At 36.9% G+C, this 282,159-nt stretch overlaps 5 protein-coding genes and 4 pseudogenes across 14 annotated transcripts; 5 read left to right on the top strand and 4 right to left on the bottom strand.

Moving 5' to 3' along the window:
* The first annotated feature begins 126,728 nt into the window (after nt 1-126,728).
* LOC118606270 lies at nt 126,729-126,847 on the top strand (annotated as a pseudogene).
* Nucleotides 126,848-134,122: 7,275 nt separating this feature from the next.
* On the top strand, nt 134,123-134,241 carry LOC118605672 (annotated as a pseudogene).
* Nucleotides 134,242-151,616: 17,375 nt separating this feature from the next.
* Nucleotides 151,617-189,417, bottom strand: QPCT (glutaminyl-peptide cyclotransferase). Of its 5 annotated transcripts, none has more exons than XM_016162538.2 (8): nt 188,927-189,417; nt 175,911-175,989; nt 167,906-168,052; nt 161,922-162,200; nt 157,605-157,781; nt 155,483-155,582; nt 153,111-153,227; nt 151,617-152,226 (listed from the first exon to the last, which is right to left on the bottom strand). In XM_016162538.2, exons 1-8 carry the CDS (start codon nt 188,935-188,937, stop codon nt 152,081-152,083), a joined length of 1,056 nt encoding a protein of 351 aa, XP_016018024.2. In that variant the 5' UTR covers nt 188,938-189,417; the 3' UTR covers nt 151,617-152,080. The 5 variants fall into 5 exon arrangements, with proteins under 5 accessions (XP_016018024.2, XP_016018023.2, XP_016018022.2 ...); XM_016162537.2 differs by lacking the exon at nt 188,927-189,417 and adding an exon at nt 175,598-175,746 and having other exon boundaries at nt 175,911-175,969; XM_016162536.2 differs by lacking the exons at nt 175,911-175,989; nt 188,927-189,417 and adding an exon at nt 175,598-175,816.
* Nucleotides 168,532-168,647, top strand: LOC118606356 (annotated as a pseudogene).
* Nucleotides 189,418-189,659: 242 nt separating the features above from the next.
* On the top strand, nt 189,660-241,813 carry PRKD3 (protein kinase D3). Of its 5 annotated transcripts, none has more exons than XM_016162492.2 (20): nt 189,660-189,796; nt 197,867-198,814; nt 210,027-210,165; nt 211,942-212,073; nt 213,126-213,283; nt 216,454-216,646; nt 219,572-219,649; nt 221,216-221,399; nt 222,656-222,779; nt 224,364-224,441; nt 225,450-225,726; nt 227,939-227,991; nt 228,721-228,793; nt 229,759-229,865; nt 234,390-234,551; nt 234,782-234,880; nt 236,606-236,873; nt 238,242-238,327; nt 239,178-239,371; nt 239,924-241,813. In XM_016162492.2, exons 2-19 carry the CDS (start codon nt 198,527-198,529, stop codon nt 239,349-239,351), a joined length of 2,673 nt encoding a protein of 890 aa, XP_016017978.1. In that variant the 5' UTR covers nt 189,660-189,796; nt 197,867-198,526; the 3' UTR covers nt 239,352-239,371; nt 239,924-241,813. The 5 variants fall into 5 exon arrangements, with proteins under 5 accessions (XP_016017978.1, XP_036080617.1, XP_016017977.1 ...); XM_036224724.1 differs by adding an exon at nt 201,790-201,856 and having other exon boundaries at nt 239,178-241,813; XM_016162491.2 differs by having other exon boundaries at nt 239,178-241,813.
* Nucleotides 241,814-242,863: 1,050 nt separating this feature from the next.
* Nucleotides 242,864-257,054, bottom strand: NDUFAF7 (NADH:ubiquinone oxidoreductase complex assembly factor 7). 2 transcript variants are annotated; one of them, XM_016162501.2, is made up of 10 exons: nt 256,846-257,054; nt 256,343-256,506; nt 253,114-253,194; nt 252,042-252,152; nt 249,569-249,782; nt 248,338-248,396; nt 247,550-247,660; nt 245,304-245,447; nt 244,129-244,302; nt 242,864-243,618 (listed from the first exon to the last, which is right to left on the bottom strand). In XM_016162501.2, exons 2-10 carry the CDS (start codon nt 256,430-256,432, stop codon nt 243,403-243,405), a joined length of 1,200 nt encoding a protein of 399 aa, XP_016017987.1. In that variant the 5' UTR covers nt 256,433-256,506; nt 256,846-257,054; the 3' UTR covers nt 242,864-243,402. The 2 variants fall into 2 exon arrangements, with proteins under 2 accessions (XP_016017987.1, XP_016017986.2); XM_016162500.2 differs by having other exon boundaries at nt 256,809-256,930.
* On the top strand, nt 256,961-277,287 carry CEBPZ (CCAAT enhancer binding protein zeta). Its single transcript, XM_016162490.2, has 16 exons — nt 256,961-257,159; nt 259,168-260,669; nt 265,020-265,251; nt 265,823-266,012; nt 267,350-267,438; nt 268,934-268,987; nt 269,572-269,674; nt 269,778-269,846; nt 271,080-271,146; nt 271,870-271,970; nt 272,722-272,779; nt 273,080-273,276; nt 273,582-273,668; nt 276,131-276,192; nt 276,277-276,358; nt 276,952-277,287. The coding sequence occupies exons 1-16, from the start codon at nt 257,004-257,006 to the stop codon at nt 277,101-277,103; spliced, it is 3,201 nt and encodes a 1,066-aa protein (XP_016017976.2). The 5' UTR covers nt 256,961-257,003; the 3' UTR covers nt 277,104-277,287.
* Nucleotides 264,852-264,970, bottom strand: LOC118605934 (annotated as a pseudogene).
* CEBPZOS (CEBPZ opposite strand) lies at nt 275,675-281,336 on the bottom strand. The gene is made up of 5 exons (XM_016162503.2): nt 281,299-281,336; nt 278,845-278,960; nt 277,765-277,809; nt 277,129-277,212; nt 275,675-275,883 (listed from the first exon to the last, which is right to left on the bottom strand). The coding sequence occupies exons 2-4, from the start codon at nt 278,957-278,959 to the stop codon at nt 277,130-277,132; spliced, it is 243 nt and encodes an 80-aa protein (XP_016017989.1). The 5' UTR covers nt 278,960; nt 281,299-281,336; the 3' UTR covers nt 275,675-275,883; nt 277,129.
* Between the last annotated feature and the right edge of the window lie 823 nt (nt 281,337-282,159).

The following is a 282,159-nucleotide window of genomic DNA, read 5'->3' as shown; positions in this document are numbered from 1 at the left end:
CCAAAAGAGGAACAAGCAACTCTACTTGTGAGAGTTGGAAAAGGCCTCTGCAGGATGTGTAAGAGTTCTTAGGGGAAGGGCCTTCCACATAGAAAGAAATAAGTAAAGACGGAAAGATAGGAAAAGGTAAGTTATACATGGAAAACTAGATAGTTCAATGTGACTAGGGCATGGAGCCTCTAGAATGTCTAGGGAAAAGTAAGGAGAGGTTTTCAAGATGGACTATAAAAAGCGTTCTGAATTTCTCATAGTTCCTGGCCTATTGCTGGATACACAGTCTTTCCTTAATAAGTAATAACAGTATACCTTTGTAGAGCATTTTACCATCTTCAAAGAACTTTTACATTCATGATCTTTGGTCTCATAACAACCTTGTAGATAAATGATATCTCCCCCAACTTACGGATAATAAAATTGAGGCATGGAGAGTTTTAGTGATTTTTTTTTAAGTCATTCAGCTAAGCAATATCAGGTGAGACTCTTATGTAGCTAGCTCCCCTAATTCTAAATCCATAACTCTTTTCACCACTCAGATCATAGGTGACAGGACCCATGGCTACCATTGTTACAAAGTCTTGAAGAGTGAGACTCAGAAAACTTTAATGAAAAGAAAATGAGCTTTAGAGCCATAATATCCAAGTTTAAGTCTTGGTTCTATCATTTATGACTCATATGACCTTGGGAAAGTAACAAAATCTCACAGCCTATTTTGTCATCTGTCAACAATGTTTGTTACCTGACAAGATTTCTTCACAGAACCATTGATGAGATCAGGGCACACAGTCCCTCCATAAACTGGAAGTCATGTATGAATGTTATAAAACTATATCGAGTGACTATTCAACAGAAAAGAAACTTTAATTGCACATTACCTTTCACAAAATAAATATAGACTTATTTTAACTTATACCAAATATTTTTATTTTGTCCCAAGTAGTCAGATGTGCCCTTAAGGCTATTCATACTTTCTTATTTTTCCTGGACTCTACTTTCTGAGCTCAGCTTTATTTCTAAAATGAAGTATAAACTCACATATGAATCATTTGCTGTCCTCATTTCACACCACAAGGTCTATTTTGGGGAGGTGGAGAAAGAGAGTTGACGGCGATTACAAGCTTCTGTAAGAATTTGTTATTTGCACAGATAAAATGACTCCTTTCTCTATGGGCTTCACTTGGAAAGAAATTGCTTAAGAAATGTTTTTTTCCAAGATCTTCATACCATTAAACTACTGCCACTAGGGTGCAGGGTGGGGGAAGAGGACACTGGAAAATGCCATGCAAATGTCAATCAGATCTGCCGACATTCACCCCAGTGATCGTGCAGGTCCATTAGTCAGCTTTTCTTCCATGTGTCTACACTCTGAAAAACCAAGCAATCTACTTAAAATTAAAAATTACCACTAACACCAAAACAATAGTGAAGTAATGATAGAGAGGTGAAAGTAAAAAAGGGAGCCCATCATGATACACCAAAAATCACATGGTCCAATTTTATCCCTTCTCCTCGTACCCTGCTTCCCCCAAACAACCAAGCCCTTCAATCAATTAGTGCCATGTAGCATGAAAAAGGCCAAAAAAAAAAAAAAAATCACAGCCGATATTTTCCACTGAACCGGCCACCCCCTCCCTTTTTTTTCTTCCCTGAGGTTAATAGTGAAGCCTCTGTTTGTTTCACAATGCATTAATTCTTACTGCTTGCAAGAAATTATTTTTGGAGGTATCATATTTTAATATGTTTCCATTAATCTTTCCACATGATTCCCTCGCTTTTAAGTACTGCCCTTCCAAGCAGGCTCACCCAACAATGCCCACACTTCATACACTCTCAGCCCTGAGACAGGCCAAACACTGTGTTCATCGCCTGGAACACAGCCTAGGTGCTCGTGGGAGGGAGAGAACATTTGCAAGCACGCTCAAGTGTCATGGTGGTTTTCAGCTGGCAAAAGCATCTAACATAAGTCGTTGCACTTTTCATGCTCATGAAGGGATTTTCCAAAAATCTAAGCTATGTTTTGAAATCTGCATTATCGTAGGTTATATAGCTCCCGCCACTCTCATTCCTTCTCCAGCTCTTTGCTTCCCAAATGGTTTCTGGGGAGAACGTGTGGAAAACACAGTCAGAGGAAAGACTGACTGGCCCTTTTCACCAGGACTAAAACAATAGGCGTCTTTCGCATCTTGATTAGCGTAATTATACACAATCTTGTTTACTGACTGTGTTCTCCATTTAAAATGCCAGAAGAGGAAGGGATGATTGCAAATGAGGAAAGTCAGTCTAGAGACGAAAAGGTCCCAAATACACTATAGCGCCCAGTGTGGGAGGCCACTAACTAGAACCTTTCTTTTTTCCTTCCAAATTTCAAGGCCTATTGTTACATTAAAAATATACTCCTCCCTCCCCAACCCCCTCCCCCCCCACACACACACATATCACACTTCTATCTCTTGTATTGGGACTTTAGAAATAGAATGACCAGTGTTTGAACTCACTCTTGCCATCTTATCAGGTTACTTAGAGTCTCTGAGCTTCAGTTTCCTATCCTTTAAAACAAGGATAACGGTACCGGGTTGTGTTGCTATGATGATTAAAGAGACATTGCATTGATTTCTGGCACATGGTAAGTGCTCAATAAATGAGAGATATTGCTACTTAGACTGCTAGTGTTGGTGTGGCTTCCCCACTGAATGATAACGCCTGGTATTGACCCTCTGTAAAGCCCCCTTTTATATGAAAGCTGATCTTAATCATGTGACTTGATTTAGGCAACAAGGCTTTAGCAAACATGGTACAAGCAGAGGCTTGATCCACAATCAGGTTTGTTTCCTTGGAAAGCTTCCTCTCAGAGTTTTTATGTGAAAGCTGCCATCTTGTGAGGAAGTCTAGGTTATCCCTCTAGAGAGAGGCCACGTGGAAATACCCTGGGGACAAGACACCATGCGCCAAGATAGGCCACATGGAGGAGCACCGAGATACCTCAGCTGAGCTCCCACTGAATGTGGCCACCACCACAGAGAGTGGAACTGCCCGTAGTTTTGAGAAATGATGAATCATTGTTGATCAATAATTGAAATACCTGGGAAGGAAAAATAAAACATTTAGATGAGTTTTACTCAACTGAGAAAGACAACGTAGGACTTTAAAGTCCTGATCGCTGTGGGTTAAATGAATTACAAACCATTTGACTGTGGGCAAATGAATTCTCCTCTCTCTAAACCTCAGTTTTATCACCTACGCATGAAAATAATAGTAGTTACTTCATAGGGTTGTCATGAGGATTAAACAAGATAATCAATATAAAACATTTAGTTCAGTGCCAGGAACACAGCTAGCATCTAAAAAGTGCAAGTGATATTACCATTATTTTCCTAGAAAGACAGCAATTTTGTTCAAAATATTGAGATATCTTTTAAATAACGATTTGGCAGAGGTCACTGTCCAGCTTTGTGATCCCAAGGACACACTGAGCAGCAAAAGAAGCCAGTCATTGATGTCCAGGTCATTTCTGCTACGGCAGCTGAGTTAAACGGCCCACAATTGTGTACACTCTCTTTTCCTTTACTTTAAAGAAAATATTGACTTTGAGTTTTCACAGGTGCTTTAGACTTACTCACTGGGGCCTTTGTGCAACCACCTGTCCTTGTTTTTCTTTTAATAGAGAAGAAGAGGAAAAGCTTACTCTGGCAAACCCGATTTAGCTCCAGGAATCCAACCCAGGAGAGAAAGAACACGCATCAACTTTGTATCAGATATGGGAAGAGTTCTTGAGAACAAAAACATCAAGACCAGTTTCGGGGGAGTGGGGAGGTTATAACTCCCACACACCATGAGGACGGTCAATCCACTGTCAGCCCTAACCAAAGGTGAGGATCTTACAAAAGCCCAAGCATTCCTACAGTCACCTAGCCAACAGGAAGGGGAGTTGAGAGTCTTAAAAGAGAGAGGCTTCTAGCAAATGCAGTCAGTGTATACTAGAAGGTGCCTGAAAGATGTTACTTTAAAAGAAACAGGGGCAGTCACAGACCTCAAACATCTGTCCCATGGCCCATAACCCTGCATCTTTAGAGGAGAGCACAGTGTTACCTTTGCTGGCAGCAAGAGCCCACTAATCAAGAGATTGAATGTTTTTCAGGCAAATACTCTTTTCTGAGTGATTTGGAAACTTTTTGTAGGGGGTTGGTGAAATGGGTTTTCCCAGAATCGTAGGACTGGAAGGGATTATTGAGCCAATATCCACAGTGCTAGTGTCTTCCGCAGCATCCTTAAATGCTTTATAACGTAATAGTAGCCAAGTCCTTCCTCTGCGAAATTTTCTCTCATCCTATCTTATGGCAATAGGGCAGTTTGCCTGACTCTCAGCTGGCTGACTTCGTTTCTCTGGGGCAGCTCCTCCCTCCTAGTCTTGGGTTGGTAGTGTCCATCCTCCTGTCTTTGCTCATCTACCCCAGCAGACTCCTTCCTCTGCCCACATACCAGCTGAGACAACCTGCCTGAAGTCCAAGTCAACTTCTTCAGATGCTGTGATTGCCCAGGGAACCTCTACTTAATTTGTTTCACAAAGCTGACCCAAACACTGTCAATATAGCAAATGAAAGGGGGAGATGTAGTTGGATCAGAAAAAATAAAAATTACAAAATGCTGGTGCCACCAAGCAGCCAAGACTCCACCATGAGAAAGCAAAGGTTAGGGCTGAGGCCTAAGAGAAGCAAAGGAAAAGAGTGGCCAGCCACAGGCAACCGCAGGCCAGACAGGGCAAAGCCGCCTCCTCCTCCAAGACCCTAGCAGCAATTCATCAGGCAAAGTCTGGGCCAGCTGCATCCTCCAGCATCCACACCAGGCCACCAACTCTCCACTACAAGTCAGAAGAGGATGTTAACTGGGGCTCCCAACGATTAAAATTCAAGCTGCAGGTGTATGACCCCCAGATATGGAACTTATATTAGGAATGTGTAATTGGGTCATTTTAAAAATGTTCTCACACAAGAGTACTTTCTAGAAGGGTCACTGTAATCATGGCAGAGAAGGGGGGAAGCTGTAGTTAGAGAGACCTCGCAGGAGAATATCTTGCAGAGCTGTGGCCAGAGGGAACTCACTCCAGATCACATGAGGGTCGGCAAGCAAGAACTTTCTTTTCTTTCTTTTTTTTTTTAGGCGAGGCAACCCTTGGTTGACGTCACAGATTGCAAGGACCTTGTCAGCTTACAATCCCTTATATATTTTTTTAATTTTTATTTTTTATACCTACAGCACCTGGTCTTCCTAGTACTAACCAGGCCCGACCCTGCTTAGCTTCTGAGATTAGACAGGATCAGGCTTGTTCAGGGTAGCATGGCTGTAGACGCAAGAACTTTCTAATCTCTCCTCTTCTTTTCCTGTCCCAGCCACGGCCATGCCAGTGAGTTAACAGAGGGCCACAGAAGTGGTCTACAGGAGACACAGAAGAAGGCAGGCACTGTCTCTTCCCCTCTTCACACAAGTTTCCAGGCTAACGCCAGCCTGTGCAGAAAATGGCAGAGTTTCTACTCTGGTTGTCACTGTTATGCGGTCTGGGCTTTTTAGTTACAAGATGTATTTTTGTGGCTACGTGTAATTGGAGGGCTTTTTAATTACTATCTAAGAATAACGAAAATGGTGATGACGTCTATGTGAGATTTCATCCAATGGTGGGAGTCAGGAGCAAGGAGCCAAGACAAGGTTTGCTGGAGAGTCATGAAAACAATATTCATGGTTGCCCCAGATCACTCTCCGCTTGTCCTGTATGTCAGTGAGACCATTCATTGGTATAGACCATCTCTGGTTAGCATCCTTCAGAGTCAGTCTGACTCAGAGAAAAGGATGGAAAGACTGCCAAGCTGTCAGATCAGGCTGGCAAGGTTCCATGACTTCTGTGGCTGCTAGAGTGGGGTGACTAGTTCTTCGCCTGCTTCACTTCTGTTCCCTCATCTCCCCAGGATCTCATCCTCTAGCTCAACTGACCCCCTGCATTGCTAACTACCCACAGTGCCTGAGATCAAAAGGTCTCAAGATTTGCTAAAGCCTTCCTTCAAAAGAAATTATTAGAATTTTAGAGAATTAATACAAAATCCATCTTTTCCCTGCTCATATTCAGAACCAACAGAAAGAGATAAACTTGGGAGACAGGCAGATGGAGAGCAAAAACATCGCTTTTATTACTAGTAAAGCTGCCGGCGACTGTGGCTTAGATGCAAAGATCAAATGAGTATGCCAGCATCACACCCCCAAATTAAGCCTGTCCACGCCAGCACTGGACTGCCCCCAAGTCTCCAATGGAGACTGCCCTGGGAAACCCCAGCTCAAAGGAGCACAGGGGAAGGAGAATACGGCCTCTGAGGCAGGCTGGTCCCATAGGTAGAGGGGCATGGAGGGGGTGGAGCCTCTCATTCTCAGATCTCCGAATCAAATAAATCACCCCTCTTCCTCTGGGGAGGAGAGCGAGGAAGTAGAAGTGGTAGAACAGCCCATTCCTCCTACAGGAGGAGCAGCAAGTCCCCATGCACCTGCTGCCCTACAAAAGTCTTACTAGTAAACAGACCAGAGCTGGGACTCTCTGCTAGAAGAAGTAGGGAGGCGATGGTGGGCACACGAGAGGCAGCCAAACACCTTTGGAAAACACCATCTGGACCTCCAGGGAACAGCCTCCTCCCCTGGACACAGAACACACTGCTCCTGTGGCTCCTGGGTAGGTTCGACTTCTCCTTCGGGTTTATGAGTCCCCTCTGCCGCCTGTGGCCCAGCACCCCTGCTGCCCATTGGCTCCTACACACAGGATGGTAAAGTAAGCAGGCATTTCTGTGCCTGGCGAAACCAGGAAGGAAGGGGTGAGGTCAACCCCCTCCCTCGGTCTCCACCTCGGCCTCATTCAGAAGCAGGGCTTGACTGCTGGCCCCGAGCCCTCCCGGGTCATAATCTAACCGTGGGCCTCCTTCAGGATCTAAGGCCAGCCCGTTGTGCCTTGCTTTGAACTGGATCCACAATAACCATTCATCTACTTGCTTGGTCAGAAGAACAATTCCTGGGAGGATAGGAATAAAAGGAATAATGTTTACTGACTGGAGAGGAAGAATTGAGAGCGGAACTGTGTGGATTCACATTATTAGATATTTATTTCCAGGTCCCTTTAAATCAGTTATTTCTAACTTTGAGAGAGGTGAGTGGGCAAGAGCAGAGTCATAGACTAAATAGGTTAATGAAAAATAGAGGCACGCTTCCTCCCAAAATGCACACATACACAATGTATATGTATATAAATGTATATAAATACATATGTATGTGTTTATACATATTTAGTATTTTATATATAAGGTATATAAAGTGTCATATTTATATATTATATACGTTATATATAAAGAATTATACATGTGTATATATGTGTGCATGTGTGTGTATATATACATACATATATGAAGTATATAGACTCCTTTGGAGCCTATATATATATATATATATATATATATATATATATATCCCAGAATAAGAACTGCTTTTAATCAGAGTTGAGAAATACATGACACTAAATATAATTTGATATAAAAAATATATCAGTGAAACTTAAAAAACCATTATTTTTCTTTTAATAAATTGATATGCTCTTTTAAAAGTTGAAATACAGATAATAAAGATAACTAAAATTATTAAAATATGTGCAGAATTAATTATATGAGCAAAAAGATTGTTACTCTAATTAAACTCATATTTAAGTTTAAATTTCCTGGCAGCCGAATAAACAGAGAAACATCAAGAAAAGCAACCAACTACCTAGAACTATCTCTTGTTTTCTGACTCACGAAAGATACAGAAAATATCTAAAGCATGGTCCTTGTCCTTAAAGAGGAAAGAGTAATTTTCATTAAAAAAAAACTTGAGAGGCCGATGTCAAGGACATAGATGTGATGGGTCCCACATTCTTGGCATCAGGGGAGGTTAGGTTCTGTAAGAGACTGTTACTACTGTGTGATACAGAAAAATAGTATTATTTATAAGGAGAGGCATCTACAATTTATGAAAAATATTACAAATAGGCTTTAGGGAAAACCCAGTTTTTTTAAGAGTCGTTCTTTCAGCAGATTAATGGAGTGCCCCTAGGAAAGGTCTCCATCCCCAGGAGCCCTCTGGAAGATAGTTGAATGCTTGTGGTTAATTTTTTGTCTTCTTGAGTATTTCTTAAGAGTACAAAGATAACATCATAGCCAAATGAACTTTTTCCTTAAAAGTAACAATTCCAGAATAGCTGCTGGATTTTACATTTCCCTCAGGACCCTAAAAAATCCAGTTTCAGTGCAGCTAGTATCTTACATTTTTCAAGGAAATCCTAGGGAATATACTTTCGTGAAAAGTGGCTCCATCTACTAATTTCATGAAATTTGGCTGCTGTTGAGAAAACAGCTTTCCTCCACCTCCTCACTGAAATTTTCTCATTGTATTCTCCAAATTTGGAATGGCTTGCATTACAAAAGCATTCTCTGTTTCACAAAGAAATTACTACACGTTTTTCATGAAAGTGCACTTAAAAATAATATTTGAATTGCACTAACTCATAAATTAACCTCTGGGCCTTTGTGATCGTGATAGCTTATACAGCCCCTGACATTGGCAGAAGCATCTTTCAAGACATCAATTTGTTCTCACTCCGAGGTTGATGAACACTTCCCCTCTGAGTTCCTCTCTTAGTTCTGCTGTCCGTAAAGCTGTGGTGAATGATAAGACCTTCAGAAATCACTGAGTTGTCTGTCCAGCCCTCTGTTACCAAAATAGATATGGATATAATTAAAGAACAACTCAAGTGATAGTTCATTTTGCTGGGGAAAATCCAGTTCAAGTTATTCATTCATTAGTCTTCATGAATATTTCTTGAGTCAATAAAATGAATTTTATTCATCAGATTATACTAGCAAAGTTCAATTCACTTGCACATTTTTTGAGCTCACACTGATGTTTAGAGATTACTCTCTGAATTAAAAAAAAAATCCAGATTTTCAAATTGTCACTAGAATTTTTTCTCATAATGTCTAACATTCAATCAAAACTTAAAAGATAAACCATAAGATCAGACTAAATGACTGAAAAACCAGAGGGAAAAGCAATAGAAATGATCTGCAAGTAACCTGGATATTAGAGTTATCAGGCACAGGCTTGAAAATAACAGTGATTAATATATAAAAATTATTAAATGTTTTTTTCCCCTTAAAAACAAACAAACAAAAACCCTGGCCTATCTTATCATCACTAGAATAGGAGTAGTTTAAAAAATGAATTGAGACTCTGTAGCAAGATGGCAACATAGGAGGCTTCTGAATTTCTCTCCTTCCACAGATATACCGAATATACAGCTATACATGAAGCAATTCCCTCTGAGTGACTTTTACACATCAGATGACTGAAAAAATGAGTAGGACAGGCTGAGATACACTTTCACCATAAACCCCACTAGACAGAGCACCATACAGTTAAAAGAAAACCCCCAAGTTCTAGCTTCTCTCTGAATAAAAAGTTTGGATCACACAGCTAGTACCCCAACTTTTTTGGCTGCCACCAGAGAGACATGCCCCCAAGTCATCCACTTTTTAAATTTTTTTTTGCATTCATGGAGCTCCATAGGAATATGGCAAACGAAGAAGCAGTTGTTGATGGGTGCATGAGCGTATGATGAGGCTATTCCCCGGGGTTCGATGCAGAGGGAGCAGGCAGAAACGCCCGTCTCCCAGTCTTTCCCTGGGAAGGGTTTGACTGCACGCTTTACGAGCAGCTGCCTGAGAGCACAGCTTTGGATTAGCACTCATTTGGGTGCTGATTTTAATACTCTTGTTGATCCTTCTCAGAGCCTTAAAAAGCCAGTGGGCACTGCCCCCATCTTCCTCCAACTCCCAACGATTAAACTAAATTGCCAGTATCTCTCTGAAAGGATCTTGTTAAAAAATAGTGCCCCAATTTTTACAACAAAACCGTAGAACTCCTAGAAGAATACAGGAGGGAAGCTTCTTAACATTGGTCTTGGCAATTATTTTTTGGATTTGATATTACAAGCAAAGGTAACAGAAACAAAAGTAAACAAGTAGGACTATACCAAACTAAAAACCTTTTGCATAGCAAAGTAAACCATCAAGAAAATAAAAAGGCAACGTACGGAATGGGAGAAAATATTTGCTACCACCTATCCGATAGAGGGTTAATACCCAAAATGTACAAGGAAATCATGTAACTCAATGGTAAAAAACTCAAATAACCCTATTTATAATGGGCAAAGGGCTGTGAAAAGTTGCTCAACATCACTAATCATCAGGGAAATGCAAATCAAAATCACAAGGAGATATTACTTCATACCTGGTAGGATGGCTTTTATCAAAAAGACAAGAGATAAAAAAATACTGGCAAGAATGTGGATAAAGGGATCGCTGCACACTGTTGGTCGGAATGTAAACTTGTACAGTCACTGTGAAAAACAGTATGGTGTTTCCTCAAGAAACTTAAAATAGAACTCTCATAACCCAGCAATGCCACTTCTGGGTATAAATCCAAAGGAAAAAGTCATCTTGAAGAGATATCTGTAGTTTCACATTTATTATAGCATTATTCATAATAGCCAGGATATGGAAACAGCTTAAGTTTCTGTTAATGCCAAAATATATATCTATATCTATATCTATATCTATATCTATATCTATAGATATATATGTAATATATATATTACAGCCTTAAAAAGAAGTAAATCCTGTCATTTGTGAAAAAATGGATAAAACTGGAAGGCATTATCCTAAGTGAAATAATCCAGAAAGAGAAAGGCAAATACTGCATGATGTCAGTTATATGTAGAATCCAAATAAATAAATAAATAAATAAATAAATAAATAAATAAAGTCGAACTCATAGAAACAGAGAGTAGAACTGTAGTTGCCAGGAACTTGGGGGGGTGGGAGTGGAGAAAATAGGGAGCGGTTGGTAAAGTGTACAAACTTTCACTAATAAGATGAAGAAGGTCTGGGGATTTTATGTATAACATGGTGACTATAGTTTGATAGTATGATTGAAATTTGTTAATAGAGTAGTAATCAAATGTTCTCACCGAAAACAAATGAAAAACAAGATAAATATATGAGGTGATAGGTGTATTAATTCTTTCACTGGTGGGAATCTTTTCACAAAGCATATGTATATCAAATCATCACATTGTACTCTTTAAATAGCTTAGAATTTTGTCAGTTATACCTCAGTTAAAGCTAAATAAAAGGAATTGAGAAAGATGAAGCAGGAGGAAGGAATTGCAAAGAAAGTGGAAATGTTACATATCTTGATGGCAATATATGATCTCTTAATTGTGGTGGTGGTTTCATGGGTTTATACATCTGTCAAAACTCATCCAATTGCATATTTTAAATAAGTATAGGTTATTATACGTAAGTTTTACTTCAATCAAGTTTTTAATTCAATTTCAAAAATTGAATTTGAAAAAGAAAAATCTGTAATCTTGGGACAGAAGTACAACATTAGAGAAGACAAATACATCAATTAGACGGTCTGGGGATATCAAAGGAACCGGATTGTACATTCTCTCTCTCTCTCTCTCTCTCTCTTTCTCCCTCCCACCCTTTCTCTCTCTCTCTCTCTCTCTCTCTCTCTCTCTCTCTCTCTCTCTCTCTCTCTCTCTCTCTCTCTCTCTCCCACCCTTTCTCTCTCTCTCTTGTTCTCTCTTTCTCCCCACTTTTCTCTCTTCCCCATTCAGAATTATCATTTCTTATTATTACAGTTTTCCTATCTCATAATTGACTCTTCCCACAGTCAAGATAAAATAAAGGTATTAGAAGACGATCTGCCTCAGCTTCCACTCCTTGTTAGTGGGCACTGATTTCCCGCCTGCTTTGCTCCTACTCTCTTTGGGTCTCCTGGTTGTTAACTTCTATTTGGATACTTGATTTCTTGCTTTATGTAGTTTCTACAACATCCCTTGGTAGATGTTTGCAAAGACTTCATGTCCCTATCTCCATCCCTCGTCCATACACAGTGTCTGGGCCTACTTCTCTTCTCTCCCTGATTCTGCTTCCATTATCACCCTAACCACTTTCTCCAGCCTAATGTTCATATGTCCTTAGCTTTCTTAATATACTCTAGTGCTTTAGTCTATGACTCAGAATCACAGAAACTTTCAGGATAGTTGGCACATTGGTCAACAGCTCTCAGATTACAATATAAATTTTAAAGCCCTAGTCACTCTTCTAAATATCTGTTACTATTTCAAGGTTACCTAGAAAAATAAGGCTTCATTTCAAACATAAACTTTATAGTTTGAGAATGAAAACAACCAAGCTATTTCTCAGAACAGGGAGGACTATTTTTAGAAGTGGAAAGGCCTACCAAAATTTCAAAGCGCAGTGACAATGCAGTCCCAAAACCAATGTCCTCAGTCTAAAAAGGCAATATTGTCCACCTAAGCAGCTTATCACTTTGCAGTTATCAGAAACAACTGAATTTTTCTCTTCTTTTGTTTTCCCCCTCTCTTTTCTATTCTTCTATTCTCTTAGGTTTCCTCTGCTACAATTTCTTAACTTTTCAACATATATCTCTTCCCAACTGCCTCCATTTTAATAGCTTATGATATAAAATTTACATGTAAATTAGTGGTTGGATTTCTTGAATATAACTTTTGCTGTATCCCCTTTTAACTTTAAGATTATAGATTATAACAGAGTCATGGCATTTCCCTTTCCAGTGTCTAACAAGAGGGGGAAACCAAAAAAAAAAAAAAATTAAAAGGTAGGAAGGAAAATACTAATAACCACAAAACAAGGATAAGCGGTTAATGTTCTAAATTTCAAAAACTGGCAGATAAGGAAACATAAAGATGATTGTAAATGAAACAGAGGTAGCACAACTTTGCTTTCACCCCTGCCCAAACTCCCAGAAATTACACTGCCAAGTTGATCAAATCAAGCCTGGAAAGAAACCAACTTAATTATTATTTTTCCCCTTTTTAAACTGAGTAATTGGAGGCAGGGAAAGGCTGTTAAGGGGAAAGGGAATGAAACAGGGACTGGCAGAAAACTATCTCCACAGCTGTATAGTCAAGGGTGAAGGCCACGACCCACAGGAAGGGAGGACACCCATCAAGTGGACCTTGACAAGGAACTAGTAACAAAATCCCAAAACAATAATCAGGGCTTTTGTTATCTAACAAGACTGGAAATATACCAGCTGGACTCTCTCCTGTTGTCATTCTCTTAGGTTATAGATGAGTGTATAGAACACAAGGATACTCATTTACCAGCCTATATCTGAAAAGAGTGAACAAATTGGTTAAAAATAATGTGAAAAAAAAATCCAGAAGTAACCCACAGTGCATTAGAACAAATAAAACATCTAGGTGATATCACTCAAACATGAACAAGATATAAAGAACTAGCATGAATGACAATTACATAAATATTATAATGGTTAGGAAGGAAGAAAGCAAAAGAAAAATAAAGAACCCAATAATAAGAAAACATCAAAGAGAAGAAAGAAAATTACTTCACACCATGGAATAACTTTATAAGTATGGGGTCTGAATAAAATAAGGATTCAAAGGCCTGATAATATCAACCTACCAAGATGGCAAAAGTGATTGCAGTCTAAGGAAATAGAGGAAATAACATTAGGAATTAATTAATAATTTAGAAACAATAAGAAACACAATAATTATTACTATAAATTAAATTACCAACATAGAAGAAAGATGAGTTAATCATGATAGAGAAAGTTGAAAAAGAGAGATCAAAACATTTAGAGAAACTCATATGGAAGACGGACAAATATGATCCAACATAAGGGTAATTGGTGTCCTTGAAGTAGCAAACCCAACAAATAAACAAGATGAAGCCAAACATATGACAAGAGAGAACATCTCTGGAAAGGGAGGAAAAAAACATGAATCTGTAGCTTGAAAGTTTTCTGTTTTCCGGAAACATTTGCTACAGAATGCTCTAACTGAGCACAGACCAGTTACGGCATTAAAATGAAATGACAAAGAAATTGTTAAGTGACTGGCCAGAAAAGTACTTTATGTACACTGGGAGAAAAAATCAGACTTCTTTATAACAACAGTAAATGCCAAAGACAATGGAATAATGTTTACAATGTCCTAAAGAGAAGAACATGTGATACAAGAACATGGTACCAGCCAAGATGCTGTTTGACTCGAAGGGCGATGGTACACTTCCTCAAACGTGACGGAATTCAGGGACTACAGTGTTTATAAGCATTTCTTGGGTGGAGGAGGTTGGGAGTTAAAATACAAATCAAAATAAAGATCGTAGAAATAAAAAGTCCAGATTTTAAAGAATCTAGTAAGTGTTAAATTTGTTTAAATACTGAGCTAAATTCTGAACTAAATGAACTAAAAGAATTACAGTTATAGCAAAAATATCAATTTTATATCTCTAGACAATGTGAAAATACTAAAGAATTTGGGAAGCAATGGAAGAAATTTTGAGAATGTTATCTAAGATTGAAATACGTAGTTTAAAGATTATTCTGGTTATTGTTTTCTTAGGGTTTTTTTAATCTAACAGGAAACTTAAGACATAATATATCTTGTCTAAATAAACATTTATTTGAAGTTCAACAACTCCTTCAGTTTTTCTTCCATTAAGTTCAAGTAAAATTATAGTATTTTTCATTAAAGTGTCTTCTATAATAAGATTTCATCTTAATAAAATTTTCTAGTTGATCTACCTATTTATCTACATATATGCATAACTATGAACTCTAAAATATTGTTTATCTAATGTTAACAATGATTTTTTGGAAGGTGGTAGAATTGTGGGTGAATGTTTTTAATATTTATGTTTCTATTTTTCTTTTTTTTCTTTTTCTTTTTAAATTCTTTCATGTGCTTTTTAAAAAAGTTTATTGGTAACATTGGTGAATTATATAATTTTCAGGTGTACATTATAATTTGATTTTATATACTCTATTGTGTGATTACCACCCAAAGTCCAGTTTCCTTCAGCTACCATATATTTGATCCCCTTTACCCACTTCGCCCTCCCCCAACCTCCTATATTTGACCCCTTTTACCCCATCTACCTCTCCCATCCTCCCCGACCCCTTACCCTCTGGTAACCACTAGTCCATTGTCCATGTCTCTCAGTCTCTGTTTGTCCTGTTCGTTTGTTGCCTTTAGGTTAATATCCCACATATAAGTGATATCATGTTATTTTTAACTTCTTTAGTCTGGCTTATTTCACTTAGCATGATTATCTCGAGGTTCATCCAGGTTGTCACGAATGGTAGTATTTCATCTCCTCTTATGGCTGAGTAATATTCCATTGTATATATGTACCACAACTTCTTTATTCAATCATCTATTGTAAAACACTTCGGCTGCTTCCATGTCCTGGCCACTGTGAATAATGCTGCTATGAACATCGGTGTGCAAATATCTTTTCGAATACGAGTTTTCAAAGTCTTTGGGGTAAATACCCAGTAGATGGATTGCTGGATCATATGGTAGATCAATTCTTAGTTTTTTGAGGACCTCCATACTGTTTTCTATACTGGCTGTACCAATTTGCAGTCCTGCCATATGCTTCTATTTTTAAATTCTTTATAATGAGCCCCTTTTAAACAAAAATGAGTGTTTTTTAAAAAAGCACAAGAATATACCAAAATGATAAATATTTAACACTAGAAAGTAAAAATATGAATGAAATTATTATTTTTTGTACATTTTAATTTTTTAATTAAAAACTATTGATAAAAATTTCTGGTTTTATTATTATTATTTGAGGTCTTATTTGATAGTTTCTCACATGGTTTTGTGGTTCTTCATAGAGAAATTGTTTCCCATTCCTAGTTTAGGAGGAAATAAAGAAATATCTATAGATTGCTGATTAATAATCAGCCAAGTACATGGTGCTTTGCTTAACAGGAAGGAAAAAATGGGTCTGGAAAGCTGACGTCTGCAAGAAGGTCGTTTTATTATAAACTGCATTGTACTTGGGCACAGAAGCATAAATCCTTTCCTCCCAGATACTTTGTTCAAATATCTGTTAGTGGAATTTTGTTCCATAAACCCACTCCCTTCCCCTAAAAGGAAATGTTTATAGGCACCAAAAATATGCCAGGTCTGTGTAAAAAGAAATACCAATCACAGATCAAATTGAAGCACGTGTTTCTATTTGATGTAACTTAAACTTCTCTTTAAAAGCATTGCAAAAAAAAAAAAAAAGTGGGGGTGGAGTGGGGAGATAATAGAATTATCCAAAGCCAGTTAAGCTAATCTTCAAAATCAAGTAAAACCCCTCAAATTAAAGAGTTAAGAAAAAACAGTATTTGGTAGCAGGCATTGGTTCATGCATGTCTATGCAATTTCCCAAAACCAACTCAGAGTGTTGTATCTCCAGTTTATAGGCTCAAGTTGTGGATTTACACACACAGCCTGTGTTATAAACTTGGCTGAAATGAAAGCTCATATATATGCCTTTTATATCATCCCCTCTAACCCATATTATTTGATTTTCCATATTCCTGGAATATTGTGTTAGTTGGGTTTCTTGTTGTTGTTGTTGTTGTTGTTGTTGGAGCAATTTAAGAAGGCAGAGACAGGAGGAGTTGGTGGGTTTTGTGGTTAGACCAGTCTATAATACTGTCAAAATAATTGTTTTTCACAAAGTATGGTATGGTGCCAAATGGAGCAACCAAGATGTCATAAGTATTTCACAATGTTGAAGTATTTCTTCACGAATCTTTGAATTCCAACAACTTGTTTACTACATCCTCAGAGGAGCTGAGGAATGCAGCTCAGAGTCCAGGCAGTCACTGGATTCTTTCTAGAAGGAGGTACACCACGTTCCTCTGTGAAACAGGGTGTTTTTAAGTATTTTCTTTCACGTACAACCACAGCTATACCAGGAAGCGATTTAACTGCCACAAAAATATCCTCACCTAGCCAGGCTCACTCTTGAGGCACTGATTCCTTAACAGGATTTCTGGCTCACTGTCTCATTAGATGACCATTGATTGCACTTCTTAGCTGCTTTCTGCATCTCTCTCCTCTCCTCTCTCCTCTCCTGTCCTCTCCTCTTCTCTTTTCTCTCCCTCTTTTTTCTCCTTACACTTTACTACCACGTAACCGAATCTACCCTAATTTTAATGCCCTCAAACACCTCCTTTTTAAAGTGGGAATACTTTGGCTTTTAGTTTTTTTTCCATTAACTTTTTAAAAATAAAATAAAAGAGAAGCCCCACAGTGAAAAAAAAAATCAGACACATCTGAACAAATTTTAAACTCAGATTTAATCTGGAGAAAAAAAAAAAACAACAACAGAAAGAGCCTTTCCTTTAACAAATAACCCAAGTGATGAAATCATTTGTAGGGGAACCCAGTAATTTTGTTCCTGAATTTGCCACATTATACATGCCCAAATGTGAAATATCTTTGGGGAAATGCCCTGCTGTGTTCTGCATAGATACCCATATGGCTGTTTCAGAATAATAAGAATACTTTCTCGCGAGATCTGTGAGAAAATATCAAATGTCTCTAAGGCTCAGACATCAAAGCATAACCTAAGCCCAAAGCAGTTCGGGCAGTGAAGAGACAGAAGAAGTTTTGGGTTTAGAGTAGAGGTCAGCAAATATTTTCCATTAAAATCTCAGGGTAAATATTTTAGGCTTTGTGGGCCATTAGGTTTCTGTTTAGCTATTCGGCTCTGCCAGTTGCAACACAAACACAGCCATAGTACATAGCAGATGAGTACGGCTGTGTCTCAATAAAACCATTCACGGACCCTGAAATTTGCATTTCATACAATTTCCACGTGTTATGACATATTATTCTTCTTTTGATTTTATCTAACCACTTAAACATTTAAATCTAAGGAACAAAAAGAACAAACTAATCAAAAACAGACTCACAAACGTAGTGGACAATTTGGTGATGGACAGAGGGGAGGAGGGTTGGGGTGCTGGGAGAATGGGGTGAAGGATTAAAGAAGTACAAATTAGTAGTTGATAGATGGTCAGGGGGATGGGGGTCATGGCATAGGGAACGCAGTTAGCATTAATATGTTGGCTAGGTGGAGGGCCAGGAGAGGGAGAGAGCAATTGGGGGAATCGTTTTATGAACTATACAGATGTCTAATCAATGTACTGTATACTTGAAACTAATTAAAATAAATTAATTAATTAAAAAAAAAATTTCTTAACTCATGGGTAATACAAAAACAAGAGGTGGGCTGGATTAAGCCTGGGAATCACAGTTTGCCAAGCCCAGTTTAGAGGAAACTGTACCAGAAAGAAGCTAAGTCTTCTCATCCCACCTGTCACAGGTACAGCGATCCCTGTTAGCAAAGCGCTTTCTCATGCCCTACCTCAGGCAATCCTCCCTGCAATCTGTGAGATATATATTACTATTGTTACATAATAGATGAGGAAGCTGAGGTACGGAGAAGAAGAGAATGATCATTAATTCATTTAACAAATACCTAAGTCCATTAAGAGGTGCTAAGCTTGTGTTAGGCCCTAGGGACATGGCAGTGGCTAAGGCATAGTTTCTAACTGCTAAGAGACTAGTGGGGCCGACTAGTTAAGGACAGGTATAACAACACAATGTATAAGCTAGAGACACATACAGGAGGTATGTAATTCAGTTGGGGCCCAAGGAAAGCATTCTGGAGGAAATGACATCCAGCTCAGATGAAAAAGAGAGACAAGTGAAATAAAGAAGAAAACTGTACCAAATATAAGGAACAGCCTGTGAAAAGATTTATAAAAGCAATGGATAATCACTGCCTAACCCAAAAGGGGCAGGGATGTAAAGCAGAATCACAAAGAAGAAACTCAAAGTTGTCAGTAAGCTACTTAACTCAGATACTACTATCATCATAAATTTTTGGTATGTATCCTTCCAATAATTTTCTTAGTACAATACATTTATATATTTTAACAATATTCTACATGCTGATTTATAGCTTGCTATTTTAACTTAGGATATTCTGAACACTTTTCTATTTCTTGAGATATTATTTTAATGGCATGATTTTTAGATGACTAGAGAGGGTTCTACCATACCAATGTGCTTTACTTCATCAAGTTGCTTCTTACTTTTTATTTTGACAATTAATACTGCAATATCCATCCTTAGTGATTAAAAAAATAAGATGTATAGGTAAGAGAGTACAACACATAAAGAAATTTTGAGTTAGTAAGTTTGCATCATAGAGCATAAAATATATATGGTGGGAACAGAACAAGAGCGGAAGAAACGCTGCTCAAAAAAAGTGAGCAAGGGCTGTTTTATATCATGTTATGGAGGGTGGGCTTTATCCTGGGAGCACGGCGCAGCCAATGAACAGCTGGAAACAAAGAAGTGACCTGGATCAAATTCACTTTTCGTGAAGATCACTCTGGCTACATAATGAAGAACGGGTTGCAGGAAGCAAGTGTAACCCTCTTATTTCACAATAAAAAGTATTGACATCCCTAGTAAATAATCTGATAATCTGACTTATTCTGCTTAACCGAGATTGTGAGTCACTAAAGCAGTCTGTTAACTCTGTCCCAGTACCCTCTGTCCACTGGATCACAGTGCCTTTCCCACACGCTCAAGAGTGAGTGGATAGCACATATCAAAGTCATGAACACAGCCACATGCTCATTTGGGTGAAGAATGGTATTTAAAAAAATGAGATCTAGCTATGAGTTCCGGTCTTTTAGAGACTTTCAGGGGACAAAGCTAGGAGAATAACCACAATACTACACTCTTTTTACAATGAGCTAACATTATGCAAATAATGATCTATTGACTTTCAGTTAGGTCCTGAAAATATCAAATTCTCTACCAAAGGAGATAAAGAAATAAAACTGTTGAGGAGAGAGTTAAGTTACTGGGAATGTCAGGTAAAATTTGTAAACTGAGTAGAACTGCAGTAGGTTGAATTATTTACACCAGTGGGGCTTTATAACAGAGGGTGAGGCATGTCATCATGCTATGAGAGAAATGAGAAGTAAGGTAGAGGTCTAGTATATGATCATAATAATAGGTAGAGGCTGCAATTCTTGTCTTTTTGGAGCTCAGCACACAACTGTCATGGAAATACTAGGGTGTTTGTTTTTTTAACCCTTAGTGGTCACTTAATCCAATCTCTCTAGGTTACAGATTAGGACCTAGGGCTATAAAGCTGTACATACATGGGCCTCAGAAGCTTGGCTCTGGCGTCAGATATAACTGGGTTTGTGTCTGTGCTTTACCCACCACTTACTGTATGTCTGTGGGCAAATGACTTAACCTCTTAAAGCCTAGTAGTAATCTCACCTAAAAAAAATAATAAGTGTTAAGCAATTTAGCTCAGTGCTTGGCACATAGAGCATGCCCTGTAAATAATTTTTATAATTATTATTCCTAATTATAACAATCACTTGTAGAGCACTACATTACTACCATCATTGCTATTGTTGTTTTTGTTTATTCATTACAAAAATGAAATAGTAACTGAACTCAAACTAGAATCACCTCTGCTCCAGACCTAAACTTCTACTGAAAACCTCTTTCCATTTTAACGGTGATTTTCAAACAATGTCCCATAGGGTCTTGAGACTTGGGGAAGTGCCTAAAGAGAAGCAGGGTCAGACAGAGCTTTGGGGCTCCCATTCTCACTTTTATTTTATATTTTTTGAAGAGAACTCCACTACCAAAAATCATGGAGAAAACCATTGCAAACCTTTGATTTCCACCACGCTGTCATTAAAAATGAAATCAGGTCTATGGCTGTGTTACCCTGAACGAGCCCGAAACCATCTGATCTTGGAAGCTCAGCAGGATCGGGCCTGCTTAGTACTTAGATGGGAGACCACCTAGGAAGACCAGGTGCCGTAGGTATAAAAAATAAATATTAAGGGATTGGAAACTGACAAGGTCCTTGTAATCCGTGAGGTCAACCAAGGGTTAACTCACCTAAAAATAAATAAATAAATGAAATTGGTACCAAGCAAAGGATAGGGCCATATACCTTGATCTTAAAGAGATGAAAACAACTTATGAGAACACAAGCAGCGGGTGTGAAATAAATTAAGCAAATCCTGTCTTTGCTTTCTTTTGCATTGATCTGAGTTTCCCAGATACCTCAGTTTAGAAGGGTAGCAGGAGGACAAACATATAGATTTTCTGCAAAAGTTTCCAACCTTCACACACTCACTTTCACCATCCCTTCTCCACTTGTTTGGCTACCTTCCTTGCATTGACTGTATCACATACATTCCTTAGGTGCCTACATATGCAATACCCCAAGAGGTGGACTGTGGAATATCTTTGGAATTTGCATTTGGAAAAATTGGAACTCTGGAAGAGGCCAGTTGTTTATCCAAAGGTGGAATTTCGTGTCACTCTGAGCCTTTGACTTGTCAAGCTCTAATACATCTCTGACATGAAGATAATTTTATCATCTGGGCCTAGAGATGAGGAATATGAGGAGTTGTGAACATGTTGGTCAAAGTAAATGATCAGATGATTTGCATAACAGGCTCAAATAAAATTAGTGGCCTAATTTTGAAAAGCTCTTTGTGACGCTGAATTTCCCTACCGTGGTATTCAGAAACTGCCTTTTGGCTTACAGTTCACTTATGCTCCCGCCCCCTTCTCCATTGTAATATTTTGGATCAACTATTTCTGTGTAACTAATTCTTGCACTTAAAGTATAAAACAAGAAGAGGCTAACTTTCTTCCATTCTGAAAATTAATCTTTCATTTTAGAAAAGGATTTATGCTTCTGAGTCACAGAAAAGCCAATACCCTCCAGCATTTAAAAGCAGCACCACAATAAGAAAAAAGAATGAAAACCAGTGAATCAATTTCCCTTTCTGTACAGATCTGAAAGGTGAGATAGTTCTCATTTCTGCCAGGAGGCTTCCGGCTTTGACAAGTTGAGTCAGCATGTTGCAAATTGTTCGAGATGGTTTTTGGACCACATATAGTAGCTGGAAGAAACTGAACTGAGTCAAGCTAACTTTAACCGGGCGCGTTAGGATTTTAGGAGATAAAAGAAAATTCTTAGCACTCTAATTCAGTTTCATAGTCCTTGTAATCATCTATGGTGTGTGTGTAGTTGGGGGGAAAGGGAACAGGGAGAAAGAATAACAAGGTAACTAGATATTCAAGATGGAAATCACCTATTCTTGACTTTTTTGAGCTCTGATACAAATGTGATTCATGGGTATGGTGACCAAGAAAAGGGACTGCTCAACTCTTCCTTCAAGGGAGACTCTTTAGTTAGAAATACATTTATCTGCCAGTCTGCAGCTTCTGAAGCTTTAGGATCCATGACAACATTTACACTAATGCTATGCTTTACCAGAGCGGCTCCTGGCCCATGACCAAGCAAGGGGTGGAGGACAGACTAGAGCCAAGCATTCCTTCCCAATGGAGGAATTACTCTGGTGGGAATTGTTGTCTTAGAGCTCCCTCATCAACCTAGCCAAGGTTTTCTCAGAGCTGCCCTTCAGTGTAAAGCTCTACCTACCCAATTCTTCTTTCTTCCTGCTCTCCCTTCAAGGATGTCAGACTTACATCATGGCCTGAGGCCCTCCCCACAGCCTCCTGCTTCCTCTCCCTTTTCTCCTTCACAAGTGTTATCTTCTAATAAACATCTTGCATCTCTAATTCCATCTTGGTATCTGCTTCCTGGAGGACCTAATGTGGAAGGAGCAGAGCATTTTTTCCTTTACTCCATCTCTAACTGCTCCTCCTCACACTGCCTTGGCTTGCCAACCAACTCAGCTTTTCCCTCTTAAGCAATAGCTGTGGCCTTCAACAGTGTTTGTCCTTGGCTGTCATGTGGTCTTATGCCATTTACTTTCCCGGACAGAAACACCAGGCCTAAGCAGATGGGAAACAGCAAAGTATCATTAATGAATCAAAAGTCAATATAAAAAGCAAAGTAGGTACTGAGACATTAAGGCAAAGTCAGCTCCAACTGGGGATTTGAGGGTGTGTGTGTGTGTGTGTGTGTGTGTGTGTGTGTGTGTTCATTCTCGCTTGGAGGAGGAAGAGGTGGTAAATATCCCAAATTTAAAAATAGCCTTCTCTTCATAATTTTAATGAGAACAAATTAATATAGATGCATTATGTTACCTTTTCAACTCCCTTGCTTATCCCAAAACTACCAGATCACTTGGCAAGTAATAGAATGGATTTACTTCTATTTGATTTCATTCCCCTCACTATTTTTATAACTCAGTGAAACAGTCAAATTCAGGGAAGGGAAACAAGCCAGAGGAAATACATATGAATGGTCAAATAAGCCACAAACTCTTCAATCAATGTTTAATCAAGCAATTGCTACAATTTAGAAAGATTATTATCCAGCTTTAATTTTTCCAAGTAATCCACCCAACTTAATTTTAATTACTAAAATGAAAAAGACCTAGGAAATCAAAGCAAAAATCACTTTTTACTCAGTAAAAAGTGAACAGCTGGTTGTTACCTACTTGAAGGGAAAGGGAAAGATTAAAAGTTCCTGGAAATTCTTTCCAAAAAACGAATTCTAAAGACAGGAAATTGATTTTAAAAAATTAAAACACACACTTAAGTACTATTTATTTACAACCACTAAGTGTACAGATTCTGTTCAGTTTGGCTTGAAACATAGAAGATGAGTTGTTCTGGTTAAATCTTGTCCACCCCATAGAGATTTCATTCCTAGGTAACCAGAAATACTACATCTCTTCCTTCCTTCCTTCCTTCCTTCCTTCCTTCCTTCCTTCCTTCCTTCCTTCCTTCCTTCCTTCCTTCCTCTTTCTTTCACTCCTTTTCTTTTCCTTTCTCTCTCTCTCTCTCTCTCTCTCTCTCTCTCTCTCTCTCTCTCTCTCTCTCTCTCTCTCTCTCTCTCCGTCTCAATCTCTCTCTCCATCTCTCTTCTTCTGCCGTCTTTCCAAAACCTATAAGGACACCCTAAGTGCAGGAATTTGTTGGGATGGGGGTTGCACTATCAGTATTATGAAATATCTTAAAGTTTTCTCATCATCTTTGACCTTACCACTCCCTACTCTTCACCACCAAGAAGACAGGAACTCCATGTTAAATGATCTGGCCTGGGGAGTATGAAAAATGTACACACCCTGCCTTCCCTGCCTCCTTCCATCTGTGTACTGCCTCAAACAGCTGCCTGGGACAGTCTTTCATCTTTAATCTAGTCAACTGACTTTCCCATGGGAAACAGCCAATGAATCCCAAGCCCACGTACCAAACTCTTTCTGGACCTGGGCAACTCACCACATCTGACACTTCCAAATAAAAATCAGTAAAAGTGACTGCTATGAGTCACTAAGGACATACAACATTCCTGAAAGACATGAACATCACAAGTAGAAACACATTACTTTGAAAATCTATAGGTTCCTACAGACCAGATTGTATTAGGCCTGAATTTTCTCCTTTTCTGGGATACCTTCTATTTACTGTTCAATTTTTCATAAGTATAACTATTTCTTCTGCATTTTTTTGACCATAAAAAACTAGTGTCAGAAATACTTCTAATATTTGGAATACTCCTTAACATTCTCTTTTCAGTGGCTGTGAGATGTTTAAAGGAGTGGCTAAATATAATTTGCTCTATACCAATGGCTTTTAATTTGGGTGGCCATGACCTACATATTACATCACAGCCTAGTACACATGAGTGTGTGTGTGTGTGCGCGCGCGCGCGCGCACACACACACACACACACACACACACACACACACAAAGATGGCAATGGAAGAGACACGAATGTAGTGTGGGATCCAGGATGACATATCTTAGAATAGGAAAAGGACATTAGTTTACAACTAAGGAAATTCAAATTAAGTATGAACTTTAGATAATAATAATGTTATCAATATTGGTTATTAGGGTGAAAAATGTACCATGGTAATGTAAGAGGCTAACAATACGGAAACCAGGTGTGGGGTACATAGGAATTCTTTGCACTGCTATTTTAACTTTTCTGTATATCTAGAAGTATTCTACAACAAAAAGTTTAGTAAGACAACAAAAGCAACTGTTGGAAACAAAAGGAAAAGGTAGTGGCTGCCATGCAAGAGGACTACAGTGACATCAGGCTCTTTCTTCCTAAGTCCTGTTTCAGACCCGACTGTAAAATGCTGCTGGTGATCCAGAGTCCCTTTCCAAACATGCAGATGGAGTAAAAAGCCATAAGATGTTAAAGAGGAAGCACTTGTGATGTGCCCAGAAGGGCAGCTGACTAATGGACAGTGTGGTCACCAAGCTAAGTCTAGCATCTTCTTGTTCTCTAACGGGGGTCCAGAGGGAGGCAATAAAGCTCTGTGAAATTTATTCTGAAATCTGAAGTGTGTCCAAGTCACCAACTGCCAGCTAACCTGCCCAGAATCTGACAGGAAATTCAAACCAGAACATTTTCCTGTTTTAAGAGAGGTGCTGTTTTGCTTCTTTTCTATCTCTCTTTATTTTTCTTCTTCTTAAGAACAACTATGAGCTGGTAATGAAACATTTGAATCAGATAGATGGAAGGAATAAAAGGGGATAAAATGGCACAAAATCAAAGAACTCTCTGGAGCTGAAGAAAATCTTGGCTGTGAGAGGAATTCAGGCCTTCCCAATAAGGATCTGAATGGAGCTAACCTCCAAGCCAAAGGTACGGAGGTGAAACTTCATAAAATGAAATGCTCACGTGTTCACAAATGGAAGCTGATTAATTATCTAAAACTCAATCCAGTGCCATGTTTCAGATCAGCTGAAACATACCGTTGCTGACTCAGGGCAAAGAATATGGATATTTTGAAAACTCTCTATTTTCTCTGATAGGTCTCTGATAACTCCTTCTTTGCTTTTGTGAGAAGATCCTTCTGGCTCCTGGATATGAAGGGAAAAGATTCTGATCCTTAAGTGCTGGAGCTAAGGGGGCAGCATATCCGAATTCAGTTCTTCTCAACTCTTTTTTCCAGAAGGGAAATTCTCATATAAAAGAATCTTATTCGGAACCCTAATACATAACAATGAAAATCAAGCTTCTCTGGATGAGCTGGAGGAGAGGACAGAGTCACCTCATTTAATGGTATATGCTTTTTTTGAGTGTATAAAAATGTTATCATTTATAGAAATGTGATTTAAAATTGTCCCAATATTTAGTGTTTAGATGATTGATACAAATAAATATATTTTCATTACAAACATATTATGATAATAATTTTACTTTACATTTATATAATTGGTAAACTTCCTTCTCTTCAGAAATCCCAGGGACTAAAAGTGTTTCAAAACAGACTTAGAGATGAAAGGAAGAAAAGCCCTAAGATGAAAATGAGATTTGGCAGAAACTGGCCAGATGTTCCAGCTGCCCTTGCAAATAAATTGGGAGCATGTGATTTCTGCCCAAAGGAATATGGGTGAAAAGAATATGTGTCTCTTTCAGACCTCGTCTCTAAATTTTGCCTTGTACTTTTCCACCTCACCTCCTCTCTCTCCCCCTTATCTGTACGCTGGAACGGAAGGACTGCTGCTAGTTGGCAGAGTTACGAGATAGAAGGAGACCAGACCCCTGAGTTTCTTCTTAAACGAGAATGACCCAGGAAAGCTACAGCGGCAGCATCACGCTATGATGTAAGAAATAAAAAATTTCTGGTTAAGCCACTAATATTTGAGGGTTTGTTTGATACCACAGCCAGGTTTACCCTATTCTGACTGATAATGCAGTCATGGACTTCTAAGACTTATTTAATTTCATTTATAACCTTTAAATGTTTTGTTTAGAGGGCTAATTTCAGCCTGAGTCTCCTCAATGTCATAGATTTCTTTATAAATTTATCACTAGAGAAGTGTTCTCTTTCATGAAGAACTGGCCTGCTTTACTAAAGCAAATAAAAATTATGTCAGCTATCATGTCACCCTTTTTGCCCTGGATACCAGAAATCTGGGGTCAAAATTAATGTTTCATCATAATAATTGGCTTAGCTCTCTTGGTTAATATTTGTTGCTGATTTCCTTATATAGATTTGGGTTTTTTTTATGGCTTTCTTAGCAGTTTGTTGTTCTTTTTTATTTGAAACACTTGATCTGTTTTAGGAAAGATATGGAATAAATAAGTATATCTTTCGAGAGAAATAACACTAGCAAACAAAATGAGGCAAATGTCAGGAATTCTAGTGGAGAAACTCAGGTGTGACCTTTGGCTGCACCTCCATCAATGGCAGACCACTTGCCCAAATTATAATCACTTTCTTACTCGCCTCAAATATATCAATGGCAAACAAATTTATATTTGATCAAAGTTGGAATCAGACTTTAAAAAGAGACTATAGTTCAAGTAACTTTTTTTTCTATCAAAGCCTAAAGACTAGCCCATAATTATTAACGTCATGCCAAGACCAACAAGACTTTTCCTTGTAGCGATCACTGCTATTGTTTTATATTTTGTAAGAATTTCTACTGAAAAATTAACATACCATTCTTCCTTTCTAGTGAACAAATGAATAAAAGCTGTTTTCGCTTGTTGAAGAGTGTCTTCCAATAAAACCTCAGCCTCACACGCAGAGAAAGGGCAACAGAGAATGTGCGCAAGCTTGGTTCACCTACCTAATACAGGCTATTTTCACGTTATGAAAGGAATCATAACTATACACTCCCAGATGGACATACACTTCTTTTCCTTTCTCCTCTAGTGCCAAGGTTGAGTTTTATTTTTAAATATCAAGCAGTGGTTATGACGTAGTCCAGCCCCAAGGGGCTGCATCCAAGAAGGAGTCAAGAACAAGAGGAACCCCCTGGATGTGAGGAGCTGGAGCTCTGTGGTGCTGCAGGGGTCAGGGGCGTCCCTTCTCACCAGCAGTTTCAGCATCAATAACAGGTTGCCAACTACGGTGGGAGCAGCAGCCATACTGTGGCTCTTTCTGGAGTATCTGTTCCCCCAAACTGAGTCCCTTAGCCTCAAAGAGATGTCTCTGGTTCTCACTTCCAGGAGCACAGGCAGGAGCGTCTGCTTTGTGGTTAGATTAAGTAAACTCTTGGAGTTCTTATACAGGAGAATGGTACTGTAGTACTGAAAGACATTTGCGTAATAATGGGATAGGAACTTAAAGTCATTTTAATTTGAATATTTTATGAGATGTGACAGTATATATTTTCTCAAGATGGTGAAGTCCACATCAAGCGCAAATGCATAGCTACGCCCTTTTTCCAAAGGGAGTTATTTATAAAGTTTATCAATATAATCCTTCACACTAACAAATTAACAGAGTTTATATGCAATGCATTAGATCAACTTAACATTTATTTGCTAGGTACATAAAGATGACCTATGACATGGCCACTCACCATGAGAAAGTGATGGTCCCTGAACCTCTATTTTAGCCACTGAAAATGTTTACCAGTGGCATCACCTGGCCAAAATATTTTGCCTGAGACCTGTGACCATCTTATGAGCCAAAACCCTGAATGATATTGGTTTTGACACAGATTGAACATTATTGTCATAATAGCAACATGATGTCAACAATAGTAAGAAAATGGCACCAACATCATGTTCTTGGCCCTAAGTCCAGCATTGGCCCTCAGATTCGGCAGACCTCTCCAATTTGGCATCTGCATCTGCATTTGAAATCTGACCCTGATTTCAAAGTCCTTATGCTTGCTTATTTAATTGAGCACTTTGGTAAAATCAAAGGTTCTATTTACTGCTATTTGTGCCTCACTTTATTTTTCAAAGAAAGCAGCTTTGGCATTTGATGAACGAGAAGCCACAGGCATAAAGCAGAGATTCTAGATCAAGGAGGGGCATTTTCATTCAAGAGCCAAGCGTCCTCATCACTGGCTGGTAGAGATACTACGTGTGATAACTTGTTTTCAGACTTCCCTTCTGTCAGGTTGGGTGTTTATAACCTGAGGCCCTGGGAACACTACACTTCTTAAAGTTACATGCAATAATGCATGTAAGCAGGGATGTTTTACTGAGCGATTAATGCCTGTCTTAATCAGTTTTTGTCTGTAGAAAATAAATACAAGGGTAATTTCTCCCTTTCCCCTTCCTAGAGAGATAGACAAATTTTTCTTTTCGGTGCTCCTTTAGTTCTGCCCTGAAGAGCACCTCCATCCACTTCTTTGCTGAGGGCAAAGGACAGAGATGCATTTGCCCTGGAAAAAGAAAGACAAGGAGAATATGGCTGGTGGACGGGGGCGGGCAGGGTTGGCGGTGGTAGTAAGAGAGAGTTCCTGAGAATAGAACTTGGGGTAGGAATTGAGGGGAGAAGTGCCGTCAATATAAGTTCTTCTGTTAAGAGGGTTCACACAGAGTAGTCCAGAGGTGTCAGGGCCTCACATGAGGATGGCTGGTTGTGTGTTTCCTGCACATCTGAATGCTCATGCTGCAGTCAGGGAGCTCAGCACGGATCCCTGAGCAGAGCTACATGTTATCACCTGTACCTCTAAGTGAAGGACAAAAGCCCTGAGAGTATTAGACTGAAATCCTGGAGATCTCCCTGGTTTTTCCAGGCCAAGTTTCCTGTATAATCTCAAGTGAAGAGCAAGGAAACTGGGAGCGGTCCTCCCGCAAATAATTGAACTTGGATTTCTCAACCACCTGGTGGGTGGAAGGTTGAGTCAGATAGGATTTGGGAAAATTAAAGATGCGACATTTCTTACACTTGCAAGATCATGGAGCAAAGGCAAGCCAATTACACACATATGTACATTTTCTTTTAGGAAAAGTGCCCAGAACGTGCATCAGATTCTTAAAGGGACCTAAGCTTTAAGAGATGGGAGTGTTTTCAGTTGGGCTCTCTGAGATGAGGATTTGAAATTTGTGAGCAAGTGATTTATTTAAAAAGTGCTTCTAGAGGAGACTGTCAAGAGAGCAAGGGAGGCAGAGAACGGTTGAGGAGGAAACCAAGCAAGGCGGGCAGTATAGGGCAAAGCCCTACAGAGGTGGCTTCAGCGGACCCTGCAAGGGACCTCCGGGGTGTAAGCTACACTTCTGATGAGACGAGATCACTGTGCCCTGAACAGGGCTGTGGAGGATAAATTCCCAGACACTTTGGGCTAAGGGGCTTTCTGCACAGCCTTCGGTAGGACTAAAAGCAGATTTCCAAAGAGCTTCAAATGCTGTCTATTAGACTCAAATGCACAACAGAGGAGTGAGGGACTGTGCTCATAAATGGTCAAGGAAAAAATAAAAAGATTGTGGGATCTGACTAGGAGCACTAATATTGTCTACTACTCCCCCTGAAAAGAGGTACCCTTAAAAAGGCAAGTTAACTGGAGGGCCAGGGACTGGGTGCCATGGAAACTCTAAGGAAAGAAGGATGTAGCTGAGAGCTGGGGCCGAGAAAAGGGAGACTGTGTATTAAGAGGTGAGTACCCAGAACAAATGTATCATATGTTCAGTAGATCTTCTCCTAGTCCTGGAAAATGTCTCCTCGCGGGACTCTAGTTGTCTCTGTTCTAAGAATCTGTCAGCTTCTCCTATCACTCCACTTCTCAGGGGCCATTTCTCCATTGGAGTCCCAGCCTCAGGCCCTTCTGCCGGGCCTCCTCTCCAGCCCCCTCTTCCTCTGGCTCACAACCCTTCTTCCAGCATCTCTCTCTTCCTAGGTCACCTCACTAATACTTTTTCTTCTATAATGTAGAAAAACATAATTCCTTTAGTTTCACTTCTAGGCCCCTGAAGCTGTGTCCAGTGAGTCTCATTTTCATAAGCAAACATATCCATATAAGGTGTTTTCTTAAGCCAAGGAGTTCTTTCTCTCCCTGAGAGTCTGCAGTCAGCACTTCATGGAACTTGTCTGTCTGTCTGTCTCTCTGTCTCTCTGTCTCTGTCTCTCTCTCTGTCTGTCTCTCTGTCTCTCTCTCTCTCTCTCTCACACACACACACAGAGAAACTGAGGCTCAGAGAAATAGCAACCTGCCCAAGGTCACTTAACAGTGATAGAACCAGGACAAGCACTCAAATTCTTAACTCTCTCTTCTGTGTTCAATACCTCTTAACGCACTAGCTTCTGAGTGTTCAAGCATTTTATATCAATGGTAATAAACATAAAATAACTTCTTAGGGGGATAATTTAAGCCGAGGGTCAGAGATATTCCATAGATACATGGTTTTTTGTTTTTTGTTTTTTTTTATCCCTGAACCTAGGAGGTTCAGGCACATGCCATGAATGTGGGGGGGAAAAAACAAACAAACAAAAAAAAAAAAAACAAAAAAAAAACAGAAATTAACATACATTCCAAAAGAAAGTGAAGGAGGGCCTCTGAATTGTAACAGATGATCCTACAGGGCTGAAAGGGGCTGTTCAAAAGAACTATTATTTTTGAAAACCTTATAGTGTCAGTAAGAATACTTTCTTTGCTAAATATTTTCTTACTAATTTCACCAAAACCTTCAAATAGTTGATAAAGTTGAAAGGTGTTTCAATTAGATAACCTGATTTACTTTCCTACTTCGAACAGAAAGGGATAGTCTTATGTCCATTTCCAGAGAAATTAGGCAAGCACCAGAAGTCAGAGAGTTAGTATTGGCTCGAGGGCAAATTATAAAGTCCAGGTCTTCTACTGCCTCATTTTCTGGAAGCCACATCTCACCTGGTCCTTTACAGGTTACCAAGCACTTTTTACATATTGTACTTTACGTAACCCTCATGGCAACCTGAAGCTTGGAGATGTTAAGGAAATTGCCTAAAAGCCTCCCACTAGTATGTGTCACAGTTTAGACCCAAATCCAGATCCTCAGCACCTTTTTTTTTTTCTTTTGACCATTCCGTCCAATTACTGTTAGTACTAGAAGGGGGTCGGTTTTATTGAGTCGCTAGTTTGGATGTTACAGACAAAAAGAAAACTTGAATAAACTGTAAGTCACTGCTGGTGGGATCTTATCTTCATAAAATAGGACGTCTTTGCTGGACAGGAGCTAAATCTCAAATGCTTACAGTGAGTGAGGATTTTCTCCATGCCAGTTCTGTTCCAGGCACAGTGCAGTGACCAAAACAGAGAAAGTCCCTGCCCCCTGGAATTTACATTCTAGTGGGATGAGACAGAAATGAGGAGAAATAATGAAATATAAAATATGCACGTGCTATGGAGAACAATAAAACAGAATGTGGAGCCTCTGGAAAGTGTGTGTATGCGTGTGTGCAGAGGAAATGTGGTTCTATTTTATATATTAGGTACTCAGGAAAGGCCATCACATAAGTCTGGTGGCCACATAAGAAGGGATGTAAAGGAAGTGAAGGAGCAAGTTTTCAGGAGATCTGGGAAAAACAATTCCAGGTAGAGGAAAACCTAAGTACAAAGGCCCTAAGATATGTGCTTGGTGAATCTTGGGAACAGGAAGGAGGCTAGTTTGGCCAGGGAGAGTTTAACAGCCATGAACTTTCCTTTATGGGGAAAAAAATGTCATAAAAGAAAAAGTAGTGCACATTGTTGAAACATGAAAAATAACACAAGGTAAAATTGGATGAGTTATAGAGGGGCATAAATCAAGTATTATGAGATTGTAGCAGAAATAAGGGAAGGCTTAGAACCATAAAGTCACAACTGGATTCTCTAATCCAAGATATTAAATTTTTTTTTGAGCAGTAAAATATCTTTTTCTCAAATTATATCTCATGTGGATTGCTAATATGAAAACTAATGGAATAAAAAAACACCCTGGTTGAGTTGAAGGTAGGGAGGGGTTAGCCTTTTCGACTTGGCCTTGTCCTTTCTCACTACCAGCCACAGAGGCACCTTTATGGAATCCTAGTGCTCTAAGGAGCAAAGTTTGCCAAGGACTGATTTAGTTAAACTAGTTCACTTTACAAAAGAGGAATCCGAGGCCCACGGAGAGAAGCTTCTTCTGGCACAAACTGGAGTGACATCTCCCTGGCCTCTGTCCTGGCCCCTGAACCTGATGACCATGGTTCCTGCTTCAGCCTCCATTCTGCGAGATCCCACTTCCTTATGTTGACCTCAGGCCTGGCTGACCTAGAACTCCACTGCTCTCTGTCTTTCCCTGTGTATGATGTCTCACCGGAGAAGTTGCTTCTCTCCGCTCCTACTCAAGGCTGAATAACTCCTGGAGAACTGCTCTAGACAACTTCTCTGTAGGTTTGGCTTCTCCCCAACAATAATTCCACCTATGGGACCAATGTATTCATTATTTATAAGGGACACTCTGAGACAATTGAAATGAAGAGTCATTGCATTTCAAATTAGATGTTTGAATCCAAGTGAGACAATAGTCTTGATAATTGGATTTATTGAGAGAATATACCTCTTGACACAGAGAGATATAGGCCATGAAACTGCCCTACCGCTACATGCCTAAAATGCCAAGTACATTTCTGACTTCCTGCCTTCACATCTGATGGGTACTTCTTTACTCAGATCCTTCTTTTTGTAAATTCTATTCCTCCTTCCACAAAGATAAACTCTCTTGCATTCTGATATTTTCTTGGAATTTTCCAGGCAGAAGCAATCGATCCTCCATCTGTGCTCTTTAGCGTCTTCTCCATAAATTTATCATAGCTCTCATCTCATTACACTGGAAAAATATGTATTTGCATCTTTGTCAGTGACTCTGTGCTTCTCTTGTGAATAATATGTCTTCTTTGTATTTGCTACTTCAGCCGCAACTAACTCATTGCTCTAGGTGCTTGATCCATTTGTTGATCGATATAATTCGGCACTGACTGAGGTTATAAAAAATGAGGATTCAGCTCCACCATAAACTTTTTGAGAAGTTGCCAACTTGTGATAAGCCACTATCAATTATTTTCTTGGTCAGCTTGAGAACTTATTGAAAAGTAAAATGGCTGTGCGAATATTCTGTTATTAGTCATTGAAAGTTTCTGACTGATGGCCCCAACACCCAACTTTGGTCTTTTTCAGCTGCATGCCTTCTGACACATTTTTCTGTTTGTTCGTCTACGCTGAATCTGCTCCAAGGCAGATATGTTGCTACGGCCAACACAGCCAGCAGTGACACATTCTCCTTTGTGCTTGGCCACAGACAGCCCCTGGTAACTGTCAGTTTTTCAGATATGATTGACAAGAGTGGAAAGCAAAATCTGTGGGAAAAAAATATGAAATCAGGTCCCAGCTCTCACTCATTATGTGAAGATGATCTCATGTTTTCTGAGCATTGTGTGGTGAATCTCACATGATCCTGAGACAGAGAGGGCTTACCAGGAGAAAACTGATTTTTCTGACAGAAACAGGGGCCTGGTTAGTGGTGAGTCGAGCTGGTCAGCACTGAAAGATGAATTTAAGTTCCATTTCCCAAATTCACACTGAACATCAAAGTTAGAGAAGCATCATTCCCCTTCCACAGTGGCAGCGTAACTAAAGCTGCTTTATTATCAGGAGCTTGTAAGAACTAGCTTATCCCAGATCCATTTTGTTTAGCCAAGAACAAAACAACCTCAGTACTAGAAAAAGTCAGCTCTCACATGTCTCTTGATCTCTGCTTTGTCATTGAAGACTTCAAATTTTGTGTTGAAATATACCTCTCCCCACCCCCCATCAACAGGTCACCTGCACAACCATTTCTAGTTCTAACTTTATAGTTCAAAGTTAAATAATTCAAAGTGTAATATTCTTGCTTTCGTTTACAAGCGTTTATTTAATCACATGCGATTTGCCATGTTTATTGTCGAACAAGCGATCTTTTGTCTCTAGGATTTCCATTTAGCTGATGTGGCTTTCATGTTTCTAACAGAAATAGCAAACCAGACACAAGAGAGAAGTATTTGCGTCTTGTTGAAATGTGGAATATTCAGGATTATCACTAAAAGGCATTTGAGATATGACCACAGAGGAAAGAGAATGTGAGGAACAGTTTGGGAAGACAAATCACATGAAGGGCGTTTATTTAGATTTCTAAAATTTCTCTTTCTCTGGCTTTATTTACATTTCATTAATATGAAGTTCTCCAACCTGAGTAACATTTCATCCTGCATAGTTTACTGATTTGACTTTTACAAACAGCCAGACAGCAGAAATGATCCTAAACAAACTTTTGGTTGATATGAAGCTCCATATTTATTGAATTAGAGAACCGTAAATAAAAATTGCCCTTTAAATGTAATATTTCAAAAACACCAGAATCCATTTCTCCTCGAGAAGCACATAACTAACTCTTGCTTCCTTAGAAAGGAGGTTGGGTTTGTTACCTATAGTCTAAGAAGGTGGAGGACTCCTTTTAAGGACAGAAGTTGAACTATTGGGTTTTAATTCTTAACCTGGACCAAATTCAATGGGCTTTAGCCTTCATTCTTTCCAATAAGTTCTAATGAAGCAGGGTTCATTTTAATAAAGTCAGAAGCAAGGTCTTGACTTTTCTACCTAGACTTTCAATATTGCAGAGTTCTTTCTTAATTAATTTGGTTTCCACAGCCAAAACTTTCCATTTGTTCCACTTAGAATGCCAGTTGGCTTCCACCTCCTACAACCACGTGCCTCTGGCACAGCTGGATAATTTATGAACTTCTTTGGAATTAAAAAGGTGCGATATGCTTGGGAAATAGACCTAATAACTTGGGTTTCTATTTATTCTCACCGGTGATTAGTCTTTTTTAAGCAATAATAAACAAGTAAGCAGAGGGGCAGGGAACAATGAGATTTGTTATTTCCAGAGAGGTCTCCTAACTCCCTAAGCGCAGAGTCCGAATTCAACAAAAACTGATATGGGCAGTCTTTAGCCAGGTTCTAGCTCCCACTTTGGGGTCCAGGGGCAACATAAAGATAGGGGAGAGAAGGTCCTTGGGCTGTCCTAATGGCTGCCTAGGTTGTATGAAGGCACAAAGGGAACAGTACCTCTAAGAGATGGACAAGGCACCAGAGTTGGAATCAGAAGACTAAGTCCCAGATCTTGCCCTTCCCACTGACTAATTATGAGAGCTTCCAAGCCCTTCACTTCTCTGAGCCTTGGTTTTCTCATCTGTCAAGTGAGAGAATATGACCAGATCAGTACTTTTTGATCTATGGTAAGGCAGCAAGATTTTTCCTTTATTTCCCTACTCATCTGTTGGGGACTTATCTTTTGTGAAATACAACAAAAATGAATACTATAGTTAATAATACTGTCCTGTATATTTTAAAGTTGCTTTAAGAAAGTTGATCTTAAAAGCTCTCTTCAAAAGAAATTGTGATTGAGAAAAGTTCTCATAAAAAAAATCACAACTATTTATGGCGATGGATGTTAACTAGACCTACTGTGGGTATCATTTTGCAATATATTTATGGAATCATTATGTTGTACACCTGAAACTCATAAAATGTTATGCCAATTATATCTCAAAAACATGTAAGAAAATAAATTTAAACCTTTGATATGATATATTTGAAATTGCTATCATATTTCAGATGGATATTATACAATTACTGCTCTTCTGTCTTTAAGGCAGTGGTCCTCAACCTTTTTGGCACCAGGGACCAGTGCTCCTATGAGTGTCTAATGCCTGATGATGTGAGTGGAGCTGAGACAGTGATGCTAGCCCTGTGGAGCGGCTGCAAATACAGATGAAGCTTCGCTGTTTGCCCACCACTCACCTCCTGCTGCGCGGCCCAGTTCCTAACAGGCTAAGGACTGGTACCAGTCCACAGCCTGGGGGTTAGGGAACCCCGTTTTAAGGCACTTAAGTCTTATCCAACATTTAGTTTTCAGTAGATACTTAATACATGTTTTAAGAAGGGGGGGTGGTGTAGAATTACCAGGGAGGTGATAATGTTTGGACAGCTGCAAGTCAAGTTGCTATAAAAGGATGTAAATGCTTATCCTCATTTGCTATGTTTATCTCCTTGTGAACAGGTAACAGTGTATAAACCAGCTCAGTCCACAGACCACACTTTAAAAAACACTGAAATCAACAATATGCTGGGTCCCTCCCAGCTCCTGCTTCTCTTAGGTGGCCCAAGCAAGCACCCGAATACAGAGTTTGATGGTAAGATCGAAATTATGCTTCCGGAGCAACAAAAACCAAAATAACCACTTGAACAACTAATAGTATTTCTGTTTCTATATCTCCCCGCCTTGTCAATCCCCCTAAAAAATCATCTAAAATGTTGGCTCCACCATTTAGTATAAAGAGGCTAGAAAAACAAGTACCTTAACCTCTCTGTGCCTCGGTTTTCTCATCTCTAAAATGAGAATAACAACAATATTTTCTTCGTATTTTCATAAATGTTTTGGTAAATGCTTATTTTGATATGATTTCAAACCTATAGAAAAGCTGCTAGACTAATACAGAAAAAAACCCTATTACTCTTTATTCAGATTACCCATTGTAATGTTTTTCCCATTTGCTTTGTCATTCTTTCCCTCCCCGCCCCCCGCCACTCTATGAGTCTCTTTCTGAAGTATTCGAGAGTAACTAGCAGCCACCATGTCCATAGGATTGTTTGGAGCATTAAAGGAATTAATACATGTGAAATACTCAAAATGGTGTCTAGCTCACATAATAAGCTTTCATAAAATATTAGCTCTTATGTTTGATTTTCAAAGGCCTTTCCAGACATATTCAACAGAGACCTCAAATTCTAGCGATATGGTGGCATCTCTACTATATTCATGTGGAATCTCCAACATGCTGAGAGTCCAGCCTTATGACTCTCCCTTTCTCAAAGATTTATGCCAAATTCACTTATTAGCAAATCTGTTGGATTGACCAACTTAAAAAATATTTTCTATGCTATATGTATCTGGCTTTGAACATATCTGGTATTGTGTGTATCTGCTCTAAATTACTGTTATTAAATCTAAAGAACTCTGTGGTTTTTTTTTTCTTTTTTATCTGACTGCTATACACCTGTTGACATAGTATTTAACTGATCAATGGTGACTAGAAGGCCAAACCCTCACTCTTCGTATTCTTTAGGGAAATGACAGAAGCAGTGATTTCTAGGTAATTCACATATGGCTCTTGGAACAGAACTCCCCGAAGCAGCTCACATGCCTCACATTTCTGTTACCCAAAATGTCTATGCTTCTGATTCAGAAATAAAACTTTGATTAGCATAATGTCTTGTTCTACCCCTGATGTTGCTTTAACTTTAAGCTGAACCAGAACGTTCCTTTCTCACATTCACCCTGGTTCCCTTTGCTTCCTGACTTCTTGCCTCATCCAGATCCTGCTGTGCTGAATTGAATTAAGTGTGGAAAAAGCACTGATTCAGCTTCATCTCCACGTACCCAGATTCAGCTGCAGAAAAGAACAGAAAGACTGTTCAGTCCACAGCAATTTTTAAAATCGTTCCACGTGAGTCATATACCAGAAAGAAAGCAAATCACAGAGGCATCTGGTGTCCAGAAAGACCTACTGTTTTCATGGCCAGAATCTAGAAGGTTGAGTGACTTGCCCAGGTGACTCACTGCTCTTCATAGAACATTAAAAGAAGGCCCATATGTCTCCCAGGCCCTTTGGCTTGGGATTACCATGTGACCAAAACAAATCCTATCATTGTCGCAGCAGGGTTCATCGGTCTTATGACTTTTGTGCCAGACAATGCCTGGGGGAGGAAAAGGAAGCAAAGGAGATGCCTCTTCTATCCCAAGTTGAATTACGTATGTACAACTAGAGCCAACTTAGCCTCACATCACTCTCCCTGGGGAGCTTATGAATGTGGGGCCTCAACATACAGTCACAGCCCATGCCAAATGCTCTGTTCCTGGAGCCTATAATCTATACCACACAATTTGGTTCTTGGTCAAAAATTTCTGCTCAACATGTGTGCCTTGTTTCTTGGGCTAACCTATCAAGAGCCAAGGCCATGTGTGTCCTTCAGGGCAACTTCACAGTGTGCTGGGTACACAGTAGGTGTGAATTTATTTCACTGGATGCCTTAATGTAAAAAGAAAAAATAGGGAAACCAGTCACTCCAACTGTCAGATCTTTGGCTGCATTCCCACTGTCAGTCCTGGCTAATAGCAGATGAGCCTGCTTCTCAGGCACGGCACGGAGATGCTTCCCTTCTAGAGAGTAACCAGCATTTCCATGGCTATCAGAAACTCACATCCATCAGGGCAGCTCCCACCCATGTCACTCCTCAAACTGCTGGACCTCCACCTTTCTCTACTAGCACCACTCTCTTGCAAAGAATTCAGGGATTTTGCAGAGATGAGGAGACACACTGATGCTGACCCCAGTTCATTTGAAAAAGAATGATCCCTCCAAAAGTTATACACAGTGTTACCACATACACAGCAATTTCTCTCCAAGGTATATACCCAAGAGAATTGAAAACATATGTCCACAAAAAAACTTGGACATGAATATTCATAGCAGCATTATTCATCATAGTCAAAAGTAGAAGCAACCCTAATGTCCATCAACTGATGAATAGATAAACAAAATGTAATCTATCCATACAATGGAATATTATTTGGCCACAAAAAATAAAGTACTGATATATGCTACAACATGAATGAGCCTCAAAAATATTATACTAACTGAAATAATCAGGACATGAAAGTTCACATATAGCAAGATTCCATTTATATGAAATGTCCAGAATAGGCAAATCCACAGAGACAAAGACTAGATTAGTGGGTGCCCGAAGCTGGGGCAGAAGGGCAACAGGGGGTGCCTGTTAATGGGATTCCTTTCAGATCACACATACTATGAATATACTAAAAATCACTGAACTGTGCATGTTTAATGCGTGAAGTTTATTGCATATAAATTATATATCAATTTAAAATTTTGATTAAGGAATAAAATAGGACACAGCATTTGGGGGGTGGGGAAATGTGTGAGTCTGGTGAATCCCAGGGTCCAGGCTGGCCTGTTGACTTTACCATTACCATGGCTGAACTGGCCTCCCTTTCTCTCTATTTCACTCAAATTCAACACTGCGAGCTTAAGGTTTTCTAAAACATGTTGTGTGTCCTGAAGCTCACACAATGTCCAGATCGGGATGGTCCCCCAGGCTATTGGGCCTCATTTCAAGTGGGTTCTGGCCCCACATCTTAAGACAGTGTGGCCTCAGGGCTCTGGCTTCTCTGTTTCCACATTGCTAGTGATCGTTTCTGTCAAAAATAATCATCTGTCTTTCATTGCAGTGCATATGATACCCAAATGTTACCCTCGTTCATCAAACTGTCAGGCTAATTGTTTATAAAACATCCGAAACTGGTTGTCAGAGAACATCAGCAAACCCAGCCGAAACAAAACAGACCACTGTCGTTAGATACAGCCTCCGGGTGACATTCCCTTCACAGACACCTCTCTTAGTCCAACAATCTTAAGAAACTTAGGGGTGCTGCTGCCGTCCTGGACTCCGAGACTGCTCTATCCAGGAACTTCATTTTCCAATGACTACAATGTTTTTTGATCATTTGAAAACTGCTTCAGATGACATGGGCTTTAAATTTCTGCCACGGTCCAACATTAAGACGGACGATGCTGAGTTCCCCCACCTCCGCGGCACTGCCTGGTCATACCAATACTCACTGAGTGGTGCTTGGAATATGCATAGCACTTTCACACAGGTTGCCTTTCAGCCCCCAGTCTTCCTGCGATAGAGGCAGAGCAGACGGTGTTATTTCTAGCTTTCATCTGGGGAGACATTCTATGACATTAGAGCTGTCGATGGCAGAGTGCAGACCTGTACACTCTCAGCTCAGGACTCTTTCTAGAGCACAGAGAGGATACGAAGTTCGGCTTGGCTCAGGCAACAAATCTTCCTGAGCATTCTTCCCTCCCGGGCCTCCTAAAGCCTCCCTCAGCCACGGTTTTACTATCGTTTTTCCTACAAAAACTTATGCTATTTCTCTCTTCAAGCCTTCTCTTGCACATAGTCACCTGAGCCAATCATTCATTCACAAAGACTGGTTAAGCTTCTCCTAAGCACCAAACACTGTGCTAGGCAGATACAGAAAAATACGTTTCCATCCCTTAAGATGCTCAGAGCCCAGTGGTCTCCAGCGCCTGCTGACTTCTGACTCTGGACTACAGGTCTTTCACATCTCCAGGTTTTGTGCAACTTTTAGATCTGCCTTCTCCCTTCCTTCTACCCTGTAAATTTGATCTTACTTTGACGTATTTTCTGAGGGCTCTAAAACTATTGGTCCCTTTAGGTGGACCAAGGAAACTATATCAAGCCGCCGCTACGGACACATAGCACACATAAACATATGTAACATGATAAGTGCCCACTATACTGAGGGAGGGACACAGAGCAGATGTGCAGAGCCTCAGTCTCCATGCTGCACCTGGGCTCCATCACTTACAGGGTTACAACTGTCTAACATGGCCACAGGAGCTGGGGCTGAGAGAGAAGCTGGTAACAACTGCCACTCCGATTATAAAATTGATATCCATTTGTCGATGTCTTTCCAAAGCCAGTCTTTTTCAATTAAAGCCGCCAACTTTAAAGAGAGATGTCTGCTTTTAGAGCACAGCAATTCATGGTCCTGTCAGTAAGACAGAAGTAGCAGCTGAGTGTCTGTGCTTAGCTACTTTCCTGCTCGCAGGGCGCCATCGATGCTTTGCTCCCCTGTGCCTGTCACAGAAATAGGGTTTGTGAAAATCCAATTTTCAAAAAGGTGGAATCGTGACACTCAGACAAGTGTAAAAAGAATACTTATCAAATATTTTATTTAACTCTTTTAATCATTGAGCTGTAAACAATGAGACTCTAGAACTGGGTCAAAAAAAAAAACATTTGAGAATCTAGGTATATATTAAAAACTGGTTGATGTCTTACAGGGTTTTAAACTTTTCAGGTTCTCTTTTCCATTAGACAGGAATATTTTTGCATATCTTTTGGAAAAGATCCACAAGTTAACTTTTGTCTCTGCAGAGGTTTAAAATAGGCAGCCCATGGGAAAGTTAAACTCAGTACTTCCGGGAGGGGGCAGAAATACTTAGTTTTTCTTTTGGCTACTTTTAAGTTACGAGTAACTTCTGACAGGTAACTGGTGCTGGAACTAGGAACTGAAGCAGAGAGGCTATGGGAGCAAAGTCTTGATCATCTAGTATTTAAAAAGGAACCAGGAAAAGGCAAAACTACAGAGAGAATAAAAAGATCAGTAGTTGCCAAGGATCTGGGGAGAAGAGAACAAATAGGAGGAACACAGGATTTGCGGAGCAGTGAAAATGCTGTGTATGATATAATAATGTTGGATACATTTTCCCGAGCCCATAGAATGTACACCACCAAGAGTGAAGGCCGATGTGAACTATGGACTCTGGGTGATAATGACGTGTCAATGAACGTTCATCAACGGTAAGAAATGCACCACTCTGGTGCAGGGTTTTGATAACCTGGGAGGCTGTGCATGTGTGGGGGGCAGGAGTACAGGGAAATCTCTATCCCTAAAAGACGTGAAGATGTAGCTGAACTTTTCAGTGCACTATTAGTCATAGAGTATGAGAGGGCTATGTGAAAAAGAACAAGAAGGAGAAGAGGGGTAGCAGGAAGAGGGAAATGAAGAGAAAGAGAAAAAAGATGGAGGATTTCTGAAAGAGGAAGTAGGAGGTGAGGAAGAAAAGGAGAAGATGGAGAAGAATTGTCATTTTGCAAAAGGTAGCATGGCTCTCTACCCAAGCAACAACTCACGGAAAAGAGCCTAATTGTGCAATTCATTGGCTACCCCTCAGTCCATTGCCTACTTTCCCAAACCTCTCTTTGCTTCTATGACATCTCTGGTCCTGACTTGCCTCCTGATTCTCCATCTTCTTTGAAAAATCCACAGGCCCTATGCTTATTCCTCAAGGTTCTCTCCAAACTAACCCTTGGCTTCAGCCACCTGTGGGATGATGAGGATTTCAAAGTTCATGCCTTCAGCCAAGATCTCTGCTCTGTGCTTTGAGTATTACAGCCTTTTGGGCATCTTAACTTGCATGTCCCGAAGGTACTTGGAACTCAATACTCAGCATCAAATGGATTATTTACACCATCCCGTTCCTTTCTTCTTATGTAATTTATAATTGAAATTGGTATCACCCGCCACCTTACTGATCAGATCATAACCCTCCTCCCCATACATACACACTGACCTAATTAGTTCCTGTTAATTTCGCTGCCTGTATTTCTCTTGAATCCTCCAACGATTGCCTTCATTCCCTCCCCTGAGCTCCTGTACCACCTTCTACTTAATACTGTTGCACCCACTCTTGGCCCCTCCAATCTATTCCCCATGTGGCAGATCTTTCTCAAACGCAAATCTGATTGTGTTCATGTCTTACTTAAGGCATTTCAGTGTCTCCCCATTGCACATTATATAATGTCTAATTTCTCTAATGCAATCCAAAAGGACCATGTCATCTGGTCCTTACTTATCTGTAGCTCTTTATGCTCTCCGTGTTCCAACAATTCCTTTCAGTTGTTCAAATGTACCATGTTTTTTTTTCATGTTCCAGCCCCTACCATGTCTGGAAAAGAGAGGTTCTAAAAAAATTGTGTTGGATGAACAAATGTTTAAATATGAAAGACATCTACAGTTGCCCATGATTCTAGTTAAAAACTAAAAAACAAAACAAACAAAAAAACCCTCTGTAGTTTATTTTATGGCTTTTGCCCAGAATTACATAAATTAATATTATGCGAAGATAAATAGTGTCTTTGTAAGTATGGTTTCTATCATTTATACAGCAAGAGACTTTTAATTCTTTTAGCATAATTTAATTTTGTCTCTCTCTATTTTTTTTTATTATTATTAAACAGCACTCATTATACAGAGGGTTTTGTGGTCCCTGAAATGTATGCTCGTTGTTCTCTGCAAATTGTATTTTCTAAATGCTTGTTCTTCCTAGAACTATTTTCCTATTAGAAACCAGTTATTATTTTTCCAGTAATGGCAGCAGGAGGTACACGATTATTTGTTTGTAGTGGAGTGATTCTGGTGATTTGGGATTTATTTATGTTTCCTCAGATTCCTGTCCTATAATAATGCAGCATTCTGATTTTGACCAGACATAAGGACTTTTGCCTGTGGTCCAATAAATGGGTGTGACCACATTGTTTATTTCATTTCATTTTATTTTTTATTTTATTTTATTATGGTGACATTGATTAACAAAATCCAGTAAGTTTCAGGTGTGCCTACATTGTTTAAATCAGTAAAATATGATAGCGGTACCTAACCCTAGCCTCCTGGCTAGCCGGTAAACTTCAAAGTGCCTGCAGAATCTCACAGCTATTTTATCACGGGAGCTAGTTTTCTCTGTTCAAAATGCACTTACTTTTGGTACATATGCTGAATTGCCAAGACTATATTTTTTTCTTATTTTTAAGTTTAATTATATAATCCATTGGGAAGCTAATCATATATGGTTGTATCAGGGCACTTCAAGTGGAACAGCCTCCAGCTGATTTAAGCAGAACAAATTTTTTGAAAGATGCCAGGCAGCTACTGGTGTTGGGAAAGGTTTTTGTTTTTGTTTTTTAACACTTTATTCTCAATTTCACCATATCAATGGGCACATGGCACATGACAGGAACCCAGGGAAGAGTTTACACATCTTGATCCTCTATTATCAGTTCTCACTCCAGAGTAGGACACTGGTCTCTTCACCAATCACGATCTTAGCTTTGTCACGCTGCTAAATCTCTCTGGTCCATTTCATCCCCACAAGTGAACTAGAGCCCTGCCTTTATTCTCTGCAGCTCAGCTTGGCAATAATATTAAAGAAAAAGCATACTATGATTTTGAGGGAAGAAAAAACAAGCCTTAATATCCACAAGATTTCAAAATATATTATAAAACTAGTGGTCTTCAGGAAATAGGTGCTGGGTTCAGGAAATAGGGGGTCCAAAACAGACTTTTATATTATGGGGATTTAGAATTATAAAGGTATAATTAAAAACCAGAAGATAAATGGCATTGAGATGGTCATTTCAAAAGAAGCCAAATTAGATTTCTACTTCAAATTAGACCCTAAAATAAATTTCACACATGGTTCTAATATTATAAAAGTATTAAAATAATAATTATTTAAATAATTTTTTTGGTGACAAAGAAAAGTCAAACAAAGCCAAAAGATGAAAAGATTGTAGTATTTAATGATTCAGAAAGTCCACATTTCTTTGTGGCAAAACATACCATGTGCAAATTTTAAAAAAGATATCAACCCAGCTATATTTATACTTAGATAAAAAAAAAATTATATACCTAGTATGAAAAAGAGTTCCTACAAATCAATAAGAAATAATTTAAAAGAGTATTCAGAAAAGAAGAAAATATAAATGGCAAAAAATAATATGAAAACTCTAAATCTTACGAGTTATGAGAATGTAAATTAAAATAATGACATATCACTCATCAAACAGACAAAAGTTAAGTGGTTGATAGTATGATGTTTGAGCTATGGCTTCTAACCTACGCTCATGCTAGGAATAGGGTGCAGGTTCTGAGACATCTTCACCCTTAGGGCGATAAGGAGATGCCTGAGGCCCACAGAGCTCCCAGCCAGTTGTATCCCAGTGCAGAAGCATCTTCCATTCACACTAGGGGGTGGTACAAATATTACCACTTAATATGAATGTTACCTTGTAGTAAAGTCTAGGTGGGACTGGTCTAGGGTTTGAGAAAATAAAATACACTTAGTGCAGTCCTCTTGAAGGACAATCTGGTAGAGTCTTTCAAACTTAAATAAGTCATGACCTTTGTATCGGAAGTTTCACCTTGGAGAATGCACTGCAGAAATGTTTTCAGAGAATATTCGATATGTATATAGATATATACACATATATATGTATATATGCACATACAAAGTGTATGTTCATTATAACATAGTTTTTAATTGTAAAAGTTTAGAAACCTAAATGTCAACTCATAAAGCGATGGTTAAACATATTGTATTGGATGAATTTCAAGGAAATTCTTATGTAAGAAATGAAGAAGGAAAGGAAGAGGAGGAAGAAAAAAGATGCATTGAATGAATATATTTTTAAGATATAATAAATTATATAACAATATGTTTAACATGATTCCATTTATCTTGAGACTATGTGTACACACACACAATATGCACATGTGTCTCTATGTGTACTGTGTGTGCGTGCATAAATATATAAACAAAGAAAGGCTCCAAAATCTTAAAAATGATTATATTAAATTTCTGGATAAAATAACTCTATAAGCTACCAGCTCTGTTCCCTCCAACTAAAAAAAATAATAATGATCCACACAGCATTAACAAATATTTGTAATGAACTAAAAAAGACATCGCTGTGCTCAAAAACAGGATAGACATTCCTGCGGTCTATAAAAGGAACAGAAGTACACAGAGGTGAGAAGACTCAGACTTGCTGGGCTGCCCAGCAGGGAATCACAGAGGCTGCCAGGAATCCAAGTCAGGCAGGGCGCTGGGCTGTGGAAGGGAAAGGAGCCAGGGTCACGGTGTGAAAAGGGAAGGAAGTGAGAAGGACTCCCCGGGTAGTGAAAAGAGAGCAGCTGCAACCCTGCTCAGAACTGCCCCCAGCACATAGCTGCTGTCCAAGGGGGCAGGAGGACTATCACTAAGGCCAGCAAAGCAGGCTGGAGCAAGGAAAGAGACCTCGAAATGTCCTTCTGTACAAATTTCCCATAAAGGTAGTGAGTGTACATAAAGCACTGTTAACTCCTCCCTTTGCTGCTCATTTGGAGGGACTGGAAATGCCAGCAGAAGACAGGCACACATTGCCCTGCATTGTCATCCTGACTGGAAGTTGGAAATACCTCATCTGCTTTTACAGAGCTTAATGATTCTTTTCCTAAGTACTTACATGATATTCTGCTCTTCACAGAGCCAGATCCTGCCCAAAAAAATTTTTGAGAAGAGTACATTTTTTAAATCACTAAAAATTCCATATCTTCTCCTACAGAGTTTCTCTACTACTGCTCAAAAAGTGAAAGAAAAATTTCGGAAACTTCAACAAACATTAAGTTTCACACATCTCCAAAGGAAAAAGAGACAAAATATATTTTTATGCATTTAGACATGCAGGGGTTGAACCATAAATATGTGTTAAATATGTACATTTCAACTCCTTTTTCTAAGGTGATAAAAATGGACCAAAGCTGGTTATTAAATACAATTATTTAATCAGAGTTGGAAAATTTAGATAGAAGTCATGGAATTTTGGCATGGGGAAATCTACCTAAATATACAGGCTTTCAAATTCAGACAAGAAATATGCTCCATATAAAAAGTAAAGAAATTAATTTATGTTAATCAAAAAATATCAGAACTTTCTAGTACGTAAATCAACTAATCACTTTGTAGATAAGAGCTATAAATCATATATAACTTAGTGGGATTTAAATAATTTTGTGATCATGTCAGTGAGGAAGAAAAAATACTTTGTACTAAACTATAGTTTTTTTCTGTATCAGTTATGAGAAATTCTCATCAGAATGGGAAATGGTATCAGTTATTTGTTTTTTTTTTAAACTGAAAAAAAGTTGTGTTAAAAAGCCAGAACACCTAAAGATCATAAAAATGTTTTCAAAAGTTATCATTTATAAATAGTATTAAAGATTTGATGAGCTACAATCAAAATAATTAAGAAATCTAAAGAGTTTACTAATAAATAATGCACCAAATGATCAAATACATTTATGTCTTTCGTAAATAGCTGAGGCTAGTCTATAGCATTCATTAATGAAGAAATAAATTCTGACCATTTAATTATAATAATCCCAATGACCAAAGAAAACAGATGACATATACAAAATGGGGGTAGGGATTCTCTAAGGAGCATACATATGAAAAGAATATTTATTTAACATATAGGTAATGCTGACTCTATAGACCCTTTGCAAATATCGATTCAATCTTCATAATAACTCAATAATATAAAATACGATTAAGTGAGAAAAACCATGGTTAAAAAGTTTAAATAATTTGTGTAAAGTCACAGCAAAGGCTGTCACAAATCTCCAAGAAGCATTAAGTAGCTGAGATTTATAGAAAATGTTTTAGTCAACAAACTGCATTCAGGGTAAGAGGAACACAATAGGTTTTAAATCTATTGCAGAAGATGGTTTAATGTAAACAGATTACATAGAAAAACAGTTACTTCAACATGTGTGGCTTTATCTTTTCTATCAAGAATGGTCTTCCATCTGAAGGAAACAGAACAAATATCATTAGTAGGTAATCAAAGACCTAGATGTAAGGCAAGTGTAAAAGAAAGCAGCTAATCATGCTAAATGAATTTAGGTCTCTACACCAAAATTTATTATATTTCAGTGGGCTAAAATAACATGCAGGTATGGTTATGATAACCTTTGAGAAATCGTGAAGAACACGACATGAAGAATAAAACTGGACATAAGCAGATATCCTGATTTTCAAAAACAAGGAAAAAGTATTATTGTGTGTATCCCTTGCAAATGTTAGTAGAGATTAGTAAACAGAGCTTATGAGCACTTGGAAAGGGCACAGCTGTTGCTGGAAGTCAGCATGAGTTTACCAAGAAAAAGACATGGCAAACTAACCTCATTCCTGTTAGGATCAGGCAAACAAGTAGCAGGTCTTGTGCATTCATGATTCCTAACTATGTCTCTTTGACAGGACAGGAAATAGCTCAAAAAGGAGTGATGTGTTCTGTGAGCAAACAGCAAGGAGATTTACCCATGTATTCTTGATTGGAAGACCGAGATTTCTAAACTGGGTCAGATTGCTCAGAAATTTCCTCCCACACATGCAACCCTCCAAACAGTCAAACTTGATTGACACTGTAGCCAACAAAAGGAAAAATCATGATTAGGTGTGTGAGTAGGGTGGCAAAAGGTAACAGATGGTAAAGTCAGCACAAGTTAGGCTATAGGTGCCAAATAGAGTCCCAGAATTTGTAGACCAATTGAGAGGGTGATATTCAGTAAAACTAAAGCTAGTAAAATCAACTAAAAATAACTGACAGCAGCCATCTGCAGAAGAATTTCATATAAATTTTTTATGTGAAATGTGTTTCTCAGAAATCTAAAAAGATTCCCAAACCTGATTCAGGGGCCAAAATGTCTCAAGCATAATCAAAGTTACCTGCTGTTACCTCTAATAGAAAGAAAGAGGTAATGAAATTAAATTTATTATCATCTGACTGAGGAAATTATGAATTAACAGAAGGACGGTAAGCCACATGGCGTTGAGAGAAAACAGAGCCAAACAATAAGAATGTGACTAGGTTTTTCTAACCCAGCCCAAAATATAGTGATATTACCCCTGACACTGATGGCAATTTTTTAATATTCTGTGACCCTCCCTCTAGTCTTTTTTGTCAAATATATTGTAAGGAATTACATACTTTTATCTTTTTGCCTAGCATTATAAAATAAACATCTTCCCATATTATTAAAAACTGCTCATAAACACAATCTTAATGGTATTACAATATTCCTTAATGTAGATCTGCCATAATTTACTTAACTATTGCCTTCTTTATTTCTCAGGGTTTTTTTTTTATGGTGATTTTCAATATTCTGCAAAAATGTATAACTTTTGCCTCATTTTGCATTATTTCCTCAAGACAGAATTACAGGAAATAGAATTATGTGGAAATAGAATTACAGAGCCAAAGAATGTTGACATTTTAAACTCTTGACACATATTACTAAATTGCTTTCCTCTGCTTTCTTATCAGTATGATTAGTCTTTAAAACAATTAAATCTTTGATAATTTAGAAGGTGAAATCATTTCTCATTTTAATTCACATTTCTTAATGAGGCTGAACATTTTCCATGTTTATTTGCCTTTTGCGAATTATGCATTCACATCTTTTGTCTCAGTTTTAGTAATTTTTCTTATGAATTTGAATGAACTCTATTTGTTAAAAAAAAATTAAGCATTTCTTTGTCATATATATTGTCAATTATTTTTACCAGATTTTCATTTTATTGCATAACTTGCTTCTTGATGTTTTACATTTCTCCATTATTGAAATATTTTTCGTTCCCGCTGTTATTTCTTTTCTTTTTAATTTGAAAGATTCCTAATCCTTAGATTTAAAATATTTTTCTATTTTAATCTAGGTTTTGTTCTGATTTTATCAATAATACATTATTAGTTAACATAGAACATAGTTTGAAATATGGTATGAAATGCAGATCTAAATCTGCTTTTTCCACTTTCTTGTATTGCTAATTTGGTACGTGCAACTAAAATTTACTGAATAAATGCTCACCTTTTGGACTTTTATGCTTCCTTAAAAATATATTAAATTATTTTATACAACAAAGTCTATTTTGGGGCTAGCTATTATTTTCCATCTATCTAACAGTCTGTTCTATACCAGTATTACAATTTTAATTATAAAATTTTAATAAAATGTAAGCGGGGTTATAAACTGTCTACTTTCAAAAGTTTTGCCTATTTTCTCCAGTTTGTTCTCTTGAAATAACCTTTTCCGTTTCCAAAAATCCCAATGGAATTTTAATTGTAATCTGTTTCATGAGTTAGCATTGAAACACCAATATTCCAGGAATAGTACATATTGGAAAAACAATAATATTCAGTGCTCTTCCTGAAACCATCAAATTACCTTGGTTTTGAGTCTTTGCCCAATAAATCTTTTGATTATGAATTAGTTTTGTAAATACTTCATGTTGGTAAAATGGTGCCCTCAAAAATAGACATGAGTGTTCTATCTAAAAACATATGTTGCCTATTAGTATAAATACATAAACACTCTACCTAATGCATCAGTATATTGTGTTTTTACAAGATAACAAAAGAGAATTACAAATATTGTGTTTTTAAGTAAAAAGCTAAAAAGCTGAGAATCAAAACTTGAATCCGTATGGATTCCACCAATATTTTGAATCTTCATAAGTATTGACTAAAGTGGTTAACTATTTTGTGTCATTCTCTTGAGCAAAAGAACCAAAAGATTGAAAGAAATATTTAAAGTCAACTCATGATTCCATCGTTGAAGTCTCTTGACAACATCTCTACCAAGTAATATGCAAACTACGCTTAAACATTTTCAATAATAGGGAGCTCGCTGCCTCCTGAGATAGTCAGTTTCACCTTTCAGAAATTCTTACATGGAATAAGTAACATTAATCTCCCTGTAACTTCCCAGGTGTAGAAGTCCTAATCTCTATGCCACTTGATAATCCATCATATATTTAAAGACAGATATATAATTTCTGAATCTCTTCTTATCCAGGTTAAGCATATTCAATACTCCAATGAATGTCTCATCAATTAAGAGTTTCTAATCTTCTTACCATCAGTTGGCAGTCCTTCTTACCATCAGTTGGCAGCCCTAACTAATTCCTCTAATTTGTATGGGGCAGGGAGATGGGGGGGGGGGAGGCTTTATTTTCAGTGTCTTCAGTGCCACAACTGACTACAAGAACTTGATTGAATTAGGCCCTTCTACTTAACTCAATGAAAATATTTGCTAAAATTAAACGGTGTGAAAAGATGTTAGATTGGATTTTTTGTTGTTGTTGCACTGAAGCCAGTGACTAGAATTCAAATTTGAAAACAAGAGGCTTCAAGTTCTGCACATTCTAGAGTTACCAAAATTAAGTATCGGACATCAAGTCTCTTCACCCGTTCTTCTCAGCGACTTCAGAGAGGCAATGAAGAGTCTAAGGAGCGTTTGTGGTCTCAAATGGTCTGAGAAAGAATTAACCCTCGGGCAAGAGCTGGGTCTCCTTAACTAAGAAATTTTGATTGTGGGACTCTACAGTCCCCTCTGAGGAATCTACACATTCCCCACAGAAAACCAAAGTGTGAGCACCTTCAATTATACCTGGCAAAACCTATAGAGAGAAGATAGTATCCTCACTAGCCAGGAAAAAAAAAAAGCCATTTTCCTTTTCCTTTTTCTATTCTTTCTTCACCTAATAGGTGAGCTGTTGAAGCCTGGAAGAGGGAGACGCGGGAGGTGTCACGGACACAGACCACGCCCCCTCTCACCCTCCAGCCAGGAGCCCCAGTGCTGGAGGCAAGAATGAGCAGCCCTGTCCCGCTCCCAAAGCAGCGCTTGGAACCATAGCTGAAGCCTGCATTGGAGGGAGGTGAGAAGGGGAGATTTAGAAAAACTGATGACAGCTTTTAATTGCAAAAGATGGCTGGAAAGTTATAGAGTCTGCCTAAGATATCATCAAGTGATGAAGAAAGAGATTTAATGGAATACTGATGAAGTCAATGATAGAGCAAAATAAAACTTGTATTTATGTACCACTGAGGGGCAATTACTCAATAAGCCAGTTATGAAGCTAGATCTTGCTGTTTTACTTTGATATTTTGAAGTCAATATAAAAAATATATATATACTAAGGCTGATCTGGAACAGTTCCTAACAGATGCAAGATATTCACTTTCTGCTGTACAGTCTTGAAATTAACTAGGTTTTATTGTGTTCCAAGACACTGCTAAACAAGGCCTCAACACCCACAATTTAAAATGGCATCTATAAAGTTCCTTGAGCCAACTCTGCTTAGATGTTTTGCTGCCAAAAACATGCCCTTTAATCAACTTGAGGTAGAGTGTAGAAAACTTTTTTTACATTTCAAAGCAACTTCAGTTCTCCTAGTAGCAATTGTTAAATGTCAAAAGTTCTGATTGTTTAACTAACCTAAATATTAAACAGCCCATGCCTTTTGATGCTAACTTTTATATACCATGCCATTTTACACCTTCAGGCTTTTGCTCCAACTGTTCCCTCTGCCTGAAAAGCCTTTGTCTGCCCCTACTGTGTGGGCTCTCTAGCCTTCTTTCAAGACTACATGAAGCGAGATCTCTCTTGTGGCACTTCTCCAATCTCTCCTCTGGTTATTTCCACAGGCCCTTTCCAATACCTCTATGCCAACATTTGATGCATCACTGCATATTTTTTCTGTGTTTAGAAAGTGAGTTCCACGAGAACAGAAGCTATTTTCTCTTTTTTTTGCAACTCTTTTAGGAGGATCAAAGCATATAATTAATGATCAATAATTTTTTAAAAAAATAAATGAAGATATCTTTCTATTTGTGGATAAAAACACCTAACAAATGTGGGAAGGGAGAGCAATTATGTGATTCTGAGTCTCTAGATTTGAGGGCCTGTGTGAATCTAGGTGGCTTGGGGCTTTGGCCTGTAGGGGGCGTTGAAGAGATGGCTTTGGAACAGGGCACCCCAAGAAGAGCCAGAGGTAAGATAACCCTACACGAAAGATGGGACTCGGAAACAAATACACCTTCAGAGAAAGGGTGAATAATTCCTTACTGCTGCACAATTCAGCAGTAAGGAATAGTGTCTGGGCCCTGGGGGTGGGGAAAAGTTTTTTTTTTTTTTAAAGATTCCCTGAGAATAAATGACCAATGTCCAGCCCTCACATACATTTTGGAATTGGTTCTACACTGTTTTCATGGGTCTAAAAACTTCATATACTTATAATTTAACATGAAGCGTGTTCTAGTGCCTAATTTAAAGTGGACTCAAATTAAATGTCCTTAGGTGACCGGTAGAAGCATTAAAAATCTTCCCAAGGAGAATGCATGCTCAAATTTAACCTCGACAGTGCCCCACTTATAGAATTACAATCAATATGAGCTCATGATAAAAAAAAATCACAAAACAGAAATGAAAGCACGAGGCAAAGGAAAATAAAACAATAGGCTGATATATGAAAATTCATTAGATAGTAGAATTATGATACCGAATATAAAATAAGTATGTTTTATATTTTTAAAAAATAAAAGAGAATTAATAGTATATTATAAGAATAAGCCTCAATACATATCTATACATAAAAGAAATGGCATGCTTTTTATAATATTCATAGTTCCCTTAAAAATGTATTAAATTCAACTAAATTTATATCACTTTATAACAAATTGAGTAACGTGAAACAGAATATAAATTTCTTTTTATAAGACAACAATTAATTATAGGACCTATAACAATTTAATCTTGACATGATTATTGTCTTCTATATGAGCTATAAATTATTTTAGTGGATTTTATAAAATTATTTAAAATAAAATAAATATATTGCTATTTTAATAAAAAATGAAATTAGACTTTTTCTAACATAAAGTATGTCTGGTTTGACTAATTTCATTGACAAAGGGGACTGACTTTGACAATTAGGTCGAAGTTTTCATTGTATGTTTTTACAGCATGTTAAATGCATGAGAAGTTAAACGCATTTGAAATAACATACTGGATTAGTAAAATTGTGTTGAAATTAACAACATGCTTATTTCCTAATCCTTTTAAACATTTTAGATTTTTAAAAAGTGACTCTAAGAGTAGCAGATAAAATTCAGTCATTTCTTAAGACTTGGTGAAGACTTTAAGGATAAAGGAGGGATTTTGGGCATTTTCCCAGAAACTGATAAATGACAGAAACGACTACATAATATATTCCTTTGATGGGCAGATCTAGTTTGAATTCCTTGCTTTAAACAAAATTGAAGTAGCAACCTAATTATTAGCTACTAGATCATTAGAAATAACTTTTTATGTCAGATCCCCAGGTAATTTTAGGTGTAGGAGCCAGAAGTAGTCAAATGAACTGAGTGACAGTACTATAACAAAACCTAGTCTTTTCTCATCTATCTGTTTATGAGAGCAAGACTTCTAACATAGACGTTTATAAAAATAAAAACTAGGTATAAATTAATGCTGAACTTCCTCTCGTTTTAGCAATAAGTCATTTTCATCTAATGGAATCACAAACTAAAAGAGTAAAAGTTCTATTAATCTCATTTAGAAAAACAATTCCAATAAAATTTTGCTTTTTAAAAAGGTATCAATATGTATATTTATCATATTTTGATCAATTATGTACTAATTATACTGGTTATGATGATTCAATTCAGACCCCAAAATTTTAACACTTAGATACTTAAATTGCAGAAAATAAATTTTAAAGTTTGAATTTACATATAATTATAATAGAATGATTGGTAAAAGGTTTTCAATAAAAATTTGTTCTCAAAATTGAGATAATTTTTTCTAGATGATGTGAAATGGAAAAGCAAGTTAAAGGATAGGTAGATGATAGATAGATAGATAGATAGATAGATAGACAGACAGACAGATAGACAGAGAGACATAGAAATTAAAAAAGGAAAACTACATAACTTCCAAATGTTAAAAAGTCTTAATCATGTGTCTTTAAATGGACATAGCGAGTATCCAATCATAATGTTATTTAGATTCCACTGAATGTAATTAAAAAAGAAAAGTAATTGTTGTCTTTGAAATATCAATATTTATAATATATCAGAAAATATAGTCTTACAAATTTTAAAACTTATGATAAAATATTTTAGTGTTAACTTTAAAAAGTATAACAGATGGTCCATAAATTTCAAAATTCATTTGGGGTTGTATAAGTAAAAATCTTTGAAGATTACAGTTTTAGTATACAAGACTCTAGACTTGTGGCTCTAAACATCTCTCTGGTGAAGGACCATTTCTTTAAAAATCCACACTTTTGTGCAGTAAGTGGTTCTTCTGTATTTGGCTACTTCATAGCCTTTGCCACATGCGACTTGATATGCAAGTTCCATAAACCTGTTTATACCCTGTTCAACAAGATGCATCCGCCACAGTAGTTTTAAAAAGGTCCACATATTTTTTGATGCTCCTCTCTTCAAAAAGTGGAGTTCTACATCCCTCACCTTGAGAATGGGCTGGATTTAGTGACTTGTTTCTAATAAACAGAATGTGGCAGAAGTTATTATGTGTGACCTCTGAGACGAGTTATAAAAAGCACTGCAACTTCTCTCTCTTGGATCAATAGCTCTGGAAAAGCCAGCTGTCGTGTCATAAGGATGTGGAAACAGCTGTGTGAAAAGGTCCATATGGAAAAGAACTGAGGTCTCTGGCCAACAGGCATGGGAGTTGAGTCATCTTGGAAGTGGATCCTTTGCCCCAGTCTACCCTTCAGATGAGTGCAGCCCCAGCCAACAAACTGACTGCAACCTCAAGAAAGAGCCTGAGTGGGAAACAACCAGCTAAGAAAATCCTGCTTTTTGGACTACATAAATTGCTGATGAAATAAAAAATAAAATAATTAATGAAATAAAAAATATATATTGTTGTTTAAAGCCATTAAGTTTGGGGATAATTTATTTTGCATAGATAAGTAATACAGCCACTAGTCATGGGCTTGGATATTCTGGCAATGCTCAAACATTGTGACAATTTTTACTCATGCTCTTGATTTCAGTATTTGTCTCTTAAGATACCTAATAGTTCATGGAGCTCAGATTCATGGATTATACTTTGAGCATTGGTGCCCTTGACATATTATTGTTTCAAACACAGTTGTCATTGCTTTCTAGGTTTATCTTTGACTCATATTCCCCAAATGAAGGGACTGTTGCTTTCTAAGCAATTCCATTTGAATTAGGCACCAGGCCCCGATCTAAGCAGTTATGACCAGGGTTTCAGACTCATGTGACTTAAAACATAGCAAATTTATTTGGAAAGAGCTTCCTCAAAGAAGAATGAAGCACATGGCAGGCATTAGATTTCTATAAACTCAATGGCACATTCTTCAAAAGCCACTGAGGCCTTACTTCTTCCATGAAGTCTCCTAAATCAGTTTAACCAAGACCCAATCAATGGTTGGACAATACGACCCCAACCCCCGCTGCTCTGTACTTCTACCAAAAGCTATACTGCTCTCCATTGTACCAATCACCGATAACAAGTTGTAGATTGCAAAGGGCTAAGAGTGAATCCCAAGAGAATTTCAAACCAGGCACAGTCATTCTCTGAAAGTTTCTCCACTAGCTTGTTTCACTAAATAGCAAACAAGTGTCAAAAAGTTAAGGTTGCTGTGATGTAATTTTAATACAACATGGCAACTATCATATTGCCCGTGAAGAGAAATAAAAATACATAGACAGTATATTCAAGGAAATATAAGCACTGTTGAAATGAAATGCTGAGGCACTTATCTTTGGTCATGTTGCATATTTACATGGTCATAGCTTTAAGAAATAATAATTGTCACATGTGCTCCAGTGCAGATTGCCCTTGTCAGATTCTTGTAGGTCACTACTCCAGCATTATGTGCTTTATAAAGTACAATCACGTTGCTATGCCACATCTGTAAGAAATTGAATACAAACTGCAGCTGAATTTATATTTCAAGGTAGCGGCTTGCAGCTGCACATCATTTGTTTTGTCTTGTTTAAAATAGCTCTAAATCTTGTGCCAGCTACTGTAGGCTCCAGATACTATTAATTAGTGATGGAAAACTAAAGCAGCATCTTGTCCTCTGGAAGCTTGTGCCAGGTTGTTTCCAAAGACCCGCCTTGGGTTTCTGCAATCCCATCAGGAGTTTCTAGGCAATCGGGGGATTTTTCTAGAGAGTAGTCCTCAGTGTGGTCCAAGAATGACTTGTCCAAAAATTACTCAAGAAGCTTACTGAAAATGCACTTTTCTATACCAAGCCCTGGACTCACTGAATCTGATTCTCTGAGAATGGGCCCAGAAATCTGTATTTTAAGCATATTCTCATGTGCGGTAAAGTTTGAAAGCCACTGTAATCTGCAGCTGACTCTAAAATCAATCATTTTCTCCGAAAACAAGCAGGATTTTACTCAACTAGAAACCTCAGTCTGCCTTTCATAATTTTCTCCCAACAATACTCCTTTATTTAAGGTCAGTAAACTCTCATCTACTTCATTGTTCTCCCTACCAATTACAGTGAAATTCAGGACAAAAGATTTTACTGACTTCCACTAGTCGGTAAAGTCCAAATATGAAATATCTCGCCACGCGATGAATTTGACACTATAGGAGTCAGACTGCATCCTGATTCATTGTGAGAGAGAGTGCATCTCTTCTTGTAGTATAAAAAGCTCCCAGAACAGGCATGCTGGGTAAATAAGTGTTGCCATGGCATCGTGCTCCTCTGTGGCTTCCCTTCATTATAGATTTAGTTGTAAACATCATTCTTGGCTAAGTTCCTCCTTTGTATGACTCTTTTGTGATGTACCAAGTGTGAATATATGCGGCCACTCTTTGCATACATTTAATGTACTGATGTTGGTCCTAGCACTAAAATAAAGAAATAATCGCCTCCCCCAAACAGTCATCGCCAGGAAATTAGTAGCCTCCCAATAAATATGTGTGGAATGAATGACCAAATAAATATCACTACTCTTATCTCATAGGCATCATAAACTTGCTGAGGATCTACTTAAAAATCCCATGGGCTCTAGCGTAGCCCATAACAGATCAAGGGTTTTGATGCCTTACTAAATTTCTCGTCATATATATATTTTTCCTTTGGCAAGTTGTTTCCTTATCTTCCTCTCTATCCTATCTCCTTTTTGTGTTCATATTTTGCCCATTTTCATGACCCTCTATCAAAAATGTTTATTTCTCCTGTGAATGGGCAACTGCTCTTTTCAGATCATAAATGTCCTAACATGTTCTTTTGGTGTCTGGATTATGGCTGAAAGTAAATCTTTTAAAACAATTCTGCTGCACGAAAGCCCTTCCTGATCTTGGGGGGAAAAAAAATATGTGTGTGTGTGTGTGTGTGTGTGTGTGTGTGTGTACGTACATATATATATTACATATATATATATATAGCAACCTACTATTCAACTTTTACTTCAATGAACCAAGTGAGAATAATCTGGAGGCTAAACATTCTAGGAGCTGATATGTTGAATGACTTATTCCTGAATCTACAAAACATCCAGTCACAGGCGAAAACTCAGGACAACTTCTGTGTTTACTAGTGAGCTTGCTACTCATTAAATACTTGCCAGTGACATTTCTTAAACGTGGGCCTATCTTTCAAGAAAGCACACAAGTTTTCCTCGTACATTGATACTTAACTAGGTTGTGGCTCAGGTTAGCCTGAAACAGCCCATGTTTGTATTTATTGTCTTGGTATCATTCTTCATAGCACCCCCAGAGTGTACAGTTCGGCCGCTGAATTATTTAGCCATCCTACTCACAACCCTTAACTTTTAGATAGAAGAGCACAGTGCTCACGCTTTTCCCCCTTCTTTTCATCTCATCCTATCCCACCAAACTATCCCATTTGAGACAATAGAAGAGCGAAATAATTGTCATTTTCAAACTAGCCCTTTGCCTTGACCTCTTTTGAGTAAAGCTGGGATGTGGCACAAGGTAGAACCTTGATATTACCAGTGAACGATGATGTGACTCATATCAGAGCCACATTCTTACAGATATTCGGTTATCTCTTTTGTCAGTAACCTTATAACAGTCAATTCAAATGTACTCTTATAACTAATGTGCTAATTACTAATTCCCAAATTCAACTAACTCATTCACTAATTCACAAATATTTGCTGAGCACCTACTATGGTCTCAGCCATAGTATCCTTTTGTACCTTGGACTAGATAGGTAAAGGCTTTTTTAGATGGGAGGTGTTTTTTTTTTTTTTTTTTTGATAACGTAGTCAAGGAAGACATGAGCCCCCAAAACAAGAAGGAGGCAAAGTGGGAGTTAAAAAATCAGCAACCATGAGTTAAGATGAGAACAAACATGTGCACGTTTCAAACTAAAGTTTTAATCCATGCTTAGTTTTTTAACTGTTATATAATTATTTAAGACAAGCTCACTAATAAAGCATCCGTGTGTGTGTCTAAATGGGTAAGATTCTCAATCCTGTTTATATTCCATATCTTGTTGCTTTTGCTTTTGGTATATTTGATATGTAATCACAGTGAAGATTTATACAGATGATTGTTTGGTAAAAACTAAATTCTGAAAGCTCGATATTTCCATTTACTTTCCCAATCATCTCAAATTTCCAAACAGCAATTAATGTCTTTCTCCACATCCTTTGCCATCTCTTCTATAACCTAAGCTACTGGGCAGCTCCATAGAGTAGCTAAGGGATTGTGGAATGTGGAAATCTGCTTCTAAAGTAAATTGAGAGAGATTTTTAAGTTTTAAGCTCACTCATTAGTCAGATGAATTATACACAAAGCAAGAAGCATTTTGACATTGATTATGAGGGAAGAAAATGTTTGCTGGAAAGGTATCTCATCCTTGCCTGATTCTGGGCACTTGGCATGCATTTGATAAATTCAGGTCTAATTAAAACTATAAGAAACACCACCCGAGGCGGACCTGGAATCCATCCGGCCAATTGTTTATTCTCAGACAGAAGTATCCAAACTTCCTGGAAGAGGGGGTCCAGTGCCCAACCTGATTTGGCTACGACTAGGTAGGAGTGTTGCCCTAAGAGCTTTGACTTTCTTTACCAAAATGGGGGGCGGTGCATCAGGGTGTGCTGTCATCTCACGTGTTCCCTCTTGGGTAAGCTGTCATCTGTCTCTAAGTCCATGAGCAGCATCCATTAGTTAAAAAACAGACCCTGCCCCTGACAATGATTGTAGCAACATATATCTTTCATGGTAATGAGTCTAAGATGTTGGGGATAATAATGATCATAACTACCTTTTTCCTAGATGGCTTATGGCAAAAACTGGCCTAGTAAAGACATGACCTTCCTTCTCCTGTAGTAAAACTAAGCCTATTATTGTTTTTGAATAGTAAAAGTTTCTGAATAACAAAATTTTACGTTGTATTGCAGCTGGCTCATATGTCCTTCTACAAGTTCCCCAGGTAATTACTTTCATTAAATATTATCTTTGCTATGAGTTTCCCCTCACAACAGCTCCTCTCCCTTGGTCTAAACCAAAAATCTTTTAGCCACACTCTGACTAAATGTTTTTCAGAGACAAATTTTATTTAAATGTATATAAACAAAGCATGAGTAGATAGTACACAAAAACTGAAAAATCTCCAATGCTTCATCTCCTGTCCATCCTTCACCTCATTTACATGGGCTGGAGGGGTGTGGAATGTTCTGGTTGCTGCCACCATGCTGCCTCAACAGAGTTTCTCAAAAACTTTACAGCTACTGAGCTACCACAGACATAATCTTTGCTACAAGCTCAGCTCTTGGATTTTTCTGAAATCTGTAGCTCACACATTTCTAGCCTTTCAAATCCTTGAAATATCAAGTGCATGAAGGAGAAGGATGCAAACTGAAACCCTGGCACTTGGAAGCTTCAAGCAGTATTTTGCATTCAACTAACAAGAACGGGAAAGTATCCACAATACACAATGGTATGGAAGTATCCTTTGATCTAGTAAGACCTTCTTAGCTGGACAATGCTTTGGAAAATAACTGAACTGAATTTTAATCCCAGCCCTCCATTTGAAAAATGAGGACTCTGGGGCCCAGAGGGATGCAGGGACTTGCCCCAGGTGACAAAGTTTTTGAGGAGCTAAGCAGAAAGTAGAAGCTGATATTCAGTGCCCTTTTCAGTCTACCACAATATCGCTGATTGAAAATAGTATATTTCTATGTTCGCATTCTTGAGTCTGTAGAGCCTCAGCATAAGGTTTTGGCACAGTGTAGTACAGTGTCTAATCCCATCCCCCACCGGCGCCCCCACTGTAACACTTGCCCAATCCTAAAAACCATATAAGGAATTTGAATCTCTATCATAGTTCCCAATTAGCTTTGACAAACTTGATGTCTTGCCAACCAATATACTACATCACACACCCACTGACTCCAACAGGCAAATGATTCTATTAAATATCTAGACTTAATATCTCAGCTACAAATGGCCATCTGTTCACTCTTAATTACCAACATCTCAAAACACATTTGACAATCTTAAAGAAAAACTCCACTTGTAGAGAGAACTGAGGATTTGAATTTTTAGCCTTTCTGCCTAAGAGCTGTCAATTAAACTTAATATTATCTCAAACCTGGTTCAAGTCCTACTGGAAATAGAAACATATTTTTTTAGATGGATCTCAAAACACATTCTTGCATTTATTTATTAAAAAAAATTTTTAAGAACAAATTGTGGAGTAAAAAACTAACAAAGTAGGCTGCCTTTACTGTTCTCCACCCCCCTTTTTTTTCTTTTTTGCCTTTTTTCTTGGCTTTAATATTTCCTTGAAAGAAAATAATCAGGGGGAAAAATTCAGCTGCCAGGTGCACCTTGTCATTAATTGGCTTATCACGCCAGACAAGAAACCAGCTAGCTACATTAACCTCCTGTCATCATCCCTGTGTGCCTCGCAGAAAGACTCTCCTGGGTCCTTATTCTTGTGTCATTCCTGCAGAGATCTGATTTGTGTGTAGTCATTCAAACTCTCTTTTGAACGTTTTAAAAAGCCAGAATCTCGACAGCTCTCAACATTGCAGGCAGAACTTTCGCTTTGGTTCCACTATACATCAGATACTTTTATAAAGTGAAAAGGCCACTACACCTGAAGAAATTTACAGCAGAAAAAGGAATTCCCTACCCATTCAAAATAAACTTACAAAAGCTGTTAGTCATTCATAACTAAGACTTTTTTGGCTTTAACTGCTAGCCACCCCCCCCCCAAAAAAAAACCACAAAATATTCCCATCAGAAAAAAAAAAAAAGTTTTCTATATTAGGAGTTACTTCTGGAAATGAAGAAGAGCGAGTTGAACTGCCTCTGGCCATCTGTGTATGTTTTTTCACTTTTGTAACCTTTGCCGATTGGAATGCATTCTGGTGTCTTGGCCTCTCTTGAGGAAAAACAGGCAATTAAGAAGCTTTCCAGAGACCAACAGTTGCTCAGGAATGACTTCCAAGCAGCATTTTTTCACTTATTTAGGAAATAACGAGTATTAATTACTATGTGACAATTTCTATGCTAATATCTGGGACTACAGACCATGGGCCAGGTAGACAAGTTTGCTGTCTTAATGAAACTTATGGTCAAGGGAGAGAGAGACCAAAAACATTACTTAACTAATTACATAAAGAGAAGAAAAATGGTCTGTCAAAGAAGTCTGGACTTTTTTAAAAAATAATTCTCCAAAAATGGTGACTATACTGTTTCAGTGTTTTAAATACTGACCTATGAAAATATAGAAATTAATATTCATTTAATTATTAATATATGTCAATGGCTTTACATATATCATTCATTTAATTTTTACAAAGATTTGTATAACTAGATGCAAAGAAAACCAAAGCTCAAAAAGTGCAAGTGTCCAGAATAAAAATATGGCCTGTAAGCTATAAAGCCGACGATCATACCCACATTCATCTAATTCAAAATTCATGCATTTACTCCCACGCCTTCTGACTTACTCAACTGAGTCTTCTTTGGCAGCTTAACTGAAAGATCGCACTGCTTCAGACTTCTCTTTCATCAGTTAGGAGTAGGCATACAAGGTTCTCTAGCCAATATCTTTATCTCCGGTGAGAATAATTGTGTAAGAGACTAAAAACTTAGTCTTGATCTATGGAAAATCTCCAGTGAAGACAATATCCAACCCCCTCCGGTGGCAACACATTCCGATGTTTCATGATTTCACAAGCATACCAATACCAACTTACTATCTTAGTAAGTTCTCGGTGTCAGATCCAGTTTCGATGCTAATATAAGGTTGAGCTGTTATAAGAACAAAGCCCAGAATTGAGAAATTAAATAGTTTATATAACTCAAAATTCATTAGTCATAAAACAATGAACTAACAACAAAAAAATCTAACTTCCTAAGCATATTACAATCTGATTATATGTCTTTTGTTCTAATCTCCAATAAAGGATGGTCTTATTTGCCTCCTGCTAGACATATACAGCAAAATTTTTATATTTTCTAAGGAGAAAACACTATACACACAATAGAATGGCTAATATATATATTAAACAAAGAATCCAAGTGTTGGTAAAGATGTGAAGCACTACTGTTGAGACTGTAAAATACTACAATTATTTTGGAACAGTTAGGCAGTTTCTTAAAACATTAAACATATACCTACCATACCACTTACCTGGTCCATACCTAGGTTTTTACCCAAGAGAAATGAAAATATATCCACAGTAAGACTTATACATAAATGCTCATATCAATCTTATTTGTAATAGTCAAAAAAATGGGACCAGCTCAAATGGCAAATGGATAAATAACGAGTGATATGTCCATATAATGCAAACCTACTCAGCAATAAAAAAAAAAAAAAAAAAAAAACTATTGCTATTTCGACAATTGAAATTTCATATGAATCTCAAAATGATTATGCTTAGTGCAAGAAGCATGGCAAAAAGGCGCATATACTGTATAGTTCTATTTATGTAAAATCCTAAAAAAATATATAAACTAATCTATAGTGACAGAAAGCAAATCAGTGATTGCCTGTGGATCTTGACAAAGGAAGAGAATGGACTACAAAGGGGCTGGAGAAAATTTTAGAGAGAGAGAAATAATTGTTAACTTGATTATTTTGATGGTTTCATGGGTCCGTACGTTTGTCAAAACTGATAAAATTGTGCCCTTTAAATATGTCCAGTTCATTGTATTTCAATTTTACCTCAATAAAGTTGTAAAATAAATTAATACACTTTTTCTAATTGTCCCAACTCCAAGTCAATGCAGCGGATTGCTGTCTTTGCTCCATGTTTACATGTGTCTCATAGTCTCTACTCTTGAGCCCAATTCCTAAGTTCATCACATTAAACTACAGAGTAATAAAATGTTGCTTTTGAAAGCAGAAAGAATGGAAGCATTAATTAACTCACAGAAACCCTATGTGGTAGTTAAGTATAAAGATCTCAGAGTTAGACATACATAAGTCTAGAATTAGACATACACAAGGATCTCAGTTCTGCTTCTCACTTGCAATGTGACCTTGCATAAAACTAAATTTCATGTCTCACTTTCCTCACCTGTAAAATGGAGATAAAAATACTATTGATCCCATGAAGTTATTTTTAGATATTCAATAAGATGATACAGGTACGGCATGGGCCTGGCCCAGACAGGTTCTTAATAAACGAAAACCCTGCTGCTACACTCAAATGGTACCCCAAAATTTCTAATTCTTTAAAATAGTCATGTTACTGCAAGGTACATGAAATGATCTAGTGAGCCTGCATAGCTCATCGATGGCAGTTCTAGGAACCAATGATTGATTATGCTTTGTTCAAACTTCCTTAATTCCCGGGTGTGTTTTCATTGGGGATTTTCCTGCAATAAGAATATAACCGAAGCAGTACGTTTTCTCAGTTTTTATCTACCTCCTCTTCCTGTTTTTGTAGTCACATCAAAGTCTTTTAATGAGGTTTTTAGGCCTAAAATACTGGATATAGAGGTTTACCCAGAAAACTGCTATATCTTTCTCTTTATATGTAGATTAAACTTTTCTATACCTTGTCCTTCAACAATGTTAGTGATCCCTTACAATTTGGAACTCCCTCCTCTGGTATACAGTTGGAACTCAATAAGTGTTAATACCTTAATTTCCCTAGTTCAGGATTTAGGTTTATTAACAGAGCACCGCAGTGTGCTTGATAACACAGCAATCACGTGGGACTATTGGGGTTAGAGAGAGATTCTGTAAGAGGCTCATGAGGGTTGCACTGAAATACAAGTGTAACAGATGCATCATTTTAATACTACAGCTGCTTCTTATCCTAACTTGATAGTAGCCCTTAATTTTTATCATTCCAAAGTAGAGTGGATGTTCACTTCATTGACTATAAGGAGATAGGGGCCTAAATAAGTAGGTGTCTAGTCTATGCCCGCCACTGTGCTAGAAGCTTTCTGTATCATTTCTATAAATCCTCACAATAAACCTCTTCTGTTTTACACATGAGCTAACGTAGTCTTGACTTGCTTAAGGTTATAGATGTAGTATCAAATAATGAAGCTAGAATTTGAAACTAAACAGGATTTTAGCTATACAACCTATGTTCTGTATATTCTGTACATTATAACATATCACATCTCATTCTTTGTGGGTTTAGAAAGGATTATCTTTCAAATTTACCTAATAATTTGTCTTTCAAATGGAGACACTTCTAAGAGTAAATGTGACGAAGAGAATTTTAGGAATTATGCCAGGACAATAGGTTTAAACTAGCAATCTGCTGGTCAGACCGAGGTAGACGGTTAACCTATTCTGAGTTGTCAATCGTACAAGCAACATTTCAAAGCAAAGAGATATCAAGCAAGGAGGTGAGAAGAAAATTTGTCACATGCTGAATGCTGGCCAAATAGGCTTTCTGGAAAAGAAAGACATGACCTGGATTTTAGGGAAAAGATTTGGGGATACAATCTAGTTCCTCACTACTCACAGTGTAGTCTGAAGACTACCAGCAGCACCAGGGAGCTCTGTCAAAAATACAGAATCCTGAGCCCCACCTCAGACCTAATGAATCAGAACCTGCATTTTAATGAGAGATTCTGATGATTGCGCATTAAAGTTTGAGAAGCACTGGTCTATAGGTCTATGAATTTGCTTACCATCTAAGTAGCTTGAGTAGCTGTAAAAACAAAATTCTATAGATTTTTGGTTGGACACAGGAATCTACAGTTTAGAATGGCTCTCCATGAAATCCTTGGGGGCATCTTGGTTTGGGGCCCACTAATCTAGAGTGCCAGATGTAAGGGCCCCAACTTTTCATCCAAATCTTACAGGGAGTTAAAACAAAGGCAGCTTGAGATATTCTGAGATTCACTCTATTTACATTTTTATCAAGAAATTTATCTATTTTCAGCCACAAAGTCCTTGAGAGCTAGATTCCATAATAGGAAAGTATATTAGCTGAGGAATTTTCAATGAAATGAAGCAAAGCATAATTTATCCAAAGAAGGCCTTCCAGCTCCTACAGAAAATCCACATAGCCTTAAGTGTAGCCAGACACAGACACAAACATAAAATGAGACCAAGAAGATAGCCAAATGTTGCTTCCCAATACATTCACAACCGTAATGACTTGGTCTTTATGAGAACATCTGCCCCCAACCTTTTTCCCGGGCCCAGAATTGTGTACAGTCTACGTATCTACGCCATTTATCAGGGTAAAGTCACCCAACAGAAGCTAAGCCTAAACAAATATAGACACCTTGCTGCGTTATACCCATTCTTCTTTCCACCTTTCTTTCTGATAGTAAATTTGTTGCTAAGTGTTGAATGGATCTCTAGTAAAGCAAGGTTCAGGCATTAAGTTCCAATGACTACATCACATCTAAAATCCATACCTTAATCTGTGGTTTGAAAAGATACAGCATCAAATTCGTAAACAATGTAGTCTAGAATCAGGACAAAACTCAAGGTCATGAACAAAGATGTTCACATTCAAACTCTGAAATAAGAATGGTCTAGAAAAGTAAAATGACAGAAAGCCAGAAGAGAGTACTAATGATTTGACCTTCTGAATCAAGTCCAATAATAGTCCCTATAGCTACCAAACTACAGTTGATCCTTTTGAAGAAATACTGGAAATTACAGATCTCTCAGGTGCAAAATTTTCGTTCTTTTTATTCTCTACCCTTTGTCATAATATCTCATTACTTCTGATTACTTTTTCTATTTTGCAATAAAAGAAAAGAATAATACACAACCCAGTAATCATGCTCTATATTCAATAATTTTTAACATTTAGCTTTATTTGCCCTGTTATCTAAATTTTTGCTGAACTATTCCAAACCATTAACTGCTAAATATTTTTGCTCACTTATCCTAAGAATACGCTCTCATACATAACCACAATACCACTAAAACACCAAAGAAAACTGACAAAAATAATTCCCTATGTCACCTAATATCCAGTATCCTCGAACTTCCCCCAATTGTCTCCCAAATGTCTTTACCCCAACAATTTTTTGATAATTTTTAAAGAGCAAAGGTGAAAGAATTTTTTACTATACTTGTTTCACAACATCTTTGCATCTACTAAATGCATTCTTTACCATCAATTCCTCTTGTTTGACATATTTCAAAGTGAAGTGTATCAGTACAGTTTATTCTTAAATATTCTACATGCAAATCATTCAATAGAGTTCAATACTGTTCACAATTTTTTCTTTTGATGAAAAATTTACATACAATGAGTAAAATGCACAAATATTATATTTCATTTGCTGAGTTTTAGCAAATGCATATATCTGTACAACCCTCAGTCCATTACGAGAAATAGAACATTACCCAGAAGTTGTTCCAAAATCCTTCCCAGTCAGTCTCTTCCCGCACACCCCACTCAGAGACAAGCACTGTTCTCATGTTTTGATGTTGTCACCATAGATTAGTTTTGCCCATTATAGAACATCACGTAAATATAATTATACAGTGTATGTTCTTTGTTTGGAGTTACCTTCTGCCACTCAAAACAATGCTTTCGAGAATCATCCATATTGTTGGATGTATCAGTCGTTCATCTCTTTTCATTGCTGAGAAGTACTCCTTTTAGATTGTTTCTAGACTTCGGCTATTATAAATAAAATTTTCATAAAAATTCTCATACAAATGATTCTTGCGAACATATGTTTTCATTTCTTTTAGATAAATACCTAGAATAGGAATTCCTGGATCCAAGAGTAGGTAGATGTTTAGTTTTATGAGAAACTTCCAGACCTTTGTTCAGAGTGAAAGTACCATCCCACACTCCTACCAACAAATTATCTTTTTAAATTCCTTTCTTCTACTTACTTTGGGTTTGCTTCATTGCTCTTTTTCTATGCTTTTTAAAGTGGATCCTCAATTATTGATTTGACCTTTCTATCTAAGCATTTGAAACTAAATTTGCCTATAAACATTGCTTTAGCTGCTTCCTACAAATTTTGATATTGTATTTTGTTTATTTTAGTTTAAAATATTTCTAATTTCTTTTGTGATTGATTTTACTCATAAATTATTTAGAAGTTTTTTTTTTTTTTAATTGTAAAACTACTTGAGGTTTTCTAGGTATCTTATTGTTATTGACCTATTATTTAATGATATGATCAGAGAAAAATTTTTTGAATTACTGAAGTTTGTTTTATGGTTCGTTATATGATCTGTCTTGATGAGCATACCATGTGCATCTGAAAAGAATGTTTATTCTTAAGTATTAATGTTTTATAAATGTCAATTAGGTCAAGGTGATTGATAGTCTTGTTTCAATCCTCTATATCTTTACTAATTTTTTTTTTGCCTTGTTTTTCTATCAGTTGCCAAGAGTGTAGTTTTTAATCTCTAACTATGGTTTAAGAATCATCTATTTCCCCTTCTGTCCATTTTTTCTTTGTGTATTTTACAACTTTTCTTTTCCAAGGATTCTTACCAAATGTTTAACCTGAATCTTATCAAGTATTTGAATCTATCTAATTTCCTACCCTGAAGAAAACAAGTTAAACAACAGTATGAGGAAAAATCAGGCACATCCAACATAAGGGACAGTTTATAAGATAACTGGTATGTTCTTTTTAAAATATTAAGTTCATAAAAAGGGACAGGTTAGGAGTACTGTCCTGCCTTATGTGACTTAGGAGTCATATTAACTGAATGCAATGCTCTTTTTTAAATGTCTGATCATTTTAGCATAAAAAACCAAGGCATGAGAGACATAGCATCTTATAAATGTTCCACTTTGAATATGAGAGAGGAATGTAGCCAGATTACAAAGTACTGAATGTACAAAGAAGACAAGCCTTGTTGAAAACAAGGACAATGCAGCGACCCAATTTGAGGAGGAATCATTCAGTAATTCCCCTGCAAAAACCCTAGAAGCCAGATCTATAGCATCAGGGGCTTCTGGAACTTTGTGTGATGGTGCCAAAGGTAAAGAAAAGGAATTATCACTATAACCATTCACGCCACAATTCTGTCTCCACAGGGAAACTACCAACCACCATAAAGGAAAGCAGAGTTGTTCACTTACGCTGCTTCTAGCTTGGTTTTTGTTGTGTATACTGTACCAAGTGGCCCAAATCCCCACTTCTGGAATGAAGAATTTGTTCCCCACCTCCTAGGAAGATCGTCAGAGCTCTCTGTGGAAAGCCCTCTCTGGGAAGTGCCTCATCAGAAGAGAGCCATCGCACCCAACGTCAGTACCCCTTTCTGGGGCAGGCTGTATTCAATGACTGATCAAGATAGAAAAAGTTTTTTCCCTCACTCCAACTTGGTGCAAATCTAAAGGACTATGCCAGCCTCAGATCTTCACACGGGGTCAGCTGAGCCTTTATTAGCTAGAACCACAGCCAATCTCTCCTTCTGCCATGTCCTGCTTGTTCCATTCCTTCTATACTTCTTGATCCCAAGAATACTCTCTAGTACCCTTCCTGATTTGCATCTCAGAGTTAGTTTCCTGGAGAATCCAACCTGTAGCAAGTTTACATAGCCAATTACTTTTAGAGAGCTCACAATGCTTTCACCGGTATTTCAATAGAAACCAAATTTACTCAGATTTTGCAGGAGAAATTGAGGCACAAAATTTCTGTGACTTGCTTAGATTATCCAAAGTGCCAATATTGTGCAAAGGCAGTGTGCCAAGGCATACTCAAGAGCCACATAAATCTGCTGCCAAGTTTTCATCTCTGTATAAAATTTATTTTTGCTACAACAGAGTAAAACTTACCATTCCAGCAATGTGTGCCAGATGGAATGTTAAGATTCATGGATTTGCAGAGTGGGGCACAGAGCAGGGAGTAACAAGTTTAGAATAAGTGTTAAGAAGCAGAGTATTCAAAGAAAGAAAGTGTGTTAACTAGAAATGTGATACACTCTCCTCCTCATTATGTAAGAGAATATAGGCAGGATGATAAATCTACTGAAACAGCAACACCATGCTAAAGGGTGACAGTAACTGTTGCAATAACTGTAGTTTCAGTGATGCTGAAAAACATGGTTTTATGGTAGCAACATTGCTGTTTTTGATGTGTATTTAATATTTGCATATTTCCCATCAAAATTTCCAGCATTCAAAGTTAGCACTAAATGCAAAAACGTTGAGATCCCTGAGCTGGGAATTAGAACCCCAGAAATTGGGCCCCCCAGCATAATTACTATCTGAAGCCGTATGTTCAAACAGAAGAACAGATATACTTTTTGTTATCCCAGATTGAGAAGCTTGTGCTGTTTCCTAATAAAATTAAGTTTATTGGCATTTGAAGCATGTTAAACCTGGGACTCCTAATCAGAAGAGAATATAATGAAAAGAGGAGGCATTTACTTAAAAAGCAAAGCCAGCATTTTGATGTCCCTGGATCCGTTCACCCTGAAGATGTGGCCCCACAGAGTGAATAAAAACATGGCACTTCATTTTGACGGTGTCTACACTGACTTTTTATTTTCTTTTCTAAGTTTGTTGGCACATTCCCTGCCGTGTACATTCCCTCCAGTGGAGCCTATCAGCTCAGTAGCACAAAGCCTTCTTTGTACCCCTAAAAGTGAAGTATTGATAAGCTCAAAGGAATTAGATGAGACGGGTCTTTGGTTCTTTCCGGCATCAGTGAGGTCCAATTTTCAAAACGTCTGTGGCTGGGGCTCCAGAGTTGCATATGAACTACTGTATTCAATGACTTACTGGCAAATCTGCAACTGTTTGACACAGACTAAAGCTGAAAGTCTGCTCTCCACCATCAAGATTGGTTGCAGTAATAATCCTACTAAATTCATCACATAACCACACAACCCTTTATTTCATGCAAGCTAGGGAAAGTCACTAAATGCACTTACAAGTCTAGCTTTTAAAGATATTTTTTTCTAAAAAAAAAAAAAAAAAAAAGGAAGAAAAGAAATATTTTAAATATGAAGCCAAAAGTGGAGGAGAGTTTTAGTCCTCTGTAACTTCTTATCTGTAGCACCTCCTGGTTATTCTTTTAACAGGCTGGTTGTTTTCATTAATGTGGCTGGCAGCTCTGGCTTCACCTAGAGGGGAATATAGCCCAGAGTAGCCAACAAGAACTTCAAATTCTCTGGTTTTTGTCACTTGCTGTTAGAATCACAACATTTTCTAAGTTTAGGATAGTGAATCATATTAAATACTGACCTGACCGCAAAGCTTCAAGCTTGTGCAGGGGCACAATCAATAACCTTGTATAAAGGTCAACAATGTGAGCATTTTAGAGCTTCCTCCTGGGTCAACGCTACAAAAGAAAATAATGATGTGAACTAGGCTTTAGTTGCAAGACAGAATACAGATGTGTTCACTTGCATTTTTTAGCTTCCTTTTCTAATGCTCACAGTATAGTTTATAGAGTCATAGCATCTGCATATGTCAACTTGAGGCTCTGAAGGATTAATATCACTTTATCCAATGTACTGCTTAACCTCTTAGAGAATTCGTGGTTTAGTGCACTGGGCTGACCTAGCACTAATTTAACTCAGATTCTGTTTTTCACACTGTCACAATTTAACTATTATAGCATTGTTCATGGGAATTCAGATAAGGCTATTTAATGATAAAAAATGACAAATATAAACTATATAAATGTCTAAACGCTATACAGTATACTTGAAACTAATAAAACTAAAAAAATAAAGGTCTTGATATAAACAAAAATAACAGATAAGATATTCTTTAGTTATCCTTGATATCAGCCAATTCCTTACCCTTTACGTCCAACAGGTAATGGAGATCTAAAGACGCTAATTTGGTCTAGCAACTGGAATTCCCACCTTTTCCCCACTGTCGTTGCCTTAATTTTATATCTCTTGGGCTTTCCTCTGGGACTTCATAGCACCCCTACCCGCTCCGGTCTCTCTTCTGCCAGACTCTCTCTTCCCTGATATCAGGAGTCTTTCTAATATGATCACGTCATTACCTTCCTAGAGTAGGCAACCTTTGCAAATAGACAGAATAGAAAAAAAATATGTGGCTTTATGGAAGTGCAAAAAGTTCTGGCTTCATAACATTATTTAAACGAATGAATTCACCACAGTCTACAGCCTTATCCTCAGATTCATAAACTCAGAAATTCGATCAGTATCTCGGCAGTAGACCCACATTAACTAATCCCACAAGATTCATGTAGGAACCAAAACTGTCAGCATATTAATTTTCATTGGATCATATCTGCTAGACAAGCCCTAATCCTCATTTTGGCCTGAGTTGCATATCCCCACTCCCCCCACCCCACGCCCCCCAGAAGCATAGTTACATGAATAGCCATTTTATATTAAGGTTCTTTATAACCACGTTGTTCACCCAGGAGAGTGAGTTGTTTGGCCATTTGGGGCCTTAAGTGAATGACAGTTCTGGCCGTGACCACCAGCCTGGTCTATGTCACTGCAGATACCTCCACTGCATACAGGGAGCTCTCTCCCATGAAATCACTTTATTGGGCTTCTATCTTCTACAATCCAGGCTGGCCAGCCATTTTCTGTTGGCACAAAACAGAGAATTAGTTCCTACATTCCACATAGAATTCAAGCCATTTCCTTGAGATTGGCTCTCCCTTGGAATTCTGGGAGACATTCTGGAAATTTTCAATAACTCACTAATGGGCCCAACTGGTTCTAGCCTCACTTTCTCTATAGCTGAACACACTCTGCTGTGTTCTCTCAAAGGACAGCTTTCTTTCCAAGTTTTTCAGGGTCTCATCTTGTCACCCTTTAAAACGGGGCCCCAAACTGCCTCATCTCCAGCTATGTCCCACACCGCTGTTCTCTCTAGCACCACCAAATGCTTCGCCCTTCTCCTTTGATGCTGAAGCTGTAAGCTCCCTGGGCTGCAAGCCATAGAAACTGTTTCTGGTTAACTTAAAGAGAAAAGGAATTTACTAGGTGTAAATGGGGTAGCTTATAGCATTGAAGGCAAAACTGAAAAGCCAGTTTTCAGAAAGGATAAAAATCAGGGCAGAGCTGAGGACCTAGACAGGAGGAATGGCTGGGCTGCTCTTCAGGGAGGCACCATGAAGATGAACCAGCTCCAGCCATTTCCTACCTTGCCCCAGGATTCAAATGCTCACATCCCACACTTCGACTTAAGGAAGGCAAGGTAGACTCTGCTGGTAGACCCCCACGTTAGTTCAGAATGAGAAATGGGTAATTTCTCAAAAGAAAGTCTGGGTCTCAGAACTAAAGATTATAATAAAGGACGTGGGGAGCAAAGCTGATTGCGACTAGATGAGCTGTGGAACCAAAGTATAAAGTTAGACCTAAAGACTCAGGCAGCAGAAATGCTCAAGTGCACAAGTAATTTGAAGGTCAAAAGAGGAAATGTCTAGGGAGGCAACACACTGTACAGAAAGGAAAAGAAAGAAATGAGAAGAGGGGGAAAGAATGGAAATTTTAGTGTATGTATAAAGTGATTTATGAAAACGTGATGGTAAGAAAGTATAATGTATAAATACTTAATAATTAAAAATTTTCAAGAGAGTGCATTTAAAAGAATAGAATATTATACAAATTCAAGGAATTAATATTTGCAGTTGTGTTTAGAGTCTCAGCTCTTCATAAAGGACTTCACCCCACAAAATTCTTGCCTGGCTACTCCTTCAGCCACTAGTTCTGTGTTTTGGTAATACTGCCCATTTTTTTATTCCCTCAGGTGCCAGCTCCCTTCCGCCTCAGAGCCTTTGCATATGTGGTTGCTTTTGCTAAAGTCTTCTTCACCTCCTGTGGTAGTTAGGGTTCTCCAGAGAAGCAGAACCAACAGGAGATGTATCTATATCTACATGTATCTCTATCTGTCTGTCAGGCAGAATTTTTGTGTTTCAGTCTGGAGACAAAATTCTAATTCCTTCCTCGGTGAGAGACATCGGTCTTTGCTTTTATAGGCCTTCAACTGATTGGATGAGGTCCACCCACATTATAGAGGATAATCTGCTTGAATCAAAGTCTACTGACTTAAAAGTCAGTCACATTTAAAATAATCATAACCTTCATGATATCATCTAGACTGGTGTCTGACCAAACAACGAGGCACCATAGCCTAGCCAAGCCAAGCTGACACATAAATGTAACCATCACACACGACTTCCTCTGTCCCCCTACTCACCCACACCTCCACCAGACTTGATTAGTTCCACTTTCTTTGTGTCTCAGTGCAAACTTCATTCCCAAAGGAGGACTTTTCCAACCTTGTCATATAAGGACACTCTTAGAGCACTCTGGACCTTTCCTTCTTAGCACAAGCCACAGCCAGTGGTTAAGACATGTATGTACATGCATATACGCATGCACAAAACTGTGCGGCTGTTTGCTACCATCTGTCTCCCCCACTGTAACGTAAACCCCATGGAGTTAATCTGTTTGCCTTATCACCCTCCTCCTAGCACCAAACACAGTACCTGCACATCATAGGTACTCAGTACATTTTTATTAAATGCATTAATGAAGGAATTCCAAAAAATATTAAAGTTCATGACAATAGCACATTTTTAGACTTTCAGAGGTTAAAACAACTGCAGATGTCAGCAGAAGGCTTTGCTTGCTCCCTAACTTAATTCCAAATTCCTACAAGGAACATCATATAAAATATTTTTCCAGAAGTTTAACACAAAGTGCCTCATGGGTTTGTGCCCAGCCTGACAAGTAAATATGGTTGAGTTTTCTCTTCTCTTTTCTCCCTAATCCCAAGGATAGTAAAGTTTAAAAGAGCCTTTTAGGTACAAAGAATCTCTTTCCAGTGGTGAGCAGATATCATTGGGGTCAGCAGGCAGAGATTCTGTGACAGATTGAAGCTATCAAGAAAACATCTTCAAATATGTGGAAAGGAGAACGCTATTGCCTCAGGAATCATCTAAATACATAGTTTTTCATGGATAATAGATTTGTTAAGCATGCTTGGAATATTCCCCATTCTTAAATAGCTATGAATAATTGCAATATTCATAAAAGACTATACATTAACAGACTAAGCAGGCACATTGCAGTCAAATTAATTCACTAATTCATTAACCCCTTTTAGAACTCTGATCTTATAGGTTGAGACCCAAGAAAATCAAACTGGTATATCTATAAATGTAAATTAAAAAAAAAAAACTTGATTAGGTACCTTCCTATACAAAATACCGACAGCGTTTTTTTTTTGCGTGTGTGTGTGATGGCTTATTTTAATGAGGCAAACAACACTATAAAAAAAAAAAATTAGCAGGCAAATTTAGACATAAAAGGTTGGAAAAATCTTTCATCCTTTTTGCTGTCCATATATTGGTATCTACACATTCCCACAGTCCATCCTTGACTTTCTCAAGACAAGTGTTTCCAACCTTTCCATTTTTTCCTGCCGTTTTTGCCCAACTTTTCCTCTAGATTTTTAGATAATGAGAAGGCAAGAGAATAAGTCTAGACGATATATTGCTATTACGCTATATTTGAAAGAGTATATCTGAATACTTATTTTGGACATTGCCTTTAATAATAAAATGCTTAATAAGCACTGTAACAGTCATTTTTGAAAACAAAAACATACCAGACACAAATGAGGCAATGGATGGTGGCGTAGTTTTTCAACATGAGATGCCAACGTAATAAAAGTCTACCTCTGTCCTAACAATCCAACTAGGATGAACCAGAGAAGGGGTGAGTGGGGGGGGCACAAGGGATCACACTGGGAACTCAGGAAACCCAGAGTGATATGTGAGAATATTCTTCATGGTGTATACTGACTGATTCTGTACTCAAGAATCTCTAGGTCAGTGGAACTAGACACGACAAATTTCTCAGGAGATGGGGAAGAAGTGGGGGGTAGGGAATGATCCATCAGGTCTAAGAGAATTTTTAGACCAAGTGGCAGAAGGGAACTAGAAATGACAGAGCAGAGCTGGAAGAAGGGAAGGAGAGACTCGGATAAAATACGAGGTCGCAAATAAGGACAGCCGACACGAGGTCCGATTTTGATGCACCTGACTGTGGAGGAAAAAAAAAAAAAACATTGCTAGGAGGATCGGAGAGGTAAGTGTAAAAAAATTCGGATATAAAGGGTTCTTGACTTCCAAGGGCTAAGAAGAGGTCTGATGAACAACAGCAAATCAGCCCAGAGAGCAATGGAAATCACTGTCAGGCCAGTCAAGAGTAGAATCAGTAAAAGATCTTCTCTCTCTTGTTAAGTTTTGACTCAGGGGGTGGGGGGCATGGTAGAGAAAAAAAGCTTTAGAAGTAGCTACTGGCTTAGGAGCATCATGAATCAAAAAAAGAAAGAAAGAAAGAAAATGTGAGGTTTGCCAAAATCTATAGAGTACAGACTACAGCCTGGGGAAGTAGAATGTGGTCTAGGAAAACAAATATTTACCAGTAAATCATTGGTCCTTATGTTCAAGGGCAATTACATATTTTGTGCGTGCTTTCAAGGGATTCAGATTATCCTCATTGGATACATGATGGTGATAAACCGTATCTAAACGTTTACCCAAGTGATTTCTGAACACAAGGAGGTCAAGCGAACAGCCATTTTAAAGGAACGGCTCGCCCTGGAGCAGCTGCATGGCACCATGGGTTTTAACCCTCCTTCAAGAGCCTTCAGAACGATAAACCATGATGGTCTAATGCAAACCAGAAATTCACAAGCGCAGGCTTCGTGCGGTGCACACACACTCCATTCCCAGCTGGAAAGCTAGCATTCCAAAAGTGAGAGTGTATTATTCCAATTGGAAAAGCCTCGGTTCTGAGCAGCAAAAGAAATAAAGAAAAGAAAAAGAAAAAGAAAGGGGAGCGGGGCAGCAAAATGACGTTGCAAAGGCAGTTAAAGGAAGCGGACAAGGCGGGCGGCATGAACAAAACCCAAGTGATATGTAGGTTCTCCTTGCCCAGATGTGAAAATCAGATTTCTTTCATTAAATTTTGGATTAGACAGATGGGTAATCAGCAAAGCACAACTTGAGCAAAAAATTCAAATTTAGTTGTCGAGGATTCACTCCTAAAGAGCTTGAAATATCAAAAAAACAACAACAACAACAACAAAACAGATATTCCCCCCCCCCCATAGAATCATCAACCTAGGCAGAACACTTCTATTTTTCAACAGAAAAATCACATTTTCTTTCCCAAGAGGATACTGTTTTGATCCTAGTATGTTGTTAAGAGCTGTACTTCAGGTGCTTCGAGCGCGTTTCCATGCAGAATGCATGTATATTAAATTACAATGGCTGATGCTATATGGGAGACGCATGCTTTCTATGTATAGTCTGACCCTCCCGTTACCCAGTGAGGGTGGTGCTATTACGATGTGTGTTTTACGAAATGAGACACTGAAGCAGCTTTGTCAAGGGTAACCACTAGATAGGAACAGAGCTGGGACTTGAATCCACACACAGTCTCATTCTCTCCTTAACCACTATGATAGGTGTCCTTGAGAGAGTAGTCAAAATAGCTTCTATCAAATGCTGATGAACACATTAGTTCAGGAATAGAAATTACCTACACCAACTGGCAAGTAGAGTGCTAGGAAAAATTAACTAGCTATACACTATGAATTCTGTATACTTACTCTAGAATTAAAATAAGTAGAAAGTGCCAAGTAGATTCAATGTGAACAATTATCAGATTGTTCATCTCTTGAATGAAATTATTGCTCACAAGTTTATTTAAATTATCTAATGATGCTTTAGGGCTGGCCTCCCATAGACCACTTAAGGAAATGTGAACACATCTTGTCACAGCAGTGGTTGACTAGCCTTCTCTCCACCTTCGCTCCAATCTCCTCTCAAGTCCTTTGGTTCCATAAGACAAAAAGCTTTTTAACACAATCTCAAACCCATCCTTTACTCTCTTTTTAATGACTAAATATTCATCAGTGTAAAAAGCTGGGAAGAACAATTAGATATTTATTAGTTAAAATCCTGTATATATTTCTTTTATCAATTATGTAAAGAGTCTTTATCTTTTAAATGCACTAATATATAAATTTTCAAACTTGTTACTAGATTCCTGAGCATAGTAGGTACCTAAACTCTGGTAACTCCTTCAAGCATCAATTCATAAAATCAAATTACTGATTTTTTCTAAATTGTCGACTTACTTTTACAACAAAGCAATGAACAATTCTGATGTGAAATAATCTGAGTTTACTAACTGCTCCTCTGCTTTTTGAAATGAGTTTCTATAACAATGCAAAATAAAAACCCAGGAGTAATAAATATTTTAAAAAGGAGAGAGAAATTATATTAAGTTGAATGCATCCACTAATATTTCAGAATTTTAGCAGACAGAACTCTTGCCAGCCAACAGAAATCTTTACTGCTGACAAAAACTTTATTATTTCAGAGAGAATCAGGCCCAGAATGAGAAAAAAGGTGTTCTTTAGGAAATAAATTCTTAACATTCTCTATTTTGGAAAAAAGCCCTTTTCTATGAACTCAGTGAATAAGCAGATGAATGCAAAGATTGTCAATCTATTAAAATGCCAAAATCTGTCATCTTAGATATACAAAACTGTACACATTCCTTGGAGCTTCTTGAATTCATATTACCCTGCAGGGTCTGATTGATCTTAGTCCAGAGAATTAATAGCGATATAAATGTAAAGATTCCTATAAATCAGCAGTAAACAGAATTATGTTTTCTTTATGCAGTCAGGAATAGTCCTTTTTTCCAAAGCTTATAACAACCTTAAAACAGAATTGCAATTCATATTTAGATTTCCCCTAAGTGAATTTACTTAAAATAATTATGTGTACACTGCTTTAAGCAATAATTTACAAGAAGAGTGTACTTCAAGAATAATAGTTTGCAGTACAAGATAAAAAGTATCTCTACCTTACATTTATAAAATTCTGCATTGGTTATAATAAGTTTGCCTCCTACTCTTAGAAAAGTAAAAATTCTGAAATATAACCAAAATTCTTTCTAATATATAGCTGATCGCAAAAGGGAATTACAGAAATAAAGTTACTCAACACTAGAATAGTAAGCATAAAAGCTGAGGACCTCAGCAGCCCAGGAGGTATCTTGGCCAGGTTTGGAGTTTCAATGTCCACCTAGAAATATTTGACGCCTTTTTTTTTTTTTTAGTCCCATAAATAGGTCAGAGGCTAGAACTGAGTCTCCTGTAAAACAAGGACTCCAGAAAGCCAGCCTCTCATAGTCCAGGGCAGTAGTGAAATAGCTTGCCTTCTACAGGGAGAAAGTTCATGTGAGAAGGATAAGTCTCAAACCTGTGACATCAGTGGACATGAGGGTTAAATTTACACTACCTGTCCATAAAGAAATAGAAAGCTGATAAATGAACATAAAAACAGGTCCTAGAACATTGAAACCATGAGGTTTCCAATAGACATAACAGACAGAGTCAATTAGGAAATCTAGAACTAAATAACAGAAGAGAGAACAATCTGAAAGAGACATAAAATAACAGCATTAAAATTATTATACACATTAATAAAATTAGAAACCCACAAATAAAAGATAGGTAAAAATATACATTTAGAAACTTAAAAACATGTTTCTAAACCATTTATAATCAATGAAGACATCATGCTGGACATTTTTAATACTTGAAACTCAATAACAATGAAAAAACATTACATTTGCAAGAAGTAGCCTAACTATTCTTTAAAATGAAACGTATATACCTCTAAATGCATATGTTAGGAAAGGAAAAAGAACAATTATGAGCACAGCAACCCAAGAAAGAAGAACAGCAGAGTAAGCCTGAAGGAAAAAGCAAACATAAAGCAGAACTTAATAGAGGAGAAAACAAAAACAATATTAGATTCGATCAGCAAAACAAAAGCTGATTTGGGGAGGGGGGGACACACAAAAGAAATATAAATTTTGAAGATTGATCAAGGAAAAAAGAAAAAAGATAAAGAATAAATATTAGGAATGAAGAAGGGTGTAACCATAAATAGATGGTAATTTTTAAGCATAGGATGATATTATATGAAACTTTTTACTAATAAATGTAAAACTTGAAAGAAAATTCTAGAAAAATATAAATTAACAGCATTGACTAATGAAAAAATGAAAAATCAGCATAACCCTATATAAGGTTTAAAAGTGACATTAGTTTAAGATCAAACCACACAAAAGAAGAATGCTTTCAAAGTTTTACAAGCAAACATTTACCAAATCTTCAAGTAGTAGATATTTTACACAAATGAGTTGGAGTTTAACATTTTCGAAGCTGGTATAACCTTAATATTAAAACTAAGTACTTTGTGAACAACAACAACAAAAATCACTGTTTAATCTCACTAATGATATAGATATAAAAATTCTAAATAAAATACTATCAAAATAAATTAAATTGTGTGTGTGTGCATATATACATGTGAAATTATGACCAAGTAGGATCTATTCCAGATATGCAAGGATGATTTAACTTTTTGTAATCTATTAATATAACTTACCCTTTAAAGAAGAAAAGTCATAAAATTATCCAAATACATGCCCCCCAAAAGACATCCAATAAATTTGGACATTGGTTCATTATTTAAAAAAGAAAAACATACTCTTAGCAAAATAGGAATAAAGGGAAATAACTTTAATACATGGTGTTTCATTATAGTGAACATCATACTTAATCGTGAAATATTAGGAACTATTTAAGATTGAATAAGATGAGGATGTCTGTTATTACCCTTCCAGCTCATTATAATGTTGGTAGTTCTAGCAAGTGCAGTAAATTAAAAATAATAATAAAAAATTAAAGATTAAAAAGAAAAAATTACCATTATTTATCAATGATTTAATTATACAGAGAAACACGAGAAAATACACAAATAATTGAAAGTTCAGCGAGTTCAGCAGAGCTGCTTGATAAAAATTTAATATATAAATATTAGTAATAATCTTATTACAGGCAACAATCTAGGAGAAATTATTAATTTTTAAAAAAGGATCCATTCACAGCAGCAACAAAAAATGTTAAGTAATAGTGAATGTATGTAATATAAGGTGTTCAATGTGTTTAGAGAATATTTTATATCACTGAATGACCAAAAACCTAAAGGAGAAATATATAATGATAACAAATTGGAGGCTCGATATCATTAAGACATCATTTCTATCCATACCGATCCATAAATTTTAATGTAATTTCTATCAAATTGGGTGTGTTTTGCAGAATTTTATAAGTTGACGAAAGTCATATGGAGAAAAAAAGGGTCAAGAATCATCACACCATTTAATGGCTAAGGAGATGTGCAAGTATGAAAGCAAATAAAGTTATATTAACTTTAAGAAAATGTGGTATTTGTCCAAAGAAAGAGAACATAAGCCAACAAAATAGAAAATGACACCTCATTATCAGGTGGGGCAACACCTGATAATGAGGTGTCCTTACAAGTTAATAGAAAAGGATGAACCATACGATGCATGTTGCTGCAACTAAGATTGTCTATATGCAAAAAGAAAAAAAAATGTACAACTTATTCCAACCTCACTTCATGGACAAATTAAAAACCCAAATGTGAATATTAAAGCTTTGAAAGAAAGAAATAGGGAGAGAATATTTTTATGAACCTAGGGAAATGAATTGTTTCCCAAGAGAAATGCCGAGGGCACAAATCATAAAGGGGAAGATTGATTTCCTTTTTTTGACTATATCGAATCTGATTATATTGAATATTAAAATTTTCATGATATAAGATACTATGAACTAAGACATAAACCACATACTTGGGAAAAGCTATTTGTCACACACAAATTTAAAAGTAAGAATAATTCTTACAAATCAGTAAGAAAAAATAAGAATACAATAATAAAATGGGCAAAGGATATAAACAGACAATTCACGGAAAACTGAAACACGTAAAATTTATCAGCCTCGGTAGCTATAAAGGAAGTGCAAGTTGATATGAGATAGCTCTTCAGAAAAACAAAATATCTAAAATACTAATTATTGAGGAGGAAATGGAGAAACTGGAACTCTCCTATGTGGAAGGTATAAAGACTTTGATGAGTAATTTGGCATATCTAGCACAACTGAAGAGGCACATCCCTATGCTCCACAAGTTTTCTTCTAGACACAATACCCAGAGAACCAACTCACATATGTCCAAGAAATGTACAAGGATGTACACTGAAACCTTGTGTGAACAGCAAACATTTAGAAGCAAGGTAAAGTTTGTTACTAAGAAAATGAATAATTATATACAATGAGATACTAGAAAGTAGCTTAAATGAATACATTGTTATGTATCGACACAGTTAAATCTTAAAATTAATGTTGTATGAAAAGCAATTGCAAAAAGATTTAAAATTATTTTATTTAGGTAAATATGTAAAACTTGCAAAAGCAATAATATATATTGTTTAGGGATACATACATCATACATACATATATATGTACACGGTGAACATAAAAATACGAATAGAAAGATAAACCAGTTTCAGAAGAGTGGTTAATTCTGTGAGGGAAGGAAAAGGATGAAATAAGGAGCAATCAACTGTATTGCTAGTATTTTGTTTCTAAAAATAAAAAGGGAAATAAGGCGAATGTTACTAGTTTTTAAACCTAGTGGTGAGTACATGGATAGATGTTAGAATATTCTCTGAATATTTCAATTTCATAATTTTTAAAAATTAATAAACAAAATCAACAAATCACTTATATACCTATGATCCCATTTTAATAGGACAGTGTGAATCACGCTATGGTGTTCATTTTATAGAAAAGAAGACAGGTCCCTCAAAATTAAATTTCTTTCCAACAGTCACAGAGCCAATAATAACTGGGGTTTCAAGTCCCCTAAATCAACATGGTCCTCCAAAAATTTCTTATCTTGCAAAATGATTATTCGTAGAGTCCTGTTAAGATCAAGTTCCATTATTGCATGGGATATTCATTTTGGTTTACCAAAAAGTGCAATCGACTTTGATTTTTCCCATAAATTGATTTTCATTTTTTCCCATAAGCAACGTTAATTTTTATCCCCCCTAAACCAGTGCCTGCCTGCATTCATGGAGGTTGACACTGTACAGCTGACAAAAATATGTCTGTAATAATATCACTGTCTGGTTCCAGTTGGCATTTACTTTGGAGGGTCTGGGACCCTGAACAACAGTGGCTCTAAAAGTGACTCCCCCCAACCCCCACCCAAGGCTCAGTGGTAGAAGAAAGCCCCCAACAAACTTCTATCTGCGTGGCCTAAAGCCATTTTGTGATTGTTGGAGAAAATCTGTGACTTGGCATCCACACTGATACAAGCTCAGTTTAAAAATATACATTATAGCAGTCAAGCAGCTGTTATTTCTCCTTCTTTGCCAACTGATTATGTAGAGCACGTTTTGTCATTTTTCCATTATTCACGACTCTTGGGTTATCAGTCTTCTGAACAAACGATAACATGCTTTATTGGAAGACAAACTGTTTGAAGATGGAGTTGGAAAATAAGTTATTCGGGGCAACTGAGAAGGGGTTTGTGCCATCAGATGGTTTTAATTAAAGGAATGATATCAAATCTGCTTCTACTTACAGAGGCGAGACACCTCCCAGGGTCTGAGATTAAAGCCTTTGTTAGTTTTTTCTACCAAAATTCTACTTGGGTCTTCTGAAGTTTTCTATTTTCCTGTTAAATGCCAGAGGAGCTTTGCTACATAATCATGGGTGAGAATGGAGGAGAAGCTGGTGCCCATGGTTTTTTAAAATGGGGCAGGGGGAGAGAGAGTGGAAAACTATAACTTTCTTTCTGTTTGTCTCTGATCTGTTTGTCATGTTAATGAAAAGTTCTTATTTCCAGAGTCACCTTAGCATAGAAGATGTGTGAAGACCCTACAGCCTCTCCCACAATGCTCTTCTCCTTCTAATGGAGTACATTTCTCCATTCTTACTCTCTTTCAGGCGATGCTCTGAGCACCCTGCAGCTTCTGACACAACTCTCTCAATGCTCTATGCTCAATGTTCTAGAAGATGTAAAATGCACAGTATTTAGGTATTGAAAAATGCTGCGGGGAAACATGAGTCAAAGAAGGGATATAGATGATTTTGAGGAACGGGTTACTTCAATTATAAATATGATACTCAGGGGAGACCTCAATGAGAAGGTACGATATCTGAGGGAAGAGGATTTGGGGCAAAGGGACAACAATGCAAGGTCTTGAGGAAGGACAAGGAGACCATATGACTAGAGCAGGTTGAGGGAAGGGGAGAGTGACCAACAGGCAATGAGATCAGACAGGTAGTGGTAATACAGAGCCTCATGAATCATCCCTCAGCTCTTACTCTGAGGGAAATGGGGAAGCCATTGAGGATTTTAGAATTTCAGAGATGATATGACTTATGTATTAATAGTGTCACTCTGAGGGCTGTATGGGAAACAGACTGCAGAGGGACATGGACAAAAGCGGGAAGAACGGCAGAGGAGACGACTGCATTAATCTAGGTGAGAGTGAACAGTGGCTTGGACCAAAGTGGTAGCAGGGGAAGTGCTGAGATGTGGTTGGATTCTGGATGGATTTTGGAATCAAAAAAAAAAAAAAACTGCAGTGGTTTGGATGTGGTGTTTATAAGAGAGTCTTCAAGAACGACTTCAAGTTGTTTGGCCTGAGCAACTGAATAAATGGAGTGCCACTAATTCAGAAGAAAAAGTTCTCAGGGTGAGCAAGCTTTCTAGAGAATGGGGCCACATCAAATTTGAAATGCCTGTTAGACATCCAGATAATGAGGAGGTTAAGGAGACAATGGGAGTCTTGACTTCAATGAAGCAATCTGGCTTAGAGATACAAATTTAAGAGTCAGCAGCATATAGATGCTATTTTAAATTACGAGACTAAATAATAACCAAAACAGAGTAGGTATAATAAGGGAGAAGAAATACATGCAGGGCTGAGTTCTCAGTTCTCCAACGGTAACAGGTCAGGAAGGCTAGGAGGAACCAAAAAAAAAGATGAGGAGCAGGCAATGAGAAGAAGGAAACCAGGTGTGTGCATCTTCTGGAAGCCAAATGAAGGAGGTGCTCTAAGAAAGAGGAAGCCGTTAACTGTGTTAAATGCTCTGATACCAAAAAATGGGGCTATAATCTTTAAAAGGAGAGTTTTGTTGAATTCACAGCTATATTCCAAGTATATGCCTATACTTCTTTCTATAAACAGCTTAATTTTTATTTTGAGCCTCGCCCCAAAGAGATGACAGGAAACTTAACCTCAATCATTTTCAAGCCTCCACTTTTACCCAGGGTTGTGTCAAGTGCTGAAGGTTTGGGGAGAAAGTCCTTGATCATAACAACTGTCCGTACAAGAGACACTGAACTGCCTATTGGCGCTCTGCTGTTCCTAATCTGTGCTCGGGGCACAGGAGGTCTCTGAGAGGCTGCTTAGACCAGGCTTAATGCCTACAAATGAGCAAAGCCAGATGGAAGAGGATCTTCCAGACTGAGGGAGACCGTGGAAGTTGGGAGTGTTCGTGCTCCATCTTAAAAAAAAAAGGGAACTGTTCAATCTTGTCAAGAGTTTTCATGTCGGAATGTGTTCCAGTAAATCTCCTACACTTTAAATCATGGTAATTTTTTAAAATTTAAGAAAAATAAAAAATAAAAAAGCATACATGAAACAAAATTTGTCTGAGAGCCATCCCTGCTCATGGTGCCAGAGTAAAGCTGAGGCCCAGATGCTCCCTCTAGACACTGCTTTCTGGTCTCAGGGCCCCTGCAGGGCACAACCACTCACACTACTCCCTGTCCCCCTCCCCAGTCCAAGGGAATCATTTCCTAAAGTTGGAAAGAAGTCCCAGTCTCTCTTTTGTTGCTTTTATACAGGAACTTGCTAAAGTATTAACAGGATGAACGTGACATTTTGGGAAGGTTTCTCGGCCAGCTAGACCCACTATGGACTAGGAGATCAGCTAGAAGGTTGTTTCAGTAGATTTGGAATAAGGCGATGAGTGTCTGGATTAAGGTAGGGGCAGCAGGAACAATGATAAAGACATCTGAGATACAGCAATGTGCTGTATATGACAAAATAATACTACCAGTTCTTTGCAAATTTATAATCAGCAGATCCACTAAGTAAGCTTCTCTACAGCTAGGCTCTGGGAGAAGGAAGCTTTTAATTGGCTTACAATCCATTCATTCATTCTTTCAAGAAAAAGAGGGTCTAAAACTATGCTTCTGCTTAGCATTCAATCACCCCAAAAGTTAACAATAAAATTTTCCAGTTACCTACAGAATAACTTGCTTTGTTGTTGTTTTAATGATATAGGGAGCAGCAGTGGTCTATAAACCCTGAAATCTTACTAAATTACTGTCCTTTTGGAAAATCATCCCCATATAAATAACACAGTCTGAGAGTGTTCACAGAATTGTCCGAAGTAGGCTCATGCTTGGAATAAATTTGGAAGAATCTCAAATTAACTTGCCTTTTTTTATGTATAATTGCCATTTGTACTGAAGATTTGGGAATTCTGATTTTGAAGGAACACAATTACCAAAACTAATGCTGGAGCAAAAAGAGAGAAATTAGAAGAATGTTATTATCTTTTTTCATTAAAACCTATACTACATGAAATTCTAATTTCATTCATATGCAGTCATTACCCTGAAATATGAAAGAGAAACAGGACAGTTGAAGAATCAATAATGACAGTTCAGAAGGACATCTCTGGGTTTCATTGCTTAAGGTATGACTTGAGCATGAAGACAAAACCAACATTTTTCTTGAAAAGTACACTGAGTTCACAGATGTTATATAATCACTTTTAAATTGGTAGAATAATCTTTTCAAAATGCTTGTCTGTACAAGTTTTTAGCACTGCGATATGCTAGCCAAACATACACCAAATGAAACTTCAATTTTAAGGATAAATATAAGTCCTTCTTGAGGGGTTGTCTGACTGGGATATTGTAGTCTCTTTTATTCGAAGCTGCAAAGGATCATGGAATTGGCACAAATAAGTGATTTTCAAATTTATCTAATAAAAATGTCAAAACATTGACAGTCAGACTACCTTTCACTTACCCATGTAAAAATGAGAGTAAAAAATGGCAAATTCAAAGCAATGTATTCAAATCAAAGATAACCAAAATAGATCTTAGCTGTGAAATGTTTCAGCCTGTTTCTTGGAAGTCTTAGCCTTCATATAAAGCATCACAGAGATAATTCAATGAAACCATGTTTATTTTTTAAAAACTGTCCTTCTTACCTCCAAAATTTATTCTCAAGTTTAAAATCAGCCTCAGATTGCTTTTAAATTATTCCTAAACCTTTCTCAATGGAAAATTATTCTGGAGTTTAAAAAATATCCTTCATCATATTAGTTATTTATACATTTAATATATTACCTCAAACTCCATTCCCAAAGCGAAAGCAAGAATTGGATACAATGAGTAATAGTGTCTAAGCTAAAATCACAAAAATCAGTAAATACTTCTACAGTTAGTTCAAAGTGTAAATATTTGGTTCTCAAATAATCTCTATTATTGCCTAAAGACTAGTCTTGTCTAATAAACTTCTTCAAATAAAGCAAAGCTACACTGGGAAAAAACTTCACTTGGTACCATCCCCTTCCAAAAACGGAAGGCATTCACTCTCACCATCTGTCCAGCGAGCTAGGCACAGGGATGTATGGTTCAAAAGTTTAACAAGGTATTTCTATTCCCACCCACACCAAAAAATAACATCCTTCAGTGCTGTTTCAGAAATTTAGGAGCACCATTCAAATACATCAGGTTATTTGTTGAAGAACATGGGCTAAAGCCCTGGGACTGAATTTCAAAGTTTGTCCTAAAAAAGAGACCAAATACTGGAGCCTTTCCAAGTAAAATCAATTTATGATTAAAATCTCACCCAGACCAGTCCCTATATTTCAACAAGGGAAAGAACATTTTAGGTATTTTTATATGATCAAGAGTTTCCAGAAATAGCAGCAGTTTTGGGTGCATGTCATCTGCTATGTTGGCAGCAGCCTGATCCCAAACCTTCTCAGGGAAAATCATGCAAAAACTGGAAAAGGATCCCTAAAAGTAGGTTAAAGGGTCAACAATGTAATTTCTAATGAGCACTTGCTTCCTGGCCACACATGCAGTGAAGAAATCAAGTGTGCAAGTTTGAATCCATTGATTCTAGATTCAAACTCTACCAAGACCTAACTATAGAATCTTCTGACTTTCTCCCTAAATTAAAGATGTGCTTTGACAGGAGAAACAATGACCCACCGTTCCCAGAAGAAAACTCAGAAGGGAACGATGAGAGTTAGAAACCTCACAACAGTTAAATCCCTCGCCATAGCCAACAACAAAAGCCACCACCACCACCCCTACTCCAGACCTCTGCCTCCCATAATAGACACTGTTCTGTTTCCTCCTTATCCTCAAGACTGTTTCTTTCATTGTCACATCTCCCTCTGTTACAAAACTTAGTCAAATTCAGCACTACTCAAAATGAGTTTGAGAAAACCCTGCTAAGGGTGCACAGATGCTCATAGGTGCTCCTTGTCAAAATGTTTCTGTGATCCAATACTTTTGGAAAACTCTGGGTCAAACAAGGTTTAGGATTTCCTTTGCTGCAGGACATCTCAGAGACTTTAATATGCTAATTATGTTAAAGATAATCCATTTCCTAATTTCTTTGACCATGGATGCCTTTTGTTGTGCCATACTTACTAATATCTCACTAAAGAGTTGTAGGGAGTACAATCTTTTTTGAGTTTAGCAAGAGTCTAACCATTTGACTATTTGGCTATTTCACATCAAACCAACTCTGGAACATTAAATAACACTCTCATTCCCCTTCCTCCAAATCACCTTCTAATGGTCCTAAACTGGAGAGATGTCTATTGTGCCTCCCCACAATCCCCACCTCCATTTCCCTACAATGATGTTTTGTAAGGAAATGTCAAAAGACTTCCAGTTGGTCCTAGAAGTCATCTGCATAGCTCCTTTGCCCATAAGATTCAGGTGCCCTTCCTGTAAGTAGTGCCCTGTGTCTCCCAAAAGTATCTCACATCTCCTGAGACAAATGTGTAAGATATAAACAGATAGAGTAGATGTATTAAAGGAGATCATGGATATGATAACATTAACTGTCATAAAATGTAAGAGATCATTATTTTCACATCATCACCAGCCCTTTTTATATAACACTCCGCACACAATTAGGCATGTAATAAATACTTTTTAAGAGTGTAATGATCGAGTAAACTAAATCCATACAATTTCTGCCTTGCAATTAAGCTTCTCAAGCTCAGAGATACAGAATGACATATGGCCAAAGTGGGGAGAGGTGGGAGCGAAAAGTAGTGTTGAAGTGAGTAATTAAGTAAATGAGCCTGTAACCCAGCAGGGCTGGTTTGACAGGTTGAGATTTGCCCCCACGGGGGCGAGATGACATCATGGGAATGCAGAGCAAGACCAGCTATGAGGTTATGTGGCTGGAAACCCCAAACCCATCTAAACAGTCAGAATATGAGTGTTTGCTAGCGAGCCAGTATTGCCAGGTATGCAAAGACAAGAGAGTATTCTGGATTAGCCAGAAATGTGAGCAATGACAAGGAAAGGGGGATGGATATGAGAAAAAAGAATAGGAAGAAAGAGTTAAAAAGGCAGAGGTTCCTCCAGTTCAGTACCTACAGTAGCTCCTCTCTGAAAAGAGGAGGGCATTTGCACATGAGTTCAAGAGTGACAGTTTCTGAGGGTCCCACTGCTTCCTGGAAAGAGTATTCCAGGCTCTATTAGTTCAAGAAGGGGCAGCAAAACCTCAGAAACCCCAAAGCACTAGCAAATGCTGCCAACCCCCAGTCCGTCTGGAGGGCCCATGGAAAGGAAACAAGTAAGAATCAGGGGCCCAGATGACTTAAGCAGCAGCTCACAGACTATCTCAGAGAAGAGAGACTGGATAAGGAGGTGATCAACCCTCATGATACTGTCAACCAATTTTAATTCAAAGTAGAAAATAGGGTTAACATTTCCCAGATAACAACCTCTGAAGGATATAGTCTTCTAGGAGAGGTCATTAATATGAAAAAGTAAGGGACTAGGAGACCAGTCCTAGCACTGCTGCAAATTGGCTCTGGGAACTTGAAGCAGTTTCTTTTCTCAGACCATCAATGAATACACCTGTAAGACAGGAGGAGTAAGAGAGATAATGAAGGTGAAGGTGCTTTGAAACTGTATAGCGCATGGCAGGTGAAAGACCTGTTACAGACCAGCCATAAATGGCCTTTCGAGTGTGTCTTAGTTTTGGTTGACTGCAGCCATACACATGTGCCCTAACAGAACTCTTTTCCTTCTTTCATCCCCTACAAATGCCAAAACCATCCTGGGTTTAATCAAGAGGCCTAAGTTTACCCAGTGTACTTCACACATACAAGATTTTCCGTGGGACCCAAGTACCTTCTTTTCTCTGTGTAGCCACTTACAGTTTCTCAGTTACGTTTGTACTTTCTGTATGTGTCCAATGTTATTTTCAATGATTGACCTGGATTTTGATTTTAATGCCTAAATATCAAATTTTGTTGGTTCAGCTGTATAGTTAAAACGTTCTTGCTCTTTTGCTCTTAATTAATGAATACCATTCAACAATAAAGGATTCTGTTTAATCTTTTTTAAAATGAGAAATGAGATTTAAATTATTCTTTGTTTGAATATGGCCCAAGAGAGGTGTTTTTTTTTAGGGGGGTGGGGGGAGTTGTACAAGTAGGTTCCACTTAGAAAAAGATTCCCTGTAACCATAAAATAGAGAGTTTCCCTGCCTGGTAGTTATTTAAGAAACTGATTTTTTAACCTAATCTCAGAATTTTTACACTTATATTAAATTCCACTTTTGTTAGTTTTGACCCAGCAAAACATCCGTTTTTAAATTAAACTTTCATTGTGCCTTTTTAAAAAAGACTTTAAAAAATAAAGACTTAGAAAGCCAAAAGAGGGCCTAGTCTTCTCTTTCTCCAGACCCCATTGTGCCATAGTCAGAAAACAGAGTCTATAATGAATGCTATTTACTTCATACTCAATTTGGATAAATGCATGGGTAAAAGCTATCTTCTCAGCATTATGGATCCAGATAAAATACTATTCTGAAAATAACCCAAAAGGCCAGACATTGTTTTGACCATCTGCATGTTTCAGACATGATGGGAACATCAAATAGACCCTAACTCCCAAACATTCACCTTGACTTGCAGACTATAAAAATTTATTAGGTGATCCCACTTTAGGGTATTGCTAAATTCTTTAGCTGGCAATGATCTTGATTTCCATCAAGGACAAGCTGCCTTAAAATAAGGCCCCTGAAAGGACTTATTTCAAGCCCTTAGGGAGAGGAGCTGCCAAGTAATTTCAGGGGAAAATTCAGTTGCTCTGGAAACAGGTTTTGACAATGGCTCTGTGTGCCAAAAGGCTGAGCATGCAGAGGGCACTCAGTTCCCGCCCCTTGAATGATACTTGAGGCTTTGCTCTCCAAACAGATGACTTCATTTCGACAACAATGCTTTTTTTCCCCAAGAAGTTGCCAGTTCATACACATTATAAAATAAATTCTCTCATTGACACTGGAATGGCAGGAACTACAAACATTGCTTTTTAAAAAGTATGTGAGTTGGAAAAGGTAAGCTGGAAAAGAAACAGAATTTCTCCCCCAAAAAGAATTTGTGGTAACCATGGAAACCAGTCACCCAATCAGCAATCACTTTATCAATCTCCGTACTGATTAAGGAGGTGTGTGGAGCTATGCAGGACAACTTTATCTTAGAAAACTTTACCTCTGCCTGAATAAGGTGTTTGGAAGCATGGATCCCAGTAATGTCTGTCTTCTCTTCCTTCAGGAAGCCATGTCTACTAATTGATGAAAAACCCCAACGGATAATTGATCCTCATCCAAAGGTTCACTGGTGTTTAACATTTATGTCCTCCATCTCCCAAGGGGTGCCAGAGGACGGGAGTACAGGCAAGGAAGAGTCTTTATGCATCACTGTTCTCCCTTCAATGAAAACACTGAGGAGTGAGAGAGCCCACTTCTCTCCAGTTATGTTCTTCCTGAGCCCACATATGTCATGATTGTTAAAACACTTGAAAGATATAGAGAAGAAACACACAAAACTATTGCATTATTCTTACCATTCTTGAATCCTTTTGCTATCTCAAAGGTTCTCAACTTTTTCTATAAAAGTCAAGATAGCATACATTTTAGGCTTTGCAGGTCTAAAATAGTCCTCCTCTCTCTGACATCTCAGACTAACATAATATAGGCCACTGTTTAACCCAAGTTTCAGTCAACCAATCAAACACCCTGTCAGAGCCACTTCAAGCTAGTTAAGCTAACACGTTAAATTCAGTATCTCTAATAAATGCACTCATATCAATAAATTCAATTTGACCTCATATTATATTCTGTTCTCCTTGGTCTAATACACTTAGAATTTATTCCCACACGTAGTCCATACTCACCAGATTTCAGGTAAATAAAAATGTCATTCTCTTGGAGTATATACTATTGTTTCACAGGTCGGATTTACATTTGTACTCTGGTACTTGACAGTATCTAACTTTAGCTACAAATCTAGAGGCAATGAAAAGAGGATCTTGTTGCGGTTGTCTCTTACATGAAAATAGTTAGGCGAAAATAAAGTTTCTAAGCAAGGGAGAGAAAATCTCTAACTTGGAAGAAGGAGCTTGTTCTGCTAGCAAAACAGGTTTAAGGTATTTGCGGGTGGGGTCAAAAATTTCTCTGTTTTCTGAACGCACTCAGAATATCTTTATTCCAAATCTCAGGGTCCCACTCCTTCTCAGTCATGTTCTTAACTTTCATATGAGAAATGTGGCAAGTCTGTGATTTTTATTTACATTGTAATTCTACAATCCATACAATTAAATTTGGAATTTAGCTTTCTATAATACTTACTCCACAACTATGACAAATATAATGGTCTTTTACAAGGCAGCCATAGAAATTCTCTGGTTCTCTTAGGCTAAGAATTTTAAACTCTGAGCTTGTCATTTTATCTTTGTTATTCCTCCAGTGCAGACTGAAAAAGCCATCTCATGCCACAGGCCTTTACAGTCATTGTTACTACATAATAGTCAAGTTCACCAACCACTTTGTTCCCCAGGGCACTCAGTTTAACAAGGACTTTACCGCGAGTGACCATATAGTTGATAATTTAATGATTACGCCACTGCATGCCACGGACTAAGTAAGAGTATCCCACTTCCCTTTGGAAAGGAGCTCAATGCTTCATTTAAGGTCAAGATTACAACCAAACCAATTTAAGAATTCTATCATTTATAGTGTGCTTAATAGGACTATTTCTGTAAGGATCAGTCTATCCATGGAGGGAAGGAAGAAAGGAGAAATTACAGCAGATAATTAAACAGAGAGGGTTTAATATAGGGAACTGGTTTCACAGGTGTCAGAATAATGAAAGAGAAAAAGAGATAACTAAGATAAGCTAGAGAAGATAACTAAAGGAAGACTCTACAACTCCTAGGACTAGGTGAAGAAAAAGAAGCTCAAAAGAAGAATACCCACTAAGCTGGGGCCTAGTCCTCTGAGGAGGTCATTCTTCCCAGCTGCTGATAAAATCCCCAAATCTCAGAGAATAAATCCCATGGCACTGAGAAAGAGGAAAAACTTGGCTATCAATGATATTTCTAAGCAGGTAAGACACGGCTACTTCTGACAAAGCTAAGAGAAGCCAAAGACAAGAGTTAACTTCCAAAGTCAAAGAAATACTGACAATACCAAATATAAATAAGAGAGAAAGCCTTTATTCTCCAGCTCTTACCTTCCAGTCTCCCTCTAGCAATAGCAGTTAACAGAACCCTATAGAAAATCAGCCGGCAAAAGAGTCGGGGATATGTTTGGCAGAGCTCTAAGCATCATAGAGCAGAGTAGTATAGAATTGTGTGTTTGGGGCTCAGAGTCAACAGGTAAATGATCAACACAGATAGTGATATGTTTCTGAGTTCCTTCTTTAAAATAGGCCTTGTATTTTCTATGATGTCTTGTAACTTGTTATGCCTTTCCCACTCAAAATTTTACAATTCTACTCTTTCCTGTCACACATGGACCCAAGTCTCAGACAAGAGCATTATGCCTACAAAGTGAGAAGTTTGCTTCTCCATTGAACACCTATGAATGACCACAACTTAACTTGAATTTTCTTGCCTTAGTTCTCTACTTTTTGGCAGATAGATCTGAACATGCAGGTAGATGTTAAGTTACCTCAGCCATCAAAATGTGTTTCTAAAATATATGCTAAATAGAATTTACAGACAAGTACCACAAAAAGGTAAAACAAGTCCAGAGAAGAGCCAAGTTTATAGAATACTCTATAAAATGAGTCTTAGGGTACCCAAGAAACTCTGGCTTGCATCTGTAATATATAATAATAATAACAGTAATAAAAACATATTGAGTTAAGGCACTATGTACTAGGCACTAAATTATTTATGTATATTAATTCATCACATTGTTCTACCCTTTGTAATAGGAATTAATATTATTCATATACCACAAATGAGGAAATCAAGAAACTACCTTCTATTAGCTTCTTTGATATATTGAAACATTACAAGAGTTCCAGTCAAGATGGCAGGCTAGGTAAAAGCAGGTTCACCTCCTTCTACAACCATAGTAAAATTACAACCACATTATAAAACAAATAACTTGGAGAACTACCAGGAGTGTAGATGATCATAACACACACATCTGCAGATATAAAGAAAAAGCCACATTGAGACCAATAGGAGGGGTGGAGACGCGAAGCAGACTGGTCCTATATCCATGGATGGCAGTTGAGTGCCAAGAGAGTACAACTGCAGAAGCACCCCCTGAAAGAACGAAAGGCCCTAGCCCCACACACGGGTTCCCCAGCCCAGAGTTCCAGACCCAGGAAGAGGAGTTCCCACAAAATCTCACTGTAAATATCAGTGGCAAGTCTGGTGTCTGGGTAAGACAGAAAGAGCCAAAAACCCCAGACGCCTCCCTTAAAGGACCCGCGCATAGACTTACTCATTCGCAGACACACTCCCTTGGCTCCAGCGGAGGTTCAACAGCTCGGTGGGGCACGAGAGACTTATAGGAAGGTAGTTGTGTGGCACCAGAGCAAAGGCTGGAGGGACAGCGGCCCTTTCCAGGGCAGTTGGCAGACAGGCGCCATCTTGCCTATGTTGACCCCTCCCCTTGCACAGCCAATTCTAAAGCTGGATTGGCCCGGTGAGATTGGCCCACCCCACCCCATGTCTCCCTAAGAATCCACCCCACCCAGTCCACAAATTGCCCATGGCAGGCCGTTGCTTGGCAGCCAGTCCCACCTTGCACCTTCCTGGATAGGCAGCAGCCCTCAGCTCATGCCCTCTTTGCGTGCAGCCTGCATATTATGAGGGAGACTTTTGGTTGCAGGCCACTGGTGCCAGCCCAAACTTCAGTGTCTCTTGGGTGAATTCCTGGGGTCTTGGGCCTGAGGCAGATGGTAGCTGGCCTCACTATAATCTGTGACTTTTGTAGGAGCCCATGGACTCAGCCCCGGGAAAAATCTGCATTGGCCTGACAGAATTGGCTCTCCACTGCATTGGCTGGATTACCCTAGTGACTCCCTGGGTCCCTACCCCACCTGACTCCCATATCAACCAAAGGTTCTTGCAGCTGCAGAGACTTAACGGGTAATTGAAAGACAGCCTCAGGCCTTGAGGTGCATTGATCCTTTCACTGAGCTGCCCCAGGGCCAGCAGTGGGGGTAATTATCAACCTTGGCTCACAGTGTGGTCTCTCCTACTTGCCTCCAAATCCAGCAAGGAAACAACCATCCACGGATCACTTTGTAGCTCCTACAATCAAAGGCTGTGGCTGACCTTAAACTACACAGTAGTCCAACCCAAGGTGTGTTAGAACCAATACACATGGAGGCTAGCATCAGATCACAACAGAGCATCACTTGACTAGTCCTATAAGCAGCATACCCAAGGGTGGTTTAAACAGGTACATGAGCCTGCTGGGGCAAATTCCACTCTGTGGGGTCAGCCCTCACATAGCAGCTCATGTCCTGTGGGCATGGCCAAACCCCACAATCAGTTAGCTGAGTGTCAATCCCATCTACTGATGTGATAACAGTAATCAAGGATTAACTACAACAAACACATAACCCACACAAGAAACATGCCCAGAGCCAGTAGCACAGGTGATCAGAGAGACTGCACTACTACATAAGGCCACCTGGACAAGGCTGAGAGACATAACAAATCTTCCTAAGATATAGAAGTGAACACAGAGAGGCAACTAAAATGAAAAAAAAAAAAGAAACAAAACAAAACAAAGAAACATGCCATAAATAAAACAATGGGAGAAAACTACACCAAAAAACCTAAGCAAAATGGAGCCAAACAACCAACTGGAGATGGAGTTCAAAATATTGGTTATAAGGATGCTCAATGAACTTAGGAAGAGAATAGATGATCTCCTTGAGGACTTCAATAGAGAGATAGTAAGCATAAAAAAAGGAATCATAAAAGATAACCAGTAAGAAATAAAGAATACAATAACTGAAATGAAGAATACACTAGAAGGAACCAGGTTAGATGAAGCAGAGGATCAAATCAGCAAGTTGGAAGACAAGGTAGCAGAAAACACCCTATTGGAACAGCAACAAGAAAAAAAAAATCCAAAAAATGAAGAAAGTTTAAGAGACTTCTGGGACAACATCAAACATACCAACATTCTCATCATAGGGGTACCAGAAGGAGAAGAGAGAGAGCAAGAGATTGAGAACATATTTGAAAAAATAATGACAGAAAACTTCTTTAACCTGGCAAAGGAAATAGACATACAAGTCCGGGAAATACAGAGAGTCCCAAACCAGAGGAATCCAAATAGACCCACACTAAGACAAATCATCATTAAAATGCCAAAGTTTAAAGTCAAAGAGAGACTCTTAAAAGCAACAAGAGAAAGGCAGCTAGTTACTTACAAGGGTACTCCCATAAGAATGTTAGCTGATTTCTTGAGAGAAATTTTGCAGGCCTAAATGGATTGGCACAAAATAGTCAAAGTGATAAAACAAAACAAAGCAAAACAAAACAAAACAAAACAAACACAAGAACCTACAACCAAGACTACTCTACCCAGCAAGGCTATCAATTAAAATTAAAGGTGAGATAAAGAGCTTCCAAGACAGGACACAGCTAATGGAATTCATCACCAACAATCCAGTACTACAAGAAATGTTAAGGGGACTTCTGTAGAAAGAATAAGAAGGGATAAACCCCATAATACAAATAATAAAATGACAATAACTACCTATCAATAATCCACTTTAAATGTAAATGGGTTAACTGCTCCAATCAAAAGACATAGGGTAGCTGAATGAATAAGAAAGCAAGATCCATGCATATACTATCTACAAAAAACTCACCTCAGATCACATGGCACACACAGACTAAAAGTAAAGGTAAAAAGATATTTCATGCAAATTGAATGAAAAAAAAGTTGGGATAGCGAAACTTATATCAGACAAAATAGACTTTAAAACAAAGGCTAATATAGTATAATATAATACAATACAATAATAAAGACAAAGAGCATTACGTAATGATAAAGGGATCAATACAACAAGAGGACATAACCCTAATAAACATATACACACACAACTTAGGAGCATCTTCATATATAAAGCAATTTTTGATCAACATAAAAGGAGAGCTCAATGGTAATACACTCATAGTAGGAAACTTTGATCCTCCATTGACACCAATTAACAAATCTTCCAGACAAAAAATCAACAGGAAAACACCAGTTTTAAATGACACACTAGACCAGATAAACATAATTGATATTTTTAGAGTAGTTCACCCCAAAGCAACAGAATATACATTCTTCTCAAGTGCACATGTAACATTTTCCAGGATAAATCACATGTTCGACCACAAAACAAGTCTCAATAAATTTTAAAAGACCGAAATCACATCAACTGTCTTCTCAGACCACAGTGATATGAAACTAGAAATCAACTACAAGAAAAAAACTAGGAAATACACAAACACATGGAGACTAAACAACATGCTACTAAACAATGGATGGGTTAACAATGAGATCAAAGATGAAATCAAAAGATACCTATAGAAATAGAAAAATGAAAACACATAAACTCAAAATCTATAGGACACAGTGAAAGCAGTCCTAAGAGAGAAATTCATAGAAATACAGGTCTACCTCAAAAAAACAAAAAAACAAAAAAATAAAATAAACAATATAACTTTACACTTATGATAACTAGAAAAAGAATGGCAAAAAAAAAAGTGAGTAGAAGGAAGGAAATAAGTAAGATCAGAATGGAAAAAAAAATGAAGTAGAGTCTCGAAAAACAATACTAAAGATCAACAAAACCAAGAGCTGATTCTTTGAAAGAATAAACAAAATTGATGAACCTTTAACCAGTCTTATCAAGAAAAAAAGAGGACCAAAAGAAATAAAATCAGAAACAAAAGGGAAAAGTAACTACAACTCCATAGAAATACAAAGAATCATAAGAAAATACTATTAGCCATTATATGCCAACAAATTGGAAAATCTAGAAGAAATGAGCATATTCCTAGAAATATACAATCTCCCAAGACCGAGTCAAGAAAAAAACAGAAAATTTGAACCAATTAATTACCACCAACAAAATCAAATCAGTAATCAAAAAACTTTCAAAAAATAAAATCCTGGACTAGATGGTGTCATAGGTGAATTTTACCAAACACTCAAAGAAGAATTAATAGCTATTCTTCTCAGACTATTCCAAAAAATTTCAAGAGAAGGAACCCTAGTTCTTTCTATGAGGCCACCACTGCTCTGATTCCAAAACCAGACAAAGACCATACAAATATATATATATATATATATATATATATATATATATATATATATATATATATATATTTATATCCTTGATGAACATTGATGCCAAAAATCCTCAACAAAATATTAAGAAACCAAATTCAGCAATACATTGAAAATATGATACACCATGATCAGGTTGGATTTATTTCAGGGATGCAAGGTTGGTATGATATCCACGAATCAATTAATGTGATACACCACATTAACAAACTGAAAGATAAAAATCATGTGATCATATCAATAGGCGCAGAAAAAACACTTGACAAAATCCATCATCCATCTATGATAAAATCTCAGCAAAGTGGGAATAGAGGAAACATACTTCAACATAATAAAGGGCATATATGACAAACCTACAGCTAACATCATACTCAATGGGGAAAGGCTAAAAGCATTTTCCTTAAGCTCAAGAACAAGACAAGGATGCCCACTTTCATCACTTCTATTCAACATAGTATCAGAAGTCCTAGCTATAGCAATCAGGCAAGAAAGAGAAATAAAAGGCATCCAAATTGGAAAGGAAGAAATAAAAACCATCATTTTTTGCAGGTGGCATGATACTATATAGAGAGAACCCTAAAGATTCCACCAAAAAAAACTGTTAGAACTTGTAAATAAATTCAGTAAAGTGGCAAGGTACAAAATTAGTATTCAGAAGTCAGTTGCATTTTTATACAAAAAGAGAAATTGAGAAAACAACCCCATTCACAATTGCATCAAAAACAATAAAATACCAAGGAATCAAATTAACCAAAAGACCTATTTTCAGAAAATTGTAAGTCATTGAAAAAAATAAATTGACAAAGATAGAAATAAATGACAGCACATATCATGCTCATAGGTAGGAAGAATCAACATCATCAAAATCGCCATAGGACTCAAAGCAAACTATAGATTCAATGCAATCCCTATCAAAATACCAATGGCATTTCTCAGAGAACTAGAGCAAACAGTCCAAAAATTTATATGAAATAATAAAAGATCCCGAATAGCAACGGCAATCTTGAGAAAGAGGAACAAAGTTGGAGGTATCACACTACCTAATATTAAACTATACTGTAGGCTATTTCAATCAAAACAACATGGTACTGGCATAAAAATAGACATATAGGTCAATGGAATAGAATAGAGCGCCCAGAAAGAAATCCACACCTATATAGTTATTTAATCTATGACAAAGGAAGCAATAATATACAGTGTGGTAAAAATAGTCTCTTCAACAAATGATATTGAGAAAACTAGACAGATACACCCAATAAAAATTAAACTGGACCACTTTCTTATACTATATACAAGAATAAACTCAAAATGGATTAAAGACTTAAATATAAGACCCGAAACCACAAAACTTCTAAAAACATACGCAGTACACTCTCTGATATCGTTATTAGTAATTTTTTTCTGATATATCTCCTCAGACAAGGGAAACAAAAGAAAAAATAAACAAATAGGGCTACATCAAACTGAAAAGTTTTTGCTCAACAAAGGAAACCATCAACGACAACGAAAATAAATTTACTGAATGGAAGAACATATTTGCCTATGATAAATCTGACAAGGGTTAAAATCCCAAATTTTTAAAGAACTCATACAACTCAACAACAACAACAAAAACAATCCAATTGAAAACTGGGCAGAAGATCAGAATAGGTATCTCTCCAAAGAGGAAATACAGATGGCCAATAAACATTTCAAAAGATGCTCGAGATCACTAATGATTAGAGAAATGCAAATTAAAACCACAATATAATATTATCTCAAACCTATCAGATTGGCTATCATCAATAAATCAAAAACAAGCATTGGAGAGGATGTGGGAAAAAGGGAGCCCTCATATATATTGGTGGAATTGCAAATTGGTAGCGTCACTATGGAAAACAGTTTGGAGATTCTTCAAAATATTAAAACTAGAACTACCTTTTGACACAGCAATTGCATTTCTGGGTATTTATCCAAAGAAAATCAATACACTAGTTCATAAAGATCTATGCACCTCTATGTTCATGGCAGTGCTATTCACAATAGCCAAGATATGGAAGCAACTTAAATGCTCAACAATAGACAATTAGATAAAGAAGTTATGGTACATATATACAGTGGAATATTACTTGGCCATAAAAAATGAAATCTTACCATTGGCAGCAACATGGATGGACCTAGAGGGTATTATGCTGAATGAAATAAGTCAGACAGAGAAAGATAAATACCATATTATTTCACTTATATATGGAATCCAAGGGACTAAAGAAATGAACAAACTAAATGAAAATAGACTCACGGATACAGAGAACAAACTGGTTGTTGTCAGTGGGAAGAGGGTTGGGGCACTGGATAAAAAAAGGTAAAAGGGTGAAGAAGTACAAATTAGTAGTTATAAAACAGTCAGGGGATATAGAGTACAGCATAGGGGATACAGTCAATATTATTATAATGGCTGTGTGTAGTGTCACATGGGTGCTAGAGTAATTGGGGGTATCATTTCATAAATTATATAAATGTCTAGCCATTGTACTTTATATATGAAGCTAATATAAAATAGAATAATTTTAAAAACAAATTTAAACAAAAATTATATAAATAATATGTACATAGCAGACATATATTTAGATAGCTTATGTATGTACGTATGTATACTTAACTTCCTAAGCCCACCAAGATAAAAAAAACCCAACCAGCTTGGCAAACAATGTTGCATTTTGTGATGGGTGTTAGACACAGAAAGAGCAGTTTCTTTGGTCCATTTCCAGTGAAAATAAAGAGCAATGAACTTGCTCCAGATTCTGATTCCAGAACTTTCAGAGGCTGGAGATAGTGGTGATATGTCTGCGAGGCCTCTGTGTTTATCATTTCTCAGAAGCCAGCTAACAGACCAGGCCACCTGCCAGTATATGGTTAGCACATTTGTGTCAACTGATTTGTCAGCCAGGTACCATGGTTTTTTTTAAGTCATAGCTTCCAAACTATGAGAACATAAAACCACCATGTTAGCCAAGATAGCAATAAAAGATATTGCTTTGTATACCACTCTAATGGCTCCTCAAAAAGGTCTGCAACACACTTTTGTGCATTGTAACTGGCAGTCCAGAGCAGCACAATCCCTTATGATCCGATGTGTCTCTCTTCCAGCTGTTTTGAATTCATTTTCTGTAGACAAGAACAGAATGAGTGAGAAAATAAAGAATATTTTGATATTTGTTAAAAGAGATTAAAGCCAAGTTTCCCAGCAAATCATTTTGGATTTCTGTCCAATGGGCAAAGACACATCAAAATAATTCAATTCTAAGAGTCTAGTTCTATTATTGAAAATTCTTAATTTCAAAAAATTGAGCAAAGAGGATTTTTTTTTCAGTTAACCAGTCATCAGATAAAACTATAGATGCCTACAAAAAGTAATAGAAAAGGATTATTACATTTTGCCTTAAATTTCATAACTTCTACTTGTCTTCCCACTACAAACTACATTTTTGAAAGAACAAACTATATGAAGCGACTTTTTTTCAAGCATGGACAGCACATTGCACAGGGCTTAAATCCTTGGTACATTTTAAAGAATTGAAAACAAATGGGATTGCCCTTTAAAATGCCACAGCTTTCTACCTAGACACTAGAATGCATAAAAGTGGAATCCAAGGAGATCACAGGATCTCATTAAATTAAAGAAATAATGCTAGAGTTTGGAGAGTCTACGGCAGCTTGAATTTTCAAGGCAAAGTACCAGAAAGGAGAGCGTTTTAAAGAGAAAGCTTCAGAAATCTGCATAGGTGGCCTCTTGAGTCTTTGGCAGAATATCCAGTTTTGTATGTATGTAGTAAGACACCACAGAAACAGGCAAAGAAAAACTACAAGTGAAGGAACAACTGACAAGGAGCCGTAAGCTAAACAATTCTCAGAACTCATACAGGGATGGAATCATCAGGTTCTAACCAGTTGTGGCGGAGAAATCTTATTAAAAAGCAATGTATTTCGAAGAGGCTCCAGAAGTATTAGAGCTAAACAGTGCTAGAATGACACCACTATAAATGTGCACTAAAAGATAAAGCTCAAAAGGATCAAGTTAATCTGCTCATTATTTAACTGCCTGCCAGAATAAAACCTAACATTCTTTAAAAGAAGTTACTAAAATCAGCTTAACAATGTGAATTCACAATGTCCAGTATCCTATCAAAAATCACTAGTCATGCCAAAAACCAAGACTTGCAACCAGGAAAAACATCATTCGATAGAAACATACACAGAAATTCCAGAGATGACAAAATTCACAGACATAGATGTTTAAAGTTACATTTACATAAGTTTAAAGATTTAAAGGAAAATATAAACAAAAGAAATAGAGAAATCGAAAATGTAAAAGAACCAAACGGCACTTTTAGAACTGAAAAAATACCTTATCTGAAATGAAAATTTTACTGAAAGAGTAATATCAGATTGCACACTATAAAGAGAAAGGATTAGTGAATGTGAAGACATAGACATAAAATTATATAAAATCATGGCCAAAATATTTTAAAATTTAATAAAAAATATATACCTACAGGTCCAAAAATGTCAACACAGCTCACACTGTATAAACACAAAGAAAAACATCTTATGGTACACCATATTAGAATTACTGAAAACTGGAAATAGAAAGTACTAAAAGTCGTCAGGGGAAAAAAAGACACATCTGATACAGAACAAAGATAAGAAAATCACTGACTTTATGTCAGAAACGAAGTAAGCCAAAAGACAATTTGATTACATTCTTTAAAGTACTGAAAAGAAGGGAAAATAGTAAACCGAGAAACCGGTATCTATCAAAAATACTGTTCAAAAAAAAAAGCAAAATGAAGACATTTTCAGACAAACAGGCGAAGGTAATTTATGATCAGTAGATCTACACTACAATAAATGTAAAAGGAAATGCTTCAGGCTGTAGAAAAATGATAACAGATGGAAACTCAAATATAGTTTAAAACAAAAAATAATAACTATGTGCTTTGAGATTTATAATAGATATATGAAGAAAAGGTATGACTGCAACAGCACAAAGGGTGAGAGAGGAGAAATCAAAGTATATAACTTAAAGTTTTTACATGATATATAAAGTGGTAGTATATTACTTGAAAGTAGACTATAATGGCTTAAAGATACATATTGTAAACACTAGAAAGGCCACCAATAAAAAGGTAAAAGATTAGCCAATAATAGAAATAAAATGAAATGCTAAATTAATCCAAAAATATCAGAAAAAAGGAAGAAATGGAGAAAAGAAAGTATGAGACAAATAGAAAACAAATAGCAAAACGATAAATTTAAATCCAAACATGTTAATAATACATCAAATGTAAATGATCTAAGCACTATAATTATAAAACATAAATTGTTAGGTAAGATTTAAAAAAAAAATAATTATATACTACCTACGAGAAATACACTTCAAAAATAATGAAACAAAGACATTACTAATAAAAGAATAAAAGAACTTACGCCATGCAAGCAATAATCGTAAAAAGCTGGAAAAAATATATTCATTTTAGACAGAGGAGACATCAGGACAAGAAAGGTTAACAGAAAGAAAGAGATATGTTTTCTCACGATAAACAGGTCAGTCTTCATGAAGACATAGCAGTCCTAAATAACTATGCATCTGTTTGCTGAGCTTCAAATTACATGGAGAAAAACTGACAAAACAGAAAGAGAAAATTAACAAACCTACAGAGAGACAAAGATTTCAACACTCCTCTCTCAGTAACTGATTGAACAAGGGGATTTTTAAAAATTCGAACAATATGACCTAATTAATATTTTTAAAACTATACTTAACAGGGTCAAATATACATCCTTTTTTGAGTGCAAATGGAACATTCACCAAGGTAGACCTATGGTGGGCCATAAAAAAAGTCTTGGTACATTTTAAAGAATTGAAATCATATTAAATATATTCTCTGATCTAAATGAAAATAAATAAAAAATGAATAGTGAGGGGGTGGCTCCGTAGTGTAGCGATTAGCACACCTGCTTTACATACAGAAGGTCCTGGGTTCACACCCCAGGTGGAGCCACGGACCATACCCTGGGTGCTCTGGCCCCGGGTGCGCCAGGCCCCGGGTGCGCCAGGCTCCCAGAGTGTGTTGAGTGCACAGAAGGTGTTAGGCCCCAGGGGCATGACGCCTCACATTCAGAGATCCAGTTCTTAGGGGAAGATGGCAATATCCTTAGGTCAAGGGTGGAAATGGGGAGGAGGGGAATTGAAAGGGAGTGTGGGGGCAATGAATTGTAAAAATATAACTGGAGAATCCCCACATTTTTTGAAATTATGCAAAATTCTTCCAGGTAATCCATGGGTGAAAGAAATCACAAGGAAAACTGGAAAATATTTTTAACCGAGTGATGACAAATATAAAACATATCGAAATGTGCAGGATGCAGCTACAACAGTGCTTAAAAAGGAAACATAGCTTTAAATGCTTACATGAGAAAGAACACATTTTGAAATAAATAATCTAAGCTTCCTACACAAGAAGCTATATATATATATATATATATATATATATATATATATATGCTAAATTAAACCTTAAGTGAATAGAGGAAAAGAAATAATAAAGAGCAAAATCAATGAACTAGAAAACAGAAAAACAAAGAGAAGTTTCTCTCTCTCCTTCCCATTTACTTTCCCCACTCCACCTCCACCACATGCGCACTGGGGAAATTTAGCTATCATCCTGTTAAGAAGAGGCTCATGTGGTGAGGAACAAAAGCTGCCTAACAAAAGTCATGTGACTGAGTTCAGAAGCAGATTCTCCGGCACAAGAAAGCCTTTGGATGACTGCAGTATTAGCCAATATCTTTACTACAATAGCCTAATAGAGCCCGAGTCAAAACCACCGGTAAGCAAATCCAAGACATAATACCACTTACAATAGTATCAAAAAATATAAAATACTTAGACATAAATTGAAGAAAAAATGTGTAAAACCTCTATGCTAAAAACTACCTAACCATTTCTGAGAGAAATATTCAAAGCCCTAAATAAATAGGGAGACATACCATGCTTATGAATCAAAAGACTCAATATTATAAATAGGTCCATTTCCCCTAAATTAATCTATAGAGTCAATGAAACTAACAATCAAAATTCCAGGTGGCCTTTTAAAAGAAATTGACAGATTATTTTTAAAATTAGTCTAGAATAGTCTAGACTATTCAAAGGACTTAGAATAATCAAAACAATGTTGAAAAGAAATAACAAATTGGGAGAACATAAAATACCTACAGTTGAGACTGTCTATAAAGCTACAGAAATGGAGACAGTATAACACTTACTTAAGGATAGGTATTTAAATAAATGAAACAATAGACAGAACCAAACACAGCCAATTAATTTTCAACAAAGGTGCCAAGGTATTTGATAAGTAAAGGATAATGTTTTCAACATAGTTCTAAAAGAACCAGATACCATATTTTTAAAAGATAAAAATAAACTTGACCCTTACCTCACAGCATAAATAAAAATTAACTCAAAATTGATCATAGAAATAGAAGCTAAAGCGGTAAAACTACTAGAAAAATATTTGAGAGAAAAATTCTTTGTGACCACAGGATAGGCAAAAAAAAAAAAATTTAGATAGAATAGATAAAAAGCACAAAAAAATTTGATAACTAAACTTTATCAAAATTAAAGATTTCTTCTAGTCCAAAAACCCCATTAAAGAATAAAAAGATGATCCATATACTGAAAGAAAACATTCACAAGAAACATACTCAATGAAGATCTTGTATCAAGAATGTTTAAAGAATTCCCACAAGTAGACAGGAAGAAAACTAAAAGAATGTCCTAGTAGGCAGAAGATCTGGACAGATGCTTCACAAAAGATATACAAACGTCTAAAAGATGAGTGAAATGATGTACAACATATTTGATCATCAAAAAAATTGCCTACAGACCATTGAATTATCTAAAATTAAACAATGACACTATCAAGCTTGGTGAGGATATGGGAATGTAAAATAGAATCACTTTGGAAAACAGAATGCCAGTTACTTATAAAGTTCAGCATATCAACCTCTCATACAACCCAGAAATCCCACTCCTAGGTTTTTACCCAAGAGAAATGAAAATATATGTGCACTCAAAAATTTGTACATAAATGTTCATAGCATCTTCATTCATATCAGCCAAAAAATGTGAGCAATCTAAATTTTCATCAACTGGAAAATGGCTAAACAAATTATAGTATAGCCATATAATGGAATACTATTCAGCACTAATATTGACACATACGACAAAATGGGTGAATGTCAAAAATATTATGCCAAAAATATATATATTTTATAAGATTTTAAGAAAATCTAGAACAGGCAAAACTAATCAATAGTAATAGAAATTCAGATCAGTGATTGCCTGGGGCCAAGGATAGCAGAGATTTACTCCAAAGGAGAAGGGAATTTGGAGGGAGGGGTTAATAGAAATAGTCTGTGTCTTGATTGGGGTAGTTGTCACATAATTATACAAATTTATCAAAATGTATTAAACTGTCACTTAAAATGTATGTATTTTACTGAATGTAAATTATACCTCAGTGAAACTTATTTTTTTATTTTATTTATTTTTATTTATTTATTTATCACAAGATTAGTAAATGTATTTTATATTTAAATAATTGGGAGGTTTTAACATATCAAGTTACAGTCATAGAAAATCTAAGGGTTTTTTTTTCCTTTTTTTCACCTAGTCTACCTCTCCCCTTCCCCCTCCCCTCTACCCTCTGGTAACCATTAGTCTATTGTCCATGTCCATGAGTCTCTGTTTGTTTGTCCTGTTCATTTGTTGCTTTTAGGTTTATATTCCACATGAAATTTATTTTAAACATTAAAAAAGAATGAATCTAGTGTCACAGAATGACGAATATATATTTTACCATTCAAACTGGTATACAAGATTTTGCGACAGAGCTTTCTGAAAGGCCTGTTTCCTGTTAGACTGTACTGATTGTGCATCTCTTGTCATGAACAGTGATGTACCCATAACAAATTGTGTTTTCCAAATATGGTAGCATCACATAGCTATGCTACAGTATGACCTTGCTACTCTTCCCATCTAAAGTGAGAGTTGTCTTCCCTCCCTTTATTTCTGAGTTCACTTGTAACTTGCCTAGAACCTGGAGAAATGCAGCAGCAGTGACACTGCATGACTTCTGAAATGAGCTTAGGCCTCTTCCCCCCGGCTCATCGAAGTGCTAGCATCAGAACCCTGAGCTTCCGTGTAAGTGCTCCAACTCCCTGAGGCCGCCATGCTGTGAGGAAGCTCAAGTGGAGAGACCACCTGGAGAAGCCCTGAGACTACATGGAGAGAGAGAGAGAGCCGGGGAGAGACGTCCAGCCAGACCTAACTCCTTCAGCAGCTCGCTGTTCCAGCTACAGCCACTGCCTGATGACAACCCCTTTTGAGACCCCAAGCCAGATTCACCCATCATAGCCCTTTCCACAGAAACCGTGGGGCGATTCGAGAAGCAGTACGAGAAACTGGTACAATCCCTCCAGAAAAGCCACAGTTGATACAGTGCTCAAAATCAATGGAAGGAGGACGTGCGATACCATCATTTTTTAAAATAAGCCTAGAACTTTTCCCCTTTTCTTAGGCTCACGTTCCCTATGTAGGAGTCAGTACATATTCCTTTACTTCAGAGACTGACTGAAACATGCACTCCTTGTTACCCTAGGAGAATGGCATTGAATTAATCACCAGTGAAACAGCCTGGCTCTTATACAGGAGTGGTGACAGATAAACTGCTAAATGCACAAGCACAGTACATTCCTCTTTTCTACACCCTGGACTCACTCTGAGGCTACTGGAAAAAGAATTTCACCATAAGTATATGGTACACAGTATTGCCCTAAGCCTAAGGGCACTTCAGAAACACAGGCCTGTTTTTTTCTTTCTCAGTAAGATATACATTATTATGTAAGACATGGCATTAGACCAGGAGCTGGCCCAAACAGATTTTGAAACAGAATTCCACCACAAAATATATCAATCTTGCTGCATCAGTATGTTGACAGACAAGCTGAGCTTCAGGGAGGCCTACCCACAGGTAGGCAAAGTCCCACCATGGTAAGTAATGGGCAGACAGCCTTTATCCTGATCAAAATCCATCTATCCATGTCTGCTTGGCAACCAGCATGAAATAAGTTGAAGCAAACCAAAAATGTAGCCACAAAGAAGCGCCTGTGTGTGCGCACACACACACACACATACGCACACATACACATTTTCTCACTCACTAGTCAAGGAAAGGGTACAGATAGAAATTAAGTATGTACATGTGTTTATTTTAACGGAAGTGTTTATTTTCCAGTTTCCATAGGAAATAAGTGAGCCAATATTATCTTCCAAAAGTAAATACCTTCATGCAAAACTCCCTAAAACTGATCCCAAGCCAAGATTCCTGCTGCAGCCTCCTCCTGTCCTCATTCCTCCAAATCCTCACACTGTGGTCTAAAGCACAGAGGGTTATTAACAGAGAGGCACGGCCTTGCTTCTTCCCCTAGCGATTCTGAAAGTTGAATCACAGAGTCTTTTGTATCCCTCTTGCCAGATCCTAGTGCTTGAAACAGCAGATAAAACCTAATGGGAAACCAGAAATGTGAGGACTCCTGGAAGTTTGACCCCATCAGTTCCTCTTGGCCATGGACACCTTACACAGCTAATTCATCCCCTACATGAATCTTTTCTGGACTTACATAAGCCAGGAAGGCTGGAGTGTGGCTATGGTTGTATTCACACAGAGCCCTTTGAGTTTTGTGTTGCTGTGCTTTTAATAGTATTTGCCCAAATGTTTTTAAGTTTTGTTTGCTTGCCTTAAAAAAGACTGTCGTTAAGATCCTACTCGCCAACCACTTTCTCCTTCATCGGTGCCAGAATTTTTAATATCATCTGCCTAATTTTAAAAGAGCCAGATATTTTAAACGTCCATGTCATGATCACTGTGTATTTTTTATCACCAAAGGCTACATTTTCTAAGCATCTTCCTTTTTTGGAAATGCAGTAAGCCCCTGACATTTTGAGGGGACAGGTCCAGAGACCTTCCCCAACCCTAAAATCTCAGACGCAGGAATGTTTATTCAGGCCTCTGGCTCTGGGTCAACAGTTCTGAATTTCCTTTGTATGTCATCACTCTGACCACATTTTGACCCGGATAAATGCATATAAATGGAGAAAGCATAACCAACTACAGATTGATACTCAGAAAAAAGATTAAATTCTTGAAGATAAGTATGAACAGAGACCTGAAAGGAATCCAAGCTTTCTGTTCTTAATAAAAATTAAACTCATGTATATTAAAGATTAGTTGAAATCATTAGACGGACTACAGAAAAATTAATAAGACTCTTTTATCATTACAAAGTGCATATTCTGATGTTGCTCAATATATTCACTGGATGAATTCTAGCCTAACTGTAGATCTTAAAGCCTTTACGTGTCATTACATTATAAATGACAAAACACTGTGCATGTCACCCAAAAAATATACCCGTAAAGACTGTGCTAAATAAATAAATAAGTAGATAAGTATTTAGAAAAGCATTCAAAAGAGCCCACTGGTGATAATGGAAATATTGCACTCAACAAAATGTCCAAGAAAGGCAAAACAATTAAGGAAATAATTATCAATCCATTCAATGAACTATAAGGCAAACACTAAAGTTATTAGTGAGTAATCATTGCATTATGGATGTCACTGTCCCAAAGGGCCCTGGGCTCTTTAGGAGACATTACTCCATTCACTGAGCTTAACTTAAGCCCCCATTCGGGAAGTAATTTTCTTGGACAGCTAAGCACTCCTTACTTGCAGGCACTGATTCTATTTATTCATTTATTAAGCAAATTCCAGCACATTGGTGCTAGAATGCTAACTTCATGATTGAGTTTAGTCAAGAAATATTATTTATTAATTATAAATTATTGATATAACAGCTGCCATCTTCAATAATTTACTGATGACCCTTGGCTTGAAATCCCAGCTCTGCCACTGATTATATGACTCTGGGAAAGACAACTAACTTGTCCAGTCTTTAGTTTCCTTATTCACAAAGAGAGATGATAACACCTCTCTCTCTGAGAGTTGTGAGGGTAAAATGAGACAGCATATGTAAAGTGCCTGGCATATAGATAAGGCTCTATTGACAGGTATTCCCATCTTCTTTTTTACTTCGACATAAAGCCATTGTGGCTGCTTACCATTCAACTATTCACAAACATGCGAATCAAAAGTAATTTACACACATAAGAAACATGCTATTTACCTTCCTTTAGTAGTCATAATTCATGGTAGAAAAGATGCAGTCTCTTTCCTAAGTAGAATTTTAATTAAGACCTTTTATGTGCTCTGTGTCTCCTCAAGCCTGGGCTGTGAGGTTGTGGATGAATGTGTCAAGTCATCACAAAAAGAGAAAGGAATACTCATCAAAAATCAATTACATAGCAGGCACTGTTCAAGACATGTATATATACTTTAACACATTGCTATCTCCATCTTAAAGTTGAAGAAACAGAGGCTTAAAATGGTTAAGTAATTTGTCCTAGATCCCAACAATGAAAATGTCAGAATGGGGATTCATATTTGGGTCTGCTTAACTCCCAAAACCACACTTTCTGTTATGTTCAACTGCCAAGTTTAGTTTCTCACCACAGTGTCACAAACTATTGTTATAAGAAAATGAGACCAATGTTTACTATCCATCATGGCTAGGTTTTAACTCAAGCCTAAGGATATAAAACTCATGACCTCTATGTCTTAAATAAAAACCCTCTTGAATTAAAACAAAACAATGGAAAATGCCTTAGTAATAATATTTGAAAAATCCTCAGAATGTGAGCTATCAGCTGGCTTCGTTTAGTGGAATGTCCCTGCACAGATGAATGGACATCTGTGGGTGTCAGAGTGGTCAGTTTTGCCAGAGTGGAATAAGTGAGTCTAAAGCTATGTGTTCTCTTTTCCTGGTCACCAAGCCATAGTTTAAACCTGTCATAATTACTCTTTTTTACAGTTTGTAAACCATCATCCTAAAGGGATTACAGATTCTGATTAGGTTTAATTTTAAGTGGAAAAATGAATTAGTTTCATTATTTTAGTATATAAATCATGTAGACAAAGAAAATTGTGTGTGTCAGTACATTTTCTAGTTCTACAGTGCTCTGACAATGCACACTTTCCCAAACACCCACTGCCCGCAGGTGAGCCCCAAAGCAGGTGACCTACCTGTGCCACTATTGCCAGCCTCTACCACTGCGAAGGGCTAGTTCTTACCCCAGCACCTGGTACATAATTGGTGTTCGGTAAAGAGTTGTCCAATGAATAAATGAATGAAAACATGTCTACCCAAACCAGCAAAGAAACTTAAAATAATTCCTTCCTGATTTTCTCATGCTAAGGTTGGCTGTTCTTTCTACCTGCGCTTCTTGCCCACCAACTGAAGCCTCCCAACCCACAGACCAAATGTGGTCCTGAGTTTTCTTCTTTAAGATCATGATATCTGTCTACCCTACAGGTGTCGAGAGGGTCAAAATAGCTGAAGCTGTCAAAAGCTCTGGAGTTACAGTGTATGTGACTTCACTGCAGAGGGAATGTGGCTGGTTTTCATCCTTGGCCACATGTTAGAATCATTTGAGAAACTTTCAAAAAATAGAAACCCTAGGTCATACTCTAATTAGATCAGAATCTCTGAGGTTAGAGAATGCGCACTAACATTTTTTAAATGTTCTCCTGGTAATTTGAAGGTACAGTTAAAAGTGAAGATCATGAGGCTGCAGGAGACCAAGAAGAGGGAACATCAGCTCACATAAGCAGAAGGAAACGTCTTGCTCTCCTAGAAGGGAAAGGTAAGAGGATGTGGAACGCAATGCAGAGCAGCACCTACTGTTGGCGAAATGCCCTTTCCCAGCTCTGTGGCCCTCATTGCTGCCCCTGGCTTCCCTCCAAATGGCCCTGGAGCAGACTGTCATCTCATCGTGGACTGGGTAATGGGAGCCTACCCAGGCATCCTCCTCTTTTAAAACAGTACTAGCCTCCAGGTCATGATCTCAGCCCAACTTCCCAGTTCCAGTTCTCACAAGCCCTGTTCCATCTCTATCCCCTCTCTCACTGCCTCCAAGTGACAAACCACAAATGAGTATTGATGGATTGTGCGTAAACCCGGGGCACTGAAAAGGACCAATCTTAGTCAGTCTAAAGGCAAGCTAGAGGAAGGAGCATAACCAGAGATCCCAAATGTCAGAGCTCTTTGTGAGAGTCACTGATTTATTACATTGGAAAAAAGGCCCCTGAAATCTAGTGTGATATATGAAATAGACGTGCGCGCGCACACGCGCGCACACACACACACACACACACACAGAGTTTGGAGTCTGAAGCCTTACATTAACAGCCCAGTTGTTATGGACTAAATGTTTGTGTCCTCCAAAATTTGTATGTTGAAGCCTCAACATCATCCCTACCCCAGTGTGGCTATATTTGGAGGGCCCTTCTAAAGAAATAAATAAAATTAAATGAGATCATAAGAGTAGGGCCTTGGTCTGACAGGATTAGTGTCCTTATAAGAAGAGATACCGGGGAACTTGCTTGCTCTCTTTCTCTCTGTCATGTGAGGACATAGCGAGAAGACTGCTCTCTGAAGCCAGGAGGAGGGTTCTCACCAGGCACCAACCCAACCAGACCTTAATCTAGGACCTCTAGTCTTCAGAACTGTGAGAAAATAAATGTCTGTGGTTTAAGCCACCCAGTCTATGGTATTTTGTTATAATACATCAACTTTAGACAAGTCACAACATCTCCAAGCCTCAGTTTCCTCATCAATGAAAGAGGGATGACTCCTACCTGTTCGTAAACAGCAAATGATGTAATGTATGTTTTAAGGGCTCTGCAAACAGTAGAGTATTAAATAGGCATTAATCATTCATTAGTCTTCACCTTTGTGCTCTCATACTTTAATCCTTGTGCTAGCTGAGCATTTACCACATTCTATTAAATTGAAATGTTTTTTCCTGTCTCCCCTGTCAGACTGTAAAATCCTTATGTCCAGGAGCCAAGTCTCATTCATCTTTGTATCCTCAGTGCCAAGACACACAGTCATTGCTCAAGAAATGATTATAGAACAATCCCCAGGTGGCATTATTAGATACCCTTCCTCAGTGCCCCATAGTACCTTCATACATACTTCTGTATCAGGTATTAAAGTTATTAATTTTTGTGTTATTCTTTCCCAGTAGGGTATAAGCTCCTAGGGGGTAGAGACCACATATTATCATTACTGTGTCCCTAATGACCAGTACGATCCCTGATACCTAGTAGGAACTCAGTAAATATTAATGGAAAGAAAGGAAATGACTAATTTCTTAAGGAATTTGCACCCTTGAATTTCAGTGTTCACAGCTGCCCTGTGTTCAATCCACTACTTCAATGGAACAAATTAAATGTCCTTTATCCCAATGAGTCTTTTTCCAAAGAGCTCCTAAAAGGTTCCAGCTCATATAGCTCTTTTATCCTATTACAACCAGTAAAGGATCTGAATGCACCAATTTATTGTACAAATCAATATCATCTCCCAGAGAACCAAGACTAGTCATTTACACCAACAGCAGTTGCTATGCAACCACCCTCCAAAGCTCAGGTTGAAAGATTCAGGGTTAAGATAGTAATTTTTCCCACTTGGAAGGGACTGTAATTTCTAAGGAAAAATATGGCATTAAGCAGATTCACTCAATCTTCTTACAAAAGAAAATTTAGCAGCATCAGAAAGTACACTTTCTAGGCTTCCTAAGCTATATGGCCTGTTTATAAATAGTTGTGTATATTTAGCTACTGGCACCCAAACAAACACTATGTATAAATTTATATAATTTATAAATCTTTGTATGGTTATAAATATGTATATATGTATATTAGAAAGAGAGTAAATACCATTTTTTTTTATGCCAAAGAAGTTCCACAAGGGTCAAATCATCCCATTTCCTTTTATAGAAGTAAACTTTCTAAATGAATTTTTATTTTCTCATGGCGAAAATAAATTTAGAAAATACAGAAATATTTAAAGAATAAAAAAGCCATATCAAAAAGCCTAAATAATCACTGTTAATATTTGCTATGTAACCTTCCAGATGTTCTTACCTGTATGTATGTATATTTACACATGTAAAATTTTTTAAATGTTCTTATGTATAAGCATCTGGAAAAAATATATATATATATCTTTAGTTAGACTATATATATTCTTACTAGAATGGGAACATACTATATACATAGTTTGGATACCTCTTTTCTTTAAAACTTCATATCATACCATGGATGTCTTTCCAAGTCAACATATAGTTATATCATTATTTTTAAGGCTGAATAATATTATATCTTATATATATCATAATGTATTTAATTATTTTCTTATCATGTCTACATTTTACTCTTAAAAATAATGTGAAAAGCATCCTTGGGTACACATCTTTGAAAACCCATCTAATTGTTTCATAAAACTAATTCACAGATTGGATCAGAGATTATGTACTTATTTTAAGGCTTTTAGATCATTTATAAGCAAATAACTTAATAATGGACAATTATCCCAAATCCGGGATTTTAGATCAATAAAAATGTAGTCAAATTTGTGCATAATTTTAAATGTCTTAAAAGTAATAATCTAAGTTTTTAAAGATATACTGTGACAAAATCATTTTAAGTTTCTCCTCTCATTTTTCTGTATACTGATCCACTCCACTCTATACTGCCCTTTACAAACAAACCAAGCTGCCTGTCCTTGCTCCCTAAGTTGGTACTTATGGCCTTCGTTCCCTATAGCTCCTCCTCTTGATTTTACCTGTAGTTATCAGCTAACTTCAGAATTGATGGCTCTTCCCTGGGCTCACAGCTGAGCCTGAAAAACAGCTTCAGAAACCCTACGTAAGATCCAAAACAGGCTCGTGATTCATGTGCTCATAAAAGGTAGATGTCTTAAAAACATTTAATTTGTAGCATATTGAGAGTTGCCTTTCAAAAGACATGTTGACTTCTGTTCAACCTTCTTTCTTCTTTGTTGAAAACAGTTAAAAGATGAGTTCCCTACTTTCCAACATGGCTTATTCTTCCCAAGTCAACACACACCCTTCTACCAGAGTAATCTTAGTATGCAACTTTGATCATTTCGGATCCTGTGCAAGAACAGGAAGGCTTCTCACACCAATAAAGTCCAAGCTCCTAAGGATGATATTCAAAGTCCCTCCAATCTTACTCCATATCATTCTTATTCTTTGACCAGGCTATTTGCCATTTTATAAATACAATCTATTTCTACTCTATACATTTGCCTAACACTGCTCCTATTGCCCCAATCTTTCTATTTTCAAGTACATTGCCTCCAAAATTTATCCATTCTTCAAATTTTCTTAGTTATGACACCTCCTTGAAAAATCATCCCCATTTCCTCCAGTCAAGATAGAATCTCATCAAGGAAGCAAAATCAAGAAATATACAAAGTGTCTAGGACCAGGTGGCAGAGATCCAGATCCATACTTGCTAAGAACACCTAAAAGTTCATCATCTTGGAAATAAGAAGCAGTACTCCACTGCATCAAAGCCCTTCTCCAACAACAGAATCTAAAAACATCCAGTGAAATAAAACTGGGCCAGAGAGAGGATATTTAGACTATAAGACTAATTCTCACCTCCCTTCCGTCTTCTAATAACACTTAACAGTGCTTGGCCCAAAGGTAGGGACAAAGCTTTAATAATTCTCAGGTGGTGCCAGAACCCTCATTTATCAGATATCCTTGTTCTTTCGCCTCTCTCAATCCTGAATAACAGAATACACAAGCAGATAAGGGCCAAAAGATATATAAAAACAGAACTGTATCCTACAACTTGGAGAAATCCACCTAGAAAACCAACCTACTATCTACTACAGCCACCAGCCCAGGAAGCCAAAAAATAACCCCTGTGGCAATTGGTTCACAATGGCCAAGACTTGAATAATAACTGACAGTTTAATTTTTGCTCCCACTCTCAACTTAGAACCAACTGGAGAAAGTCAGATATGGACTGCTAGTTGTTCACATAGGATGTCTCACTTCTAGTGGGATATATATTTCCTATCGCACCCCCCCCAATGCCAACAGCCTCCAATTAGAGCATATCTTTTAATAACTGCATTAAGAGTTGCTAATTGAGTCTCTGCCAAACACAAATAGTAGTGACTAACTCCCTTGCGACAGCAAGCTCTCAATAAATAGCCTTTGCTTGTCCTCATTCAGGTAGTCTTCATTTATTTGCACAATTTCAATTCAACCCATGATGCTGAAAGGTGACTCAAATTTTTTTCTAATAAACACCTTTCATGAGTTTGTTTCAACCGGCAGTGGGTGGACTATCGTGACCAAAAGTTAGTTCTTTTTCATTTGAGATGTCAGAGGCCAGTGTGGCAGCCCAGAGAGTCCTATATTAGAAAAGTCTAGACCCCTGCCTGGGGACTCGGAGTCCCCTCCTGGATCTGCCATTAACTTGTTTTATGATTTCAGACTTGTCTCTATGTTTCAACTTCTCATCTATGAAATGAAGATAAATCCTATGTTCATTCACAGGCTTGATATAAGGATAATACAGAATACAATACATGACTGTGTTTGAAATAGTTTCTAATTATAAAATGTACGATATTACTGCGGACACATGCAGCCCTTCTTTTAACACCCCCTCCAGTCTCAGACATGGGAGAGATCAAATAGGGATAAAGAAGGAAGAAAAAAAATTGGCTCAGGGCACATTAGCTGGACGAAGTGAGGAAGCACTAGCTGGCCAACGGCTGGAGCTGATTCCTGGTCATGTTATTCTATGCTTTTAAACTCCCCCACGCAGCCCATCCTCCGCCAAAATACATAAACCTCTTTGAATTACACTCCTTCTCTTACAGGAGCAATTGACTACAGTTGGATGTGATTTTCTTTTGTTTGTTTTAATTTATGGATGACCAGGAATGCTGCCCTGCCTCCTTTTTTTTTAAACAACCACCACTCCTCCATCAGAGGTCCTCTACTGGGGTCTCACTTAGTTTTCTGGTAAATTTCTTTGATAATAATAGTTGTGGTTAGAGGCAGCTCCAAGCACAGCCCCGGGTCTTGAGGCTCACTGCGGACTTTCCCCAACTCAGCCTAGGGCAGTAAATCACTAACTCCGGGAAGACTGGGTTGGGAGGGAGGGCGCCTGGAGAGCCCTTTCACTGGCTGCAGGAAGGAAGCTGCCTGGGTCTTATTCCAGGATGACAGCCCCCATAAAGGAGAAGAGTTTGAGGAACATAAAAGGGAAGAAACCAAGACCTATAAAAACACTTTTCATCTCTCAGCCAGCACCTACCTGTTATTGTGCAAACGTCGCAAGTAAGCAAGATAAGGAGAGAACCAACTTTAAAAGATTGCTCAGGAAAGCATCTCAGCTTAGAGTGCCCACGAATAACTTGTGTGACATCACATCTCCCAATTAGAAGGTAGCTTTTGACTGACGTACCCCCAGAAAGGCAAATTACAAAATAACATCTCAATCCTAAGTAGAAAAATGGGACCACTTTTGATTTTTCCTGACTTTAATATTAGAAGAGAACTCTATTTCTAAGACTAGCATTTTCCAAAGGCGTAATATGTGTATACTCAACTTCAAAAGAGAGAGCATGTGTGAGTTTATGAAAAGTCATCTACTTCCTTTTCTTAGAGAGCCACAGTGCATATTAGCATGCTGAATGCTCTGAGAAGTGCTGCACTGAAGAAATGTGTTTATCTAAAACGTACCATTTCCCCTGTTTACTTGATCACAAAGTCCTTTTTGGTTATGTATGCAGAACCACCTGCTAATATTCTATGGAAAACATTGCCCCACACACACACCAAAAAAAGAAAAGCCTGCATTTGACTATTTAGATTCTGTTTAGTTTGAAGAGAAAGGCAAATTTGCCTCCAAAATAAATTCTCAATGTATGCTTTCTCAGTGGAATAATGCTAACATTCATTCTCATGAACCCCAGTCCCCTGGACAAAGAACAAGTGGTAGCTCCTCTCAACTCTTCCTCTTTCCCCCAACTCCCACCTTCCACCACCTCTCACTCTCTTCTACCACACCTCCTTAGCAAAGGCAAGCTGACGGTTTTATAGAGTCCACGTGGCAGGGAGCAGAACAATTAAAATGGATACCAGCCAAAGAAATCTGTGAAGCAGATGATAATGTCAGATATACATTCAGAGCATTTTTATGTGGTTCTTAAATGGAAAGAAAGATTTCTCTTCTTTCAACCCTTCTGTTCATAATTTTTAACAAATGGGCTTCTTGGAATAAGCAAATTTAGAGATGGAAAGAAAAGATCTGTATATGGAACTGAAGTTTTAATTAAAGAGAGCATCCTTAAGAAAAAGTGCCAGGCAATTTGTAAGACCCAATTGAAAAATGATTTTAAGCTTATCCATGGAAAATAGTTCACAATGCATTGCTAAGTGAAAAAGCAAATTATAAAACCATATATACAGAGTGATTCGTTTTTGTAAATGCAGTAGACTCAATGTTTGTTGAAAGAAGACTATAAGATACTAAACTGACAGAAGTTAGCTCTAAGTGGAGGAATTTTCTTATTTTCTCTTTTCTGTTTGCCGATTTGTTCTAACTTTTATCAAACACAAATAATGTTTTTAACGATAAAAAAATATTTTAGAAATGTTCTAATCTACCACTCCCGTTATCTGTGGGGAAATATCTAAGGATGGAGAAGCAGTTTCCCTCATGGGGAGGAAAGATCATAAGACCTGACAGTGTGGACAATGGGTAACCAAGGAAGGACAATATTCTCCACAGCATTTAGTGCAGGCTTTTGCATCCAGTAGGAAACGAGCACTTACCAGACAAGATAAACTATAAGACAACAGCAAGAAGTCATGATTCTAAATATTGGGGACAACCAGCACGTCCCAAGCTAGACCAACCAATGAGTACAGAGAGGTTACAAATAAGATTGAAAGCTCGACATTCAGTTCCGAAGCAATACCACCGCTCCCACAACCCACGTACACATGTATACCTGAATTCCTTCTCCCATGTAGTCCATAGAACTTCCAGGGTTATAACCCAAATGTCCACCAGTTGGTAGTTCCTTGGACTGATTACCCTAGGTCACAACATGGTGGAGGTGTCATATATATTATCATGGTCCCTGCCTGCCCTCTTTTGTCCAGCCTGTTTACTACTGCTGCTCCATCACTCACTAAGGCCAACTGGTCTCCTCTAAACCAAGCTCAGCTGTTCTTTTCCCTATCCGAACATTTGAGAAACATCTGCTTCTCACCAGAACTGCAGAAGGGATCCCCACACAGAGCTGTTGAGTCCCTCCAGTACTCTCGTTGGTTCCACAGGCCCATTCTCTGTAGGATGGGCAAGTACTGCAGGGCTTGGAAGGGGAACTGCTTATAATATAGGGGAGTAAAAGCTATATCTGGGCAGCTAAGCACAGCCTCACATAATCTCTGCTCTCTAATATTGAAGCCCTGCTGCTTAACTTGGCCCAATCTGCCAAAAATTTTTCCTCACACAGTGATTTTTTTAAATCAAGGTTTTGTCTCACTCTTTCCTCTGGCTTCCTGTCGACTGCCTGAGTACCTCAGAAAGTTCAATATGTATCAAAATTCCCAAAATGGACAGAGGTCACATGTTTTCCCACAAGACTTTTGGCTCTAAGTAAAGCAAAATATATAGTTAAATCTCTTTCCCTGAATAGTCTATGTTAGTTGAGACATTAAGACGTACCCCCAACTTCTAAAGATGGTTAGAGGACTAATCAACTCCAAACACAAAGAGACTCATTAAGGGTGATATTGTTAATTCCACATGCCAGCCTCGCACAGCCTCACTTCTGATATGGTCATAATGCCTCTCACATAAGGGACTGGCAGAATAAAAGATTTTAATCAAAATTCCCACTCAAGGACTGGGAGGAGCTTTATTAATTTCCTCTAACCTCCCTATATTAGAGATGAGAAAACAGGTTCATGGTCACTCAAGGCAGATAGTGGTAAAAACAAAACAAAACAAACAAAAAAAACAAAAAACCCTAGATTCTAAGCCTCCCAATTTCTAATTCAGTGAAACAGAATACTAAGACCCTGGTATGAAAAAATAACTATGGTAATAGCATAATATACATAATGAGAAACGGTTAATTAACTCAGATTCGAACTGTGTACTAATTTGTATCTTTTTCTTTGACAAATGTCATTCTCTTTAATCCTTCACGTTTCCTCATTTTATGTGGATTTACATAACGGAAAACTTCAGAAGTCATGTGGAGTTCAGGTGAGGCTTGATCTAGCAGTTTAACATCGACACCAAAGACTGCCTTCTTCAGTGTCTTCTTCATCCTAAGGTTTCATCCTGTGGTTGGAAATGGACTCCAAGGGCTTCCAATGCTACTTAATTTTTGTTACTATCCAGCAAGAATGGAGTGTCTTATTATGTAGGCTTTTTGAAATTTCAAGAAAATTTCTTTCTAAGAGGCCTCTAGAAAATATTTCTCCACAGCTTATTGGATCAAAATAGGTCACACTGTGATCAGGGGGAAAAAAATGTCATGATTTGGTTAAAACCAAAAAGGGCACACTCCAGATCTGAAGTTGGTCAGGGTCATCTGTCCCAGAAATAGAGATATGTATGGGATAGGGGGCCGGAAAGGTGACAAGGGGTGAATTCTAAATAGAAATCAGAGCCTATTACAAAAAAAGCAAGGGAGAAATAAGTTAAAATGACACATGGTCACCACAGTCATGAAATAACATGAATATCTACTCCAGAAAAAGCCATCCAAGAGGAAGCAGCAGCATATTTCTGTTATGAGCTGAGAGTAGAGATTATACTTGCCCACTGCATAAAATGTCACTTTCAAACCCTTTTCACCTTTTTTGTATAATAATGAGTATATCATCTCAGAGACTCCCCCATGAATTTTTAAAAGTCATCATATGATTTTTATATTTTATGTGAAATATTTAAAGTTAAAATATTTGCAATCAATTTTCCAAACTAAAAAAATCTAAGAACACAGTTCTCCAGAATACTTCCCTTGCTTGAGATATCAGCCGTAGTTTAGGATTCCCCAAAGCCACTCTCCTTTCAGAGCAGCTGGCTATAAATTTGAGGATCCCCACAGACTCTCTCAGGTTTGATAATCCACTATACTTACAATTTTATTGTAGTAAAAGGGTAGATATTAGAACCAGCCAAAGGAAGATATGCACAGGGATAAATATGAAAAGTTTCAAAAGTGAAGCTTCTATCATCCTCAGGGATGTGTTACCCTCCTAGCATTAAAATACGACAGTACTCAAAACATACCGGGATGATCACCTGAGCTTAGTGTCCAGAGTTTTTATTGGTGTTTCATTACATAGGCTTGATTGATTGAGTCATTCATTGGCCATGTGACTCAATCTCCAGCCTTCCCCCCATCCCCAGAAGTCAGACTGGTATGGAGGTTGGGACGGTATCATGTGGCTCGAAGTCCCAATCCTCTAATCATATAGTTGGTCTTTCTGAGTGACCAGCCCCATCTTGAGTCATTTCATTAGCACACAAACCACCAGGTATCATCCGACCGTCCCACCACAAAAATGTAAAGACAGTCCTAACAATCTGGAAATTTTAAAGGTTTAGAGGTTACCTCTCAGGAACCAGGGACAAAAGCCAGCCAAATTCTTTATGATGCATATTTCATTTAGATCAGTGATATTACTAAAGTTGTATTATAATATTTTGCTATATTTAATATTATTAATAAATCAACATCCATCTCTTCACCATTTAACAAGTCCCATGAAATGCTTAATTTATTTTAAGTTAATTATGTAACATAAAATATGATTCTCAAGAAACAGAATTTAAAATTTGCATCATATTTGAATTAGGGCCTAAATATTTATGTAACTAGAGACTAAATTTAACTATTCTTGTATCAAAAATAAACAAAAACTATTATAATGACCCAATGTTTAAATTCTTACATTTTATTCTTTTAATTAAAGAACTTAGTTTTATGATTCTGTGGAGTTTTTTCAAATACGATTTAGAAACATTTCTCTGAAAATAATTCATTGCATGGTATTTAACCTTTATTTTCAATATATAAAAAGTCAATTGGTTTTAATCACCAATATAGTTTCTGTTATTTCGCTTTGGAGTTTTTAAATTAATGCTGGGGTTTCTCTTACAATGTTGGTAGGAGCAGTGATTCATTACTTTAATTCATTAGTTTAACTATGCTAACATGGGCTCCACACTATCAACGGTACAAAATGAAAACAAAGTATTATTTAAAGGACTATAATAGAGACTCACCCTTTTACTCTTTTATAAATTAACTGAACTACCAATCACACTCTGTCAATACCTGCTTTTCCTCGCTTTGAAGGATTTCTTTGTTTAAATCAAACTATCAAAGTAAAATTAAAAATAATATAAACTGCATCTATTTAAACTCGAAAACTGATGACTTTTGACAACTGTGTATACACACACACACACACACACACACACACACACACATGAAACCACCACTACGATCAAAATACAAAACATTTCCATCACCCTCAAAAGAGTCTTCCTTCTCTCCATCCCAGGTTCCACTGAGCAATTTTTTATCACATAGACATATATTTTATGTTTTGTTTATCCAATTAGCAAATTCTGATATATATTTGGGTTCTCAGCTTTGGACTATCATGAATAATGATGCTATGAATATTTGCATACAAATTCTTTTTGTAACAAAAGTTTTTATTTCCCCTGAGTAAATGCCTAAGAGAGGTATTCTGGTTTCTATGGTAAGTATATGTTTAACTTTTTAAAATACTGCCATGCTCTTCTAAAATAGTTGAACCATTTTATATTTATATGTGCAAATCTGTTGCTCATTTAAAAACTAAGTTGTCTGTCTTATTATTCAGCTGTAAGCAGAATTCTGTATATATTCTAGAATTGAGTTATTTGTCAGATATATGCATTGCAAATATTTCCTTCTACTCCTTCTACTCTATGGCCTGCATTTTTATGTTCTTGATGGTGTCTCTGGATGAGCAGAAGTCTTTTATTTTAATGAAATCCAATTTATTATTTTTTTTGTTTTTTTGTAGTTTGTGCTTCATGTGTTGCATCTAAGAAATTCTTGCCTATCCAATTACACAAAGTTTTCTCCTATGTTTTCTTAAAAAAATGTTGTAGTATTGGCTTTTAATTTTGAGTAAGGACTGATATTTTCTCTTTTCACATGGAGATCAGTTACTCGAACACCATTTGTTGAAAATCGATTGATAATGAGACTATTCAGATTTACTGTTTAATTTTATATAAATTTTTCAAGGAATTTGTCTATTTCATCTAAATTATCTCATTTTTTGGCATATATTTGTCATACACTCTTATTTTCTTTTAATAGCTGCGAGATCTGTAGTGATAACTCCTCTTTCCAGTGCTGGTGATGTAGGCTCTTTTTATTCATCAGTTTAACTAGGAATTTATCTATTTTGTTGATCTTTTCCAAGGACCAGCTTTTGAATCATATCTTTCATTTTCTTTGACATTTGCCCTCATCTTCATTATTTTCTTCCTTTCACATACCTTAGCTTTACTTTGCTTTTCTTTTTCTAGTGTCCTGGTTTGGTACCTCAGGTCATTGTTCTTTTATTCTTTCTTACTATAAACATTTCAAGCCACAAATTTCCCTCTAAGCACTTCTTTAGCTATACCTTACAAATTTTGATATATTTTACTTCTGTTATCACTGAGTTAAAAATATTTTCTATTCCTTAATTGCAAAATATTTAGGTTTTACCGAAATATCTTAATGTTATTGGTTTCTAATTGATGTCATTGTAGTCAGAGAACATATCTGTATTATTTCAGTACATGTAAATCTATTAAGGTTTGTTGTGTGGCTCCAATATGGTATATACTGGTGGCTATACCATGTACAATAAAACTAATGTGTATTGTACACTAAAATGAATGTTTACTTTCCAGTTATTGAGTTGGAGGGAGTTCCATAATTATTAGTTAGGTCAAGAAAGTTGATGATGTGTTCAGACTTACTATGTCTTGACTGACTTTTGGCGAGTTATCCTATAAATTCCTGAGAGACAGTTAATAAAACTTCCTACTAAAATTCTAGAATAATCTCCTTATAATGATGTCAATTTTTGCTTCGTATATTTTGAGGCTGTATTAGTGCACATATACACTTATGTTGGTTTTGTTCTCTTATCATTCTTTTTGACTTCTGGCAATATTTTTTTTCTCGAAGCCTATTTTATCTGATATTAATACAACCACTTCAGTATTTATACGCAGCTTTTGTGGCACACCTTGTCCCACCCACTTATTGTCATCTGTCTATATCTCTATATTTCAGGTGCATCTCTCCTAGTCATACAGAGTTGGGTCTTGCCTTTTTAACCATTCTGACAATTGTCGCCTCTTAATGGAAGTGTGAGTCCCTTAACACCACAACTGTGAGCTCAGCTATTACAGTTACCTCAAAGACACAGAACTAAGGTCTTCTCTGATGCCGGCAAAGGGATCAGCTATGAATTTCAACACTGCAAACAACCACAAAGACAAAATGCAAACATATATACTTAGGAAAATAAATAGGGACATTTAAATTGACTTCAATGGAATATTTGAAACCTCAGTAAATTCAAAATAAAACAGCTGTGAGCTCCCCGGAGGACAAAATTCACTTTGTGTTGCAACAGTTATATTTTTTAATTTTAATGTCATTGTCAGAGCCTTAACAGCTTAATAGGTTTATTGAGTCCAGAAACCCATTCACTATTTAAATATTTTTGTTTTACAATTAATGGATAAAATCGAGGAAATAAATTCTTCATGAAAATCGTCTGCACTAGAAATTTTAAAGAGATCGATATTCATAACAAAAGCCTGTTCTTAGTCTTGACTAAAATATGTAAAATGACAAATCAAGCAAGGTCTTCTCTTTTCCTGAAACTCTCAGATAGTAAAAGAACTAAATTAATGGCTAACACTTTTAGGGTTTTTGTTAAAATGTGATCCAATATTTTCTATTCAAAGATTCTTCAAAATGGGTAGCTAATTAGTTCAAACAAGAAATGTCTAATTTCTTGCTAATGTGCATATTTCAAAATTAATTGATCATTAAACAATGAATAACTTAAATAAAATGTTCTGATTCTCAGTGGAAAGATAATTCTACCCACCTTCGAAGCCCCTAGTTAAGACTCATGTCTTTCCTGAACCCTCCAGACCGTGAGCGACAACCAGTCCATACAGGTGCTAGGACTCAATAACCAACATGCAGCCCAGCTTCTTGGCAGGTAGAACCATAATTTTTTTCCATCATTAATTTATCATACAATCTACGGCCATATCACCCTGAACAAGCCCGATCCTGTCTGATCTCGGAAGCTAAGCAGGATCAGGCCTGGTTAGTACCTGGGTAGGAGACTACCTAGGAAGACCAAGTGATGTAGGCATAAAAAATAAAAAAAATAAGGGATTGTAAGCTGACAAGGTTCTTGCAATCTGTGAGGTCAATCAAGGGTTGCCTCACCTAAAAAATTTTTTTTTAAATTCATCATGCACAATGCACCGGACACCATGCTATGTTTTAAACATACGTTATCTCAATTTATCTTTAGCAATCCTTCAGAGAGAACCCAGGGTTCAGGCCACATAACTTGGCAAGGATCTCACAGTTAGTAAATGGCAGAGCACAATTTAAAACCTGCTGTTTTGTTTCCAGAAACCATGCTCTTAATCTTCGTGGTATCTAACTCTACCAACCACCCCATCATTGTAAAGCCTTCCATTCTACCATGGAAGACATAATGCCTCAAGTGCAAATATCCTTGGAAGAACTAGCACAGAAAATACAATAATCCTACACAAGTATTTAAGTTATAAGACCTAAACATCTCCTAAAGGGAACTTGTTATAGAATCTTAAAGCACTAGCAGCTCAAAAGAAGGAGGAGAGAGGATGAAAGCAAACTTTAAAGTTTGATACCATGTAAACTCCATAGCCTAATCTCCATTTCTCAAATCCTAGGACTCTGGAGGGTCCACATCTGAAAAGGCAAGGTCACTTCCTGGCTCAGCAAATGCAAGATATCACCCAACACACGAGGAACACTTCCATCTCTACCACAGTGGTCACACATGCGCGTGTGCACGCACACACACACACACACACCACCACCACCACCACCACCACCTCTATAGCTAGAATCCTCAAAGAACTAATCGAAAGGAGAATGCACTTTTCTGCTCTAAGCCTCAGTTTATTCATCTCCAAAATAAGGTGTTTGTACTTGAAATGATCTCTAATGTTCTAACCAATTCTCTCTCTCTCGCGCACACACACACACACACACACACACACACACACACACACACAAGTTCCACGATGGCTTATGCTTTTTATTGGCGGGGTGGGGGAGGTGAAAACCGTGAATGGATGAAGAAGTACAAATTAGTAAGTACAAAACAGTCACAGGGATAAAGAACCACTTTATTGAGGTATAATTGACAAGTACAATGGTTTACATTTTTGCTCATTGCCATGTTTGCAATGCCCAGAACTGTGTCTGACCCTTAGTGGATACATAATATTGCCAAATAAATTACTTGAAATGAACAGTATACTTCCAAATTGTGCATAATGAGTTGGGAGGATTTAGTAACCACCCAAGTCTCTGATAGCAATGTACACATCCAGGTCTTCTTGCTTGCGCAGCCCTGTGACTGGAGTTCGATGCATCATTATAAATTGGATACAGCTCACCTGTCCAGTCAGTGGTCCCTGCAAATTCTGAAGGAAAGCTTACACTGACACCACCATGTCCCTAAATTACACCATTCCTTGAGTCACTATGAGTCTGGGGTAATTCATTTAGGCCTCTCTAGAAAGCGCGGTGGATAAGCTAAGCCCAGCTCATCTAGGAATGCCATAGCTGGTTGTTGTACTCCCATCTGTTGGCTCCCCAAGGACCCAGCCTGTCGTCATCATTTCCGGCACAGAACAGGGACTCTGGATCCAGAGTTACTTGAGGTTGAATCCATCAGTGCTTGAATAGCTTCCTTCTTTATGTCTCTCTAAGACTGGAGGCAGCAAAGAAAGTGGTATGAGCTTTGCATGATGCTGGGACTATGTGTGGGTTTGGTTTTGCAGACAGCTTTGATCTCCTCATCTAGCCATTTCACACAGTGTACAAAAACCAACAGGATATTGGCTCAGAATGAAGACTCAGCAGATGAGATTCAGTATTACAGTGTCTTCTAAAAGAGATGGTCCTCCAGCCCTGTGAGTTCTCTGGAGTCAGAGGTGGTGTGCACTGGATGGAATATTGGTTTACTATTACACAAAGTGGAGCTCTTCGTTTTTACATAGGTGTGATGATCGTGAGCTTCTCTAGAACAAGAACGGGATCTGGATTGATTTTTCTTCCTCAGCACCTGGTCCTGTGCCTGGTACATGGCACAATTCAGCAAATCTGTTGCGGTACTATGTACACTGCACATAGCACTCAGAAGGATTCCTGTTCCCCTTTTGAAATTAAAAATAACAACCGTGTGCATATTTTTGTGCTTATCATTTCTAAATTAGTTACAACAAACAGGGATTGATTTTGTAATAAAAAAAATAAGTCGCTGTCCCTGCCTTTTTTGCTAATAGCACAGCATGGCCTCCTGTGTTTCTCGCCAGCACAGCAAACAAAAGTCATCAGACAATTGAAGTTTTTGTGGCATAAGGAAGTGTGTGGTGTGGCAGAAACTAATTCCAGAGGCAAATACTAAAAGTATAATATCACGACAGTCATCTTCAGTAAGAGTGTTAAAGCACTGCTTCTGAAGCAAAAGGCTCTTTAGAGAACCGCTCTCAGGGGATAAAACATGCTGGCTAGGAGCCAGACTGGCAGTAGCCAACTTAGGTCCAAACAAATCCTGGTCCTACAAGCTGTATGATCCTGAATACGTTACTCGACCTCCCTGAGCCTCAGCTTCTTTATCCCAAAAGTGGAGATAAAAAAAAAAAAATAGTGCCCACTGTAGTGGATTTTTTATGAAAAGTAAATAAAATATCATCTGTAAAGGTCTTAACATGTATCTATAGAGTAAGTGCTTAATAAGTGATCGTTATTAGTTCATTATTGTAATTAATTGGAAATTCCCTTAGTCTTCTCCTCGGGTCTCTAGTTCCTAGCCAGTCTCAGAGGATCATGGTCCTTCTCGATGCCTAAGTTCTCTTCTCTGAGTGCACTGACACTGTTGTACTCCCACCTTCTTTGATGCTGAGGAGACTCTGACTAACTGTGCATGTTTTCTCTTGACTTTAAGGATAGGTCCTACTCTCCTCAGTGCATTCTGAAACTTCTCTCCTTTCTACCTTCAGCACAACTAGAGCCACCATTTATTAGCTCTAGCATAAGGGCTCTTTGCTCAGTTTCTCCTTCTCCTTCTTCTCCTTCTTCTCCTTCTTCTGCTCCTTCTCCTTCTCTCTCTCTCTCTCTCTCTCTCTCTCTCTCTCTCTCTCTCTCTCTCTCTCTCTCATAGAATTTGGAGGGGTGGGGGTAGGTTTACAGAATAATTAGGTGGACAGTAAAGAGTTCTGTATACCTACCTTCTCGGTTCCCTCTAGTAACTTTTTGCACCTATTTGTTACTGCCAATAAGCCAATATTCATGCACATTGTTATGTAAAACCCGTAGTTTAAAAGAGGGTTCGTTCTTAATGGTATACATTCTTCTCTCACCTCTTTTTTCCCCATTCTTTCCATGGACTTCCCTAGTCCCCCTTTTGTTTGAAGGCCTTGCCCTGCTCCATTATTCCCCAAGCTACATCCAAGTCGTGCCCGTGCCCAGTCTCCTCTAGCTTCACAGTACAATCTATATTTTCAAAGCAATTTCTTTCCACATTTTAAAGTAGTTTGTACCCACATGCATATTTAACACAAGACTTCCTTGGCCCAATCTATATTGTCTCCCTTCTCAGAGTGAATATTTCCTCTGCAGAGACCCCTTGGGATTCCAGTCAGCCAGGCTACACTTGCTATTGCACGAGTCTAACCGAGGGAAGAATCCACAAGGCAGCACGAAAGATGCTGCTTTTCTCACTCTGCCCTGAGATACACTCTTCCTGAACACTTATTCACCATCACGCTTGTCCTCATCAGAGCAGAAAATAACAAAAAATAAAATGAACACTAAGCCTCTGGCCTCCACCTTTCTTTCTTTCCAGAGCCTCCTTCATTGGCTTAACTATTTAGTTAACAAACAAACAAACAAACAAACAAACAAAAAAGTCTGCAGAACGCCATAGGCTTGGAAGGAAAGACCCATCAATATAAGGTGTTGATGGTGGTGCTGTCATCAGAAGGTGACATTTCCATTCTTCTCAATTCGTGCTTATTAACACCCTGAGAGTTTGTTCTCAGATTCAGAGATCTCCTCCTAGCAACAGCCCCATCCCCTTGGCAACAAATACCTTGACTCGGGTTTGTCACTAGAAATTCAATACCTGCCCAAGTCATAATGTTAAGAAGCTGATATTTGGGGAATGCATATTGTTTTGAAGACTTTCACATCCAATTTACTGACCGAGTTTCAGGCCAATGGCACATTTAGGCTACATCAATATGAATCAGTTTGATCGAATTTAGTACAATATGCGTGCATATAATTCAATCAGATAGCCTCATTTTCTTTATCCATGCGACACCAGTGATGAATTTTTCACTCTTTAATCAGTTGTTTTGACAAGTGTAGTCATAGATTAAGCTACCATTTTGTTTTTCTGCTTTACAGGAGCTGGGTTAGGGAAAAAAATCTTTGAGCATTATTTTTAAAATGGTATTTTCAAATTATAGAGGGGATTTGCCATTTCCTCACAACCTAAAATGCCTTGAGGATGTGTGTTTAACTACATTCGCACCTCATCTTGCACTACACAGACCTTATAAGGCCCGATGGAGAATTTGGGGCCAATTTTATTGTTAAATAAACTTTGGAATGCCCCAGGCAGGATCGTTAACTTGTCTCCCCTACAGACTAAATGTCCAAATAGCCACCTCCCTCCTGTGGGTTCCCACAGGGCTCTGGGTGTGCTCCAGAGCCCACCCCCTGGCATGAGGGGACAATTGAACCATTATAGTTGTACCGAGAGCAAGCAGCCAGCTCAGTCTAGCTCTGTACACAGGGATGAAAAAAGGGGGACACCAAATGTAGACCACTGGGACAATTTATTTGTCTTAAGAGTGTTTAAGACACACAAGCAAACCCCAGCAGGTTATAAATGTCAGCTTTGTGCAATTACTACACAAGTCTGAAGAGTATCCTATGTGGATTCAGTATGGAAATCCTCTGCTGGGTCACGCCACGTAGGTGGCCCTGACAAGAGTCTCACTCTTTGCCTCCATGTCAACCCAGGAGATTAAAGACCCACCTAACACCCTTCCCCACACTGTTTTAAAAGATTTGTATCACTGTTGTCCCCCCAAAAAATGTCCATTTGAAATTCTCAATTTTTCCAAAAATAAAATGTTAGAATTAATGAGAGTTTTAAAACTTCTAAAAGTTCTTCTTGTCCAAATCTCTAATTTTCAGAGAAGGAAACTGGCAGCCAGAGGGTTCATTTATCAGTTGAGTCAGCTCTATTCTAATTCTAGCTCTACTACCAATTCACAGTCCAATATTTTTTAGCCCAGCTTGCTGCAAAGAATCGTCAAAACTGTTGACTCCAACTGAAATATATGCCTGTGTGCCTACAAGGCTATTAGAAAAAAAGCAAGGAAGGAGGGATGCTAAGAAGGAAGGAAGATTTAGAGCCTGGTGTTCTCATTCATCATATATAACATGTCTTATTGGATAGAAATACTGGGGCTCTCTCTTGTCCCCCAGAACCCTCTCCTCTCTATCAGAGAGCACTTGTTTATCCACAATTCATGGGAATTTCAACTAGCTGGTATGGCACCTCATCCTCTCCGGGAGAGGTAAGTGTGGCATCTGTCCCTGTGGGTCAGCACTGTGTATTACAGAGAGAAACTCCTGGGAACAATGTCCTCATCCACAGCAGGAGGAGATCTCCACAGCCGTGCCAAGCTTTAAGTCCTGGATTACCATGAGGGTGAAGTTCCCATGCAAAGGCAGTTGCTGATGATGACAAAGATGGGCTGGGGTGCAAGTAACCATCAAAATTCTGTGAGTGACAGCTGTGACCTCTCTCTTGAAGAAAAGTGGCTAAGGGATAGAGCCTAGGCAGAGAAAGAAACCAAATCTATACAAGCACAGGAATCAGATTGTGAGATCACTTAGTTTTGTGTTCCAAAACTGCTATGGACAGAACTAAGCAAGAGTGGCAGAGAAAAATCCAAAGCACCCACCTGTCCCCTCCAGGAAGAGATTGCTGCCACCTACTGTTGACAGAGCTGACCAAGTACTTCCAAAGCCAGGATGACTCGGAAGGTTACATAGCGTTTTTTGTTTTGTTTTGTTTTGTTTCGTTTTGTTCTTTCTTTTTCAAGCAACCTCTACCCACCCTAGCTTGCTCCACCCAGCACCCAAAAGATAGGCAGTCTCCAATCAACTCCATGACCCAAGCCAGAATCAAGGTGGCCAACAGCCCAAAAGAGTCTGGTGGGAGCAGGGTCTGCCACCTGGCAGCCTTCTACTGTTTCCTTTGTGTTAAGCTCCCCTCAATGTGTCCCCAACCAATGAGACCCACCTCTTCATCTTCCTCATGGCCTTTTACAAATGCCAAGCTTGCAAGATAAAGAAGGAAAACACTCTGGACCGAAAGAAGGAACAGCTAGTCCAGGCTTCTCCTCGATCCAGCTGGGACCTAAAACAAGTCCCTTAACTGGTCTAACCCATGTCAGATGGATCTTCATTTGTCAAGTTGCGATAATGACAAGGAAACATAGTTTATAATTCAACCCCACTATAGTTAAGGTGTTAAATGTGCAGCTCTGAGGTCAGAAACCTGGAGTTTAAGCCTCAGCCCAGCCACTTACCAGGTGGATAATCTCTCTATGCTTCAGTTTCCTCTGAAACTGCAAAACGGGGATAATAACATTGTGTCAATGAACTGAGACAATGTACGTGGGAATTAAATGTGATAAAGAATATAGTCATTAGCTTGGTGCCTGGTGCCAAGTAAAAACGCAATAAATGTTAACCAGTTGTATGGCCATTATCACCATCCTCTGGTGAAACACAGGAAGGTGAAACAGTGTTCATGTCTCCCTGAAAATTATCAAGTGCTACACTATAATTTATCCTTATCAGGGCGCGTCTGGTTTGTCATTTCCTTCAGTCTATTTCACTGAGTCAAACAAAGGGCATAATCACCCTTTTTTCACATTGGGGAGCTAATGGGATCTGAGAAACGAACATTCGCCCTCAATTCTCAATGGATTTAGAACAAAAGAAACCTGCAAAGCACAGATAAACGAAAAACAGAACTCGCAAGTTTTGCTCCAGCTTGAATCTCGAGCATCCTCTAGTGGTGGTTTCTCAGAATAACTCCGAAAGTTTATCCTTAGAGTGAAGGAGAAACTGCAGCCAGCAGTCATTCAGACTTTAGGGTAGTCTCAGCAACACACCAAGACACTTCACTCAGGGGGTGGGTGGGTGGGTGTGTGTGTGTGTGTGTGTGTGTGTGTGTGTGTGTGTGTGTGTGAGAGATGTTTTGTTTTTTTCCAGCTTTACTGAGATATAACTGATATATAATGTATAAGTTTAAAGTATACAATGAGTCTATAGCCATGCCACCTTGAAAGTGCCAGATCTCGTCTGATCTTGGAAGCTAAGCAGGGTCGGGCCTGGTTAGTACTTGCATGGGAGACCACCTAGGAATACCAGGTGCTGTAGGCATTAAAAAAAAAGTATACAATGTGATTTCATACACATATAGATTGCAAAATGTTTATCCCACAGTAAGGTTAGTTAACACATCCTTCACCTCATATAATTACTGTTTTTGTTGTAGTTGTTGTCATAGTAAGAATATTAAAGCTCTACTTTCATAGCACCTTTCAGGTATACAATACAGTATTATCAACTATAGTCACCTTGCTGTACATTAAATCCCCAGAACATATTCATCTCATAATTAGAAGTTTGTACCCTTGAATCAACATCTCCCCATTTACCTCGTCCATCAGCCCCTTGAAACCACCATTTCACTTTCTGTTTCTATGAGTTCAATGGTTTTAGATTCCACATATAAGTGAGATCATACATTATTTGTCTTTTTCTATCTGACTTACTTCACTCGGCATAATGCCCTCAATGTCTACCACATCTTCCAAAGGACAGTTAGGTTGTTTCCATGTCTTGGCTATTGTAAATAATGCTAGAATGTTAATGTGCTTCTTGTTCTAGGATTTTTACAGTTCAGGTCTTACATTTAAGTCCTTAATCTGTTTCAAGTTAATTTTTGTGAGTGGCCAAATATAGGGGTCCAATTCTATTCTTTTGCATGAGACTATCCAGTTTTCCCAACATTATTTATTTAAGAGACCATCCTTTCTTCACTGAGTATTCCTGACTCCCTCGTCAAATACCAGCTGACTGTATATGCATGTGTTTATTTCTGGGCTCTTGATTCTGTTCTATTGGTCTATATGTCTGTTTTTATGACAGTATCATACTGCTTTGATTTCTATAGTTTGTAACATAGTTTAAAATCAGGAAGTGCAATACTTCCAGCTTTGTTCTTCTTTCTCATTATTGCTTTGGCCATTTTGGTGTCTTTCATGGTTCTGTACACATTTTAGGATTGTTATTTCTATTTCCATTAAAAAAAGTCATTGAAATGTTTATAGAGATTGCATTGAATCCATAGATGGCTTTGAGTAGTATAAACATTTCAACAATATTAATTCTTCTGATCCATAAACATGGGCATTTTTCCATTTATTTGTGTCTTCCTCAAATTCTTTCATCAATCCAAGATAATTCACTGTGAAAAGGACAAATACTAAGTCTAGCTTCTCTAAATAGGCATCAAAGAAATTGAGGGCCAGTGAAATCTCACCTGTGACCTCTGAGTGCAAGAGCCACAAGACACATTGCAGTTTTGTGTGGCCCCAGGGTAAACTGTAAAGCAATGTTAACTAGTGAACAGTCCTTAGTGTCTCTCTGCTGTCTCCCACCCTAATCCATCCCCAGGTCCTTCCCAGGGATGATCAGTGCCCTGTGAGACACATTAACTCTTTAAGGGCTAAGGGACTAGACTTCCACAGATGGGCTCCACTCCTATGCTGGTATGATCTTGGAGGATATTGCCTCTCAACATAGATGTATATATTGCCATTAAGTTCTCTAATTTCCCCATCCATACCACACAAAGATGTCCTCGACAGTGTTCACGACTTTGTTGGATGACAAAAATAGTGAGGGGTTATGTAAATTATCACACATTTACATGATGAAATACTGTGCGGCCGTTAAAAATGTTTATATAGAACTTGCTGGAACATAGAAAGTGTTTATACTATAATGAAGTTTATAAGGTAGGAAGAAATTTTGTATATTTATTATAATCGCAGCTATGTTAACAATGCAAAGAAAGGAGGCTGGCAAGAAATACATCAAACTATTAACTGTCATTTTCTCCAGATGATAATACTTGGAGTAATTTTTTCTCTACTCTTTAATCTTCAAAAATTTCTCAAATTGCAATATATTAATTTCATTATAGAAAATGATACGATAGATTCAGAAGTTAATGGGAACCAAGATGACAACATAGGAGGCTCCTGAATTTCCCTCTGCCCGTGGACATACCACATACACAGCTACACACAGAGCAATTCCCTCTAAGAGAAGTCTAGACACTACTAACAGTATGAAACTAGAAATCAGTTCTAAGAAGAAAACTATAAAGTTCACAAATATGTGGAGATTAAACGATATACTCCTGAAAAATCAAATGGGTCAAAAAAGAAATCAACAGAGAAATCAAACAATATCTTGATTCAAGTGACAATAAAATACAATATACCAAAACTTATGGGACCAAGCAAGAGCAGTCCAGAAGTAGAAGTTTATAGTGATTAATGCTTACATTAAGAAAAAAGAAAGATCTCAAATCACCTCACTTTATACCTCAAAGAACTAGAAAAAGAAGAACAAACTAAACCTAAAGATGTTAGGAAATAAATGTAATTTTAAAATGAATTCTATTAACCTAGAAGCATAAAACCTTAGATAAAAATTATACTAGTAAAAATATTATTAAAACAAGTAAATGGGTCTTTAATCCCATTGGAAACTAGGTCAGTTGGCCACTAAAGGACAGAAAAAAATAAAGAAAATCAAGAATGACCTGGCCTCTCTCAATTTACTTGCCTTTGGCTGTAGTAGGTTTGTGCACGCCCATGTGCCATGGTCCCCATCAAGAGAAAACAGCCGTATCCTTGCTTGCCAGATGGCCAGGATGAATTCCACTAAGAAAGCATCCATGAGTTAGGGCACTCATCCCAATTTCCCTGACTAAGAGCCTGGAGGACACTCGGAGAAAGGAGTAAAACAATTTTCCAAACAGGAACCCAGTGCAGAAGTGCCAGATCCTGCCCACAGCAGGGCCTCAAGCCCTTCTGCTGGACAATAAATACATCCAGATCTTAAATTGTTAAAGTAAAATTTTAAAAAAATTAATAAAATTTAAAAATAAAATTAATTAACCTTGCTCTCTCATCAAGCTACTATAATCTTTCTTTTACCATCAATTTTTTTTCAAAAATTTGTCTATGCTGACTCCTCTTCCTCACTACTTAACAGCCATGGTTTATTTAAACGGGCATTCCCAGGGGTGGTATTTAAAAGGTTTAACATCTGAAATGACATCAATCAAAATGGTGCACACACCAAACAGACCGGAAAGCAGCTGTGGAGAGCCTGCGTGGCCGTGCAAGGGGCACCAGTGAACAGCATCTCCACTTACCCATTCACCCTCTTGTAAACCAAACTTTCAGGACTCTAAAAGTTTAATGAACAAAAACATCCTGTTATCTATGTTTAAAATAACTTTCTTTTTTCCCATCCTTGCTTTTCAATTAAACAATTTTTTCCCATCATTTCCTAAACACCTATTAAGATGCAAGTGGTGGAGATTTGCCCTTTTACTGTTATTAACTTATTTAATATTCACATCGGCATTGTGAAGTGGGCGTAATTATGCCCATTTTTCAGAGGAAGATACTGAGATTTTGAGCTTAAGTAACCTAGCCTGAATCAGACAGACCATCAGTAGCAGATCTGTCTGATTTGGAAGCACAGGGCCAGTCAGTAAACACTGGTGCCGTGCACAGGAATGAAAAGGGTTTCAGAAACTCTTTTTTGTTTGTTTGTTTGTTTGTTTGTTAGCAAAAGAAAGAAAAGTGGTTGCCCAGGCAACAAAGCTCTTAATTTCAAAATATATCACATGCTCCCTGCCAAGCCAACCCTACAGAACTGTACTTCAAGACCTTTGCTGCTGACATAAAATGAAAACTAGACAAGTGACTCAAGACAGACTGCCCAACGTCAGCCCGACCTCTCTAGTCCTGACCTCTAGTTGGTTCTGTTGGTCATAGAAGAGATGAAATAGGAGTTTCCCTTTAATGCACAAACAAATCTCCCAGGAAGGTCATTTAAATGCAAATTCTAGGACCCTCTGCCTGGATATTCTGGTCCAATAAGCCTGGGGTAGAGCTTCAGAATCTGTGTTTTAACAAGCACAGAATATTGTTTTTTAAAAAAATCACAGGCTTCAGAGATAAATGTACCTGGGTTTGAATGCTGCCTTAAGCCATGAATTAGTTGTGGCCCTTTGGCTAAGTTAGCATCTCTGAGCCTCAGCTTCCTTATCTAGAAAAGGATGTTAATAATAATCTTATCTTTTAAACTGTGAATTTTTAATTATTCCATGCTCTGAGAAAGCACTCATTAAGCAGTAGTTTTGTTTTGTTTTTTAAAACGCTTTTGTGTATGTTTCTTTTTTCCTAGAGAGTCTGAAAGGATGAAGTTTTGCCAGCAATCCAGATTGAATGCTTTTTCTCAGAATCAAGCGAGGTCGGCAGCAAACATGCTGCTGGGTTAAAAAAAAAATCAACCCAACAGAGAAAGCAAAATAACCAGGCCTGCAGCCCTCAGGCACTGTTGGTCTGTGTCTCTTGTAGGAGACCTTAATATTGGGAGTTGAACTGCACTGACTCACCAATTCAATCTGTTCCTGGCTTTCGAAAACCTTCCTTAGGAAAAATAGGTAAGAGGAGAAATTGTGAGGCAAAGATGACACCTACTGGCAGCAGGAGGCACCTGCAAAGGGCATTTCTGCCGCTCAGTTGCTTCCAACGTGGATTAATCCTTGCTATCCATCCTCTACCCTCTTACACAGAAACATTGTTGCCAAGGAAATATCAGAGATGTAGACAAAGGTTTACGTGCAAAAGTTTTTACCAGGTATTATTTATAAGAGTGAAATGTTGGAAAGACAGTGTCCAACAGTGGGAAAAGGGTTAAATAAATTTTGGTATATGCCTACAACGAACTATCAATCATCCAATTAAAGCTATGTTTTCAAATCATTTTAAGAACATGAAATAATGTTCACATAAATATTTTAATTACAAAATCAAGGTTATAAAACAAAACATGTAAAGAATAATAATTATGTAAAATTCATGTATGTATATGTTACAGAAAGAAATCCAGAATGAAATGTAGAAAATGTTAATAGTGGTCATTTCTGGGATTAGTGTTTTCTTCTTTTTACATTTCTATATTTTTCAACTTTTCTCTAATAAGCATGTATTACCTTGGTGAATGAAAATCAAAGAAATAAAAAGGTTTTTTTCAGCTACATTGAGATATAATTAACATATAACATTGTGTAAGTTTAAGGTAAACACCTTGATTTTATACACATATGTATGCAAAATGATTACCACAATAAGGTTAGTTAACACATCCATCGCCTAACACTACAATTAGTGTGTGTGTGTGTGTGATGAGAACATTTAAAATCTATTCTCTTTTTTTTTTTAAGTATTTTTCTTGAAAGAAGAAGAATCTTAATGCCATTTTAAGAGACAACAGGAGCCCCAGAAAAGATACCGATGTAATAATGGTAAAGATCAGAGATAAATGGTTGAAACTCAGATCTCAAGAACTATGATCAGAGAGGCCGATGAGAAAGTCTGATCCCATAATCCGTAATGACATTGGCAGTGGCTGATACTGCAACGTCACAGAACAAAAGAACAAGGCCACAGACACATATGTGATCTAACGCACAGTACAATGAAGATAGCCAATAATACTGAACTATAATGCTGTAATGTGATAAATATTGCTTCAGTGGCCATCAAATTACAATATATAAATGTAGTGAAGTAACACACAGCACACCATAAATTTATAAATTGTAATATGTCAAATTTACTAAAAAAAAAAAAATGAGGCTATTCATCGTCTAAGAAGGAGAAAGTGTTTTGTTCTCCCTGGCCTAACCATCAGACTCTTACAACGGGCTTCCCTTTTGTATTATTTTTAGAAAATTGTCTTATATAAATGATTGAGATTAAAGGTCTGCCGTGGTGGGTAGGTGAATACAGTGAAATCTCCTCAACTGAAAGTCTGACTGATGCACCTCTTGCTTCTCCCACCACATCTGGAAGGCCCTGGTGCTATCACACACCAGCTCTATGAAATCATCTGAATTCTCTGAGCTTCACTCTTCTCATCGGTAAGATAAGGATGACGAGAGCCACCTACCTGACCCACAGCAGTTGTGATCTTTGCACAAAATAATGTGTTTTGAAAGACAATCCCATGCAAACCACATGCAAGGTCACAGTAGCCAACACCTTTCATTGAGTGATTTTGTGCCAGACACTTCACCAGGTGTTTTCTTACTTGTTATATTATTTAATCGTCATGAAAAGCCTATGAGTGAGCATAATTTGCATTTTACCCATGAGGAAACTGAGTTTACGACCTGCTCAAAATTGAACATCTTTACATTGCAGGGTCAGGATTTGAACTTAGTTCTATCTCTAAATGACAAGCTTTTAAACCCTATGCTGTACTACTGTGTAGAATCTTAGCACTTGAAGAGACTGAACAGATCATTAAGCTGACTCCCTGTTCTTTTCAGATGAGAACAGCAAGGTCCAAAGAGGGAACATGTCTTGTCCATATAACCAACAAAAAAAGCCACAAATTTCACAGGACACTAAGATTCTCTGCTCATTCTTCCAGGCAGTGTGATTCCTGGTCACTCAAGCCCAAGGAGTGGGCTGAGGTTTCTGTTCTCACTTAACTCTACTTCTCCATTGCTTGTAACCAGAAACTTTTGGATCTACCCTATTAGTCAATGGCCAAATTACATGGCCTGAATTGAGTGAAATTTTGAACTTCTGGGAAAAGTGAACTTCCACACAATTAAGTTTTTACCAATGCCAATGAGAGGAAGCATGGGGATGGGGGTAAAGAGGTCACCAATAGGAGGGCTCCAGGGTCACAAGCCAACCTGAGCCCTGCTTGTAAGATGCCCCCAAAATTTATCATTTTAACTAGGACCCTTGAGCATTAAAGGGATGCTACTAATAATTACAATCACCATATCCATAGGACAAAGTCATCATCAGAAGCATCAAGTTGAAGGAGAAGCTAACAAGGGGCAGAGGTACCATAACTTACATCAGAGGGTCTGAGACTAGAAGCAGAAAGATGAAGTAGGATTTGGGCATCCCTCTGGGTTGTGGTCCTGAAACAGTCCAATGATGTGCTCTTTACCAATACCAACTGCCACTTCTCTGGTGCTGTGCCTTAACTCATAGTCCGTGATAGAAGTGGCTATAGTATATGCAAAGGTCACAAACAATTTAAAAGTCAATTTAAACACCAAGTATGAACGGACATAGAATTTACCACCAAAAAAATTCCCCATTTAGCTCATTCCAGCTCCAGTTCTATGAATGTAGCATTTCCCCCTGAAATTTTCACTTTTCCTTTCATTTTTTAGGTCTGTATGAAAGAGGAAACATATAGTCAAGTATTTATTTTCATATCTTAATCAAGAGCCATAATAGATTTTTTTTCAGATCATGAAGTATGATATAGCCTCCCAATAACCAAGGTGAGGGGAAAAAAGGCTAATCTAGAAGTCACACTTCTACATGACACTAACTAGTAAGATGACTGAATTTTCTTTTAATCGGTTTGGTTTAACCATGCAACAAATTCCAGAGGGCTACTGAGCTGACAAATTGTGGCCCACAGTACTGGCTCCAATTACAACCTTGAACCTTTCTGGTCCTCGACCATACCTGGCCACAACTTAAACTCCTTTTCAAGGCTTATGGCCTCTACTGCCTGCCTTTCATTTGTCTGCCTTGTAAGACTGTTCACAATTCCACTGTATTTCATTCATTCATTTAACAAACCCACCATTTCCCACTCATGGTTCAAATGAACAAAGATCCCTGCTTTTATGGAGCTTACATTCTAAAAGAGGAAAGCAAACAATAAAAAGCAAAGGTATTTAATTAGGAAATTTTACAGTATATAAGAGGATGATAAAAGAAAAAATAGGACAGAGTAAGAGAGGTCAAGATAAAAATTTTAAACAAAGGGGTCAAGAAAGAATTTTAGCAAGAATTATAAGATTTTTAAAAAATTAATCATGAATGTATCTGGGAGAAAAGTGCTTCAGGCAGGGGGACAGCCTCTGTAAAGGTCCTGAGGTGGGATCCAGTCTGGCATGTTCCAGAAACGGCAAGGAGGCCACCATTGCTAGAGCAGAGTTAGCAACAGGGGAAACTGGTCAGAGATGAGGTTGGAGTTGTGTTAGGGAACAGATCACAGGAGATCAAGCAGACCACCCGAAGGACGCTGGCATTCACTCTGAGTGAAATAAGAAAGTACTATAGGATTTTGAGCAAGAGAGTGACACAATCAGACCTACTTTCTTAAAGGACCACTCTTGCTGCTGTATTAAAAATAGATCGAAGGGGATAGCATAAAAGCAGGAAGACTTGATAAGGGGATAATAGGCTCTTACACTAACTGAGGCAAGGGATAATGATGGATTGGACCAGTGTAGTAGCAACCAAGGTGGTAAAAGGTGATTTGATTTTGAATGTACTTTGAAAATAAACTTGACCTGGCTATTTCCTGACTAACTGGATGTGGGATGCAAAAGAAGATGAGGAGTCAAGAATGGATCCAGTGCTTTTGGCTCCGCTACAGAAAGAATGAAGCTACCATTGGCGGAGATGGAAAAGATTCTTGGTGGAGCAGGTGTGTGGGAGGAGATTGGGATTTCAGTGGGGCATGTTGAGTGTGACCTCCAAATGGAGCTGTTCACTAGGCAAAGGTTAGATATATGAGACTGGAGGGCAGATGAGAGCTCTGGGAGTCATCAACATACAGGTGGTATTTAAAGACTTGAAGCTGGATGAGGTCAACAACGGACTAAGTGAGACAGAGAAGAGAAGAGGACCAGGGACCGAGCCCTGAGGCCCTTCAACATTAACAAGTCCAGAGACAAGGAGGAATCAGCAAAAGATCCTGAAAAAGAGCCACCAGTGAGTTGCAGGAGAACTGGGAAAGTATAGTAAGACAGTTTTTCATTTCAATGGGCACATGGGACGGGAGTATTCTTTTCTCCACTAACTTTTTTCTTTGGTTCTCTGAATCAATGCAAATAAATTCCACACCTCCGAGGGCTTTTTCCTTTGCACTTAATGCCCAACCATTTCAGGCATTCTCCCCATGATTACTGTGCATGTCTGGTAGCAGCTAGAGCAGCAGCCCTGATGTCAGGAAAATGGCTCAGACAAGCAGCCTGTCCAAAGGGAGAACTGCCAACCAAAACAGATCTCACAGATTGTGCCTTACCCAACATTATCAAAACAGAATGAGAAAATGAATGCTCAAGTCAGCTATCTGGGGCTAATTACCAGGGTGTCACACAGCTTTTGGTACCCCAGCAGCCTGTAGAAGATAGTGTACTAAACTCGGGGAGGAAGGCAGATAGATTTGGGGACCCAGAGCATCCTACAACTTGAAACTTGTAGCCTCTTGCCCCTACAAGTATCTTACCCTATCTCCTTATAGGCAACATTCAGAAATTGCCCAGAGGAGGAAACAACATCTGGGAATTAATTCTGTTTTGAGAACACAGAAATATCTTCAAAGCTTCAACTCTACAATCTGATTTTTACATTGACTCATGTTTGAAATTCCACCATAAACAGAGTTTAATCTCTTGATTAAAAAATGTTTTTAATAAACCCTGCTTATCTATCTTACCTATCACTTTCAGTTGAAAGTGGGAACATATAGTTTAGTAGAGAGAAATAGGAAGAATGGAGAGGGTGTGGAAGATGTTCTCCATGAGGATGGAGAACCTACCCCCACACACACTTCCACCCACCTCCCAGGCAGGAAAATGGTCCAGAACAGGGAAGCAGGAAACAGAACCTCACCACTTGGAATTTCCCCTGTTGACAGGAGTAGGAGGGGGGCATGGGGATGAGTCAGAAACTCTTTGGTTGATGCTTTAGAACTGCCTATGCAAATTCTGGGGGGCCTTTTTTGCTACCACAGAGGAAACAGCCTAAACACAAAGGCCTTGCTGGTACATAGTAGCCTAAAGAAGATCAGTTGTGACTATTCCGAGGGTCTGAGGGGAAGTTTCTCACACAAAGCCTGAAGGACCCTCAACTCCCTCCTTCTCCTCCCTCCTGTCAAAATTTTCTGGCCTTTTGCTCTCTGCCCAAGTATACATCTCACCCTAAATCTTTACCTAATACTTAAAGAAACTCAGTACTGTGATTCTTAATTCCATTTTAAATCATATCTCATATTTCTCATCTCTCTTCCCTGGGATCTTTTAAAATGTTCTTCTTTTGAAAGAGAAAGGTGAGAGGAGGCAGGAGGTAAATCTAGAGAGCTCTGGACTCATTGAACCTTGTTGCTGTTCTATTTCTCTAAGTCAGCTGCTTCTCTGAGGGCAGCACTCTCAGAACCTATTGGAAACTGATGACCAGATGCCCAGCCTTAGCCCAGAGCCTCCCTTGGCCTGGCCCTGGGAAAGGAGGCCAGGCACAGAGATCATGTCCCAGCTTCCAGCTCCTGGCTCATCAGTCTTTATCTACTGTTGCATCAGCTCTCCTGGTGATTTGAAAACGTGCTCAGCTTCTTTGGGAAAAGCTAGGGAGTCAGTGCGACCAGAGTGAAGTGAGAGAGGAAGAGTGTGGTAGGAGGTGAGATCGCAAAGGTACAGAGGCCAAATCATGTAGGGCCTGGCCAGCCACAGTGAGGGCACTGGATTCTATTTTAAGTGAAGCCATTGGATGGTTTTCATCAAGCGGTAATATCACCTGATTACAGCGTGAAAGGATGACTCCGATTCCTGTGTATAAAGGAGAATCGAAAGCAAGGATGGGGGAGGGATGAGATGGTGGTGGCTTGACTCAGAGTGGGAGCAGTTCTCAAAAGTGAACAGATTCAGGACATAGTATGAAGGAGTACAACAGGATTTGCTAATGTCCTGAACCGGGTCAAAAATCTTCCATTAACTGAGATGAGAAGGAGATGTGTAGGAGAATGTTTGGAACTATGAGTTCAGTTTTGTGTGTCTTCATTTGAGATGCCTTTGGGGCATCCCATTGAAGATGTCCAGAGTTCAAGAGAAGATTGAGACTGGAGATATAAATTTGAAAATCATCCGCACATAATTTTAGGGCTCGAGGGCTGGATAAGATCACCGAGGGAGTGAGTACAGCTGGAGAAGAGGTCTAAGGAATCAACTCCAGAACATTCCCACTTTTAGAAGTCAGGAAAACAGGGGAAATGCTATAGGCAACGGCAGGAGAAACTGGTGAGGTAGGAGAACAGACAGAGAGTGGTGACTAGAAGCCAGTGAGTGAGTGATAGACCACGTCATTTTCTCTGATGACTGAGGGAGACAGAATTAAATCTCAGTTCCAAGCTGTGTGCGGCTTCGTGGAGTCCCTGTGGGGGTGGGCAGGGGCAGAGGGGTAGGGTTGAACAAGGCTCAGCCAACAGGGTTCCAGTCCTCTCTCCCTGCTTCAAGCTGATCTGCTCCTCTTTTAGCTTTGGAATTCCATGTGAGATTTCTTCTTATGAAAGGGTTCTACTACTTAAAACAGAAAACTTTAAAACTGTTGGAGCACGTTCTACCACTGGGTAAAGGACAATAATGTAAAGAGGGATTCACTCCACAGCACTGCCCCCAGGGAAAATATCTAAGGATGAGGGTAAATACCACAACCTTGGTGATTTCTAAGACCTTTTTCAGCTCTAAAATAACTTGAATTCCACTTTCGTGGTCCCGGTTCAGTTTAGATTCCACCCATGCTTTGGTCTGGTAACGACCTGGATGGAGACATAGGACCTGGCTGGCCCTCACACACGGGCTCCATAACATTTATGGCCTTGAGGAGTGGTATAAGAAACATCTAGTTGATCAAAGTGCTGCCCTGAACTCTTTGATTTTGAGAACTGCTGGACTGAGACGTACACCATGTCAGTGAACCGTTCCTTCTCCTGCTGCCCCTGATCTTCATCAGCTTCACAGTCTGTCGGGCCCCAGGCAGTGCCTGGACAAGGTCTCATCTGTGACTGCCAACCTCCTGCAGTAAACCAATTTACCTTTCCTGATCAGTTTCTAAGAACTCTCAATTTCTTGGTTGCTCAGATACTGTAATCTCTCTTTCTGCCAAGATGAAATATCAACAAGCTTAGGTCTCCAAAGATACCTCTCCTCTGGATGTAGTTTTCTAAGCTCTATAGAATTGCCATATAGGTCTGAGAAAGAAACACAATGATTCTGAAAAAAATCGGAGTGTAGGGGAAGCAAATTTATTTTCCTTTGACAAACTCATTTCCAACATCAGGATTCAACTACAAGGAAACAAAGCATAAGCAGCTGGATTTAGAGATCTTCAATCCAGATTTTTAAAGCCTAAGGCATAATATACTCTTATAACTCCTGTGCTTCTCTGTCAAAAGTTTGACCTTATATTTTAAGAACTTTGATGGAGCAAAGATAATGCTGCATCCTATGTAAGATAAGAATAAGGGCAGCGTGTTACCATGCCTTAGGAAGGTGCATGTCACTCAACTCACTGTGGTGAACTTTTGTTACTCTTGTCTGTACAATATCCTTTCTCTAGACCTTCCTTTGGGGATCCCCACCTTACCTTCACCTCTGTGGTCTGGTGAAACTAATCCTCCTCTCTCACCTATTAGGGTAGGCATAAGCCACAGGTCGAAGTCAGTCAGTGCATTTTCACTCCCCAGACCAGAGACTATCAGGAATGGACCTTGAACCACACTTGGGCTGGTGGCAATCAGACCTAGGACTTGGTGAAACTGTTGGACAGAAGATGGATGCTCTCACTAAAATCAGACTTGTGGGGGTGTAAGCCTGGGCTACTAGCATTCGTCTTGCCCCCAGGATGAAAAGTGTACCTAAGTTTGGAGCCTCCTCAGGGGATGGCAGAGCAGAGGGAAAGAAGATATGGAGACATGAAATAAATTTTCTCTGTTACTTGGGTAAACTTTAATTAGATTTTCTGTCACTTGTAACCAAAAGAAACTTAAACGATCTGTTCCCTCTGGATCTCGATATCTGAACCTTTAGAAAGAGGATGTTAAAAACTAGCCAGTGTTTCTCATGGAGGCACTAATGGCTTTTGGTGAGACAATTCTTTATTGTGTAAACTGAACATTCATTTTTGCCCCTGCCCACAAATTGCCAGAAGCACCTCTCAGTTATGACAACCAATAGTCTACCACCCATTTCACTAGACACACACATGCGCGCGCGTGCACACACACACACACACACACACACACTTCCTAATGTCCCTTCAGGGGTACATACACCTCCCAGTTGAGAACGAATAAACTAGAAAATCTCTGAAGCCCCTCCTAACCAAGCTGAAATTAGCCATGTACCAGAAATCAAGTTCCCCGGGGTCTAGTCTTAGATCCAACTGAGAATAATTTAGTCTCTGTGTTCACTTATTTTTAAAACAAGGACACTAATATATAGTATAGCTATGTGGTAGGGTAAACCTATTGCAATAAATTATTCATATGATATAACTCTAGTGTAACTTAAAGTGGACCCTTCCCATTCTCAAGGGAAATATCCTGAATACTTTTGAAAAGCATGATAGCTTATAATTTGTTCCATAAAAATACAACTTTAAAAACCCTGAAGGTTTAAACTTTTTACACTCTTAATTCAATTATCAACAAAAAATTAAAATCACTTATAAAGCTACACTTATAAAGTCACCATTATTTTCTAGACTTCTTTATATCTCCAGCAAAAAAGATTGGCTTAGGAGGTACAGGGGGTGGTGGTAAGAGATTTTTTTTTTTAACAAACAAATGGGTTTTATTACTTCCCAAGTGTTAACTTCAAAAATGACTGAGAACAGCAAGCAGTAAAACTGATGTCTGGCAGGCAGCTAAACTCATTTACTTCTCTAAGGCGATCTCAGCTTGAAGAATTTATTGCATGTCATTCTTAGCTGAAACCACAAATACTAAATCCTCGAATGCCAAGGATCTCTTGTGCCCTACAGTGCTCTGTAAATGTAAGAGAATAAAGTCTTCAGTGCTGTTTATAATTTATCAGTTGTAAAATCTACTTTTTATGTTACCTTTGTAAACTTTGTGAAATTTTTGTATTGTTTTAAACCCTGTTTTTTTTTTCTTCTTGGCAATTGTGTGCTCTTAACATTAATACTCAAAAAAAATGGTCTAAACTATTCACTGGCAAATTTGGAGATGTCCTCGGAGAGTGGGCTACATTCCATGGACTGCCTTTGAAATATGAGCACAGTAAGATGACTTCACGTTGCGTGAGCATGCCAACCAAATTCAGGCAGAGGGCTATGGCCACCACACAGAGTCCTTTCATCTCAGCTCTCTTCAAAATAGCCATAAATTATTGCTCTTGGATGTAGTGCCAGGATCCTGAGGCCAATTTTCATGTTTAGGAGGATTTGAGGGGTATCCTATACCACCCTACTGGCTCAACTAGCTACCAATCTCTCCTCTCTCCCTCAGCCCTTCCGCAAAACATGGCAGTGACTGTACACACTGTTATCTGCCCCTTGCCACAAAGCAGTAGTTTAGCTATTTGAAGGCTGAGAGAGATGTACCAGAAAAGTCAGAGAAGTGAGACGGAAGGGAGAAGTAGGGGGAGGCAGTTAAACCACTTCAAACCTACTTTTAGAATTTCATGCTGTGTAGAATGTGGCCCTGAAACTCAGAGTGAAACCTCACTCTTTCGTACATTCATCTTTGAAGCCAGAAATTGGTGGGAGGACTGGCTATGACAGCACAGCCCCATACCTTCATTTAAAGCAAATTTGAGTAATTTCTCCAAATTTCCTATGTTAGCTTTGCTTTCATTACTCTGGCTGTCACAAATAGTTTCCCTCGTCTTCTCTTTATGTCCTTTATCCCCACGCCATCCTTCCTCAGATTTAGGGCTTGCATTTTAAGCTGGAAAATACCATGATCGAGCCTCATGTGGGGCCGTATGGACATTAGAGAAATGGAAGTGTCTTGTAATTTATCCATCCCTCCTTTATAAGAAGCAATCACCTCCAGCTGGACCAAGTGGATCAAGCAAATGTTCAGTGTTCACGTGATTTTGTTGCAGCACCATAATGAATGCGTCTCTTTGATGGAAGAAAGAAGGTCCATGAAATAAACAGTTTTAAGGATTTGGAGCTGGAGCTGCAGCTGGAAACATGGGCTGCTTTGTTCTTATGTCAACTGCCTCCCCATCTATAACATTTCTCCATTATAAAGGATCTGTCTTTTCTCTTCCAGCCGCAACCCTCAAGCTAAAATAACAGAATCATGATTTTTTTTTAGATGCTAAGATTATGAATACTCTTTTATGAATATTTTCCTTTGAACTCATTTCTCTTGAAAAAGAAAAATAACTCTATGTATTGCAGAGTTGACAGTAATAGACAAAACATACAAATTGATCTCTTCGGGGTAGTAAAATGCTCTAAAATTCACATAGAAAAATTCCAAAATCAACATAATGTGTTTCGAGCACGGCCTTTGCAACTATAATTTCTTAAAAACTAATATTTTTGACTGGCATGTATTTCACAGAGCATATTTCAGAGACTAATATCAAGGTTAATACCTTAAAATGTTTCCCTTTATGGAATGATTGCTTTTCTCATATTAATGCAAACTCTTAATGAATGGAATTTTCGGATGTGCCATTTGGAAGGAAGGAAACTTTCATCGAATTAAGCTGCTTATGTTTTTATTTTTCCCTTTATCTCATTTCAACATATCTTCCAACTTCCTCCTCTAAAAATAATTCAACTAATACCAACTCAAGAGATTATAGTAGATCTCCGATTAATTTCATTCTGCCTCAAAAGGAACTTATTATTAAGGCTTATAATTATATATGTTTTACCGTCAACTAGTGTTTAGTTTCCATATTAAAATTTCTTTTCATTCTGTTTCAATATCATCAGTTAAATCTTTCTTTTCTGGTGTTAAAAAAAAAAATGTTTCCCTGAACTCTTTCAAATATTTATCTCATCCAAAAGTTAATCCAGAAAATTCAGCCTCTTTTAATCCTGCTTTGTGGCTTAGATCCTTTAGCCCTGGAAGCACTCATGTTGATTTCTGCTATCCCAGGCTGATGTGAAAACAGCCTTTGTTGTGGGAGAGAAATCATTCTGCATGCAAATGGTGTGCCTCGCAAAGCTAACATTGTGAGGTTAATCATGGCAACAGTGCTTTATAAATGCTCTCCTAGAGTGAGTGAATGACACAAAAATCTCGAGACACTATTGTGGCTTTGCATTTGGTGTTGAGAATATTCTGCAAAGTTCTTTTTGTGTAAAGGGTCAGTACTCTACTACAGTGGTTCAAAGCTTGAGCTTCCTGAGCCAGACTGCTTGGGTTCAAATCACACCTTTGGTACATACTAGTTGCTTGGGTTCCAATCCAACCTTTGGCACATACTAGTTCTGTGATCTTAAAGAAAACACTTAACCACTCTGAGCATCATAAAATAGTGTTAATACCACCTACTCCTTAGGATTGTTGTAAGAATTAAGTTGGTAAAAACATATAAAGCACTTACTACAGTGTATGACATAGACTTAGTACTCAATAAGTATTAGCTCACAATATTATTTAACTCACAAAAGCATGACGTCTCTTTAAAAAATTTCAGAAGCAGATATGTAAAATAAAAAGAAGTCCTAGAGAAATCTAACTCTAAAATTCACAAAAGTAAAATTACAGACAATGTTATCTATATGAATATGTATATATGTCTATATATGATTATATATAATTCTGGCTATTCTTTTATATAATTATTTATAGTCATATAGATAAAATTAAGTTTATCTTTTTTTTTTTTACTCTAGAAAGTATGTTTTAGTAAGTAAATTCTTTTTCCAATGACTTCCTTTGTCAATCGACTTAAAGCTATCATTGCTTCCCCACTCAGCTGGTCTGTCTCCCATGCTATCCAACCCCAGGACATAAATTCAGTGAGTATTAATCGTCCCCTCAGAACAGAAGTCCCAGCTAACTTTATCTAGATGGCAGAATCAATTTCCTAATTGTTTATTGAACAAGTTTGTATTTCTAGTAAATTGTTTCTTATAGCTAAAGAAAAATCCATGAATTCCAATGTGTTTCCAGCCCAAATAATTTTGCTTCCATGACTCTCTTGAAAAAAGAAATGCCCTAATTAACCAAACATGAATAAAATATAATTTACCTACACAAAAAATATAACTACTGTGCTACTGCTGTATTACCTTAATATTGACTGGAGGTCATAGTCAATAGTATTTTTCCGTCTTCTTCACAACTGATGATCAAAACTGCAAATAAATGTCTGGTAATGGTATAATTTGACAGAAAAAAAGAACGAAAATATTGTAGACATAGTTTGATCATAACTACACCTTTAAAATCTTCATTGAAAATATGTGAGGAAGAGCTCAAGATCGAATAGTGATTCTGTTAATATAATGGCATTATAATTTTTTTTCTCCATTTTATAATTTTCTATTAGTGACTATATTCTTTTTGAAGTAAAATGTTAAATTTCTAAAACTATAAAAATTGAACTATAAATTACAAAATTTTTCATTTATATTTTAAAAGGAAATTCACAAAATAACATTTAACTCTGATTTAATGTCTATAAAATAAACCCTACAAACATTTCTCAAAGAAATTTGAGTCTTGAAACTATATCTCTGTTTTGTATTATATGCAATAGATTCCCAAGTATAAAAAGTCATGAAATTTAGACTACACATTGCAGGTCACCACTATATTTAAGCACTATTTAGAAGACTGTGATACTGAATATACAAACCTGATTTAGCTTCATAGTTTCTGAGATAAAGGAGTTTTTTTTTTAAGATATTTATTTTCAGTTTTCCTTACATTTCCCTTTTTTATCTCTAGATGAAAATTAATGAGCAATTTATGACATGACAAATTACCGATCACATATTCAAAGCTACCTACAGAATGAATCCATAGGACAGACATTTCCACATGGCGTTTGTCTGGAGTCATATAATTTTAAATTGTACCTTAACTTTTAAATTTGATACTGGATGCAATTACTATAAACTACATCGGAACTTTACAAATGCAGATATTCTAGCACAAAGACTTGTATGATTTTGTTTAAATTGTCAATGGTTGTTTCATCCAAATTTTCTTCATCGTCATCCATGGTGTGCCAGACTTCAGGGAAAGGAGACGATATCAGATGCAAAACTGGAACACCTAATAAGGAAGAAGTGACCTGTAATTAAGTGCATGTTTTCAGGGCGTAACTAGAAAGTGTCCTTCTCCAAGCAGAAGTCTGAGTGGGAGCTCTGTACCATAGAAAGACAGCTGGTAACTCATCAGCTTCTGTGGACTTCTTTATGTCTTCCCCTTATGCTCCAAAGTCATCCATCCATGAAACAAATGTTAATTAATTCAATAAATTATTATAAAGCATCTACTATATACCAGTCCCTACTCTAGGAGTTGAGGGTTTATTGGTGAAAAAGGCCAAGCCATATGGAGCTTACATTCCAGTAAAGAAAGAAACAAGTGAACGAATATACAAAAATAATTTTAGAAAGTGATAAGGCTTTTAAAGAATAATAAAACAGGTGAAGGAATAGAGAATGCGGGGCAAACAGTGGAGCCAAGAGAGGAGTATTTAAAGTCAGGGAAGGACTCTGTGAGAAGCTAACATTTAAACAGAGACATGCAACAAAGGAGAAAGCAAGCTGTACAAAGATCTGAGGGGGAGCCTTCCAAACAGCAGTATTAGCAAGTGCAAAGGTCCTAAGGTTGGAGTGTGCTGGGCCTGCTGGAGGAGCCTGATGAGGATGGATCAGAGCAGTACTGATACGAGACAGAGGTAGGTGGGGATGTTGGAAAGAGAAGACAGAGTTTTCATAAATATTATAGATATAGGAAAAAAATATAGAGGTGTCCTTAAGAATTTGAAATGACTCTCATAAGACAATAGAAGCCATAAGATGATTGGTGGGTGATTGAATTAACCAATTAATGAATTTAATTGTTTCTCATACTTCTAGATTATTGCAAAATCACATAAAATACAATAAGTTAAAAATGCACATGTACGCATACATATACACACACATTACCTTTTCTTAAAAATGGAATATGGTCGTCCTGAATTACACCTCCATAACCATGATTCTGGAAATACTGCCCCTCCAAAGAATGATCCTTGAGCAAACCTAATTCATGGAGTTCATGTTCTGCAGATGACAATTAGTAGATAAATATCTATTTTTATATGATCAATACTCAGAATGCATAATGAGTTTGAAATCTTAGCACATGTAGGCCATAGTTTTTAATACACGCAGCAGTGAGCACAGCCACACCCATGACAATTAGCATCTGGGCTGAACTTGGGAGTGTACATTTTGGAGTAGTTCTGGGGAGAGAAGAGTCACTTGTGGCTGTAGCTTCACAGGTGAGAACCTCCTTAGAGGTAGAAACTCAGTAGAACATGAAGAGATGGAGAATTAGAAAAGTAGTACAAAATGGGAGGAAAAACACAAATGTAAATACTTATAGATCCAAGATCCGGTATGACGAATACCTTTAGAGGAGATGTGGGGCTTGAAAGGGCAATACCCAAACCAAAGAGGAGTGAAGTATACTACCGGCCACTCTGTGGGAAAGTGTTACCTATTATGACCTGCATTAGTAGTTCTCAAAGTGTAGTCTCTGACCAGCGGCATCAGTATCACCTGGGAACTTGTTAGAAACGCAAATTATCTGATCCCACCGCAGACTTACTGAATCAGAAACTCTGGGAGTGGAGCCCAGCAATCTGTGTTGTAAAAAACCCTCCCCGTTATGCACACTATCCTTTAAGAACCCTTGGCCTGAATTCCACCACTCTTGTCATCTTGTAACATAGAACCCACGCGTTACATGGTTATGTACAACATGAGTTCTATGTTACAAGATGATATCACAAGAAGAGTATAAAACAACCAAGTGAAACTTCCCAGGATGGCTGTGTGTGTGTGTGTGTGTGTGTGTGTGTGTGTGTGTTTAATTGCTAAATTAAAGGGTAAAACTAGACCAAGTAGTAGCATCCATATATAATATGATTTTAGGACCATAGAGAAACCCCTTACCATCACCAAACAATATTTCGTCTGTTTATTGATACTTATAATTCCTTTATCTTGGGATACAAAGTTTCCTTATACAATTAAATGTGGTATAAAGTTTAAATACCACTAGGAGTGGCAGTGCAATGGGTTACAATTACATGAAGATGCAAGTTACTGATATAAGTTCATTCTGACAGAGGAAATAAGAAAAGTGTACAAAATTCTTGAAAGAAGGCCAAACCCAATTTCTTGAGGCCACCATTAAAGTAAGGAAAAAAACATGCTGCAAGGAAGAGGCTCAAGAAGCTTATAGTAATAATACCATAATAGTGATATTTTCAAACTAGGAATTGAAATTTACCAAAGTCTCCGAGGTTCAGGTAAAATTTTCTCTTATAATATTCTAGATCAGACTGGCAAATTATGAACTCATAGCAAAAGTGTGAGGTAAGATGGCAATGCTTTTCCCATTGTATAGAAGTAATACAATTCTACCTGGCTCCAAGGAGTTCTGTGGCTAGTAAGGAATTCCTAGCCTGAAGTTTTGCCTCGAAAGCAGGTGTCCTCGCCTGAATTCTATAATAAAGGTCTGTCTCATTTTCATCTCTCCCTGATGCCAATTGTTTTATTGTTGAGGGAGGTGGAGGACAGAAGAGAGATGTTTGTGTTTTGGTGAGGGGGAAAGTAGAAGTATATAAAGAGATGAAGTTATTCTCCTTTTTCCTTCTCCAAGCCCCAAGCCTCTCTCTCCAGCCATAGAATCTTTGTTTCTTGGCCTGGCCTAGCCTCCCCTGGTCTGACCTAGTCTCGTCTCATTGATTTGACACCAAACCTTCTTTTAAATGACTCTTCAAAGATCTTGGGTTTCTCTTGCATTGTGATCTCTTACTCTTTTGGAAAACAGGCAGAGATTGTATTCTATTTAAAGGAAGATCATGTCTGGATAGGCAGAAAATAGAAGATGAAAAAAACAGAAATAGAAAGGAAAGAAAAATTAAAGAATATCTTTTGGTATCATTACAAGGACATAACACTCATCATATTTATCATTAGCCAGTATTTTTCATTGAGTAGTTTTCCATAGGAATGCATTCCATATGTTTCAAACAGGAAAATATTTTCGACCATTTCTAAGGATATTCAGATATGAAATATAGCATTTTATGTTTCCACATCAAAATAAAGTTTTATGGAAGAAAATAAAGTTTGCCCACTAAAAGAAATGAATAGAAACAAGAAAATAATTAATAAAGTAAGAAAAAAATCCCGGCAAAGTATGTTATATATTCAAATCACGCACATACTCATTTGAGTTTTAAAATGTAGTGTTTGTCAGAGGAAGAAACCAGGTTTGACTCTTTAATAAAAGAGGTGCTTACCAATTGTTTGAAGTCTATAAAACCATCTTGCAGAGTTTGGAAAAAAATTGACAAATGTTGGGTTGAGAGCTCCAATTAAATCTAATAAGACCAATAAATCCTAAGGGAGAAAGAAAAATTTGTTTTAATCTCTGTCACCAAAACTTGTTTCATACTCATCACCAGAAAAAAACAATCAGTCAAAACTAACATCATTTAAATAATTCAAAATAATCTAGGGAGCTGTATAAATGAACAAAAGGTTTAATAACATCGTAAGCTAATTATTTTGGAGAACTTTATAATCTTGCTTATGCAATATGGACAAAGGGCAAAGTGTAGATTCTTCATGTCTGTAATCCCAGAAGGCTATCACTAAGAGAACATCTAGATAAATATTTCATAGATTTAAAACAAATACATTTAACTTTATTTTCAGATGGGAGTCCAAGCCTGTCTGATCTTCTATTCTATTCTAATTAGCCATTTTATCCTTTGTCTTAAATGACACAACTGCCTACAGGAGAACACTTTAGTAACTATTTATTCCTCAAAGCAGCATATAGGAATATTTCTCAACTCGAAGCTAGAAGACCTTATGTCTCTGGTCTCCATCTCCTTTCCTATCTAACCAGAAGCTCAGATCTGCTGATCTCTAAAGGTCCCTTCTGGTCATAAGCCTCTACAATTAAATCGGTGTGTCCTTAACTAGTTTGAGTCATAAAATATCAGCAGGCTTGAGGATTCCCTGAAGACTAGCCCCCAGAATAAGCACTCCTGATTTATATAATGTGAGATCATGTGAGGATAAATATCTTGTATAGATCCTAATACATAGTAAATAAATATTTGCAGTCTATGTTTCTAAAGACAGTGTCCCTTAGCTCATAAATGATGATTACATATATTCATTGGGAAAAAATAGACTTGTTTGAAATTGGAGTGTATTCACAAGGTTGGATAAATTACTAAGAGTTTGTTTGTGGGGGGGAAATGGTCTTAACCATCACTATGGATTCATATATTTGAACCGATACATAAATAACTTTGTTCCTCCTACTGATAGCCGGGTGTCTCCACCTCCTATGAATCCTTTTTGGCCATTTGGACACAAGTGACTAAGGTGCAAACCATATTCCCCTGACCTATTATGAGCTGCTAATAGACGACAGGATGGTGAAGATGTCCAATGGAGATGTGTTAGAGTCACAGAGGATATTAAATGTGGCCATTTGGATTGAGAGGGTAAACGTCAGTGACAGGGTACAGGACAGGGGTGAGTGGAGGGGTTGGGAATAGGCTGTCAGCTCACAGATGAGGTGGGAGTCGGGGTGGATGAAGGCACATGAAGAACGAAGACTCAGGGATGGCATAACATTCCAAGCTGGAGTTAGTGAGGACTCAAGACTGAATGAAGGTCAAATATAAAAAGAGAATCAGAGTGGGAAAGAAGTCAAGGATAGGGTGAAGGACTGGGGGAGGGGGCCAGGAATGGGGATGAAAATGGGGTTGTCACATCCATGACTTGGTGATAAGAGCAGGGTTTTAAAGGCAGCATCAAAATGTCTCTACCACTCACCCCCCTCCCCACGTTAAAAATATCACATCGAAATGTCATATACACACTTGGAGTCATTTTAGCACTTTGAAGCCACCGAGAACACTCTTCCCTCCCATTCTCATATCATATCCCACTCTTACTGCATTTCCCAAGAGCCTCGCCTCCTCAGGCTTCAGAGAGGCCTCAAGAAGGGATTTGCTCTCCCTGTCCCTGTACGGCACTGGGGGAATGTGCTCCTGTTAGGCCGGGACTGAATCTGATGTCTCCTTAATCTGATCTTTTTTTTCACATCATTTTAATTAAACCTTTTTTACATTTTTTTTAAACCAATTACATTTTTAAAATTCACAGTGTAAATTTTTATATTATTTTAATTAAGTTCAAACGTAACTGCTAACCCAGAATCATTCTTTTTTAGCTCTGGGATTCCTCAAAAACTCAATGCCTGCCAAGGAATGTTCTACTATAAACACTCCGCTCCAAGGATGCCGTGGCATTTGTAGGTCTTTAACTGGCTCTAGCTTTGGCTTCCTTTGAGACAGAGCCTGCAGCTGCACCACCGCGGAAATTACCCAGACTAACCATGCCGTGCAGTTGGTTGGTGTTTCTCGCTCCAGGTGGGTGTGGGGTCAATGCCATCTTTGAAGCTAAGTGCCGAGACCCATACAGAGAGTCTTGAGGAGACCAGTGAAGAAAAGCCTCTTCCCCATCAAAGAAAATTAGCTGGAGTGAGAGATCTGGCATGGAGTCTGAAACGTTCTGATAAAAAGAACAGTGAAAAGATAGCAAAAAATGCTGTGAGGATTTAAGAAATGGCACGCTTCACTATTAACTGGGGGGAAAAAAAGAAAGAAAGATAAGCCACAAAGAAAAGGAAGATACCAAAGTGAGAGAAAACATGATAAAATTTATTTTGCACCACTTCCTCCCTGAAAAATCATCATGCCTCTCATAGTCTTCACCCATATAAACCTCACCTTCTCCCACCACCTCTGAAGATAGAAGTTGTGCATTTTTTCTAACTCTTTAGAGAACTTGGAAACTGTGAAACTGCCATGGTGGACATGGTGACACAGCGTCACAGTTCTGTTTCAGAAGGATGTATCGCCCCAGCTGCCAGGAAAACTATAGCAGAGAGCCTTCAGCTATTAGTCCCTTTAAGGGTCGCCTCAGCCACGGGGGTGTCCTACATCCAAGGAGTGATCTAAGCGGGTCCTGGGGGCTCTCTTAAGGGTCGTTGCACCTCCAGAGATCCCCATAAGTTGGCTCGGGCTGTCGTTGAACCTGTATGGCAGCTTGACTTATCCCTCTACCTAATCCCATCTCCCTCCTCTCCCTGCCATAGTTATGGAGCCAAGGCCACTCCCTAAGAAATGACCTAAATGCTGAGCTCCACGTCAGAGTGTGTGTCCCAGGGAACCCAACTTGAACAACTGCAAATCTTTCTTGCGTCTTAAGTCTGCAATGTTTTTTTTTTATTGAGTCTAGTTTCAAAGATCAGCCCAGGAATGCAACAGCAACACAAAGAATAATAATTACGGCCTCTCCCCTTAAAGGAGCCTATACTTTAGTTGGGGTAGGAAAGCTAAAGCAAATACATGAGCATGGCGAAATGTGCCAAGGGTCAAAAAGGTAACATAAAATTCCTTTGGGAATTAGATGGAATGAAAGGTTGAATCCTTGGAGTGTCAATGAAGACTTCATGCAAAAGCCAGCATTTCAGGAGAACTTAAAAGCATGGGTAGGATTCTGATCAATTTTTTTACTTTCTGACAACTCTCACCTTTCAGATTAGTTTTGCTGGTACCCTAACCCCCACAATCCTTCAAATCCACTGGAACTGCTGATTGATCAGATCGTTCATCTTTTCACAGTCTTTCCCCCTATGATGCCCTCACTTTATTCCATATTCACTTAAATTCCAGAGTCATTCTAATTGCTCCCTTGCAAACACACTCAACTCCTTTGCCTCTTTTTGCCTTGGCCAAACTCACATGACAAAAACATAACCTTAAGTCCAACGCTCTGTCTCCTTCGTGCTTACATTCATGCAGCTGAACCTGGCTGGATAAAAATACACAACCATTTTCTCTCTCCATCTCACTACAGTACCAGGGGAATGTATTCACATTGCACCAAACTGAATCTGATGTTTCCTTAATCTGTTATGGATATAAGTTCTCCTCTTATCTCTTTAAGGATATTAAAAAATCATGTCCTTTACGTTATCCTTTGCTCTTTGTGCTCTATTCCCTCCCAGTTCATTTTTTCAATTTGTGTTATTTGTTTTGCTTGCTCTTTTCATGTTGGAAACTGACCTCAAATGTCTGGTCATCCTTTGTGTTCATTCATATTAAAGGTACTATAACATTGACTATAGACACAGATGGTTGTCTTCCATGTAGGGCAATCTGGTGCCCAGTTTTCACTGAGGATCCCCAAATGTCACTGTCTGTGGGTCTTTCCTATGAGGTGGTTCACATTCTCAAGAGAAGGATCTTCCAGTTTCCTGTCTGCTGGGTATAAACTAGCTGCTGACTCGCTCATGCTGTAAGTTGGGGAAAGCCTGGGACTTCATTGTACAATATGCAGACATTCACCTCATCTTCATTTCCATGAGGTACCTCACCACTGCCCTCCTCTATATTCTGTGTCCCTATGTCCAGAACCTCTCTGGTTCAACTTCCCCAATAAAATATTCTGTCATCTCCCACAAGGATACAGGCAGGGTCCTCATCTATCTGCCAGGAGTGGGGTGAGAATCTATATATCTAAGGGTTCCTTAAACAGATTGATCAACTCTCTCCTCTCCAGCCCCCTGCCTCACTTCTGCCTTCCTCACTATCTGTGTGGCCTGATTTGTGAAGGTCTTCCAGTCCTTCTTCACAGCAATACGATAAATGCATAATTACCGGTATTACAGTATTAATGTCTGTTAACATCGTGGTGAATTATCTTCAGTCTTTCTCCATCTGAGGCTCTATCAGGTAATGCCATACTAAGGTGTGAAAAATCACCCTAAACTCAGTGGCTTAAAACAACAATGATGTGTCTTCCTGAGTCTGAAGGTTAGATGGGAGACAACTAATCTAGGCTGGTTAGGGCTGGAGAAGCTCTGCTTCATTCTGCAGTCGTCAAGGCTGGCTCCGCTCCGCATGTCTCTTATCTTCTTCCTGGGACTGGAGGGCCAGCCGGGGCCGCCCTTTCCCTGGCGATGGCACAGGTGCGAGCGCGCAAGCCCAGTTGTACAAGCGCGTTTCCAGCCTCTTCTTGTGCCACATCTACTGGCATCTCATTGCCCAAGACAAATCAAACAGCCAAAGTGCAGAGTCAAGGAATGATAAAGTACCACACAGTAGGAGGGCACGGCAAAGTGATAAGGCAAAGGAGGCGAATATATAATGATAATCTTACTAGCGGAAGTGGGAGAGCTGCAAAGACTTGGGACAATAACCCAGTCTACTATCCAGTCCCCTCCCAGGTCACATTCCACCATCACCACCCAATCCAGGACAGCTGAAGAACTTAAAATAATTCCTTCATATGAATTTAGTTAAAGTACAACTGGAAGAATAAATGTGATATGCTCACCATTCGTAACCAAAATAGTCCTTTTTTTTTTTTTTTTTTTTTTTTTTTTGCCCATATCACTGGACAATTTTAGTAAGGCTAATTAAGAGAATGTATTTTTTAATGGATCCCAACCCAACAACTCATTCGGCCCTTTCTACTTCTGGTCCCCAAAGCAGGTGTGAGCTACATGGAAAAGGTAAAAGAGCTCCCGAAGAGAAAACACGCCCACTACACGGCCTGCCTTTAAGTCATATTTCATTTCATGTCCTTTTCCTAGAATGAAAATATGAAAAATTAAACTTTGTATCAGTTCTTGAACTCTTCTCACCCAGTTTCTGGGTAAGAGTGGTTGTTAAAAGCAAGGCAAGAGCATGGGACAAAGACATTGTGGAAGGATAAGAAAACAAAACAAAATGGAAAAAAAAAAAAGAGTGAAAAGGACACCGAGGGGTTATAAACAATTCTTGCTTTTTTCAAGCTCAGCATATCCAGCAAAAATAGAACAAAATATCTCTATTACTTCCATTACAAGATAAACCTTTTATTTCTTTACCCCATTGTAAAAAAGGCTAGCTCCTTCATAAAGCTCTGAGGGGGGAAAAAGGTATTTGTTGCCTGTGAACAAAGATCTTTGTTTTTGCTTTGTTGTGTTTACTTGGTTATGAGAGATATCTGAACAAAGTGTCTTCATCTAGTTTAGCACTTTTTTCCAATATACCCTTAAGAACACAGAGAATGAAATAACATCTGAGAGTCCCAGAAGTATTTTGAGCTGAAAATATAACAAAAGCTCTGCTATGCTACAAAACTGAGCCGAGATTCACAGATAATAACAATAATGCATTTCTGCTTCATGTTTTTCATCTCGATATGTCTGAATTACTTTCTACTTCAGAACCTTTCTACTTTGTAGCAACTCCCTCCCCCCAACTCAAGAGCCACCATCTCTCAGATCAGAAGGTTGTGATGTTCATGGTTACATAAACAAAAAGAAATAAACAGAGATCTCATACATATGCCTGCACCAACCTTCTGCTTTCTTCATTTTTTTGCGAAGAAATGTTGCAATTAATTTAATGTGTATTCACAACTAAGAAATTGGGTGTCAATTAATGGATTCACTGTCATGTGTCTTAGCTTTATTGCCCATGCTTGACATTTCAAATAATGTAATGTTCCAAATAATAGTCATTCAAACTCATACAAAATGTACCAAAAGTCTACATTTCTAAACAGCCTTCTCACTCCCCCAAGGGATTCTAGAATTTATTCTGAGTTACTGCTAATGTGTTTTATCCCAGAAATCTACAAGAAGGAAACAGATACCTTCAAGGAAAGGAGTCGTTTGTCTAAGGCACGGGCAAGTTCCAACATCATCGCACATGGCACAGCTGAATCAGTGGCTCCCACAAACACTCTGTCGCCCCAATGGGGAAAATACTTGGAGTCGTAGTGACAGGCGAGGACCAAGTGTCGTTTAGCAGTAGGATTGAGGGTACTGATGATATTTGAGAAAGAACGGTACCCGTAGGGTGTCTGACTTAAGAAGGTATCTACTTCCAAGACCCAGTCAGCTTGAAGTCTCTGAATTCTCTTCATGATGTGCTGATCAAAACAAAAACAAAAATTTCAGATTGAGACAGGTTTCATTTGTTAACTATGTTTGGGATTTTTATGTAATGCTTTTCAAATTAAAAATGCAATGCATACTTCTCAAATTAATAGCAAGGATGTTTAATGAAAAGCTAATCTTCTCCCTCCTCCAGTCTTCCTTCCCCCTTCCAATTATTAATACCAATGTTAATAGTCTCATGTATATCCCTCCACACCCTTTTCTTTGTTTATACAAACGAACATATAGTAGCGTGCAAACATATATATCTGGCAGAGGGGTGTACGTTGTCATAGGAATAAAACCCTACTTTACTCATTACTCTGCCCCTTGTTCTTCTCACTTAACTATTTATTGTGGACATCACTACATGTCAGAAGGTAGAGATCCTGTTCAATATGTATTAAAGTCCACTTTCAGTATTTCTATGAGGATAAGAAGGCATGTTCGAGAAGTCAGGTATACCAAGGCCCTACAGGTCTCCATCTTCCATTCTAAGCTCTTTGAGGCCAGGAACTGCACATGGTAGCTCTTTTTGTCCCCTTTGAACTGCATATGATCCAAGTCCAGCAAATACTTCATAGTATAATGAACATTAACAAAAGATACTGATGCTCACCTACTAATGATAGCATAGAAAGAGCCCTGCAACAAGGGGATGGTGGGCATACTGGAGGTCCTGCCCACTCTAAGAATCAATAAGCAGCTCTGAACCATAATGATAAATGAAGTAGTTTTCCTTCTGCACCCAGGGAAGGTCCAGACGTACTGCACATGTTAATAAAAATTAGCACATGCTAATAAAGAACTTATTTTCCCATCTCTCCTGGTTATCTTGGGCCTAATGAGCAACATAGTAACTGACAGGAGAAAGCAGCAAATAGAAAAGAAATACCACCGCAGGACGGAAAGTATCTTTTTTAAGAATCTAGAATTCATGGTGTAGAAGTTACAGGTGAGTTCATCACTGCTTCATTTGCCCTTTTCTGTCTTTATTTTCCCTCTACCTCATTTTTCTCACTCAGTTCCACTTATTTTATTTTGAAATAGTGTGTGTGTGTGTGTGTGTGTGTGTGTGTATATATATATAAATATTTGTCAGTTGCCTTAAAGAATTGTTCTAAAAGTCAAATGACAAACTAACTATCCACAAAACCAGCAATCTGTTCCACAACTAACATAGGTGGGGATAGACCTTGAGGTGATAAACAAACAACATAATAACTGGAAAAGAATAGGAGATTTTTTTCCCACCCAAGGAAATGAAAAATTTTCTAGACTAGCCAAGTTTTGTGCGGCTTCCTGCCCTAACTAATGTGACATGACACGTAGGCCAGGGCCTTAGAAAAACTGTGGCAGGAAGCTTCCAGAAAGAGGAGAACTAAACCAGAGGAAAGACAGTGACTCTTCGGTCAGTCCTGAAGATGCCAAATAAAAGCTCGACTCCTCAGCTGTTCACTCTTTGCTTTCTGTGGTGAGGTGGACTTTTGCCCGAATGGCACATGTACGTAGTACCTTACTTTTTCTACATGGGTTTACAAATTGTCTTTTCATAAAATAAAAAGAAACGTTTAAACCTTTCTGAAATCATCATTTATATCTCATTTATTTTATTATTCTCCACAATTCTTAGTATTGATATTTGCTCACAGCAGGCTAACTGAAAATACGGGCTGATCGTAATTAATAAATTATTCTTTTTTCATTCTTTTTAATTTTTTTCAATTACAAGTTCTTCTCAATGAGAATATATATAATATATGTGATGTAGAACATTAGCAGTTTGAATCACTGGACATCTAAGACAAACTTTACACAGAATATGAAAATAAATTATCTCTAGACTTGCAGGAAAATTTTTTTCCATAAAATGGGTCATCTAAATAAAAAGGCATGTACTCTAAAACATCTGCTATCCAGATGATGAAATGCTCCATAAAATGTCTTCGGCACCAATCGCAGCCTACATGCTTACAAAATGAATTGGGATTTAAAAAATACATACGTAGCTTCACTCAGCTGAAGTTTCACACACAAATTCACTTCTCAATTACTACACAGGTCGTGGCCATAATTTCTGATATCTGTGTTGACAGACACTACCATCTACAAAAGCACAGCAAACGCCCCCCAAATAGTTCTCCCTGAGGTAACCTTTTTTATCGAGTATAAATATTTCTTTGTTTATCTTAGCAACTAATTTCTTTATAGACAACCAAATTGGCTTCATAATCTAATTACATCACCAATATCCCTGGTTGTGCTTTTGGCTTTCAGGCTTAATTTGCAAGTTCTCACTACAATTTTGCAGAGTAGGCTCCGAAAACCACCGCTCTCCTCACCAGACTGCCCCTAAGCTTGGCTGTGAGGGGGAATCCAAAGCAGTAGTGCTTCCCTAACTCCAAGCAGCAAAAGCCTGGGCCCAACACGCATGCTAAAATGCAATTTAGAATATAGGCCGTATTTTAGATTATTATACATCTATTTTTTTTTTTAATGGGGAGGAGAGAAAAGAAGACAAATGAATAGATGGAGACAGAGAGAGATGAAAAAAAGGTAGAGATTGAATACAGAAAGAAAAGGATATAAGGGGGAAGAGAGAGAAAGAGGGAAGGAGGGAGGGAGAGGGGGTGAGGGAGACAGAGAGTTGGAGAGAGAGAAAAGGAAGAAAGAAAACAGATAAAAGCAAAAGCACATTCTATTTAGGGGGTGGGGGCCAGAGTCAGGGAAGATTTTGTGTTAACATTAGTGAATAATCCTGGGTCTAATTTAATTCAACTTAAATTCTCATTTCCAGATTCTGGGAAACAATGACATTTCTAGACTAGGTTTGTGTGGAAGAAGCAGATTCTGCTGCATATGCACTAACTCTGCAAACAGATCATTGTCAGGAAGCTGAATCCTGCTGCTGGGGAGTTCAGATACCTCTTCCAAGTTGAGGGCTCTCTACACAAGGCCCTCCACTCAGAAATGCGCACACCTTTCCCTGAATAACCCCATACCTTTCGGCTTCTCAGATGCACTGAGCAGTTATAGGGAATTTTTAACCCTGAAGTTTCTAGCTTGCCTCTTTTAGACAATGTTTCTGGCTTGCTCCTTAGTGAAACTTTATCATCCTGATTTTTCAATTTATGTTTTATTCCCATCTCCACTAGAAATCACTGAAATACTCCCAAATTTAATGTCTTCAAATTATTTATTTTACAAATAAATTATCTTCTCAAGTATGAGTATTCTAAAAATCCAATAGACAGCTTTAGGTAAAAATGCAGACCATAGGATATTGTTCCCATATTATTCTCTGAAAGGGAATCCATAGCAAGGCACATTTTTACTGATACCTACAAAAGCTAATCCACTGACCCTTTTTATAGCAAGTCCATAACTTTTTTAGATTTGAGAGTCTTCTCTAATTACAACTATGAAACTCTATAAAATTATAAAACATCTGATATAGTTTTCAAAAAGGCCTCGGGAGAAAAAAAAAACAAGATTTCTACCATTCTTGTTTAAAATTAGTTCTGAGTTTAAAGTACTAATTCTAGTCGAATTAAGGCTATTAGTCTAGTTCCCTCATAATAACATGTGTCACTCACCTCATCCTCAAAAGTGGAAGCCCTTTATCTTTCACAGCTTAGGGGACAGCTCTCTAAAAATTCATGGTGATTTTCTTCTCAAAAAATTATGAAACTGAATCTCTTAAGTGAGATTTTCAACACAAATATTCTGTTCAGATTACTGCCACCTGAGCCAGACCATGCATAGGCAGCCCAGCAGCAGTGACCAACATATTTTAAAATAGTGTCAATAAATTTCTCTTTCATTTCCACCACTATATGACATGGAAAATGTTATTACAGGTTCAGTAACACTTTTAAATGAATAAGTATTTGTTAATCACAACAGTACCTGTGTATATTATTTGTGCTATGTATTCTGTTAAAGCTAAATAAAGATTACAATGGCAATATTCGTTGTGTTCATGGACTTTTAGAGGTTGCAGGCAAGGAACCTTAGGTCTAAAATATACATATATGTCTCTGAGTATATACAGCTTTCTGAGCAAATAATGTGGGGAAATGAAAAAGGCTGAAGAGAATATTATAGACCTAGATTTTTTTCTTAATGAGGAACTGAAGAGTTTAGAAAGCCCCAGCAAGTGCCCTGAGCTTCTTAAGAAAATACTTAAGAGATGAGGCCCAGGGAATACCATTAAAAGAGTGGTTTGTGACTCACTTTCCAACTCGGGCATGAGAAGATCTAGAGTTGGAGACATTATGAGTACATACCACAGAGCTGGTTCCCCTGGCCACCGCTCTCCAGTAACAGGACAGAGAAGCCAAGCAGATTTGGGTCTAAATTCTGGCCTCACCACTACTACATATGTAACCTTGAGCAAGTTAGTTTACATACCTATACCCTGAGTCTTTTCACATCTGTGACACTGGGATTATAATGGTACTCACATGGCAGCATTACTATGAGGACTGAATTAGATCATCCGTGTAAAGAACTCCATAAAGTGCCAGACCTAAAAACAGTGCTCAGTGAAAGTTCTCCATCATTATTATTATTATTTCCCACTCTGCCGAAAAGTTAAAAATAACTAAGATGCTCTTTAGGTCTCCACCGTTTAATTCCTTAGGGAACTTTTTCATGAAAGACAACAGGCTAATGTGGCAACAGACCATGGCTGCCTGGGCTAGACTTGAGGAGATGCCATCTACTGGGTAGACAGAAAGGGCTCAACAGCTGTGCTTGCAGGTGTCACTGTCACATTATGGGGGTGCCTGAAGAGTTAGGCAGGTAGAATGCTCTCAGTGGAGAATATGAGCGACCTGTCTCCCCCATGCCTTCTCAAGATGCCCCTTGAAATGTGGCTGGTTTGACAAACTAGTCATTCAGAGATAAGGTTTCAGATTGCTTAGAAAGACTGACACTAAAGAAGCTAAGAGATATTCAAGGTCTAGTTCAGGTTACAGGTTACTCTACCCTCTTTCAAACAGCAGTGGTTACATCAGTGGGTCTCAAAATCAGTTTAGTGGGTCATGACCAAGCATTTTTTTAAAAAACGAATGGAGTAGAATTAACAATATCAGTAAATTGCAAGTAATAAGTATGTTTTTCATGAAATTTTTGTGTCAGTTAAATCTATCTCTACGTTTGTGTGTGTAAAAGGTAAAATATACATTTTTTTTAACCTTGGGTCAGATTCAGAAGCTTGAGAAGCACGGCACTGGAAAAAGTACTTTATCACTGACTGTGACTCTCCGTACAGGAAGAATACTATTTTCCAAAGAGGGAATGAAGGCTTGATAGAGCAGTAATTCACTCTTGGCCCAGAAATGTCAAGTGAGGACTGTCCAAAGCTGTTGATGTTGGGTGTTTAGGGTCCAATAAAATTTGGTTGGGTGGCTAGGGAGTTGTTATGGAAATAATCAAGAACCAAGTACTTCGTACCCTGTTGGATGTTGTACCCCAGCAACGACCTCATACATAACTTGATTTGGATTAACACGAATCACTTAACAAAACAGACATTTACTCTCAGTTGTTTGGTTTTCTTGGTTGCTTATGTGGGTGAATAATAAGATGAGAATATAGATTTGAATATTAGAACTCAGAACTTTGGATATATTATCTCTCACGTGAAAGCAAAGTATTCAACAGCTTTTAGGTTTGTGTGTTGTGTTCTCACCTGACGAGCAGCATAGCTTCCGGGAGATCCTGGATATCGTTCTATCAGCAAAGGTCGTAAGTCATTTTGCCACATTTCAGAAATACTGGTGCCTTCTGCAACTTGCCGAAGAGACGATGAATTCAAAATGGCTGGTCTGTGATAATTCTGAGGATTAAACAACATTATTTAACCGGCTATCATTTCATTATATGTTTAAGACTTACCCTGAGACATTTGTAATTGAAAAATATTTGCTATGAACCTCAAAATAGAGGGATAGCTCTTATGCTCTATACAAGATACATTAAACTACTCAGATTTAAAATTGGCCCTTTAGATATAGAAAGTTAAACTAATTCTTTTGGCAGCTTATTTTAAAAACGAAATTAGTACAATAGTTTCACTCTGAAAATTAATATTTAACACATTTCTTTTTAATGACTTTATTTCCTTTTAATGACTTTTGGTACAATTACTTTGTAAAACTAAGGTTTTAAAGTGTTAATTATTGATATCCTGTTCTTAAGAAAACCCAATATTTTAAAACCCATGGGTTAGACGTGGTTCCATGGTGTAGCAGTTAGCACGTCTGCTTTACACACAGGAGGTCCTGGGTTCATACCCCAGTGGAGCCATGGTCCATGGTCTACAGCCATGCATCCCTGAACAAGCCCGATGTCTGATCTTGGAAGCTAAACAGGGTCTGGCCTGGTTAGTACTTGGTTGGGAGACCACCTAGGAAGACCAGGTGCTATAGGCATAAATGACAAAAAATAATTTTTTTAAAAAACACGGGCAACAAAACAACGTGTTTTGTTAACATAATTATTTTATAAAAGGCAGTGTGGAGTTACAGAATAAGCACCGTCTAGGAGTCAGAGAAGCTGGATTCAAAACTGCTGGCTGCCATTTATAGGTCGTATGACCTTGGGCAGTTCCCTGAACTTCTCATTCCCCTCGAAAAATTAATAAAGGAATTCGAGCTAGATCTGCAATGTCCAATATGGTAGATGCTAGCCATGTGTGACTATTAAGCTCTTGACTATTAAGCTAGTTGAGGTTTAAGAATAATATACACACTAGATTTTAAAGGTTTAGTATGAAGAAATGTAAACTATCTCATTAATAATTTATACTGATAACATGTTGAAATTATCATTTTTTATATATTGAGTTACATAAACATAGTAAAATTAATTTTAACTGTTTCTTTTTACATTTTTAATATAGCTACTGGAAAATTTTAAATTTCATATGTGTTTCTCATTAGAATAATGAGAAACAATTGCTCTAAATTAGGCAATTGTTGCAATTCCTTTCAGTCAGAGCTTGATGATTCTATAACCCACTAAACATTATACTTTTTATCTTCAATTAAAATTATTTTAATATTATATTAATGCTCACACTCTTATGTACATTTATATATTAAGTGAACCTTAAACAGCTAAATAAATATACCATTCAAATTGTTATTTTGGATATTAGTAATAATGAATCACTTATTTATTATATGTTTATCAGGCACTCAGTGATGGAATGAGTTATTTACTCCTCCCCACAGGAAGCCAGTGGTTGATCAGATGATTTCTTCCCCAAGGGGAGTGATGAAAGTAACATAAGGATATTAAGTTCTTTGGAGTGCAAAACAGAAATTGGGGGAGTCTTATATATCTTACAGTCCTTTCTGGGATCAGTGTTTGTTGAATATATCTAAGTAATTACACAAGGTATTTTCACTCTGTATCAAATATCCCATGTGGCTGATGAAAAACTGTGGAATGAGAGAATACCTATTGCCTAAGAACTTATACTCTTCTACAACTGGATATGTCTCAGCATTACTCTTTGGTACTTTGCAAAGAGCACGGACCATGGGTTGAGACAAACCCTTTCAACTTAGCCTCCACCACTTATTGGCTGTAACTCTGGTGAGGTTACTTAACCTCATTAAAGCTCAATTTCCTCACCTGTATAACGGAAGTAATAATGCCTACTTCCTAGGGTAATCATAATGAAGTGAGCTAATACATGTAAACTGCCACAGTAAATAGTCAACATGTTTTAATTCTATTACCTTTTATCAAGCACAAAAGAGGTAAGAACTAGAGAGGCCGCTTAGAGATGATCCAGTCCACCCTCCTCAGTGGAAACTGAGGTCCAGAGAAACGAGCTGCTTTTCCCCAGATTGTAAGAGGGTTACAGGTAAGTCCACAAAAAGATCCCAGTTCCATGGATTCCCAATCCAGTGCTATTCTGCCCTGCCTCCCTGCCTCATCTATGCGCCTCCCGTTTACTCCTGAATGTTGATGCTGTGCCTGAACATTGTAAGGTTTGTGTTTGTTTACAGGTAATACATTTTCAAATATATTTCCTTAATAAATCTGTTGCTGCAGGCTTTAAATTCCTTGGTAGCTCCAAGACCAAAGTCCTTATAACCTCTCATAAAGCACTTTGAGAAGAAAGCTAAAGAAAGACAAAACTATGAAAATGTAAGAAGAGAGAAGAAAATGGAGGCAAGAAGTCAGAGGACTTAGTGGTTAATTATTACTTAACCTGGCCAGCAAGAGCTTGTCTGGTCTCTTCTGCTGCCTCACAAGCCCCAGGCAGGGCCACTCACCCCAGATCACCATGTGTTAGTCAACCTGGCATCCTTCTAGGCCCCAAAGCACTGTGAGGCTTTGCCCTATTGCGGCCTTTGCATCTGTGGTGCCTCCTACCTTGAAGGCTTTTCATTTCCTCTTCACCTGGCTAACTCAGCTCATTTCAGGTTGTAGTTTAGAGGTCACTTTCTTGTATTTCTGTTTAATGCCTGATTGCATGTAAGGCGTCAGCTTCATGAGCGCATCTTCCTAACTCATATTGAGCACTCAACAAATATTGGATAAATTCATCAAATAAGGAATTCATCAAATCGACAGGTGACTGTACTTCTAAAATTATCATCATAAAGACTGTGTTTACATAATAATAAAGTGGGCATTTTACCATCACAAATATCAAATCAGTTGAATGTTCAAGCAGTTATAAAGACAGAAGAGACAGGAGGCTATCTGCTGTAAGGGGCCAGGAGGTGCCATGGTTCAATGTTGGTGGGCTTTGTTATTTTTTTTGAATTTCCGATAGTTGATACCTGTGATGATTTGGAGTTGGGTTGGCCCAATATAGTCATTGTGACAAATAAGAACTACTATTTCAAATGCTGTTTGAAAAATGACTTCTTTTCTATTTATTGACAATTATGCCATCCCAGAGCCTACCTGGTCACTGTGGATGAGGTCCTTCGCTTCACGTCCACAGTGAAAAGAAATCAAACTCATGTTTGAACAGGCAATTTATAGAGGCTTGAAAGAGTTCTTAAGAAAACAAATAGGAACAAAATAACTAAGCCCCCAGCATCTCTAGCTGTAACAGATATTATGGATGAAACATAGTCGACAAATAGCAGCAAAAAAAAAAAAAAAAAAAATGCTTAATGGAGGAAAAAAGGTAAGTTCAGCAGACAGGCCCATTGATGCTCCTGAATGCAGACTTACATGAGTTGCTCTTCAGTCTTCCTGGCTCAATCATTTAACTAACATACTGATTCAGTAAAGAGCCCTCCTTCTCTCTGCCTCCCTGAGAGGAAAGATGCCCCTGTGAAATCACAGAGAGAAAAGCTTCCCAGTCAGTGAAGACTAGAGAAGGGGAAGCAACCACATTCAATTACTTAAGGCTTTTTATTCATTAAAGCCCTGTATGGAAAAGCATTTGACTTCTCCAACCTAAATGGCACCCATTCGGTTTTTACTCTCAGAACTCAATAAGTATAAAAATCTATGTGGAGACGAGAGGTAGGAATAAGAGGAGAAACTTGGAGAGAAAGGGCTGGACCTGAGGAAAGTAAATGAGGTGAAAACAGTGTTGAGCCAATATTAAATGCAAACCCCAAATTATTCTAGGTTTAGTTCAGTTAAAAGACATGTTGACAATTTTCTATCGATACAAGCATTATCAGAGAAATAAGTCTCTATTACAGCCCCTGCCTTGTCTTTTCACCCACGCAGAAAGGACAATAAGTCTGCTTTGGGTAACGAGAATCTTTCAGCTAAAAAAAGTGTGAACCGGATCTCCCAAAGCATCCCCTCTAAGCTAGTCACATGGTGCCACACCAAAAAGGGTTTTAATTACATAATTTGTAGAGCTGGCCCAGATTGCAAAGGGATTTGGGGTCCAAAACCACTGAATTAAAGGGTGATCATGACAGAAGCACCGCCAATTCAAGTTTCTATCTCATGTGAGTGCTTCCCAACAGCACTCAGGATAATATCCGTGTCTACCAGAAAATTCAACCGAGCCAGAATTCACTAAACTTCTTCTGCATGTCAGATGTCACTAGCACAAAAGCAGTTGCGGGTGAGTTGGGAACTGAATAAGATACAGTTCTGTCTTCTTTCAATGCAAGCAGCCCTCTACCTAAAGGAAAAGCAGTGTAGGCTTTGAATACAACAATTTAGGGTCAAATCCCCACTCCCTGACTTGCTGCTGTCACTAGGTCAAGTTTTCCTCTTCTGTAAAATGGACATCAAAGCATTTAACTTAGATGCTCAAAAATGGGACATTCTGTCTTTATCTCCCTACCAACACCACACCTACCACTGACCTCCCTTGTCCCTGCCTTAAAGTCTCTGTTGCTGCTTCTATAAGAATCATGCAGGCAGAGGGACAGATAGATGGCTATAGAGCCATGGAGAAAAGGAATGCCAAGGACTTTGAGAGTACATGTTGCTCTAGAAACAGAAGAACGTGAAATGCTTGAGAGAGCTGTAATAGTCTGCCAGAACTGACCCTGGAGAAGCATGCCTAGGTGAGACCAACTCTCCTGCAGATGGTTCCTCTGTTCAAAAACTCTGCCTTTCTGCCCCAATATTACTTGAGATTTTCTATTTCACTTTTGTTATAATAAAGGGAAATTCTACCATTAAAATGTATTGGGTCCCAGCTTTATTATAAAGTTTGGAAACAACTTAAATATCCAGCAACAAAGGGTAGTTAAATTATGAAATGATGATTTTGCAATCACTAAATGATGCTTTCAATGAATTTTATTGGCTTGAGGAAATATTCATGATATAATATTAAGCGACATAGCAAGATACAATACTGTATATTCAGCGTAATCTCTAGTATGAAATATTTATGTTTATTTATTTTTAAAATAAACAATTGACCTTTATTGAGCATTTACTATGTGACAGCTACTGTACTAAGTGCTTTACATGAATAGCTCATTCAAGTCTCATAAAAGCCTATGGTATTTTATCTTTCTCTATAAATATAAATACATACATATTTATATACATATGTGTACATGTACATGGACTATAGGTCAACCCTCAGAATAATGAACTTTAAGCTGAGAGAGATTGGGAAAAGGGAGAAATAGGAAGAAACAAGAAGATTCCAAAATCAAACCACCTATTGTGAAATTCCAGTAAGGGTCCATCCTGACCCAGAAAGGGGAAATAAGCTCTCCTTCTGGCCCTTTAAACCCCACTATTCCCATACCCTTTCACAACCTGAACACTGTTCCCTGAATCATCAGCCGGAACTCTTCTGCCTTGGAGAAGAGAGTGGAGAAGGAAAGGAAAGACAAGGGCTCTTCAATTCCCTGGTGTAAGCATGGTCAAGTTTCCTCATCTGTAGATTAGAGATAAACATACCCTCCTCCAGGAGTGCTGTGAGCTTCATGTGATGTAGTTATACATCGGATGCCTGGTACCCAGATGCCAATGCCCCTAAATCTACACCTGTAGGCCCACCTGCGAATCTAATAACAATAATAAAAAAACAGTCTGCAGGTTTCAAAAAACCAATCACAAACTTCTAAACACAACCATACACTAGGGTTGAACTGTTTTTACATATTAGATGCCACTGGAAGAGACACACCTTTATTTCAAAGCAGAGAAAATGAATTTCAAAATCAATGTTTTATCACACCTCAACTTTTGGTAGACCAGTATAACAAGGGCACACCTCACATGATTGAAAGATATATGCTGTACAGATCAGGAAGGCATGTGTTTTAGTGCAGACTCATTTCTTTTCTCAGGCAGCAAACTGTACTGGCCACCTGGAGGACTTTATAAAGAACTACAGAAAAAAGAGAGACAGGACCAGAAATCACAGCTGATTTTATCATTTGCTCATCTGCTTACACCATTTGAAAGCATCCAGTTTTCCAATACGGCAGTGACTAGAGACTTCTTAAATATAAAAGGTACTTACGTTTTAAAAGACATTTCTCAAAAGTTAAATTCTCACGAATTTAAAACATTTTACGAATCTAGCACCTTCTCCGACCCATTAATACATCCTGCCTACAAATGATCCCTTCAAAACAGCTCGTTCAACTGTTCCCATTTCACTTACTCCCATGCATTTAGACAGGTCATAAAGACGCATTTGGCACGGCTCCACATTCTGGTTCTTCATGCCCCCTTCCCAATTTTTAATCAGCGAGGTACTCACAGCGAACTGAAGGAGAGGGCTGGAGTATGGACCCCAATGTTCTTCAATGGACCTTACACCTACTAACAAAGCTGTTTTTCGTATAATGAAGTTGTTCGTGAGTTGACTTTCTACATCCCCACCAGGTGCTCTGTGGCTGGCCAGTCTCCACGTATTAAGTGGCAGCACGTGTGCCCCCAGATGGTGAAGCTAACCAAGCCTAACCCAGAGAGCTGAAGCGGGCTGTTCATATATACACATGCACGTGGCAGAGGGGCGTGGGCGGGTGAACCAGCACAGGGTCTGTGCATTCTCCAGCGTATTTCATACTGAATAGATACCTACTGTAAGCGTTTGAAAGATCCGTTCCACAACTCTGTCAAAGTTTATATCCCTTTACTTTGCTGCTTTTCTTAGTATCTTTAAGAGCATATCATTTTACTCCAATACCATTAACATTTGCTCAAGTCCCTCCCAATTTCACGGTTTCAAAACTGTTACACAAGAAAGGGAAAGTATTGTGAACCTATTTACTTCACACTGAAGAAACTTGCACATCATGTTTACCCTAAGTTCCTCATATAGAATTTCCACCTACAACTAGATTTATTGCTCTGACAATTGCATTTTACTCTTGTAGGACAAAAATATATATGTATTATAAAGCAAAGCAGTTAAGCTCCTTCGTTTGGAGATGCTCCGCATAAAAATCTAAAATGGACTAACAATAACACATGTCCACCCACAGGCTGCATAGAAACTTTAACGCCCCGCGGGCGTCCTGGGATGCAGCGGTGGGGGAGCGCGGGCACACCCCCAGGCGCGCCCGGCACCCCGGCTACCTACCGGCAGCGCCGCGACCGCTGGCCTCGCGGGTCCCGAGTGGGCGGTGTCGCGACAACGCGCCCTCGCCTCCCGGATCAGCGGCCGCCGGCGAGACACACTTCCTGCGCCTATCAGTACCCGCAGCACACCGCAGCCGAGGGGAGGCTGGTGACATCACCCAGCTCGCGTGGCGTCCCGGAGGCCAGCGACGCACCCTGCTGAGGACGCAGAGCCCCGACTCCTGCCCGCGCCCGAGGCGGGCAAGGTTGCCAGGGCAGGGGGTCGCAGCTCTGCCCCGGTCTCCCACCCTGCCTAGGTGGGGCTCGCCTAGCCCCGCGTCCTCGCACCCAGCAAGAGTCACCCAGGTACAAACTGGCAGCAGCAGCCCCTCACCTTCTCCTGGGTCCAGGCTGCGGCTCCCCGACTGACTCCCGGGATCGCCAGGGGCAGGGCAGCCACCACGAGCAGCAGGTGGAGGGTGCCCACGACGCGTCGGTCACCGCCGCCTGCCATCTCTCCGAGGCTGTCCGGGTGCCGGATCCCTGGGCCGCCAGCGGTCACGAGCCCGGGAACGCGCGTCCTTCGCCTTCCCTCTTCCCCACCCTTGGGTCGACTGCGCCCGCCCCACCATCGCCTCCCGGTCGCCTCCCCACTGCGCAACGCAGGCTGAATCCTCAGTTCTCCTCTCCCCCTCCCCCACTCTCACCTTAGCAACCCGGAGGTTGAGCTGTCCTGGAAGGCACAAGCCTCCGAATCCAAGGAAACAGAGATGGCTACTTCCTTGCCTTGGAGAGAAAGAGGAAGGAAGGAAGAGATGAGGAAGACGCATTTTTCTGATCTCTAGTGCCATAACTAGGAATAGAAAGGGGGAGGGAGTCTTCATTAGACCCTGTGGGTTTGCGATGTGTTTTCCTACAGCTTTTTTCCCCCCACAGGTAATGACATTTACTGGTACTTCTGTATGGGCACTGTTCTGGGTGCTTTTCCGTTGTTCCCTCATTTAATCTTCACGACCATGTGAAGCTAGATATCAATCTCATTTTATAGATGAGGAAACTGAGACTCTCCCCTCCTCTGTACAAAACATGAACTGGAACCCTCACGGCATTTCCTTTATAACAGCCCATTATATCTTTTTTATTCCCCCCTTACAAATAGTTACTTTGTCTTATAGGAGACAGACTATCATACTTCCCAACTAAAAAGTATGGTTGAAGCAACTATCTGAAATAAACGAGACCTAAAATGTCCACAGTGGCTCTTGAGGAAGTCATCTCCAACGCATGCCCCTAAAAGGAAAAGCTAAATATGATTACATTTACTTTGTAACATCAAAGATCACTGTTATCGAGATAATCCCAGAAAAAATAAAACAATATCTAATTTCATCTGTAGGTTTCTGGTCTAAGTTGTCAGGACAATCATTTTACAGTCCTCTTTTTCTTCCACAGTGAGGATCAGGGAGTGGCCTGACCCCAATCATCTCCTAGAAACATGGATCCCAGAAAAATCGGAACAAGGACACTGAAACAGACCTATGTCCCAGAGAACAAAGGCCTGAAAGTAATGGAATCAGCTGGAAATCTCACTGACTCTTTAGGTTTGGCTATTAGAGTGAATTTAAAAGATAGGGCTGGCCTTGGAAGACACTGTTCTGCCCTCCTCTGGAGCTATAGGGGAGGACAGGAGGGAAGTGCCCACTTTCCCAATGTTCAAAATTACTAACCCTATTCATATCTGAGAGTTTTGAGTGACAGTTTGAATCTTCAGGCTTGAACAAAATTAAACAGCTTCTTTGTGATATTCATGGACAGTTCTCCAGATAATCTGACCACTTCAGACTTTCTATTGGTACAATATGCAGCACAAAACCACTATCACATCTCCCAATATGTTTTCTCTCTTGTTGCTTACACCAACCTTAAAATAGTGGGTCTCCTGAATGTCTGGGTAACAAACATCTTACTTGTTTTTCTTATCCTGTTACCTTTTTATCTCTCTACCATATAACTCCTGTAAGTAAGGAAAGGTGGAAATAGTAAACCTATAGGAAATGAAATGTTAGAGGTAATATCACGCTCAGTATAAGCAATTCAAAATAAGAAAATGCTTCAGTTAAAATGTTAACACATAATTTGATGATGATTTTCCATTCCCAAGGGTTCTCTAATTTCCTCCGATTTTGCTTATATTTAAGTCAATGAGATGCTGTTGCAGTTTGGGATTTACAGGAAGACAGAGTTTAGTATTCAGGATGTGTATTAGGGAGTGCCTCTGGGACAAACCCCTGAGGGGGGAGGGAGAGGGAGGAACAGGACTGCCAGAGTGAAGCGAGCAGGGAGCAGGGAAGTAGGCCCTCCTCTACAGCCTCACCCAACACCACAGGGAGCCCTGAAGCTGAAACTGCTTGTGTTATCCCATAGGTGAGTCAAAATATTTAGGGCTTTATATCTTGGTGGGATGACTTCCTGCAGGTAGTTCTCTGAAGCCAAAGGAGCTGGCAGCTAGAAGCATGGGCCAACAGCACTCCAACAGCGGGAGCACAGTCCTTCCCTGAAGGGGGCCTGAGCAGTGGCCCTCTGTATTCAGCACCACTACGTGATGTATCTCCTACAAACATAGTAAGTGTTGCCGATTCCAGCACTCAAATTTTACACGCGGGCTTTTCTGACGTTTCCATAAATTTACAAATCCAATGCAACTATTCATGTATCCCTATCTTCTTTATTCTCATCTTCTCTTGTGCCTTATATGCTAAATGTCCTTCTTCCCCTTTCCTTCATTCATTCTTGTCTCCCCTCCTTCATTCTGGAAACTTTCTGAAATCCCTTATATCTGCTATTTCCGCCCACCCCCCTCCCCGACCATTGCATTTTTTCCTTTTTTTAAAACTCTTCCTAGGGAAGATAACCCATGAGTATTACATTTAACAATTCCAGGCCGTTTTTTTTTTGTCATGGAAAAATGTTTTCGTGTGTATATTCAGTAATAGCCCTAGTCACCAGTGGAATGGTTATCATCCTTACTATAGTATAGAGTCTATACTGTGATTTGAAGCACACCAAGGACCCAACTGCTAAAAAAAGATCTTCCTCATACAGTTGCCATGGCAGGACTTACACACATCTAGTTCTAACTATAAAGTGACAACACCTTTGGACTAAAGCAGTAATGACCAGAAATATCTATTAAAACAGCAGTTCTCAAAATGTGATCCATGAGTCCTATGAGGACCCTTTTGGATGTCTGCAAGTTCAAATCAATATTTATACAAATTTTATATACAGCAATTTTTATACAAAAATTTCATACTATTTTTATACAAATCAATAACATGAAAGCAAGATCTGCTGTTTCTTACTGTACTTACTTTGCACTGATGTTGCAAAAACAAAGTTGGGTAAAACTCTGGCACCTAAGCAGTTATCAAAACAGGACACAAAACTATACTATTAAAAACAAAACAAAACTGTGCCTACCTGTAGTCATATTCTTCACCACCATGCATGGTAAAAAATAAATAAAATAAAATAAAAGAAGAGCCAGTCTCACTTAAGACTATTATTGATGAAGCAATACAAATTATAGTTATTAAGTCTCAACCCTTGAGTACATATCTTTTTTTTTAACAGCTTTATTGTGATATAATTAGACTACATTAAATCGTACCTATTTAAAGCATATGATGTGATGAATTCTAACATGTTTACACCCATGAACCATTACCAAAATCAAGAGAATGAACATACCCATTTTTTTGTCCATGGGGTTATTTAAATAGTATTATTAGTTTCTGAATAGTTAAGGATTTCCCTGATTTTTTTTTATTGATTTCAAATTTAATTTTATCATGGTCAGGAGATAGATTTGGTAGGGATGACTCCTTTAAAAGTTTTTAAGAATTGTTTTATAGCCTAGAATATGATTTATCTTGTAAATATTCCTTCTGTACATGAAAAGAATGTATATTCTTCTGTGACTGGGTAGAATGTTCTATAAATATCAATTAGGTGAAGGTAGTTGATGATGTTCCCCAAATCTTCTTTATCATACTTGATTTTCTGTCTGGTTGTTCCACTGATTGCTAAGAGAGTGGTGTTGAAATCTGACTATAATTATGGATTTGCCTATATCTTTTGGCACTATTTTTATATAATGTATTTCTAAGGTTTCTTATCAAGTGCTTAAGTGTTTAAGATTGCAATGTCCTTTTGAAAAATTGACCTCTTTATCATTATGAAATAAACTTTTTTATATTTGGTAATATTCTTTGTTCTGAAGTCTACTTTTTTTCTAGTAATATAGCCACTCCAACTTTCTTTTGATTAGCATTAGCAAGGTATAATATTTTTCCATTCTTTTTACTTTTAAACTATTTTCTAATAAACATACAAAGTGGATCTCTTGTAGGCAGCATATAGTTAGGTCTTGCTTTCTTTTTTACCAATGGGACAATCTCTGGCTTTTAAATGGGGTGTTCAGATTATATTTAATATGATTATTGATATGGTCAAATTTAAATGTACTAATCTGTTATTTCTATTTGTTCGACCTGTTCTTTGTTCATTGTTACCACATTTTCTAATTTATCTTGAATTAACTGATTTTTTTTATTATTCCATTTTGTTTTCTTTGTTAACTTGTCAGCTATATCTCTGTTTTGTTTTAGGATTTATAGCATATATCTTTAATGCATCACTGTCTACCATCAAGAATTATTATATCACTTGAAGTGTAGTACAAGAACCTTACAACAATATACTTCTATTTCTCCTCTTAGTCTTTGTGCTATTGTCGTCAGATATTTTACTTCTAAATATATTATTAATTCCACAAGATGTTTTTATTAGTTTCATGTTAAACAATTATCTTTCAAAGAGGTTGGTAAAATAAGGCTTTTTTTAAACTCTTTTTCATTTCCCCACCTATTTATCATTTCTGATACTCTTCCTTCTTTTGTGTGGAAATCTATGTCCATCTGGTATCATTTTCCTTCTGTCTAAAGGATATTCTTTAACATTTCTTGTAGTGCATGTATGGTGGTAATTTCTGTATGCTGAAAAAAATTTTTATTTTGCCTTTGTTTTTGGAAGAATTTTCTCTGAGTATAAAATTCTATGTAGACAGATTTTTTTACTTCAGTACTTTATAAAGATGTTTCTCCAAAATCATGTTCCTTGCTTTGTTTCTGATGGGAAATTCACTCTCATCCTAATCAATCTTTGTTCCTCTGCCTCAGTCTATCTTAAGATTTTCTCTTTATCACAGTTTTTAAGTAATTTAATTATGATGTGCTTTGGTGGACATTTTTTATGTTCTTATGTTTGAGGTTTATAGAGATTCTTGGATCTGTGGGTTCAAAATTTTCACCAAATTTAGAAAAAATTTAACCATTATTTCTTCAAGTATTATCTGCCCTCCTACTCTGGGGACTTCAGTTAGATACATAGTAAGTTGCCTGAAGATTTCCCACAGTTCACTGGTGCTCTGTTTGTTTATTGATTATTTTATTTGTATAGCTTCTATTTCTGTCTTCAAGTTTACTGATATTTTGTTTTGTAGTGCCTGATCTGTTATCAATTCCATCCAGTGTACTTTTCATACCAGACATTGCCTTTATTCCTCTCTAGGTGTTTGATTTAGATTTTCTTTACACCATCCATATCATTCCTTAACATGCTCAGACTTTACCTTCTTGAACATATGGAATATAGTTATGACAAACATTTTAATACTGTTATCTGCTAATTTAGCATCTGTGTCATTTGTGTCTGTTTCTGTTGATTGATATTTTCTCCTCCTTATGGGTTGTATGTTCCTACTATTTTGCATGCTTGGTAAATTTTTCGTTAGATACCAAATATCGTGAATTTCCCTGTTGTGGGTGTTGGGCATACCTGTATTACTGTAAATAGTCTTGATCTTTATTCTGAAACACAGTTCAGTTGGAAATAGTGAGATCTTTTGGATGCTTGCTTTTAAGTTTTGTTAGGCTGAAAAAGAGCAGCCTATAATCCAGGGATAATTTAACCCCTTAGTGAAGCTGTATTCTCTGGGTGTTCTACTTTTATCCCCTTGCATTTTGAGGTTTTTCCACTCCGACTGGTAGAAACACAAAATATTCCCAACCCTATCTGTGCTCTGGAGCTTGTTATGTCTGCTCCTTTTGGATAGTTCTTTCTTTCTGCCTTGGGTAGTTTCCTCACATGCATGTGTCGATCTATACTCAGCTGAAGAGTTATGAAGAAATCTTTATTGATCTTTGAAGCACTCTCTTCATAAAGCTCATCCTCTCTCCTCCCATACTGTCTTGAAAATTCTAGCCACCTGATCTTCCCTTGTTCATCTCACAAAGACCTCCCGGCTTTGTTTGGATTCCTCCTGCCTGCACAGCATCCTCTAAACACTCTTAAGACAGCAAGCTGGGGAAAGCATCCAGCTCATGTCATTTGTTTCCCTTCTTTCATCATCACTCTCTTGTAATGCCTATTTCCCAATATTTGAATATCATTGTTTGATAAATATTTTTTCAAGATGGGATGATAAATCTAGCCTGTTATCCGCTTTGACTGGACGAAGTTGAGAGTATGAATCTTTTGATATCCTGCTTTAATATCCTAATGAAGTACTTCTGTACATACTGAAGGACAGTTGTCTCAAGGAAAAGCACTTGCACAATTGTGTGAGTTGCGTGGTGAACTATCCACTTTTTTCATAAAATTCTGCTTTCGCTAGCAAGAATAATTAACTGGTAGCCTATGGTTATTCAGACTTGGGTATTTGCCAGACATTTGTTTGAATATGAATAAAGTGTGCTTATGCCTTCAAGGTTAATAACTGATAATATTTATTGCCAATGATAAAACTAGATCTTTCAAGTAAAAACTGGAATTTTGAAAAACTTGTATCTGCTCCCATAAGTAACAGTTTCCTGATCTATAACAACTTTTCTGACAAAAGTCAGTTATTTTAACAAATGTAAATTTTTAAATAATATAAAATGAAATTTTCAACATTTGGAATATCTGCATAACTCAGTGAACCAATATTTTCAATGCTCGATGTTCAATCACAGAGAGAAGATCCATTCAAAGTATGAGAAAGACCAATGGATTTTAATGTCAAGGAGTAAAAAATATTATTTTTACAGTTTCAGATTCTGTATTGCAACTAACTTTTATAATCTTAGCATTTGTCATGTTTTAATTTAATAACAAAGAAAATTATCCATAATTATCTGAAGAAGCTATTAACTCATTCCTTTTCCTACTACATGTCAGGGTGAAGCTGAATTTTCTTCAAATACTTCAACCAAAATAACATACCATAGCAGATTGAATCCATAAAGAAATACAGTTGTTATCTATTAAGTCAGACATTAAAGAAGTTTTTTAAATGGTCAAAAATGCCATTCTTCTCACTAAATTCTTTTTTATTTTAGAAAATGTAGTGATTTTTCCATAAAAATGTTATTTAACATGTAATGCTTGTTATTTTTAAATAATTAAATATTTGTAAAATGTCTTTTAATTTTCAATACAATAAGTATTAATAGGTGCAATCCATATAACAAAAGCTATTTGTAGTCCTCAATAATTATTACTAATGTAAGAGTCTTGAGACCAAACATTTGAAAACTATGTTAAACGTTTTTTATCTAGAAGAGATAACACATTAAGCCAATGGAATCATCTAGAAAGCTTTTTTAAAAATAATTATTACTGGGTGCTACCCTAGAGGTTCTGACATGATTAGTCTGGTATGTGGCCTAGACATCAGGTTTCTTTAAAACTTCCCAGGTGACCTAGAAGGGCTGAGAACTGCTGTATTAATCATACACTCTGAGAAACACATTAGCAAAAATAGATTAATGATGTTGTGTAGTAGTCATTTTGTAAGGCCCTGAGGGTAATGGTAAAAAAAAAAAGATTGGTAAAGTGGGCCAACCCTAAACAAATTATGGAGTAGGCAGTTGAAATTCAAACCTCCCAACTTTCCCCTCACTTTTTGCCTCTGAGGAAGCCTCAAATTAAAACAGCTTGCCTTTTGTTCCATTAACAGCCACAAAGAATATAAGTAGTCCCACGTTATATCCTTGACCAAATCTGTCCACCATTGCTTTCAATAAGAGAATGAAAAATTAAAATGTTCATTTCTGTAGTACAGCCAGACTTTTACAGTTCCTTAGAAATCTCAGGAATCCAGATTTCCTGTAAGTCTTCCCAACTCCTTTCACCACAGATCAGAGGTCAAGTCAAGGTAGCAATAAAAGTTAGGGAAAAAATGTCCTTTCCCCTGGTTTTCCTCTTCCTTCCCAGCCCTTTAGAATAACAGTTCATTATCCTCCCGAAGGCGAGAACATTCCTCATTAACCCTGATTTCTTCCACCAACATCAGTCTTACCCCAACAAAAATTCCTGTCACTCCTTTACTAATTTTGTACTGACTTTTTAAATCAATTTTTCTCTGCAGGCTCTGAAAACCAAAAGACTTCAAGATCCAAAGAAATGAATCGATAGTAAGAAATTTTAATCCACTCAAGGAGATGAAGATAGAGAGAATCAAAGGAGAAGAACCGAAGATAAACTTCATTTCCTTACAGCTCAAAGAATAGACAGCTCTGGTCTATATAAAACCAAGATTAACTGTAAGGTTAAGTTTCAGTCAACTGATTGTTATGGAGAATATATATACATATAGTGTATGTATGCATATTTATAGATGCATTGCGACTTTTTATAAAAAAAAATTTGTCTAATTTTTTTTGCAGCTTACAGAGTCAAATAGGTGATAAGACCCCAATTTCTGGAATATGTTGATAACATGAGAAAGACAAAAAGCTGTTAGCTCAAGAACTTGCTTCCACTCAGAATTACTAGCTAAATGTTTATGGAGTAAGTTAAAACTATGATCAAAGATGTTGGGTGTGTCAGTAATGTTTTTAGAGATCCTCTGGTTCTATAAACTAGTATGATGAGAAATATTATTATCCCCATTATTAATGATTAGAAAGTTAAAGCAATGGGAAGTTAAGTAACCAGCCCAGGGGCATGCAAAATTCAATGCAACTGCAGACAGTGTACTTTTACTCAGGTTTTTCTAGTTTTAAAGGAGAAAATTTAAGTAGCTAGTAAAATCTAATTTTTAATAAGCTGAAGTAAGTGGTGAGTGTAAAACCAGACACCTTTATTTTAATTCCAAGTTTTAAGCAGAATACTCATTTTGTATTGCTTTCTCTTCTTTAATCAGATGTCGAATACCACATCTATTAGAGGGGGGAAAGTGACTCCTTTTCAAAAAATTAAATACTAAATGTAAATTAATATAATCTAAAGTCAAGACTAAGGCACTTGGCTGCCTTTTGCTTTGGGGTCATATTATATTCTATTCATATTATATTCTATTTATCTGTTTTAATGATATAAAATCGTTTTTTCTACTGATTGGGCTACATAGATTGCAATCAGACAACGATAAAAGTACTCTTTCCTTCAATTTTGTAATCCTGAAACAGTATTATGATTATTAATTAGGCCCTTTCTGACTTTTCATGAAAAAATAATTGTTCAAAGAGTAATTTTCAAGTCATACCAAAAAAAAAGAGTTTGTTTTTAAGATTCAGGTTAGCCCTAGCAGTCTCAAATAAAAGAGGAAGAAAGGCTCTAAAATTTCTTTCCACAGGATTCAAAAATAGAAAGAAAGCAAATAAAAATGACACGAATTCACAGAATATAGCAACAGTCATTAAAAAAGTTGACTATGCTACACATAGCTATTAATACTAATAGAAAATTGCAACATATCATAACCCAAATTCTGCCTCAAACCACATATGTCCCTGTATGTATCTTTATTTTTGCTTAAATTTAGGATGAATTTATGCTGTTTATTTATATACCTGAAAACATGAGCAAAGTATTTAAAGTATTTTAGTAATTCTAAGACAGTACAGAAGGTGGTCATAAAAAAATCCTTTCAATCTCATGATTATATATACTCCATTGTCCGGACTATAATAAATTAAATGGACCGATCCACCTTCAATTCTAATGTCTGAAAAAGCATTTTAACAGAGCTCATCATCAGCAACAGGCCAGCACTTCCCTTAAAAAGAAGCTAAATTACTCAGCATACACTTTTAGTAAAACTAATTTCCTTCTGTCACTGGCCAAACCTTGACCTTTTGTGGTTTTCACTCAGTAAGTCACATACCTATTATAGAGAACACTGAAGTTGAATTTAGAGGTCTGAAAGAAAGCAAAAAAATTAATTGCCTTTCATAATATATTTGTTTAGCCCTCCAAGACAATTCTTCTAACAGCTTAGGGTTAAACCTATATAACAAATTAGGAAGAAGTAAATTATAATTTTAGAAAGAGGGTTGAGAGGAAATTTCATAAACAAAAGAACTCGTTATAGAAAAACTGTACATCTTCATTCCACTCTGAGGCAAAATGGTCCCCTTTTTTCAATTCTACTCTTAGAGAAAATAAACGCCAATCCAAAAACTAATGGCTCAGACAGGAAATACATGACATTGGGGACTATGTCATATATATAGAATACAGTAAAAATTATTAGGATATTTAGATACTGAAAATATGAGGGGAACATATAGTGGCTAGATAATAGCCTGATTACACACATCTCTGTGTGGTAGTATTTATAAGTTTATCTTTATTAAGTTATGCAACTAGTTACATAATGATTATTTTATAGTGGTACACACACATATTTTTAGCATATACTTTACATTTGTAAAAGATTTTGAAAATATTATCCTTACAAGAGTGGGGAACTGGCAGCATAATTCTCAATAAAATACTGAATATCTGAAAACAAATACCCGTGGGATAAGGGCTGTCATCTAAGTCAACTGATGATAAGACTGAAGTACACAGAGGTTAACTGGCCCATGGTCACAGAGCTTGTTAAACAGTGGAATCATGATGCACTCCCAGGCAGATCACCTTTCATGTCCATGACATGTGTAGTGAATTAGGATGCTTTTCTTCTCTCTTTTAATTCCCACAACAACCCTATGGGATAAATAACTATCTTCCCTCATTGTATAAGCAAGGATGTCAATTCTCAGTGAGAGTAAGTAGTGTGCAGCTGCTAAATGGCTGAGCCTAAGTTGGACTCTGTCCTCAAAGTCCCATTCCAACCTTTTCCTCCAATTGGCTCTTCAGGGCTGCTATAGTTTCCAGACTCTGAATGAGGGAGTCCATTTCCCTAACTCCTCTGCTCTGGTCAGTGTGGGTGTGAAAATTAATTTTATTACTGGTTCCTTATCCATGTCTGTAGCACCTTTGTTCTCTTTCTCAGCTGGCTTTTTAAATATATTGTAATCAGTTTACAGTATTTCATAAGGTTTTTAATTAATACTCAATTAAAATGAGATCCAGAAGCGCATGTGTGCATTACCTTCTCTTTCTTGGAGACACATATTTTGCAACCACAAAGATAAAAAGGAATTATTCAGGGTGAGCAAGAGAAATTTTTTTCTTGCCAATTACCTGATTTTTAACTTTTAAGGACACCATATAAAACCCTAGGTAGATGATATGCAATAACCTCTCCATTTAGTTACCAGTTTTCTAATCTTTTTAGTCAAACCATCCTTAACACACCTATCTTTTATCATATAGTATATCTGCATGTGTATTTTTTAGTATATCTGTGAATATATCTATGTTCATAGATATAATTATAGTATATAATCAAATAGTAAATTATATAAAGCCAAATAGAAGTTTAAATAAAGAAAGGTATTATGTGGAATAACCACAGAAAGCTCTATAAAAATAAATGAATGTGCCTGGCCCAGATCTTGTGTTAGCCTTTATATCCAAGCAGAAGACCATGCTCTGCTACAAGTTCAGTAGGGGAAAGGGCAGTTGGAGGAACTCGAGGGGATCTGATAGATACTCAATCCACAATAAAATGTGATGTGACATGAGAATTATCTATCAAGGACTATCAGAGCACAGAATAACTGACGGCTCGCAAATCAGAGAAGATAGTTTCAAGGGTGTAACTGCTCCAGCTAGTCTAGGAGCCAATTAAAGTCTCATACAGCAATCAAGACTTGAGATATAGAAAGCGTAGGAAGAATAGTGGCAGTGGAAACTGAGGAAGGACATTTTGAAGAATAAATCAAATGGGTCTTTGCCGACCAAAAAAAATAGACCCTAAAGGATTTTCTTTCGTAACTATTTTACTAACGCTACATTGACACCCAAGCGTTTTCTGAATTTTACACTTGTTTCAAGGTCACGGAAAGACACAAAAACAAAATAGTTTTTCAGTAATAATATTCTATAAATTAAACCCAGTTGAAGTTTTAGAATAATGACTATTTTCTTTAGCAGGGTCTCAGCAAATCATGTTTTTCTGCATTTAGGATTAATTAGGTAACTGTTCTATTAAGACACAACAGTGATGATTCTTCACTAGTATTTGGTAATCCATGTGAATAGTTATGCTGCATGCCATTAACTACAAGGCAGGGCAGTACAAGTGGAACAAGAAGATTTGCAACTATAGAAGAGGAAGTTTGTAAACTCCTAATTTCCATAAACCACCACCAAGAAGAAAAATCTTTTCCATCTTGGTCATTCTGATTACATTTTCTCTCAAGGATAAAAATCTCACATGGTAATACATTTACTTATTAAACCTAATCTTTATCCCTGCAATGTTCTTGGAATAGGAATGGAACGTCTTGAGGAAACTGTAGTTTATGTCAAGCAAAAAATTACAGGACTTACACTTAAATGTACTGTTGAAAGATTCATGTCAAGTGGAGATGATTTTATTTTTAAAAAGAGTGGAAATGAAATGGATATACATATATATACACACATATATGTGTGTGTATATATATAATCTCACACACATACACAAATCCTTAACCCTCTATATAACAGCCACTTGATTTGTTTTGAAAAGTTACTTCTAGGAAGAGTAACATCTGTCTCTTTAAGGACCATAAGAGAAAATGGAAGTCACTAGTGAGACTGTACTGGCTGTAAACCGCTCCAATGAGGTCCTGGGAATCTTGCTGAGAGAGGATATTTGGGGCTGGACTAAAACGCCTGTTGGGAAGTGGAAGGAAGAAAAAGGCAAAGTTAGGTTAAGAGGGTTCTTTTAAAAAGAATGTAAACTTGAGTGAATTTACTTTCAATTTTACAGTGAAAGAAAAGCAGAACGAGACTCAGCGTAAGATATAATTAGATTGAATTAGATAGATACTACTAGATGTAAGACATTTAGTAGCTTCCGATTCCTGAGAATGTTTCTAAAATGTCTTTTGAAAAAAATAGTTTTGGAGTAGATCAGGATCATACACAGTTTTATTTGCCCCATTTTTAATGTAAATTATTTTAAAATTCCCATTTCTTAACTTTAAATCCTGGCACATTAAGATCGATGACAGTAAAAAAAGTAGGACCCCCTTAATTTTATTTTCTTTGTATTCTCAAAAACTGCCCTCTTGACCTCTGCTTGGGGATGGATGGATTGTTGACTGTAGCCCATCGCTTGTTTCGATATATTTCCCTTAAGTACTTTTGGGATAAGATTTTGTCATAAGGATAATTTCTGGGACAATGGCGGACAGCTGTTCTGGCTTCTCTCACATAAAACATCTGCAATTTTTAACACACAGTGTATCTTCCCTCTAGATCTTCATCCCAATTCCCACTCCCGCCCACTCACCTTGTTTCCATGCATACGGAAGCCTAGGTTCCTGATTCTTGTCTGCACTTCACTTTGATGGTAGGGGACACACTCGAATTAAAAGATGGCCAGGAAGGAAACCAAAACACCATTGAAGTAGCCACTTCAGTTTATTCTGCTTTAGATGAAGGGCTCTGGATGTATCCCCCTAGGTGCGGAATGCCCGGGTGTTCTGCCAAGCGACCACCTGAAGGGCAGGCACGAGGGAGGGAAATGTGGGGAGCAGGGAGAAGTTATCTCAAGGTGAAAACTGCTGCCTGCTGTGGACCCCTTACAAGTCCTTCTTTCAAGTCGTCACCTCTTGCCTCCTTGCTACCATCGCCTCCATCACAGCGGACGACAAAAGAGAAAAAGGCAAGTTCGGTAGCAATGACAAGTACAAAAGTGTAACCGGCTTAGGCACACGGTCGCGCCCCGCTCCCCCGCGCTCACCGAGACGCCGGGGACCGGGGGGGGGGCGGTGCAGAACGAGCCGGAAAACACCCAGAGTTCGCGTCGCGCCTGCATGGTGCAGAGACCGCGAGGGACGCCCACGCGCGGTTACCACCCGGTCGCGCCCGCGGAGAAACTACAACTCCCGGCAGGCCCCGCGCCGGCCGCGCGCCCCCGCCCGCGCGCCCCGGTCCCCCGCCCCCGGGCCTCAGGACGGGACGGGGAGGGGGAAGGGGTGGAGGGGGAGGGGGTGGAGGGAGGAGAGAGGACAAGCGGGGAGGAGGGGAGAGGGGGGAGGAGGAAGGGGCGCCAGCGGCGGGCGGGATCCTGCGAGGCGCGTGAAGCCTAGCTGGCGCCTCATCCGCGACCAAACGCTGGCGGGCGCGGAGTTTCTCACGACCGGCCGAGCCTGCCTCAGTAAGTAGTCGCCTCGGGGAGCGCGGAGCAGAACCGAAAAAGTTAGCGCCGCCGCGGCCGCCGCTTTGTTCTCGCGGCCCGTCGGGTGCGGCGACCGCGGCCCCTCCCCCACCCTCCCGCACGCGGCGGCGGCGGTGGCGGCGGCGGCGGCGGCGGCGGCGGCGGCTGGACGCGGACCCCGCTCCGGGCTGGGCGGCGGCCGCGGGGCCGGGCGGGAAGTTGGCGGAGCGCGCGGCAGGAGGCGCGGGCGGGGGGCGCCGCGGCGATCGGGGGCTCTGCGCGCCGCCGGATGGGGCCAAGTTCCGGCGTGGGCGCGGAGGCCAACTTGGATCGCGCTCCGCGGGCGACCACCGCGCCCGCTCCCTTTGGTCACGATCTGTTCCTGGGTCCCCAAAGTAGATCTGCACGCCAAACTCGCAGCACTCACACTGCCGAATTGTGGATGAGCTCTTCTCTTTTCTCTTTATGACTTTACGGTGGGTGTACCGGTCTGAAAAGGGTGAGTAAATGGTGTTTATAGAACGTAAGCCCCCACCCCAGTTTCCTGACTGTTTAGTTTTGCAAGTTGGCAGCGTTGCCCCCAGTTGTTCTCACCCTCGGGAGGTTTTCTTAAGATGAAACACGAGGAGTGCGACTTTTTCTTTGAGCAGTAAAAATAACCGAATAGTACTCGGTTGCCTTTTGGATATTTTATTTGAAGTCATCGCAATCAGAAGCATAGGCCGTGCTGTATGCATGCACGAATGTAAATCAAGTGACAGGCGTGTGTGAGACTTGCAGACTTTTCCATACACAGATTGATGGCTTGGACGTAACTGTCTCTTCAACCACACCCATCCCCACAGGAAATAAGACTATCAGTGTCATCTTTGATTAGGAAGGATAAGTTACACCCTAAACTACTACTTTGTACGATACAGCTTTAATGAGCTCTAGCCGCAAATGAAACGAAAACTTTTAAATGCCGTAATTTGTGCTTGAAGATGTTACAGTATTACTTTTACACTGTTCCTACTTTGCACTTAATGCTGCAGTTCATATATTTTTAGCCACCATGATTTTGCTTAGATCAAACTTACCAACTTCTAATGCAATGAAGGCCAGAAGTACCTATGGATTTGCTGTGAAAGGCATTTATAAAGTTCCCCTAGATTTAGCCAGTTTTACTTGCTAAAGGAGCCCTTTCTTGTTAGGATCTGAATTGAGAGCAAGCATGGACATTCACACAAAAAGTTACAGGTTTTAATAAAAGTATTTAAAATATGTCACAAAGAAGTTAGGTTTTGCTTCAGTAGATAATGTAGACAAGGTAAGCCTGATAGATGAGCTTGGAGCTTGGAGTATTTGACCCAGAGCTACCCATCAAGAAGGGCACGATGCCTTCCTAGGCAAGGAGGACCCACCTTGCCCTAAAGCTTACTCCATCGGCTTCTGGAAATAAAGGCACAGTTTCAGTAAAAAAAAAAAGAAAAAAAAAAGTATTTGACAAGCCAGTTTCCACCCTAGGTTCTATAATTTGGTATAGAGCACTTAACTTTTTAGATGACTTATTCAAGAATGTAGAGTGGTTCATATCTTGAAACTAATTTTGTAAGCACCTCAAGTAGTAAGTCTTTTAAATACACAAATTTTAGAAGCTTTCAGTTTCATCAGATGACCTCTTTAAATAGAAATTTCTCTCAGTGGACTGTTTGTAACTTAAACATAATGCCACACTCAAAGGAGCTTAATCAAGTTTTTGGACATTAAATTAGAAAAATTATATAAGAATTGAAAAAACCACAGAGAAAAAAAATGGTCATTTAAATGTACATTTCTTAAGGGACATTTTGTTTTCATTTTAAAAAAACATTCTAAAGTTGCTGAAAATATTACCATATTGAAATTAATTGTTCATTTATAAAAGAGACTACTTTTACAGAGCTTGATGTGTAGGGAAAGTGTTCGCTAGTACAAGTTTTAGTTTGACTTAATCATGCTTATGATTCACAATTATGTAATTCAAATTGAACTTGTATGTGCGCCTCTTTGGAGCAGTTGTCTCAGTGAAAAAACTTGAGATGATGTACTTAGGAGATGTTTTAATTTTAATTTCAATGTAGAAAAAAGTCTTCTCCACTTGCATGGTTAGTTTACAGTGGCAGTATGTGAGAAATTGTTCATTGGCTATTAGCCAGTCAGATTTCTAAGATACCAACGGTGCAAAGAGAAGTGATGAAGAACGTTCAAGCCCAACATGGATTTATACATCATTGCCAGACTGGCAGTCTGTAATCTTATTACCGGATAAACATTTCAGTGCCTGGGCAGAGAGCAGACCTGGTGTGCTCTCTTTGCTCTCTCTGACAGTGGAAGGACAGATGCAAATAACCCAGGTCCAGATGAGCAGAATTTTAGCAGCAACGATTTAGTCAAATCTGAGCTCTTAGGGGGAAAAAGTATTATATTAATCTAAGGTAACAGTAACGTTTTTGAAAATATATAAACGTAGAGATTACTGTAAACTGCTTTTAAAAACCAACAACAAAGTTATTTGAATTTTTTAAATACAATATTCAGTGTAAAAACAATGTCAGGATTATTAAACAAAGTCAAGCCTGGATCAAGGCAAAACAGGCATTGATTTCAGAACACTGATCCTTATTGTACTGAAAAAAGCCACATGCTTTTTACATGTTGAAAGAATACGTGTACTTATCAACAGGAGAAAAAGAAGATCCTCCATTCGTTAACATTCCTAGCACACTAAATTGAACCAGGAAAACCCATTACTGGTAGAGTCATTGTAAATACTATGCTATTCTGAATAGGAAAAGCATTTTACGTTTACACTTTAGGCTTTACTGAAGTACAAAAAGAACACTGGCTACACTGAATAATGAGCTTGCTTTTGAAGTATTTGTTTTGTCTTTCTGGAATGCTCTTCGCCTCTCTGGTTCCCTGACTCATAATAATATCCTTTAGGTCTCAGCTTAAATACCACTTCCTTAAAGGTGTACCTTGCCTGAGACCTCACCTGAAATAAGGTCCTTTTGGTATTATACTGTTATATCATTTTTTATATTTAATTACCTTGCTTTTATTGTGAGTATCTTTAATGTGTATGTCCCACATCACACTGTAAGCTCCAGAGAGCAGTAGCTATCTCTGTTTTGGTCACTGCTGTATAACCCCAGTGCCCCTCATAACAGTCTGGCAAATAATAGGTACTCAGTAAATATTTGTTGAATGAAATGCTGCCATTAGCGCTTCTTCTAATTAGAGGCTTAGCTGAGATACAGGTAATGTACGAATAGGGGGAGATGAGGGAGAGGGAGAGAAAACGTAGATCAACTTGTGATGTTACCAGGAGGTAACCCTCACTTAAGTACCCTAACCTCCAGGTCTTGTTTTACCTTGTCTATAATAACAGGGTCCAAGATAGCCTATCTTTTGATTCCATTCAACAGTGGTGACAGATTATATGACCTCATTTGAGTGGGATATGTGATAGATAACTCCCTATAAGAATATTTGAGGTGTTCCAAATAAAAGTATTAGAAATGCTTGCCAACTCATAGTTGTTAGAAACAAATATATCTAATTGATGTACAGTTTATAAATTAGTAAGATGTACTGTTGTCTCACTTTTCTAATTGAAGCATAAAGCCAAAATAGAACTTTTAGATTTTTTGATATTTAGTGTTAATGTTTTGTACCCTACATCTTGTTGCATCTTACAAAACAAATCAGAGTTCTGTGAAACAAAACAAGGGGCGGAAAAACAGATGGGGTGAGTGGGCAGAAGCTAATATGACAACTCACTTAATTTATTTGTGTTAATGCTGAAACTTAAAAATAATTTTTGTTAAAAGTATAACATTTATATAGTTTATTAATAGTTGTCAGTACTGATAAGTTAGTTAGTCGTATTACTAAACAGTTACTGTTATGTGGTTAATCTTAACAGGTATAATAAAATGGAAATTTAGTGGAAAGACATCTATCAAAAATAGATTTTTATTTTTATTATTGAATATAGCAGTACCTTGCATTTTGTAGTATTTGAGCTGCACATCCATAGATATTTTACTATTTATGATTCTTGCTCAGCTCTTTGAAAGTACTCTAGTCAGGTATGTTAAGGAGCTCATTACTTCACAAGAAAGCCCGTTCTGTTGTTAGGTTATTGGAGATGGGATGAAATAGTAAAATAGTAGAAAGAACGTGGTCTTTGGAGTCAGGGAAACTTTTTTGAATCCCAGTTCCATTGCGTATTGGCTGAGTAGTTGTGGACAAGCAACAGCTTCTCTGAAACTCTGGTTCCTTTTCTGTGGAATAGAATTAAACAAATCTAGGGTTGTCGAAGTATATCTCAGTTGATTATTTAGCAGAAAGGAGGAACTTAGTTGTTAATTCCTTCATCTAATTACTATGAAAATTGGTAGAACTTACTGAGCACTTACTGTAAGCTGGGTACTATGTTGTAGCTCAGTCCTCACAACAACCTGTGAGGTAAGAGGTAAGTAAGCAATACTGTTATCTTCATTTTACTTCTACTCTCTGCAGTGATGCTGAATAAAACCAATCATTCTCTTAACACCTTTTCAAATATTTGAAGACCATTATTCTATTTGGTTTTCTTAAGCATATATTTGTCACATGACATTGTTTCCACCGTTATCTGAATGTATACTCTTATTTTAAAAAATCAATATAGCTCTTAAAAATGGACAGTAGAAATGAATACAGTTGTAATGTAGGATGACTGGCAATAGTATGCAGATTGATTCTGGTGTATTCTGTGTCTTGGGGGTTTAGGTTTGCATTAGTTCTTTTCAAAAAAATTATTAATTTTTTATAGTGACATTGGTTACTGAAATCCAATAAGTTTCAGCTGTACACTTTAATAGTAAGCATATATATCTTTACACTGTGTGTTCACCTCGCATCGAGTTCTTTCTGTCACCACATATTTGACACCCTTTACCCCATCTTCCTCCCCCCTCTTGCCACCTCCTACCCTCTGGTAACCACTAGTTTGTAGTCCATGTCCATGAGTCTCTGTTTGTCCTGTTTATTTGTTGCTTTTAGATTTATAACATTAGTTATTTTAGTCACCCATGATATTAGCAGCTCCTATTAAACTCTTGAGTTTATAACTCTTATGAACAGCTTCTACGTCAGCATTTCTCCATTTCTATATTGCACGTTTAAGTTTTTGAAACTAAATGCAAAGCTTTACATTCATCCTTATTATATTTCGCTTTAATTTTTCCCCAGATTGTACAATCTCAGGATTTTATAAGCATACCTTCCATGTTTGTTTGTTTATTTGTTTTTCATTATCTAGAGAATACTTTATTAGTTTCTGTAAGCAAACCCATGTAGATAAGACCTTACATATTTAATACAGGGCGTTACCCCTTTCCAAGTGGGAAAAAAATGATGCTTAAGGTTTCTAGACCAATATGGCTGTTAATTTCTGTATAATGCCAATCCAGCACGGTACAACTGGGATACTTTTTCCAAAGTAGACAGCACAGCTAAAGTTTCCAAAAATTCAAATTGTGTGTGTGTGTGTGTGTGTGTGTGTGTGTGTGTGTGTGTATAAAGACAAATAGCAGTAAGTTATGCATCAATAGCAGTAAGAGTTTTTCCAGGCTCTGCAGTCATCTGAACAAAATTATAGAGACATCTAGCACGCATTGTTAAAAAACACACATGCACAAAAAGGAAAACAAAACAAACTCCCAGAAAATAGCAAAGTTCTGTTATTGTTATGGTACCTGGCACCATTTTTTTAAAATTAGCTTTTCAATCATCATCTGGAAGTAAACATTCTAGAATAATGTCATTAAAAACAGCTCTGATAAAGCACAGTCACTACTACATGTCATAAAGCAGATACAAGATATTTTACATTCACAGAGGTATAATACAGTACTGTCCCACATCTGAGGATACAGTTCTAGGTACTCATGTCTTCCATGTTTTTATAAGTAAAAAAAGCAATATAGGGCCAAGGACAGACTTTCAAGGCTTTCAATATCATCTAAATTGATATAAAGCAGCAAACTTAGCCAACTCACACTCAAGCAATATATGTATGAAAGTAGCATGGAAAACCATCTTGAGTACCATTTTGGCCAGAATACATTTTTGTGTGATCTTGAGTGAAGGTCTTTAATCTTTAAGCCTTTCTTTTCTCAACTGTAAAATGGGTGGTTATGAGGATTAAATGAGGTAATATCTATAAAGTGCTTAAAATAGTGTCTGGCAGATAGAGCTCATTGACTCTGAGCTATTATTACCTTTTTCATCTAAGAAGTCTAATAATCATTCTTTTCCAACATGTAAATGCAGTTGACATCTAGTGGTCATTCTTTCCTAGGTATTCGGAAACCATTTGCTTTCATACATAATCTATTCTCATACTTGACTAAGGATTAATATTGTTTATATGTCTGTAATTTCTGAAACCTGCTTCCCCACTCCTCCAGCTCACAAGACTTAAAGCAACTCTGACCCATGTCCAAGTCGTGATTAATTCTCTCTTTCTGCTCTTTCTCCAATATTATAGCAGTTAGCTTTGTGATTACACTTGCCTCTTGTGTTAGTAACATGGAATGGAGTGCATCTGGACCTAAAGACTTGCACTCATATAAAGTTGTTTTAGCCTCTCTTATTCACCAGGCTCAAGTTTCAGTTCTCAATGCTCTTCTGTAACTTTAGTTGAAAAACTGAGAGAAGATAAAATACATGTCCTGCAATTTGGCCTTCTCTCCATGCCCCCTCAACCTTAACGACATCCTCTCTGAGCAGTGATTCTCTCAGTTCCTTGTTCTCTTTGAGAAATAGTATGTTGTATGAAACTTGGGTCTTAATGTCTTCCACCTCTTAATGGCTATGTGATTCAGGCAAGTTGCTTTTTCTGCTTGTGCTTCAGTTTTCTCATCTGAAAAAAATGATATTGTTTGCCCCGTCAACTTCCAAAGAGATGTTGTAAAATAAAGATTTTGAAACGTTTATAAGGTTTAAGTGCTTACAATATAAGGTGGGATAATAATCATTTATTTGAATGTAGCAATAAAAGCTTTTGTTAACTTTAAGCACTTTTTTCCCTAAACCTTAGTTTTTCCTGAGCTTTCTCATTCCTAATACTGTATCTATATATTTTTGCTCTTCTGTTATGTTCATCCTACTTTATTTAGCCTCATTAATTATTATCCTGAGAGTCATTCTGTAACCACACTGGATGCCTCACTCTTTTTCATTAGTGAATTGCTTACAGGTGTTTAAGTGGACTTTAGGAAGAACCCTTTCTTGTGAGGCAGTTCACGTAGCCATGGTGGCAAGGTAGCGGTCATACTTTTTCCTTCTTTCTTTTTATTTTTACATTTTGAATTGTTCTTTTATAAAAGTGTGATACATATGTAACTGTGCCTCGTGTTCTCTTTAACTTTTAGAAATCCCTTAGGATGAGATAACTTTCTCCTATGTTCTGTCATAGTATGTCTTTCATGTTTCTCATTGGCCTGGCCATATAGCTATGTATAGCATATCCCTGCCTGCTTCTTAGCCTTCTGAAAGAAATCTGTCAAAGAGCAAGTCAGGAATCATATTTGGGCAGAATTAGACTTTTAATATAAAAAAGAATACTCTTAATTTGTCTGTGTTAGGACAGTATTATACATCTTTAGTATACTGAGTGATATGTATTTTATTTCTATGACAATGTCAGTTTTACTTTTTTTTGGTTCCTTCTGTTTTTCTCTGTTTTTGTCATAACTCAGTTGTATATTTATAGAATAAAAGTGTTTGATATTCAGGTTTCAGATGGTAGGAGTACTGGGTTTTTTGTTTGTTTCTTTTTGTTTTTGAGCAAGAGGCTCTCCCTGGAATTATACACACAGTAAAAAAAAAAAAAAAAAGTAACTGAACCAAAAAAACATGGCTACCCATTCGAATTTATTGATGAATTATAAACATACAACCAGTGTCATTTAAAAAATTATAAGGATTCTTGCATTTTAAAAATAATGTCAAGTAAATATAAAGTAATAAAAGTTCTTTAAAAATTTCTTTCAGGCTAACTGCATCTCAGAAAGAATCAACTTTTCTCAATGGACCCATTCATCAAATGAAATATGCCTGTACTATTTTTTAAAGTTTTTTACTTCATAACGGAAAAAATTTACTCCTCAAAATGAAAATGAGGACATTTGGAAAGGTGTTTTAAGGTGTGGACATTTGAGAAAGTGTCCAGTCAGTGCACCAAAGGAGAAGCACTGAATCAATTAATCCTAAATTTTTTTTTAAACCAGGAGGATTTCATCTTAATAGAAAAAGAACTTTTATTCAGTATGTATTTTCTGAAATTAAAAGAGAGAGACAAGAATAAACTTAAAAGAAAATAGATGAAAATGTTTGGTTAGTAAGTGATGTCGATTACTTTCTGATGAGAAAATTCAGTGATGTTAAATGCCTTCCAAATCCGCAGTTGAGGTCCTAAAGCCAAGACTCTTTTTTGATGGGACTGATTTTAAAGGAAGTAGGGCCTTTTTTGCATTCAACTGACAGTTGTCGAATTTGCAATCATCGGGCATGAGTAGTTTAAAAGAGGAAATAAAGAAGCTTTCAATTAAATTCAAAAGTACAGTCATTTTTTTTACTGGTATAATTTGAAAAGCCTCTTCATAACCCTTGAAAAAGAATTGACAACTATTTTAAAAGATTAAAGAAAGGCAGATGTCTGCAAACAATTCCCCTCCATCAGCCCAAAAGTCTGTATTACCCACAGTTCCTCCTGCTGTGCTTCCAACTCCTTCTCCATGTTCAAGTCCGAAGACAGGACTTTCTGCCCGACTCTCTAATGGAAGCTTTAGTGCGCCCTCACTCACCAACTCCAGAGGATCAGTGCATACAGTTTCATTCCTACTGCAAATTGGCCTTACACGGGAGAGTGTTACCATTGAAGCCCAGGAACTGTCTTTATCTGCTGTCAAGGATCTCGTGTGCTCCATTGTTTATCAGAAGGTACTGTGTAAACTATTTACGTCAGTAGTTTTTCTAATTACTATTGTTTCTAATGCTTTTCTATGAATGGTACACACAACAATGAGCTAACACATGTGGATCAATCATTTATATCCTAATTCTGAGCATTTTTAGAAAAGCCCTGATAGCTTATGAACCTATTGTCTGAAATTTCAGAGTCTAACAGCTGGAGCCTATGTCCCAACTTTAAAATACTGCTTGTTCAATTGTCTTTTTAAGAGCAGGAAAATCAGTATAAGTCAAGAGAATTTAAGAAATCTCATTTGATTTCAGAGAAAACAGGAGAGTACAAGGTATCAACGTGGCTTAACAGAAGGCCTAGGACATAGCAACAGCCATCCCAGGTTCATACCTTGGTCTTCTAGGTGCCCTGTGTCCTGCCCTCTTTTTTATTTTCTTCCCTTCAGATCCTGATTTCACCTAAAATGCCATTTAACATGAGAGGACCACATTCTCTCTGTCTCTTAAAAGGCAAGTAGATGAGTTTTCAATATGTGATAGAACATATGAAAATTTGAAAATTGAGGATGGTTTTGCTTTCCATCCACTCACCCCCTGCCCTCTACCATGCAATGTTTTCAGGAACCTTAGCTAAGTATCTTTAGTAATCTTGATTTGATGCATGAGTTGTTATTTTTTTATCATAAAACTATGTATATGGGTAGTGTGAATTGGTTAACATCTATAATGGACTTAGCATATGTTTCAAATTTTTTTCAAACAAATTAGTGTACTTTATGTTTTAAAAATCATATTAGTGAGGTAATATATTTGGATTTAGACTCTTCATCGTACTGTTTTTGTTTCAGTTCCTTACGCCTTATATTGTTTGTCATTATAATCTGATACAGAAGTAATCAACAGTCCAAAAAATGCTCTGTGGTTTGAGAGAATGATCTATGCCTCCTATGTTTTAACAGTGATTTTTCTATTTAAATATAGCCTAAAGCAAGATTAACTTTATTTTTGTAGATCTGTAGAACTGCAGCTGTCTTTGAATATCTTTGCTTTTAATTTCCTTTTCATTAAATGTTACAGAGATTTTTCACAAATGTTTTTTCAACTAGGTTGTACCTAAAGGTAAGATTTTAACTTAAATACAGTTTATAACTTTAGTGTTTCCTTTCTATTTGAGTCCAGAGAAACATAACCAATATTGTGGTAGAGTTTTCAACCTTTGAAAATGTCATCTAGTTCTTTATTTATACAGAGCATACTGATTTTCCACAGGATTATTTTAGAATTAATGTTACTTCATTAATATAGATGTGAGAAGTAGGTCAGATGGTTTAAACTCTTGGGAAACTGGATTAAAAATCATACTCCATGAAAAATTAGAGTGATACCATGGAAATAAACAGATATAGCTCAGAAAAAGATAATTCAGGGTAAACTTTATACACATAGAAAATAGATTGATTAGTTATGGATATAGCCAGCATCAAATGAATATGATAGTGAATTGAATTTAAGTCAATATTAGAGTGATATGGGGATATATTTGACAAAAACATGTAGCATATATATAACAAGAACATGTTACACATTCCTTTTGACATGTACTAGAATGACTAGAATGCTAACTTGTTTAAGTGTAGTGCAGAAGAGTATTGAGTTTGGAATTAGATCAGCTCTATTATCGATTTACTATATAACTTTGGACAAGTGATTTCACTTCCCTGGATCACAGTTTCCAGATCTGTCAAATTGATATGGGTTGGGATGCTTTGAGTGTGCAATTCCAGCTGTGAAATTCTGAATCATTTAATCTACATTTGAGGCTTCACTGCTAGAAACAGATACTAAGGAGAAAGGAGTTTCAAGGGATGACCTGCTTCAAGTCTTAACTGGAAAGAAATCTTAAGGGAACCAGCTCAGATTCTGGGGTTTTGTGGAGAGGTCGCGTGGATCCCTAACTCGTCTGGAAAATGGAAAAACCATGTCAGAGGTTCTTTTTACCTACATGTGTACAACTCCAGGTTAACTTCTAGGACTCTCATGAGCATACCTGCTCGTTGTATTTCTATTTTCAGTCATGAAATACATTTATCTGAACCTTTTAAAGACAGGGTACCAGTTAAGTTTAAGGTAATAGAAAGATTAACCAGATGTTATCCCTTCCCTCAAAAAGATTACAGCCTGGTGAGAAACATGTTTACCAGTGTAAAACATGAAAACTAGAAAGTGAAGTTAAAATGAAAATTGCTCTTCTCGGGTTAATAAAGGATGTGGAAAGCTTCATACAGAAAGTAACATTCAATCTGATACTTAAAGAATGAGAATAATTTCAGTAATTTGGGAGGTGAAGAATACTTCCTGGCAAAAGTTTCAGGAGAAGCAAAAATATGGTAGCGGGAAGGGGAAGATTATGATGGGTACCATTGAATCCTCACACAATTCGTGGTGCATCTCAAACTTGAATGCACATGCATCATTTTGTGATTCTACTAAAATGTAGATTTTTGATTTAGTGGGTCTGGGGTGGGTCTGCATTTCTATCATGCTCTCGGGTGATGATGCTCTTTTAAGGGAAGGACTACACTGAGTTGAAAGTGTGTAGATGATATAATCCCTATTAAATAAACAAGGAGGAAACTGAATTCCAGAGACATTTAAATTACTTGCTGAAAGTCAGAATTCAAACAGTCTGTTCTAAGTCAAAAACCTGTATACTCTTTCTACTGCACCTTACTGTCTTCCTCATGCCAAAGAAAAGTTTCACACTTGATTCTTCTAAGAGTGGAGATTTAACTAAGGTCTATGTACAGCAAAGTGACATGATCAAATCTGTATTTTGGAAAACTAAAATATGGCAGTGAAGTGTGAGATAAAGTTGGGAGACCAGATAGGAGGCCAGTGTAATGAAGACCTGAACTGATGCAGTTAGAAAGTGATATATTTGAAGGGTATTGGGAAAGTACGGTTAGTAAAACTTCATATCTTGTCGAATATAGGAGAAGAGCAAAGGGTGAAAGACAGGCAGCCTGGATGACTGGATGGACGATGATGCTGCTAACCAAGGTAGAAAGAAATGTGAAGTTTTCCTGGGGGAGAGAGAAGGACTGATTTTTATCAGTCTTTATCTAATAAGATAGCGTTCCTATGTTCTAGAAATTTTTAAGATAGCCGAGAAAGTGTTCTTTCACTTAGAGATCTGGCACAAGAATATACATTAGGGCCTTACTGTTCTACTATGACTCTTAAAATGGAATCATTACTGGTCAAGAGTATCTTTCCCAACTCTATTTTTCTATAGAGAAACTAACAAGGTAGGAAAGTGATGAAAAGATCTCTTAGTTTGGAGGACCCAAGGAGAGACTTCTAAAAGTTAGTGAAATAAGCCCAGAGGGCAACCCTACTTTCAAATTAGGAAAGACAGGCTACCAAACTGTAATCTTATTTTAACAATATTTTAGATATTTTTAAATGTATATTTAATCCACTAGTCATAATGCCAAATATATAGTTCATCTATTTTATATCTGCTTTCCAATGTTACTGTGGTTACTATTTTGTACATTACATTGCCAGAAGTTAATTATCTTGTAACTTGGAAGTTTGTACTTTTTGATCACCTTCTCCCCTTTCTCCCAACTGGTACCCTCTGCTTCGTAACGACCAGTCTGTTTTCTATTTCTATGAGTTCGGTTTTTTCAAATTCCATGTATATGTGTGATCATACAATATTTGTCTTTGTCTGCTTGATGTATTTCACTTACGCATGATGCTCTCAAGGTTCATCCATGTTGTCTCAAATGCCAAGATTTCCTTTTTAATGGCTGAATAATATTACATTGTATGTATGTATATGTGTATACACATTTGCTTTATCCATTCATCAGTGTACATTTGGGTCTTGGTTATTGTAAATGATGCTGCAGTTAACTTAGGGGCACAGATATCTATTTGAGATAGAGGTTTCTTTTCCTTTGGATATATACCCAGAAGAATTTCTAGATCATATGGCAGTTGTATATCTCTGTAATCAACAGATCATTTATAGTTGAGCTTTGCTTAAAACTTGGATGTGACCGAAAGTGGTCACTCTTTGAATTCAGTCCAACTTTATGACACATCCTGAGGTGGAATGGGTGGAGTTTCTTTTGTTGTTGTTGTTGTTGTTAGCATAAGCCAAAAATTTAGCTTCCTTTTTGAAGATTTGAAATGCTTCCAGCATTTATATTACATTGAGATTGGTGCTGTCTTACTCATCGTTCTCAGATGCTTTATACTCAACACAGTTGTTTGAGGACACATTCTACTTGCTTTTACTGCTAAAAACATGATGTTACAAATAATCAGTAGTGGTAATTACTTCATTGGTGAAACAGTTGTCCGAGCTGCCAAGAAAGAAATGAGCCAATGAGCACTAGTGTCCTCTTCCATCCTGTTTCATATGTCAGTCAAGCCTTGGTTGTGCCAAGCCCGTTACCACTAGTAGTCTAGATTGTGCAAGAGGCCAGGTTCTTCAGGAAGACTCTGAAGTTTTCTCTCTCTGAAGACACCAGTGGACTTTTTCCTTATTCATTGTAAGAATGTAGATTATGATTTTGGACTATTTTATTGGCAAATATTACAGCCCTATTATCTAATCTTAATGTATCAGATTAATTTAGAGAACAGTTGTTCTCTACTAAGGTGATTTTTGACCCCAAGGAATATTTGGTAATGTCCTGAGATGTTTTTGGTTGTCTCGACTTGGGGCGGGGAGAGAGCACTGCTGGCATCTAGTGGATAGAGGGCAGGGATGCTGCTGCAGTGCACAGGAAAAGCCCCCCTCCCCCAACGAAGAATTATCTGGACCAAAATGTCTGTAGTGCTAACTCGTGAGTTAACTGATTATAGAAATACAATTTCTGAAGTTTAGAGAAATTGAAATTTTCTGTTAGTACTGTTATAGGGTCTTATTAACTTAGTGACTATGAATATCCTCTAGATATGAGTCCTAGCTTGAGAGCTTTAAAATAGGATTTTTAGTTTGGCTTAGATGTGTTTTAAGAATAGCACACATTTTCCTATATGAATATGGATATTGTTAAACAATAAAGTACAATTTTAACCTATATGGATTGGATTCCTGTGTCTTCATATTGGTTTGTAAAGCAAATTTAACAAACAGAATCTCTGCCCTCTAGGCTTTTATAAGTTGAGGGAAGTATTTTTTATGCGGAGGAAAGCCAAAGAACTAGTGGGACTGGCAGTCAGGAGAACCAAGAAAGCAGACAGATCTAAGCAGCAGGTAGAGCTGGAATTGAGCTAGGCAGAAACTGGCTGATCTGATCTCTGCTAGGAGGCTAATACCAGAGAGTCAGATTACAAATGAGCAAATCAGAGTTGAGGGACTAGGCCAAGAGCTCACCTGTTTCACAGTGATTATTCATGCACAGATTTCCAATGTCAAAATTACATTAGCATTTAAATCTGTACTATTTTTTGTTATTAGTGTATGTTAAAGAAGTAAAGTAATCTAAGAAAGAAGTAGCAGTGTTTTTAAATCAAAGACAGACCAAGGTGGAGATTTATTCTGCCATTTTCTTGTTTTGTGATTATAAATACTTTTGAAGTCACTTAGACTTCTAATCCTGATCTTTGAAGCTAGGGTCAAATCTAGTTCAATTTAAAAATTATAGTAATTAAATGTAAAGCCCTTGATACAGTGTTTGGAAAATAATTAGTACCCCAAATAGTAATAGTCATGGTTTTAAAATCTGTTTAAATCTGGAAAAATCATTGGTCCTAGAATTTTCTTAAAATTTTAGTAAATACCAAAGCATGTGTAACATTCTTTCAACTCACTGACATTGTTTTACTCTTGCCTTTTGATTTTAGTATTTAGCATATAACAAACTATAAAAACTAGAGACAAGTTGTTCATTTTATTAGAGAACTGATAGTACTTGTTTTAGGAATTTTGAGGAAATTAAATGAGATAGCCCATGTTAAGTGCTATTACTCAGTACCTAATGCATAATAACTATACTCAGTGAATGTTAGTTCCCCACCTTCTTGCTTTCAAATTATCTGAAAGCTTAGAAATACCACTGTGATGCTACTGCTACTGTGTTAATTTGTTGAATGAACATAGTAGATGTAATTGGGGTGAGATAGGAAATTGGCAGACAATTCATTTTAAGCTATAATGATGTTTACTGAAAATGAAATTATTCTAAGTAAAGCTATCTGCTTTTAGCTGACTTAAAACATTTGTTTTTAGTTTTGACCATTTACATGACACTAGACCTGTAGACTCTTTGCTTATGGATCCTTATTTAAGAGTGTTTTTGGTCTGTTTTTTAACTGAATACGTTGTCTCTGCCGACATGGGTTGGGTGTAATTTTCAGATCTTGCCAAAGTAGAGCAAAATCTCCAGCTGTATCTTTTGTTTTCTAGAAACCAGTTGTCATTCTGTTTTTGTTTTTTGGTTTTTTTTCTGCCTTATTCTTTCTACTACAGCTGTGTTGCATCAGTAGCTGGGCGACACCCTACTCTTCACCCTACCCCTGCATTTTTTTGTCTTGGCAAAACAGTATCAGGCAACCATAACTAATCTGGAGGCTCAAACTGGACCTTTTTATTTATTTATTTTTAATTCTGCTAGATATTCAGTTTAAGACCTTGGCTAGGGTGGAAAGTTCCAGAAAGTCTGAATTAAAGATAATCAGAACTAATAAAAATAAGGAAGAAGGAATATGAAAAAAGATTGCTCTGGTTTATGTCTAAGAGCAATGGCAAATGTTAAATGAAGCGGCTCCTTTGGTATGTCATATCCAGAAAATTCTGGGTTACACATTAATGATAACAGTTCAGCATAAATTCATAGTCCACGATGAGTATGTTCTCTAGTGCCTTCAATCTGTATATAGAAACAGTCATTGAAATTTTCTCTTCAATTGAATCCAAAAAATCGATGTTAAATTAATATTATATTTGCATCTTAGAAATACATTGGTGTTAAATTAGTTACCTTTGTTCAATAGTCAACAACTTTTTCCACTAAGTGCCTGTGAAATACTAAGTTCTAGGTGCTAGGGATTTAGTAGAGAACATGAAAAGACAATGCCATTTCCCTTGTGGAGCTTGTTTACTATGATCTGTTTATTAGAAAGATGTACTATGAAGATTTATTTGATGTCAGATTTAAAAATGACTTTAGTATTCAACTTCTAAAATTAATTGGCTATAAAGAAGCTATGCTGCTGAGAATGCTCTATATCTTGACCTGGGCGGTGGTTGTGTGTGTATGTTTATAGTTATCTATCTTCTAAGATTTACTCATACTTCAATTAAAAGTGTGTGGTTTTTTTTTAAGTAAACTAAATGTACATTAAAACTATTTGAGGTTTCCCATTGTACTTAGAATAAAACCTGTACTCCTTTTTAAAGTATATAGTGATAAATTATTTGTTCACATAATGTTAAATTTTGAAGCTACTTTGGTAACATAAAAATTGTATTTAGCCACATAGAATTGAAATCTTGAAAACTTCTACCTCATCTAACATTTTATTAACAGAATTTTAAGACATGAACTTTATAAACTGTTCACATATAAAGAACTTGAAGAAATTTTATTTGGAAGTATTGGAACCTTTTACTTACAATAAATGTTTAAGTAAATGTCATAAAAGTAACTTCTATAAAATGGTTGTCAAAGGATAAGATGATCTGTTTTTTTTTTTTTTAATTCTTGAAACCATCTTTAATGCAAAAAGCAAAGAGTCTGAAGTGGGCAAAGAGAGCCTATAAGAGGTGGCAATTTGATAACTTTATGATGAAATTCTATTAATTTTCCATATGGACTGGGAAAAGACTTCATTTTGCACAGTCAAGAGGAGTCATTGGCACACACTGTAGAAAGCAAATCCTGAAAAGCTTGGGGGAATTTGGAATGGGACCAAATGAAAGACCTATTTTGCTTCTACCTTGCTAGCTCTTGCTGTTTCTTTCATTTCCTCTTCCTTTAATCAAGGTTGAGGTAGGCTAGGAAAGGAAATATGGGCATGTCTAATTTTAAGTGTATAGTGATACACATTTTCCAGTCTCTCTACTCTCAACTATCATTCCCTAGAGCAGTGTTTCTCAACTTGAACACTCTCAAAATTTTGGGCCAGACAATTCTTTGTTCTGTGGGCTGTCCTATGAGCTGTAGGATGTTTCACAGCATCCCTGGCCTCTACCCACTGGATACCAGTACCTCAAGTTGTAACAACCAAAAATGTCTCAAGACATTACCACATACCTTCTGGGGGAGGAAAATTGCCTTGACTGAGAATCACTGCCCTAGAGGAATAAACTAAATATAGTAAGTCCTCAATGTCATCCATAAGTTCTGTGACTTTAAATGAAATGATATATAACGAAACCAATTTTGCCATAGGCTAATTGATATAAGCAAGTGTTAAGTTCCTACAGCATCTAATCAACATCATAATGAAACATTATTAGAGGACCTACTCTATTAATGATCTGTGTCATTTACCAAAGATATTTTCTAGAGAGAAGTGTTCCTTATCTTGCTTTTCATCTTACTGTGTAATCCAGATCCTGATACCGCTTTCCTTACAGGTAGCTTCAGCCTTCCTCAGAGTTTGCCCTGGTCTCTTCTTGTTCTAGTGCCTGCTACACAGGTGCTGTCAGCATTATCTGTTTAAAATACGGATGTGATCATGTTACAGCCTTGCTCTGGGACCCTTTGTCTCTCACCTTTGGGTATAGAATAATTATATGAACCACTAGTATTAATTGATCACAGTGCTGAGTGTTTTATAGCTGTCAAGTAATTTAATTTTTACAGGAACCCGATAAAGCTAGTTCTCCCGTTCCTAATTTTTAGACAAGAAACAGCATAGAGTGGGTAAGCAGGTTATCTAAAGTGCTATAGTAAGTAGATGGCAAAGTTTAAACCCAGTTCTTCTGACTCCCAAGTTTCTCTATTAGTTTCTCCATGGAGCTCCTCTGTGCATTTTTGCCCTTTTTCTACCCTTTTTGCCCAACCTCCGCACCGCATTCTTCAGTCACACAGGTCCACTTACCTTCTCTCAGTTAACCTTGTACTTTCTCAACAATGACCCTTATTTACACTTTTGCTTTCACTTTCTGCCCATGGAACCCCTGCTTTTCTTTTTATGATCCTACTCAAATATCACTATTAATATTCCACTTCTCAGTTAAAGTTTCTTATTCCATCTTCTAGAATTTCATTTTTCTTTTTTAGCATTTCCCTTATGTTATAAAATATTTGTGTTTATTTCCATTTTCCTATTAGAGTGTAAGCTCTAGGAAGACAAGGACTGTTTTGTCTTTACAAACTTTAGGGCCATTGTCTTGCATTTAGCAGACATGCAAAAAATGTGAATTTTTAAAATGAGTTTTTTTCATACTGTTAGAGATTTTATTCATATTATTAGAGATTTTATTTTTATATGGGTGGAATGTGGAATCCTTTTTAATTAATCCTTAAGAATTATTGCAACTAAGTTATGGGGCTGTTTTATAGCCCTTTAGATATTTCTAATTTAATTATAAAAATTAGCAAAATTTTAATTTTAAAATTTAAGTAAAAATTATAAAAATAATTTTTAATCTATATTTTTACTCTTATTTTTTTGTTGAAAAATTATGTTGTTAGATATGTTTAAAGCATATGAAGTTTTATGAATATTCATGGTAACTAATTAAAAGGGTAATTAGTGTTATATAAATTCTAAATATGTCTATTTTCCATTGTTTACCTGGGTTTTAAAAATACAGATAAACTCTTCACTTTCTAATTAAGTCACATTTTCATTTTTTTTTATTTAGCTTTTACAAAAAAAAAATTGAAACTTTTTAAGAGATATATACAAGAGTTTTTAATGGTAAAATTAAGGTCCAAAAATAAGATGAAGTTGGTACCTAAAACACATGCCATAAGTTCCCAACCTGATGCTAGAAGTGGGCCACAGATTTGGCTTTGCTTTTGCTGTGGGCAATGTAAACAAGAAAACATGATTAGTTACATGATCAAATTGTTTATATTATAAAACCAATCAGAGAAATTTCTTTTATGGGCCCTTACAAAGAAAGACTGTCACGTGAGGTAAGTGAAGCACTTCCTCAGCAGTGGTGACATACTGTATAGTTTACTAAAGGGTGCTCTATGAGAAGCCAAGAGGAGAGTATACAATTCTGAAATCAACGAAATAAATTTGAAATAGCTAGAGCAGCATTTCCCAAGGCACTGGTAGTTTAGAGGATAGTCTCATTTTTTTAGTTGATTTAAAAAGTACACAGTTATTTTGTAAGGCAAGAACTTAAAATTTTCTCTTAAATAATTTTATTAACTATAAAAAATTTTAGAACACATGCCTTCATATTTTAGTTATTGGTATACTAATCCCAAAAGTGTCTTAGCATTACAGTCACAAAATGTAGACCACCGAAATAATATACGTAGGACATATGTGAACAGATCGGCAAGTCTCCTGCCGTGGCCAACTTTTCCAAAAAAAAGGAAGGTACTTTCTTTTTATAGCGAATCACGTCTTTGTAGTTACAGTGACTAGGTTAAATAAAATGTTAGATAAGTGCTAGAAGCTAAAGATGCATTTGGGAAAAATATTGGTTTTTTGGAACTATTGTGACTATGGTTCAGGAATCACACACAGATCTTCTACCAGTACTATTCAATTTACTGTGCCGATAGAAGTATACATCTGTACTGTTTGAAATGGTAGCCAGGAGCTAATGGGGCTGTTGAGCGCATGTAATATGGCTAGAGGTGACTGAGGACTAATCTTTTTATTTAGTTTTAACTAGCTTAAATTTTAAAATTCACATGTGGCTAGTAGCTAACCATCTAGGAAGCCCAGTTCTAGAGGGCAGAAAAGACTATCTTTCAGACTATGTAAGATAGAGTAGCAATTAGTCCAAGATAATATTCTCTATCAATAACTGAATAAAGAAATCCTGTATTTCTAAAAGACATATTTTAAGACAATCAATGATTATATTGAAGTTTACTTTTCTGTTTGGAATTTAAAAATTAACCAGGATGCTTGAATACATGATTGCTCTTTTAGATATTAATAGATTTGTTAGCAAATATATGGGATTAGGCTAAAAACTATATTTAAAATTTTTTAGTAAGATTGAGACATTTACTTATAGAAACTGGAAGCTGTGCCTGTACTGATATAGGACTATTCTTAGTTTCCAGAGTGTGGATTCTTTGGCATGTATGACAAAATTCTTCTCTTTCGCCATGACATGAACTCAGAAAATATTTTGCAGCTGATTACCTCAGCAGATGAAATACATGAAGGAGATCTAGTAGAAGTTGTTCTTTCAGGTAAGTAAATAGCTTCTTTTATTTTGTTGCCTTTTTTTCAGTGAGCCTTATTTTTTGTTCTAAGTGCTCTGTTCAATTATACTTAGTCTTTGTACTAGTTGCTTAACTTTTTTCATCAATAATAATGGTTACCATATGATTTTTACTTTCAGGAAGGTTATATACAGACATGAAAGTGAGAAATAAGCCTTGAGTTACTTACTTGTGTTACTAAGCTAAGGGAATTATCAGCTAAACTAGAAGAGGAATATATTCTTCTTTGAGTCAAATAAAACAATTATACTAAAATTCTCTTCCCCTTTTCCCATTTCTGTAAAGAGTATAGAAAAAGAGAATTGGGGTTCTGACAAAAAAAAAAATCAAGGAAAAAAGTAATGAAGATATAGAAGAGGCAACTGCAATACTAGTTGTTTCCATGACTTAAATAATGCTTCTTTCCGTGTTGTTCTCAGTGGGCATTTTCTTAGCTCTCTCCTTCCCCCTCTCACCCATTCTTGCCATTCAGTGTTTCTTAGCTCCTGCCGCTTCAGATCTCAGTGGCAGGTGGACAGGATTGTTAGGAGTGTAAAGGAACAAAGAATGCATATGATAGGCCTGCCAAACTCCTTGTTTGGCAGGAAAGGAGGGAAGAAGGAAGGGGGAGAAGATAACAATGAGAGGGAGGGAGGAAAGGAAAAGACGGAGAAGAAGGAAGGATAGGAAAGGGAGGAAGGCCAGCCAAGAGTCCAGAGTCTTGTCACCATTTTTTCCTCTTTTCAAACACATCTTCGCAGCCAGTACTTGAGCTCCCTCTGACCATCACCATTCTCTATTGGTCCCTGATCCTTCCCATTCATCTAGCCCCTGCATTGGTCATTCATCTTCTATACCACAACCCCCACACACCTGTACACTTCCCAATCCTTGTCTTCCTCTTCACTCTCAAGGCGCTTCAGTCCCTGTCTTCCCTGGAGGTCATGCTCACATCCACTCCTCCTTTGCTTCGGAGCCTTCCTCAGGCCACTGTGGATACTAATGACTTGTAGGTGGAGGTGAGATGATTTCTACTGGCAGATGTCTTTACTGTTCAGTTGCTTATGGAGGGAATAGGTGACTCTTTTTTAACCGCTAGGACTGTGGAGAACAGACAGCATATCCTGAGCTCCTAAGTTAGAATTGAGTGCATTTCTCACAGAAACATTGCTGTAAATTGAGGTCATTTTCCACAATTTTATATTTATCTATTTTTTAACTTTAGCATTCTATTTTCCAGTGTGCTAAACAGTTTTTTTCTTAAATAGATTTCTTTATTTTTTTATTTTTAATTTGTTTATTTTTTTATGATGACATTGGTTAATAAAATCTGATGTTCAGCTGTACGTTTTAATAGTCAGGCATATATGTATTTACAGTGTGTTCACTTCCCATAGTTAGATTTCTTTCTGTCACTACATATTTGGCTCCTTTTACCCCATCTACCTTCTCCCTCCTTTTCCCCCCATTAAACAGTTTTTAATTGGCTAAAACAGACCTGATGACTATTTGCAATCTTGTCGCTTTGAGGTCAAAAACCTACATATAGATCTACTTTGGAGTTCAAATTATTTGAAGCTGATGAACTTCCTAAAGTAAAGTTTAAAAACCACAGTGTTAAATGCTGAAAATAATTGATTTTTATAGTCAGATGAAATTCAGAGAATAAATGATTCTGCGCTTTGACGTACATAAACATGATCAACCTTCCTAATCTCATACTAATTACAAAATGAGGTTTATTTTAATGCTTTTTTTTTTAAGCTTTGGCTACAGTAGAAGACTTCCAGATTCGTCCACACACTCTCTATGTACATTCTTACAAAGCTCCTACTTTTTGTGATTATTGCGGCGAGATGCTCTGGGGTTTAGTACGTCAGGGACTGAAATGTGAAGGTATGTGTTCTAAATTTTGTGTCATTTGAAATAAGATTTCACATTTGCATTCTCTAATCATCAGTGAAAGAACCAGATCATTAGTTCATGACCAGGTAGTATCTAAGGTTTAGAATTGAAGAGGTCTGTTTAGACACTGGTCTTTGCTCTGCCACTTACTCAGTCATACTGTTGGGCAACTTAACTAAACCTCTCTGAGGATCATTTTCGCTGTAAAACGTGCTCTACTTTCCTGGTTTTATGAAGAGGAAATGGTTATATGAGGTAATATGTTAAAATACTTGGCGCAAAATAGTGGCTCAATAAATACTAACTTCCTTGTTTTTCTAAAACAGTCTTTTACATGCAACAATTGCTAGGGAATAGGATGCAGTTGCACATTTCCATTTAAGAAACTCTAAGGTGAAAGATCAATAAAATTTTTCTGTAAAGGCCCAGAGTAAATATTTTAAGTATTGCTGGCCATACGGTCTCTGTCTCAACTACTTAACTACACTCTCATAGCGTGAAAGCAGCCACAGCCAAGATGTAAACAAATGAGCGTGCTGTTTTCTAATAAAATTCTTTATAAATACTGAAATTTGAATTTCATGTAATTTTCACGTTTTGGGAAGGATTTGGTACACAGGCCACAGTTTGCTGAAGTGCTTTGAGCAGGTAGTTCTCAAACTTTACCGTGCATCAGAATCACCTCAAAGACTTGTTAAAACATACTTTGCTAGGTCTCAACCCCAGAGTTTCTGATCTTGTAGGTCTGGGGTAGAGCCCAGTAATTTATATTTCTAACAAATCATTAGGTGATATTACACTTGGGGACCACATTTCAAGAATTACCACTCAAGGTAACTTAACCTTTCTAAATAAACTTCTCTGCACGTTTCCTATTCTTTTTGAATTTTTTAGCTTCTACTTAGCCTGTCATCTTGGTTCTTAAGATAACTATCGCTACTAAAGAAAATAAATAAAAGAAGCACCTATTTTTTATGTAACATACTTATATAGTAAAAATATATAAAATACTTATATATTTTAACCTTTTAAAATATATTTAGGCTGTGGATTAAATTACCATAAACGATGTGCCTTCAAGATTCCAAATAACTGTAGTGGAGTAAGAAAGAGGCGTCTGTCAAATGTATCCCTGCCAGGACCTGGCCTCTCAGTACCAAGGCCTCTCCAGACTGAATGTGTGGCCCTTCCCGCTGAAGAGGTATGTATTCTAAGGTAATAGAAGGGCATCGTACAGTTACTCCTTATGTTGTACAGGATATGTGACATCATCCTAGAATGTGAGTTATATACTAAAGAATAGTAGGAGTCCTACACTTAAGAAACTTAAAATGCGTTATTGGAGACAGGGCTTACCAGATATAGAGAAATATGTTTCGTATAGTTTGGGATCACATTATCACTTGGGCCTCACTGCGTTCGCCTCCTAACCAGTATCCCGACTCCTGGCTTCCGTATTTTACTTGATCTTACACACTTCATCCAGACCATCGTATTACAGTACAACTTAATAAACAACTCCCCACCAGGAACGTTTATTCTGTGTCTCCAGCACTCTGTACTCTTTAGCATTCCCTGAAAACACCCTTCCTCCCCCTTCCTTTGCCCTTGTCTGTCCTACATATTTTTCTCAGAACTAGCTCAACAGCTACCATTCCTAATTTTCCTTTACTTAGAAGTTATTTTATTATCTGAATGCCATGACACTTTTCAGACCTCCTGGATGGTGTGAATAGTGCTTATATACTAGATTGTCCTCAAGGAGTTTATGATCTACTTAAAGAAAACAACGCTAATGTCTTTGCATGCCTCACCATGCCCAGCACAATACCTGGTACTTAGTAGGTGTATTCAGTGATAAATGAATGAGTGAGTGAAGGACTTCCCTGACTCTCACAGTATCCCAGTGGGATTTATCAGTAGATCTGTACACCATGAGACAGTTGAGACTGAAATCACAGAGCAAGTTAGTAAGTGACATTAGAATTAAATCCAGATCTGATTATTTTTAAATTAATGATTAATTTAAATTAATTTTAAATTAATTTTTCTAATATATTGTATCCCTCAAGGTTTAAGTAGTAGATCAGGGAAAGAAAGAACTTTCTTGTTCATTTGATAGTGCTTAAAATGATTTCCATTCGTAGATTACAATCTTATTATTTAGTTGCTTCCATAACCCCTCTGGTCTTCTGTAAATTAATGATAAAATCAAGCCTTTGGGGTATTTTCTTGATATCCTAGTTACAAGATTTTTGCTAAACCAAGGCACCAGTGTAAAAGCTTCTGAAATTGATTCACAGAAGTCCCATATTTCCATATTGCTTAGCCCTAGTATGAGATTTTTAAAGTAGAAGACTACTATAGCATAAGGAACTGAGAACAATGAGTTATTATAAACATATGCAAGAGCTTGAGAAAAGATTGGTAATAGAAGAGTTAGTGCATTTTATACTCTAACTGCACAGGAAACTGGGAATGAGGCCTGTAGGATAGAGATATGTTCTTTTAAGAGCCCCGTAAATGATGTTGGCATGCCATCTACCCCCAGTTGGGTATTATTAGATTAGTATATAACAGGATAGAGTAGATGAATAAGATGTTTTAATTCATTAGTTTATAATTTACCCTGAAGATGAAAATTCCTTAGGGAAGTATAAGAAGTAGAATGACATGTCGAATTGGTTGGACTGTATGGAGTTCTTTAGAACAAGTAGAAATTGTAGAGTGGAATACCTGTCAAGAAGCTTGCTTTTGTCAATCCAAGCGTGTAGTCTCCAAAAGGAAAGAGGTACAGTAAGAGCTCAGGGAGGAAAATCAGGGAAGGAAGAAGGGAAAGAGGATACTACAGGAATGGAGGAGATAGGAATAGGAGATGGAACACACTCAAATCCAAGCCAAGGTTAGAGAGGAACTAACTCCCAGGCGGCTGCACAGTAAGAGCCTCCTCGGTTCCCATGTGCCAGGCTTCATGCAGTGGCACTGTCTGTGCACACATGTTCTGTACCATGACCCCAATACCGTGATCCCCAAGACCTGACTAGAGGCAATCACTGACTGGCCATTAGCATATGAAGGGATCCGTTAGGAAAGTTTTCCTTGTAGGGGTTTCCTGTATACTTGATGATGACTGGCTAAATCAGTCTTACATCATCTTGTGTGTTTTAAACTTAAGACAAACCGAAAGTAGCAGGAGCAAAAAAGCAGTGTTGAGTCACCACTAGAATAGGGAGCCAGGGATGAACAAAGGCCTAAAACATCTGTTTCTGGTTCCCGCTGGCTTCTCTGTTAGCTTTGCAGAATCACTGTGGTGTTCCTTTTGCTGAAGGTGCTCCGTACATGACAGCATGGATAAAGGGTGAGCCAGACTAGAGCAGGACACCTTGGACAGCAAAAGCATGCAAATTTGGTTTGGGTTTTAACATTTGTTTCATATTCTCTTAAACTATTTCTTAATTTGTTTTAGAGAATTTCTGACTGCACATTAGTGAAAAACTGCCCATTAGAGGCTATATTTTTATTCTTTTTATAGTGCTCTCCTCCATTTGTTTGTTCTTTTTTCTTCTTCTCCTGTGTAGTAATAGTAATCAGTGATTGTTGAATGAATGGGATGAGGCACATTGAACTGGCATATAATTTGCCAGTATATGTAGTAAGGGCCATAGTTAGAAAAATCCACTGATTATCCCTCAGGTTACACAACAATTTTTAATCAATGCCTTTTTTAATTTTTCTTTTTGCTTAAAAAAAGGAAGAGTCTAACTAGAAAATATGTAAAATATCAAGAAACTTCTTAAAACTTAAATACTGGGGGTAACATTGTTTTAGTTAATTTTATATTTGCCATTATTTATATCATCATACTTAAATTTTTATATTCATGTTTTAGTATCTTGTTAAAATAAATTTGAAAAACTAAGATTTGTTTTGAAATATTTTCAGACATCAAGTTCCATAATTTAAGAAGAACAGTAATAACATTTTCTGAATTTATTTTTCCTATGATTAATTCCTTGGTAAAGTTTTTGAAGGGATTTGAACATCGTTATAAATTGATTTTAAGGCTTCTACTTTTTTATTTGAAAAATACCATCTGTGCCTGACATCTAATAGTTAAGCAGTGAATATATAAATATAGGTAGGTAGGTAGATAGATGAAAATATATTTTTTCGCATAAATAGGAAAAATGTTTATACTTTTTTCATTCAAAGGTTGGTAAGTTAAGCTTCCAAAGGAAACTACTGATATCTACATTTCTAGATTTTGGCTTTAGTGTTAAAAAAAAAAAAATGACTTTTATGGTTAAGCCTTGATCCTAATATTTTGTTTTTAATGTTGACTTATACTTATGGAAGTTACTTATATTTTAGTCACATGTTCACCAAGAACCAAGTAAGAGAATTCCTTCTTGGAGTGGTCGCCCAATCTGGATGGAAAAGATGGTAATGTGCAGAGTAAAAGTTCCACACACATTTGCCGTTCACTCTTATACCCGTCCCACAATATGTCAGTACTGCAAGCGGTTACTGAAAGGCCTCTTCCGCCAGGGAATGCAGTGTAAAGGTAGGATTGGCTGTTTTTCTTAAGTAAAATTTATATCTGATTTTGTTAGCAAATGTAGGTTTCAGATATTTTTTAAAAGCCTAAAGCAATTTGTCTCCTAGTTAGCTTAAAAAAGAAAAATACTTACACACACGCGCACGCATGCGTTCATGCACACGTATATTTATTCACATTTACTCCTACTGTTTGCAGTATGTGTACTGTGTGCCAGGAACTGTGCTTAAGAAAAATTGGAATGTAAATAGGAAAGTAGAATTTGAATCTCTGAGGTATGGCCACAAAATACTTCCTAATATGGAACAATTAGTAAGCAGATAGTTGAGATTAAATCTTTCTGATTCCAAAGACAGACACTGCCCAAGATATAAAATAATGCTCCCTCCTTTCCAGTAAATATTTTCTCTCTCTGTCTCACATACACAGACACAGACATACACATGCTATGAGAGTTTTTTTTTTAATTCTATAGCTGGGAGAGTTGTACAAAAAAAACTCATTCCAAAGAATAATCACACTAAAATAGGTAGACTATAGTAAAAACTACTGGAATTATAATAGGAAATACCCATATTTGGGTACTAACCCAGAATACTGTCATTGTATTCCAAAAACATTTCTTAATGAACCAAGTTTTTAGTAGAATAATGGAATAATTTTTCCCTATAGTTATATAATGTTTTTATGCTTTTAACAAATGATTTTATCTGTTTTATCTTGTGTCTTCTTCTCAGCAATGCAGTATAATAGAGCAACCAGATAGAGAGTTTAAATGTGTTATTAGTCATCGAATCAGGATAGGATAAATAGTCTATAATCTTATGTACTGATTTTTCATGTGATTGTTCTAACAATTCTTGGTACCATACCTTTTTATTTAGTAGAAGTATTTATGGAATTGAATTATTTAGTTTCATCTAAATAAAAGATTAGATTTGATGTCTTTGCAACAATAAATCCTGTTTACAATATAAAATCAAATAATTGTATATAAATTTAACTTAAGTATATAAGAAAACTTTTTTGGTAATATATGGTAATGTAGGGGAACATCAAATAGAGACTACATTGTACATTTGTTGTCAAGTGTTTAATAACCATCAGGCAGGCATAAGTACATGTTGAAATTTTATTTCAACAGCTTACTTTTGAATATGAGTTAATATATGTTAATATTTTAAAATATCAACACTAAAGTGTATTGGCAAGCAGCCACTAAGGAATGTTTTGGGAAAGAACATTAAGAGCAGATGTACACGTTCTGGCCAACAGATAATCTTAGTAAAGGTGGTAAAACAGTGCTGCTCCGCTGAGCAGAACAGAAGCATTCTAAAATCATATCCACAAAAGTATATTTTGTAGAGGAACTAGAATAAATATGTAGATTAATGAATTTTGAAATAAAACCAGCTAACTCTGCTACTGGGTTATTAGTTTAACTTCTAAGAGCTCAAAGAATAATGTTTGTGCTTATATTCAGAAAGAAGTAGGTTATATTTTTATATAGCTAAATTATTTTTAGTTATCAATCAAAAACAATCAGAATTTACTTCAGTGATTTTCATGGTATGAATTAAAATGCTTAAATAGTAAAAATAGTCATCATTTTCATTCACCTTTCAAGCTAAAAAAGAAAAAATAATAATTTAGTTATGATAAAACAGTTATGCTGGATTATTTGAGAAAAAATACAGTTCAAAGAACAACCATTCATTCATCTGTTTATTTTTTACTTTGTTGTTGTAAAACTACAAGGTGACTTGAGAGCATATATAAAAGATAAGTAAATGTAAACAAATTAATAAAAACATGGGCAGGAATACAGAGGAATAAAAATGATTGCCATTAGAACTACATACTTGCTGACAGTGGGCCAGAAATTTGGCTCTACATTTTCGAAGGGAAAATGGAGACCTTATTATTTTCACAATTTTCAAACCTTAGATTAAAAAAACAAATGAATTATTTAAGATATATGTAAGATATTAATGTGTATGAATTTTTCCAGGGCTTCTCATTAAAAAAGATATGATATAAGTTTTATCATCCACCAAACTATTAATTTCATGGGCCTTTTCCTTTTAAGTCAGGACTTGAAATTATTTTTTAGTCAGTTTTTGCTAGTACTGTTAGACAGTTTTACAGCAGTGGGTCTCAAATTTAGTGTCACCCAAAGTGGTTATTAAAACTCAGCCCCACTCCCATTGCTGCTGATGTAGCAGGTCTGGGGTAGGACCCGAGAATTTGCATTTCTAACAAGTTTGCAATTGATGCTGATGCTGCTGGTCTGGGGACCATAGTTTGAGAATCACTTAGTTACAGAGTAGTGTTGAACAACTTGTACCTGACGATCTGCGGTGCTATCAACATTGAGGTTCTTGCAGACTGAAAAGAACCATATGTGCAAGTGGGTGACCTTGTGCATGAGAAGCTCATTCCTTCCTTACAAGGTTGTATGGGAAGCCCTCACTAATTAAACTAGTCCTAATAACTGGTGGTAGAATCTCAATCTCTTTTCTGCATATCTAGTAGGTCCTAATAATTAAAACTGAAAGTAACGGCCTGACATATATTGGAAAGGCATTTAATCAGCTGGAGAAACTCTTCAGGGCTATGTGGAAAGATGAAATGTGAGGTGAGGGAAGGAAACATGGAGTTGCCAGCAACATTTTAGCTTCATTTCACAGGTAAAGAAACTGAGATCCTTGAGGAGTTAAAATAACTATTAAGAGATGGCATCAGAATTTAAAACCAGACCATTAGCCCAAGACCTGAGTTCTTAGTAAAGAAAAACTTGATTTTATCATCGCCGTCATCATCATCATTTCTAATAATATTCTATTTGTGAGTGATTTGAAGAAAGTCTTTAATCATATCTGATATTGCCTGACTTTTTGCATAAATTAATAAACAAATATTTTATTTTAGATTGTAAATTTAATTGCCATAAACGCTGTGCATCAAAAGTGCCAAGAGACTGCCTTGGAGAGGTTACTTTCAATGGAGGTAATATTCTTAATTTTCATAAAAGATCAGAAAAGGTTATAGTTTTGTGTATTTTCTTTGTGTAAGGTTATATTTGCATATTTTGTTTACTTTGTTTTTTAACTTTGACCTCTTTCTGATTTAAGAATCAAGCAAAAAACAGAGATCAGTGATGGTATATTTTTATTAGTAATTATGCCTTTCCATCTATCCTTTAGCTACCTACCACTTTGTAGTCTAATATAGCCAATAGTACTGCATATCCTCTTTCATCTTTAGATGTAAAAAGACATTTTTAAAACCGTGCGGTTATCCCTAGCACTATTTCATAGTCCTAGCATTTATTTACTGTTTACTATATGTCACTCACTGTGCTAAACTCTAACACATATTAGAATTTAATCCTAAGACTAGCCCTTTGAGGTAAGTACTTACAGATGAGTTAATTTAGGCACAAAGACATTAAATAATTTTCCCAAGAAATACAGACAGTAAGTGGTAGAGTTGGGATTTGAACCCATGTGGCCTGGCTTAGTTCGTGATCGTTAGAACACATTATATATAGCCTCACTGTCTCTTTATCAAATAATTATCAACTAAACATTTTCCCTTTTGCCATTTTTTCCTCTTTTTTCAAGATTATATTTAAAGTGATTACCTTTTTTTGGAAGGAAGGAGTAATGACTCTAAATTTTCATCATAGTTTTTCTTTAACATTTCTGTGACTGATAAAAAATTGTAAGTTCTATAGGAAGAAAAGCAGTAGCATAAGGAATGTAAATTTAAAAACTTGTTAAGAATTTAACATTTTCTCTTATGGCATGTTTTTTATAGTTGCTGTTTAACACTATTGACAGAAAACAATTGGTTTTCTTGTTTTTCTATGTTACTGAAGTCGTCTAGATTTATAGTTCATGTATTTTTGTGCTTTTTTACCTATTGACAAATGGATATGAAACACTATATTGGTTTATTTATAAATATCAATTTATTTCTATTTATGTGCATAAAGTCCAATTTACTTTTTTTTTTTGTCACTTACATTTTTAGTGTCATAGATATTTAAAAAGGTTTTGCCTAACCCAAGGTTATTAAAGATTTACTCCTTTGTTTTCTTCTAAGAGTTTTATAAGTTTAGCATTTATTTACTTTAAAGTGAACTGTAGTCCACTTTAATTTTTCTATTTGATTTAAGGAAGCAGTCCAATTTCATTTTTTAAATGTAGATATCCAGTTGTCCTAGCCCCATATATTGAAAAGACTATTTTTTTTCCAATTGAATTGTCTTGGACTCTTTTAGAAAATCAGTTGACCAGACATATAATAGTGGTGGCTAATCTTTTACTTTGTTTCTAGTATTTTTTTTCTCATATACAAATTTAAAATTCTAATGTAATCAAATTAATTTTGTGACTTAGTTTGTGCTATTTGTATCGTTCCTTAGAAATATTTCTTTATCCTGAATCATAATTTCCTACATTTTCATTGAATTTTCAAACTTTTTTTCATATATAACATACTGCCTTTGTTTAAATGTATTGATAGCCCTTCATATAAAACTCTGAAATTCATGTAAAATTTTTCCAGAACCTTCCAGTCTGGGAACAGACACAGATATACCAATGGATATTGACAGTAGTGACATGAACAGTGATGGTAGTCGGGGTTTGGATGACACGGAAGAACCATCTCCTCCAGAAGATAAGATATTCTTCCTGGATCCAGCTGATCTTGATGTGGAAAGAGATGAAGAAGCTGTTAAAACAATTAGGTAATACACGTTTAGATATTTCAAGCTACTTCCAAATTCAGGGTCAGCCTGGGAGCACCATTAATGAAGAAAAAACTCCACATCTCTTTAAGTGCAACCTAAATATTTAATTGGAAATCTGATTAAATTGTGTTTTTTTTGACATGCACCACAGTATTTCTGAAATAAATCATTTTGCCATCCACTCAAGATGAGAAGGTGTGAGAATCCTGTTTTCTTAAAGAGAAAAATGCTTTATTTAAATATAGTCTAGATATCATATCTAGCTCTGGAACAGCCCCCACAAGATGTCAGAATTGAACCACCAGTTAAAGCAACCACTTTCACATAGCCTTTATGCAAGGAGATTACCCGATGTACTACTTTGTAGTAAAATGTTCGCATGTTGGCAGGTTTTGTTTTTCATTAGCAACAAAGAAGTATTTAAAGTAAAAGTGTCATTTATCAGTTTTACATGACTGAGTTGTCATCTATTCGCTTTGGCATATCCTTAAATTACAGTTCTTATTATCATTATTTTTAACTAAAACTTTATGTTTACCCAGTTCGGAGACTCTTAAGCAAACTTAGCTAATTTGCTAATCATGACTAACTTCATAATTTAAGGGAACGTATTAACTGTTCGAGACTCAAACTCAAAAACAGTGTATTTTTTATATGCACCCTCCAAACTGCTCTTTTTTTCTTGTGACACTGTTACTGACCCATGTTTCAATGTTACCTGATTTGACTCATTACATTATTTATTTTCTTAATATCTGTAAATTTTCAATATCTTTTACTAGAATAAGTACTTTTTATAAGAATATGAACAATTGAATTTGACATTTAAACTGTGTGAATTTGAGTATAGGTGTATTTTTTGCCTGGTTATGAATTTACTAATTTATCTTGCTCCCTAGGGCAGGAAGCTTCCTTAACATCATTCCCAAATGGGACCCTCTCCTGGGCTCCAGATCTTCTAATTAGGGAGGATTCTTTCTGCTCTGTTCATTGTTTTCTTATGTTTCGTGATCTCCAGAAAATATTTATAACAAATAATGAGGACTTATGGTATTACCATAATCTTTTATAGATCAACTATATATCATCATAACAGGATTAATTTATTTTCTTAAGCTATTATTTGTCTCCATAATATATTTTGAAAAATTTTAGCTTAATTATCTTTAAAAGGGCTTGATAAACTTATAGTATGTATGTTTTTTTCAAATTAAAATTATTGATATTTATCATAAATATTAAATATTTTTTAGTCCATCAACAAGCAATAATATTCCGCTTATGAGGGTTGTACAGTCCATTAAGCACACAAAAAGGAAGAGCAGCACGATGGTGAAAGAAGGATGGATGGTCCATTACACCAGCAGGGACGCCCTGGTCAGTAATCACAGACATTCTGTGTGGTAGTGAAACTTCGTTATGTGCTTCATTTTGTGCAGCTTTAAATTCAAAATGAGAATCATATATATGTATATATATTTGTAAAGAATTTTTAAAAGACAGAATATGTAACATCTTGTCTTTACAAACTTGTAGAGCACTAGAAATTTAGAAAAGGTCTAAGGATGTAATACCAAATGCATGATCTATGAAAGAAATAATTGATAAGCTGAACTTTATTACAATTAAAAACTTCTACTCTGTGAGAGACAGTGTAAAGAGACTGAGAAGACAAATTACAAACTGGGAGAAAATATTTGCAAAAGAGACTTTAATAAAGACTCTTCTTCAGAATATGCAATGAACTCTGAAAATTCACGAGTAAGAAAACAACTTAAAAAGAAAACAAGATTTAAAAAGTAGGTCAAAGACCTTAACACATACCTAACCAACAAAGAGGGACTAGGATGGCAAATAAGCATATGAAAAGATGCTCCACATTATATGTCATCAGGAAAATATAAATTAAAACAATGAGATGCCACTACACACCTATCAGAATGGCTAAAATCCAGAACCCTGACATCACCAAATGCTGAGGAGGACGTAGAGCAACTGGAACTCTCATTTATTGCTGATGGGAATGCAAAATGGCGCAGGCACTTTGGAAGACAGTTTAGCAGTTTCTTGCAAAACTCAATATGTTCTTACCATATGAGCCAACAATCACACTTTTTGCTATTTACCCAAAGGAGATGAAAACTTATGTCCACATAAGTTTTTAAACCTGCATGTGCATGTTTACAGTAGTTTTATTCATAATTGTCAAAACTTGGAAGCAACCAAGATGGCCTTCAGTAGACTAATGATAAGTAAACTGATACATCCAGACAGTGGAATATTACTCAGCACTAAAAAGCAGTGAGCTATCAAGTCATGAAAAGACATGGAAAAACTTTAAATGCATTTACTAAGTGAAAAAAGCCAATTAATAGCATTCACAGACAAGGAAATACAAATGATTGTTAAACATAAGAGCTTAATCTTAAAATACAATTTAAAATTTCACTGAAATACCAGATCAAATAGTAAGGATCAAAAAGTTTAGTAACATTAGTGAAAATATGAGTAAACAGACATTTACATGTTGTTCATTAGCCTATAAATGGGGTCAAATCTTATGTCAGAAATTCTGTTTCTCTCCCCTCACCCTCCTTCCCTGCCTCTCCTTCTCCTTTTCCTCCCTGTCTCCCTCCCTCACCCTCTCTCCCTCTCTCTTTCTCTTTCTGTGTGTGTATAGTACATATACATTTGCATATGCATGCATAAGATCCTCTCAAAGGATTCCCAAAGACCTAATCACATTGCTGCCAGGAGTAAGGGTAGGAATAGGATATGAGTGATGGTGGGATGATGGTACTTCTCACTGTTCTTTATATAGTTTCAGAATTCTGAACCTAATGAATTTGAAACCTATTGAAAAAGTACAAATTTAAGAATAGAAATGAAAGGAAAAGGAAAGTACAGCTACTTTGGAAGAATAATTATTTTTGAACCTGTTTTATAATCTTTATTTTATAGAGAAAGAGGCATTATTGGAGACTCGACAGCAAATGTCTAACATTGTTTCAAAACGAATCTGGATCAAAGTATTATAAGGTAAAGATTTCACATTTAAAAAAATGTGTTAAAATACTGTATGTTTTCCAAATATATCTAAATAACAGTCATTTATTGTTATATTGGAATATACCTATTATGACTCTGCCTGATATAGTTTTTAGAAGTCACCGGTAAGTTCCTTGTTGAATACCTGCCCCCCATCCCTCCATTTAACCCCCACAACCCTGCTACCAAAGGTGGGTTTTTTTGTTTGTTTTTGGCCAGCCTGCTGCTGCTTTACTTCTTGACACTTTGACTTAGGTTAACTATTTAGACATTCCCACGATCATGGCCTCTAGAAGAGTCCAACGTGGCAGTCAATGTTTCTCTCATCTTTCATTTCACCTTACTCCCCAGCTCTCAGATACTTCTTTTGGCTCTTCATCTACTTTGTATAGTCTTCTTTGCTTAGTTTGCTTCACTTTTTGCCATGTGGCAGACTGACACCAAACAAAATTAAAAGTGTAGCAATTGTATCAGTAAGAAAGAACAGTAAAACTAATGACTTGGTTGGGTTTTTTTAAAGTAAATATTTTTGCCTTAGGAAATGGAACTAAGATGCTTGTTACAGTTATGGACAGAACCAGAATGACCTTAAACAACCAACACTGACATTCTAATTTGCTGATATTATTTCTGCTCCATACTCTTAGGGGATATATCTTGCAGACAGCAGCCACTTAAGAAGTAGTTGTTGAGTTGATTTAATGACAATTGAAAAGTGACCAGTATTGGATGTAGTAGCCATTGGCTTCCTAAATCTTCTCTTTCCTTGCCTGCTAAAGAGCTGCTGGCTTAATTATACTTCACACTCTGCTTCTGGCATTATTGGACTGTGCAGGTCATTCAAGGCAGATGCTGTCATTAGGACTTAACTGTGTATTGTGCCACATACTTGTGTTCATCTTAATGATATTTATTAGAAATGCATATCTTTGGTTGTTTAGTGTATTTGAAAATAAAAACAAGTATTTATATTTTCCAATGCTTAATTTTTTACCTCAGGAAATTCCGCTTTCAGAAATTCTCCGCATATCTTCACCACAAGATTTCACAAACATTTCACAAGGCAGCAACCCACACTGTTTTGAAATCATCACTGATACTATGGTATACTTTGTTGGTGAGAACAATGGAGACATCTCTCACAATCCTGTTCTTGCTGCCACTGGAGTTGGACTTGATGTAGCACAGAGCTGGGAAAAAGCCATTCGCCAAGCTCTCATGCCTGTTACCCCTCAAGCCAGTGTTTGCACTTCTCCGGGGCAAGGGAAAGATCACAGTAAGCAATACGCTTGTTGGTGGTTTTCTCTCCTCTGGGTCTTAAGCATTTCGTGGTATGGTCATGTTTATGCATGTGTTTTTAATACTCATTTTATGCTTCAACTTTAGTAACCAATACCTTTAGTTAATTCTTTTATAAGGTTATATTGGTTATAGTATGTACATTCAGTCCCCAGAGTGAGGCTCCAGGGTCAGTCTCCCTACATTTAAATCCTGGCTCGGCCCACCTACTATGCGATCTTAGACAAATTTTGCACCTCTCTGTAATGGTACCTTCTTTATAGGGCTGTCAGTATTAAATGAAAGAACCTATAAGGCATGGAAAAGCATTTGGCATCCATGAATTCTCGTTGGATTAAGTGATATAACAGGCCATGAAGAGTTATAGTTCACATCACAGTCATGAAATCTATAAAGTCAAATGCTCTATTTCCTTTAACTGAATTAAAACATTCAGAAATATTAAAAAATTATTGAAACTTATGTCCTTCGCAGTAACGACATTTATAAAATAAAACCTAAATCAGAAAGCCATGTATAATGGCACTTTCTGCTCACTAGCATTTATGGGGAAACATATTCATTTATTAGGCAAATAGATTTAAATTGAAACATTACCAATTTCTAAGTATAGTTCATTTCAGTTCAGCTGTATTATTTTGTGCAACTGTTCTTGGCATTATGTTAGGCCCTGATCTAGAATACAAAAGAAATACAGGCGTTTCAAAAGCTATTTAGGAAGATAAGACATAGGTACATGGGTGTTAGATGGTAGCATAAAGCAGAAGAGTGCAAAAAGGAGTAACGCGTTGCTCAGGGACCTCAAATATGTACAGAAAGAGTGAAGACTTTGTGGCGGAAGAACTGTGTCTGGACCTTGAGCTTCGATCTCAGGGAGGTTAGTTAGGATAGGAAGGGCTGAATGGGGGAGGCAGTTTGGGTAGTGATACTAGTTAAGGAGACAAGTGTGATCAAAGGGACAAAGGCAATGGCTGTGAACATGTTCAGGGTCTAATATTAGAGGTTGAATAGATGTATATTCACAGTGCTTCTTAAGTTTGGGGGCGGATTTAGAAATGTCGTATATTTTAATTAAAATTACTGACCTTTCCCAATATAATACAGGCACATACTCACAAATTTTATATGTAATTGAGTTTTAAAACCTTCTCAAGCCCACACAAGGAACTCCTCCCTAAGGTCAAGAATCCGTAAAGGCAAAATTACAGAAGGGTGAAGAGTGAGGATTCTGGAGAATAAAACCCCAGTTTTCTGCTTTCTAGCTATGTGAGCTTGGTCTCTACAGTTCTCTAAAATGGGCATAATAATACCTAATGCAGTTAATGCGGTTAGCACAGTTTCTGCTATATTAGTGATACTGTTACTCTGTTGCTACTGTCCTTGTAACTTATCTGGAACAGAGTTCTGGGAAGCAATAGAAATTAAAATGGATGGAGCTCTAGACAGTGGAAGCCTTTGAAACAAAATAAATATTGACTTAGACTGGGAAATTGGAACTACATTAAGCAGTTTTAGACACATTAATTTTGTTTGGTGTATATTTTTTGATTTGGGGAGGCATTAGGGGAAGGGGCACCTATAACATCTGTACTAATTGCCATATTTTTATTTTTATGAAAAATATGGTCATGCTCTGGATGTTCTTCACAATTTGCTTTTATCCACTACTTTATATATGTCAGATACATTTTCATGTCAGTATACAGATTTACCTAACTTTTGAATCTTTTATTGAAGTAATACATATACTTTTTATGTTTGAAATAAATGAAAACAGTATTCAAGTATAAAAAGACTAAAATCTTTGTTCCCCAACCCTACCTCTCTCACTCACCAGAGGTAATCATACTTTTCTTTGTTTTTAATTCAAGGGCAACTATCCTGCAACTTACCTTTAATATGTCATGGATAGCTTTCTGACTGGGTACTTACGGCTCTAATTAGGAAGTGTTTAACTAGTATTCCTTTGTATGGATGTATATAATATGTTATCCACTTTCTCGTTGGATTACTATTGCATGTGTGAATCAATTTTTTTTTAACAAATGTAATTACATTATATTAACTGAATGTTAGCCAGTTTAAAAAATTTAATATACTCTAAGCATTCACGTCAGTAAATATTAATATTGTTAAGTCATATATTAACAGTTTTGTTTTTTCTCATACATCAATATTATATTTTACAGAAGATTTGTCTACCAGTATCTCTGTGTCTAATTGTCAGATCCAAGAGAATGTTGTAAGTAAAAATTATTGTTATGCTGCTATAGATATCAGTCAGTATGTGTTTTTCAGAAGGAATAGAAAGTATAGGTTATTCTGGTCAGTTAGTAAAAAAAAAGATGTTAGACTAGCCTTTACTGTAGTACTGATTTGACCCTAATATGATGTTCTGAATTGTTTAAATTTTTAATAGATTTTTCTATTTCCTTTAGTATATCATAAGCCCCTTAAGTCTGTTACAAATTAGCGACCTATCACAGAGTCCCATATACAGTTAGGGCTCAATAAATGTTTATGATAATGATAAAATAAAAATTAGCATGGATTTAAGAGATGTAGACCAATACCTGGACATCTTGATACTTTATATATAGCCTCATTTAGTGTACTAAAAAATCCATTGAGATCGATGTTACTACATCCACTTTATCAATGAGGAAATTGAGGCCTAGGAGACTAAATTTACTTTTTATAGATTACTACTTAATAAATGTAAGATTTTTAAAAATCCAGAGCATTTTCCCCAAAGGTCTTCTAACAGAGTACATCACATTAAGAGTGATAGTATAAAAATTAGGATTCCTTTTCTAGGACCTAAAAAGCTTATGTTTTATAAAATATTTTGTTATAGAAATTAGTTGCCTCTTTCATAAAAACAAATGAATTTGTCTTTGAATGAAAAGAGTCAGAGACGTTGATATTGCTTTGTAGAGGATAATAATATTTCCTTCTCTTTCCTGAACAGGACATCAGTACTGTTTACCAGATCTTTGCAGATGAGGTACTCGGTTCAGGACAGTTTGGCATTGTTTATGGAGGTAAGTGACTACAGACTGGCATATGGTACATACCACAGAAAAATTACGAAAGCTTAAAACATCTGCCACCTGTTATGTATTGTCACAATTAAGTAACAATCATAACATTAGTTTTGCAATAGCCTTACTTTATCTCTTCTTGTAGCTCCTACATAAAGATGTTTGTGTGGGAAAAATAAATTGTTTGAAGTTTATGTTGGGCTGTGAAAGCTTATTTATTGACGTATGTGCCTTACCGTTTTTTCCAACACAAATGGCACTGTTTGTCTACTGTTGGCATAAAAGTTGTAGCAGGTCTTAAGACCTGAGATCTTATCCAGCTCTGTGACTTAGGATATTGGGAAAGTCATCTAACCTCACTGTGTCTCAATATCTTCATCAGTTTAATGGAGGAAATAAAATCTGACCTGCATAGCTCACAGCATTGTTAATATTAATTAAAACTAAAAGTACTTTATAAGCTATGAACTACGGTGCAAAAGAAATGTTAAACTCTTGTCATCCCTTGCTGAGACTATTATAATGGTCTCTTAGTTGGCCTTACTCCTCCAAGCTCTAATATGTGGTTAAATCACTGTACTGACTCAGTAAATCTAGAATAAAATTAATTCATTGGTACAATGTTTTTATCTTGACACAGTCTCTGAATACTAAGGCAGGGTAGTTAACTTTTATTTATTTAATAAGGTAGATTACTTTTCACCAAACAAATTGATTCAAATTTCCTACCATTTCAAATAATGAAACATCCTTTGTTAGGAGCAAATACTGTAGAGGGAAAATATCATTTATTTCTCAAAATTAAAGATGAGTGAAAGAGAAAGGACAAATGAACCAAAGAAAAGAAATGTAAGAGTAAATCCATATAAATTTCATTCTGTGGACTACTTTGTGATAGAGCTTTTGTATTGTATGTGAGCTGTTAATTTGCTTCTTTCCACATATATATAATTTTTTTTAAATAGGAAAACATAGAAAGACTGGAAGGGATGTGGCTATTAAAGTAATTGATAAGATGAGATTTCCCACAAAACAAGAAAGTCAACTCCGTAATGAAGTGGCTATCTTACAGGTAAAAAAACAAAGTTGCTTTGTATTGGTTTTGATTTTCGATTTATGAGTTTTAAATCCAAGGCTGTTTAATGTACTGAGCAGAATAAGATTTGTTTTTTTGTTTTATTCACATCTTAGGACCTTTTGGCTCAGTGAGGGATTGGTGAGCATCTGAATTAATTCGTTCTTTTTTAACAGGAAAAATTAGATTACACTAAGGCTGGAAGTTGAAAGGCCTATCATTATTTTGCTCTATGGTAATAATTTGTTTAGAACACATTTTCATAAGTAAAATCTTTTAGAAAAATAAAATTTCATTCTTAATTCATCATTCTAGGAGCTCAAAGTACTTGATTTATCTACCACATTTTGTTAAGTCATTGTTATACCAACTATTTCACAGATGAGGTACATGATTCTTACAGCAATTACTGTAAAAATAAAGACTGCTGAAAAATTGTTTACCTTTTAACAGTAGTAGTTATTTTATACAAAACTCTAGAGATTTAATTTTATATAGATTTAATCCATTAAAGTCTATTTTTAAAGATAAAGTGGCAGTGACTTTATTTTCAGTGTTTTTATTTTCATTTAACATTTTTACCTCTTTTGGGGGTCAGCTAGAAAACTGAAATTTAGCTTTATCTTTTGATTTTTCTGATAAATATTTCAGCACTTTAAATATTTTTTATGTTTAATATCATATAAATAATTTATAATATGCAAGTTTCTATTAATTCGTTATATAGCTTTTGCATATTTAAGAAACGGTGATTAATAGTTAATGTTGTCAGTGCCCTATTTGCTTGTGGGTGAAGTTTGAGAAGACACACTTACTGAACTTAATACTTCCTTGAAGAAGAAGGTAAGAAATTTCTCAACACAATTAATTTTACATTTATTACATTGTTAGTCATTAGTAGTAACATTTGCCTCACTTCTTTTTCAGAGGAGTAATAATCAAAAGATTGGTCTACAAGCTACCTGTGGTCACTTTAAGGCTACCTCCTCCTACAGAGAAAACTACCTTAAATAGAACATTAATAGCATTCAGACTCTGTATTAGGGTGTTAATATATTGTTGAGATCTTTTTTCATATCTAACTTTGGATTCTTTCTCATTGTCTAGCTAATATGCAAAAAATAAATAAATAAATAAAATTTAAGGGTATATTCCTAAAGCTTGATTTTTTTGTCACTTTAAACACAAACATAGCTCTGACCTAAACACTGAAGCTCTTTCCCCTCCGTCATCAACTGTGGATCATAATAACTGAATATAGGAATTTACAGATCATGCACAATGCACAAACTTTATTATTATATCCTTCTGGTTATCTTCCTTGAAATCGCCCAACTGGGAGTAAAATTAAGTGATTGTAGCATGTCTCCAAATATAATAATGTCATCTTAAATTTAATATAATACTATCTTTGTTATAGATTCTCAAAATTGTTTACATTAAATATTTATATTTTTATATTTAGTCAATGGCTTACTTTGTGTCAGAAACATAGTTATTTTTTCTCAAACTCACGCAGCAAGAAGATAGATTTCAAATCTTAGTTTATCTCCAAACCTCATACTCTTTCTGCTCTACCACATTGGACCTGCTCAGCATGTGTGTACACACATATGTAAAATTGTGACATGAGCACAAGACAGTTTTAGACATCTTTGACTGTTAAGCTGAACCGAAATCCCTTGAAAAAAGTTCCAAACACTGCAGATACTATATTCAACAAATGAATCTCTTTTCTAAATGATGGCCATACTGACTTTCTTGCTGTTCCTCGAACTGACCAGATATGGTCCTATCTCACGGACTTTGCATTAGTTGTTACCTCTGCCTGGAATGCTTGCTTCTTCCCATTATGTGCATGGCATATTTCCTTACCTCTATCACGTTTTTGCCCAAATGTCATTTCTTCAGTGAGTCCTTTGCAGTCTCTTCAGCATTAAAGGTACCCCTTATGTCTGCACTCCCTGCTTTGTCTTTTCGCTACAGTAGTCATCACTTCCATAGTAGATGATTGACTAGTTTTTCACCGATTGCCTTTCTTACCTTGCTAGAAGAAGCTCCAAGAGATATTTGTCAGTTTTGTTTACTGATGAATCCAGACTACCTACATAGTACTGGGTGCATAGCAAATACTCATTTAATATTTATTGAATAAATCTATGTGGGGAATTATCAATAAAATATTGTTAAATATTAAATGGGATGATTCCATCTGTTGAATTTCTTAAGGTAATATGTGTATTATGTCTAATTATGGTTATGTATAGAAAGGATTTATAATTACATAAACAGAAAAGCATACCGTCTTTAATAAAAATAGAAGAGAGTTCAGACCTACAAAATAGGTAGAAGTTTTTCCAGAAACAATGGAGATGGAGCAAGGGTGTGCGCAAGAAGCAATACCACAATAAGAATTGTTTTTCCTGGCTCTGAGATCTACAAGCATGATATCCTTCCTAGGCACCTTCTCAAGTAGAAGAAAGCCGAAGGAAAACACATTAAATGAATTGAAAAGGGTGCTTTAACAGTGGAAGAGTGCAGATCACACTATACCAAACGATGTTATTTGAATATGTAAATATTCAAACATGTTCAGAATGATACAGTATTTTTTATCTTAATGTAAGAAATTTCAAAATCACAAAACAAAAAAACCCTATCACCTGAAGAAAGCTTTTTTACTCTTAATTTTTTAATCAAAGACCAAAATGAAGATTTCAGAGTACTACTTAGAAAATAATTGTGAAAATACTGAATATCAGAGCTTTGGATTATCACTAAGAAAAAATATTACAACTTCAAATAATGACCACGAAAGAATGTTAAATAAATGAATTAAGAACTCAACTTAGGAAGTTATAGAATGAACAGTAAGCCTAAGGAAAGCAGAAGGAATTAACAAAGGTAAAAATGGAAGTAAACTTAATACAGAAAAGAATACAGGAAACATATCCAAAGCAGGTTCTCTTGGAGTAGGGGTTGGGGGGGAGAAATAACAATAAAATAAGTAGCCAACGTAATCAAAAAAAATTATAAAAGTATCTTGAGATGACCATGAATACTATGAAAAAAAAAATTAAGGGGATCTTAAGATACTACTCTGTGCATGTTTAATTTGGTAAGTAGAGAGAAGAATGTTATATTTCTATTTCTGTGTGTGCATGAGTGTGTGTTTAAAGGAGGGTGGGTGAAAAAAGAACCTTAAGAGATAGACAACTGCGTGAAGGATAGCCACACTTTCAACTCTGAGTTGACTAAAGTTATGATATTCTGAATTTTCTACTGCTAATTGCCAATTATCACACCCACGACTGTGGGCTATTTCACTTTCATTTATCTACCATAAAATTGTCACTTTTTATTTTGCTGCTTGGAATGGCATGTTGATTCATGAATTGGAACATCAATTTGTTTTAAGTTGATTAGTAAACAGTGGATATTTTGCACTTATTCATTATCTAAACTTTAAAAAAAATCGGAACCATGTTTCAGACATTAAGCTAAAATGACTGAGACACAGTCTGCCCTCAGGGAGCTTATGAGGTTACAGAGTAAGATATATACACAAATATGGTACTGTGGGATAAGTATTGGTGCATCTACATAGTGGAAATTACTGCAGTAGTCCTGAAAAGTAGTAACATTATGAAAAATTAAGGCACCGAACAGGGGGAATTAAGAAATGATGGTGGATTTAAAAAAACCTTTTATGGCCTCAGGCCATAAAAATAGGTGCCCTCTTAGAGTAATTAGGTACATATAATAAAAGGAGAAAGTATAAGAAAAATATATTTCTCTTAATAAGGAATATGAAGCTTAATTATTTGGGCAAGTAAGTAGAGCATATTTAAAATAGAATAGGGAAGATGAAGCCAGATTTTTGAAGGTCTTAAAATCCAAGCAGAGGAATTTATATTTATGTCCAGAAATAAAGAGCCATTGAACATTTTTGAGCATGGCTGACTTCTCAAATCTGCTTTAGAGTAAGCTTTTTGTTTGTTTTTGTTGTTGTTTTTAACCGATATAATAGGTTGCTTTATTTGCAGAAACAGTATCAGATTCATCTTTGTATCGCTCAACCCTGGTAACAGAATTGTGCTCAAGAGACAAGAGAAACCTGAGATGATGGAGATAAAGAGATGCTGAGCCTGTAAGAGGGAAGACCAAATCAGCATTTAAACCAAACCATCTCTTGAGCAAAGATCTTCACAAATACCAGCCCCAAACGGCTGTAATTGGCCAAAATTTGATTGGCAATTGGTGCCTATTCCTGGATAGCCTAAAGTTAGTGTCAGAAGATTAAAAAGATGATGAGGAAGAAAAAGACATAGTAATGGACTGGGGGGAATTACATAATCAAATTGAGGAGACATTCTTTCCCCTCATGCGTCAGTCAACTCTCCACAACTTGGAAAAATCAGAATCTATGATACTTTTTGTTTTCTTTGCTTTTATTATTTTTCTAAGCTATTTTTCTTTCTATGCCATGTATTCTATACAATTAATCCTGCAACTCTTCAGAATTTACACCATCCTGGGATTGTAAACCTGGAATGTATGTTTGAAACCCCAGAACGTGTTTTTGTCGTAATGGAAAAGCTGCATGGAGATATGTTGGAAATGATTCTCTCCAGTGAGAAAAGTCGACTTCCAGAGCGAATTACTAAATTCATGGTGACACAGGTATTTTAACTCTTAGAACTAGAGGATAATTAAAAACTACATAAGAGAATTAAATAGGCATGCTTTTACCTTTTGAGACAGTAGGGGAATTGTTAACCTTAAATAGAAATACACCTTTTGTAAAATCTTGATGAACTGGACTTTTCATGTTACTGTACCATTCAAGGGGTCAGATTGGGGTTTAGCTATGATTTTTTCAGGTGTTGAAAAAAATCTTTCTTCAATAACAGATACTTGTTGCTCTGAGGAATCTACATTTTAAGAATATTGTGCACTGTGATTTAAAGCCAGAAAATGTGCTGCTCGCATCGGCAGAGCCATTTCCTCAGGTGAGATAACCTCCAGAAGTTTTTTAAGTATCGTCTTGAAGTACCCATGTAATGAAAGGCAGTGCTGTAAGTTCAACTATATAACCATTTTACCAAAATAAAAGTTAATACATGAATAATTTGACTTCAGATGTTACTAATTATATTATTTTCATTAAGATGTTTCAGAATTAACCACATCTCAAGGAATACCTTTTGCATGTAGACTGTTTGCAATCTCCCTGTCTTGTGGGTTGGGAATGAAGTGGGGAAAATTAGCGTTGGTTGGTACTTGGTGCTCAGGACAAATACTCCATAAAATAAAACAATCTTAGGGGTAACCCTGAACTGGGAAATAACTAGAGTTTGGTTGAGGCAGGTAGCCGACTCCTCTTCCTCTTTAAAGTACTGTATTTCAAATATTTTCACCAAAACCTACATAAGAATTACATTACATTTCCTATCACCACCAGCACTCACATATGATGATATGTGTGTTGGTGTATGTCCTATGTGTGATACACTGATTTTTTTACTCAAATTTCACTAAAAATGTATTGTCTGACCTCTGTTTTAGTGATTCCAACATTGTTACACTAGAAGAGAAGGGAAGATAACATTGTTTACGTGATAGTCCTTTTGCTCCAGTGCTAGCTTTGGCCATGCTAAATAAGGTGCCAAACTGCCACATACCTTTATTAAGATACTAGCTGAAGTATGGCATTTAATGAAAAAATAAAAGAGTTCACAGTTTTTCATGGTCAATAGCCCTGTTCTTAAAAGATTCAAATAAAGAAGTAGCCAAATTTAATAAAGACACAGAACAAATATCATCATAAAAACATGTATGAGGGTCCATATCCCACTAAGTAGCAAGCAGCATTTGAATACATTTTCATCTTTGCTTTCCAGTCACAATTTATACCACTGGTTTTGTAGAGGCCAAATCTCTTTTCTTACAATTTATGTTAATGCTTTTTTTTTTTAAGACATTTTGTGAGCCAGGGCATTTCCTCCACAAAGTACTTGGCATTTGCTTGTTCAGCATGGATGCATCATTCATCACCAAAATTGGAACCTGTACTAAAAGACAGGCAGCAAGTTAAGTGTTCTTCTAAACTTACCTCACTTCCAGAACTCTCTTCCCAAATGGACATGGTAGTGACTGTAGCTACCTTCAGATACAGCTTTTTTCAATGTAAAGATCCGACTAGCAATAATTTGTTCCACAGGCATAGAAAACAGTTAATTCTATTCTTTGAAGCACTCTCGAACACTGCTCTTCTGGCCACATTAGTAGTTATGTTCGTTAAATACCTGTATGTGTCCAGGCACTGTGAGTCCACTAGGATTCAAAAATGAAACATAATTCTTGCTCACATGATAGAAAAGTGATCTTAAAAGCCAAAGGATAAAAGATCAGCACCTTCCATTTCATCAAAAAACTTTGAACACTTATACCACCAATCTGGCATTTGGCATTCTGGAAGCTAGAATTCAAAAATGGTTTTTTTAAATAAGTACTAGGAAAGCACTTCATACTATGTTAGTAATGGATCACAGGTAATAAATGTATCTGCCTTTTGGGGAAAGGTACTTTACAGTACCCCTGTCTACAGTTGTTTGACATTCATAATCAATAGTTGGCAAGTGTATTGAAATGATACACTATCATACTTAGAGACAAGTATGTATATAGAGACTGATATATAAAATATAAAATCAACACCATCCTTTGAATTCCAGGTGAAGCTGTGTGACTTTGGTTTTGCACGCATCATTGGTGAGAAGTCATTCAGAAGGTCTGTGGTAGGAACTCCAGCATACTTAGCCCCTGAAGTTCTAAGAAGCAAAGGTTACAACCGTTCTTTAGATATGTGGTCAGTGGGAGTCATCGTCTATGTGAGCCTCAGTGGCACGTTTCCTTTTAATGAAGATGAAGATATAAACGACCAAATCCAAAATGCTGCATTTATGTACCCACCAAATCCATGGAGAGAAATTTCTAGTGAAGGTAAAAAACGAATTGTAGCTGTGCCCTTTTGTCTAAAAATCTCTGTGATCCCAAATCAGCCTGTCTCTCTTTAATATCTTCTACTCATCTTCCAAATTCAATTACCAATTTCTGGGCACTCTTCCTTAACATTTTCCGGGGCATAGCACTAATCCAAACCCCAGCTGCCTCATTTTGAAACTACTAAAGTATCTTTTTAATTGTCCTTCCCAGTAACCACTGCCAAATCCATTTTCAGGCCAATACTGCTTTTATCTAATCTGCTCCCAAACATTTTGGCTTCTGTGCTGCTGCTGTAGGTGTGTGGTACTGCCTAAGCTTGCTTCTAGCCTCATCTCCCACTGCTCCCCTCCACAAACCTGGTTGTGTACTTTCTTCTGAACTAGTGTTTGCATTTTGCTGAGGCCTTCCCCCTGTCTATAGTCCCTCCTCCCTATTAAATACTTGCAGTTCCTCAGGCACTCAGCTCCTTCCCTGATGCACACGGTGGACCACTGTTTAAAGTGGAACAGTGGATCCAAGTCTGGGGTATTTGGAATAGAGAGAGACTCATAATTAAAATACTGATGGAAAATCTGCTAGTTAAGTGGTATACAGAAGAGAAACAGAACTAGTATAAGTCTTTCATTTGGCTCATCTCTGGGTCCAGGCCTTAGTATCTGTATTACAGTTGTATCATTTTATAGGGCTGTAGTCAATATGTAGTTACATGATTGCTTTGGTTTTGTAGTTTGTCCATTTCTCCAAATAACTGGATAAAATATATATGCCAAGATCTCACCGCATACACTAAAACACCATGAACTATATGTTAAAATGTATATAGTATGAACTTTTGGTAATAAGTTATCACCCGAATCTGAGCACCTCTGTAGAGCTAAGGCAATGACTAGAAAGCAGTATATCATTGGAGGGGGAAAAATTCAGCCTATAATCAGTCAGTTTTATTCATCCTGAAATAATAATAGTTAATTCTTAGAGCTCTGGGCTAAGCACCATTCTAAGCCCTTAATATAGAAATTAAACTAATGTCATCTTCTCAATAACCTCATTTTACTGATGAGGAAACTAAGGCAGAGTATAATTTAGCAACTGACCCCCATATCACACAGAAAAGGTGATAGAATAACTTCTGCCCAGGCAGGCTGGCTTCAGAGTCTACTTTTAACCTGTATTGCCTCCTTAATAAACAGGTACTTAAATAAAACATGTATACACTGTAAATTTAGTAAACATTTGTGGATCACTAACATCTTAGCCATATCCTTGAGAAGAAAAATCCTCCGAACTACCTTCCAGGCAGAGTCACAGGTTTTGGATACTTCGTTATACACCCAAATTCACATACCTGATTTTGTCTTTCCTTAGCAATTGACTTGATAAACAACCTACTTCAGGTGAAGATGAGAAAACGTTTCAGTGTGGACAAATCTCTTAGTCATCCCTGGCTACAGGTAAAAAAATGTGTATTTCTCTTTGGCAGTCCTCATTTGAATAGACATATGTGATTTCTCTTACCTAATGAAATTGCTCTAAGATCAACAGATTCTGCATGTCTTAAAATAATGTAAGTTTTCTTCACTGATTAATTTGTAGTATAACTGAATCTCTGGAAGTTTCGCAGTACACCATTAAAATGCAGAACCTAAAGCAATGAATTAGTCATTTATAGGGCTCTGTGTGTTCATTTCACCTTTTTGTAAGATAAGCATGACATTATTTTGTCAAATATATTTTATTATTAAAATATTGACTAAAAGGCTTATATTTGCATCAGAGAGATCAGAAATGCCATTTGAAATCTTTTGCTTACTTCTTCCAAAGGCTATTACATAGACTTGTCAAAAGATAACCCCAAACTTCAGAATAAAGAAAGAAGCTTTAGAACTATTTTAAGAGGAGTGAGGAATAGAATTAACTTCAAAACAAATGCAATCAGTTACTCTCAGCAATTATCAAATTATCCTAATAAAGAAATTCTAAGCACTTTCCCTGTTTTAAGGAGCAAAGGATGTATAAGGCCTCTCATAGTATAAAACAAAATGTTTCAGTGATTATTATTAGTCAATGCAGAAGCCTGAGATTTTTTTTTTTAACTTTAGAAACTAGTTACTTCATAGAGACTCTAAATTTGAAAAAGTATTTATCTTCAACACTGCTAACTTAAAATCTTACAAATGGAACTCACTTTATAACAAGCACTTATGAGTAGGGGTTGTCAATTATATAACTAGGGTGCTAAGCAAAAAAAAAAAGGTTGACAGTATTTTGTTCATGATTCATAATCACTTCATTTTTTTCTAGGACTATCAGACTTGGCTTGACCTTAGAGAATTTGAAACTCGCATTGGAGAACGTTACATTACACACGAAAGTGATGATGCCCGCTGGGAAATACATGCATACACACACAACCTTGTATACCCAAAGCACTTCATTATGGCTCCCAATCCAGACGATATGGAAGAAGATCCTTAATTATCAATGGGCTAACTTCAGTAAGGGAGGATTTCATTTTATGGCCTGATATTTTGCTGCACAACTGTTTCTTTTTGGAGGTTATCTGCAAGGATGCAAAGACATGAGGAAATAAAGGAATCAGTGACACCAATACTGTAGTTCATAATGAGTAGGTACAAGAGGGGAAACTGAGTAATAAAAACACATAATGGAACCAAGATGAAGCTTTTCATAAATTGTTATAGCGTAAGCAATAACTGGTTTTTATATAATTTTTCCTAATCCTTCACTTTAGTACAATAGTGCACTTAATTTATCCTCCCTTTCCTGTTCTTGTATTATTTTTTAAAAAGGACAAAAGGGCAAGCCAGAGTCCAGTTATTGCATAGATTAAACAAATCATGCAAGACTTATAAGGTTGATTACTAAACAGGTTTGCATTTAAGAGAGAACTGAGAGGCTACCTACCAGCATGTGATTTGCTATAAGGTTGTTAAACATTTGTTTAGCTGACCAGAGAGAGGCACTGAGGGGTTTTTCCTAGATGCCTGGAAAAGGAGTGCTGGACTGTTTTTACTTTTCTTTTTTAGGTCTACCAAGACTCCAAAACCTTTTTGGAGCTGAGACTCAGAATATGTTCTCTACAACATAAAAATTAAGTCACCTTTTGTGAGTATATCACAATAGCCTCTAAGGTAATATGGGACAACTGATGTTACAAAAACAGGAGTAAGGACTGCTGGTCTGAGTGCTGAGTTATTACGTATGTCTTCTCGTAGCTCAACTCTGCTGCTAAATACTCATGTTCCCACTGACATCACTGTGATGCCAGTGAGATTCCAATATTCAGTGGGTGTAGATCTAAACTATAATTGTACGATTTATCTCTTTACACAGGGTTGAATAATTTGAAGAAAACTAGGCCACTGCGGGGTCATTTAATGCTACAGGAAAGAATAGCAAATAGTATCCTTTTTTCCTTCCTTTAGCCTATTGGAAGGCTTTACAGATATCTGGAATGTTTTTAAATCAATTATTTTAAGCAGTTTGTGCAAGTAGGTGCAGTTGAGTGTGAAAACTTAATAGTTTATAAGGGTAGGGCTATATTATCAGCAGAGCAAATGAAAAAATATTTTTTCAAACATTTCGGCTCCAGCAGCCAGCTGAAGAAATTTTTTTCTATTCATATATTTAAGAGGTTAGACTTTTTCATAGCTTTTTCGAAAGTTACTAATAGTTACCCCCCTCCCCCAAAAAGAAAAAACATTTAATGTCTGGGACCATCTACTAATAAAATCTAATGAGTGTTTCTTCATTCCTCAGTAATCATTGTAAACTTTTTCTCCTCCTCCAAAAAGAGCAAAAGATATGGAGTCAGAAGATCTGGGTTTAAGTCTTCTAAATCTTGGCTCCCTTCTTTATTAGCTGTATTTGCCTGGTCAGGTGACAATCAGTCTGAGCCTTGAGTTCCTCAGTCTATAAAATAGCATATCAGTTCTTGCCTCTACCTTCTCAGTGTTGTGAAGCTCAGATATGTATGAAAATATTCAATAAATATAAGTGATAACTATCACTAACCACCACTGAATTTGAGGAAGCAAAGGAAAAGATTATTCATATTTGAACAAACAAAGACTGAGTGGAGGGCCTTTTGAGATCCCTGAAGCTATTCCTTTACCTAAAACTATCAAAAATATCTTTGAGAGTAGTAGCAAACCTGCAGTGCCCCTGTGTTCTTACCTCTTCACATGTTAACTCATCTTCACAACAGCATAATGAACCCCACCTCACAGAGAAGGAAATTGAGGCAAATGGAGAATAACTCCTAAAAATCACACGGTGTCTAAACCTAGGCAGAGTGGCTCTTAAGTCCCTTTTACCCACCTAACCATTTTGCTACACTGCTTCCCTGTAAATATCTCCAGGAGATATCCACAATGTCTCTCAGTATTTCATATAGAAGTCTCAAAAATCAAATTAATTTTGCAAAACCTTTTAGAAATGTATTTTCCCAAGAATAGAGGATGATTTCCCCAAATTTCTCCAAAGTGAGTCTGTCCATATCAACATGCTAAAATGGAGTAATTCTGAGTTATTAGGCACACTATTGTGGTTTTATTGCATAAGTTGAAAATTAACTGGAATGTTTGTTTGCTATACTTACATAATCAATATTTACAAGCCATGAAATTAATTGCACTCTGTTTTTGTTGTTGAATGCCTATGTCTTCTAAATTTGTAAAAGCACTGTCATATAATTTGGAGTTGAGTAATTACTCCAGATACTGTATAATCTGCATAACCTTTTTTTTGTCTTGAAGTCATTTGTATAAGAAATAATTGTGAGAAACATTTGATAATGTACAAAGTAGTCAATAATGACACTGTTCAGTACATTTTTATATCTTTTTGTTACATCCCACTTTTTGTAAATATCCTCAAAGAAGCTTAATAATAAAATGTATTTCCATATCACCATATTTTTCCATGTGAAAACCTGCACCTAGCACTAATCGAGGTATCTAAGCTTTTTGGTTGTGTTATTTTCCCAGGCCTTGGTAAGAACTATTTTGAAAATAGTATTTGTAAATGGAACTAATGCTATATTTAAGAACACTGACTTTTTTAACTGCCTAAAATAAAAAACAACTCATTATTACAATTTTATATGAAATTTGAGATAATTATCTAGAGGTCTCATTTGTTGGAATGAAATTTTGGAATAATTATAAATTTTTCAGGAACTACCATCAGGTAGTCTACTACTACAACTGCCAGAAGACAAATAAATACCTAATATCTAAGAAAATTTTCTAGGTTTTATGATATAAGGCATTCCCTGACTCTCCTCCCCTGAATTACAAAAACTATTAAATTATTGGGATGAGCCAACTATGGGCATTTTCATCTTCCAAAAATTCTCCCAAGACTTAAGAAGAAAATAAATATGCAAATGAACTAAGAGTGACTAGGAATGACCCAAGTCTGGACAGCATCTGAAAAATAAGGTCTCCATTTACCAATTCGGTTCTGTTATGCCAGAGAAGCAGTAAAAAGCATCAGTTCATCACTCTGCCAATGAACTCCGCCAATATAGTTATGCCATAAGTTCAAGACACATGGCTAATATTCTGTTCCTTTAATCTCACTTGAAATTTGCTAATATAACAATTATTCAGAACTCCATATGTCTGATATTAATATAAAAGTTCTATGAACCAAAATACGAGAACTTAACTAAAACTTGACATTTGTCTGAAAATAAGGGAAAATTGGCTCAATTGAGAAAATTATTCCTCCTAGGTAGTCTACATTTAACTCACATTTCATGTACATGTCAGGTGACTTTAAAATTTTTTTTAATCTAATTTTGTTTTTGATTATAAAATTCATAGAAGCATACGGTAAAAAATTCAAATACGTTAATGGAGAACAAATAAAAAATTCTCTTCCCACCTCAAAAACCCACTTCCAGATTTGGCATCCTTTTCTTCCTTCTTGTGTATAAGTAAATATCACAAAACAAAACATCCAGTCTGCACCAAAATATTTATTTCTCGGGAATTATAAGCATTTAAGTGTAGTTTTTCTCCAACAAAAATGGAATCATAACTAAAACATTTTGCACCCTACTCTTTTGACTTACTAAATCTTAGAGATCTTATGTCACAATATATTGTTCTACATCATTTTTAAAAATATATGCATAATTCTATTTAACCAGTCCCCTGTGAATGGCCAATTAGTTTTCCAGTTTTTATTAAACTAATCAGTATTCATGTTTACTTTGCAAAATAAAATAAAAATTTAGCAATTAGCTTTCTTTATTCATTAAAGGAAGCTCAGTTTCACGATAACTTGTTTCGTATGTGAGAACACACACTTGTTCCTGGAGTCAGACACAATCTTAAAAGATCATTGTTTAGTTGTATATCAGATGGGCTATTTTTATTGGCTGTGAAGAGATAAAATATTTTAATACTTATTTTACCTGTGATACATGAAATGTGTTCCCTTTATTTTGGTTTTGTGGGCAGACTTTGGGGGCAAAAAAGTCCAAACTGAAATATCACTGCCAAGCAAGTTCACTAAACCCAGCTACAGGTGATGGAGAGGGTTTTGACTGACAGTCATTCCTCTGATGGCTTCTACCACGAAGTCTCTGATGAGGCAGCAAGGCAAAAAAGTTAAATCTCTCTCCCATCTTCTTAGGATTCATTAACATATCATACCCTTGAAGTAACTGCTGCCTTGATGATGGCTCGTCTGATTTGTCTAAAAGAACCTGGAAAAAAAATTTCTTAGTAAAAACGATAAGACAGGATTTCTAATTATATGCAGTAATACTAATGACTGTTAGCTATTCAGTAAAGCCATGCTTAGAATGTGTTTCTGATCACACCTCAAAGTCGGGGTGCTTCTTGCTGTGACCCAAACTGTTACTGTGATTTGAATGTTTAACAAATACTCCCAGATGGTTTGATCTACATTTAAGGGTTATAGTGTCCTCAGAACAGTTACAAAAATTCATATCCCAGAATGTGGACAAGTTTTCTAAAGAATGTGAAACTTTTTGAAAGTCTTAACTCTACCTCATATAAAGATGCATGAAACTTAGGCTGCTCCACCCCCAGGGCATCTGGTTACACTAAATCCTACACTGCTGAGGAGACTGGAAAATGAAAGTTGTGGTTAACTACAAGAACATTAAGGCCAGGTGAACTTATTACTTAAAATACATTTTTTTTAATACTGTGAAATTAAAATATTTAATGATAGTGAAACAAATCATTACCTTCAGCCGGACATCAATGCCCATATTTTTTAAAAACGTTTGTTGTTTTATTGGACCCAGAGAAGCTACTTTCTCCTGCGCCATTCTGCGCAAATAACTGAAGTCCACGTCAGCTGTTAGGTCGGCTGTTCCTGGGGCAATTAAGACATCATGAAGCTTGTGGCCACAAAACCCCTTAAACATAATTTTTTAAATGATGAGTTTTTGTTGTTTTATGGTGTCACTGTCAAGATTACATTTTACGTAACTATTAAAATATATGGCCTACGTCAGTGGTTTACCAGCTCTTAAAATGTAGTAGCACCCATTTCTTCAAATGAGATGCTATGTGGAAAACCCAATAATTCCCTTGACAGTTATGTAGCATTTTCATTTATCCCCACGGTGATGGAATAGGGGAGAGCTCATTAATTTCTCCAGATGAATTCAGGTTATCAAAATCTAGATGGTGTTTTACAAAGTATATCCAGCAACTCTGTGTATCAGAATCACCTGAAATATGTTACCATGCTCTATTCAGACCTAGTGAATCACAATCCTGGGGGTAAGACTAGGAAATCAGCATTTTTAACAAACTCTCTAGGTTTTTCTTAGGTACAATAAAGTTAGAAATTGAGAACCACTGATCTAGAAAATGAATAAAAGCATTTAGTTAAATGTACTTCAATTAAAGTATAGTAAACAACTGATCATATTCAAAGGACTTAAGAGGATATTTAAGAAACAAAAAAAATACATCTGGACAGGAAAAAATGTTGAAAATATGATAGAAGAAGTTTGATTACAGTAGCTACATCACATCTGCAAAGAAGTACCAAAAACAAATTTTTTAATGGAGGGGCAGAAATTTTAAGAGTCTTTCCATTTGTATTAGATGGTTACTAGTATCTATGTAAACCTAGGTTCTACAACTTAAGGAAGAATGTAAACAATTCAGGCCCTACTCAAAGGAGAGCTGGACAGTTAATTTAGGCTTAGGAATAAGATCCAGAGTTAAGAGTATTATAACATGAATTAACATTAATTATAACATAATATAAAACAACAAAGCTCCGCTCTGTAGAAACCAAAGATAAAGATCTTCAATGAGTTCAAACCTAACAACTGATAATTAAGTAAATCATAGCAATTAAACAGTTAAATTCTAATAAGTCATGTTACTGAATTATACATACTCTGAAGGTATCTGTCTTAGTTCCATCATGACCATAATCTGCGATCAGTGCAGCACCTCCAGTTAGTGCAATGCGCTGAGAAAGTTCCTGGATAATAACACCAGCATCAGGACTCACTTCCACGTGATCCCTTGTTTCATCGTGCTGGTAAGGGAACAGTCAGAAGAAAATATTTCAAAAGCACTGTTTTCTTTAGGATTTCTCAGGTTTTCTTTATTTTCAAGGTTTTCTAAGAAGAGCATTTCTTAGTTACAATAAAAGTAAATTCATTCCCAGTATATGTTCCCTACACTCAACTTTTCAATGACATCCTTTTTATTATACAGAACTTCCTGGTTCTTTGATGCCATCCACTAAGCTTACAAAGACATTTCAATTTTAATTCCTTTTATAAAAAGACATATGACCTCCAATCCTCCAAGTGACAAAGTACATTATTACTTTATTTATGGTGCTATTCTACATTATAATTCATATAAATATATTCCACTGGATTGAAAGCATGGAAAAGGTTTTTTTTTTTCGTCTGTTCAGAAGAGTGCCTGCCACATAATAGGCACTCAAAAAATGGTGCCAAATAAGCAAATGACATAAAGCCAATATAAAAAAAAAAACAGACCCTATTAAACAACTATGATGCCTTCTGTTGGGGCTAAAGGTATACCTAATGATATTCCCTATATCTAGAAACATCGGTTAATGAACTACGGCCAATATACCTGAGGCCCTTATTTCCCAAGACGTTTGGGTCTTAACTAAAGGTCCTCAATAAGTGCAGATGAGCTTAACAAATAAAATGACAGATATTAATACTTGTCAACTTGACTAGTTTATATGAAATTTCACTATTCTTGAGATAATGGAAAATTTATTTTTCTTCATTAGAAAAGTATACACTAACACCTGCTCCCTCCTCCTAACACCCTATAAAAAATAAGTCGTGACCTGCCTGACATCTCTGCCTACAATAGCACAGGTTTAACAGATACAAAGTTAGAAAACTTAGCTCTTGAATCTCAGCTCTTTCTACTACTTACTAGAGATGAATTACTTAAGCCTTTCGGAGTCCATTTTGTTATTACATATATACTAGACTTACTGTTAAGGATTAAAAGAAATAACAAACCACTTAGTCTCCAGTGCTATTAAATAAATTACTGTGGTTTAACTATAAAAACCATGCAGTCAGCCACTTTAGGCATAAACTGACATATTACAGTACACCATGCTGACAGTCTTTCCATCTTAGACTGCTCTTCAAGATGACAGACTCTATTACCATTTGCCCCATTCAAGTGAGAGGGAAAATCATTACTCCCTCTCTCATAAGTGAGTGCTACTCAAGTCAAGAACTAAAAGCAATCACAACTCCCAGGGCCAGGGGGTTAGCTCTTGGTAGCTTTACAAATTTGTTTCTCACTCAGGTAAAATTCGGTAGCCAGAAGATGAAAACACATAAATGTTCACAAATGCTTAGGCTGATATTTTAACTTACTCAAGCTTTGCAAAAGAAACTTAATTCATAGATTAATGATGAAAAGCTCCTGTCCTTTTTAAAAACTGATAACTTCTGAAGTAGAAGTTATTAATTATGGAAAAATGAATTTTTTTTTCCTGAGCTTGTAAAAAAGGAATAAAATAGGCAATCTAAAGCCCAAACATTCCTGAGAAGTATAGATTATTTCTGAACCTTAACACACAACCCCAAGATAGACAGGCTATTGTGCTTATTCCTTAAAGTTAATAGAAAAACTAGTAAATCTGCCATTCTGGCAGTCTAGAATCAAATTTAGATCTGGGTGAAAGCAAAGAAAAAAGGCACACTCTAAGAGTAGCACAAAGAAAATGATAATAAAACATAGAGTTGTTCTGAGAGTTAAATGAGGAAATACAGAGAATCACATACAAAACACTCATTAAATACTCTTGTTGTTACTGTAGAGTATATGACATTGTTTTCACAGAAATCAAACCCATCCTTCAAGAGATAATATTGCCAACATTTGATAGGTAAATAGAGAAGGGACTTGCTGAGTAAGCACTTATTCTTTCTCTTATTACATTACAGTAAGGTCACAGCTAAGAAATGACTCTAGATCCTCTCTACCTTTCACGATTAATAAAAAGCACCTCACATGTTGCCAGCAACTCCTTCCCTCTGTAAAGGAACTCTAAAATAGTAACTTGGAAAATAAGACTTTGAAGATTTGATTGGCAAACTAAGAAGAAAAAAAGCTTAATCCTACTTGTATGAAGGCTTCTGCTGGGGTGGCACAAGGCGCCAAAACAAACCTCAGTTTATCAGAAACTTGTGGGTCAATATCAACGAATACTTCTCGCCATCCTTGTGGTGTTTTCTAAACACAAAATAATGCAAAAAAGCGTATCTTTGCAAGTTTATTCTCAAAATTGCCTCTACCAAAAATAATGATTTATCCACTTCCCATAAATGATAACACTTCACTCTACCACTTAAAATTAAAGGCATTACTTCATTTCCTTTAAACAATATGAGTAGACTGATAGATGCGAACTATTAATATTGTTTAGATAAGAGATGAAGTTGGAGAATATAAAACAAGCATGAAAAGCGCCCAAAAAATGGAAAACAGATTCAGGAAGACTAATCAGAAGTTTTTGCTAATAAATTACTACTTCATAATACATACTCTTAGCCTTCAAGTTACCAGTACACATACATTATCACCAAATCTTAAATCTTCTCATAGAAAAAATGAATAATTTTAATCTTTAGAATTTAAAAATATTTGCTAAAAAGTAATCCTTCATTGTTCTATGGCTATTTAACATCTTACATTCTCATTTACTTTTATCAGGAGAATTAAGAATTCTTAATAATTATCTCAACAGAATTAAGAATTCTACTTAATACTTCATTTTTGCTTTCAATTCATATTCATGAGAAATTCCAAATATGTACATATAATGAATAATTAAATGCCATGGATATTTATTCTTACAACAAAAAGCTCTTTGTTATACAATTATAAACATGACTTTTTGCCCATCATACCTGAAACTTATGCACAGGAAGAACGTCAAAAAATTCATGTGCAAGATAAAAGCTGTATGCTATTTAAAAATAGAACAAAAAAAATTGTTTAAGTATTTTTAAGATAATAGCCTCTTTTGCACATTAACAAAAAGTAAAATGCCTAGTTCTTTGTACTAGAACCTATGAGGCTTCCATAATCACAACCACAGAATCATCCCCCTCTTCACGGCAAACCTACTCTGCAGAAAGTACAGAGGATCAATTATTACTATTCTCATTTCCATATATCAGGGTCAGAGAGCCCAAATTATCAGTTTACTCTTATTCATCACTAGGCCTGAAAAAAATTAGAACTCAAATTTGTTAGCTGAAACAGATTTGAATTTCCAAAATTCATCTGAGACCACTGAGGGCAGGAACAGCTAAGGCATCTTGCCCAAGATCAGACCACCTCAGGTTTGAGCCAGAGATCACTGATGTAGGATTCCTGAGGAGTGCAGGGATGTTTCTGCAACACACCACTTGCCTTTAAGCAAGTATGGATGTTCAAAAAACAAATAATTAAAATAAATCCATCTATTAAGATGGCTTCCTCCAGTCCCCGCTACCCTGGGCTCCTTATCAGCAGTACTATCTAAGGGGTAGAGAACAAGGAAAAGTAACCCAACAATGTACATCGTGGTTTTGGTTCTTGATTTTGTTTTTGTAAAACCACATGAAATTCACTGTTCCTTCACATTAGGCAATTTTATTTTCTAATACAATACCCTTTCGTAGTTCACTACGCTCTATGGGTAAGGAAACTGGCACACGAAATCTATTACAGATGCTCCTCAACTTACGATGGTGTTATATCCTGATAAAGCCATCCTAAATTGAAAATACTGTTAAGTCAAAAATGCATTTAATACACCTAACCTACCAAACATCACGGCTTAGCCCGGCCTACCTTAAACGTGCTCCGAACACATACATTAGCCTACAGTTGGACAAAATCATGCAGCTGCCACTGCCCAGCATCATGAGAGTGTATCCTACGGCACATCATTAGCCTCGGAAAAGATCAAAACTCAAAATTTGAAGAACTGAATGCATATCACTTTCACATTATTGTAAAGTTGAAAAATCCTAAGTCAAACAATCATAAGTTGGGACTATCTGTATATTGCTTTACAAGGCTGTGGTCACCTATCACTACTTTCAGGGGTTGTGATTAAAATTCTCTCATTAATCAATGTAAAACCATTACCTTTTGGAACATCCTGCAGATCACGGTACCAGGAAATAGGAATCCCAGACTTAGTAACACCTTTCATGTATACTGGTGACCCAGCACTTTGCTCTAATGGGACCTTCTCGTCAGTCAGTGTTAATGCTTGAATCTCGCTTAATTTTTGGCTGACCTCTACCAAATGTATTGAAATGTCACAGTTTTTCAGCACAGATCCAAGCTGACTGAATACCTAAGTAGAAAAAGAAAAATTGGCAAAATGTGTTGAGTAGACTTTAGGTTTTCCATCCACAGAATTCAATAATTTGCTCAAGTCACAGAATAATTGGTTCCAGAAAAATCTGTTCCTCACACAAGCCACTGTCCAGCAGTCTATGAGAGTCATAACCCGTTAGAGTTATTAAATATAGTCTATACAGAAAAGGAACAGTACACAATTTTGTTTCCTAATGATAAAATTTAGAATTATGATTAACAAATGAGAATAAAAGATTAAGCATCTAATAAAACAAGGATTCTTACCAGGGAGTCAAGAAAAAGATCAAGAAAATCAAATGTATATAGCCTTGATTTTATAAAGCTCCTATGTCTATGAAATAACCTCTTCTTTGAGATGATTAAACTGTATCCTCAGGAAATCGAATGTGAACAGTACCAGTAACAGCTTAACTTTGGGATTTGTTCACACTTTCAAATTCTTTTTTAGCTATGTAAATTTACTATTGTAAACATGAGAAAAAAAGGAATATACTAATATTTTATCAATATTTTAATGCTAAAAATTCAATGCCAAAAGCATAAAATACATCAATATTTTCATCTGAATTTAATTTTCACTGGTGATTTGCTGACTTTTGAGACCTGAATATGCAATTACAGAATAATAATAAGATGACTTTCCAAATTGAGTTTTAAGATGAAACTACAAATGGAAAAACTTCTTTCCAAGAGAAAAATCCTTCAGAAAGTATGATCAAAAATGAAAACAAATCTATAATTATGTCTTTGGCTGTTTTCTTTACATTACTTTTAAATTCTCTGCTTAAGAGTTCTTAGACTGCATCTAGGGAAGCATCCTTATACATTTTAAGAGCTGGGAGTCTGATTTTCAAGTACTTGCAACAACAGAAGTATTATTTGAGAATCTTACTACTTTATATGCAAATGACTTTGCCAATTTAAAGAGATATAAGTATAAACTTCAAAAGTTTAATATTACTTATCATGTACTATAAACGATATTCCTTTTTAATATTTTTATAAATTAGGTAAAATGATGGAACAATACTAGGAAAAATACTATCTGATTAAAGAAATGGGACATGACCCTTACCTTTAAAGCCCTCATGTCCTCCCTCACCCTCAGATGTCACTGTCATTCTGAATTACAAGTTCATCATTTCCTGGCTTTTCTTTATAAATGTTAATGCTGATTTGGGATTTTATATAAATGTAATAATATGAAGTGAATTCCTTTACAAATTAGCTATTTTTACTCAACAAGATGCTGAGGACCATGTTGAATATGGTTGCAGTCTACTCTGATTTCATGCATTTTCACAGCACCTCGTATTCCATTGTCAGACTGTACTACAATTTATTGATCTATTTCCCCATCCATAGACATTTAGGTTGTTTCTAGTTTTTTGCTATTCTAAGTCATGCTGCTATATTCTTGTACCTGTCTCCTGGTGCATACATGCACAAGTTCCTCTAGGGTATACACATATGCCTAGCAGTAAAATTGCTGGGTTATACAGTACAGCTTCTCAGTAGGTGTACCAAATTATACTCTTATAAGCGTATATGAAAGTTCTCATTGCTCTACATTTCCCCATCCTTACCAATAACTTGGAAGGTATAGTGGTATCTCACTAATTTTAATATTCATTTCTCTGACTACCAGTGAGTCTGAGCATCTTTTCGTTTTTATTAGCTATTTGAATTTCCTCTTTTATGGTGAGCCTCTTCACATAGTTCACCTGATTTTTCTATTGAGTTATCTGTCAACTTATTGACTAAAGGAACTAGTTCTTTGTTGGTTATGGGTTGCAAATAACTTCTTCAACTTGTGGCTTGTCTCATCACTCTCTTTACGGTGTTTTTGAAGAACAAAAAGTTCCTAGTTTCTTTAAAGAACAAAAAGTTCTTAATTCTAATATAATTGGAATTACTGATACTTTTCGTCATGGCTTCTGCTTTACGTATAATTTAAAAACTCTTTCCGTACTCAGAAGACAAATATATTTTCCCATAATATCTTCTAAAAGTTTTATACTTTCAGCTTCCACATTCTCTCCTCACATTTTAAAATTATAAACAGACGATAACTAATTATTTACTAGATGATTGTCACACTATATTTTAGCTGAGAAATATGAGATTAGGAACGTAGGACTGTAAGTGAAGAAAATTAGCAAAGTTTGCAAACTCAATCTAAAGTAGTCAAATATGTATACATGAGACTTTAAGACATTCCTCTATTACCTACCCTCAAAATATCTCCTGCGAGGGTACCCCTACCTGGGCCCAGTTCCACCAGCTGGAAAGCTGCAGGTTTTCCAGTGGCCATCCATTCACTGACAAACCATATCCCTAGAAGCTGTGACAAGGAAAAAATACATTCAAGTATTATAAAGTAAAAAAGTATACTGTAATACAAAACCCTATGTAACTACACACTCTATGCCAGAGAGCAAAATGTTTGCAAACAACCACATGATTTTAATATGTACATATAGTATGCACACACAGGAACTTCACTGGGACTATGTTATGACACAGACACCAGTTAGGAAGCTTAACAACAGGAGAAAACCGTTAAAAGGCAGCTTCCACTATAAAAAGTCCACGACACACATAAAATATCACTTACGGAAAGGCACTAGTATTTGAAAGCAAATAGATATATGAAATATAATTATATAATTATGCTATTTCTTTGTATTTATATGACTTCAAAATTACAGAGCTTTTAGGCATAAGCAATATATCTTTTAAATACCTGTATTCTACTTCCTCTTGTATACTATTTCCTATTTCTAAACTGATCAAAGGTTCTTATATAGGAAAATAAATGGAACTAAAATTCCTGAAAAGAACTGTTTCATAAAGGGAGACTTTCACTGCAACTATGGCTAAATCGTCGTTGGGGGCTTTAGAGCTCATTTTGATTCCACTAATTCCACAGTGTTCTTTCTTATCTTTCTTTCTTCTGGGGTACTCTCAACCTCTTTTGTCACCTTTCCTTTGTCTCTCTTCCTTCTACCAGTCTCATCTTTCGTCTGGTTCTCCTCTTTACTTATCTCTTTACTTCCATTCCTTTTCCTTCTCTTTCATTTTGTCTCTCTTATCTCTGCATTTCCTTTTCTACAGTAAAGTATAAACTTTCCAGATGTCCTTTATATGCCTCTCTATTCTCTGAGTACATAAACTACTAAAAATTAATATTTTTGATAAATCATAAAAACAAAGCTGTAAAACACTATTATAGAATGATACATCTTGATCTGCTCTTAAATGTTGGTGATATTAGTTTCTTTATAGTTTACATTGGATATTACCTCCCCAAAGATCTGACTTATTTCAGGTGAAGTAATGAAATCTCCTTTTTCTCCTAGCATGTCACGGTACACATAATATCCCTAAGTAAAAAGAGAAAATGGAGAAAAATAATTAATTTTCAAATAAGGCTTTTAAAAAAACTCCTCCAAATCTTACATGATGTATACAATGAAATAAACGATTATGTATTAAGAATGTTTTCTCTTCTAAATAAGGACGATAAACACAGTATCTTTACCTAAAATCTACAAATAGTCATTTTGCAAAACTGGTAGAAAAACAATTACTCCTTCACTCTAAAAGCAGAGGCCATGTAGTGTCCACCTCTATATTCCACACCCTCCCACCCTCTCCCCGCTCCCAAAATCCAACACAGTAAGACCCTCATACCCATCCAGCGCCCTCCTCCCAATTCTCACTTTGTTTCATAGTGACCTTGCCTGTTAGTGTTGTTGTCTCTCACCTGGGTGCTAGTTACATGGAGTGTTCACTTTGAAAATTCATCAAACTGTATATATGATTTATATATTTTTTTATATGAACGTTATAGTTCAATAGTTTTTTTTTTTAATTAGTCCTTCTTGTTCCATGCCATTGCAAATATCCTTCCTTCTTCTTTTCCATTTCTCATCCATTGAATCTGCTGACCTCCTCCTCTAGTCCTGTGCCTCAGACTAAATCCAGTGCTTCCTCTTCTGAGCTTATTCATTTATATGCCTATGTTATTCAACAATAGGCGTAGTCATTTGGCGCAGAGAACTACCTTATTCACCTTCGTATCCCAAGTTTTAGCATAATGCCTGACCTTCAAAAAACACTTGAGAATTGTCTGTTTAAAAATTCCCTACTGTCCTTATGCTCCTTCTTCTATCACCTTACTCTTACCAGGTGACTTGGGCTCCTCCCCACACTGGAATTAAAGGATGTTATTAAACCTGACTTCCTCAGCTTCCTGACCCCACCGCGCCTCCACCTGCTCTCATTCTTTCCTCAGGACTCAAAAACTAAAATGCCTACCCCTTCAGTTCTTATCTAAACCTGATCCTTCCACCTGTGCTCTGGACCGATCACGATTCCTCACCCAACTCTCATGGGCCAAGATATTTTTATCATCTCCTTTTATTCACAGTTTCAACTTTTTTCTCTCAGCATTAGAAATGTCGCTCCCATATTTGAAAATTTTTTTTCACTCCACACACCATTCTGGAACTCTAGCCTTTCTCTTTCCCTTCATTACTAAGTATTTCAGGGATGTTTTTGGTGTGTGTTATGAACCTCAATAGTAGTCTAGTGAAACCTGTGGACTACTTTATAGAATATTTTTAAATGCACAGGACTTAAAACACGCAGGATTATATAGACATATGAAAAGATGCTCAAGGTCGCTATTCATCAGAGAAACACAAATTAAAATCACAATGAGATACCACTTCGCACCTGTCAGAACAGCTATCATCGGTAAATCAAACAAGTGTTGGTGAGGATGCAGAGAAAAGGGAACCCTCAAACACTGCTGGTGGGATTGCAAATTGGTACAGCCACTATAGAAAACAGTATGGAGGTTTCTCAAAAAATTAAAAATGGATATACCTTTCGACTCAGCAATTGCACTTCTGGATATTTATCCAAAGAAAACCAAAACAGTAATTCATAGAGATCTATGCACTCTAATATTCATGGCAGCACAATTTATAATAGCCAAGATATGGAAGCAACCTAAATGCCCATCAACAAATGAGTGGATAAAGAAATCGTGGTTCATATATACAATGGAATATTACTCAGCCATTCAAAAAAAAGGAACCTACCATTTGCAATGACATGGATGGACTCAGAAGTTATCATGCTGAGTGAAATAAGTCAGACAGAGAAAGATAAAAAAGAACAAAATAGTCAAAAACAGACTCACAACTATAGTGGACAATTTGGTGATGGACAAAGGCGAGGAGGGTTGGGGGGCTGGAAGAATGGAGTGAAGGGTTAAAGAAGTACAAATTACTAGTTGATAGAAATGGTCATAGGGATGGGGAGCATGGCATAGGGATCCACTTAGCATTAATATGATGGCTAGGTGGAGGGCCAGGGGAGGGAGGCAGCAATTGAGGGGATTGTTTTACGAACTATATAGATGTCTAACCAATGTATTGTATATTGAAACTAATTTAAACAAATAAATTTTTTAAAAATGCAGGATTACAAAAGAAATCAATTAAAAAATAATTATCAAATATTTAAAAATAAATTTGTGATACAGTAATACATATACTTCTTTATGTTAAAAAACAAAACCATGCCGAAGGTCTTGTAATAAGTCCTAAAGCATGGATGAGCATAATGGTATCTGTAATCAATCACTGTTGTGATATGACAATATCAGTGATTTCTACTGATGCTATCTAAAGTCACAAGTATTGTTGATGCTACTAGATGTTGCTGATGTTCACAGAGAAATGGTAAATTTTAGTTAAAAGTTAACGATAATAACTGCCTTTCCTAAACCTCTGTTCACTGGACCACTCCACCACATCCAGGAGCAATAGGCTGAACCAACCTCAGAATTCCACAGATTTCATATTTCAACCCAGCAAAAGGTTAAAACATTCTAAAATAAAAGGACTACAGGCTTTCACCATTGGCTTTGTGGAGCAGACAAGGAAATACAAATCAGAATGTTATGACAATGTTTAATCCTAGAACAGTGAAGACACAGACCTTCCATTCTCAGGAAAAAAAAAAAAAACAAACCCAGAATGTTTCCAATGCCTGCTGAACCCTCGCCACACAGACTACTTTCCAGGCACCAAACTCCTATTTCTAGTAGCAATTGGAGATTTTCACTTAAGAGAAGTGTATAAACTTTAAATTCATATATCAGACTGAATTCTTTCTCCTTCCCCTCCCTCCTAAAACAGCTACTGCTCTTCCTCATCCCCCGTTCCCTTCTCCCAGAGAAATGACTCCACCATCTACCATAAATCCAACCGGTTACAGTCTCCTGAACACCTTTGGAATTTGTTATCCCCATCTTAATGACACTGCGGCTGACTTGATCCAGCCCTGCCAGGTTAACTCATCCGTCCCCAGGCCTTCGGGGTGGTTCTTCCCCTGGAACGAACTCCGACTACCTGGACTGAAGACGCTCTGGCTCCTCTCTAGGCGCACCCCTCCAGACTCACTCTTCGCAAATTCGTTAGAGTGAGCCTGGCCGTCTGGCTCCCCGACCCATACCTTGGCTGGGTTGGTCAAGACCTCCTTCATGTACTCAGCCACAGTGATGGGGCCAGTAGACTTGATTTTGTACATGAGATGCCGCAGCATTGGAGTCGCCGGGTTGTTTTCTACCGGGTCTTTCCCGGAGCTGAAGTATTTCCCTCTCCATAGGCAGGGAATGACTGCAAAAAACACACATTAAACAGGACCCATTAAAAACTGTAGTATTTACACGTGCAAAGCAGTCTGAGCACTTTTAAAGCGGCTTCGTTAACCCTTAACCTCACCCGAAATCGGGAAAGCGGACTCTGGGTCGCAGAACACATAAAAGACGCAAGCAGGCGCGCACTCGGCCCACGACCTCTTTCTGTCTGAAGTGAATTACTGTCCCGCTCAGAGCGTCCCAGATGCCCCCAAGTGAGAAAGGCGCCCCACGCGGTTTCCACGGCAACGGGGCGTGGGGCCGAGGGTGGAGAACGCTTACCCGCACGTGCCGCGGCGCTCAGTCGCCAGGCACCGACCTTAGCTAGGACTCTCATACCGAATTTCCCACGCTGCAGCGCGAAGCCGGGAGGTGGGGATTGCAACCATTTCCGGGATAAGACACGCCCCCGCGGGAATTACGTCACCCGGCCAAGCGGACGGAACTTGCAGATCGTTCTCGCGTGCTTTTCTAACCATGGCGGCCGCCAAGACAACTTTGGAATTCCATGCTAAGCGGCCCTGGGGTCCCGAGGAGGGGATTGAAGATCCGGACGAGGACGACGAGGATGATAACGATGAAGCCGAGAATGGTTTCTCCCTGGAGGAAGTGTTACGGCTCGGAGGCACCAAGGTAATGGCCTTGGACTCACAGTGAAGCGGGACAGAGGCACTGGCAATGGCCCCGCGTGTGGCGGGTTAAATGGACCTGTCGCCCCGGAGCTGCGGAGTGGTAGAGCGTCCTGGTCCCAGATCCCAGTTTCGAAATGTGCTCTGTGCTCTTCCCGCACTTTTTTTCCACTGCTCTTAAAAGAAACAAGTCGTTTAGAATTGAATGTTTTTATGCTGTGGCCTTTCTTAGAATGTGGGCAATCCTTTCATTTTATTGACGTAACACTCCTGGCACTCCCATCATTCGGAGAGGAGTGACTTTTTGGTCTTGACTTAGTGGCATCGATGTTTAAACTTCCATCGTGTTGAGATTTTTACTTCTCAAGAGTACACGCACATGCTCACTGTCCGCTCCAGAAGTGCTTTACTCTCTTGGAATTTACATTCTAGTTAATGGAAAGAAGCAATACCAAACATAATATGTCAGATGCTGAAAAGTGCGGTGAAGAAAAATATAACAAAGAAAGAGGATAAGGAGTGAGGTCGTTACAGTTTTAAATGAGGTGATTGGGGAACCCATCACTGAAATGTTTGCGCAAGAAAAAAAAAATAAAAAACAAGGAAAGCAGAGTGAGCCATGTTGTTCCATGAATAACAAAAATGTCAGTAGCTGAGGTAGACTGAGGTAAGGGGAGAGCAGTAAGAAATGAGGTAAGAGGGTGGGCTTTTGCTCTGAGTTTGACCAAACCATTAGAAGATATGGAGCAAATACGTGATGGAATTTGACTTTATTATTACTAAATATTGTTTTGAGACTAGACTTTTGGGGGAGGTAGGCATAGAGGCAGGAGAAGTGCACCTTTCAGGGGCAGATTCACTCTTTACTTGGGTTGTATTTAATTTTTAAATATGTAATATATCCACATGCTACAAGAAGGATTTTTTTTTTGAAAGAGAGATACCTGGTGAAAAGTCTTTTCCCCCACTTCTGTAAATCTTTTTTTATATCTTCCAAGGAAATACAAACACAGAGACATATGTTATTTTTAACACAAAAAGTGCTGTCTGTATTTTTTGCATCCTTTTTTTCTTACTGCCCTGGAGATCCTTCCATATCAGGAGGTAAAATTCTGTCATAAATCATTGTGTCTGTCTTAATTTTTTATCAGCCGTTTATTGTGGGTTTTTAAGTTATCAGTCTTTTGCTATTTTAAATAATGCTTCAGTATATAACTTTGAATGCATATCTTTTCCCACATTTGTAAGTGTATGTATAATCTTAATTTGTGGAAATGGAACTTCGGGGTCAAAGAATGTATGTCTGACACATATTTTGTTGGAAGTTGGCAGATTGCCCTCCATAGAAATGTGCCAGTTTACATTCCCATCAGTCATGTAGGAAAGTGCCTTTTCCCCCAACTCCTCCCCAACACCATCTGTAATAACTTATCTTTGCTCATCTGACAGATTAAAAAATGGATGTATCATTGTGGTTTAAATTTGCATTTCTCAGTGTCAGTGAGATTGAGCATCTTCATATTTTTGAAGAATGACTTTTTCTCTATGTTCGTGTACATCCTTTGCACATATTTCTGTTGGATTGTCATTTCCTTAAATGATGTGTAGGAACTTTTATGTTAATTATTAAACAGTTACTTTGATATGAATTGCAGTATTTTTTTCCAGTTTATTGTCTTTTCATTTTTGTATGTTTTATGTATGAGAGTGGTAAATTTACTCTACCTTTCCTTTATGGGCCCTAAATTTTATGTCAAATTTGGAAAGGTTTCCTCTACTTTGAAATTATTATTTTTTAAATTATGTTGTGATTTCTCCTATTATTTTATGATTTCATTTTTCACACTTAAATCTTTGATCCATCAAATATTTTGGTGTAGGGCGGGAGCCAGGCAATACCATGATAACTCAATTTAATTGATTTCAAAGATACAAATATTTCACATTAACTTTTGAAGTTTTACTAAACTGTTGGATTTGTAATTTTTTTTTTAACTTATGTTTTCATGCAGCAAGATTATCTTATGCTGGCTGCTTTGGATGAGAATGAAGAAGTTGTGGATGGAGGCAAAAAAGGAGCAATTGATGACCTGCAACAAGGTGAACTGGAAGCATTTATTCAGAATCTTAGTTTGGCCAAGTATGGGAAAACTTTCTTAGTTGAAGAAGATGAACCAGCCAAAAAAGAAGATGCCAGCAAAAAAAAAGCAAGTGTATCTAAATTAGATAATGTAAAGCAAAATGTGGCAGAAAGTGAAAAGACATCAGTCAATAAGGTGAAAAATAAGAAGAAAGTAGAACAACATTCTAATGAAAACAACAGTACCATACCAAAAGTAAAGAAAGATAAAGAACAGGACATCTTTGAGTTTATTGAGAGACAGACATTGTTACTGAAGCCTGGGGGCAAATGGTATGATATGGAATATAGCAATGAATGTTCTTCGGAACCTCAGCCTCGGGATGTTGTATCTAAGTACAAAAACTTGGCACAGAAGTTGTATGAGCATGAAATCAACTTATTCAAAAATAAGACGAATAATCAAAAGGGAGCTTCTTCTACCTGGATGAAAGCAATTGTGTCATCAGGGACGCTAGGTGACAGGATGGCAGCCATGATTCTTCTTATTCAGGATGATGCTATTCATGCACTCCAGTTTATAGAAACTCTTGTAAACCTTGTTAAAAAGAAGGGTAGCAAACAACAGTGCCTCATGGCTTTGGATACTTTCAAGGAGTTACTTATTACAGACCTTTTGCCAAATAGTCGAAAGCTACGGATTTTCAGCCAGCATCCTTTCAATAAACTAGAGCAGTTGTCCAGTGGCAACAGAGACTCAAGAGATAGAAGGCTGATATTATGGTATTTTGAACACCAACTGAAACATTTAGTGGCTGAATTTGTGCAGGTCTTAGAAACTTTAAGTCATGATTCATTAGTAGCCACCAAAACCCGAGCGCTTACAGTAGCTCATGAGCTTCTTTGTAACAAACCTGAGGAAGAAAAGGCTCTTCTTGTACAAGTGGTAAATAAACTGGGAGATCCTCAGAACAGAATAGCGACAAAAGCCTCCCATCTATTAGAGACTTTGCTTTGTAAACATCCCAACATGAAAGGCGTCGTATGCGGTGAAGTAGAAAGGCTACTGTTTCGCTCAAATATCAGCTCCAAAGCGCAATATTATGCAATTTGCTTTTTAAATCAGATGGTCCTCTCTCATGAAGAAAGTGAATTGGCTAACAAATTAATAACTCTTTATTTTTGTTTTTTTCGGACTTGTATCAAGAAAAAAGATATTGAATCAAAAATGCTTAGTGCCCTTTTAACAGGCGTGAATAGGGCATACCCTTATGCCCACACTGGTGATGACAAAGTGAGGGAGCAGGTTGATACACTGTTTAAAGTACTGCATATTGTGAACTTTAATACCAGTGTCCAGGCTTTAATGTTACTTTTCCAAGTAATGAATTCTCAGCAGACAATATCAAATCGATATTATGCAGCATTATACAGGTAAGTGCATACATACCCTTCTAATATGCAAATGTGAGGAGTAATGTAATTTTATAACATGCAGTGCCACTTTGTGAGACAAGAGAAAGACTTAGAAACTGGATCTTAGGTTCCTGTCAGCACCTTGCTACTCACCAACTTTGAGTAGATTACTTAATCTGTTTCCCTGTTGGACAATGCTTTGAAAATGTTACCATTTTTTATTGAGAAATAGTTAAAATACAGAAAAATACCCCCCCCACACACACACACGCAAAAATTTATATCTTATCATCTAATATTTCGAATTTAACATTTTGCTATACTTGCTTTAAATCTTTTGGAATATTAAAGGGAACTACGGATACAGGTTTCCTTTCCCCTTCACTCATTGTCAGTCCTATCTTCCTTTATCTTGTCCTTTACACAGCCTTTTAGTAATTCATTCAACAAGAATTTAAGTGCCAGCTATATAGTGGGTACTATTCCAGGTGCTTAGGATATGGCACCAGGTGCTTAGGATATGGCAGTCAACAAAATTCCCACCACTAGAAGTTCTTTGATGAATATTGGGGAAGACAAATGGTAAACAGGAGAGCTTGTTAGATAGGGAGGTTGGCAGTCGCAGTGTTGGAATTGTTTTTAATACTGGGATTAAAATTTGTATACCAAATTTTACCGCTGCCCTGCAGTGCACTCATTGAGGGATGATATTTCAAAAGGTGTTGAAACATTTTGCAACTGTTTCAAGTATACCAACAAGCAATGCATTTCCTTCTAATCCATTTTTATAATTTCTTATGTATAGCAGTTATCTCTTGAACTTAAGCCACACTGTCTGGATTTGAGTCCCAGCATTTAGTTTGCTGTGTAACAAATCACTTAATCCTCATGACAGCCTTGTTGGTAAATATGATTGATCCCATTTTACTTTGCCACAGTTTGTCTATAAAATGGAGAAAAAGTGTCAATCCTGTAGGGTTGTTATGACTTATGAAACTTTCCTAAGGTTACACAGCTAGAAAATGACAGAACTGGGACTTCGATAAGATTAATGAGTTAATGTATGTGTTAATTCATATAATCGTCATGTGTAAAGTGCTTAACAGGACCTGACACAGTAAGTGCTCTGTAAGTATTGGCTGCTATTGTTGATATTACCCATTTGCATTTCTTTAGTTTCATTCTTTTTAACAACTCTCCGGTCTGTGAGGTTAAGTAATTTGTGCAAAATCACACAAACAAGATCAAACTAGGAGGCAAATCCTGGTCTCCTGGCTTTGCAAAGTTCATGATGTTTCATAGCTCTGATTGCACTGGTCCACTAAAAACAATCTCAGATGCTTTTCCATAACTCTTAAGGGTCTACAGCTTTTTCAAGTAATAAATAACTTTTTTTGGTTTGGGAAGATTACAAGGCTAAAAATGTGGAGTTTTCAGGGTTTGGGGTTTTTTTGTAACTTTTAAGGGTCATAAGCACTGATTTTTTAAGAAAATGTTTACTCTATTGGAAAACATTTTTCAAAGGTCCGTTTAACATTTCACTGTTTAACATAACAATCTCACATCTCTGAGGAGTACATTCTACTGCTTGCCAAGAGATCTCACAGATGGATTTTCACAGAGGCTTTTAAACCTTCTAAAGTATTTATTTCCTCTCGGTTTTATTAAGAATTCTTTAAATAAAAATTTCCTAATACTAGTTGAGGAATAAAAGAAATTAAGAAATGATTTGGTTTATTTTTATTATTATTATTATTTACTTTTTTATGCCTACACTACCTGGTCTTCCTAGGAGGTCTCCCATCCAATTACTAACCAAGCCTGACTCTGCTTAGCTTCTGAGATCAGACATCAGGCTTGTTCAGGGTGGCATGACTGTAGATCATGGACTGTGGCTCCACTGGGGTGGACCTTCTGCGTGTAAAGCAATTATACTAACTGTTACACTATGGAACCACATCCAAGAAGTGATTTGGTTGACAGAAATGCAATTTATCAAAAACTTAAGGAACAGTCTGTCAAACAGTGGTGACAAACCTATCTAAATTTTCAAATTTTTCTATTGATGTATAATAGAACTTATTAAATATGAGTTGCAAAATGGATGAAAATGTTGAAAATTTTTAATGTGAAGAGAAAATTGAATATCAAAGATCGAATAATACAGAATATCATAATATCACCAATAGCTAATAAAATTATGGAACTGAAATGGGAAACTTGCACAGCAATGTGAGAATACTTCACAAGGTTAATTATTTCCATTTCTAGTGTTAGTGGGGAAAAGTTAGCAGCAGTACTTAGAACAAGAAGTAATGATTTCACGTGAGCATTTCTGGAGGACTGTTGTCTGGGTGTCCTGCGTGTGGAGGTTCAGATCAGTTGGAGCATCTCTAGCATTCAGCACATAGGATAAAGAGAATTTAAAACTTATATTAGATAGTTAAAAAGCCTACAGAAGAGAAGCTTTGGGGAGAGAAGACACATAGTAACTATATAGGGTCAAGTTTTTGAAAAGCTGTCATGTAAAAGTATAATTAGGTTTTTTTGTTGTGGTTTTCTTACCAGCTTAATTGAGGTTTAATTGACAAGTAAAATTGTATGTATTTAAAGTGTGAAACTCAATGATTTCATATACATTATAATGATTACTATAATCAGCTTAAAACATCCGTCACCTCACAGCTACTACTTTCTTTTCCTTTGGTGATGAGAATGCTTAAGATCTACTCAGTAAATTTCAAGTATACAGTACAGTATTAACTATAGTCACCATGCTGTACGTTAGATCCTCAGAATGTGTAACTGAATGTTTATACCCTTTGACCAACATCTAATCTACCCCTTTCCATCCACCCCCTGCCAACCACCAATCTGTTCTGTTTCTATGAGTTCGAATTTTTTTTTTTTTTTTTTTTTTTTTACATTTCACACACAAGTCATAGTAGCTGCCTTTTTCTGTGTGGCTTACTTCACTTAGCAAAATGGCCTCCAGGTTCATCCATGACACAAACAGCAGGATTTCTTTCTTTCTCACAGCTGAATAATATTCCATTGTATGTGTATACCATATCTTTCTCCATTTATCTGTCCACAAACACTTAGGTTGTCTGCATACTTTGGCTATTATGAATAATGCATGAACATGGAAGCACAGATATCTCTTCAAGATACTGATTTCATTTCTTTCGGATATATACCCAGAAATAGGATTACTGGATCGTGTGGTAGTTCTATTTTTAATTTTTTGAAGACCTTCCAAACCATTTTCCATACTGACTGTCCCAATCAATATCCCTATCAACAGTGAACAAGGGTTCTGTCTTTTCCGCATCCTCACCAAAGATTTTTATCTCTTGTCTTGCCGATAATAGCCATCCTAACAAGTATGGAGTGGTTTTGATTTGCATGTCCTTGATAATTAGTGATTTTAAGCACCTTTTCATGTACTTGTTGGCCTTTTGTCTTTAGAAAGATGTTTATTCAGGTCTTTTGTCCACTTTTTAATCAGATTTTTTTTTTGCTATTGAATTCAATGAGGTTCCTCATATTTTTTATATTAACCTTTTATCAGATAAATCATTTGCAAATATTTACTCCCAATTTTGTAGGTTGCCTTTTTATTTTGTTGATTGTATCCTCTGCTGTGCAGAAGCTTTTTAGTTTGACGTAGTTCCACTTATTTTGCTTGTTGTCACTTCTGTTTAGATTGTTTTGTGTTGCTTCAGTTGGCAGTAGTAGAATAATGGTAGGAAATTACACAGGAGCAGATTTCAGCTATGGTGAAAGAAGAGATTTTCTGATAAAATGAGTTGTCCAAAATTTGATTGGGTTCCTAGTGAGAGGGTAGGCAGTTTGTAATCTCTGGAGATGTTGTATACAATGGAATGAACAATTTAGTCATTCAATAAATATTAAGCACTTATTGCCAGGCACTGAGGTTATAACAATGAATAACACAGGCACACTCCTTGTTCCATTGGATTTTGGGTGGAAAGGAGGGAAAGGTAACAAAATGTTAAATGTTAAACTATGAAGAATATAATCATGGGACTGATGCAGGGAACAATGGAGGAACCTATTTTAGATATTGTGGATATATAGACAATTGGGGAAGAACATTCTGGGCAGAGAGAACAGCATAGTAGGATATCTCTGATACGTGACTGCTGGTTGTGGAAATGTATTTTTTTTTTTAAATGCCTATGGCACCTGGTCTTCCTAGGTGATCTCCCATCCAAATACTAACCAGGCCCGACCCTGCTTAGTTTCTGAGATCAGATGAGATTGGGCATTTTCAGAGTGGCATGGCCGTAGACTATGGAAATGTTTTATGAATAAACATTTTATCTTGTTTTTGTTTTACAGAAAGATGTTGGATCCAGGGTTGATGGTGTGTTCTAAGCAAGCCATGTTTCTTAACCTTGTCTACAAATCTCTGAAAGCTGACATCGTGTTGCGCAGGGTGAAGGCTTTTGTGAAGAGGTTACTTCAAGTTACTTGTCAACAAATGCCACCATTCATATGTGGAGCTCTATATCTTGTGTCTGAGATCCTTAAAGCAAAACCAGGTTTAAGAAGTCAACTAGATGATCATCCGGTATATATATTTTACAACTGCTTTTTTAAAATCGAGTGGGTTCTGAAACATTGGTATTTTTCTTCTTTGCTTCAGTGACAACAACTTAGTTGTCTGGAGCATGTAAGAGTGTGAGTCCTGCAGTCGGACAAACCTAGGTGTACATTTTACTGGGTGAGCATGTTGCTTGGCCCCTTTACTCATAATAAACTGCACTGCACTAAGCTGCAGTTATATGAGATAGTTACAGATGGTTACGGAGCTATTAGATCTCTTAATCCTGTTTCCTCAGTAGTGAAATGGACATCATAATAGTACCTGCCTGGTAGCATTATTTATAACACATCAAAAATTAATTTGAGGGCCAAACATTTTCATGTCATAATGTCCCAAAGTCTCAGGGATTCTTGTCTCAAAATTTAACTCTTATATTAAGATATAAGGATATAGTCTTCTCTTGTTCTAATTTTCACTGGTGGAACTTCAGTGTTTAGCCAGAATTGCAATAAGTGAATCTCCTTCAAAACTAACTCACTTAATTAAATATAGACTTCTAATTGATTAACTCAGATTTATTACACCACTTTTTTAGGAGTCTGATGATGAGGAAATTTTTACTGATGTAAAAGATGATGAAGACCTAGAGAAATTCACTGATGCAGATAAAGAAACAGAAACAAATACTGTGAAAGAAGTTGAGACAGAAGAAACTGTGTCTGAAAATCATATGGAAGGCAAAAAATCAGAGTCTGCTTCTTGGGTACACTTTGATAATTTAAAAGGTGAGTTTTTAAAATCTTTAACTTATTCTCTTGAATTTTTAAGTAAGGGAATTGGTTGTCCCTTTAATCTTAGTAAAAATTAATGTTATACCATTTTAGAAGTCCTTGGTATTGCTTTCTTAAAAATGGAGCTCTCATAACCAGATATATTTAGGACCTTAGAAGTAAAATTTTAATAAAGTGAATCATTTATTTACTAACAATACTACAGATAATAAATACACATTTTAAAACAACAAATCTTGGAAATTAGAGCAAATACCTTTTGGAGCTGTGAAGATTTACTGAAAAAAATCTGCGGACATCTTAGATGCACAATAAATCTCATTTCCTTTAGCTATAAATGTAAAAGTTTATACCTTTGAACCAGTTTTAGTTTCTTGACCTTTATCTGTATATGTAAACCCTCAAATGTGGAACATATTTGAAGATATAAAATGTGTGTATGTGAAAATTTAGTTTATAAACAAAAGTATTTTGTTATATATTGTGAATTGTGTGTAAGCTTTGGTTCTTTTGTTTGCGCATCATGTTCACCCTCTACAGTTTCTTAATGTTTTAGGATTGAAAATATCTGTGAGATAGAAAGTAGGTTCCATATACACACCCAAGTGAATTAAGTCTATTAATACACTATTAGGGCCAAAAGAGATCTTAGAAATGCAGCCTCTTCATTTGAAATTGTGAAGAAAAGACCACTTGAGGATTAAGAAATGTGCCAGAACTCTTTCTTCAAACTTGTAGGAATGTAAAAAGAGAAGTCTGGTAGCCACTGGGAAAGTTTTTGAAAGAAAGCCATCCTTTGTCTTAAGACTAAACTGAGAATAAGTCTTTAGAAGGATGATGAGCATGGACATTGTTCTGAAAATTCTTAGTTTTAAAGTTTTTAGTCTTGAATTTCTGAAAACATGAAGATAATGTAAAACCTGTTTCAAGTGAGAATTATTTCTGGACATAATTTAATTACAGATATTTAGAGCACTTTGAAGATTCCAAAAACTTTAGACCTATGTCATCTTCTGGTTATTTGCCAATTTATAGCCTAATTGACTCAGAAATGGCTATCTTTTGTTGTTATTTGAAAAATAGAGACGTTTTAAAGGGGAGCTTTTAATACTCAGAATAAGCATACTACTTGGTTTATTCAATAGCAAATGATAACTTGAGGCCAAGATGAATTCTTGAAGGGGCTTGGCGTTTTTAATCTAGGTAGGATGCCTGGCTAACTAAGAGTGTTGGAAAGTATATCTGTTGGTAACAATATTAACAATGGTGACTTTAGTGACATCTTGGGCTAGAAATAAAGCAGTTGAGAAATACTGTGTTTTTGTTCTCAGGTGGCAAACAGTTAAACACGTATGATCCATTCAGTAGAAACCCTTTGTTCTGTGGAGCTGAAAATACAAGTTTTTGGGAACTCAAAAAGGTAAAATAATTTCAAATTATCTTTTAATTCAATTGTGCTGTATATTTCTCCTCATGGATTTATTAGCACCTTGAAGTTTCTCCTTTTTTTTTGCAAATAATATAGGAGTTATTTAGACGTAATTAATCATAAGGAAGCAGTTTGAAGTATGTCACACAGCTGTAATGCTTTCTAACCCATATTTCTGTTGCCTCTGATAAACATTAAATTTCCACATTTACACTTTTCAGCATCCACATGTAGAAAATCTTAAATAATGTATATGCAAAATAAGGATGTTGTACATGGCTATAAATACGTTTGGCTTTTTGTAGGTGGATTATTGAAGACAATGGCTTCATAAAATTGGTAAATTTTGCATTTTGCATTGGAGATCCTTGAAGTTTTGTGGTGATAGATTTTTCTGCAAAAAAAGTTATATTTTAAATGTGTAAGAGTAACTCATATTTCTAATAATCTTTCTGCAATTTTTGTAAAGAAAATGAGTGTCTTCCTATACAATGATTCTCAAAGTGTGGGTATAAAAGGTGTTAGTGCTCTTGGGGGTCCTTAACACCTTTTCGGCAAGTCTGCAAGGTCGCAACTGCTTTCATAGTGATACCAAGGCAGTATTTACCTTTGTCACTGTATTGACAGTGGTACAGATGGTATAAAAGAAATGATAGCTAAAACTGTTAGTGCGTAAGCATGAGAAAGACAGCAATAAGCTGCAGTTGCAGCCATTATGTTCTTCACTGCCACATTAAAAAAAAAAGGCAATATCTTGTAAGAATGATGAAGCAGGGAAAATTATCGATTTTATTATCTTGAACTTAAAGTACATTTATTTTTAATATTCTGTGTACATATATAGCAAGAATGCATAATGCACTTCTGCATAACTAAATGTGAAGGTTATCTCATCTTTCCAGGAAAAGTTTCTATATAGTTGTTTTAAACTCAATTAACTACTTTTTCCTGAAGGACAGGCTGAATAACAGACTCTGCTTATTCAAACTGGGGTATTTGGGAGACATTTTCTTGAACATGAAGAAAATTCACAATTATTTGAAAGGTTTAATAAATGCGCCATTTTCCAACTATATATCTGTACGAGGCCAAATTTTCCTCCATATACTTCAGCTAAAATAATATTAAATAGATCTATAAAACTGTAAAATAATGCTGTACTTCTCAATATTCTTAAAAGTAGTTATTCATAAAATATTTATATTAATATGTGATAGGTTTATTGTTATTTTAAGTAAACTATAAATAAATGTTTAAAATGGTTCTGTTGTAATTTCTATTAAGGTAAATATCAATAGAATATCCCACTTAAATTAAGGAAGCTTTTGACCTCCTTGATTTTTAAAAATATTAAGTGTTCCGGAAACCAGAATTTGAGAATCACTCTTTTAATATGTTGGCTTAAGTTTCAGTTCTTTGGATTTTCTTAAATAATCTATAATTGTAATTAAGAGTTGACCTTACTCTATTTTTTTTTTTTTTTTAGCTGTCGGAGCATTTTCATCCCTCTGTGGCTCTTTTTGCAAAGACTATTCTTCAGGTAAGTCTAAGATACCCAAAAGACAAGATATAAGAAAAAATAAGTATTATAGTTTTTGATAATCAGTAATTGGGCATACAGTCTTTCTCTGCCAGATATGATCATATACAATTTTTCTGCTATCAGAGCAATGGCTTGTTTAATACTGAGCAGCAGTTAAATCTTCCCACTCTGAGATGAATGGAAATACAGGATTAGAAAATTACAATTATTTATTACATTCTGGCTTTTCTCCTGGAGAAAGATCACCTCCCCTTTTCTGTCTGCTGTGTTCGCCACTTCTTGGTTAGTTCCTGATTAGTGGTTAGGTGACCTATAATATTAATATTACTTACCTATATATAAAATCAGCAGTGCATCATAAAATATTTTCATATGTATAAATGTATGAGTGTGTTTAATTTCTTCAAGTAGAGAATAATATGCATGAGGGATATTTAAAAAGTCATTATTGCAAATTTGTGCCTTCTATGCGGTATAATAGAGGCTTATATGTTCCCGTGTGTGTGTGTGTGTGTGTGTGTGTGTGTGTGTGTGTGTGTGTGTGTGATTGATTTAAGTTCTAAATTCTCCCCACCTTTCAGGGAAATTATATTCAGTATTCAGGGGACCCACTGCAGGATTTCACACTAATGAGATTCTTGGATCGATTTGTGTACCGAAATCCAAAGCCACATAAAGGCAAAGGTATGCTTCTGTTAAATTACTCTGTTTTCATTGTTGATATTTAATAAACTATATGAGCGTATAACTAGGTTTTACATTCCACTGTCTTGATTTTACATTTCAGAAAACACGGACAGTGTTGTGATGCAGCCAAAAAGAAAACATTTTATAAAAGATATTCGTAGTCTTGCTGGTGAGTAGTTATAAAATACTTTATAAACTATCTATGTTTTATAATTTATAAAAGCCTAGACAGTTGAAACTTAAAAGACAGTAGAAGTCTTTAACACTTAAATGGTGCTATTCTTTGCTCCACTTTATCAGAATAAAACTTAAGTACCAGAGACATTGTCCATCTGTTGTTCCCAAGAACGTGTATGCATTCTCAAGTCTACTGCGTATGACTGGGCCTTTGTTTTTTTTAACTTTATCACAGAAAATTTCAAATACATCCTAAGTAAATAAATAAATAGTATGATGAAGCCCCACCCCCAACCATCACTCAGCTTCAACGGTTATCCACATTTTGCCATTCTTGTACTATCTGTAGCTTAATCAGTGACCCCCACATACATAATTATTATCTTTTACAGTTTGGATCATCATAAGATCTCTAATATGGTTTAGCAGGAACCCCATAACAGGTTTTGTCACAGAGCATCATGTTAACTTAGTTGATAACCTTCTACTTCTATGGGTATTTACTTATCTTGTAGATCTGATTCTCTTGTTTTTCTGTTCAGAGCAGACATTTCTTTGCATACCAGATCCCAACCCTTTTTTGTTCGGAAACAAATTTTTGTTAAAATACACCTTGTAAATCATTTCATTTCCAACTGACTTAATTTCACAGAGGTCCAGAGGTGTAAAAGGACTTGTCCAAAGTTAATAGTTAGAATAAGAAGCCAAATTTCCTTTTTAATCAAGATGTCAGAAATTTTTATTCCGAAGGAAAACGAATATTCTATAGTTCCCCATTTTTATTTCTTAGTTTTCCTCAGTATAATTTTCTCGTTTACTTTTACTTACTATTCATAGAATGGCAGGCATTATTGTTTGAGATGAAAATGGCAAGTTTAAATCTATCATTTATTAAGAGAACTTTTTGAATTTTTATGTCTCTTGAAATTTGTATCTAGGATGCAGTTAGAGGACAATGAGAGAACCCTGTTTTGTTTTGTTTTTGTTTTTGTGATGCACTTTTGTCTACGTATTGCCTTACTTTTCATTGTAGTCAATGAACCATTTTAAATGTTGGGTCTCCTCCACACTCTTCCAGAGATTGTTCTTTGCACAATAAGATCCCTTTTGTCTACCTTCCCGACATTTTGAGACTTTAGAATTGTCGGTATGCTGTCTTTAGTCTTAAGAGCTGGAATAACAAAAAAATATTAATAAATTAAAATGTTTAACTTAATTTTTCTAGTGAACAGTAAGGAGTTCCTTGCAAAAGAAGAAAGCCAAATACCAGTGGATGAAGTGTTTTTCTATAGGTATTATACTTACTGTAGTTTCATTTGGGGAACTGTTAAAATTAAAATTTTTAGATTCCGTAAAATGCTTTCTTAACATAGGCCTGTCTTGAAAAGATTGAAGGATACATGAGTATCTACTTTTGTGAAGATACTTTATAAATCAGTCTTTTTGCTAGTATTAGATACCTAAGTAGAATTTGGGAGTTTTGTGTTTTAGAGATAAGTCCTAAACCTACTGATATTACTACTAAATGCCTTATATTACTAAAGTTACTATTATCTGGTTAATTTGGCTTGATTTGGTTTGCTTTTTAAAAACATGTTGTGTGAAGAATTCTGATCTCATTTACAAAATGTTAAGTTTCACTGTACTCTAATATATTAGACAATAGGTCTCACTGATAAATTATTGTGAAGAGGTCATTTAGAGCCACATTTTATAATCTAATACTTTTATCATTAGTGTTGTTGCTGAAACAACTTAATACTATGCCATTTAATTAAGATGAGTTGAAAAGCTTTTATGAAGAACTGAACCTAAATATGTGAAATTCATTACACTTCATATTGAAGACATTTTCAACTATTTTTTTATTTAATAAATACAATTCTTAGTCATTTATATCCAACTAAGTTAATAGCTTTAACACGTGTTTGGGTTACTGGTCACAGGTACTTCAATTATAGTAAAATGGACCCTTTAGTAAAATTTTCAAATATATAACATGAATTTTATTTTAGGTATTACAAAAAAGTTGCTATTGTTAAAGAGAAACAAAAACGGAATGCAGATGAAGAAAGTATAGAAGATGTGGATGATGAGGAATTTGAAAAGATGATTGGTAATTGTTGACTCACCAATTGTAAATAATTTATTACTATTTATTTATAAAACCATGGAAAATTAGTGGTAGATGTGACTTTAGTTTAAAAAATAATTTAGCTAAGAATATCATGCAAATCACAATGGAGGATTAAAGATATTTTGGTGGCATATGGTAATTCACCCACATTTGCTCCAGAAAAATGTGATTGTGCTTTGACAGTATGTGGAGGAAAAAACTGTTTACGTGATATTCATTCTTAAGGCCAGCTGTCTTAGGTAAAACAATTTTACTGTTCCTAATCTTGCACTATTGGTAACAATAGTCTGTTATTTTATCTATTTTATCTTTAGAATTCACAGAGCTAGAAAAATTTTAACTGGTTTAGACTGAAACAGAAAACATGAGAAATTAGAAAGGTTTACATTGAGTTCTTTTTTTGCATATGGTTTTATATGTACCAAAAGTAAGCATTTAAATAGTTCTAATAAAGTAAAGACAACTGCAATTGCTAAAGATCATTTTATTTGATATTTGCCCACTTTTTAAAGAACTATAGAAAAAAGTTGAAATTAATGGAACCCATTTTAGTGTAGGAATTTTAATTAAGGTTAGTATAAGGTTTGTGTAGATTAATATACCAGCAATAGTTAGATTTGTATCATTTTGATGTTTATCATAAATAGCAGATATAAGATTCAGATATAAGAAAATGTCAACTTTGTTATTCTCTGCTGTATCTCACAATTTGTATATTGTTCTCTGGCAGACACATTTGAAGATGATAACTGTTTCACCTCTGGAAAGGATGACCTTGATTTTGCTGGGTAAAATACTTTCCTTCAATCTTTTTTTTAATCCTTTTTCCTAGAACTTCCCAAATTGTTGTCCCCCAGAACAGTAGAGCACAGAGCTATGTGATGTATAGGAGAAAGGTATCAAATAAGCTTGGGAAATGGATATATACTTTCCTTTTGGACCCTTAAAATTCATAGTAGTATATTAAATAAAGGCTCTGAGCCCTCTGTAACTCTCCTTTTAAATCTATAAATAGCCTAATACCCTGGTAGTCACCTAATCACATTTGAGAAAAGTTTCCTCTTTTACAAGTTCTTGTTTTTCTTCAGCAACGTGAAAAAGAAAACAAAAGGAGCAAAGAAGGGTAACCTAGAAGATGAAGACTCAGAAGGTAGTGAGGATGATCTTGATAACTTGGATGATGATGAAGTTTCTTTAGGAAGTATGAATGAAGAATTTGCTGAAATTGATGAAGATGGAGGAACGTTCATGGATGTGCTGGATGATGAAAATGAAGGCATTCAAGGTATGCTTTTTTAAAATCAGACAAAAACTCTATCTTCCTTTATTCTTTAGCTTAGGCTAGTTTTTCTGTTGAAGGTTCTTTAATATTTGTATTCAAATTAATATTCAGATAAGCGAGAAACTTAAACAGGACCTTTTCCCCCTCTCATTTGGAACTGAAAGTGGGCTATCTGTTGAGCTGTTATGTTGCCATTTTTTAATGTTAGAATAGTAATTAGCAGTTTCTAAAAATTAATATTCATCGTAACCCTATAGCATCCTATTGTTTTTAAATTAGTTAATAGCTTTTTATTTTTTTTGAAATAGAACTTAATGAAGTCAGCTCCAAAGTCAATACTAAGAAAAGCAAGAGGAAAGGTGTAAATGATTTTGACTTTGCTGGATCATTTGAAGGTACGAAAATGCATTTATCTCTTTGAAACCTAAACAGAGTACACATGAAAGTTATTATTCATTATTATTTTGGGAAATTAACTTTTCTAAATTGGTTAGTACAATTTAGTTTGTTTTTATAATGGATAATAGTTTTATGCATTTTTAATATGTGAAATTCCCACATACACTTTCAATTATTTTCCTCTCACATCTAAATATCTAGATCATTTTTCCTTCATGTTTAAACCAGTCAATTATATGTAAGCCTTGGACTTTCCATAGACACCTGTTGCTTTTTTCCTTTTCTCAACCAGCTCGTACTCTTTGCCATTTGACCCTTCTGAAAATGTTCTTTATTGACTTCACCTTCCTTTTTTATGACATCTGCCATTTTGCTGCTGTGACAACAATTCTAACCTCAACATCTTATATAATCAAATGTGAATTCTTTCTGCTAATTTGTTCTCTAACATTTTTTAAAAGTATAACAGATTGTCCCTTTTTATGTAACATTTTTAAGGTGCTAATAAAAGAAAATACTTTTATCAGGTGACAGCTTTTAAGTTTTTGATAAAAATATAGACAGTACTACAACAAATATTTTATTCCATAATTCTGTGGATAAATTCACAAGCTTTTTCTTATGCTTTGCCTCTAGCTTCTGCTTACTAGTAAATAGTGATAAAAAATAAAAATAGACCCGCAAAGTTAAAAATAATTAAAATACTTGACAATATTTTATTTAAAAATTTTGACATTAAATATCTTTGACAATAAATATCAAAATAACAAAAACAGTAACTTTATATATTGATAGTATCTCAGAGACTTTTATCAGCTTTTCCAGATAATGCTAACATAATCATCTTAACTAAATTGACTTACTGGGTATATACTTAAATTATAACATGTTATCATCTAGATTTTGTCTTTCATTCAGTGATGTATGGTCACATTTTAATAGTAGCGTATGCTCAAATATGAGAAGGTTTTTCTCAAAATCATCTCTCAGGAAAAAAATGTTGCTTTATCTTATGTCCTGCTGATTGATCCTGAGGGAGGGGTTTCACCCCACATTTGCAAATGTTGGATATCCTTAAGGATAAATAAACCTTAAAGAAACGTAGAAGGCAGTATAGCAGAAGTATTTACTAATTGAAGTTATAGATATATATACTGTAGGATGAATGAAAACCCCAAAAATACCTTTCCTAATGCTATACAAATGGGCATTTTAGCTTAACAATCTTAAAATATTCAATAATAGTATAATGCATAATTCGTAAATAACATACATTTCACCTTGATAAAAATTAAGATGAAATTCTTTAGAAACTATTTTGTCAAAAGTGGCTCTGGTATATTCATGCAAAGACTTGTACATGATTGTTCTTAGCAGCATTATTTATCATAGCCAAAAAGTGGGAACAACCCAAATGGCCATTGACTGGTGAATAAGCAAACTGTGGTATGCCCATATAATGGAATATTATAGCAATGAAATAGAATGAAGTGCTGATACATGCTATAATGTGGATGAGCCTCAAAAATGTTATGCTTAGTGAAAGCCAGGTACAGAAAACCACTTCTCATGTGAATCTATTTATATAAACTACCAGAAAAGGCAAAGCCTTCTTGGGAGGGGGGTACCTGACTGCAAATGGACACCAGGGATCTCTTAAGAGTTGATAGAAATCTTCTAGATGAAGTTGAATAACTCAAGATTTACTAAAACACATTGTACACCCAAGACAGCAGAATTTTATGACAAATTTCATTTTTTTAAGAAAGCTGTTTTTAAAAAGCACATCTTAGTAGTGCCAGAGACATTGATGTCAAAGATCCAAACAGTTTGGATATTGTTTCAGGAAATGGATAAAAGCAATATTTCTAGTTAATATATTTTTAGATAATGGGATTTAAAATGTGTGGATTAAAATTCAGTAAATATTAAAAATAGTTCTTTTACTTACTATTTATTATCTATTTTGAAAAGTTTATATATTCAGAATTATAGGTGAGGCTTTTTTTTTTTAGGAGAACCACTTTATTTGAACAATAAACATACCTTCCATCAATTTCTTCACAGTTAATCCAAAGAACAAAACTTCTGTCATAATCAGAATTTACATTTTGTCTTATATATTCCAAAGTTCATCCATGTCATCTTTGGGATTTTAATCTCGCCTTACTTAGATATTGAAATAGGGTAAACCTTGATTGGTGGCCACATCTGAAATGCAGGAAAATATCATTGTCATCCAAACAGTTAATTTCGGGTACTTAGAAAAAATAATGTATACAAACTCTTAATTATATTTCTGTCTTTAAATGCCAGCTACCTAATGATGCTGTAAGATAACTGCAATTGTGTATTTTAACCCAAATACAATTTTTAACAAAAGCATATTGAAAGATTTATATTTTTCCAAAATCATTGGATTTATACTTTAATAATCTAGGCTGATGCCCTTTTTTAGGACCCAGGAAAAAAAAGAAAAGAAATCTCAATGACTCCAGCCTGTTTGTTTCTGCTGAAGAGGTAAGGCCAATGTACTGCTTTAAAAAGGTAGCTATTTATTTAAGTTTTAAGTTTTCTAATAAATGCATTTTTTTTTTTTTTAAGTTTGGCCACCTATTAGATGAAAATATGGGATCCAAGTTTGATAACATGGGCATGAATGCCATGGCTAACAAAGATAATGCAAGTGAGTAACTTAATTTTTAATTGTGGTTTTTACATAGCCATAACTTAATAGACTTTCTGAAGGTATAAGTATTTTTAGAGGACCTTTTTATACTAGGAATGCATAAAGTGGTTCCTCATAAGCTGGAAGGAATAGCTTTTTCATCTCTTCGTTTGGGGAGCATGTAGGATTAAAAAGTATTTAGACTACAGCAAAAAAGACTACAACCTACAGAAGTAGCTTTAGTTTTTTTAAGGAAGCAAGTTATTTTTTATACAGTATGAGTTTGCTAAGTACCTTTATAAATACTTTATAGATGATTTAATTATTTCTGAAATTGATAGTTACTGGCTTCTCTGCCTTCCAGTAAAGGTGTTCATGGGAAATAAAATCTTTAGAACATTTGTTCTTTTCCTGTTGTAATCTTTTATTTTTAAAACAGTAATTTTGATAATAAATATAGAAGGAAAGTAACAAACAAGTATGGAATTTGCTTAGTGGGTGGGATATGGCTACTAGTGGCAGACCTGAAGGTCCTGTTAATCAGTAGGATAGTCTGTGGGGCCGCCAAGAGTCTACAGTGTGGTGTGTTCATATTTCTTCTCCTCCCAAAGGTCTCAAACAGCTGAAATGGGAGGCCGAACGTGATGACTGGCTACACAACAGAGATGTGAAAAGTATTATCAAGAAAAAGAAAAATTTCAAAAGGAGGCCAAAAACCACTCATAAAATTAAAAAGCAAAGAAAACGAGTGTTTTCTAAATAAATTATAAATGAAAACTCTACTTAACTCTAACTTTTGCTGTTCAACCATTTTTCTTTATCTTGCTCTCTGATTTCGTACATTCCAGAATGTTCCATGGATTTGTAATAAACTACAATAAAACATAATTGTCATTTATTGAATCATGTAAAAATGTTAAAATTAAACAATATTGAGAAAAATCAAACTTTTCCTCTACATATTTCACGTACCAGCTCTAGTGTCTGTCTATACTAAGCATTGTAATAAGCACTATTTAATAAGCATTAATTACTTTATACCATATACTGTGTTAATTACATAATGTCATCTTATTTAATCCTTATAACAATTTATGAGGTGGGCATTATTATCTCGACTTGACAGAGAAAGAAACAGCTCCAAGAAGTTAGGAAACCTGAGATGAGTTTTAAGGTGTGGTTTGATTCCATCACCCCAGATGTCTCATTCCAAAGTCTACATTCTTGACCACTTGAAGAATTATGAGTCCAGCCCATTAATTGCTCTCATCAAGATAACACTACATGAGAATTTACTCTTTGTTCTCAGAAAGAGTTAAAATACAGATAATAGTTTTTTGTTTTTTGTTTTTTTTTTGTTTTTTTTTTTTGAAATTGACATCATGAAAAAAGTTTTGTGGTCTTTTACCTAAAGAAAAACATACCTTCCAAGATTAATGGAAATTTCTTGCTCATTGTTTGCCTGAAATCTGATGGAACAAAAAAGTATTAAACATGATTAGAAATTCATTATATTAACATGTAGCGCCATAATTTAGTACTAGCTTTAGGGTCTATAAAATAGAAAACTGACTAATTAGAAATTTGTATTAAGATCCCAGTAATCCAAGAACTATCCTTTTGGGTCTAAATTGTACTGCCTTTCAGCCTTCCATAGTTATTTTGGAGTTTTAAAAATTTTGTCCTGTATATGTGATGTCATTTATTTAGAAGTGGTATTTAAAAGCAAATTTTCAACATTAATATGTTATTCTCTGATGTGACTATTGTCTTTACAGATGCAATTTTACCTTGTTTTGGGATTATAAATAAGACTGTACTACACCCGGTTTTTAAAGTTGATCTTCAATTTGCTTTTAAATACTGCTTGGATGTTTTCTTTTATACCCTTATTTACAGTTTAAAAGTATAGAGACTGAATATCCAGTAGCATCCTGGGACACTGTTCCAGTATACCAATACAGTACTTTAAGAAGATGAATGACAAGTTTCAAAGATGGCCACCACGCTGGACTACTCACTGGTTCAGGGAAAGCAGCACTTCCTAATTTAAAAATCTATGGGCTCTAATATAAAATTGAGCTCCACAAAATGTCAAAAAGCACTTTCAGTGATGGCTAGTGTTCTTAGTGCCCCGTGTTGATGCAGAACTCTACTACCCCAAGAAACCGGTTACAATTCGGCTATGCTGCCTCCTCAATCTACCAAACAGGTTATTTCTTCCATCTGTGCTCCCAAACTAAGCCAGACTGAAGACACTGTATGTCCCCCACTAGTAAAATCCACAGAATCCCTAGTCTACAGACATTAACAATTTTTTAGGAGGGAGTTAAGTCATTTAGTCTATAATATTTAACACTTAGCCTCCCCTCGTGCCCATAAAAATGCTCTAATAATGCTGAATCTAAAGAAGCAGTCTCTCAAAAGGCCATTTAGCACCTAAAATGCATTAATAACTGTATACCCTACCCTTCTATAAAACATAACTTCTGAATTATGATTACCTTGGCTTGTGTTCATCTTATTAAACAAACCATATGCTCCAAAAATGCCCACTAATTCAGCTACTAAAAGTCCTCTAAAGATCTTCTTTGCCAGTGGTTCCATAGTCCGGGACATCCTAAGTTTAACAACAAATATACATAAACCTATATGAACATAATACCATTTTTATAAAAATAACTCCAATTCATCCCCACAGTTTGATTATAGGAATAAAACACCCCAAAGTTACTGTGTACTTATTAGTATTAGACATATTTCGTTCCTAGTTTTCAAACTCCATGCCCACAGGGCACAATGAACCAAAGACAATTGGATAAAGCACAGAGAATTGAGAGAATTGCAAAAAAGAATTTATGTAACTACAATTTAAAAATCTGATAATATAGAATGGTGGGAGATAGGGTAAATGATATTTTTTAGCTGAACTAGGATTTAGATATGATTAAATGGGCGCAATATGTGAAAACAGTTGTACATGTTTTATAGTTCAAGGTTTTCATTTATACAACATATATTGAACTATGTGCCACAGACCAGGCATTTTATACAAAACTGAGTGATTAACTGGTTCTTGTTCCTGAGGAGCTCTATTTTCAAACTAAATGCATCACCCAAATCCTTTTTAAAAATGTACATTCCTGAGTCTCAGCCTGCAATTCCCCAGCCCCAAGATTCTGATGCAGCAAGTCTACGCTAGGCACCCCAGTAATCGGCCCTTTAGCAGGCAACTCGATTGACGGGCCTCCATCACCTAGTAGGTGGCAAGACTAGACTTTAGGTCTTAATTCTCTTCCTGTAATTAAAAGCTAATCAAGAGAGGATTTGAGATTTCTCTTTCTCTAAAGAAAACCTAAACCAGGAAAAGGGCTATATAACAAGAAAACAGCACAGATGACTCTTACTGAATACATGAAACGTAAACCCAAGTTTTTTTTTACTCTGCCTCCTTTTAACTCCAAAGTCCAGAACAACACGATTTTAATCTCAGGATTCTTATATTGTCCTGTGTGTGCTCTTTGTCACACTGTTCCCTGTCCTTCTGTGCAGGGATGGTATGTTCTCCAATACTCTACAGTCCCAGCCTCCGCTCACTGTAAGGGGTTTGCTCCATTCTCTTTTAACTCCTTTTCACAATGCCTGAGGGTAGGGGTAATGAAACGCCCTACCTTTGTAGGATTGCCCTACTAATACTGTTACCAGGTGTCCTTTCCCCCTAAAATTCCTGCTCTCATTTTGATAATATGATCACTTGGGGACTAAAAGATTAAATGATGCAGAGAAGTTACATATACACATACACACACATACAATGAGGCAAGTGAGTGGGTGGGGAGGATTGTTTTGCTGTTAGCTACAAAGCTGCAAGTTAATGACAAGAAATGAATCCTGATCAATCCAGGGTACTGTCTTGGGGTTATTTTTAATGTTCAAGGGGCAAAAAGAACAAAACAAGACCTGCCTGCAGCCACATCCACAGTGTAAGGAATTCAAGTAAAATTTTGTTTTGTTGGGAGTAGTCAAGGCTAAGAGTTCAAACAAATCCAAATAATCTTAAATATATATGTATACACACACATTTTACATTCTAAGTCCCTCAGCTTCAAGAGAGATGTTTATAAAAGATAAAGCCCCATTTGATAAAGACCTCCCAAAGGCATACCATCCAAGACAAAGGTTACTAACTAGCAGAGGAAGAACAAGGTTAGAGAAGATTTTGATGGAACTTAAGTGAAATTTAAAGCAGTCCTCTGATGGACTCAAAGAAAAGAAGGGCTGTATGTCATGGTGTTAACATTTCACTGGGCTGAGAAGTTGGCTCTGGGTGCACAAGCTTAAGACAAATGCTCAATGTCTGAAAATCCCTCATCTGTGCACCAAAACTGGAAATCAACGCGGCACAGTATTTCCAGGCAACGTGATTTCAAACAGCAAAGTCTCTCACAGTCTAGATGTTGGAGAACACGATTTCTCAGCTACGTCCCTGAGTTTAATCAGCAAAAGGTCTTTTTCCAGGTTCCAACTGTCAACAATAGCCAAGCAACCAGCAAGGCGCCTGAATGCGGCCTCGGGCAGGCTACCCAGCATCCTCAGCCCCTCGCGGCCCGCCCCGTCACTGGAGCCTCTTGCTCCCCAGCTTCCCGGTTCTCCGTGCACCCTGGCTCCCCGCGGCGCTCCACCGCCCGCCCGGATCCCGGGACGCTCCAGTCCAGCCTGCAGCTGGCACGCGCGGGCGGCGCAGGCTGCACGGCAGCTGCCGCGGGGCCACGGTCGCCGAGGGACCCGGAAACACTGGGGCCAGCCCCGCGCTCCCTTCAGCGGACCACAGACAGTAACAACCGAGTATTCGGCACGACACGAGGACTCTAGCGAGGTCCCCAAAAGACCTGACCCGCTCCCCACTCTGGGGAGCCCAAATCAAGAAACCCAACTACAGTCACACGCGGAGGTCTTACCTTCGTCGCTACACGCGGGGCTGCGCATGCGTAAGAGCTGGCCGCGCCCCTCCCCTCCCACGTGGGCCCCGCCCCCACGCCCCAATTACCATTTCTCCTTTTACTAAGAGGCCATTGGTCCTGACTGCAGGGTATGGTACGTTATTTAATCTTCACAGCAGCCCCTATACTGTGAATATCTCGTTTTACAGAGAAGGAGAAAGGCTTGCGCTGCCCACAATCACGCGGTTAATAAGAGACAGAACTGGCATTTGAACGCGGGATACTGACTCCAAAGCTTGTGCTCTTTTTCTACACTCTTCAACCCAAAATGCGATAGTTTCTGAGAATCAGCAATAGTGGCCTCACCTGGAAGCCTGTTAGAAATGCAGATCTATAGAATCAACATAGGCATTTTAGCCAGATCCCTAGTTTGCAAATGAAGGCTTTTGCAGATCAAAATTTGAGCAAGAGTGCTCGCTTTGGCAGCCCATACACATACTAAAATTTGAGAAGCACTGCATGTACCACCCACCAGGTAGGAGGAAGAAGAGAAGGGAGACTGAAAAGGGAAGGGAGAGAAGAGGAATATAAAAGTATATTAAGGTACAGGTGGAAAACAAAGCCTGGAATACCCAAACAGACACAGATCTACCTTCATTCTATAGTCTAGTGAAGGGTAAAATACATCCACAAATAATTAATGAAAAGTGCACAATGATTAGGGCCTTGCTTCTGATCACAGGGATACGTCCATGAGGTTTGAGGGAAGGGGTGATAGGTGAAGCTGGCTTTGTCAGCGCCCAGTAAGGAAGTACCTCTGCGGGGCTCTCTGACTGTCCCAAGTTTCCTATTGAACCCCCACAATCCAGCACATGTGGT

Source organism: Rousettus aegyptiacus, unplaced genomic scaffold (assembly GCF_014176215.1).
Source record: "Rousettus aegyptiacus isolate mRouAeg1 unplaced genomic scaffold, mRouAeg1.p scaffold_m13_p_7, whole genome shotgun sequence".
Classification (NCBI taxonomy): Eukaryota; Metazoa; Chordata; class Mammalia; order Chiroptera; family Pteropodidae; genus Rousettus; species Rousettus aegyptiacus.
This window is presented reverse-complemented; position numbering and strand designations above follow the sequence as displayed.

Coding starts and splice junctions, on each gene's coding strand:
- QPCT (XM_016162537.2), bottom strand. CDS start 175,717: ATGGCAGGCGGCGGTGACCGACGCGTCGTGGGCACCCTCCACCTGCTG. Junction 157,782..161,921: donor AACGACTCCTTTCCTTGAAG/GTATCTGTTTCC, acceptor TCTTTTTATCAG/AACGTTTCAGACTCCATGCC. Junction 155,583..157,604: donor CCAACCAACTGCACGGCATG/GTTAGTCTGGGT, acceptor TTTCTCCCTTAG/GATTTATTGGTCTTATTAGA.
- PRKD3 (XM_016162492.2), top strand. CDS start 198,527: ATGTCTGCAAACAATTCCCCTCCATCAGCCCAAAAGTCTGTATTACCC. Junction 213,284..216,453: donor TGGCCCTTCCCGCTGAAGAG/GTATGTATTCTA, acceptor CTTATATTTTAG/TCACATGTTCACCAAGAACC. Junction 224,442..225,449: donor CTGGATCAAAGTATTATAAG/GTAAAGATTTCA, acceptor TTTTTACCTCAG/GAAATTCCGCTTTCAGAAAT.
- NDUFAF7 (XM_016162500.2), bottom strand. CDS start 256,863: ATGAGAGTCCTAGCTAAGGTCGGTGCCTGGCGACTGAGCGCCGCGGCA. Junction 248,397..249,568: donor TCTGCAGGATGTTCCAAAAG/GTAATGGTTTTA, acceptor ATTTTTAAATAG/CATACAGCTTTTATCTTGCA. Junction 243,619..244,128: donor GCATTGATGTCCGGCTGAAG/GTAATGATTTGT, acceptor TTTTTTTTCCAG/GTTCTTTTAGACAAATCAGA.
- CEBPZ (XM_016162490.2), top strand. CDS start 257,004: ATGGCGGCCGCCAAGACAACTTTGGAATTCCATGCTAAGCGGCCCTGG. Junction 268,988..269,571: donor TTGCAAAGACTATTCTTCAG/GTAAGTCTAAGA, acceptor CCCACCTTTCAG/GGAAATTATATTCAGTATTC. Junction 271,971..272,721: donor GGAATTTGAAAAGATGATTG/GTAATTGTTGAC, acceptor GTTCTCTGGCAG/ACACATTTGAAGATGATAAC.
- CEBPZOS (XM_016162503.2), bottom strand. CDS start 278,959: ATGTCCCGGACTATGGAACCACTGGCAAAGAAGATCTTTAGAGGACTT. Junction 277,810..278,844: donor TAAGATGAACACAAGCCAAG/GTAATCATAATT, acceptor TTGTTCCATCAG/ATTTCAGGCAAACAATGAGC. Junction 277,213..277,764: donor ATTTCCATTAATCTTGGAAG/GTATGTTTTTCT, acceptor GTTTTATTGTAG/TTTATTACAAATCCATGGAA.